General features: G+C 43.3%; 2 protein-coding genes and 1 long non-coding RNA gene across 8 annotated transcripts; 1 reads left to right on the top strand and 2 right to left on the bottom strand.

Moving 5' to 3' along the window:
- Positions 1-5,805: 5,805 nt before the first annotated feature.
- PRKACB (protein kinase cAMP-activated catalytic subunit beta) lies at positions 5,806-59,565 on the bottom strand. 3 transcript variants are annotated; one of them, XM_081010574.1, is made up of 10 exons: positions 59,126-59,565; positions 22,577-22,638; positions 20,665-20,793; positions 16,371-16,469; positions 15,715-15,797; positions 14,983-15,109; positions 14,394-14,489; positions 13,331-13,453; positions 11,042-11,206; positions 5,806-8,722 (listed from the first exon to the last, which is right to left on the bottom strand). In XM_081010574.1, the coding sequence occupies exons 1-10, from the start codon at positions 59,169-59,171 to the stop codon at positions 8,597-8,599; spliced, it is 1,056 nt and encodes a 351-aa protein (XP_080866700.1). In that variant the 5' UTR covers positions 59,172-59,565; the 3' UTR covers positions 5,806-8,596. The 3 variants fall into 3 exon arrangements, with proteins under 3 accessions (XP_080866700.1, XP_080866699.1, XP_080866701.1); XM_081010573.1 differs by lacking the exon at positions 59,126-59,565 and adding an exon at positions 38,884-39,149; XM_081010575.1 differs by lacking the exon at positions 59,126-59,565 and adding an exon at positions 32,851-33,163.
- A 9,014-nt stretch (positions 59,566-68,579) lies between these two features.
- Positions 68,580-144,609, top strand: TTLL7 (tubulin tyrosine ligase like 7). Of its 4 annotated transcripts, none has more exons than XM_081008593.1 (21): positions 68,580-68,696; positions 91,572-91,749; positions 92,565-92,696; positions 94,531-94,652; positions 96,565-96,632; positions 102,048-102,206; positions 104,004-104,220; positions 106,160-106,324; positions 106,797-106,955; positions 110,769-110,863; positions 113,738-113,885; positions 113,986-114,059; positions 116,868-117,003; positions 118,052-118,138; positions 119,976-120,165; positions 121,384-121,658; positions 124,762-124,890; positions 128,134-128,214; positions 133,044-133,204; positions 134,957-135,130; positions 144,299-144,609. In XM_081008593.1, the coding sequence occupies exons 2-21, from the start codon at positions 91,725-91,727 to the stop codon at positions 144,411-144,413; spliced, it is 2,712 nt and encodes a 903-aa protein (XP_080864719.1). In that variant the 5' UTR covers positions 68,580-68,696; positions 91,572-91,724; the 3' UTR covers positions 144,414-144,609. The 4 variants fall into 4 exon arrangements, with proteins under 4 accessions (XP_080864719.1, XP_080864721.1, XP_080864720.1 ...); XM_081008595.1 differs by having other exon boundaries at positions 68,581-68,696; positions 121,384-121,571; XM_081008594.1 differs by lacking the exon at positions 68,580-68,696 and adding an exon at positions 73,863-74,077.
- LOC308478767 lies at positions 132,351-134,949 on the bottom strand. Its single transcript, XR_013987243.1, has 2 exons — positions 134,769-134,949; positions 132,351-132,559 (listed from the first exon to the last, which is right to left on the bottom strand). It is a non-coding gene; the product is annotated as an uncharacterized lncRNA (long non-coding RNA).
- Positions 144,610-249,290: the final 104,681 nt, after the last annotated feature.

Genomic DNA, 249,290 nt, shown 5'->3' with positions numbered 1-249,290 from the left:
ACACACAGCACCGCAGCACCGCCAACTGCCGCACCGCTGCCTCGCACCGTGTATCCAGGCTTCAGCTCCGGGGCACAAGGAACTCAGAATGGCAGCCAACAGCAGCTTCTCGCCATTCAACCCAGCATCTGGAGACTGGGAAGCGTACGCCTCCCGTTTCACCTTCCTCCTAGAAGCCAAAGGGGTCACCGACGAAGAAGACGCCAAGAAGAGGGCGATATTCTTCAGCGTCTGCGGAGAGGAGACGTTTGAAATCGCCCGGGCTCTCCTTGCGCCTGAAGACGTCGCTACTGTTCCATACAAAACAATAATGGAACAGCTGAAGGGGCACTTTTCGCCGCAGCCCTCAGTGGTGGCTCGTCGAAATGCCTTCTACGCAAAGCGGCAAGCCCCTGGGGAAACCATAACTGGGTTTGTGACCTCTCTCCGCCAAGCCGCCCGGTTCTGCAACTTCTCAGAGCTGGAGAACATGCTTCGTGACCGCCTCGTCGGTGGCCTGAAGGATGAGAAGCTGCAACGGCGCCTCTACGCTAAGAAGGACCTAACGTTCCAGGTCGCTCTGGAGGAGGCCCTGGCAACAGAAGCTGCCGAGAGGTCGACCCAAGAGGCACGGCCGAGCCTGCCATCCCAACCGAGGGTCCACCATGAAGACCTCACCGACGACTCAGGATCCGACAGGGAGGAGGTGCACCGAGTACAGCAGCGCACTCAAGCAGCGCACAGACCACAGCTGCCTCGACGAGAAGGAGGGAACTGCGCAAGCTGCGGGGAGAGTCACGAGAGGAGGACCTGCCGTTTCCGCAACGCAGAGTGCAGAAAATCGGGACACATCGCCCGGGTGTGTCGGGCTCGGCCCACCCGACACCAGGCATCAGATGACCAATCCAAGAGCCCCAGGTCCCGGGGCCCAACGCACCAAGGCAACTCGACGGAGCTCACGGACTTCCAGGTATACCAGTTGCCCCACCCCAACGTAGAGAAAATTTATGTAGAGGTACAGATAGAGGGGGCCCCATGCCGCATGGAGCTTGACACGGGTTCAACTCTATCCATAATCTCGGCAAGGACCTTAAGGAAACTGTGTCCCACTGGGGGTCCCAAACTCAGGCCGGCCCCATTCACCCTCCGGGACTTCCAGAAACGTAAGGTCCCCACAATGGGGGTGGGGACCTTCAGGGTGCAATACCGAGGGCGGACGCGGCAACTGGACTTGCTTGTGGTCAAGGGCCCCTACATTAGCTTACTGGGATTGGCATGGTTTGGACCACTGGGGCTAGCTGTCACCGGGGTGAACCACACTAGCTTACAAGTGGACGTGGACGCCATATGCAAGGAATTTCCAGGGGTTTTCGATGGGAAATTGGGACAGTATACGGGCCCCCCCATTGCGCTACAGCTTGACCCCGCAGTACGACCGGTCAGGCTCAAGGCCCGCCGGGTCCCGTTCGCCTTGAAACCCCGTATAGACGAGGAATTGGACCGACTCGTAGAGCAAGGAGTGCTGGAGCCGGTGCCTAATGCTCCCTGGGAAACCCCAATCGTCACACCCGTCAAGCCTAATGGTTCGGTCCGCATCTGCGCAGACTACAAATGTACCATAAACAAGGCCCTCACGGCCCACGCATACCCAGTGCCAGTGGTCAGCCATGTCCTTGCCACCCTGGCTGGGTCGAAAATTTTTGGCAAGCTGGACTTGGCCCAAGCATATCAACAGCTGCCAGTAGATGAGGCCACAGCAGAGGCACAGACGATTGTGACGCACAGAGGAGCGTTCAGGGTAAAGCGGCTGCAATTCGGTGTCAGCGTGGCACCAGGCATATTCCAGAATATAATGGACTCCCTCCTTAAAGGGATTCCTGGCGTCACCCCCTTCTTCGATGATGTGTTGATTGCCGGCCCCACACCAGAGGAGTTTGAGGACCGCCTCCGCACCGTTCTGCACCGTTTCCAGACGGCGGGTCTCAAGGTGAAGCGGGAAAAATGTCTACTAGGAGTGCCTCAGGTGGACTTTCTGGGATTTATGGTGGACGCAGAAGGGGTCCACCCGACTGGGGACAAGGTACGGGCCATTTGTAATGCCCCAGCGCCCAAGAGCAAGACTGAACTTCAGGCCTTCTTGGGACTATTGAACTTTTACCATTCCTTCCTTCCCCACAAGGCGGCGGTAGCGGAGCCCCTACACAGACTCCTGGACAAGCGGGCCCCTTGGGTGTGGGGCCAGCGCCAGGAGGCCGCATTCCAGGCAGTCAAGGACTTGCTTGTCTCAAACTCGGTCTTGGCACACTTCGACGAGAGGCTGCCGGTGGTGCTAGCATGCGACGCCTCACCCTATGGCATTGGAGCTGTCCTGGGGCACCAACTCCCGGATGGAAGAGAGGTACCGGTGGCGTACTTTTCCCAGACACTCAACACAACCGAGCGGAACTACTCGCAAATCGACAAGGAGGGTCTGGCAATCGTAAAGGGAGTAAAAAAATTCCATGATTTCTTGTACGGGCGGCCCTTCACCGTGGTGACTGACCACAAGCCGTTGCTTGGCTTGTTTGCCCCCGAAAAGCAGACCCCCCAAGTGCTGTCTCCTCGCGTCCTCAGGTGGTCAATTTTCCTTGCCAGCTACCAGTATGCACTGATTCACCGACCTGGGAAGGCGATGGGCCATGCGGACGCCCTCAGCAGGCTACCACTACCGGAAACAGGCCCTGACCCAGCACCTGCACAAGAGGTTATGAGCCTGGAGCTGCTTCCCGACCGCCCCATTCAGGCACAAGAAGTTGCACACCATTCCAAGAAAGATAGGGTCATCTCCCGGGTCCTGGACTGGGTGTGGAGGGGATGGCCCAGCAGCAGCCCCGGGCCAGAATTCGCCGGCTACACAACCCGCAAACATGAACTGTCGGCCCACAAGGGGTGCCTGTTATGGGGAAGCAGAGTCGTGGTTCCCCAGCCCCTCTGCAAAAGGGTCCTCACAGCCCTACACGAGACACATCCAGGGGTAGTAAGAATGAAGGCCCTTGCCAGGAGTTATGTGTGGTGGCCGGGGATCGATGGAGAGATAGAGGCCTGGGTCAAACACTGCCAGGCCTGCCAAGAATCCCGCCCAGATCCCCCAAGGGCCCCAGTCCAGTCCTGGGAGTCCGCCCGAGCACCATGGTCACGCCTGCATGTGGATTTCGCTGGCCCCTTTCAGGGGAAAACATTCTTCATAGTGGTGGACTCCTACACCAAATGGCTGGAAGTCGCACTGGTACAGTCCACTTCCACGTCCGCAGCCATCCGGGTACTACGCAGGCTGTTTGCAACCCACGGGCTCCCTGACACTCTCGTCTCAGACAACGGGACTGCATTTACGTCAGGAGAATTCCAAACCTTCACAGCGCAGAACGCCATCCGCCACATCCGTTCGGCGCCGTTCCACCCTGCCACCAATGGCCAAGCAGAACGCATGGTGCGGACCACCAAGGACACCCTTCGCCGCATGACGCAAGGGGACTGGGAGTACCGCCTTGCCACATTCCTTCTAGCACAGCACAGCACCCCCAGCTCAACGACTGGCCGGAGCCCCGCTGAACTACTAATGGGTCGGCGCCTTGCAATCAGATTGGACCGCCTTCACCCCGATAGAGCTCAGGATGAGGTAGTGGTGGGGGAAGGCAGGAACCCCCGGACCTTCGAGGCCCAGGACCCAGTGTACGCAAAGAATTTTGGGGCAGGCCCAGCATGGGTACCCGCCACAATCACCAGGGTCACTGGCCCCGTGTCGTACGAGGTGCTAACGGATGGGGGGCAATGCTGGCGCCGCCACTGCGACCAGATACGGCGACGATTCCCGGGAGAAAACCAGGAGGAGGACAGGTCAGAGGAGTCCCAAGGGAACAGCGGGGCAGTGAGGCCCATAGAGCAGGAGGGGCCAGCAGGAGAGGCAGAATCAGTAAATACAGAGAGGACCCGTGAGGCCGAAAGGACACCGGAACCAGAACCACGACTGAGCGAGCCGGTTGCACCAGACCAAACAGCTGCATCACAGCCAGCATCCTTGGAACACGAGCCAGAACCCGGAGCCCGGACCAGGGAACACCCCAGGCCACAACGCACACGTAGGCCGCCGGCATACCTTGAGGACTATGAATGCGACCTCCCGGGCAGGACTGGAACTTAGAGGGGAGGGGTGTTATGTACTGAGTTGAATAGGATCCAAAAGGCAGCAGTCTGATTGGTCCTAGAACAATAGGATTCAGAATGCAGCAGTCTGATTGGTCCTAGAACAATGCAGCAGTATGATTGGTTGGCAGGAACCACCCAATCCTGCTCCAGATAGAAGTGAATCCACAACCTGATTGGCTTACAGTAGAATTCCAGAATTAGCCAATCATGTGCAGCCCATTGTGTAAATAATGTATATAAAGCAGATACTGTGAGGGGACATTCATTCATTCCTCCTCACCACTATGAGCTGAATAAAGAGCATGAAATCACTTTGCGACTCTGAGTATATTTCACATGTCTACTTAAATAAATAAAAAATCTGTTGAATTCAATGGGGCTTAATCCCACAGTGGTTAGGATTGTAGCCTAAAGTGACCACCTTTATATATATCAAGGCCAATCTTTTGGAAGGTGCCAGTTTCTTTTACATAACTACACACCCAACCACTCTGTGTCTAAGGACCCCTGACCATTAGGTCCAGTCGTGACCGACTCTGGGGTTGCGGCGCTCATCTTGCTTTATTGGCCAAGGGAGCCGGCGTAAAGCTTCTGGGTCATGTGGCCAGCATGACTAAGCCGCTTCTGGTGAACCAGAGCAGCACACGGAAACGCCGTTTACCTTCCCACCGGAGCGGCACCTATTTATCTACTTGCACTTTGACGTGCTTTCGAACTGCTAGGTTGGCAGGAGCATGGACCGAGCAACGGGAGCTCACCCCGTTGCGGGGATTCAAACCACCGACCTTCTGATCAGCAAGTCCTAGGCTCTGTGGTTTAACCCACAGCGCCACCCGTGTCCCATCACTCTGTGTCTACATAGACCCAATTCTCACAAATATCAGAAGTGGTAAACCTCTGTCTGTACTATTATCACCTGAGGCTGCATGCTACTCCATGCAAGTAAACAACACGAATTCATTTTTAAAGGAAGATGCAAATAGAAACTTTATAGTCAGGAATATGGGCACAATCTAGCCTAATTTACAGCCTGAAATGGCCCACTGCACAAATTTACTTTGCTATATAGTCTTTGGGACCACAGTTGTTGCCTATCAGTGGTCTCTCCATGTCAAATGCCCTCCCAAAAATGCACATGGCATTCCAAGCTTTAAGTGTGATGCAAATTTTATTGTGTTTTGTTAGCGTAGAGGTTCTGTAACAAAACAGAATTGTGACTCTGGAGAATTTCAGAGTTCACAATTTGGGGTGCATTTTTTCATTCCAGTACAACTTTTTTTTTTAGAGTGGTGATTGCACTGACTGAACTGAATTGGGAAGTTACTTAGACACCAAACACATCACACCACTGGATTTTCAAGCAGTTTACCATCACTCGTGATATAATGAGGAATCAGGCCTAAACCCGCCTATTATAGGGCTTGTGCGGGTCGCTCTTCAAAACCTTCCTTCTACATCGAGCATGTATCTGGGTCCTGTGGCAAAGCAGAATTGCATGGGAACCTCCTGGGTCAGAAAAAAGCAGCACAGTCTTCATGCAGTGTTGTACATAATTTAATTTGCAGTTTTGTATATAAACTTTTACTGTATTGCACACTATTGTAGCAAACTATTTGCAAAGAAATCAATAAAATACTTACAGGATTTAAAAATAAGGGTTTTAATGCAGCTGACAAGAAAATAAAAGAAGCAATTTACTTAATGAGATACAATCCTTTATGTTGAAAATGAGAGTTACATACAACTAGAGTACAGTTAAAAGATACCATACAGTCCAACACTTAAATTCCTCAAATTGTGTAAAATTAACAAATCTCTACTGTCAAATATACAGCTTTTGAGTGATGGAAAGGATTTTTGAAATTAAATACAGGCATCATGATCTTGTGGCTCTCATTTTGTGTTTTTTAAAATGACAGGGCCATGTAACATATTGCCAAGTTTGTACTCTTTGTAAAGGACCTCCTCCTTATCTTTTGTCCTAACCCCTTTTATTTCCAGTCTATTATTCTGCTTTAGGATTTATTTTTACTGTTTGTTTCTGACACATGTTAAATAGTTAAATAAGCTTAAATCAAAGAAATTAAGAGGGTACTTCAAAAATATGTCCACCTAGAGTTGATTTCTTGGACATGCTGGAATCGGTCCCTTGCATTCCTTAAGAGACAGCCAGAGTGAAGTCTCGCTACCTATGTTAGAGAAGACACGTGTCTCATGTGTTATCCGATTATGCTACTGGCTAAAATTCACAACAGAATGGAAAAGGTGATCTCCAGCATTTATTAAAATTTTCAAAGTCCATAAACAACAAAGTCACTGTAGAATTTATCGCATACAGCTAGCATACAACAGCATGTCCTCAGCCTAGATGAAATACAAAAGATTGTTTTTTCATACAAATAATTTCTTTTAATTTATTAATGTGACAATATAGTTATTACATAAAATTTGCTACCGCAAAGTATCGTATCCTTGTCTTGCACATACGTAGACGGGGGGGTTGGGTGGGGGGTGGACAAAGATGGCAAACAGACTCCTAACGATGAATATGTGCAAAACTGCTTGACAACTTAAAGAGACGTACATAACGTTGCATGGTACATTTTATTTCGCAAAAATGTCTACGGAGACTTTTATTTTCTTAAAGGAGTGTCATAAAGATTAAAAGGAAGCAATGCCAATGGTCTCATCTGCCCTGGCATTCTACAGAACACCGTGACTACGTAAGCAATCTAGATCAGTTTAATAAAAACACTTCATCCTCGTATGCATGTAAATTGATCATAAAACATGAGCCTAAGTTTAAACATAACTGATGTGCCATCATCTTCGGACAGGCCACCGAGACATTGAGCGGCTGACTTAAAAAGTTGTATATGGACAAATTTAAAAGCACAAAGAAGGTTGTGCTGAGCCACTGATTATTAACAAACACTGAAACAAGTGTGTGTAAAAGTGCTGGGAGCTAGCACATGGCGGCAATACCCTTTTTTAAGTCAGTTGGTGAGATTATAAAAACTTAACGCAACTCAAACAATTCTCCGTGTGACCGTACATTCCATTTCACTGAAAGAAAAAAAGGATGTTAGAAATGAAGACACCACATCACAGATGGTGGCACTTTGAAAACTTTTTTGCCTCTTTTCCATGCGAATGAAGAGCCGCTGGTAGGAACCATGATTGGAGCAGCACTCCACCCGTGATTTACTAATATAGTATACCAGAATAAAAACTTGGCATTTACTTCTTTTATTCTTCACAGCTAACAGAAATACCAGGTTTATCTAGCAATGCATCAATATTGTAACACTAATTTTTCAATTCGCTAAACCATTCATTCTCATAACCTAAAGAGGTTTTTTTCTTTTTCTTTAAAAAAAAAAGATGCTTTCCCCCCCCTTTGATAAAAAAGGGTTGAAATGTGAAATACTTCAGGAGCCCCAACCTTGACATTACTTTAAAAAAAAATAAATCAGTCTTAAGTCTCTGACAATACTGACCAAATCTTTTAAATATTTGGGGTTTTAAGGTGTTAAAACAAAACCCCATTTAAATAGCTACTTAAGCATGGTTAAATATGGTCCAAAGCCCAGGCTGGATGGAATTGTTCCTGCTTATTGAGACTGTGCTTCTCATGGCACAGTATGCTTATGGCATATTTACCTACTGCCTAGGAAAGGCGGGGAAAAATGAGGCAGGGAGAAGGACTGCCAGCATGTAGAAAACCAAGGCACGGGGTCTAGCTACTGAACCCTACGCAAACTGTCCAATTTTGATACTAAATTTGGTCAGTCTCCAGGAAGATGTGTTTTAAGTCAATTAGCATACACTCGTATGGCGATAAATACTATCTTCAAAAATGCTAGTGGTGTTGGCTAGATTTAGTCTGAGCTACTTGGGGGGGGGGGGGATACAAACCTATGAACTGTAGCCTCAGACACAAAGACAGATACGGAAGGATTGGCTGGCACAGACTAGAAGCAACACTTATCTTTCACTTCGGTCTAAGTCACACTAGCCAGAAACACCTTCAGTTTCATTCGCACAAATGCATTATTCAAAATAAAACGGAGCGTTGTTGGGTAAAAGGCTACTTCATTTTAAAAGGAGAGGGAAAGAGGGAGGAAGAGGAAGAGGAAATGAACAATACACAGAAACCAAAGGAAAACGACAGAAACCAAAAAGGTAATTAGGAAAAAGTGGTCTATATTCTGTGTTACAGCACAAACAGTGCTTTGCTTAATTGTGCCTAGTTATATGGGTTGGTGCAAACTGCACACATGGAAGATGGCAATAAAGACCTCAGTCAACTTTGTGGAATGAAGTAACTAGGTAATTGTTTTGACATATGATGGTCTCCGCTCCACCCTCATGAGTTAACAGAGTGCAAAGATCCCAATGTAAGCCCTGATGTCCTCTGATCATCCAGCAAGTACTAAAAATCAGCAAATTCCTTTGCACATTTCTCTGTTAGAGACACACGGATATCTTCTTCTTCATAGTCATCAAAGTTGCTGGTATCTCCAGGGCCTCTACATTTTGGTATGAATGGAGCTTCTACCTGCGTGGGGAAATAAAAGCACAGATTATTGCATTTGCCAATCTGAAAGAATTAACCAGTAAAAATAAGACAACAAAAGACAGAGAATAACAATGATAATGCTGATATTAATAACAACAATAATAATTCACTTATATATTCCAAGCATGAATCTAAAAAGGTTAAATATTCTCCATTATGGAATGGATGCATTCAGGAGAGATATGATATTGTTAAGAGGCTGACCACGTAAGTGTTGCTGCACATAGACCCTGTTCACATGTAATGCTAATGATGGTCTAGTGTTGTAAGGACAAGCGTAAGTGAGCCTTTGGCTCATGTATGCCTCCCCTCATGTATGCCGGCACAAGGAGTTCAGAAGCTTTTTCTTCCCTTTTAGATTAATTCCAGCTTGTCATGACATCCAAACCTGCACAAACTGAAGTTAATCTTAACTATGGTTTGTTGAAACCACGGTTTAGGCTTTCGACCTAATCTGTGGCGTGGTAACCTATCTCCTCTGGAAGAGAAAGGGAGAAAGGGCAACCTCATAATGCTAATTTGTGCTTTAGTATTAAGTCTGAACGCAGCCACACTGTGGTTCAAACGCTTCCTGTATCCTAAAAATCAGAAAGGTGGGGAAACCCAATAGCCTCTGCTTTGTGGGCTGCTGTAAAAAGGGCTTGGTGGGCCCTATCAGTCCTCCCCAAATACTGTACCAACATACATAAAATCCAACTGATCTTGAAGAAAATAAGCTATTATTCATTATCATCACTCCAAGAAATTTTAAATAAGAGCATAGAGCAGAATAGTGAAGAATTAGAACACCTCCAATAAAAACTGAAATATTTATTTAGAAGTGAAGAATTACAAAAAGGCAGAAAATCTCACTTCACACAAACTGCATGCTAAATGGTATATTTTAGAGTGCAGATGAGAAGATTACCATTCTGCGGCGAACATTTGCTGAAGAGGTCTTGCTTCAAAATAAAAGACTATGCTGAGGTGTTAATCACGTCCTGTCTTGTGATAATTAATACTTTACTGATTATTAACTACTACTGTACTGTCACATTGCGTAGCTAAACAGCTAGTTTCTTTTTATAAAGTATTGCTGGGTTTCAGATCTGGCTTTTTAAAATGTTTTTGTAAGGGAATATGCCTCCGTTACTCCAAAACAGACTTTTTTAAATAAAGAGAACACATCATAGTACCACAAAGGACTGACTGAGTCCCAAGCAGAAACGTATTAAAATATAAATGTTCAAATTTTTGAGGCAATTACACTTAAGTGTCATGGTAAAAGTTGAAGAAGTTAGGGATCATAATTTTTAGGCATCATTAATCACAGAAAATACAGATGGGTGTCTTACAAGGGCTCCAGTGGGAGTTAGCAACAGTTTAGGAACATGCCTATACACATTTCTTGCTTGGTTGCTCTTCTTTGTGCACGGAAAATTACGCTGTGGTCACTTACTTGGAACTGTATCTCAGCAATGGTGATGATAATAATTATAATAGTTAAAGGTAAGGTAAAGGACCCCTGGATGGTTAAGTCCAGTCAAATTGGACTGGCCACGTTGTTCAGATGTCTGATTATCGTTTTCCAAAGCAGATACTCTATTCTCAATTTAAGAATGGAAAGCGCAATACTGGTGGACAACAAAAGATGCTCCCAAAGCAAATCTAAAAACAAATGTATTATAAGCTCTGACAATTGGGAAACCCTGGCTTGTGAGTGCTCCAATTGGAGAATAGCCTCTGGCATCATGGATTTTGAAGAAGTGCCGATTCATAACAAAAGGGAGAAATGAGTAAAGAGGAAGGCATGTCTGGCAAATCCTCATTGTGATCAACTCCTGCTTAGAAAACTATGTACCCACTGTGGAAGGATGTGCGGATCCAGAACTGGCCTGCACAGTCATTTATGGACACACCACTAAGACATGGAAAACAATCTTACTCAGCCGCGAGTGATCACCAAGAGAGAGAGAGAATAGTTAAATACATCTGTGCTGAAAATCAAGTTTGTCTACCAAGAATAGGCAGCTAGAGAGTTCAAATGTTTAGACAGGAAGAGAAGAAAAGGCAAAGGAGACACTCTGAAGACAAAAAAGGGGAACAATTCAGAAACCAGCACACAGGACAGTAAGGTTTCAAAAAAACGTTTTTCTTTGAGGAATACTTTCCATTACCCAGGACTGTACATCCAAAAAGTCTTTCATTTAAAAAATATAAAGCCACCCCATGCGCTAGCCTCAAACAGTGGGAAAAGATCAGGAACTTTTTGTCTGTGTGCACTAATACAGAATTTATCCTAAGAGAAAGAATGATTACCTTTCTTTGATAAATGGCAATCCAATCTGTAGTGGCAAACCATTTGTGGTTTTTAATATCATTCACCCCATTCTTGAGATTTCCGTATCGTTTGGTCAAATCTACCTGGAGTAAATTTCTTAGTAGATCCTTAAGGTCTGAACTGAAGTGTGATGGGAATCGTACCTACAAAACACACCAGATATATATTTAATATTGCTATATAGACACCTCTTTTCCCTTCTTCTTCTGGAAAGAAAAGGAGAAACAAGATTATGAATTATGTTTTGGTAGTATAAAGAAGACCAAACCTAAATACAAAATTGCATTGGAGCTATACATTAATATATATGCCTGGCTGTTGCTTGAAGCACCAGATCATGCCTCATTCTCCTCTCTTCTGCAGTCGCAATTAGCATACAGAACAACTAGTGTAATGTTAATTGTAGGGATGAGGAATTTGGCAGCCAATGAGCAGAGGCGGGGGGGGGGTGGTGGGAAAAGTTTAAACATGATCCTATCATATGATTTACAGGATGAGAGAGATGTGGGATTGCTGTCTTCAACAGCAGTCAGCCATGCGCTGCAGCAGCCAGCTCCTGTATCATGTATAAGCCACTATTATTATTATTATTATTTATTATTATTAAGTATTAGAAAATAATTGAACACCACAAATCCTCTGTTTTTACTCAAAATAAAGAATCATGAGAAACCACAGACAATACTTGTTGCCACTCCTCTTCCCCTTCTATGGCTGTGAAAAGTTACAAGAACTGGCTGCAGTGGTGGACTTGGGTACCATGGTGCCCTGTGCAAGGCCAATGCCGCCCTGCCCTCACACTGCCTTCCCAAAGGCAGGTAAGGAGGCACTCACCTTTGGGAAGAAGGTGCGAGGGCTCTGACAGGGTCCTAGAGCTGCCCTACCTCCTTCCCAAAGCTGGAAACACACTCCCTAGGCTTTGGAAAGGAGGTGGGAAGGCTCTAGGACCTTGTCAGTGCCCTTAATGCCTCCTTCCCAAAGCCCAGAGCCTTGCTTACTGTGTTCTGAGATTGTGCCTCCTTCACTCAGTGCTCAGTGCATGCACACCGCTTGCACAACGACAAATCCACTCCTGCTGGCTGCGCTCTCTCTTTCTCTCCTGCTTTAACTTTAGTTAAAACTCATTTCCTTTTCTCATTCCCTTGTTTCTGAAGCTCATTCTGCTATTTTGCCTTATGTTGACTAGTCAGGGGGGCTTGGCAAGGAGCACTTGAAAGTGTTTAAGACCACATTTCTCTTTTTGATTTCATTTTTGGTGGGTTCACAAGGAATCTAGATGCCAGTGGTTGTGGAGAGGGGAATTCAATTGTGGGGTTGAATAATGGGGCATCCCAGCTGTAGATTACAAACCAGTAGTGCTGTTAACTAACCACAAATGCACCTGGTGCAAACCATATATAAACGATCTAACTTTTCATTATCCAAAACTCTTTTTTCTTCTAATTAAAAGAACAAAATATTCCAACCACTAAATAATAATAATAATAATAATAATAATAATACTGAATTTGATCCAGGGCACATCAGAGCACAGCAGTACATATTTGCAGTGCGTGACTCCATCCTGAAGTAATAATTTCTGCTCATGTGCAGAGTACATAACACCAGAGCGACTATGATCAGCCTCTTATGTCTGAGATTAGGGATGAGATCTTCCAGGTTTAGGGAAGGATGGGGAGTCATATCCAGATAGGCAAAGAGCCCAAACTTTTCATTTTAGAAATTCACTCACATACTCACAAAAAAAGAAAGACTGCAATAAGAGCGAAAAACATTTTCTTCTTTTCTGCATTCAAAGTATTCTAAACTTAGAACTTTGGTGGATCCAGAGATTTTTTTCTGGAAATACTCTGGAATTGCCTGCGGCTTAGACCAACATGCCCCGTTCCACCCAGCAGCTGCTGCAGATTTTAATAAGTGAGTGCAGTTAATAGTTTGTTGCAAGCTATCCACCACTTTGCTTCCCAATTCAATTCACATGCACACAAAAATGCAAAATGATTAAGGAAAAAAATAAAGATAGGTTATTCACACAGTGTCCAGTGTTTCTTCCTTGACTGCTCTCCTCTCCTCCCTATCTCTTTGTTACAAAACAAATATTGAAGTAACCAAAACAATGCAAAAGCTTCTCGAAGCAGGAAAAACGCCTTGTAAACAGAAACATGAGCAATCCTGTTCATGAAAATTAAAATAAGAACACACAAATAACAGAAAAGCTAATGGACATAACACGGATCATTTGCAAGATTCCAGCAGCCCTCGCTTACCTTTCCAGAAACAATTTTTTCATAAATCTGGATTGGTTGATCTGCAAAGAACGGAGGATATCCAGCTGCCATTTCATAAATTAAAACTCCTAAGGCCCACCAATCCACTGCTTTGTTGTAGCCCTGGCAAAACAAAAATATAGTAGTTAGTGATATCCAACCAAATATAATATACTAATATAAACGCACTTAAGTTTTAGGTGGTATTCTAAAACTTTTACCAGCTTCAGCTCATCCAACAGCTGCAGTGATTCCTGGACCAGGACAGCTTGATCACAGTAATCCAGGCACTAATATCTTCAGGGTTGGATTACTGCAATGTATGATGTGGGGCTTTTAGGGACGCGGGTGGCACTGTGGGTTAAACCACAGAGCCTAGGGCTTGCCGATCAGAAGGTCGGCGGTTCGAATCCCCGTGACGGGGTGAGCTCCCGTTGCTCGGTCCCTGCTCCTGCCGACCTAGCAGTTCAAAAGCACGTCAAAGTGCAAGTACTGTACATAAATAGGTACTGCTCTGGCAGGAAGGTAAACAGCGTTTCCGTTTGTTGCTCTGGTTCACCAGAAGTGGCTTAGTCATGCTGCCCACATGACTCGGAAGCTGTACGCTGGCTCCCTCGGCCAATAAAGTGAGATGAGCGCCGCAACCCCAGAGTCTGCCACGACTGGACCTAATGGTTAGGGGTCCCTTTACCTTTATGATGTGGGGCTTACCTTGCTTTTGGGTCTAAAAACTAGTTTGTGCAGAATGCTGCGGCACAATTGCTCACAGAGATAAGGCCCTGCCAATATATTAAACCTCTGCAGAGAGACCTGCAAAGGCTGCCAATTTGTTAATAGGGTCAAATTCAATGTGTTAATCTTAGTAAATAATAGCCTTTAACAGCCTCCTCAACCTACTAAGATAGATTCCACAAGAATCAATATCTCTGACAAATCCTATCGCCATACTGACTTGGAAGTTAAGCTCCATTCAAATTCAGTTAAAACTTCTTCCAAATGTGCCTGTTTAAGACTGTCGTCTTCCTCTTTTAACTAGTTAACACAGTGAAGCATTATGAAATACCTTGCTGAGAATTATTTCTGGCGCCAAGTATTCTGGAGTCCCACATAACGTCCAGGTTCTGCCTTTTACTCTTTTTGCAAACCCAAAATCTGTGACCTAGTAGCAACGAAAAAAAAGAGTTATCACATTATCCAAGCTTTAGTTTTTTCTTAGTAATAACCTGAACGTTACATATAGCTTTCAAAAGCATTCAACCACAGAAGTGGTTCCATGTCCTATGGTTGATTCAAAATGCAGATATTTTCAAATCAAGGCATGACATATGTTTTGCTTTTGATTCGAAGCTATACAAAATGCCAAAAGAAGAAGTACCAGGAAGCACAAGCTTTAGACATGCTATATGTAACATTAGGCAATATTCATTAAAAGTTTTTCTCAATTAACATTAAGCATTTCGTTAGTATCACTTGCAGATATGATACATCTTGGATCAAGTTTCAGAATTTCCTTTGGTTGATAACCTGCAAAACCAACCAATCAAGGTATTTGATTTATCACCACCTGTTTCCTTACAATGCAAACATTTAAGCGTTCTGTACTTCTTGCTATGGAATGAAGCTGAGCTTGAAAACGTTTGTCTTCATCATACCTGGATATATCCTTGCTGGTCAATTAAAAGATTTTCGGGTTTCAGATCTCTGTAGATGAGGTCTAGTGAATGGAGGTACTCAAATGTTAGCACTATCTGAGCTGCATAAAATCGTGCATGTGGTTCACTGTAAACAAATGAAAATAATCAGGCTATTAAACCACGGTCAACATTTGCAGACATAGCATACTCATATTTGATAACAGAAATGTTTGAACTCTAAGGAAATAAAGAAAACTACAAACAGGTTGTATCCAACACTGCTGTTCCACTTAAGCAAGAGACTCCCACTTGCCCAATGGAACTCTGCTCTCATCTCCAGCCCCCTGCGCGTCTTTAAAAGTTGCTCCACAGGGTTGGGGGACCCTTTGGAGCAAATTTTGGGTGTACGAAGGGAAAGGAGAAGAAAAGGATGTCTTGTTGTACAAGCAGATTATTTTTTAAAAAATAATTTAATTTTAAATAATGAAATGTCTATTTTTATCTAATAAAGGGACTGCACAACCTAATATTATTGCTATGTCCTTCTCTATCATTCTCTACTACCTATTTGAAGGAGAAACTGTTTTTCAAAGGCACTTCTGAAAGCCTTAATGTTCATAATGGATAAGAATAAAGTAAGGATCCCCTTGCAAATATTTCCTAAACATCTGAAAGCTAAGAGCTATCACCTCTTTCTCATTCCCTTCCTCACATCATTTTTCATAAATTATAATTCATTTATTATCTTACCTGAATCTTCCAATTCTTCTTAGATGTGAGAACATTTCACCCCCAGGAACATATTCCATAACCATGTATAAATTAGAATTGTCCTAGGGGAAAGTGAAGTATGTTCAGTTGTAAACCTGGGGTACTTAGGACAACCCAAGTAAATTGCATTTTTTTTCTAACAAGCAAACATAAAATAATACTAATAATACATTTTAAGTACTTTTATTATTGAAGACTGAACATAAAATAAGACAGGAAACATTCAAGTAGTCCATGAATTCAAACTGACCATACTTTTTCAATTTTTCTCAGTGTTTAAGAGGCTCCCTAAAGGTCAGTACAGCAAGTTGCTGGGGGGGGGGGGATTGGCAACTTAAACAAACCCAGGGCGATGAGGCGATTTGAAATTTTTGCTCTGGGCTTTTTGCTTTGTTGGGATCACTCCTTCAAGTCCTTAAAGCTTATCATGGAGCTGCATGCTTATCTCCTTTTGATCAGACTGTGATCAGGATGACGGCCAAGCATTTAGCTTCATTTTTATTTTATTTTTTACAGTTGGAGAGTCTAAAATCACCTTTGTTTTGACCTGTGGGTCAGGAATCACTAGACTCTAAAAAGACAGAAAGCTGTACAAGAAAAATGTAATAACAGTTACCTTCTCGCTTGGTATTTACCTTAAAAGAATACTCCAGTCTTACAAGGAAAGGGAAGTTCACTGCTTGTAATATTCTCTTTTCATTAAGTGTGTGTTCTATTTGCTTCAGCTTAACCACCTAGGAACAAAACATTTTTTATTAAACGCTTGAGTCTAAACATTAAGAGAATTCAAACAAGTCAAGGTCTTCTTAGTGGAAAGAGGAAAAAATAATAACTTAAGAACAGCGCTTCTAAAAGATGGTGGCGAGTGCTACATATAGCTCTCAAAGCACGGATTGCTACACCCACTTTAATACAGCAAATTTAGGTAGCAAGGCAGTTATCCTCTTTTACCTTTTAGAAGATGCTACATCTGAAGAAGAATGGCATGGCACACTATACCTTTTTCAACTCTGGCCTTTCTACTGACACTGTCAAAGGAGTATTAAGAGGAATTCTAACAAATATGGTCTGTGTGCACATGCAGTTCAAATACTACAAGAGTCTAGAAGCTCAGTTCACTTGGCACACAAAGTGGGGTTTTCAGGGCATAAAGCTTATCTACACACAGATATCTGGGGGTCCATTTTTTTTTTACTTTCATATAGCCTGTTAAAAATGTTTGCTGCTTAGAAGCGTTCTCATATACTCTGTAGCTTCCTTCCTGACTAGGCATGATTTCCTTCTGTGAAAACTGCTTAATCACTGCAAAACAAAAAAAGTAGCTCTCCTACTTTTGTCTGTTTGCATAGTAAGCTAGTTTTTTTTAAAAAAAAAAAAAAAGCTTGTGCTCAACAGAGCCTGTCAGAAGTCTGCTAATACCCAATATTCCACCTGTTCTTAACAGCCACAGACCACTATAATTTCCTTACTTCCCTATTCTGAATGCATTTTGAGAGCTACAAAAGGAGAGAGTGAAAGCAGCAAACTGGCAACTGGCGAGATGTCAGGAAGTTCAAACATTTCCCCAGGAACCAGGAAAAGGAGACTCACTCTCTTACACGTTACTACGGGTAGCAGAATAACTAACTGACGAAGAATAAAGGTAAAGGTAAAGGCACCCCGGCCCGTACGGGCCAGTCGTGACCGACTCTAGGGTTGCGCGCTCATCTCGCTCAAGAGGCCGAGAGCCGGCGCCGTCCGAAGACACTTCCGGGTCACGTGGCCAGCGTGACAAAGCTGCTCTGGCGAGCCTGCACCAGCGCCGCACACGGAAACGCCGTTTACCTTCCCGCTATAAAGCGGTACCTATTTATCTACTTGCACTTAGGGGTGCTTTCGAACTGCTAGGTGGGCAGGAGCTGGGACCGAACGACGGGAGCTCACCCCGCCGCGGGGATTCGAACCGCCGACCTTACGATCAGCAAGTCCTAGGCACTGAGGTTTTACCCACAGCGCCACCCGCATCCCATACGAAGAATACAATTGCTTAAAAACTTCAGAAGCCACAGCACCCTTTAGATGTTTTCCAGCTGAGCAAGCAGTTCCCATGCAGCTGCTTGAAATGGCTATGTGGCTAGCGCCTGATCAGTGTCTTTCCAAAGGAATGCCTTTTTTCCTTGCAGATGTACAAGATCTCCCCATGGATAAGCAGCTGCCACAGGCTCGGAAAACATCCAAGCCAAGCCCTAACACAAACAGCCTAATGAAAGCTTTTATATAATCAGATGTCACCTCTCTGCATGTTACTGAATAATGTCCAACGTCTATAAATTTGGGGAACCATTTTCTTGCACATGCATGGCTACAAATGATGGTCCTGGAGCAAAGTCTTACGTGTGCATAAGATAACTGATAGAAAGTCAAACTTGTGGCAAACTGGCGCATAGTAATTTTCATGACAGATCTGTAAACTGCAGCAAAGGACGGGAAGCAAGGACGTAGTGAGAAGTGTCACAACTGTGTGGAGAAAGGGCTCACAGGCCGCCTCATTCCCCCCCTTACTTAGCCTTCCTTCTCCAGCTGTTCAAAATCAATGTCAATATGCAAGGAGTAGGTGTGGGATAACAGCCTCTTGTCACCATTCGGAATGCCATCTGCAAGCTAGAGGGCAATCTTCCATAGGAAACCAGGATTCTAAAATGCCCAGGCAGCTTCCACAAGTGCAGCAGTTTCCCTGCTTCACAAGGAGCATTTTGCAGCTCCTTGGGGGCGAAAGGAAAAGTGACGGGTGGTGGCGATGGAGCTTAGTGCAGACCGTAAACACTGTGTGTTACTCGGCACTAATATTAACCACCGGCAAGGGGCTCAAGAGGACTGTGCCTGAAAAAGTAAGGACATGACTTGCTTGCACATAAGATCGCTTTCCAATTAAAGATTAACTTGATCCATGGCAAGCAGGCAGCAATGGAAAAGAGGAGGGGCCATGGGGGAAAGGAGGAGAGGCAAGCATAGCACAGGAGATACCAGCAAGGCTCTACTGTTATCAGGCGCCTTAGCAGAAGAACATGGGACACACACAGTTGTGCATTCACTCTACACATGCCACTGTTAGAAGTGGAGAGGTTTGGGCAATGATCTGAAATCACTGTAAGCCAAAGGTTTTCGTGCTTTTTGAGTCCACGGCTCCCTTGACCAACTACATTCTTTCTGCGGCACCCCGAGGGGTTCTTGCCTGCAGAACAAGCAGCCTATCACCCTTTTTCAAACACCCTCCCTTGTGGAGTGTTCCCATAGCCTCCTCTCCCGTCTCCTTGGGAGTCCTCTGGGCAGCTGCAGCTTCCGTCCCTAGTCTCTGAGCTGCCCCACCCCCACATCCTCAAAGAGAGGTGCCTCCTTACATTGCCCCAATGGAGGCCTGGGAAGCACCCCCTAGCCAGCTCCTGAGGCACCATTCACCTGGGGAGCTTGTAGCCAGGGCTGCTGCAACAAACAGCTGTGCAAACCTTTGGGAGGCAGACACCCAAAAGGACATCAGAAGAGGGAGGGAAGGAAAGAGGGACAGGAGCCATTGTTGACTACGGCTCCCTTGACCATGATTCAAGGCACCCCAGGGTGCCATGGCATCCTGGTTGAAAACCACTACTCTAAGCCCAAATGGGCACCCAAAATGTCTGAAAGGACCTGGATCTCCCCAAAGTCTGGGCAAGCTGCCTGCAACATGGATTACAAAAGTATAGCTCTGATGAATAATTATTCCACTGCATATGGAAATGTGAATGTTAGCTGAGGTTTTTAATTTTGAGAACCTAGTTCTTAACTTTGGGCAAAATGAAACTCAAAACAGATGGGTCTATTTTTGAATCATAAAAGTACAATAAAAATAACAATCTGGTACGGAAAACATGTACATTGCTTCAGATTTCATGCTGGTATTCATAATTTGTGTATTAATGTCTGTCTATATTATTGAAACTAGCCTGTGGGGTGTTGATTTGCCACATGCCAACTCCCTTCCAAATTTGCAGCTGCTAGACTATATTAAAACACCAAACTAAAAATACTCCCTTCTTATCTAGTACTGCTCCCTGATACAAGATAACTGGAGAAATGCAAGATGCTTGTGAATAGAACGTAAGCTATCAATGTGGTCAAATGAGTTAGCAATGGCTAGCTTAAAAAGTGGATCACGCTGTATCAGCCAGCTATTTTCTAATGCTCATTGAAGAGAATTGCTTACTTCTTTTAAAAGATTTTAGGTAGGTCCATGCAAATATTAAGCAGCAAAAAGCAAGAATATATATATATATATATATATATATATATATATATATATCCCCTTCATATTTAGTAAGTAGGAAGACGACTTCACGGCCCAATATTACAGACAGAAAGGTAGAAAATATATACATTTGTATAATCTTTATTCCTGGGAGAGAATGAAGGATCAAGCTATTTACGGTGAGAGTACAAAAGATAGTAGAATATATCCAGTTGAAATTCAGTAATCTGCATGAGCAAAAGAATCATATGCATAACAGTATATGCATGCTAAGATTAAGGACACTAAAATACTGCATTCTATTTTTGTATCACGTTTAGTATCCACTTTGAGCGCAAAAATCTTAACTTAGAAATAGTGTTCTTTAAAATTAATTGCCAATAAAAAACTTCACAGGCAATTTGCAATCATAATATCCATTAAGTATTTCAAAACAAAACAAAAAGGTAAAGTGCCCAAATTGGCTTCCACTGTCAGTAAATGACTATTACTTCTGTAAGGCAAACTTCAGGAAAACTCTTGAGCAGCAATCTACCTCTTTTTTCACCAGGGTCATAACTAGCACACAACAGTATTAATACATGTTGCAAGTACTCCACCCTAATGAAACAGAACACAAATATTAGTGTTCAACAAACACAGTAGATTATTATAATAAAAAATATACCAACTTTTTGTTTATCCAGTATCTTCATGGCATAATACTGCTCTGTGGATTTGTGTTTCACCAGCATGACTCTGCCAAATGATCCGGTTCCAAGTGTTTTTAGCCTCTCAAAGTCATCTAAACCAGCAGTATTCTGGAATAAATTTATAGTATACATTGAAAGAAATTATAGAAACTTAAAAACCACAGCAGGTTTGATATAAATCTTACGATGTGCAAACCATTAACAATGAAGCTGCAGAAAAGAGAAAGAAGTTTTATTAAGAAGCCCGAAATCGGGAGGGAAGGAGGTCAATAGGTACGTAGAGGAAATATTTAAAGATGGAGACAAAGAATTGTAATGAAAATTTATTTTACTTTTATGTTGTGTATGGATGTTTTTTGATATTGTTGATTTATTTTCTTTTGGTTATTTAAACGAAAATCAATAAAAAGAATTAAAAAAATAATAAACCAGCAGTATTCTACATGAACACAAAACAAGACACTGAGATATTCCAAGTATAAAAAGATAAACGTTTTTGTAACTTCAATTATAAATATAACAGCAGCCATAAAAGGTCATATGATCTTTCTGTTCTCCATCTCTCTCCTATAGCTCCTTTCTCCCTTCTTGAGAAATATTATCCAAAAAGTCAGGAAGCCCTGTAGCCCCCCCAGTGGAAGGAGGCTACAGGAGGAGACAAGAAAGATCATTGTGCAAACCACCCTCTGGACACAAAGTGTGTTAATTCATCAAGAAGGATGTCAACCATATTCTGTAGTAATCATAAATGGAAAATGTGAAATAGCTACTGGCTGGATTTCATGTAATTCACCATATTTTTTGTTAACAGTATTAGTACTAGAGGGGAAAAAATACAATGTATTTTGTAAAGTGGAAAATACCCTTTACAAAATAGGAATATTAATTCTTACTAGGCAGCAGCTGAGGCTGGTTGCACACAATTAAGTATTTAACTATTTTTAAAAAATGCACCAACTTGGCCTTTTTCTTGGTCACAACCATGTTTCTTAGGGCAAGCACCCTTATTTCCTGTTAGGGACAAGTACACGCTACAGTTCCAGTATGACTGGGGAGGAATGGAGTGTACAGAGATGAGCTGGCTTCCCTCCACCTCAGTTCTGACCTGATATGTTTTCTTCTCGCACAGAATTAAATACCTCCCATTGACTTAAGACATTTAAGGGGCTAGAATCTGGAGCCTGTTATAGTTGAAAGACATCTTGACACTTCCCCAATCACGGTTAACAGAGTTTTAATATATTAAACTTTTCTCAAAGAGCTGATGGATCTAGGAGACACAAAAACTCCCATGCAGCCTATAACAAGTGGTAGACAAGAGTCATGTTGGATTGAAGTCCAAGCAATACAGTTGAACAGAAGTTAAGAGCTATGGTGATCGAGGGTTTATTAGTATTAGGCCCAATTTCTGAACAGGCCTCCTGTTCCATCTATGACAATGCAACAAACAGAGCTCCACAAGAAAGCTCAAATATCATCACTAGGTTACCTGTGGCCATGTTCTGACGTCATAAGCCATGTTTTGTTGTTGTTAGGAAATAACCAACCAGTGTTTAACATAAATTGTGATGAATCAAAAAGCCCAGCTTATTGTCACATGAAAACATAGCTAGTAAGGTCTCTGTGAGGAAACTAAGTAACCAGTGAAGACCATTTATTTGGTTAAACAGTCACTCTCCACATTCACTACTGAACAACTGTTTGCCACTTTTAAGTACACACAAAAACAGGTGCATGGGATGAAGAAATCGTTAAAAGTTTCCTGCACACAACCTAATCATTTTTTCCCAGGAATTATCACAACTGTATCACATATAAGAGTGCCTTCCTATATTCCCAAACATGAAAGACTAAATTGCAAGAAAATGATAGCTAAATTGGGTTTTGTTACCTGAGGGGGGCTTTCCCATTTTCTTAAAAAGTCTTCTTTGGCTTTGGCTAGGAACTCTTTCACTGTAATCAAAAATGAAAATGTGATGTTTAGAACAATTCACTAAAGTATCGAAAGCTCTCTGAAATTATTTTACGAAGTGCCAATGAAAACTCATAACTCTTCAACTCACACGCTAAATAAGAAGCAAGATTTCTACAGGAGATCTAACAGCTCTCTAAAGCTTATGAATTACAATTTCAGCACAAGTTTGCTTAAACTAGTTTAAAATCTAACAGGCCACACCACTGGACACGCGAGCAGGCTTTAAGGTGATGCAGATCCCTCTTAGATGAACTGGCGGCAGATTGTAAAGTTAACAAAAGTGCCCTGTTGGTATTTGGAGAGCAAACAGTTCTCCTTAATAGAATGCATCACTTTTGCTTAAAGGCTGTTTGCAAGCTGAAGAATCAAGTGCACAGCATTACTGCAAGCAAAGGCAAAACATAGGGTTACAAAATTGCACATTAGAGATGCCCACAGTCAGAGACTATCTTAAAGTACTAATTTTGCATTTCAGGTGATATTCGGTACACCCCATGTAAAATGTGCACAAAAATAAAAAGTCAATTACTTCTACATTTTAAGCATTTGAACATTATTATTAGCCAAACCACAGCAGGCTATTCTGTAAAAATTCTGTATTCCTAAGTGAGGGTTACTTATCTCAGGGCAGAACAGTTAGGGAATCCTGGTCTGAGGTGGCCAGAACAGGAGTAACCTCATCCTATGTTTTGGAAGATTATTGCCTGGTTAGATCCACCTGCAGTGGACACATTGTAGTGTGGTGCTGGTGGGGAAAGGAGATTAATGAACTAGTTGTGCAATTCATTACATACTGGCCTACATCACAATTTAAGGAAATTGCTTCTTTGAAATTCCACTCCAATTCAAGTGAAAGAAAGTTAAATGTGGCATAGTATTAGGGATCTAAATGAGTTTGAGTGTGTGAAAAGAAGAAAATTGTGTAAAATACATGAAGACTTTTCAAATGTGAAGATGACCTACCACTAGCCTTCCACCCCAAGTGCACATTTTAGCAATATCTTAGTTTTATAATTGGATTGTCCTCCTTTTCCTAATTTTATAGTACAGTCAATGACTTTGGGCTCTAATGAAAGAATGAGCATACCAAAGGTTTCTAAAGGTTTCACCAAGGATTTGTAGGAACATTCACCCGCATAGTTGTGATGAAAAGAAAGAAAGAAAGAAAGAAAGAGAAAAAGGGTTTACGTATTTTCCATATGAGGCACACAGAAATCAAACTCATCCCAACCCAGCTCCCTTCCCACCGTTCTCTTCCCTAGGAAATGGGCATCAGTATACATCATACCTCCCACGTTGTCAAAGCAGACTACACCACAAATTTTACTGTATAAAAAGCAACCAAATGAACACACACATTTTCACTTAAAGAACCAACAGGTAAGAATTGGAAAGTATTGTACTGTACACTGAAAAAAAAAGGGTACATAAGTTATCTTGGGAAGAGGACTTCAGTAATAATTTAAAGCAACAGGTGCCCAGGGATACCAATACAGATATAAATATATTATATGCTAAAATATTAGAAGAAACCAAGTATGCCATTTATATAGCAGTTGTGCTGATTGAAAAGACTTACCACTTGCCCCCCAAACTGCATATTTAGTCATGCATATTAAGATAAAATTTCATCGGCTGCAAACCAACAAAGATATATGTAACGTTGGGGGGGGGGCTGCATGTGCAGCCCAAGATTTGACATCTCCACAGCAACCAAGCACTTTTGAGCTGGCGTGCCTTATTCTGAACAGAAAAGCAACTTGCTTGTTCAGCAACATAAGTGGCGGAAGAGGAAATACACAAAAAAGCTATATGTGCAGTTGTGTCCGCCCCCCCCCCCATACACTTATAACCAGACTACATCATGGCCTTAAACTTCACACCCACATTCCATCCCTTGGTTAGCGCACCCACAAATGTTAAACCTATCCAAAAATCAGAGACATCTTTACACAGAATGATAATGGAAAATAACACTAGCTGCTCAAGATTCCAATTCCAATTGCAGTTTTCTGGAGTGTCTGAAACTGTAATACAGTCTTCTTGGATGATTTCAAAGTAGCTACTTCCTTTTCCAACACTTCTATTTGTCCACAGTCCACAACACACTTCAAAACATTCAACTGAATAAATTTAGAATACAACACCCACAGCCAAAATATAATGAACCCATTGTTTTTGGTCTTGGTTCAGATGACCACCTAAATCACAATTTGATATCCTGGTTTGATAACTGTCTAGTAGCTATAGCTCCTTCAGTTCATGTGAAAGTGGAAAGTGTTTCAGTCAAAAGTGAAAGTAGAAGTATTCACTCTCCTCCTTTTGCATGGGAAGGAAGAGGATGCTTGCTACAGCTTGTTTGCTATACAGTAATCCAAATAATATGATGGTCTGAACAGGATCATAGTGGGATAGGATGGAAGATATAATTTGCTTTGCCACATTACTCAATTATGAGATAGCACTGTTTTGTAAAAAAAATCGCAAGGTAGGAACAAATATTTTTGGGTGCATATCTCCTTCATCCTCTATGAATCACACACTTTTTTCCCCATGTAAAAATTTGGGATAAAAAAGAAGCTAGTTCATATATATATATCTGGGAACTCTCATTGTAATCGTATTGTTTGTTGTTTATTAATCATATCAGACAACTGTATATGTGGGAAAGGGCTAATGTAACATAGTTTCTATCCTCCAGCTACAAAGTCTAAGAGCAGATTGCAAGTCCAAGTAGCATAAGAAAGTAAGTACATGGGAAATGTGCAATATTCAAATAAATAATGAAAACAAGTTTTTTAGCAGGGTTCTAAATAATTCTCCTGTGAAAAGCTTTTTAAGAAAAATCTGTACAGTTAACTTATTTCAATTAGAATTTTTAAGAATTCGGCAAGTACTGCACTGGTGAATATTTGACATGTGAACTCATAATGTGGATGTAATTCCTAGATAGTAGATATGTCTTAAAGATTTCTGGAAAGAGCTTCTTAATGTTTCCTTTCAAGTTATAGGTAAAATCATTCCACAACTGCCCTCTTTATGCTTATTATGTATGGTGAATTTAGCCCAACTCAAATGAGTGAATAATTTGATCATAATGGAAATAAAACCTTTAGCTATACAAATATGTAAAACTTGGAAGAGCATTTACTTTAAAAACAACAACTAAGTTTAGACATATCTGGGACATATTTTCTAAATTCTGAAAGTATTATGGCAATAATTTAGATTTCTGTAATTTTAAATATAGAAACATGCACCAGCTAATCATATACTGGCAGTGGTTTGACATACTCCCTTGTTACTGTCAAAATAATTTCATACTGAAGAGTCAGCCCCAATAAGGCAATAAAGAAGTAAAAAAATCCATGAGAAAAAGACACACCCATATTTGCACAAGTCCGAGGTAAGAGCTATGAAGTAATTACCTGGACTCTTCCTCCTTTTGGCTCTCATGTACACAGAGAATTCAGAGTTTTATGCAAAAGTCCTTAAGGACCATGCCAGCATGCCAGCTCCTGGAGTCCACACATGGTGGGCACCTCTGTCTCCACTAGAAGCAGAATACCTAACACAGATGACGTGAAAAACACAGCTGGACTCGAATTTAATAGCAATGAAAGCACCTATATTGTTTTAGGTATTTATGTTACTGACTTCCCTCACTCCTGCTACCTGGGCAGATGGTGAGGAAAGAAACCTTGCTTCTTGTTCTCTTACTTGTTTTACACACACACACACACACACACACACACACACACACACCCCTGCCCTTGCATTTGCAAAGTCTAAGATAACTAAGTATGTGAACTTAATGAAATTGTCCTCTCCCAGCTTCTCCTGTGGCAAACCAGCAATACGGAACCTTCATGGGTCTGAAAACATATTGTAATACGAAAGGACCCCTTTCCCTCCCCCCTTCCTTCGCCATTGGAATAAAGCTACTTCAACAATTGCAGGCTTCTGCAAGTGTGAGAACAAAGAGAGAACATGTGTTCTGCAGCTATGGACTTTGCTTTCCACCTTACGCATGACCCTAATGTGTGCTAGCAAAACATGCACTGTGGTATATGAGAGTAATCCCCCAAAAGTCACAGAAGTAAAGGGCAGACATCTTGCAGTTTGTGAAGGTGCCTTCATTCTGTCTTTGGCTGAGATGCTATTTAGGCTCAGAAGTTATTTTGAGACTTGAGACTCCAAAAATTCCAGTGACCTCATGGGCAACAGACCCCAAGCCCTACAGGACTGCTGCAGGACAGGAAAGCCCAACAGTATCTGGTCTGGTCAGACTGGTTAGCAGCAAGTAGAATCGAGAGCAATAAAGACCTATGGGCTTAATTGCAGCTGCAGGATTAACAGCTATTGTCAAACATCCATGAGAAATGCTTATTCTCCAGCAGCTTTTACAACCCTCAAACATTATTATTTGGGGGGGGGGGAGCGAGAAACCAACCTTTTATGTTATCACAAATATTCTATTTTTCCAAAGCAAGCGTTTCCACAGTAACCACGTTACTGTAAAAGGGATAACAATCAGGAAGTCATTGAAACAAGCCTGGGCACAAAACAGTTAGCAATCCTACCTAAACAGAGGTCATTTCTGAACAGAGAACACCCTGTCTACTTCGGTTTATTTATACACAAACACAATACAGCCATCAAAATTTTACTAAAGGTGTGGCAGTGTCCACACCTAGAGCTACGTTTCCATAACACATTTTGGATCTTGCTATTTGCTTCTAACTAGGGCTGTGCGTCTTTTTATAGTAAGCCTTCATTTAACAGCAACCTCCCCCCACCCCACCTTTCATTTACAGGACATATATTTCACAGCTAGAATGCAGTCAACAGGGCTCAAGAGATTAAAAGGAAATTCGGGATCATCATAACAAATGATACAGTTGAGTATAACTGAGAAGCTAGCAGTTTACAGGTCAGATTAAGAATATGGCCAGAATACTTGCTCAAGAGCATATTTCTCCAGCGTGCCAATTCTGGAACTTCTTTTCAAGAGGGATATTGTAGACAAAAGCATCTTATGTGAACATTAGAGTCTATATTTACAATGTACAAACTTTACTACCATGGAAATAAATGAGTCAGACTTGAGTTGAGGGGTGGAGGAGAAGCGGGCAGCTTCAGGTTAAAACCCGGCAGACATGTTTTCAGTTTCTGTATGTCAGAAGCGTGCTTTAAAACCGCCTTATGAAATGCCTCAAAGTTATCAGCCTCCTAACAATCTGTTCACACTCTGGAAGAGCAGCTAAAGTTTAATGAAAATGCTTTAAGATTCCATCTACATACAGCTCTGGGCAGGCAAACTACTGTAATTCCCCCTTTGTTGCACCTTGTTCCTGCTCTTAATCTGAAGCTAGCCTTACAGTTTAGATTCTCTGTGGTGGTGAACAGCAATTCCTTCCCAGGAACCATGACTGGTGGGGCCCACTACTCAGTGAGTGGACCTAAGCAGAGACAGAGCTGCCCATGATATTCTGCTGTGTTTTTGAGGCAGCTGTGGAGATTACCACTCCCCCCACCCACCTCCTCACCACCAGAGTGTGTTGCAGAATGCACAGGAACTGGTAATCACAAAGCTGGTTTCTATGAAACAGGAATGAGGAAAACAGCAGTGACAGGAAACTGGTCCTTGTGTTCACCAGTCCACATAGTGATTGAGTGCTGTGGTGCGTTACCTTGGCTCTGGGTGCCTCTGGGTTAAAGGCAGGAGAGCAGGGTGAAAAGTGACGGGGCAGAGGAGAGAGAAATTATCCCCTCACTTCCAAGGATTGCATATCACATTCAAATATGCCTTGGTAGGGCTTATAAACCCTTAGGAGGGAACTCTATAGTAAAAGTATATGAAAACAACTATTTGCTTTGTGCTAGTTCTACATACCCTATAGAAATCCAAAATAATTGTATCATTGAAGCAACTCTCTTGGAAACACAGTACCTGGACGTTTTAGACTGCTCTGCTATTCCTTTAAGAGCTGAAAACACCTGTCTAGAGGGAAGTTCCACAGTAACTGCATAGGACAGTCTTCACCAACCTGCTACTGCCCAGCTGTTTTCGACCATAACGGGAATGGCAGGAGTTGCAGTCCAAAACAGCTGAAGGGTATCAGGTTGGAATCAAAGATCCAATGTAGTCATTTCCGAATAAATAAAGACCCACAGTGTGCAAATATGACTGTCAGTATAGATCCAGGTGACAGAATGTCAAGTGACTAATTTGGTTGCCATGTATCAGGTATTAAGAAACATCAAGAGGATTTATTATGTAGATAGACTGCAATAAAATATTATAGTCTTCCCTTTTCCAGGAAAATGGTCCCCCCCCCTCTTGTTTATCACCATAGTTTAGCTTAGCTTCTGGGAAAACAGAAGAAAAGGAGAGGAGGAGATTTAGAAGCATGGGTTTTGAATTTGACACATCCATAAAGTGTTCAAATTAAAATTACGTTTTCAGGTATTCAAACAATTTTGGTGTGCCTGCCTGCCTGAGAGCATGCAGAAGGAGAAGAGGTGAAGCATCATTCACCCGCCCCAAATCATCACCTTATAAAGTAGCATTTGTTCAGCTTTAAAACAATCAGGACTCTTGGAAGTAAATCACTTAATTTGAAAATCTCAAACTAATAAGCCCAAGGTCTTTCATTAACAGAATTGTTATCGTATTAGCTTTCAAATCAAGGGAAACTTCAATGTTTACATTTGTCAGGAGATATTTTATTCATTGCAGTACTGAGGTCAATTAGCTGCTGTGACCAACCTTAGTTTCTAGGATGGTTTTATCTAACCTGAAGAATTTTTTATATGAAAGATCTGTAATGAAAACAGATGCATTTAAGTAATTAACATATGTTAAACAAAAAATATTAAGTCTAATATTGCATGTATAGACAGCTAGAGGCATAGTTTAAGAAAACCACATTTTTACTTTTGCATATCACTTGGACATGTCACTGAATTGCTCAACTACATGAAATGTGTGTTCATGTGCATGTGTGTGTGTGCTTGGACTGAAAGGGTGTATTGTGAGAATGAAAAGGGACTTTAAGTTGTGTAAGACAGCCTCCCTCCTGAATTTTGACAATTTCTCCAGTGAGAAGGAGCCAAGAGAGCCCTGTTGTGCAAGTGAGTACCACTCACATGTCTCAAGTTTTCATTCTCATTTAACACACACACATGTATGAGCTCTTGCACATTCACTTCTACATTGTTTTCAGCTGATCACCAGTGTTTCCGCAGACTATACAGACAGAACTTCCTCCTTTGAATTTTGTCATAAAATCTGAAGTAACTGTACAACTACAACAGCTCTAGTGATACTAATTCCGATGATGAGCTTCAACTTATGTAGGAGAAATTAAAGAGCTATGTAAGTGTACACCAAAGATGCACTCAGGTATTCAATTTCTGAACCCTCAAACCAGGATTTGCATATTGGAATACTGCCTGCTTGCAAGCTCCTGCCACCCCAATGCACCCAGGAAGTTGGTCATTACACCCAGCCCCAGCAGAATGAGGTTCAGAGAAAGCCCTCCAAACCAGAAATGCAAGCCTCCCTGAGTTCCTCATTTGGGGGGGCTTGCTCTAAACTACAGTGTGCAGAGTTTAGGCACAATGGCAAACTATGGTTTGATCAAACTAAGCAGTTTAAGTGCATGGCATGAAGGGAAGAAGAGAACAGACAGGCATATGGCCTGTTCCCAGTTGATTGGAAACATGACATCTGAAGGCAGCCCACGAGGGGTGGGGGATGGGATTGAATAAGTACACAGCCTGTAAACACAGCCAGAGAGCTTTAATAATAAAAAAAATGTGTGCATGCTCTTCAGTTTGTCTTAGATAAGAATGTACAGGAAGCTGCCTTGCAGCAAGAAAGACCACTGGCCTATCAGTATTGTCAACACTGTTAAACAGTGGCTCTCCCGGGTTGCAGGCAGGAGTTTCCCCACTACTTGGAGATGTCAGGGATTGAACGTGGGTTCTTTTGCGTTCAAAGCATGTGCTCTGTTCACAATGAGCTACGGTCCTTTACTCAGAATGAAAGGAGCAAGTCCCCAGCACCTACTATGCTGAAGTTCTTTCTCTCCTGTAGGGAGATGCCATAAGTGCAAGTGGAAGCAAAGGAAGTTGCGGTATGCTTTTCAAAGGAATATGCTAAAAGATTTCTTCTAAACTAGATACACAGGGACTGGGTGAGGTGGGATGTCAGTCAGATGCTGGATATCTAACCAGCTTACCTCTCCCAATCATGGCCCTGGTCAACAAATTTGGACATGCAAGCCCACCAAGGCATTTGTCTGTGTGGACTGCTGATCCGGTGGCAAGTCCACACCCTTCTAAAGATAGCATTGGATTCAGCATTCCTATCCTGCCCCTGATGTCCATGACGGGGCATCACATTTCCATAGAGCATACAGCAGGGCAGCTAACACGACAGCCTTCAGCAACCTCTGGAGGACACCATGTTGGTTAGCTTGACATACATATGTAACATAAAATATGCAAGTGTCTCTGGACTGTGATAATTTCCCGACTTTATCTTTAAACCTAAACGTGCTGGGGTAAGCATGCATATGCAGAACAGGACATACTGTCTCTCCCACATCATGAGATAAGTTAATCATGCTATCTGATCTGGCTATCGATTAAAGCTGACTCCACCAAGTAGCCATTAGGGGCTATACAAAAGATTGCATGTATATGTGTGGATGCAATTCCAAGTGCCAAATACAGTTTTATACCCAGTAAGACACCCTTCATATGCAAATGATCTAAACCAGCATGGAGATCACTGTATAGAAATCTGATTCTGCATATTATGAGCTTTGCTTGTAATATGGCAAACTCTACTAAAAACTACATGTACATTGTGTCAGTATATAGTTCACAAACAGAAAAAGAACCAGACTTCTTCCATCTATTTTTTGCAATAAAAGATAAAAGCGGGGGGGGGGGGTGTCAATGGAAGATAAATCTATTGGCCTACCTTTCCTATGGGTCAGATTTTACTTATGCACCTGCATAAGTAGTTACCATGTCTGAAATAGGCCGCTGCCTGAATCAGATTCTGTTTTTGCATATACACTAGCCTCCCCAAAAGTCAGGTAACACATCATGTTTGTTCCATGATTATGAGACTGGAGCATTAGAAAAGCAATTTATTTTTTGCTGTATTCTTAAAAAACAAAAAAACCCCATGATTGCTCTGCAGATAAGCATCTTTTTTTATTATCCTCTGTACTGATCTTGCCTTTTATTTAAATTATTTCAACACATTAAAAGCAGCATTGCTATTTAAATTGCATTTTTCACACTAGTGAAATGCTTGAAACATTTATTTTGAAAAAAAAATTTTTTTTTGGAAGTTCAGGAAGCATGATGCCATTTGATAAAACCTTTTTCTGAAAATAAGCTTAAATACAAAACTATATGCTTAAAACAAAATGGTATGTACAGTTATTTGTTCCTTTGCCTATTTCACTGAAGTTTGGGGCAGATAATCTATATTCTGCCTCTGCCTGCTATGTAAGTGATCTCAAAATCAAATTTGACAGAAATGTTGACAAAAATCAATTTGGTAATCTGATCACAGCAACTGCCTTAATACCTCACCAGATCAGCTTTAATTTAAAATGCCAGCACCTTAATTTAAATGTATTCTCCACCACACACACAAAATTCTCTTTCTCCATAATTCCTTGAGATTAAAAAATGTAGCAAAATCTACCACACACAGAAAGCTAAAAAAATCCCCATCTGCAAATGATGAGACAAACATTTGACTCAGATATTTATGTAAATTTCTACAAATGGTGACATGAAAGATGCTAAAAGAAAACTAATTAAAATAAAAGCTAGGATGCTTCTACAAGTCTTCACTTACGATTGTTAAACTTTAATTATACATAGCAAAAAATATAAACTTACAAAGAAAGCATTAGCTCTGTTATAATTTATATTCTATTAAATGCTGCATCCCGATACATTATAGAATACTAAACAATTTACTACTGGTCTTTTTTTCTTTTTAGAGCAACTCTATAATAACTAGATGAAAAAGAAAACAGCTCACAATAAATTAACTTAACACGGGGGATAATTCTGTACACTTCCTTTAAAAGCAAATAAATTTATCGTTCCAACGAAACTATAACATTAGAAACATGGAAGTGACTTACCATTCATGTTGAAAGGCTGGTTTTTGGAAACATATTGCTAGTAATGTTTGCCCAGTAAATGAGTTATTTAATCTCTAAAGTAAAAGCATTGATGCTCTCACATACAGCCACTAGAACTGGAAGACAAACAAATCCAGAGAGCTTGTCTTCATCCAGCCAGCTTGAGATATGCAAACTATCCAATAAAAATACCAGCAGTTGATAGCAGATCCATATTCAAATAGCGATGCTCATTAATGACTTGTTTTTAGCCAGCATTACCTTTACACAGATAAAGCGACTCAAAATGGCAGAGGGGGAAAAAGCAGAAACACCAGGATGTTTTAAGATGTTCTCAATTATATCAAGCACTGCTTGTTTCCATAGCAACCTTAGAGGAGAATTATCGGTCTGCTTGTACCCAACCAGTAGTTTCTCCTAAAGCTTTAATTTATCCACATAAGCAACATATTTCTATGTTTTTTATTAATATGACTTTTTTTTAAAAAAAAGCGTTTCTTCACAGGCACAAAACTCAAGATAGTCTAGCAGATGCTCTATAGGATATTAGGAAATACCTGGAAAGTGCTCAAAGCATAATTCCCCCACCCCCCGCCTATTATAACGTACTGTCATGCTACATCATGCAGCACAACCAACCATCATCCTTGGAATTAACTCATTCCACACACAGTACAACCTATACAGTACTATCTAGAGTGCTGGTGCACCATTATTACCATCACTACTTTATTGTGATTTATATCAAACAGAGTATTACATAAATGTGCTTCAAACTAAAAGCAATCATACACCATTCCCAACAATAAATACATCAACAAGATCACCACTAAAACAGCTATTTAAAAAAATGAAAAAGCATCAAGCCACAGAGAAATACAATTAACAACCATATGCCAGACGTAGAGGAAAGTCTGAACCTGGCACTGAAAAATGGTGGATCTTGGTGCTAGGTAAGCTTCCATTGGAAAAGCATTCCAACCGAGGGTCTTTACAGTGAAGGGCCTCTCTCTTGTAACCACCCATCACATTTCTGTTGGAAGGACACTTGGACAAGGGCCCATGTAGGTTGATAATGGGAGAGGTGTTCTGTAAGGCAACAGGTTCCCAACTATATAAGACTTCATAGTCAAAACCATCACTGTGATTGACCCCAGAAATTTATCAGATGCCAGGGCAAAACAGGTGTTACATGTAAAGGTTAATTTGTACACTGTGCTTTACATTTTTATGCAGTTCTCTTTAATAATCCTATAAAATATGCTGCTATGTCCATCCCATACACACAGAACCAGAGCAGAATGATTTCTCCAAAGTCGCCCACAATAAAATCACAGTTGATCCAGAACTCAAATTTGTAGCGTTCAAGGTGTTAACTCCCTGGCCTGGTCAAGCCAGAAAACCAGAGACACCTAATAATCTGTGACTGGACTCCAGCTCCCATCACTCCCAATCAGCATGTCCAATTGCTAGATATGATGGAATTTGTTGTCCAGCAAAATCTGGAGAGCTAGAAACAAGAAAAACCATTGTTTCATGTATTGACTGTTTAGAATCCCAAACACAAAGCCATGGTATAAGCTTACCAAGTGTATATAGGTAGACACTTGAAAACCTAGTTCAACCATAATGATATTCAGAAATGCTTTACCACAATTAAGGAAAACAAACAAGGGCTAAACATTATACATAATGTCTCCATGATATTTAGAAGCTTAAATAAAGAATCAACAGGGTTTTTTGAAACTATGTGAAAGACCCTGTTTTCTAAAAATGGAGAACAAAAGTAACAATCCTTGTCAGTAGTAAAAAGCCACTGGAAACAAGTAAGTGCTTTTAAGCCAAAAAATGCAGCCAGAAAACCAGTGTGTAACTTAAAACACTTCATAGTATGCGCTTCACACACTAATGTCCATCTGATCCCCAAAAACCTGAATGGAGGCAATACAGCTTCCCAATAACCTGTTGCAGCTGTGAGCAGCTTAACTCAGGGTAGGGAGAGAGAGAACTATTCTGCTCACATTATTAAACCACAAGAAGCTAACAACCCACAGAAATACAGCTTCCTCTTTGAGGACTATAACTGCATAACAAGATGTTTTGCAAAGAGGATATGTCGAAGCAATAGACCAGGGCCCAGCAAACTTTTTCAGCAGGGGGCCGGTCCACTGTCCCTCAGACCTTGTGCGGGGCCGGACTATATTTTTTTGGGGGGAAATGATCAAATTCCTATGCCCCACAAATAACCCAGAGATGCGTTTTAAATAAAGCACACATTCTACTCATGTAAAAACATCAACCTGGGAAGGTAGCCCATCTAGGAGAAAGAAAACTCTGATCCTAAACCACTGTTGCCTTATGGCTATACACTTTTGTGATAAAGGCTTTGGGAGTAATCTCTGAGGAAAAATCTGTACCTGCTGCCATGCAGAACATCTTCAGGAGAAGAAAAATGGCTAAGGAGTAAGTCCTATACAATCTGAAGTGGAATCCCTAAGATGTCCTGCAGCCAAGGGGAATCTTGTTGTCTGGGTACCCCAGGACCTCCACACATACTGCCCAGGCACACATACTGCCCAAAGGTCACTTTGATGATGCTAATGCAGCAAAATCAATGTGGGAGTCAGCAGTTCTAAGTTACCATGGGATACCTTGGACTGGGAAAGTGACATAGATATACCATAAATCACATCAAATCAAAATATTAAAAGAATGGACAGCGCCTTGTTTCTAAAATAATGACCTGGCAGCTTTACATTTATTGTTGGGTTTGTTCACCAAAATAAAGAATATAACAAGAGCTCTACTGGATGAAACCAAGGCCTGTCTAGTCTAGCAATTATTTGCTCACTGTAGCCAACCAGATGCCTATGGGAAGTCCACACACAAGACAAATGCCCAACAGTATTACTGTTTCCAATCACAGTCCAAAGCCTTTTTAATATACTGTTTTGGTGCTTTTGTATTCATTTACACAATGTGGGTTTTTTCTATTTGATGTTTAAAATGACTATGAAATGGCAAAATAATTCTTTTTTTGATGCAGATGGCATATAAATGTTAAATTAACTAAGAAACCTGAACCGCAAGACAGTAGAAATATGGCTACATGTTCTGCCAGCAGTTTACTATTTAAGCAACATTCTAGTCAAGGTTCAAGAAGAAATAGAAGATCACAGGCACAATGCATTTTATAGGCAGAAGATTTACAGTGCACCTATTAAGATCTCACATATTATAATACAATCTTTTTTCCTAGAAAAAAAATACAATTTTCCAGCAATACGTAGCATACATAATGAATTTGCCTTCTTTCAAAAATATGTTCAGATAGTTATAAAATTCAGTTGGTTAAATGGTTTCAGCTTCTATGCAGCGGGTTGGATCCAGACTTGGGAGTAAATCAATGGCTAACTTAAGTCCTATTTATTTCAGTGATTCTACTCTCACCATGGCTGTCTGGATCTAATCCATTGCATTGTTCAAAAAGCCAGTTTAGAAGACACATTGCAAGTAATATAGATTGTTTATAAAAGTGGTCTCCGGCTGCAAAAATGTAATGGAAAATGTATCTAGAGAAGAGTATTTGTTTGTTTGTTTTATTCAGGAGATGTTTAAAATCAATAGTATCTAAAAAGAAATAAAGCATGTGTAACTTCTACATGTCTAGATAGGCATGTCTGAACAAAAATGTTTTAAACAGATGCCCAAAAGAGAACCGTGAAGGTGCTTGCCTGATGTAAAAAAAACTGCCAAACTAAAAGAACGATTTTTTATGAGATCCTTGGAAGATAAAAGGTGGTAAAGGTAAAGGGACCCCTGACTCTGGGGTTGCGGCACTCATCTCACTTTACTGGCCAAGGGAGCCAGCGTACAGCATGTGGCCAGCATAACTAAGCCGCGCAGGTACGGCTGCAGTTGTTTCACCAGTCACAGCTGCTAAAACTACGTACATCTGGCCACTGAGGCTACCTGAGGCTCCAGTGACACAGCTGGATCCAGAAGAACCCTCAAGCTGAGTACCAACATCTTCAGAGGGAGTGCAACCCTATTCAGGGCAGACCATTGACCCATTCATTAAATGGACACAGGACCCACTCATCCACAATGCCTCCATCTTCCCAGGATTCAAGTTCACGTTGTTTTTTCTCATCCATCCCACCACTGCATCCAAGGACTGTTCGAGGGTCTGCATCGCTTCTCTTGATACATATATTATGGAGAAATACAGCTGATGGCACCTGACCACAAAACTCCTAATGACTGCTCCAGTGGCTTCATAGCATTGAGTATGGAATAGTAGCTTGCAGCACTCCAGTGAACCAAGAAGCACCTCCCGATGCTTCTCTCTGGACACGGTCATGTAGGTGGGTCTGAAACCACTGTAACACAGTGACTCCAGCTCCCATTTAATGGATCTGGTCCGGGTGGATACCATGGTGAATGGCATCAAAAGTCTCAAAGAGACTTTAGAAGCAGGAGCAAGGTTGCGCTCCCCTTGTCCCATTCTCTGCATGGGCCATCTATCAGGGAGACAATGCACTATTACATTAAGAGTTTCAACCCTGATTAAAATTATGGTATAGCATTTAGCTAATACTTGCTGTTTCCAATAAACAGCGCACAAGGCTTGCCAACATCTGTCTGAAGCACTGGGCGTGCTATGCAACACGCCCCATGCTTCGGGCTGCAGGCTGCTGCCCGCAAGCCTTGCGCGCCCGGCGGGACCTCCCGCCGGGCACGCGAGGCTTGCGGATAGCTTCCTAAAGCCTGGAGAGCGAGAGGGGTCGGTGCACACCAACGCCTCTCGCTCTCCAGGCTTCAGCGAAAGCCTGCATTCGCCCCATAGGACGCACACACATTTCCCCTTCATTTTTGGAGGGGAAAAAGTGCGTCCTATAGGGCGAAAAATACGGTACATATTTATCTATTATTCCCCTTAAAATAAGTATGAATGTTACTTTGAAAACCTGACTCAATAGCCTCCACTCCAAGAGGCAAATAAATAAAATATCCTGAATTTTCTATGCCTTTGCCCAGAGAAGTGGGAGCCATTTAATGAAATGTATGAAAATGTATTAGAATACATATAGCTGCTTAGTAAATATGAAAGTATTTATAGTCTCATATTTGAATTCCCAATAGGCTAACTGCATATTTGTCAGTATCTTGTTAAATAACTAGCATGGTCAGCTATGGCGCTCACTGGCAAACTCCCCACCCACTAGGCAACCTAAGCTACACCAACCACATGGTTACTACTGAAGTGAAAATGCTGTTCCGTTCGAACTATGAAGAAGAATTATTTACAAACACCATGATCTGATATGCATGCAGTATTTTACCTTCTTCCAGGAAGCTTATACTACTTATATTTCCAACTTTGCTTGACAAGAGGGTAGTAGCCCCATCCATTTTAAAGTATCAGGGGTTCCCCACTTAATGCTATATACAGTAATAGTTAAGAGTTCAGTCTATAGGTTTTAATGTGCGACTACAGGTTGCGTACACAAGATCTTCTCATACAATAGAATATTTCCCAGCTCTGATACAGCTAGAGGCACTGCACATGCTGATGTGTCTGTCAATCTCTTCACCACACTGCGCCAGTCCTGTGTCCATGGGGCCCAAACTGCAAGAGAGTCTCCATACTGCAGCCTGTTTTGGTGTGTAAATCACCTTTGCGGCACCCTTGCATGCCCTTCTCTTCAATCATTCAAGCTTAAGGACAGCCAACAATTAATAGTCAGCCTTAGCGCTTCAAAAGCACAACTTCAAATAATGAAGAAGTAGACATTTAACACAGGCAGGAAAATATGCAAGGCAATGAAATGACTAAAGTAAGCTGAATGATAATAATACTCTGTGACCTGATCACATATGCTTTAAGAAACAAAACTACAGATTTGAATCCACTTGCTGATCATTTAATTCACCAGTTTGGCTGTCAGCATTTTTCTATATTTAGTATGCAACATGCTACAGTTTGCCACTACATACCAAGGAACACCCCTCCCCAACACACACACTTACTTGATCTGTCCCACAGTGCAGCGGGTTCAGAGAAACGAGAAGACTCATTTTCCAGAGCCACTTTCAGTTCACTTGTAGAACCTTTGGAGTGCCTGTGAAAAAGTCTGTTGGCAAAGCCTTCTAGTCTCTGCAAAGCATTAGCAGTCCCCACGCTCTGGCTGCCCTGTAACTCCTTCTGGGCTGCCATCTGTGTACATTTAAGGTGTACGTTAGAGGCAAGAAACAATTCTCAACTTAAGAACTTAGGACAGAAGCCGAGGACTAAGAATGTGTCAGACTTCCTGTATGCAGTGTGCTAAAGCCGCAACTGCTGTTCTGCTTCCTGTTAATATAAAACCAAGCTTCAAGAGCTATTCTCAGCAAAAGGCTCTTGATATCAGCTCAGGGTGGTGACTAGAGGGGGAAAAACTCTGTACTGTTTGCATGTTAACTCTCCACTTCGGGGGGGGGGGGGAGAGAACCACCTCAGGGAGATGAGAACAAGCATGTGTTTTGTTATATTGAAAAGGGATAACGGAAGCCAGGATCCAGAAAGCATAATTTGCTTTTAGTTTATTAGCAGTGTTAGATATTATCGTTTACTACTGCAGATTAAGAGAAAATTTCAAAACGTTTCCTGTTTAGAAAACTTGACGGTATATCTGTATACTGCACATAGTCATTTGATTCCTATAATGTGCAAGTCATATCCATGCTAAAAAAGAAAATGTGTTTACATGCTGCAGGGCATGTACACACAGTAAATATGTGGTCAGGATCCAAAAACCTTGGCAGGAAGCCTCTTCCCAACTTCTAAAGAACTAATTAAATAGCTGCACTTGCTGCTGAGCTATGCTGCGCAGTGTTACAGGGGTCACCTAAGGTCCTACTCAGTGGCTACGTTCATCCAGGGGCTTTGCAATTACAAGAAAAATAACTGAAAAGAACCTAATAGCGAGAGTCTCCCCCCCCTCCCCACAAGACATTTGATTACTTTTGGTTTCATACACCGAGGCAAATAAGTATGACTCCTAAGCCACAGATGTAAAAATTCCACACACACACAAAATAATTTGTGTTTGTATGTGTGGATCAAAACAATAATTTTAAAAAGAGCATCAGAAAAACGTTGGGAAGAGGAAAACCAACAACCCTACAAAAAAACTAGTTAGCAACTTTTACTCGTTTGAAGGAAAACAATTGACATTGGAGATGCCCCTGGAAAAAGTACCGTATTTTTTGCTCTATAAGACTCACTTTTTCCCTCCTAAAAAGTAAGAGGAAATGTGTGTGCGTCTTATGGAGCGAATGCAGGCTGCACAGCTATCCCAGAAGCCAGAACAGCAAGAGGGATCGCTGCTTTCACTGTGCAGCGATCCCTCTTGATGTTCTGGCTTGTGGGATTCAGAATATTTTTTTTCTTGTTTTCCTCCTCCAAAAACTTGTGGTCTGGTGCGTCTTATAGAGCGAAAAATACGGTACCTTAGATGGAAGCTGTGCACTCATCCAGATTCAACCCCGCAAGGGCCTGGCTGTTGTCCTTCCCTCAAGAAGAGGAAAAGGTCTTTACTGGAATAACCATGGAGGGTCAAGATATTCCACTCAGTTTCTGGGCATATGGTTGAAGAACATCCAGGGTTCTTACCTAGTAGATCTGGCAAGACTCACGAGGTGTGAAAACCAGGGATAGTGGGGGCCTATTGGTGCTATTACAGTGATACCTCTGGTGATGAACAGGATCCGTTCTAGAGGCCCGGCCGTATCCCGAAAATTTCGAAACTGGAGGACCACTTCTGCACACGCCGCCGCAGAGCACTTCTGCACACGCGGCAAACTCACTTCCAGGTTTGCCACGTTCGCAACCCTAAGATTACGTACTCGAGGGTCCACTGTATAATCACCTGTGCCTGATTACCTCCCATCTTCCTTATCAATGCTGAGATAAGAGGGGGAGGCAAAAATGCATAGAGATTGCCTCTTAGGCAAGCAGTCCTTAGGACATACACTATATGTTTCCCTTCCCTGACACCTTGCTGTGACCATTCTTATCTTTTTGTTTTCAGACAGATTTAAGAATATGGTTCCTCTCTTGTGAAAACCTGTGGAGCTGACAAATCATTCCAAGTCTGGTGACTTAGCCAGTCCCTGAAACGTTCCATGTCCCCTTGCCTCTCTCCCTGCACTTCTGCAGAGTGCACCTTCCTTCGCCACACACAACTGGGCGCAGGCCTCCCCTCTCCCTCCCACCTGCACACAAGATGTTTTTGCCTGTTCACTCGCACTCACCCCATCCCATTACAAGGTACTGGCCTAATTATTGTCTTTCTTCTCCACTGCCTATCTCAGAAAGACCAGAACAGATGGGAGAAGGCAATGTAGCTAATAGCAAAAGCTACCCCATCTTGCAAAAAATATTACTTGCTGTTCATTTTTATTATCTCATTAATCATGAAAACCTTACCTAAAGGACAATACAACAACAACCCTACCACAAATTTCTGAACTTCTACAGTATTGTTAAATGAGTCATTTACAATACTGCCTTGGGCATGAGCATATGTATCCCTTCACAGGATTGCTGCTTGTGACACTACAAGCTTACATAAAACGAACGAAGAGAAAAGCATGTATTTACACTGAAATCTGTTTAAGTGGCTGATAGGTTGCTCTCCTAGTAAATGATTAAAGATGTTGTAAAGGTAATATTACAATTGATTTCCGTATAATTTTAAGAAGAGATTTGTAGAAAGAGGTTGTTGCGGCGCTCATCTCACATTATTGGCCGAGGGAGCCGGTGTACAGCTTCTGGGTCATGTGGCCAGCATGACTAAGCCGCTTCTGGCAAACCAGAGCAGCACATGGAAACGCCGTTTACCTTCCCGTCGGAGCGGTACCTATTTATCTACTTGCACTTTGATGTGCTTTCGAACTGCTAGGTTGGCAGGAGCAGGGACTGAGCAACGGGAGCTCACCCCGTCGTGGGGCTTCAAACCGCCAACCTTCTGATCGGCAAGTCCTAGACTCTGTGGTTTAACCCACAGCGCCACCCGCGTCCCTACATTGTGACATATATGCACCCCTTTAATCAGTACCAACATATTTAAGGATCTCCCAACATAAAACTCCCATTAGTTACTTTCAAAAACTTAAGCAAGAGCCTAATCCATGTATGATAATCTTTTCTGAAAAGGATCACCAGTGTTCAGGGAAGGTGGACTTTCAGGGAAGGGAATCAGACATGGATTGAAAGGGTTATGACTGTTAATTTTACACTGCAAGAACAAACAACTGTCAGGAAAGCACCATTTTTTGGTTTGGCCTGTATAGGGGGTAAAATGTACTCTGCAGCTACGCACACTTACCTGAGAGTAAATCCCACTGAATTCAATGGTACTTACTTATGGAGAAAAATATATTGAACTGCCCTGTAATGTGAAATTCTCCTTTAATTCTGTATCCTGGTATGTATACATACCCAATTAGCTAATATGTTAATCTGTAGTGCGCACTGCCAGAGTCACCCATCAAGCTAAATGAACAAACCTGACTATACCTAGAATCCAAAGAACTGCTCAACTAGTTACATGTGCCCAGAGGGATTTGAATTCATGTTCTGGAAATGCCAGTGCCAGCCCCCACCCCCACTCATGCCAAACACTTTTACAACTGAGGGGTCTCTCAAATCAGTTTGTGATATAGCATAGGGAGGCTTAAAGGCAGAAAAGGGGTGGGGGTGGGGAATCTCACCAAATGTGTCCAAGTCCCTAGGGTGCTTAAAGTAGATATCTGCTGTATAATGAACATAGCCATTTAAACAGAACAGTTAATATATGGGAGATACAGTATAGATATATATAATCAGTCTAGAACAAACAGATATCCTACATCTTGCCAGCAGAGCTTTTTAAAGCATCTCAGAAAGTCTCTCTTTAGCATGAGAGAAATGTAAAGATGAGGCAGCAGCATTTCTATAAATAACATCGCCAAGAGGAAGTTGTTGCTATGGCAGCGCTCGCCACATTTCTATTTTAATTCAAAAGCTATCTACTGGCATCTACTGTTTGAAAGTTAAAAATGCAGCCACTAGTGATACAACGTAAACACATTTATGCCAGAGGAGACAAATGCTGCCCCAAGACATTGTATCTAGGCATGAATCCAGAAAGTGTTGCACTTCCTATCAAGCAAAGGGGAGGAAAGGCAATCCCAGATTTGGGGGGATTCCTGCTGCAGCTTCCTGGGTTATATGTGCTAGCTCCTGTCCCCAAACTTGCAAACAGAAGCTCATACTTTTAAGTAAGAACAAGATCTTTATTCTGGCAAGTAACAATATAGGCTCTAACAAACACAGGGCTTGGGACCAGGGTAAAACATTCACCACTCGAAGGAAACAATGAAGATGTCCCAACAAGTTTCACCCACCAAGCTTTTAAAGACAAGGTGTGGTATACTCACTCATGAGACTCACTTGCCTTGCATGAATGTTGGGGTTGCAAAAGCACAATCTATTGGATGGGTGGGTCTCCTCCCATCCACAAAGGCAGCGACTGATTCTAGGCAACAAGACTGCACCCCTCCTTGTCAGACTCCTGTTCAGTCACTGCCACCTCCTGTTCCACCTCCTCCCTCGGCTGCTCAAAGCCCTCTTCGGCCTCCGCCAAGGCTCTGTCCTCTGCAGAAAGGTGGGGGGAGGGGAGAGCAAGCATCCTGCTCCTTCTTCTGAAGCAGCTGGAGTCAGGGCAGAAAGGAGAGGTCTCCACTCCTCCAGCCAACATTCAGCTTCCTCCAATTTCTTTTCACTCCTGTATCAAAGCAAGGACTCCAGGACCCAGCCAGAACTTCATGCCTCTTTCCCAAAGCCCATGCCTCGCTTACCCAGCTTTGGGAAGGCGGCATGAGGGCTGGGGTGTGGGGGAGAGCATCAGATTTTGGCCTTGCTCTGCACCCTGTTGTGTGAATGGAACACTGCTGGATACAACTGCATACATCTGAACTAAAGTTTATTTTAAAACAGTTTTTTAAACTGCCATAACTTCTCAAAATGCACATGGGGAACGTTTACTGTTACACAAATTTTAGCAAGTGCAGAAACACCCTAAATTTACTTTGTGTTTACAACAGAGGGTCACAGAGATACCTCAGGTTGTCACTGTTTCACACATTGGAAAACTATGGTTTATAGCTATGAAAATGAAGTGCTGAGTCGTGGACTTTCACACACATCCCCTTTTATCTTTTGTGGATGCAGCTTTCCATTAGGTCTGTACTGGAACTATGGCTAATTACTTTTCTTTAAAAAGCCACCGTACAAAGCCAAGATTTAAAGCTGATTCACAGACCATGCCTTATTTAAAAGCCATTACCCCAAGTTCCTAGTACTGGTGTAACAGAAAACTATGGCTAGCTGCTGTTTCCTATTTTGTTTCATCACTTACCTAAAGAGAGGAGTGAAGTGGCTGTATGAAGGTGCAGAAGGCACCTGAAAATACTGATTTGATCAGGTGGACATAATCATGGTTCTAAACCTGGCTTGTTCTTAAGCCATGGTCTCCCAACTCTAGAAATATGGCTAACTTAAAATCAAAAGTGGAAGCTTTCCCTCTCCCTCCTGTAGACAGCTCATTTGAATAGCTCCTTCCTTCCCATTTTAATTTGTCCTGAGTTTTAACTACAGTTCATATGCACTGGAATTAATCCTGGTTAACACTAACAAGAGTTCGCAAGGATTGCTAACTAGTTTCAGATCTTGGTATGAAATCCAAGTTTTGTACAAACTCTGGTTAGTACTAACCATGGTTAAGAGCAGGAGTAAGAAGGTGATATAATTTACATAAAAGAGTGGTATAGGAAAGAATGCACAATCCTGCAGTCTGATCTGGCTCTGTTAGCTATGGTTAAAATGATAGGAATATTACAGCTTCACTGGCCTATATAGTTTTCACAGTCCCCCCAGCCAAACAATCTTTGAATTATGATGTACACAGTGTCCAGCCATGGTGAAATGGACAAGCCCTAAAACTGACACCTCCACAGCTACAGCTACAGTGCAAGGCAAGTCACTACCTTGGAATAAGTAATGTTTATGGTTCCAGTATTTAATCTAGTAAAATCAGTCACCTAAGGCTTTCGTCATAAATTAAAAAGTGCTCTGGAAGTCTCTGATGATATTCTCTGCACCTTACTAGATGAAAGAGAAATAGCCGCTACTTCTACTCTGTATCCAAAGCTAGAACACTATTTGCCTTTCGTGGTAAAACTACAATAGGTGTTCGTCTAACAATTAGAATCAAAGGAAACGAAAGCAGACAGTGCGTATGTAAAATCAGTCTGGATCTTCCACAGTACTGACAGATCCAGAAGTTGTTTAATTCTTAACCCATTCTGGTGAACGATTATAATTAGGAGTGTTCTGGTTTCTCAAACTGAGTGACTTTTTTTTTTTTTTGCTTTTTAGAAAACTTCATAGGGACTAGCCCTTTCCTTCAAGAACCTCTTGAGTCCAACTTTTGCTTTGTTTATTTGAGATGACCTCAGGGTCATGAGCAGCATAGTGGTTTCGAGATATTACCTGCAGCACACTTAAGAAAACCTGTATTTCTGCATATTGGAGAGTTATGGGCAAACCCCCCCCCCCTATGTATCAAAGCACAAAAAAAATGCAAAGCATGTTGTCAATCAGAAGATGATCTGAAAAAAAAGATGCAGCTAGACAAAATATATTTTATTAGCCTAGAAGCTCTTCAAAACAGTTGCAAGCTTTAAAACCTAATATGATTTTTTTAGGCTAGAGTGCCCAGATATTTTTTTAAACAAACAAACAAACAAACAAACAAACAAACAAACCATAAGCAATGTTTGATTTAGACAGATTTCTAAGATTGCTTGAATAATATTCAACTCTGATGCCATGAGATGGAAATATAATACTTCTTATGTTCATTAAGTGTTTTCCTTTATCTTGGGCTTCAGGAATTTCTCTTCTTTTGCAGCTAGCTACAGTTGGATTGCACCCGGAACTTTAGACTGTACTATGGCCATTGCTGCCATGGGACGCGGGTGGCACTGTGGTCTAAACCACTGAGCCTTGGGCTTGCTGATTGGAAGGTCGGCAGTTCGAATCCCTGTGACGGGGTGAGCTCATGTTGCTCGGTCCCAGCTCCTGCCCATCTAGCAGCTCGAAAGCAGGCAGTGCAAGTAGATAAATACTTGCTCTGGTGGGAAGGTAAATGGCGTTTCCGTGCGCTGCTCTGGTTCACCAGAAGCAGCTTAATCATGCTGGCCACATGACCCGGAAGCTGTCTGCGGACAAACGCTGGCTCCCTCGGCCTATAGAACAAGATGGGCACCGCAACCCCAGAGTTGTTTGTGACTGGACTTAAATGTCAGGGGTCCTTTACATTTTTACGGTTGGATTGCACCTGGAACTTTAGACTGTACTATGACCATGTGTGCTTCCCACTATTTTCATCTGGAGAGATACATTTAGACCCTGATAAGACAGCTATCATTCATACCCACCCGCCTAGAAACTGAAAGGTAGAAGTAGCAAAAGATACTTTTTGTATTGCCCTTGAAGGATGCATCATGACAGTTACAACATACATCGGTTGGAATCCCCAAAGCCCCCAATAACAATAACTTGAGCTCAATGTTAACCAGAAGGCTATCTCTTAATCGTATTAAGATCCAAGAGCAACTGTTCCAACTATGTAGCAAGTTTTCAAGTTGAAGGCATGGAGATGCCCTCAAATGTTGCTTAAATACCACAGACTTCTCACACACCCATGAGATTCACCAGGCTCAAGCTGAGCATCTTCTAGAACAGGAGTTCCCAAACTGTGGTCTGCAGACCACCTTCTTGATCCACAATGTGCCTGTAAAAATACAATTAAAAATCAAACAACAACTAGCACAGCACATTACAATTCTACAACAGGCAGATTAAGTGGTCTGCAAAGACCTCCAGTGCTTTTTAAGTGGTCCGTGGGAAAAAGTTGGGGAACCAATGCTCTAGAAAACACTGAGCTAACATTAACAATACTCCTTCGGAGCAGATGAGCAAAACTATCAGTTGTGAGGTTGCTCATCTTTCTTTGCTTTTCTGTTAAAAGCAGTAAAACTGACCAGATCAGAAGCTGTTTGCAATATGAGCTAGTCAGTTCACTACTATTTATTCGTATGAAATATGCAGAAGCATCTGTAGCTAGGATAACAGAGTATGCATAGGATTAGGCTTGTACAATAAGGTACCAATAAGGCACCAATGTTAGAATAGGATAGGGTCATGTTAGCAGTAGTGAAATTTTGAAATATGCGTACTTATTTTAATTTACCTTGCTGTTAAAATAAGTGTGCATGTTTCACACTTATGCAATAAGCACACTTATATTTTAGTTTAAAACACTGAAGATATGGGGTAAGGGAGAAATATGAATGTAAGGAGAAATTTGAATATGCAGTCTTAATGGATAAATGAAACCTGGAAAGGGAGCGGGGAGAAGGAAAGTCAATGATTGAATGTACGGTTATATTTAATGAAATGTGAAGCAGTGCAATGGAAAATTATAAATAGAACAAAATAATTAATTTAACAGTTTAAGAAAACAATCAATGATGAGACAGATAAATAAAAATTATTTTAAACTAGTTGACAACCCTGGTAAAAATGAAAATGTAGACAATTCTCACAGCTGTACCTAATGTGTTTGCAATTATTCTGATTATATTATACCTCTCAGATCTTCCTATTCAAGTTACAGAATGTCTGCTTTCTTGCTTTCAAATACAGATTTGATACAAATCACTTTTAAGATGGGTGCATATCATAGCACAGAAACTCACCCAAGTACAGTAGATTTGTACTCCAGACCAATGGATAATTAATGACCTTTTTCAAACTACTCTAACTTGAAATTTAAAAAGAAAAGCTACTCAACAAGAGAAGCCAATAATGTAGAGAGCACTTCCCAATGTTTCCAGAGTCTATATAATTTAAAAATAGACACTATCATTAGAAAATGGCAATCACATACAGGCAGTTCTATCTATATTGAAAATCAGTAAGCAGTAAAGACAAATAAGAAGTGAACTGGCATACTGTGCAGGCTTTTACAATGCTACTTTGCCTGATCAGACAGCTAGGAAACTATTTTTGTATAAACAGAAAGCAAGCTGCTTCTTTTTTCTTTCAGGTTGTCAGTGTTCAAAATGCCCAACTCAGGTATCTGAACTTTTTTTTTGTCTTATCTGAAAAGTTGATATTGATGTACAAAACAGCATCTTAGAAGAAAGGGTGTAAGTCGCTGGGTACAATATGGCTGACCGCTGCACCACGTTAACTGGTAGCCATGTACATGCAGAACTGAGTGGGTGTGGCCACACCATGCTCTTACATGCACACAGACCCATGTTGTGCATGTAACTAGCTGAGGATAGAGGAATATCACCCCTTACCAATCATTAAATGATCAACCTGATGACCAGGGTGGGGTGTAATTTTCACTTCGATCAGGTGCTGCAGTGTGCACAGTGGCTAAACCTCTGCACCCACCCCAAAATATACACACACTCCTAACTGCTGTTGGGAGTGTTGAGTGGCCAGAAAAATGTGCTTGGAGAGCCAAGGGCTAACCATTCCTGATCTTGATAAATCATTAGCACATGCTTCTTACAAGAGCAACTCACACAGCCAGTTCTAACTATATGATGATTGTTCCTATAGTTAAGCTCACCATATATTGAAATAGTATGAAGTAGGCAAAGCACAAGGACATAAACAGTAGAAGGAAAGCACAAGAACAAACCAAATACCGTAAATTCCGGCGTATAAGACGACTTTTTAACCCCGGAAAAGAGGTTAAAAAGTTGGGGGTCGTCTTATATGCCGGGTATCTGCCCCCATCCCCCCGCTGCTGCGGCGGGCTCCGCTCTGCACTGGGAGAGAGCCACCCGGCGTGGAGCCCGCCCCTCGCGCTGCTTCAGAAGCAGCAGCAGGGGCGGCGGGCTTCGCTCCACGCCGGGCGGGTTTCTCCTGGTGCGGAGCTGCCCAGCGTATTAGGCAACTGGGCTTATAAGATGAACCCCAAAATTGCAGCTGCCAATTTGGGGGATCGTCTAATACGCCCAGTCGCCTAATACGCTGGAATCTATGGTAGCTATCAAGGCAGACTCTCTAGTTTTCCTGAGGGACTTCTGAACCGTCAGTGGTGTGGGCAGAAAAAATTCTAGAAGATTTTCCACCGCTTTATTTCTTCATTAATTTTTTTATATTTCATAAATTCATTAGAAACAAGGAAAGTATGCCTAGTGCATATAATACATACATACATACATACATACATACATACAGGGAAGCTTGGCAGTTTCCAAATTATTGACTTTCTTTGCTAAATACAAATAAAATAAACATGCTAAATTAGATTGCTCTCAAGGGAACCAGACACTTTTCTGCTACAAATTGAAAATCTTCTGCTGCAAATTGCCATAATGTGCATAAGAGATTTTTCCAATTCAGAATTTCCTGGAAAAACCACACCCCTGGTTTTGTAACTTGTCACTCTATTGGGCACGAAAGTGAACCAGAACTGCTTAGAACTTTAAAAATCCAGATCACTCTTCTGAGTTTTGTAACTCAAGGGCTACATGATTCCTATCTGCCTTAGACAGAGACCACAGGGAGGCCAAGTATTAAAATCACATGAACTCAAATTCTGCAATAATGCAGCAGGGCATATAACCTCAAGAGATTTGTTCCATTTTAAATTGTCTTTTTGAATCTACAAACCATCTATGATATACAGAACTTGTTCAACGGGCCAGAGTTTGAACATGATGGTATTATATTACTTCCAAAGTAAAAGGTACTTGGTTGCACCAGCACACACATGTGCAAAGAATACATCTTTGGAGTAAAGTAAACTAATCAATTACAGTAGTACCATCAGATATCCTAGTTGTTGCTTTCATTCTTTAGTATGCTATGATGAGGTTACTTCTGGACTCATAACAGCTGCAATTTTGTACATTTGCTATAAGGTATGTAGACTACAGTATAGTTCTCAACACATAATGTCTTGTACTCAGACAGATTGATTATATTAGTGTGGAAGTTCATATACTATTTCTGATTTCTCAGTATGAATTTTGTGACTGACCATACTGTACATATATCCCAAGGCAAATGTTTGTGCGTAGCTTCTTCCAGAGCCACAAATTACTTTCTGCACCAACTGGCTTTATGTTAGACTGACACTGCAATCAAATCTCTGGCCTGTGGCGAAACAGAAAGGTTGTTTTGTTTTTTACAAAATCTTACACCCTAATCTTAAACACTTATGCTTAGAAGACCCGTCCATTTCAAGAAAAGCTCAATGTAAATTTTGTGAATGGAAAATGATAAAATGCTTTCATAGTGCTGTGTTTTAATGTTTTAACTATGCTGAAAGCCACCTCGAGTCTGAAAGGTATATGATAACTGTGGAGGTGAAGTTCAAGCAGTCCTAACTAACAGCATTATGTTAGCAGGATGACCATCAAGAGATTTGGGTATGTCAGTCTTTAAAATTCTCATGCAATCACATATTTCACACAATTGCCTTTAGGACACACTTATTCCTATGATATTCACACACAATCACCAGTTATTACAGGATACACACACATACACAGAATAGAAAGCAAACAGATCTTTGTCAGAATTGAGAGGTCCCAGTATAGCAGTCCACTGTGGTTCAGTGGTAGGGTACAGCTTTCATTCCATGCACCCGGTGTTGAACTGCAGCTAAAAGTAATGCTTCAACAAAACACTAAAAGAAAGCCTGAAAAACTTCCAGTAGCCTGCACACCAAGTCAATTGCTACTGCAGCTTAGGAATTTAAATCTTATGGACAGTCCAAGGCCTGCACATGGTAACATTTAGGAATCAGCATGTTCCACAGAAGTGGAACAACAGAAGCACGAGCAATATTTCAATCCAAGACACCATTACAAAAGAAGCTTGGAATACATTCAGTGAATACATTCGAAAGCTCACCTAGTATCTATGGATGCCATCCTTAGGCACTTGGTCCCTGTGTTTTTAGAAAGTTCATAGCTGTTCAGAGTTCACAGATGCACAGAAAAGTTACCAGTGACCACAATTCCAACACAGAAATTCCCTAATCTAGCAGGATGCATGAGCATGGAACCTGGATGTGTCTAACTTCAGTATTGGGTACTATAGTTACTTCCTCTCAGAATTATACACTTAACTTTTAAGACATTATTTTATAACCCAGCAACTGTCTGCATGGTGAACTGTATCTTTTTTTATTACTGAAATGTATAGGATACATGCTTAATCTAATGCTCTGATGAACTGAAGTTTTAGATGCATTTCCCGTTTCAAAAATCTGCTGTTGTGTACTGAATACAGTGCAAAGGTTTTCATGTTTTAGAATATTTGTTCTTGATTACACTACACAGGCTTTTTTGTTATTTGTATTCCAAGGGCAGCCTTGGCAATAATTCCGCCAAAGTTACTATCCCACAGAAGTTGTTGTTATTATTATTTTTAAATTAAAACCCCACTTTTCCCCACAAAGGAGTTGCTCAGTGACTTGCACATGAAGAGTAAGCAGAAAAGCAACAATGACACAACCAAAAAAACACATATTAAATTAAACAGAGAAGCAAAACAAAAACACAAAAAGCAGCAACAGCAGCACCAATCAATGCATTAAGTAGCAACAGAATCAAGAGCATGTTTAAAAATAAAAGCTTTCTTAGTGCCAAGATAATATAAAGAGCAAGGGGGCAGAGAGTTCCACACTACCACAGATAAAGCAGTTTCTCTCATCTGTTACCACGCACCTAGCCTTAGCCGGCAACACCAAATGCTGGAGGGGTTCAACATCCAATCTTAAAGGATAGGTACATTTACATAAGGGAAGGTGATGCTAATTAACTTAGTACTAAGTTGTTTGGGGCTGTACAGTAAGAAGCACTAGCTCCTTTACTCACACATACCATGTTACTTATTTGTGGAACCATCAACAGCTGGAGCAAAAGCAATTTTCCTTTTTTTTTTTAAATTTTCCATTTTAAAGAAGTTTCTCTGACTGGTCATCTGAAGGAGATTCTTACCACAGACAAGTGGCTATTTACATGCTTATTAACATTTAAAAAACACTTATTTTTGCAGAGTTGTATACAACATTAGTCATACTCAGAGAAGACCCTTTGAAATTAATGGTCCTGACTAATTTAGGTCCGTTAATTTCAATGGGTCAACTGTGAGTATAATTTAGTTGACTACATGTCACAGCATCTTAGGTTATAGCAGCCTGAAAATACAAGCCAGAACTTTCTTTTACTATAGTGTTTAAGTTACATCGTTGTTGTTTTAAAAAACGTAATGTAATTTTTTGTACAACTTCACAATTTGGTTCCTTGGAGATTCCAAATAATCTTGGGTGTAAGAATCATGTACTAGCCTACCTTGAAGAAAAATAAAAAAGGAAACACAGAGGTTTGGTTCAGATATAATGATCCTGATCTAATAAGCCAGAGTTTGTTAGATGAATTTGTGTCTGCACATTCTCCCCTCTCACACCATAATACAACACTTCTAGGGTTTGCTAAGCAAGTTTCCCATTACATTCCGCTGGAAAACTTGGTTTAATCTCTGCCTACTGACGATAAGATAAAACCAAGATCTAGTAAAGCCTGGCTTGCAAACAGATCAAACCAGTTTTAGTGGTTCAGTTGTAACAGAAATAAACCACAAAAGATGTGCCAAAGCTGGGTCATGGCAGGTACAAAGCCAAAATGTGGGGACTAGATTTGTTCTTTAATAAAACATCATTTATTAGACCAAGATTATTTCCTCTCTGCCAGGTCATGCACTCACAGATCCTTGTCCCCAAATAAATTATAATCTATATTTTGAGAGTAGGGAGAGTTCAGAGGAACAAACAAGAGTAGCAAGGGATGAAATGTGAGCAAGCACAGTTGAGGGATAGAGACGAATGGGTTAAGCAAGGACTTTCCTGAACTGGTGAGCTCTAGAGAATTACTTGAAAATATTTGTTCTGGAAAGAAATTCCAGGCACAGCAATGGAAAAAATGCAGAGATGTTTAAGGGATTTGGGCTACTGGTGGTGGCAGTGTTGGAGGAAGAACTAGATGTATCAGCAAATAAGGATAGAGAGATAGGTTAGAACAAGGCAGAAGGTGATATCCAATGTTAGTCATACTCAGAGCAGATCCACTGAATTAAGCCAATTTGTTTCAGTGAGTATGGCTTAGCTGGATATCACCCAGTGGTTTTGAAGATAACTATGCTTAAGGCTTGTGAGGATATGTATAAAGGTGCTTTCCAGGCTCATTCTTAAAAAACAACAAGGCAAATAAAATTTGCTTTAAGCATTTCCCAAATCGTTAGAAGGCTAACAACTAGAATAAGTAAAGTGCAAGCTTTTCTAAATCTATGCAATATTCCAGTTGAGAAATATGGTCCCTGAGTCTGTTTGTGTAGTTCAGGAACATGTGCAAAGGGAGGTTACAAAGGCAAGTCAATGATTTCTTCCTTTGTGCATGGCGTAATCAGAAAACATCCACTAACCTAAACAGATGAAAATGGTCAAAAACAGGTGAACTTTCTGCCCCACAAAAAAGAGAAAAGGTTACTTGAAAATAGATAACTACTGAGCCAATTCCAAATCAAACCATGAAGAGATCACCACTACCGGTAGTTATGCCCTATTTGCACAAACTTTAGAGTTGTGCCAAAACATGTGATGAGAATAAACTTCCCCACTTTATCCTTCCTCAAAGAGGCCAAAGTTAGCATGCATGTGATGATGAATACACAACAGCTCTAGAGCTATCCCAGCAGCACTAGAAGAATGAGAGAGCAAATAAGAACATAGGCTAGAGAGAAAGCATAATCGGCTACCCACACTTTCCTGGTCCTTCTCTAGTTTCTTTATTAGGCCCCTTCTCCCCTCCTCTCAAGGTGCATAGATAATACAATCACAGAATTGGAAGGGACCCTGAGGATCATCTACCCCAACCTTCTGCAATGCAGGAATATGTAGCTGCTCCATACAGGGATCAAGTCTGCAACCTTGGCATTATCAGCACCATGAGCTATCCAGGAGTCTGGCTACTTCCTTTGATGGCACAAGGAAAAATACCTTCTGGATAGTGCAGGATAGGCTTCCTGGAGTAGTAGGATACAATTCACTCTAGCAATACTGGTTTGTTTTGCAGCACTTTCAATATATTTCCTACTCTGCACCTAGTTTTCAGAAGGCCAGTGTGGGGTGGGGAAAAGAAGAGTACTGGGAGTGATGAATTCTTCTGGTATTTCATTCACTCCCTTCACCCATCAAGTTTTCTTGCTGTCCTCACTTGTAGTCCTATATAATTTTTATTTTGTGTGAAAAGGTTTGTGACCCAAACTCCATGATATAACAAAAATTGTAAGCACTGTGTGCATCAAGAAAGCAATTCTAGAACGGGAAAGGTGTCTTCTGGAATAAGATCTAGTTCATTATCTCAAAACAATAACTCTATATATTCCAAATCATCTATCAATTAAACACTGCAAAGGGTTAGACTAGATTACCCTAAGGGTCCCTTCCAACTCTACAATTCAATTACTCTATGATTCTATCTCATTTTCTTTTAAGAAGCATCCAGTATTTTTAAACAACAGTCTTCTGGTATCTTAAAGACTAACAAAATTATGTTGGTATAAGCTTCTATGGACTACAGTCTACTTCATCAATTGCATGGAGTGGACTGTAATTCAGAAAAGCTTGTGCTATAATAAATGTGTTTCTTTCAAAAGTACCATGTAACCAGCATTTGAAATTCACCAGGTGCCAGGCGCATTTTGCACCTGACTACTGGCCACTTGCGACCCAGAGAGGACGCCCAGGTGCCAGGATGGCCCCTGACGTCTCCACCATCTGGAGGTGCATGCCTTGGGTCTTGACTGTTTTCACACACTAGCAACACATCCGGTAGAATTCTATCTGCTAGATTTTATCTGCAAAATCAGAATGAATTTCAAGAACTAAAAAGTTGTATTGAAAAATATAAATTTCAAGCTGTCTGGCCCAAAAATGACAACTAGGCATTGTTTTGAAAACTGTACTCCTAGTTTAAGGAGCCATTTGGTGTCTAGCTTATATATCTGAGTTTCTAACAATGCATAACTGTGCTTTCTGATGCCACAGACTAATACTGCTACTTATCTGGACAGTATTTTAAAGGCAATGACATTTCTAATTCCAGTTAGGATGCCACTTTTTAAAAAGTATTCACTGAGTCACAGAAAGTTTTCCTTTAAATAGTACTTGTAAATGTAGTTTCTGCTCAGACCCAACATCCTAGACCTCAAAGGCAAAGCCCCCTTTTTAGAAGTGCTGAAGCAGGTCCCACCAATATCAATTGAACTTAATTGGAACTTTGTTCAGATGCATAATGGCAATATTGCTTTAAGACTGTTTAGCAAAGAAATACATGGAAATTATTTTTCTATGTTCAAGTACAATATGTAATACACATTACCTTACACAACATAGTGGGACGCGGGTGGCGCTGTGGGTAAAACCTCAGCGCCTAGGACTTGCCGATTGCATGGTCGGCGGTTCGAATCCCCACGACGGGGTGCGCTCCCGTTGCTTGGTCCCAGCGCCTGCCAACCTAGCAGTTCGAAAGCACCCTCGGGTGCAAGTAGATAAATAGGGACCGCTTACTAGCGGGAAGGTAAACGGAGTTTCCGTGTGCGGCTCTGGCTCGCCAGAGCAGCTTCGTCACGCTGGCCACGTGACGCGGAAGTGTCTGCGGACAGCGCTGGCTCCCGGCCTCTAGAGTGAGATAAGCGCACAACCCTTGAGTCTGTCATGACTGGCCCGTACGGGCAGGGGTACCTTTACCTTTACACAACATAGAACATGCATCCATATCCAGAACTAAAGTAAAAAAAGGATTGCATTCTTCTACTAATGCTATAAAGTTTGAAGAAATAAATAGATAACCACCACTACTAAAAATATTCCAGAGCCATACTAAATGCACCATGGGTGATAAAAGTTCAGCAACACACAATAAGATACCATTATATGAGGCTTTACTACTAAGTGCTACAATTATATTGTTTCCGTTTAACATTGACCACAGTTGCAGTAAGAGCTCTCAAACACTTTATGTGCAAATATAAAGTAGACTACAAATCAAGTCACTGTTCATTGTCTTTCGGCTACTGTAGCATGGCCTTGATCTTTACAATCACAGCTTTCAGTAGATGTTAATATATAAAGGACATGGATTAAAAGTAATCACTGCCCTCCCCCGCTTCCACTGTCAGTTTACAGAACTTATTCAAAACTTGTAGCCTTTCTAACATGTCGTGTAAACTTATAACAAAAATTTGTAAGATTTGTTTCCTCAGGCAGCTATTTTGACAAGGATGAGTAGTTCTATAACAATGCAAACTGCAACAGTCACTGTATCAGATAGCAGAAAAACCTCTGTTTCAACGCTTGCAAAGCATTCACAAGTCTTCATATTCTGAGAATCCCTCAACCCCTCTCGCTGCAGTGGTACTTCCTTTTGTTCTCAACCCTCTACAAATTCACAGTTCTAGAAAGCGTCTTTGAGACAGCGCAATATTGCTACCACTGCCTTATTTTGCATTCCTGACAGTTGCTACAGATCTGACAAGTTAACAAATCTGACGTGTGCATTTTTACTACAGTTTGACACTGTTAATACGAAAGGGGTGTGTTGTGATGCAGAACAAGTAAAATCCATGCTAGATTTGGGCATGTGTTAGAAAATGTTCTGGAAATCACAGACCTGCACACCACAGGATAGAGTGAGGAGAGAGAATCCTCACAGGGACCAAGCGTATTTAAAATGATGCCTAACTCCCTATAGAGTACACATGCAACAGCCTAGAGCTGTCCCAAACATACTACAATGCTGCAGGTCATTCACTTGAAGGCAAAGTGAATGTCACCCACCCCAGGCACACAGAATACCCTCAGCAGAAGCAGAACTGTGCCCAGAGGGTTGAGCAAGAATATGCTGCTTGATTCACAAATGCAGGGATAGCCAAGATGGTACCCGCCAAAGGTATTTGGACTACAATTCCCATCAGCCTCAACCAGCACGATCAATTGTCAGGGAAGTCATAGTCCAACAAAATGACGCCACTTTGGCTACCCCTGCTGTCAAAGTAAGACTAAGGGCCTGTGGCGCCACAGTTCACCAGGACCATCACTGATGCCACGCGAAGAGGCAGCATGGCAGGGAAGGTAGGTTAGACTAAAGCCCCAAAGTGAGTCTCTCCTCCCAGGAAACAGGTTTGAAGCCAGAGGCTTTTTCAAATGTCAGGTATGCATTGATTCAGCATACCAGAAACCACCGATGGACAAGAAAACTATTCCTATGCATACTATCAGTTTACACTGCATCAACAAGACAGCCCATTCTGAACACAGGCATTACAGTGTGGCATTCTCAGACCAGTAGTACCCAACAAGCTACTTTTCTCCCACCCCACTTTTGCCAGTGTTACAGCTGAACAAGCACCTTCTGGAGATGCTATTAACTGGTGGAGGCAACTTAAATCCCACTGAAATCAAACACAATGAAGGCCTCAAGGCCTCAAAGTTAGGACGAAAGCTTCAGCACTGTACACACTTAACCAGAAGTTAGTTCAACTGAATTTCATGGTGCATGCACAGGATTCTACTTTTTAAGCATGCATCTCTCTCTCTAGATTTGCTTATTTTTAAAATTGGTTTAAGCTTTTGATTATTCAATGGAAAGGATTTTATTTTATTTGACTACATCAGGGTGGGCAACAGCGGCCCTGCAGGTGTTAGATGACAACTACCATTATCCCTGGCCACTGGTCATGTTGACTGGGGCTGATGGGAGTTTTAGTTCAACATCTGGAGGGTCATAGATTCCCCATCTCTTGACTAAGTAACATTTAGAGCTTTATTCTGAGGAACCATATTTTATGAAACCAAAACCATCTTTATGTAAAATTACTTGTCTAACTACAAAAGGAGACAGATGCTAACGAATAAAAGTTGCCCATCTCAAAAATTGCTGAGGATCAAAAACACTCCAAATCATTTCTACTGCAGACATGCAAATAGAAATAAACACTCAAAACCTCAAGAGTTCATATTAGTAATCCACCTCATAATCTTAAACACATGTACTCAAAAGCCTGATTGAATTCAATGGGACTTACTCCCAAGTAAGTATGTTAGCAAGGCCTTAATCTCCAATGGGAAGTGCCAGCAATTGCTTAAATGCTTTGCTTGTGTTCTTTTACGCTATGTTCTCAATCCCAAACAAAATGCTTCTTACCAAGATCCTGCACGACAAAATAATATTAATAATCGTTTACTAGCGTTAGGTCTCTTTCGCTTTCTGTAGAGAGAGGTTTCAAAACACATTAACATGCTGCAACAGAAGACTGCTTCTCCTAAGCAGGAGGAGCTCCGAATAAACTGTTTCCACAACAGCAGAGAACAAAAACTATAAGAGGGAAAGGTTAGGGAGTTTTCTACAGCAGCCTTTTTTTCTGTTGGGAGGGTGGGGTAAGGAAGGAAGAGGCGGAGAGAAAAGAGGAGAAAACACACAAGCGCCAAACAAATCACAGTTTGCACCCGAGCTTTGTCCCGACCCCCACCCCTCACCCCAAGGTTGCCGAGAGAAAAGCTTTTCTTCCGACGCCGAGGGCCAAGAGTTTTACCAAGAGCTATTGGGGCGGGAGGAGTAGACCCCACCCGCTCCCATTCATTGGCCTCCTCCCGGTTGGGACTAGGCCGGCCTAAGCGGAGGGATGCACCTAGGTAGGGATGCCGGGGACACGCAGCAGCGGCCTCCGGGTGCGGGGCGTCCACGGAGCTCCTCTGCACCCCCCCCCGGGGAGGGGGGCTCTGCATCTGCCCCCTCTGAGCCTTGCGAGGGGACCGGTTAACCCGCTTACTCCTAAGCCCCCGGGGCGGGATGTGGCTGCAGCAGTTTCCCCAGAACCCCCACGCCAAAGGGGCACAGCGAGCGGGCCGGCCGGCCTGCCGCACCGGTTGCCGCCAGTGCCGCAGCCCGCCAGACTAGGCCGCAGGGCCTTGCTGCTGCCACGGCCCGTCCCGGTGCACCTTGGCGAGAGGAGGAGCAGCAGCCGGGCGGCGGCAGAGAGCCGGCCTGCCTCCCCCCTGGTCTTTGTCGTCCGCTTCCAACTCACCGCTCTCGATCTCGTTGCCCTTCTTGGCGGTGGCGGCGTTCCCCATGGCCGGGAGGCCGGCGGGCTGCTCCGTCCGTCCAGCGGGGGGAAGAAAGGGAGGGAGGGAGAAGGGCGGGAATCCCGAGCGGCTTCTGTGGAGCCGGCAAGAAGCGAAGAAGGAAGGAGTGTGGCGTCGCCGCTTCGGTCTTTCCCCTCAGCGCTCGGCCTTCGGCTTCTCTCCCCCTCGCTCTAGTAAGGGGGCTCCGGGCGGCCTCTAAGTCGGAGGCGGCGAGGGCTCCTCCGGGTCCTGCCTCCTTTCTTTCCGCTTGTCCGCCTGCCCTCCCCGACTCCACACACACACATACACGGCGGAAATGACGGCCGCTGAAGCGCCTCCTCCTTCTCCTCAGCCGTTCCTCCTCACGCTCGCAAGGGCTCCGGCTTCGCCTGCCCGGCGGCCTGGCGGGGCTACGCTCTTTGCGGAGGAGGAGGAGGCCCCCTGCCGGCCTCGCTTTCCGCTTTTCCCCTCAGACTCTTCCCCACAACGCACCTCCTTTCGCCTTCGAGTAAATAATTCACCCCGAGGGACCAGCCTTTTTTTTCCTTCCCCTCAGCTCTTTCCGTCTTCACCCGCACTTGCAAACGGTTACAGCAGTAGTCCCAAGTCCGCAATTATTTCAGGAGCGGATCTAACGCGCCCTTCGCGCGCCGCTGCGACTCCTCCTCCCGAGTAGATAAACTCATGGAAGTTTGTGGGAGTTTGGTTTATGGATCATATAAACGCGCCTTGGCTTGAGATGCCCCATCCTGTGCTTGAGTCTTATATCTATACTGTTAATGTTGAAGCCAGTGAGAGATGGGATATGGGGCAAAAGGGAGGTTGGGGAAAGGTGTAATTCAGACAAGACACTTTGGGAGATATTTCTGTTGGACACACTGGGTGCAGTTGTTTTTTGGACTGCTCCCGGATTCAGCTTTGCTCCAGATTCCAACAAATGCACCAACTGGCCTTTTTCTGAAGATGGATCTTGCTGCAGTTACAGGTTTCTTGTCTGCCTTTCATATTTAGGTCATGGTATGTGCAGTATGTGGCAGAACGGTTCTGAAAAGTGCCCAGAAGCCTTTTAGTTGATGCAAAATGCAGCAGTCATGCCATACTGATACTGTGCATTCTTCGCCAGTTTTGGATTTCTTCCTGGGCCCGGTTCAAAGTGTGGTTGTTACCCCTTTTCCGGGCCTGGACAGTTTGGAAGTTGGAGGGCTACTACTTCTGCCCATATGAATCTGCCCACACACTTTGGTCTTCAGAGGAGGCCTTGCTATGGATGCTATTTTCATCTGAGGGTGCAACAAACAAGATCTTTCTTTTAGTGTACAGGCTATTTAACATCTTGCCACAAAAAAATCAGCTAGGGGTAGGGTCTTCCTTGTGGTGGCCCCCATTTGTGGAACTCCCGGCCTATGGAGATGCGGCTGTCTCCCTCACTGACAGTGTTCAAACAATGGCTTTAGACACACTTGTGCTCACAAGCATTTGTGGGAAGTTGGCAAATTGAATTGTTTTGAATTGCTTGATTAAATGTGATTTTTAAAATGATGTTTACATTGATATATGGATTTTATTATATGTCCCTGTTTTAGGATCCTATGGGATGAGGGGTGGTTTATATAAATGTAAATAAAAAATAAACTAGGCAATTAAACCTTTCTTGATTAGATGTGGTTTGCAATGATGAAAGTAATGATTTACATCTGTGGCTATGAAGGTTGCTACAGTTTTAAAATAATGATTAATGATGCTTTTGCTCCTTCTATATATTGAGTTTTTCATGTTTTATGATTGCTTGTTTTTGAGCTAGGGCCTGAAACCCAAAACACAGACACATGAATATTGTTATGATTATTTATTGTGGTAAAAAAAAGTGGCTTTGAACACATTCAGAGTACATTTTTTAAATTGCTGAGTAACTATACCCTTTTGCTCTCTAGTAATCTGATATTAGAGATCAAGGTTTTATTTTGGTTGTGTACATACCATAACTTTTAAGCACACTCTTTTACTCCAAGAATTATGGGCACTGTAGTTTACCCCTCAGAATTACTATTTCTAGCAACACTTAACAAACTACAGTACCCAGAAACAAGTTCAATTAGGCTGCTATCCTAATCGCATTTACCCGAGAGAAAACTCCGTACAATAACTAGGACTGACTTTTGAGGAGATATGATTGGAATTGCACTGATAGTGTATTTGTGATTGGCGCCTCAAATTTGTAGATACACTTGTGAACTTGAGCAGATGCACTTCAAATTTTGGAAATTAACAGTACGTACAATTCTGTAGCTAGAATTAAGTTGCACTGTGTTGAGAGGCCCATGGGTACTGGACTGAAACATAAGTATGGTTTAGTAGCCTTGTAATTGCACTCATAGCTAGGTGACTTTCATTGCAACTTTCCTCAGTATACTGCCTTTTCTACATCTTTCAAAAAATAATTTTGATGCACACTGCTCTACCATCACCTTTAAATTAATATTTGGATGATTGTGAATTTTGTGAAATTATGATATAGTTGGTGAAATTTCAGTTTTTGCTGATCTAAACCACTCAGAAGGAAATGTATGATAGGAGGCAGGCTTTTAAATATTTAATCTGATGTGTTTTTTATTACATTTTCCCAGTTCCACTATAAAATATTGTACCATGATCATTATGCAATGCCTGGCAACCTTTATTGTGTCTCAGGGTTGCTTTTTCCTCTTTTGTCCTTAAATTGAGAGAGGTTTTGTTCCTTGGGGTTGGGTGGTGCATTTCATTCCAGTTTCAGAAGTTTGCTGTTTATCCATGAGCCGCCTGTCATCTATTCTAGAATATGGTTAAAGACATAAGTGTGAAATTTAAAAATGCTCTTTCCTCTATTTTAAGAGCAAACGCATTCTCCGAGTGTGGATCCTTTCAAAGCAAAAGCAGCAGTATCCATGCCCAAGAGGGAGCAAACTCTGAGAAACTCCAAAAGTTGTAGAAGTACAAAAAATATATATATTGGGGGGGGTTAGGGGAGGGGAGCAAAAAGCACAATGATAACTGAGCATGCTCAGTGGTCATGGAATGCTCTCTGTCTCTGTGTGTTTGATGAGAGAGACAGAAAACTAGAAGGGGACATTTGAATGGAGTAGTTTGGAAAAGCTGGCAGGCATTCTGAACAAGAGCACTGTACTCCGCAACAGTTTATTGCAGGTCCGTCTTATACTTTCTGAATAGGCACATAGTCCACTCCTGTGTTTACTTGGATGTTAGACATTAGATGTTATAGTGCAGTAGTGGCACTGGAATATTTTAAAAGCAGTTCTCTACCACCTGACTTGCCACATTGTTCTACGCTGATGTTAAAATAGTACTGTATTTTATGATGGTCATGGAAAAGTGATTTCTGTATTACTGTCAAAGTATGAAAAGGATGCATTTCTTCCAAATTGGTATGCCTGGGTTTTAGGGATGGGGAGAAGTTTGATTCAATTCTCAGCTGAAGACAAACCTGCCTGATTTGCACTTTTCAAAACAATATGCAAGACAAAATACAGCTTTATAAATTGGAACTTCTCACAATTTTACAGTGCGGTTCTCCAACCAAGTTATGTGTATAAAAGTCTGTATAAAATTGCATATATTCATGAAAATAACATACAAAAATCCATTACGGAAGGAAAAATGGCTTTGCAAAAATGTGCACATTAGGATATATTCACAATAAAGTGCTGATGAATTTTCATGAGAACCTTTAAAAGAAAATAGCAAACTTCTGTGGAGAACTGAAGACTGAAACATGAGAAATTGAAATGACAGGTGTGCCTTGCCGGACAATCATACTAGACATGTTTCAGAAGTAAGTCCTTACTGTGTCTTCGTTCCTATAAAAAGTATAAAAGTAATGTAGTCTCTGTTCTATTGCATATTAAAAACAACAGAACAGGCTAGATTTCTCTAGGTCTCTTCAAGAAAGATGCTTTGTGAAAACACCAGGAGTACAGGTTCTTCTTATCCTATAACATTGAAAGGATAAGACATATATTCTTTTAGATCAATTATTGGTTTTCATATTTTATTTGAAAATTGACTGAGAAATCAGTTGAGGGAGACTAGATATGGGGAAGCAAAACTGAAGACTGTATGTGAACATTCTGTTTCCTTTGGTAGCCAGATATGCTGGTTGGAGTTCTTTGGTTAAACTCTTGCAGAAGTATTTAAAATTCACTGACTTCTTAAATCTGGTACCTTTCAGAGGGGAAAGCATTTTTTAAGCAGAAAAAAATCCTTTCTGTTCCACCAGTATTTAGAGAGGGTTTTAATTACAGTACTGAAAGAAAATGAAAACTTGGGGCTTCATTATATGCATTTGCATGTAGCATAATTTGCTCCTAGGCCAGTCTAATTAGATAGTTTACAGTTCACTTCTACTTAAGCCAAGCAGTGTAAAGTACATTAAAACGTTCCTTTTTTAAAATATGTGTTTAAGGAAATTAATGGAATAGCCTTAAATGAGGTAGATTAGGGAGACAAGCAAAGGGCACTTGCACAGGCGAAAACTGATTGTTCTTAACACTTTGGCATCAAATCCTGTAACCAAGTGATCTTGGGAGCTCTCTTCCAAATAATGACTCACTCTAAGTAATCCCCCAGAGAAGTATCCATCCATTCCCTAGAGAGCTCGTAATTGTTGGCTTATTTTGACAGGCTTTCTTTGGAATTTCTTACAGTCTGATCTTAGACATGTTAATTCAGAAACGATTCCCACTGTGCTGTGTGTGATTTAATTTCAGGGTTGTGGGTTCGAGGCAGTGGCATAGCTAGCCGCTTAGGTGCCTGGGGTGAGGCTGGGCAGGGCATGCCCAGTGCCCGAGCCGCATTGCGTTCTGGTGGTCTGCAGGTCCGCGTTGCTACAATGGGAGTTGTTTCCCAAGTAAATGTCCAACCTCAGTTTCTTGCCGGGGGGGGGGGATATTATTTAATCTATTAATGGGATATTATGAGTCATATATTTTATAACTTAAACTGGAGACTGAGAATTGTATATGAATGGGCCGGGATTCCCCTTCCTGTTTTGCTGCATCTTCCCCAGAAAAATTCCTTTTGCCAATTCCGCTTTCCTTGTACTTCATAATCATAGTCAAAATACATCTTCAGTGATTTAGGTACCTCTGAGAGGGTCATCTAGTTCAGCCCCTGCAATGCAGGAATCCTTTGCCCAATGTGGGGCTCGAACCTGCAACCCTGAGATTTAGCCCAAACCCTCATGCTCTACTGACTGAGCTATCCCAGAGATAATAAATTAACTTTTTTTTCTGTATGGCTTCTGTTACAGAGAAAGAGCTGATCTCACCGGATTTGCTCTCTGCTTTGTTTTATTTGCCATGTAGATTATCCTGAGTAATTATTTAAAAAACAAAAACAAAAAAACTCACAATTTTCCTTTTAGAGAAACAATGCAGGAGACAAATTGCAGGCATGCATGTACCTTAAGGGGCAAAGCTGATTCTTCCTGACACGCAATATGGGACAACCTGCTGGAGACGAGAGTCAAAATCGATGGGCTAAGCGTATAAATTATTAATGAATTCTGCCACTTAGTCTCATTTGCTAGGAAAATGGATGCCTGTTTTCGCTTCAAGCCATGGCCTGAGCAAGCGGCATTTAACAGGACTCACACTGAGACAATATTTCTTCCTCATTGCCTGGAGTTTCACATTACAAGAGCAGAACTGGGGGACGGTGGCTGTTTTTCAGGGTCATCGTAGTAAGATTTAGGCAACACCTTTAATGCAGATCCTCCAAGTGTCCCTATTTTTCAGGGACAGTCCTAGATTTACAGAAGCCGTCTTGGTTTCTGATTTGAATCTGGAATGTCCTGCTTTTCTTTAGGACGCCCCTATTTTCATTGGATAAATTTTGGAGGGTATGGAGTTATGTGACCCCTGAGCCAAGAAAATGAGATACGGTACAACCATCAGAACCATTGCATAGGAAAGTTTTTTTTAATGCTTTTAAAAAATGTTTAATGCTTTATTATGTTTTTATAAATGCTGGAAGCCCAGAGTGGCTAGGGCAACCCTGTCAGATGGGTGGGGTATTATTATTATTATTATTATTATTATTATTATTATTTGAATAGGACACCTCTATTTTCATCAGAGAAATGTTGGAGGGTGTGTTAATGCATTTAAACAGAATAGCTGCTCTGAAAACCCAGAAGTAGGGAAACTAACAAAAAAAAAACACAAAAAAACCCCAAGATCCCAGAAAGAATAGTCAACTGATAAGATTTTTCAATGTTCCCTCAGTGTTCTAAGGGCTTGGCTTGTTTTGAAATACTCAGAAACCATCATCTTCTTTAGCCACTCATTAGGCATATCAATCAATCATTTCATCTTTCACATAAGGATGACGGCAAGAGAGAGAGAGAGGAATCAACAAATAAGTAGAGGGCTCCAACTGATGGGGGAAATGGAAGAGGGTAAATTATTTAGATTGGAATATGAGAAAGGTTAACCTCTGCTCAAAGCAGACAGCAGCTCCCACAAATCTCCTGGTCTCTGGGGACCGTGAACCAATTATTCAACCTTTATGCCTATTTTCAGCCTGGGTTTGAGTGAAGCATTCTTACCCATGCATCAAGCCAGGATCAGAGATACGCCGCTGCTGTGCTTTCAAATAAGGTGCTGTATCCAATGCATGCTCAGCCCCAAAGAGGAAGGAAATTTCCCATTCAAAACCATAGTAAAAGCAACAGATGTTCTTTCACCTTCTATGGACACGGAGAAAGGAAATCTGCAGAGGACAGGCTAAGGTTCATTGGCCATTTTGCCATACCCCACACATGCAAGAAATGCAGAGGATTAGACCGCAGCCACAAACACTTCTAAAGGAGCCTTGTGGTTGTTAATGGACTGAGGAACTCTGAAAGATAAATCTGTTTATGGTCAGAGTTCAGACAGTGCAGTACAACAGAGGGCATCCTTGCACACACATCTCCTCTTGCTTTCCTACTCGCTCTTGATGTTAAGAAACAGTGCGGGCCATCACATCCTTTGCCTCTATGTTGCTGCCTTTTGCTATAATTGAAGCAGATATCCAGATATAATGGAAACAGATATCCAGATATCTCAAAAGCCAAACAACAAGCTACTTATTTGCAGATTTATAAACCACTTTATAAAGAGAGCTGGACCATAAAGAAGGCTGATCGCCGAAGAATTGATGCTCTTGAATTATGGTGCTGGAGGAGATTCTTGAGAGTCCCATGGACTGCAAGAAGATCAAACCTCTCCATTCTTAAGGAATTCAGCCCTGAGTGCTCACTAGAAGGACAGATCCTGAAGCTGAGGCTCCCAATACTTCGGCCACCTCATGAGAAGAGAAGACTCCCTGGAAAAGATCCTGATGTTGGGGAAGATGGAGGGCACAAGGAGAAGGGGATGACAGAGGATGAGATGGTTGGACAGTGTTCTCAAAGCTACCAACATGAGTTTGACCAAACTGCAGTGGAAGACAGGAGTGCCTGGCGTGCTCTGGTCCATGGGGTCACGAAGAGTCGGACATGACTAAACAACAACAAACCACTTTGCAAACAAAATTTATGGAAACGGGGTACCGTATATTAGAAGAAAATAAGATAGAATATAAAACAGAAAAAAGCTGCAAAATCCATAAACTAAAAGCAGGGAAACCATTTCTAGAACTGTGCAATTATTATTCCATAAAAAGACTGGATCACAAATCAGGGGACAATTGCCCAATAGGAGACAATTGAAGGGATAATTGGAGTGGCAGTGCCACTGCTGCATTAGAACACCCAAAGGCTTACTTCCTTCTACAGATCAGAATGGTGGTGCGGAGATGATCTTTTTGCAGTGGGGTGGGTGTGGGTGTGCTGTACTAGGACCAGGCTGGCACAGCTTAGAAGCCTAGGTTGAATCACTCTCTGAGAGATGGACTGGTATAGGATCCAGTGGATCAGTGGCTGGCCCAGCTCTGCCCTGCTGAATTGCTGGTCCCTATGCTGCAAGCAGGGGGGCTGATGTCAATATCATCCTGCTTGCTTGAGTGAAGTTTGGGCTTCTGCTTGCCATTCTGTGGGGGAAATGAAGCTGATACCTCAGTCACCATAGAAGGGGGCTTTGTTGGCTTTGTTGGCCAATGGCGAGCTGTTTTGTGTGCACTTGTGTGCCATTTGGAGGTTTCAGCTTGGACACTGCCCTACAAAATAAACAAAACTTTTCTGATGAATCATGTGCCTGGGGATAGGTGCACACAGTTTATTATCATGGTGAAGAACTGGGTTGTCCACTCTTGATTGGAAAAACCCTGATCTTCTGGGTGGGGTTAAAATATATGTGCTTAGGGGCAGAACCAGGGCAGGATCTGGTGGGAGGAAAGGGTGGACCTAAGATGAAACCCATAGGGTCATAGTTGGAGATCTGCATGGTGGGGTTACTATTTAAATCATGCTTTGAGGTTTGTTGACTTTTCAGATCCCAGTACTTGTTACTTTCAAGGACTTGGCTTTAGCAGTACTGTATTTTATATGTAAAATATCAATTTCCACTAGACAGTTTCAGCTCCAATTAGAAGCAAATGCGTGCAAACATTTGAGCCGTTGTTCTTATTATTTGCTGCTTTTCTGGTTTATGTTGGTTAGTTTTGATTAGTTTTTATGTATTTTGTGTTATGTTTGTGTATTCTACCTCACCTGTAGATCCATTGTGAAATAAAGGGCAGGTTAGAAATAGCCTTGATAAATAAATACATTAAATGTGTGAGTGTTTGTTTGTTTGCTGTTGCATTGCTTTGAGCCCAGTCGTTGTTTGAGGAGATCATAACACTGCATTCTTAAGTACGTTTACTGAGAAGTAAGTCCCACTGAGTTTAACTGGGCTTACTTCCCTGTAAGTTGGTATAGAATTGCATTCAAGGAGCTGCAGCACTTTTGCTTTCAGTACCACCTGCCTCTTCTCTGGCAACCTGTTGTTGACATTAATAGTCCTTGGAGCAGGTGGAGGAGTCTGTTCACAAACAGCATACAACCTGTAATTGGTTATGTTATCCTGATACGACCTCTGTATGGACAAATACATTATATTTTTGTCACTAGAGGGAGCTGATCTTGCTATCCAAATGCAGGTGAAGCATGAAATGTATTGTGAAGTACAAAGAGGGAAGGGTGTGACTTTCTAATTATTTCTGAATGATTAAATACCTTCATCGTGCTAAGAAATTCCACATACTCGTTGAAAACGGGGCAACTTTTCTTCCCTTTTAAAGGGGAGGAGATACAGAAAAAACTGTAGTTTGTTTTGTTTCTCTTCACATCAACGGCTTCCCGTAACTCTTTTTTTCAAGAATGGGACAACAGTAAAATAATATTTGGAGAAGTTAGTATCTAGTCTGGAAGTTGTCCCTTTAAATCTCTGTGTTCCATTTGGTTGCCCAGGACAACTCTTGTAAACATCAGTGAACCTACATGTGGCCTTTGAAAAAAGCTGGGGCCTGAAGCTGATGGGAAAGTTTAGGTCATTTCAGAGCTGCTTGAATCAGACTGTGAGTACTCCCTTACTGTAGGAGGCAGCAGCTTTGCTTCGTGTGATGTAATTTTCTTTATGTTTATGAATTTTACTTTCAAAGTACTCAGCAGAGAGAAAAAAATACCTTTAGAGTACGCTGACTTTTTCTGTATAATATCTGCTAAACAGAGCGTTTAGAGAGCACTGGGAAGAAAGACATTCACCTCAAGAAATATTAGAAAACGTATTGCAGTAGGAAATTACAGATCCCCAGTCCATTTGAAGTGTGTACACTTCTGAGAAGGATATACAGGGAGAAAAGAGGTTTAGGCGAGACCCTTCACATATTATTGTGGCTTCTGTAATGGCAGCCAAGACAATAAATAAATCACTCCTTTGCCAGGCATTTGTGAACTCACAATAGAAGAGGCAGATCTGGTTAGCTGAAAAACAACAGATACTCACTAGGAAGAAGGGTTCAAATGCAATTTGTACTTGGAAAAAACCTTTGGGTTACTCCTCCTGAGTTTATTTTATTTTACAGAGTTAGAAAATGTGACTGCTTCCTTTATTAAAGAGAAAAAGGAAACAAAGAAATCGTTGTGTATCCATGTGGGTGTGTATTCCTTGAGGTTTCTTCCGCAAAGCAGAAACAAACGCCACCATATCCTTTTATAAGACTCTAGCTTGCCTCACTTTTTGCGTATCACTTGCTCTGAGGATGCCATTCCGCATCACTGATAACCAGGCATGAATCTTAACTAGTTTTTAGAACAGTTCTAGCAAGTGCTTTATAAATATTAAACAGCAGTCGATGTAGAAGCATCATTCAATAATAAACATGACCAAATCTCATCTAAACTGTTTGGAGGTTTTGTTACAATCAGTTGGTATATAAATGTTGTTAAATGGATGAATAAATAAATAGAATACATTTATTTAGGTAAAGATTTTTTTATCTCACTCTGCAGCCAAAACGGGCTGTCGTGGCAGTGTGCAGATAGTCCCTGCTGTCAGGCGTACAATCTAAGGAGGCAGGACACAAACTTGGGAGTATAGGGGACCACCAAAATCCCCCCATTAGAAGATCTCAGTGTTCAAGGTGCTGCAATAAGGAATTAGATAGTCTGTAAAGTACTTTGGGCCCATGTTGTTTAGGCTTTTTGTGAGTTAACACAAATTCTTCAGAATGCAAAACAAGTCGGAACCCTGCAGTGAACTGTTCTGCCATATTGCGTTAAAATTTGCAGCATAAACAGTGTCCTAAAATAAATGAGAATCCTCTACTCTCTGTTTCCATAATCTATTCTGTTATTTTGCTGCTATTTATTATTTATATCCTGCTCTTTTTACAAGTATTCAGAGTAACTTACAAGGAAGAATAAATAGAAACATTATTATGTAAATTCCTGAATATAACCAATAACTTTTTAAACCAAGCACTAACAAATTCTTGTAATAAGACTATCATAGCCAAATTTCAATTTTACATCAATATTTAGAGTGACGTATAAAAAAATTCCTCCCAGTAGCACCTTAGAGACCAACTAAGTTTGTTCTTGGTATGAGCTTTCATGTGCATGCACACTTCTTCAGATATCTGGAGAGGTGTGCATGCACACGAAAGCTCATACCAATAACAAACTTAGTTGGCCTCTAAGGTGCTACTGGAAGGAATTTTTAAAGTTGGTTTCGACTAAGGCAGACCAACACGGCTACCTACCTGTAACTAGAGCGATGCATGTCTGTTTTGCAATTCGCACATCATTCACAAATGTCCCATTTAAACTGCCTAAAACCTTCACCAAGTGTTGCATCAGTACAGCAGTCATATTTATATTATGGCATACTTGGTGCTTGTTTGGTGCTCTCTAGGTGACTTACAACATATCTATTTTAAATAAGAAAAACTACATAAAGTCAAAACAATACAGTATACAAAACAACTCTCCCTAACTTGAGGGCTACTGCGCCCACATGCCTTGTATGCTTCTCATAAGCATCTGACTGGCAACTGTGAAAAAAGGGCTATGGGCTAGTTTAAGTACTCTTTCAACAGTTGCCTGCTCAGTGTTTTCCTTCTGATTCAGATGTGTTTGGTGTTAAACTTTCTCGTATGTGGTTTTACACTTGCACCATCCACTGTTCAAAATATAGATTAAATAGAAGAGCAGAATAAATATTATTCATGCTGGTGGCACCTGCTTGCTTAAACTATCCATTCCCTATCATTTTAAGCATAGCAGGATGACTGGCAAAGTTATATAATAGCTATTTGTGTGATCAGAAGGGTCTAATAGAAGGCTGGCCATAGCACTCAGGTTGCGCTTGGCATACTTTGATCATTGATGGGATCAGGAGCAGGGTTGATTTGGAACCATGGTGGGATGCATTGTGATGCCACAGGGAGCGTGGTGATAACCATAGGGTGAAATACAAGGGATGTCTACTGCCTAGTGCTAAGACGAGTGCTTTACTCTTGTTCCTTGCATGTAAAGGAGGTGGAAACTGGTGGGGAAAACTCAGTCATCATATATTGCTAGGCATCCATGCAGCGGAAAGGGAAGAAATAACAGTTTGTCTGTACAAGTTGAGTCATGCATACATTCCTTGCGTCACCTACACAAGGTATTGTTATGAGTTTGTGGGTGCCAGACACCTATAATCCCTGGACCCAGTAAGTGTTTGAATTGAATCAAGGCTTTGGGTATTAAACTGGGTGCTGGACCTCTTTAATCCCTGGATCCAGCAAGCATTAAAATCTAAATAAACCAGGCTAGCTTCCTGTGTTGCGGTAACTGCCTGGGGTGACGGGTCATTAAGAAAAGAAAGGAAAGGTGGTGGGACATTAAAAGAACAAAAGAAAGGGGGCTTTGTGCCGGATAGTAAATGAGTGGGGCCCCTACTCCAGCTCTTAGATAGTTAGACGGACAAAACCCAGAATCTAGAGTTGAAAAGTGTGTGTATGATGTGATCTAGAAAAGAACAGCAGGCTGTAAAGGCAGAGAGAGAGAAAGAGGGCGCCAGCCATGGCTGATTTCTGCTTGAATCTAAAGCTGCGGCTATAGGAGAAACACAGCCTTTTTGGGATGTTGATGCTGTGAACCCCTCCATTGTAGGCTCATGTTTTATATATGTGTGTAAATAAACAATATATCATAAAGACACCACAGTCCCTGCTGTGCCTCATTTTCAAAAGGAAACATGGAACCCCTGGAATCTTGCATTACTCAGAGATTGATGGTTGAGAAACACTGGTCTAGGGCTTTGTGAATTAATACAAGTACCTTGAACCTTGTGTGGTAGCAAATCAACAACCAGCGCAGCACACTACTTACAGATTAAAAAAACCCAAAACATTAAGTGGTTTTAATAAATAAATAGGGGTGTGCCCTTTTAGTCTGGGTGGTGTAAGCCATGATTTCTCAAATGCAAATTAGAATCATTCTATCTGTCAGGCCTTGGAAAAGAGACGAGCAAGGGATAACATTTTGCCTGCCTTATAATGGCCTGTTAACAATGCAATTTTATATGTGCCCACTCAGAATCCAGCCCCATTGAGTTCAATGGGATGTTCCTAAGTATGTAGAGCAGGGGTAGCCAACTTCGTGGAAGCTTATTGAACTACAACTCCCATCAGCCCCCAGCCAGCACAGCTAACGGACAAGGTCAATGAGAGATGTAGTCCAAAACATCTGGAAGGAGCTAGGAAGGGTATAGGAAAGCCGGGGCAAGTATGGTGCTCGTTTGGGTGCAACTCTCCAGTGAGGAGGGAGAGAAGGGAATTGGAGAAGTAATATTAGCAGGAGACCAGCAAGGAAAAGCAGCCAATTTGTGCGTGTGAGGCTGCATGATTATAATTGGGAACAGGGCGGTGTTGCGATCCTTATTACATGCACTTACTTGGGTGCAAATCCTTTAGAAACTGGCAGGTTTTACTTCCAAATCAGGGTTTCCCAAGCTTGGGTCTCCAGCTGTTTTTGGACGACAGTTACCCTCATCCCTGACCGCTGGTCCTGCTAGCTAGGTTATGATGGGAGTTGTAGTCCAAAAACAGCTGGAGACTCAAGCTTGGGAAACCCTGTTCCAAGTAAAGCTATCTAGCACAAGCATCGGCAAACTCCGGCCCTCCAGATGTTTCAGACTACAATTCCCATCATCCCTAGCTAACAGGACCAGTGGCCAGGGATAATGGGAATTGTAGTCCCAAACATATGGAGGGCCGGAGTTTGCCTATGCCATCAGCTCACTGGAGCCCTGATGATGCGGTGCATGAAGCCCAGGAAAGGGCAACCTTTCCCCGATGCACCTCGTTGCTGTTGCTTGCGGGGAAATTGAGTCAGCTTTGCTGCTGCTGCAGCCGAAGAAGATGGGCAGCCGATGCATTGGCTGGAGAGACCGGTTGCTACATCCCATCTGTTTGCAATTCGGAGGCAACCGAGGCAGGCCTTTACATTTTCACGGCAGGAGAGGGGTAGGTGGGTGGGATCTTCTCTCCTGCCGCCTTGGTACCACATATACATATATACTGTATGTACAGTTGTTGTTGTTTAGTCGTTTAGTCGTGTCCGACTCTTTGTGACCAGAGCACGCCAGGCACTCCTGTCTTCTACTGCCTCCCGCAGTTTGGTCAAACTCATGCTGGTAGCTTTGAGAACACTGTCCAACCATCTCGTCCTCTGTCGTCCCCTTCTCCTTGTGCCCTCCATCTTTCCCAACATGGGGGTCTTTTCCAGGGAGTCTTCTCTTCTCATGAGGTGGCCAAAGTATTGGAGCCTCAGCTTCACGATCTGTCCTTCCAGTGAGCACTCAGGGCTGATTTCCTTAAGAATGGAGAGGTTTGATCTTCTTGCAGTCCATGGGACTCTCAAGAGTCTCCTCCAGCACCATAATTCAAAAGCATCAATTCTTCGGCGATCAGCCTTCTTTATGGTCCAGCTCTCACTTCCATACATCACTATTGGGGAAACCATAGCTTTAACTATACGGACCTTTGTTGGCAAGGTGATGTCTCTGCTTTTTAAGATGCTGTCTAGGTATCTGATTTCTCCAGCAATCCGCCTCCCGCCCCCTTTTAGTGCACAGAAGCCCTGCAGTTCCCTGGTCGGGCAGCGGGTGTCGCATGGCTCTCTCTCCCCCTCTGCTCCGTCTCCCCCGCGGTTGAGGAATGGTTCGCTCCGGCCTCCCCGCTCTGCAGCAACATCCCTCGCGAGCGTGTCCATCCCTGGCAGGCTCCGGAGCAGATGCTGCCGCCGCTGCCGGGGGAGCGAGCTGGGACGCGAGGCGCACCCGCCAGTCTCCTTGGCCGTTGGCACCGGGCAGCCCCGAGCGAGGAGGAGCCTGCCGGATCTCGGCGCTGCCCGGGACGACAACGGCCCGGGGGGGCGGTAGGTTGAAGGGACCCGCCACCCATTGCAGGTAAATGACAGCGAGCCGTTGCATCATTTAGGGATCATAGCCTCCCCAGTCCCTCGCCGCCAGCCAGCCAGCCAACCTGGGCATATTCTAAGCACAATAGCTATATAGCTCCAACGCCCCTTCTCTCCCTATCTGTGCCCTGCAAAAATGAAAGAAAGAAGAGCTGGGGGGGGGGGGGGAGGTTGCATGGGTGAAACTGATGCTGCAACAAATAGGGGCGGGTGTCAGGGAAGGGGAGAGACGGGGCTGAAACTGCTGATGATTCAGCATCCTTTTCTGCAAAGAAGGAGCTGAAGAAGGGAGCCCCATGGAAAAGGACCCCAGGAGAGCCCTTCTCCCCAGTTGCAGGAAAAGCCCCATTGGAAGGTGATGCCTATAAGCCATCTGGAAGATCTGCAGTGGTCGTTCACCTTGCTTTGTCATGTGCACCCGGAGCTCAGCTGCGCTTTGCTCTTTCTGATTATTGCCATTATTATTATTTTCTTGTTCTCCTTTCCCCTGCTTTTGGGAGAGAGAGGGGTGCTGCTCTGATTTGCACTGGCTTAGCTGGGCTTTGTGGCACCGTTGCTGACAAAGATGTTTTGCTGCGGAAAAGAAAGAAAGACAAAGAAAGAAGGACATAAAAATTCTGGAGAGGTTTTCTTTTCCCGTGTCAGGGAAATAGGAGGTTGCAGGGAGGAGAGCCTCAATCAAGAATGTGTTGGGCCTAAATGGTGAAATGCATTTGGATAAATGTCGTCTGAATCTTTCTGAACGTGTTAAGTCAGATCTTCTTATTTTTTATTTTAAGCCACGATGACTGGAAGTTTTCAGCTTTGGTACAATATGCTTGCATCTACGATGGTGTCTTCATTTTGATAAGACGGAGGCACCTGTGTGATAGAAACTAGAAATGCACTGCTTGGCTTATGCCTGCAGAAATGGAATAGGATAGAAAGAAGGGGCAATTTATTGGCTGTGGACTCCCCACCCCCCTCGGTCTTCCAGCTAGATAGAAAATGAATGTTTATGGCTTTTTGCTTTCTTTTCTGAAGTATAAGTATGCAAAAAATTTCCCCAGGATAATGTGGCTGTGCTAACTCAGGTTGTTGACAATAATAAACGAGAAGCACAATATGAAAAAAGCTGCCCGTCATTCAGAAGAAAATATTTGTGATATGGGTGATAATAGCACTGACTGTGGTTGTAGGGATTACAATTAGGTATGCAAATGTTAAGTGTAGTATTAGGTTGGGAGAAATATTAAGCTGTTGTGCAGGAAAGAAAAAAATGGTTCAAGTGACCTCCATCGTGCTGAAGCCAAATAATCCTTTAGAGGACAAATGGGTTTGTTACGACTTCCATGTTCTGAGCAAGGATGCTGTCACCCTGATTACACAGCAGAATGTGATGGGATTATTTTAGGAGGTGGAAACTTTAGGGCAATGATGTGCTATTTTAAAAGAGCTGAGAAATACAGTTATTTTGAGAAGATTCTATGGGGCTTTCAGATAAGGGAGAAAAGTGCTAATGGGCTCAATTTCAAGGGGAAGAAATGCCTTTTCTTTCTTTCAGAGAAATTGTGGTTGCTGTAGTGCCAGGGCCCAATCTTGTAGGCAAAAAAGGCTTACATTGCAGTCCTATTGAATTCAGTGGGGAGTGCAGCCCCTAACCCGCCCCACCCCCTGCCGCCGCTGCAGCCCTACATACACTTACTACCTAGGAGAAAGCACCACTGGGACATAGTTCTGGTTGGACATGTATCCGATTGCACGACCAGTCTTGGAAAGTGCAGAATTCAAGTGCAGAATATGCCTAAGAAAGTGAATGTAAATAATGGGAGAGGGACAGAGGACACCCTGTTATCAATTTGTACAACTACGACGCAATCCGTGATTATTCTCACTTTCTTCATCCTATGTTAATATGCAAAAGTGCTTTTTGGTTGTCTTCATCCTTACAACATCCACGTAAGGTAGATCACTTTTTGGTCTGTTGAACAGCTGAAGACCTAAAGGAGAGAGATGGTATCTTCGTAAAACCCCTGGTGTAGTAGACTGGGTAGAATTTAAAGCACTCTCTCATTGGGCTGCAGGGCTACCCATCAGCTTTTGTCTAGAACCATTTCCAGTGGCAGAACCCTTCACTTTAAATGGAACTTTGGCAGAACACTTGTCCAAGTAAATTTCTTTTAACATGATTAAAAATAAAATAAAACCAGGGGAGGGTGTTGGTTATTGGGAGAGCCAGCCAGAGTGGCAACTTTTAAAAGCAGCGACCTTAGTGGTCAGGGAAGCATTGTTTACCCGACTTCCCAGCATTGTACAGCAGTGAGCAGCGGATCGGCTCCGCTTCTGCACCTGCACCCCACCAAGCTCCCCACAGCTTGCCCCTCTTCTCTTGGAAATGGGCCACGATGCTCCCTCTGGCTGCCCTGCTGGCCACTACTGAAATTTAAACCCTGGAAAGTGCAACGAGGGGAAAGGAAAGGAAGGGATTCCTTCCTAGGACAATAGCTTGAGTAGTTGCATTTAATCCCCACGGCTGCAGCTCAGTTGAAATCATACAAAAATCTGCCTTTGCAATTTTTTCTTAGCAGAGCTCCTTGAATTGCTTTGCAAAACCCCAGGGTTTTCTGTAGAATATGGTTTGAGAAGCTTATGCTTGGTACCATATCATTTGTGATTATAGCAGTCAGTGTCTCTGGATGCAAGATCTTCTAGATACTGATTTCTGTAGTTTTGTTACGTCGCTCTGGCCAAGTCCTGATGTTTCTGTTGCACAAGCTTCCTCTTTTTCCTACTGTGCTATTCCTTGTGCTGAAGAGTAGCGATCTCTTATTTTTGATGCTTCAGGCGTAAGGCTGTCTACCTGCCAAAGAACAGTGCCTTTGTGCAAGAGAAAAGTGTCCTGTCTCCCCTGGTCTCAGTAGCCTATTGCAGCTGCCCCTAACCTAATGTGTCCTCCATATGTTGTTGGATTCCAAAGCCAGCCTGAGTCAAGGATGTTGGGAGTTGTAGTCCATCAACATCTGATTGGGGAACGCTGGCTTGTTGCAACTAAGCCAAAGTCTGCATCATCAAAACAACTGCATAGCCTCCCCTGTTTACTCCTGTCTTGCTTTCCCTGCTTTTCGATTGTAAGCAGTGTTAGAAATTCAGATATATAAGCTAGGCGCCAAAAGCCTCCTTAAACAAAGGTTACAGTCGCCAAAATGGAATGTCTAGTCGCCATTTTGGGGCAAGACAGCTCTAAAGTCTTTTTTCCCCAATGATGGACTGACTGTGATTCATTCTCAATTAAACACCTGGCAAGTTCAGATGACAACCTCCAGCTAGGTTAAGAGCTTTGTGAACTTAAAGAAGAAAAGTCACTTTATCCAGGGACAGTCCTACCTCTTTTTCTTAATGGAGCCACAGACCAGTCATAATGTAAGAATATTCTTCACAACTGTGAGCAGGGCAGTAGGGTGGGGGAAGTGAAGACGAGCGGCAGCAATTAGCTCTTGCTCAGGCTGCACAGAAAAGGCACTTTGGTTCCTGAAATTCATTCTGATGGTGCAGATGAAATATAAAAGGTAGAATTCTACAGGATGTGGTATTAGTGTGCGAAAAGAGTCAGGAGCCAATGACCCCCAGGTATGCACCTCCAGATGACGAAGATGTCAGGCGCCACGGTTGCAAGTGGCTGATAGCCAAGTGCAAAATGCGCCTGGCTAATTTCAAACACTGATTGTATGCCTCTTCTGGGCAAAGACCTAAGAAACCTGTTGTCAGGGAACTGCCATCAGCTCAGAGGCGAGAGGTAGAAGGGCAGCTGGGTTACAGGGAGCCTCCAAAGATCGTGAGAAGCAGCACTTCCTCCGCGGAGGAGGGAAGCCCCGCCTCTAGTGGGGAAGAGATCCAGGGCTCGGAGGATGCAACAGAGAGCCAAGACACCGTGCATGAGCAAAGCGGGGAGGGTAGGCAGGTCCCCCTTTACCCACGCCCTCTCTGCGCAGTAGGTTTACGGGCAGAGAGGGGAGGCGTCGGATGGGGGTCAAGAGACTACTCTGCTGGGGAAGGTTTAAGGACCGCCCACTCCCAGATTCTACTAGTGACTGAGCAAGACGTGGAATTGAGACGTTCTGCACTGTAAATGTTTTTGCACCGATAATAAAGCCTTTTGAAAAGACCAGTGGAGATCTTGCCTGTTTGCTCTCGAGCAACCACGCCAGTAGGCATAACAATAGTGATAATAAATGATATCAACAATAGTAAGCTCCCCCAGTTGTGAAACGGTTCAAGCCACTTGGGGAAGAGGAAGGAAAGGCACTTGTACCAAATTGATAGGAGGAGGAGGAGGAGGAGAAGAAGAAGAAGAAGAAGAAGAAGAAGAAGAAGAAGAAGAAATCTCCAAGGTGAACTAGACATGTGTAGATTCAGGAGATCCAGTGTTTTCTGAGTGAACCCTCTTCATCAGGGGCTTCTGTGCTCTTGGTTGCACAGTAATTTCGAAACAGAAGGTTTCTACTATTGTTGCTTTCAAGCCACTTGGCCTGAGCTCCCCTTGCCTTGCACCAGCCTTCCCCAACTGGGTGCCCTCCAGATGTTGGACTACAGCTCTCCTCACACCTCACCATTGGGCATGCTAGCTGGGGCTAATGGGAGTTGAAGTCCAGCAGCATCTGGAGGGCACCAGCCAGTTTGAGAGGAAGGCTGCATGGTGGCAGCAGTACAGATGGTATTTGGTGGAGAAAGAGCTCCATATGCACAGCAGTGTAGGGTGCAAACTTATACAGTGGTACCTCGGGTTAAGAACTTAATTCGTTCCGGACGTCCGTTCTTAACCTGAAACTGCTCTTAACCTGAAGCACCACTTTAGCTAATGGGGCCTCCCGCTGCTGCCAGAGCATGATTTCTGTTCTCATCCTGAAGCAAAGTTCTTAACCCGAGGTACTATTTCTGGGTTAGCGGAATCTGTAACCTGAAGCGTATGTAACCCGAGGTACCACTATACAGGGTCAGTAGTTTCCTGGATAGGAGTGCTAGACTGAAGAAAGGGAAGCATGCTTTCCTGTTTTGTCAATTGCCAATTGATTTCTGAATGAATGTCCAAATACATTTCTTTTATCTGCAGAAAAGCCTGCTGCTGTCTAGATCCATGTATTATATACTTGGCAGTCTCTGGCCATGCTTAAAATGATCTCGACAAATTTAGCAGTGTAACTTCAAAAACAAACAAACAAAACCAAGCACCACTGCACTGGCATACAATGCATACTTCTTAAAGTTTTGAAATATATGGTATTTCATATGGTCGATGTTTGATTTCTGGATATCCAGGTCATGGTGACCGCCTCTACTTTAACGCTTAAGCATTGCCATCGGTGCTGGGAACTGAGAATGTTGGCAAGAAAATGAATTGGCATCGACAGTTGATCCATTTGTTTCTTTGACACCCATAGTTTTAACTTTGTTTTCCCCACTGTACATCCCTGACATCTTTCTGAAATTCAGCAGCATGAGCAAAACAGCAACGATATTTCTGCAGTTTGCCCAAGGCTATGGAAACTGGTGTCAGGATAGTCAGCATATGTCCTGCCATTTCTCTTTAATCTACTTTTGGCTGTGCAGTTTCTGCCCTTTGTTGTGTCTTTCAACGCGGATTGTCATCAGAATGGGCTGGTGGTACATTAACATGTTGCCCCCCCCCCCGAAAAGCCACCTCCTGAATTCAGCAGTATATAATGGGAAAGAAGAGTTCCTTTTGCTTTCTGCAGATATGTTGATGTACGCTTCATAAGAAGTTGGCTGCTTGAGCAGCATATTTTTATCACCAGAGTATTGATTTCCATGCAGTGTTTGTACTTGGGTGTAAATACTTGCAGAATGCGAGTTTGAGGTATCAAATGTAACTCATACCTGCCTTCTTGTAACACAGGTGCATGAGATAAAGGTTGATTGCATCCTTTTTACAGCGGAACAGGCGTAGTAATGCACACATACATTTACACTTTCCGCACCGTTTGAGCATGCACAACGGAGTGCAGAAATGCTTTGTATGAACTGACCGTAGGATTTTGGCTAAAAATTAAATCTGGTGGGCCAGTGTAAACCTTATTAGTGCTGAGTTTTCTTCACTTCCAGATCCCTTAGCAGCTCTGTTTGCAGCATTGTCTGGAACAATGGGCCTATGAAATGCTGTTCAATTTATAATTCTCCTTTAGTGTTCCTTCTGTTGCTGTGTCTGCATTTCCCAGTGCATTTCTCGTTTCTCTACTGTTGGCTATAGTTTGTTTTAACCATGCTTTGTTTTGTTTTCCAGTTGCGCCAGTTTCAAAGGCCTTTGCAGGCTGGTGAGCATCTTGGTGTTGGGTGGTCAAACAAACCATGGGATGAAGAAAGGCTTTAGGCTCAGACATAATAGCTAATGTATAGATATGGAACAACAAACATTGTGGCTTGTTGGCAGAAAACAAACCATGGTTATTTTGCTGGACTGCATACACACATTCAAACAAACCATTAGTGGGCCATGGCTTATCATTTTGTGTGAACCAGGCCATAGGCATTCAGTCGTGTCAAAGCAGGGAGAACTGTACAGGCGACGTTTGAGTTATGTGTCTCCATCACCATCTGCATTACAGTGCTCATCTGGGTGCCGTTGAACTGGCTGGATGCCTACACATAGGTAAAATTGGGAGGAGAAGCTTTTCTAGGGGAAAGATTTTGGTGGGCTGAGTGCAGCTTATGTGCCCACCCTACCCAACAATCACAGGCTTAGGGATGAACTAAGCACAATTTTTTAGTTTTGAACGCATGGAGAACGCATCTGTCTTCATTTCAGACTTTCGATCTACAGTCATTATGATTAGACTGTTTTGAGGATAGAGATTTTCGCAATTTGCTAAAATACGCAGAGCTGTGAAAAATAATACAGTTGACAACTTTAATACGATGTTTTCAGCCGGCCTCACAACTTAGTTTTTTCTGGCTTTTCCTTGTGTATGTATCAGAAGGGGAAATAATTTAAAACAAAAACCCCCAATAATGTATTTTGAATCATTGTGACCCTTTCTGGGACATTATGGTGAAGGGAAGACAATAAACCTAATAAATTTAAAACAATGCTCCACCCCAAATGAAAAATAACCCTTTCTATAAGCATTGGCCTGAGACATCCTTCAGTGCTTCAGCTGCTTACAGCCCAACCTATATGCATGCTTGTTTGAAAACAAATCCGACTGAGTTCAGCGAGAGTTCAGTGGTGCGTAGGATTGCAGCCTTAGGCTTCGATGACATGTTATGTTTTAATGGGTACACACTATAGATCTGCTTTGCATATGCTCTAAAACTAGTGTTTGAAGTGGAAGCATACATTTATTTCACCTGCAAATATATCCTGCCGAGAGCTGTGATTGTCAGTCTTTTTTCCTCACAGACGCTCTAAATGTAATTTTCAAGTTTATTTCTCTTTTTTTTTTTTAAAGCAATTTATTAAATTTTACAATAAAAATAAACATGATAAACAATGTAACATTGATCTTAACATATTTTCACATTCTCTTTGGACTTCCTCACATCTCCCGCTCCCATTTTCATCGTTGAAACATTTTGTCAGCAATTTATCATCTTATTTAAATTCTTATATCCCTTCTATATTTCCTAATCTTATAATTCTCAGAATAAGCTAAATTTCACAGTCTTACTTATTTTCTTAAAAACTTCTAAATTTAGTGGTGCTCAGTTATTTTGATCTAGCATCTTATTTAACATTCACTCAAATTGCAATACTTTTGTAAATAGTTCTTAAATTTCTTCCAGTCCTCCTCAATCCTCTCTTCTCCCAGGTCACGGATTCTGCCGGTCATTTCAGCCAGTTCCATGTAGTCTATCAGTTGTATCTGCCATTCTTCCAGTGTGGGTAGATCTTGAGTTTTCCAATGTTTTGCGAGTAGTATCCTTGCTGCTGTTGTTGCATACATAAAAAATGTCTGGTCCTTCTTTGCCACCCCTTGGCCGACAATACCCAAAAGGAAAGCCTCTGGTTTCTTAGTGAAGGTATATTTAAATACCTTTTTCAGTTCATTATAAATCATTTCCCAGAACGCCTTCACTTTAGGGCAAGTCCACCAGAGGTGGAAGAACGTTCCCTCACACTCTTTGCATTTCCAACACTTATTATCAGACAGGTGGTAAATTTTAGCAAGTTTGACTGGGGTCATATACCATCTATAAATCATTTTCATTACATTTTCTTTCAGGGCGTTACATGCAGTAAATTTCAATCCATTACTCCACAACCTCTCCCAGTCCTCAAACATGATATTATGCCCAATGTCCTGTGCCCACCTTATCATAGCCGATTTAACCGTTTCGTCTTGTGTATTCCATTTCAACAGCAAGTTATACATCCTTGAAAGTACCTTAATCTTTGGTTCTAACAATTCTGTTTCTAATTTCGATTTCTCCACCTGGAACCCTAGTTTCTTATCATTTTTAAAAACTTCTTTAATCTGAGCGTAATGTAACCAATCTCGCACTTTGTCTTTCATTTTCTCCAGACTCTGCAATTTCCAATTGTCTCCATCCTTTTCTAGTATTTCCCAATATTTTGGCCATTTAGCCTCCATATTGGGTCTTTTTCGGGCCTTGGCTTCCAAAGGTGAAAGCCACCTTGGTGTTTTATTTTCCAGCAAGTCTTTATATTTTGTCCAGAATTTTCAAGTTTATTTCTCCATGCAGGGAAGTCTCACCCCCCCCTCCCTGAATTGGCTCTCATTTCCTGCTTCTTACATTGCTGCCAGTGCTGAGCTTGCTTGGGAGGTGGAACTAAGACAAGGGCAGGATTGTGACCCAGTGGAAACTGCCTCCCCGCGAGAGAGTTCTTAATTGTTTTGTTTTTTTGGGTTGTGTTCTGAGACAATATGGAATACACACTTTGGAAAATGAACCAGTCTTCCGGAAGGAAGACATATGTAACACAAATTTAGCCATGTGTCAACAAAGTTATTTTTACATTTGCTGTGTGTGTGGAGGATACTAGCTATATTCTTCTATGGTCATATTAGTCTGTGTTTACTTCCAAATTTGTCCTTGAACTGACATTTACTTCTATTTTTAGCTGCTAAGAAGCATAGCTACATGCTTTATTGTGAAGATTTTCATTTTGTTTTGAAAAGCACCTATGGCCTAGTTTGCTGGTACATGCGCTTATTTTGATCGCAGGGATGGAATAGGTTTCCCTTACTCCATGGCCTGCAGCTTTTAAATGAGTATGAACCATCAGAGTACAGAGGGGACTTAAAATATGCAAATGGATCTTATAAAATGGTCTTCAATGGTTATTAGTGACTCAGAGGCCCAATTTTTAACCCCACCTGGAAATACGAGATCCACTTCTAATTTTCCACCTGATGTGTGGCTGATACCACAAGTATCCACGCAAGGATATTGCCTACCTTGGATGTATTTTGTGAATGTCCCCAAAGGCAGGGGGAAGAAGGCAAGTTTCGGTATTAATAGTGGCTTCTCCCACACGTGGGAAAACTTGTCAGTTTTCAGACGCCCACAAGATGCATTAGGAACCTGTCAACACTCGTCTGAGTTTCCAACAGTAGCATCATTTCTGTCACTTTCTCTTCCATCTTTCCCCCTCTTTCCACATTTCTGGAGCAATGTTGAAACATGAAGATAGAGAGGGAGGAGGAGGGAGGTAGCAGGGCTGCAGGTGTTGCAGGTGGTTGCAGCACACAATTAGAGCATACCCTCCAAGTTTCCCTATTTTCCAGGGACGGTCCTGGATTTCCATAAGCCGGAATGGCCCGCTCTTCCTTAAAGGTAAAGGGACCCCTGACCATTAGGTCGAGTCGTGACCAACTCTGGGGTTGCAGCACTCATCTCGCTTTATTGGCCGAGGGAGCCGGCGTACAGCTTCCGGGTCAGGTGGCCAGCATGGAGAACCAGAGCAGTGCACAGAAACGCCATTTACCTTCCCGCCAGAGCGATACCTATTTATCTACTTGCACTTTGATGTACTTTCAAACTGCTAGGTTGCCAGGAGCAGGGACGAGCAACGGGAGCTCACCCCGTCGCGGGGATTTGAATCGCCAGTCTTCTGATCGGCAAGTCCTAGGCTCTGTGGTTTAACCCACAGCGCCACCCGCGTCCCAACTTGCTCTTCCTTAGGATGTCCCTATTTTCATCAGAAATGTTGGAGGGTATGTTAGAGAAGTGTGCTCTAGTGGCTCAAACAGTGCCACATGGTACTCCCCCTCTTCATCTACCCCGAGGAAGAGTTCTGTGCAACACAAAAGCTGATGTGCTTAATCGTGAAGGTTTCCTTTTACTGACCCTGCGAACACGGTGCACTAATTCCTTCCAAAGTTGAAAGCAGAATAGGACAAAAGCGCAAAACTGGTAGAGGGGTGTGTGTGTTAAAGTGACCTAGTTTAAAAGAGAGGGAGGGAGGGGGAGGGAGGGAGAGAAAGAGAGAAGTTATTGCTGATGCTCTTTCTCCTTGATGTATCTGCAGTGCTCTCTTAAGTGGTTGTACCAGTGAGAAGAAGAAATTCTGTTCTTAGAAAAATCGATCTGCTAGACTCTGAAGTAAATGCTGGGGCAGCAGTACAGCCAACACCAGTGAGCACATTTTGAAGATAAAGCACATAAGATGTGCTTACCTTTAGATCTTTCATCCTTTGACAGTAGAGAGCAAGGCTGTTTGAATAACTCTGTTTTTGACAGCTAAATCCTTTTCAGAGATCTGCTTTATGAATACAGGGGTTTTTAAACATGTGACCAAGATTCCTAGGCAGCGGTGATACATGACTTCTTCTTCTTCTTCTTCTTCTTCTTCTTCTTCTTCTTCCTCTTCTAAGAAATGCATTTGACTCCCTTGGCCTGATTTTGACTATGCCTACATCCTGTGCGATTTAAAGATTATAATGTCTGAGGATCCCGCGTTGGGCTGTCATTATGGCTTTCATTCTGCACAGCGGCCAGCGCTAATCATCATAACTGTTATGTACTGAAGTTCTCTCCCAGGGCTGGCAGGGGGATCCTGTAGATAGTTTTCACTCAGGTCCACATATGCAAATAAGGAATTGAAAGTGACGTTCAGTGATTGGATAGTTACAGAAAGTTGTTACTGTTGCGTTGTAGTGGAGCTCTATATAAGCAGGCTGGCTGAACCCTTCAGTTCAGTTCTGTTCTGGCCTGTGAATAAACAAGAGCTGTCTGAAGAATCGCTGTGTTGTCTGATATGTTCACCCACAACTTAACAATAACTAAGGCTTGATGGAGGGGAGAAGAGGACGTTTCATCTAAAATGTCAATCCAGCCCCTTTGGTTCATGAAAAAGGATCCTTTGGGCACCCATTTACTTGTCTTACCAGCACTGCATCTGTTTTACACTGCGGCAAGGCTGCATTGTGCAGAGTTCAGGCTGAATACTAATAGGGGGCAGAGCTCTGATGTTGCTTCAGCGGCAGTCAAACTTGGACTGAGCAGTTGTGTCCCAATCGCAAGCTGTGCCTTCCCCTAAAGGTGCCTTTTCAGTTAAAGGGGACCAGTCCACACCGGCAGTCTTTTTACTTTGTTGGAGCTGGGGAGAATCTGGTCTTCCAGGGGCTTCTGGGCTGGAATCGTCTGAGTTGGAGTATGGTTGAACCCTCATCCTAAATGATTCAATATTTCTTTTTGACTGTGCAGAGTGTTTCACGAATACTGTGTCAGTAATCCTTGTGACAACCATGTGTTGTTGTTGCCACATTGCCATGCAAATGCCTGTGGCTGATTAGGAGAGGCTTGCCTGAAGGGACCTACCTTCTGTGTAAACATGGTCCAGCTGCGAGTTGAGGCAGGCATTTATGCATTTCCCAGATTGTAATGCTGTGCCAGCCGTAGCAAAGCATATGCAAGTTTTGATTTGGAGAATTGTAGAGTTGGAAGGGACCACAAGGGTCATCTAGTCCAACCCTCCACAGTGCAGGAATATTTTGCCCAACATGGGACTCACGAGCCTGAGATTAAGCGTCTCGTGCCGTACCAACTGAGCCACTCTCACCTTCAGAGAATACATTAGCAGGACGTGGGTGGCACTGTGGGTTAAACCACAGAGCCTAGGACTTGCCGATCAGAAGGTTGGCGGTTCGAATCCTCGCGACAGGGTGAGCTCCCGTTGCTCGGTCCCTGCTCCTGCCAACCTAGCAGTTCAAAAGCCCATCAAAGTGCAAGTAGATAAATAGGTACCGCTCCGGCGGGAAGGTAAACGGCGTTTCCGTGCGCTGCTCTGGTTCGCCAGAAGCGTCTTAGTCATGCTGGCCACATGACCCGGAAGCTGTACGCCAGCTCCCTCGGCCAATAAAGCGAGATGAGCACCGCAACCCCAGAGTCATCCGTGACTGGACCTAATGGTCAGAGGTCCCTTTACCTTTTTAAATGCATATTTAGAAATATATTTTGTTTCTGTGGTGACATTTTGGTTCTAAATTGGATGGAAAGGAGAAGGAAGAAGGGACTCCAAGCCTGGGGTGGGGTTTGGGTGAGAGAGGCACAAAAGTTCCTGAAAGGTTTAGAGAGTGTACATGTGCCATTTTCTGGGTGGTTCCCCCCCTCCATCCTGCTTTTTTTCTTTCCTGCAAGTGATAAACAGCAGAGCTCTTTGTGGCAGAGCAAGTCAGGCTACAATACAATTGCTAAATGCTAAGCACCTCTCTAAACTTTGGGGAACTCTTGCAGGTGCTCATGCTTTGAAATGGCTTCTCTGAATTTGCCTCCTAATCAGCAGTGGGGAAATTGTATTGGTGGAAGAGGCATGTTCGGCTCAGCTCTAAATCTTCCGTTGTACAGTGGTACCTCGGGTTTCATACGCTTCAGGTTACATACGCTTCAGGATACAGACTCCGCTAACCCAGAAATAGTACCTCAGGTTAAGAACTTTGCTTCAGGATGAGAACAGAAATCGTGCTCTGGCGGCGTGGCGGCAGCAGGAGGCCCCATTAGCTAAAGTGGTGCTTCAGGTTAAGTACAGTTTCAGGTTAAGAACGGACCTCCGGAACGAATTAAGTACTTAACCTGAGGTACCACTGTACTGCAGTTTCCCATCTATTTAAAAGAAAAGTTGTCTGGCAGAGCAGACTTCTCTGAAATGGAAGACGTTTGTGGCATATTGCGAGATATTTCTCTCTCTTCCAAGCATCGGAGATTTCCTCGTGCATAAAAATACACGGTCACCAGATCACGTTTGTTCTTAAATGCTGGTTTTAGTAATTACATGAGCACAAAGCTTTCCTGCTAACTTCGCGAGTGGCTCTTCCTGCATGGTGCTGAGTTCTGGCGCCAGCATTTCAAGGCATGGCGAAGACTGGGCACCCTGAGGTCAGGGTTTGCAGTGACTTGAAATTACAGATCCAGTGGACCTTGCAATGTCGTCATGCTTGTTGCTTGGAGGCAGCAGAAGGTTAGCTTGTCAATTGAGCTGGGTTTTTCATGGCTTTGCTTCGGGGTAATTGAGGTCGAGAAACACGTGTTTCTGAATACACAGACCCTCCATTTCCATTAATGCAGGGAAGGGAGTTAATTCCTTGCTTGACCCTCCCATTTGTTTTGCAGTTAAGGTGCCATATTATGTTTGGAGTCTGGTTTGACAACGTGGGCTTCCAGGTGTGGCCTGTCTGTTTTTAGGTGATTCCAGGTTCAGTGTCTATTATCTCTAGGGAGGGCTAGGAAAGGCCCTTCATTGAAACCACTGTGATCCAGCACAGAACAGGCACCTCCTTAGCTTCATAAATTGAAGCTGACTCCTGAAAAGACAGAGGTGTTATGTGTGCTGAGTTCTCAGATCTGTGAAGTGGTAAGATGCCCTGCTCTGGGTGGGGTTGCAGTCCTCTGAAAGGAGCAGGTCCATAGTTTGGGGACTGGATCCAACCTTATCCCTGGAGGCTCAGGTAGCTTTGGTGACTAGGAGTTCCTTTTTCCAGCTCTGGCCAGCTACAGACCTTTTGGACATAGATGATTTGTCTACGGTACTCTATGCTCTGGTTGCTTCCAAATTGGTCTATTGCTATGTGCTCTAAATGGGCCTGTCATTGAAGACAACTCAGGAGCTTAAACTGATCCATTTTTTTTACATTGGTGTGACCCGCCCTGGTACCTTCTGGTGAAGGGTGGGTGGTGGTGGTAGTAGTAGTAGTAGTAGTAATAATAATAATAATAATAATATTATAAATAAATAAATAAATAATATGATGTGTGTGTTCCTGTGTCTCTAAAGTTTACCTCTGATTCTGGACTTGTAAAAGAGTATTGGGAAATGATCCATAATGACTTGAAGAAATGTTTAAAAGTACTTTCCCAAAAAACCCAGAGTTCTTTCTGTTGGGGATAATTCAGACTGAAATTCCCAGGTTATTTCAGACTGAAATTCCCAGGTTACTGCGGCCCGCGTTTTGTTAGCCCCAAAATGGAAAACGAGCAAGGTCCCAACTAAAGAATAATGGAAACTTAAGTTGGCGGAATATGCGCAGCTTGCAGACTTAACATATAGAATAAGAGATCAAGAAGAACATACATTTAAAGAAGATTGGAAAATGTTTGTTGAATATATGGGAAATAATTGTGTACAGCTGAAAACACTGTAAACAAGTTTTGATGGATGCAATAATGGAATAATGAGTAGTATAGTTTTTGTAAAATATGCAGGGATTTATGATATGTAAAATGAACCATGGAAAGAGAAGAAGGGAAGATTGATATCTTAAAGATGCTGGTCTTCAAAGTCCTAGTCCAGCCCTACAACTACTACACTTTAGGAAAACAATATAAGGGGAAATTATAACCCCACCCCTCCTAGTCCTGCTGTCCCAATCCAATTCACTTGGCTGCATTTGGGGGGCTGGGGCTGGGTGGAATTAAAGGAAAAGGCCATCTGAAAATGGCTCACCAATATTTTTTCTAGTTAGGACCTTATTGCAGTTGGGTGTAGGAACTATGTCTCCAAGGACAAGGAAAGGCTGCTTGTTAGCAGCTGCTCTGATTTTTTTCTTTTGTTACATAATCAACACTTTTTGAACTAATGAGTTGAATCACAACGATTATGTTGTTCCTGCAATCTGCTGGCAGCAACTGAAAACATGAAACCCTTTGCAAAAATAGCCAAGGTGATGTTCTAAGAATGGCTGGCTGATTTGCAATGTGTTCCTTTAAAACGAATCAGTTGAAAGGCCAGTTGTTGATTTCCCTTCCAAATATGCATTGCTGAAATCCTTTCTCAGATTAGCCTAATATTGCATATGCCATGTTATTACATTTTGGATGGACTTGGCCCTGGAAGTGGACAAGTCCAGATGTCAACAATCAAATAATTTGGCCCAGCCCAAGACCTTATCAGAGATGCTCTGGAGAGACATTCTCTGGCCTTTGCCTGGTTCTAGCAACTTGTAAAGGGAGGCAAGATAATGTATTGGCCCAAAGTCAGGTTGTCATACCTTTTCTCTCACTCTGTATAAGCCATGGTTTGTTTAACTCGGTTAGTTCATTTGTTTTACTTCTGACTCTGACCCAGCTAACCATGGTTTGTTTGAAGCTGACCCAGCTTGGAGATCTATCTTTGCCTAGTAAGCCAAGATATGCACGAGCCCTGTGCTTGCATACTTCCTTTTCACGTCACTGCTTTCACCCTCTCTTTTTGGTCCTCCATGGTCGAAGAGTTCCTGGGTTAATTAACCTTGGTTGCCCATTATGTCCAAACTGTTTTGGAGCAAATTGTGATCTGAAATGATGGTTTCAAATCCTGCTTTCCTTCAGTTCTGGCAACCATAGTGTTCTGGTTTGGACACAATGGGAAGATACGGTAATTTGTTCCAGGAAGTATTCAACCATGGCATACTATGGTGGTGGTAAGGAGTGGCACAAGGCTTCTGCGCATCTCAGCTTAATAATCCAACATGAATGTCCAGAGACCAAGCCAACATTTCCTACCTTGGCACTGTTGCATGCTGATTAAGACCGGAGGCAGGTAATGTTTTTAAAAGAGAGTTGGAAGTGGCAAGAGAGCAGCATCATGGTTTTCTGTGGCGAACAACACACATGTTACTTTTGTCCCTCTATCGTCTGTGGGCTTCTGAAACAATGCAAAAGCCTTTTACCAGAGGCAAAAGTGAGTCAAGTACATGTATCATGAGTGGGAATCTTAAAAGACTCAGTTCTCTTTCTGGAGGGACGCGGGTGGCGCTGTGGGTTAAACCACAGAGCCTAGGACTTGCCGATCAGAAGGTTGGCGGTTCGAATCCCCGCGACGGGGTGAGCTCCCGTTGCTCGGTCACAGCTCCTGCCAACCTAGCAGTTCGAAAGCACGTCAAAGTGCAAGTAGATAAATAGGCAAGAAGGTAAATGGCGTTTCCTTGCACTGCTCTGGTTTGCCAGAAGCGGCTTAGTCATGCTGGCCACATGACCCGGATCCCTCGGCCAATAAAGCGAGATGAGCGCTGCAACCCCAGAGTCTGCCACAACTGGACCAAATGGTCAGGAGTCCCTTTACCTTCTCTTTCTGGAAGCTTTTTCAGAGAGCTGAAGATTTAATAGAGAATGGAGCTTTCTGCCCCAGTGCTGATGAGCATTATGTTCATCTACCCGTTGTATATTTTTAATCCTCCTGAATGAACAAAATAGGCTGTGTTGATGGCGTCCCCTGCACTTCAGTGCAAGAGGCCAAGTTTTTCCTGCTCATCATTTACATTAATGCCATTCTGTAGCTGTTCTTCGAGTGCCTGTTCCTTGTCATCTGCGAGCTTTTTTGTTTATAGTCCAGATAAGCTATTGGGAATACAGTATGTGCAGTCAAGTCCATAACTGGCCAGAAAAGCACTGTGGCTTGTAATGCACTCAAGACATGGCATTCCTCCTACCCTTTTAAAACTGTAATATATTATGCATCAGTCGGGAGCATAGTAGAGTTTCTGTCATCATTATTAATCTGTCATGTTAGCAAAAAAAGTGGTTTCTTTCCTGATAGCTATGTGGTTTTCCCTCCCTTCCCGTGACCATGTAGCAAGTTTAAATTGGCTGTGGCTTGAATTTGACAGGCTTGGTACTTTTACATCGTAGCTACATTTTGCACAATGCTACTTGATGTAACTTTGGAATAAAGAGGAATGTCCATGGGTGACAGTCAGCTAAGTTTTACTCAAGAGTAGGTCAATGGTCTTCAGCTGGTTCAGACCCACCTCAGACACCCAACCTTCAACTATGCTGGGCAACATCCGGGGAATTTAGTGGCTGTAATGATTATTTTGCATGTCTTTTCTAAAACAATATGTGAGATCAAATTTTAACGCAATAAACACCGGAACACGTTTTGGAAAATTCCACCTTGAAGTGTATGGGTTGGATCTGAAGGTTCTCTTCCTTTGACGCTAGAATCCGATTCTTATTCTGTACCTTTAAAAACAAACAAAAAACCCACTGCTTTCTAACCTTGCATTTTACTTTGTCCATAGTTATTCGTAATGGGTTCATGTCTTTATTAAACGCAGGCACCTGTTTCTTTTTCGGAACTGAGTTTCGCCACAGTCTTGAACTGACATGGTATGACAAGAGCTTTCAGAGAACTGGCTTGGAGGGCCTTTGAAGTTTCCTGAGTGCGTGCAGCAGGATTTGGGCTCGGCTATTGCACCCTACCAGTGACCATGCCATCCTTGCCCAATGAAGGAGGTAGGCTTCCATCTTGCAAAAAGCCTCGTAACTTGGTTATATTTGGTCAAAGACGGACGGTGCAAAATTCCAAGGCCTGCCAATGCCATGTACAGGATTGGGCAGGGCACATGCACCTCCTCTACTGCATATGCCATAATGCATGGCATGAACCATATTTCTGATCCCTGCCATTCTTTCATATTAAAAGGGGGGTGGGAGTGGCTAGTTCCAGGGTTACCTGAATTATGTGCTTCCTGATGTACGTGCATATACACCGTGTTCCCCTGCTTATGCTTTGTATACAAAGTGGGAGAACCACACACGGTCTCACTGTTCCTTCATGACCAAGGTGTATTCTAATTTGTATTTTAAGAGATTTTATAAAACGCTCACATTATATTAATTCAGAGAGGAGGTGTGTAGAAAAACGAAAGTGCAATATATTTACCCAAAAGAATAAAATAAACGGTACAAGACTGGAAGGTGAGCTGCGGACAGTAATTTTAAAATGCCTTTCAGAAAAGGCCTGGGCACCTGAAATAGTCTTGGGCATGCACCTAAAAATATAAAATAGCCCTGCGCCTGCATCTTGTTGGCGCAGGACTGAGACTGAGTGAGCTGTAAATTGCTCCAAGATGTTTGCAATACCTTATCGACCTAAACCAAAGGGAAGTCCTCCCTTTTTAATTTGGTTTTTATACTTTTGTTATGCCTCCTAAGACCAGGTGACAAAGAAACTTACCTGTGTGTTCAGTTCAGCTTTTGTAACCACTTGCGAGAACTTTGTGATGGTGATATAGCATTTTATCCCCCCCCTCCCTATTTTTAAACAGACAACCAAGGAACCTCTTCTCTGACTTTGAGCTCGGAGCTGCCTTACCAAAGCACAATAAGGAGGAAAGTCAGAGAGAAGAAAAAACACGGAGCAATCACTGCGAATGTCGCTGGCACCAAATATGAGATTGGTAGCAAGCTACATATTCTGCTTACCTTACAATTAAATTATGTGATAAGAATAAAGAAAAGTGGATGGAGCAAGGACAGTTACATAGCTAAAAAAGCTTCCAGGTCAAAGTATGACAGAACGTGATACTATCGCTATTGTGGCTTGTGGGTTGCCATGGGCATCTGGTTGGCTACTGCGAGAAATAACCAGGCTACTCGAATTTCTGGTCTGATCTTATTATGTTCTTAGGGAATTGATGAACCACCCTGGGATCTTCAGATGAAATATACAAATTTAAGCTTATAGAACTATTATAATTAGCCACCGAGAGAATAGCTCAGTTGGTTACAGCATGGTGCTGATAATGCCAAGGTTGTAGGTTTGATCCCCATATGGGACACTTGAGTATTAACTCAATTGCAGGGGGTTGGACTAGATGATCCTCAGAGTCCCTTCCAAATCTATGATTCTATAAACCCAAACTGCCTTTATGAAACTCCAAATATTTCCCCACCCGGGCACCGATCAGGCCTACAGCCTGCATCAACCTTTGCTGTATGAGTCGCACTTCCAGATGTTTTGGATGCAGAGTCAGCAGCCAGTCTTAGCCCCCTAAAACTCTGGCTTATTTATGCTTGGTTGAAATGTCACCTGAGAGAGAATAGCTCCTTAAAGGCTTAGTCCCAGTTCTGTAAGAGCTCGCACATTTGCTGGAATGTGTGCGTTAAGTGCCTTCTATTAAATCATCCCAGCGCCAAACATTTAAAAGGACTACTCACAGTGCATTAAGCTCAACGCCTCACCCATTTCACATTAATTTTACACATGGCTTGCAAAAGAGCAGAGAGCGCATTTCTTGCTGGGCCGGAGGTTGGCTTTTTACCTTCTGAGTTTAGTCATAGGAAATTAGGTCTTGGGGGCTTATGACGAGGGTGCTATCATTTGAATAGTCTTCCTGTAATTACCATTCAGAACGTCATTCTCTGGAGGGGGTCGTATGGCAGGTCTCCAGCTGCCCTTTCCGTAAAAAGATTTCCATACCCGTAGAAATGCAACTGGGTCTTCTGATAGCCCCTCTGTTTCATCATAAGACTCAAGCATCGCTTTGTCAAGGCCTTTAGAAACCTAGGGATAAACAACAGGAAGCAGCTGAAGCAGACCTCAGTATTGTCTACCCTGACTTGCTGTGGCCCTCCAGGGGTTCAGGCTGGGTTCTCTCCCAGATCTACCTGGCGATGCTCTGACCTTGAGCTATGGCTCTTCCAGGTTTGATCCCCATATTGGACAGCTGCATATTCCTGCATTGCAGGGGGTTACATGGCCATTCCAACTCTACAGTTCTGTGATTCCCCTTTGCTCGTTTCACAGCTGTGACCTCTCCCCCTGCTTTGGTATGTCAGGCACGAGCAATCGCTCTACCAACCTCTTGTGTGCACACCAACAGATTTCTGTTTGATTATTTATGCCTAGATAAGAAATCACCCTTGTTTGTGAGGTCAACCTTCTCATCCCGTTTCACAGCCAACATATTGCTGCCGATCTCATGTCAGAGATGCAGCTGAGAACTAAATAGGTTATTCCTCAATCATTTTTGGTTGAGCGACAAGCTCTTGTCGGTTCCTTTAGCAAGCTAATGTTTGCTCCCAGCCCCAGCAGCGCAATGATTAAAACTATGCAATTGGCAGGATTAGATTTGCAAAATTAAATATCGCAAGGTGAGCAGCACAAGTTTTTTTTTTTAAAAAACCCAATAATAGCCTGTGTGCTAGTACTGCTGTATGACTAAATTATGTGTACTTTCCCTGGGAGTCTAGTTTGATTTTTTCCCCCTTGTACCTATTCCTCTCTTGCAGTACGCGTAGTAATTGAAGAAATGGGCTATGTAAAGACTCGGGATGATGATGAGACTGCAAATCTCATCTGGAGTGATTGTGCTGTGCAGCAGGAAAAGATCGCCGAGCTCCGAAACTACCAGGTACAAAGAAGAAATAACTAGGTAGCCTTGGGCACCTTGATCAGGAAAGTAGAAGAAATATTAACATTTCTGTATTGTTCAAACTTTGGTGTGTGTAGGGGGAGAAATCTGTATATTTGATTGTGCATTCATGATTCTGTACCCATTACCTTCTACTGACATAATGGGAAGCAAGCGTTGACTTTCCTGTTGGCAGAGGTCTGCTAGATTTCATGGGGGGGGGGGGGTTGATGTGCAAACTGATTCTGCATTTGGTGGTTGCACATTTCTCTCCATACACACACACAGATCCCTTTTTGCTAATGTTTCACCACCTGAAGCTGATGGACAGCTTCAGTCTTTCCTGTTCCCAAACCAAAAGCTGGTAACATGAGAAAAGCACTCTCAGGCTTCTGTGCATCGGTTAAATACAGTAAGCAAGTGAAAGTGTTGGCATGCTGATTATATGTCTTCATTCAAATGGGCCCTCGCCCGATCTGCGTGCCTATAAGTCAGTCACTACTTCTCTGTAGATGAGTTTACCCAGATATGCTCACCTGAAGAGCAGCCCACTGATTCACCCTTTCCTCTGTGCTTATCCACAAGCCTTTTCTCTCCCATTTGCTTCAGTTTTCCTAAAAGGAAATCTGATTGCCCAAAACTTAGTTAATATATTGAGTTCCACAAAGAGGTCCCAGTAACTAGTGTGCTTGGATGTAAGTCTGGGAGATCAGGGGTAGTCACCATGGTTTTCCCCAGAAGTTCAGTTCCCATCCACCTTGGCCATTGCCCCCTGGAGCTGATGAGAATTGTTTCCCACACCTTGTGGCCCATGCTGGCTACCCCAAGTCTAGATCCTGGCACGGCCGTGAACCCAACATGGTGCCCCTTTTCTTCTCATGCTGCTTCATTTAAAGGGAAAATGTTGATAATCCTCCATGTGCGATTGCTGTAAGATTAAATGGGCTTGGAAGTATAAGGCCCCATACATTGCTATAAGTAGTGGGGGGGGGGGGTGTCACATCACTGCACACTTCAAAAGTTCGTGTGAGGGCGGTTGTGGAGCCGTGAAGGCTAACTGCATCTCCACTACACGCCTCATCTTATTCCTCCTTTTGACACAGCAGTGGAACGTAGGGATATGGCTCTTGCATGCAGCAGAAGTTAGGAGCAGCTCATGCTATAGCTCTCTTATATGGTCTTTCAGTGCTTGGCAGGGTGGGGTGGGGTGGAGAGTGAGTGCCTGAAACCCAGTACAGTGGTACCTTGGTTCTCAAACGCCTTGGTACTCAAACAACTTGGAACCCAAACACTGCAAACCCGGAAGTAAGTGTTCCAGTTTGCAAACTTTTTCCAGATGCCAAAAGTGCTCTGTTTTGAGTGTTACGCTTCCAATTTGAGTGCCACACTTCCAATTTGAGTGTTACACTGAGGTCTGTCTGGTTTTGCTATTTATTTTGTGTTGGGGTTTTTTGCGGCTTTTTTGTTTTGTTTTTGTGAGTGTGTGGAACCCAGTTCAGCTACTGATTGATTGATTGTGTGACTGCAGTACATTATTTATTGCTTTCATATTATGGATCAGTGGTCTCATTAGATAGTAAAATTCATGTTAAATGGCTGTTTTAGGGGTTGTTTTTAAAAGTCTGGAACAGATTGATCCATTTTGCATTACTTTCTATGGGAAAGCATGCCTTGGTTTTGGAACGCTTTGGTTTTGGAATGGACTTCTGGAACAGATTAAGTTTGAGAACCAAGGTACCACTGTAATAATTAAACAGGTCCATGCTGTCTAATAGATTTCCAGCATCTACCTAGCATAATTAATAGCGGTCTCTTGTAGGTACTGAGTTCGTTACAAGTCTAAAATAAATTCTGGTAAGTTCAATTGCTGACCCTTCCCTAACGTATGTCTTTCCCTCTTTTCTCCCGCCAGAGAATCAACCACTTTCCAGGAATGGGCGAGATCTGTAGGAAGGATTTCTTAGCAAGAAACATGACCAAGTAATTTCCTTTTTAATTTTTGTGTGTAAAGGAACGCAGGTTAATAAACTCTTTTTTTTGGGGGGGGGGGGGTAAGGTAGCATTGTTTTCTGCTATCTAGGGACCTTGTGGATCAGTTTTAGCCCCCGAGTTTTATGAAGACCCTGTTGTGAATGACAGATGGCTGTGTAATCACAATAGTTATGGGGAATGCTCTGATTCAGAATCAGCAGTTCTCTAGAATATCATTTGAATGGGAGATACAGAAAGGGAGGACTGTTCCTTCCATGCCCTACTTGTGAATGTCTCAGAAGTATCTGGTTGGCCACTGTAGGAAGCACAATGTTGGAGTAGATGGGCCTTCTTATGGTCTCCTCTTCTGATGGACTTTCCTTATGTTGTTATTAGTGTGGCCCGATCCTCTGGCTTGACTGGTTCGGGAACTGCTCTGCACGCTATTATTAGCGTGGTAAAATGCTTCCAATAGCTGGTTAGCCCCAAAATGGAAAGCGAGCGAGGTCCCAACTAAAGAAGAATGGCAACTTAAGCTGATGGAATATGCGCAGCTTGCAGACTTAACATATAGAATAAGAGAACTAGAAGAACATACATTTAAAGAAGATTGGAAAATGTTTATTGAATATATGGGGGGAAATTGTGTACTCTTGGAAACGTGGGCAGCATTAAGATAAATTCAACAGTGTAAATAGGTTTTGTTGGGTGTAATACTGAGTGGTTTAGTTTATGTAAAACATGCAGGGATTTATGATATGCAAAATGAACCATGGAAGAGAAGAAGGGATGATATATATATATATATATATATATATATATATATATATATATTCCAATAGCTTTACCCCCAAAGTAGTAGGGAAATCTTTCCAAGCAGCAGAAAAGAAATAAAAAGATGGGTTTTGTATGTAACCATTTCCCCAGGTATGTCTTAGTGCATGTGTTCCTCAACTAGGGCAAAATGCCCGTTTGGTTCTTGGAACAATGTCTGGACCTTTGAGCGGTTCTGGTCCCTGCTGTTGTTGGGATATTGCCAAAAGGCAATTTTCTGCACAGAGTCCTTTGTATGGTCTTGATGAGAGCTCCCTGCATAAAGTGAAGGTTATGAGATCAGGTCCCTTATTGATATCAGGTTATTTCTGTGTGTGTTTGTGTCTGTGTGAGAAGAATTAGGATTTTGAACAAAGATATAGACCAATGCAACACCTGCTATCTAGCTCCTTAATGCAGGGATGGTCACCTAAATTGTTTCGTGTGAACTGTGCGCTTTGGTTTGATTCCCGAGAACCTGAGCTTTTCAAATTAAAGACCATGTAGCTTAATGCAGATCTGCAGAAAGAAAGAAAAAATCTTGGGGGGAGAGAGGAAAACAGGCTAGGGGTGTGGAATAATGGCTCCATCCAGTAACACAGATAATTTCTGGTTCTGGAGCCCAACTCAGAGAAAAAGTACTATTGGGGGAAAACATTGTGAGGAGGGGATATGGCATAGGTTGCTTGCAGGTGGTTAGCATTCCTCAACTGCATGTTCCTTTTTCTCTTAAAATTGGACCACTGACCCTCATTTCTATGAGGGTGGGACAGACCTGTGTTTAAAACATAGGTCTGCCATCTTGGCATTTAGCTTAGCCATAGAACAAATGGGGGAAAAAAAGACTTGGGCAGATTGAACAATTTTGATTCATGGGCTTTCAATTGCTCAACAGAGCTCACCCCCCTTTCCTTGCCTTGTGCCCCTCAAAATAGGGTCAGGCTGGTTGGGCGATCCCCCCCCCCCGAACAGCATGCAGCGAGAGGCGGGGGATTGTTCTGTCTGGCAGGCTGAAATGCTCATGCAGATCCGACATTTGTGCGACATTGAATCATACCCATTAATTATAGCGTAGCTGGGAGTTCATTTTAAGAAAGCATGCTGTAGAAGTGGCAAAACAAATCTCCTCGCTTTTGTTCTAAAGAGGATGTCTAGAGGCAACTGTGTGAATGAAAAAAAAAAGGGAACAGCGACAGGCATGACAATATATCTGAGGACACCAGCTGCGAAAATTGGATTCGGCAACAAGCCCCATTGCCCCATATTTTAATCTCTTATCTTCTCAAACCCCGCCTTGGCTTCAAAAAGTTAATACATTCTGATGTGCAATTCAGAGCTATTATAAAATAAGGAAGTAGATGTGCTTAGACTGTTGTCGTCTGTTGCAGTCGGCGTTTGGGTTTAAGGTACCTGCTTCCATTTTGCCTTTTGCAGGGAGGGAGAGAGACAGAGAGAGAGAAAGAATGAATGCCTTCTATTGCTATATAGGGCATCCTGTCTAATCTACAAGGCCTTAGAGCAGCTCTCGATAAAGAGTCACTTGCTTTTTCATATCTCTATTATATTAGAAAGGGCTGCCAAGACTCACAAGGCCAGTAATATGGAAGTGCAAGAAGAGAGAACCAGAAGCAGCACCAGAATGAATATAGGAAGTGGCCTTATACTGAGACAAACTATTGGTCCATCTGGTTCAATATCAACTACCCTGGAAGTAGCTTTCCGAAGGATATAGTAGGGATCTTTCCTAACCGTAGATGCTTTTGTTGAGATTCCTGCATTGCAGGGGGTTGGACTAATTCAGTGGTGGCCAAACTTGGCCCTCCAACTCTTTTTGGGACTACATTTCCCATCATCCCTGACCACTGGTCCTGTTAGCTAGGGATGATGGGAGTTGTAGTCCCAAAACAGCCGGAGGACCAAGTTTGGCCACCACTGGACTAGACAAACCATCAGGGTTTCTTCCGACTCTATGATTCTATGAACTCCTTGACGTTCTTTGTTCAAAGGATGTGGTCTAACACTGAGCCCTGGCCCGGTAGGAAATCTGGGCCTAAATTGAACATAGGCCCATTCTGAGCACATCTTTATATTTTACACATGTGCAGCGGCCAGCCTCTAGGTTCAAATGGTAATAAGACCAGGATCACATCTTTCCATTTTAGGTGCTCATAGTATGCTCACCTTGATTTCGAAAGGTGTAAGTCTTCTTTTGATGAGTTTTGTCATTCTGTGCAGAGAGGTATCCTGAGCTTAAACTTGGTCCAGAATAGGAGAGGGAAATGTTCACATTTGCAAGTTAATTTCTTGGCAAGAGGAAAGGTGGGACAGAGTTCTCTGGCATGAGCTCCATTAGCTTTCATTCAAAAGGGGCTTACATAAGTGGCCTGAGGCCCAGGCAAAGATTGAAAGCGTCAGTATTTCAGTTCTCTAGTGGAAAGAATTGTTCCTAGGAAAAAGAAAGCTCCCATATGTGGGTTTCTTTCTTTCTGTGGATTATTGTCACTTTTGCTGCTAATGAGATTTCCCCATCTTTTGTCTTGTGGATTAGTAAGTGGGAAAGAGGATCAGCTGTGTGCATCAGCATCCCTGAGCTCTGAATTACTGAAACAACCACCAAGTGTATGTGAGTCTAATCTGTTAGATAGCATACTTTGGATGATACAATACTGAGCCATTGGCCCTGTTCCTACAACCATGTTTATCACCTGATGACCAGCATGCACAAAAGACATCACAAATCACGCTCAGTCACAAAGAGGGTTCATATCGCCTCATGTGGAATGCCTTTCAATGGATGGACACCCCGGATTGAGTGAGATGAATTGGCATTTCGTTTGAATGAAAGAATAAGTCCCTTTGTCACTTTTGTAGAAGTACAAACATCAAAAAACCTAGCTGAGCTGCTAAATGAGACTGTAATACAATTTTGTGTGTGGTACCTCGGTTGTAATCTGAGTCACTGCAGTGCCAGTATTTGGATCTATAATGAACCTGAGCACAGCAATAAAAAAAACTACATTGGCAATTGTGTTTTGTTGCGCCGTTAGCGAGTAGTTTTTGTGACAGGCTATCTATTGTACTGAGGCCTTGATGTTCTTGGCTGCAGTCCTGGTTTTGCAGATGTGCTTGTCAGTTTTTTCAACTTTCGTAACGAGGCAAGAAATCTAAAGCACAGACCTCTTCTTTCCAATGGCAGGCCTGCATAATCTCCTTGCGGAATCAATACATTGCATCCAAAGCTCTTAGGTTTTTGTTTGCTGTCTACATGCCGCACGGGGTGGCATAGTGCACATGTTTCTTCTAATGTTTCCCTGCACAAACAACTCTTTAAATACCTCAAACTTCAGGCATATTAAGGTTCACCTTTACGTCAGAAGTATCAGTGAATGGAATGAGCAATAATCCCCATGAATGTGTTCCTGCCTTAGTCCTCTGTAAATGAAGGAATAAACTGCAAATAGTGTAAATGGTACAAATTCTATCCCTTAAGGGTTTCCCTGTGAGTTGTTGGAGGACGTTTCAGACTGTACAATACATAACTGAACTCAGGAAAAGAGAGAAATCCATGCATCTAAATATTAAATAGCAAATCCCCTTTTGACTTTTCTGTAATCCTGCTGTTGTTAAGTTAATAATGTTCTCTGTCACGTCGGCAAACCTTTGTGCTGATACTACACGTTACAGGTTGTTTTTGTGTCGTTTTGGTACGTACCCTGTTCATATTGATGACCTTCAGTGGAATACGATGTTGTGTAAGTGATCCTCCTCTCATACAATGGGACTTCCTCTTCCTCCTCTCTCCCCTGCAGCCTGTGCACCTCCCAGAATCTGCTCTGGAAGGTTCCTAATTCTCTAGAGCAGATTTTGAGGGCACTGCGGGGAGAGGTAAGTCAAGGCTATTGTGCAAGCAGAAGTCTATTTCCCTCTCACGCAGACTGTGTTAAATACAACCCATTTGCTCCAGTGGAACAGTTGGAGGCCCAGACTGTTAGTATCTGATACTGAAACATAGCAGGCTTAAGCTACAAAATATGAAAACTCTTCTTTCTTTCTTTCTTTCTTTCTTTCTTTCTTTCTTTCTTTCTTCTTCCTCTTCTTCTTCTTCTTCTATTTTTTTTATTTAAAAGTTTTACAGACATACAGATCTGATAATTTCCTGACAAACACATATGTTTTGACTTTCTTCCACCCCTTTTGCAGTTTCTTATAGTTTTAATTTTTTAACACTGCATTTCCTACATTGTTCTGTTTATTACCTACTCCCCAATTTATCTTTAGTATTACATTTAACCAGTGCTTTTTTCTGGGGGGACGCAGGGGTATGCATAACCCTAAACATTTGGTGAATCTAAGTTTGGCCTCATCGAGGGGCAGTATTTCAATATGAGTAGGAAAATGAGAGCACCCCTAAACATTTGTTTAATAGAAAAAAAGCACTGCATTTAACTGCTTGTTTTATTTTAATCCTGCTAACGAACTTGCATGTTTACAAAAACTTGTCCACAGATTCCCCCCCCCCCCCATTCTTTAATAAAATTTCTTTCTTTCTTGGTTTCTTATTGTTCTGGTAAGTTTTGCCATTTTGGCAATTCTTCTTCTTCTTTTCCCCAGAATGATCAAATCTCAGCCTCAGGAGTACAGCTTTATTCCTCGGACGTGGATCTTCCCAGCAGAGTACACACAATTCCAGAATTATGTAAAAGAACTCAAGAGAAAACGTAGACAGAAAACATTCATCGTCAAACCAGCTAACGGTGCAATGGGGCATGGGTATGTGCAGGGTTTAAAGAAGCTTCTTTAAGTCAGCCTCCTCCAACTTGATGCCTGCCGGATGTTGCTGGACTACAACTTCCATCGTCCATGATCATTGGATGCCTTGGCTGGGGCTGATGGGAGGTGGAGGCTGGGGCTCATGGGAAGGCTGCTTACAGATTCTTCAATCTTGTGTTTCACCTGCTGTCACTATTACTGTGAATTGCGCTGAATATAGATTATAGTGTTCTTTGTAAATATGACCCATGGATTTAGAAATAACAACAATGATGTGAATCGGATTTTTCATACAATAGTAAAAACTGTCACACGCATTCATTTTCATTTGCTTTTTTCTTTTCCTTTTCTTTCTCTCTTTTCAAATATGACAAATATGCAGCTGAGGTCAATTCTTTATCTTACGAGAGTACCCAACATAGTTAAAGTTGTTTGCCCAGGCTTAGCAGCAATAAATGATTTTTAGTCATTTTTTAGTATGAAATGGTGTAATAGGGCGAAATAATTCATGCTCGTTTCCAGCATGGTTTCTTTTAAATAAAGCTTCAACCATTTTCCAGGGCAAGATTTTTTTTAAAGGTAATGTGAGAGGCCAAAGGGACGTGGGTGGCGCTGTGGGTTAAACCACAGAGCCTAGGACTTGCTGATCAGAAGGTCGGCAGTTCGAATCCCCGCAACGGGGTGAGCTCCCGTTGCTCGGTCCCTGCTCCTGCCAACCTAGCAGTTCGAAAGCACGTCAAAGTGCAAGTAGATAAATAGGTACTGCTCCTGCGGGAAGGTAAATGGCGTTTCCGTGCGCTGCTCTGGTTCGCCAGAAGCGGCTTAGTCAAGCTGGCCACATGACCCGGAAGCTGTATGCCGGTTCCCTCGGCCAATAAAATGAGATGAGCACCGCAACCCCAGAGTCGGCCACGACTGGACCTAACGGTCAGGGGTCCCTTTACCTTTACCTTTTTATGTGAGAGGCTATAGAAACGTAATTGATGGCACTCATAACAAAGCAGCTAGATAGACTCTCTGGAGAACCTTATGACTTAAAAAGCTGATTTAATTCCTTAACTTGCTGATTTTACTTCAGTCAATGAGCACAATCTCCAGTGGTGACAATGAAGCCACGCATGAAGGGATCACCATAGCACCCTTGGTCCTAAATGTGTTGGAGATCATTTTGCATTTTTTTAGTTTAAAACCAGGCTTCAAAAGCAAGGGGACTTATCTGAGCTCTTGGGAACACCAGAACATGTGGCTGACAATTCAGAGTATTAGTGCTGGCCTTTAAATCCCTGTACGGCTTTGGCCCTGTATACTCGAAGGAGCGTCTCTCACTGAGAGAAGTGAGGTTACAGGGAACCAGGTTGAGGGCCTTCTCAGTAATGGCACCTGCCCTGTTGAACTCCCTCCCATCAGATGTCAAGGAGATAAAGAACTATCTGGCTTTTAGAAGACACCTGAAGGCAGCCCTCTATAGGGAAGTTTTGTGTTTGTCGTATTGTGTTTTAATTTCTTGGAAGCAGCCCAGAGTGGCTGGGGTAACCCAGTCAGATGGGCAGCATATAAATAAGTTGTTGTTGTTGTTAGTTATGTATGGCCTTAGACACCCCTTGCTAGCCTAGTGCCCTCTAGATGTTACCGGACTACAACATCTGGAGAGCACCAAGTTGATGTCTTGTTATAGCAAGTTACAAACCTCAGTTTCTGAACTGATGGGGTCATATGATCTGTCAGAGCTGTAATTGTATTTCTGAGGGTTTACTTAACTTTCTGTGTTTAAAACTTATCTTTGTGCCTTTTAACCAGGATCTCCCTCACAAGAAATGCAGAGAAGCTTCATTCTCAGGAACACCTCATAGTCCAGGAATATCTTGACAAGCCCTTTCTTATTGAAGGCTACAAATTTGATCTAAGAGTGTACATTCTGGTGACTTCCTGTGACCCCTTAAAAATATTTTTATATCATGACGGGCTAGTGAGGATGGGTACAGAGCTGTATCATCCCCCCAATGATTCAAATCTGGTAAGTGGTTCTTAGGATCAAACAAAACACTTCTGAGTGCAGCACAAAATAGTTTAGGTGCCAGAAGAGGAAAAGGAAATGAAATTTTGAGCAAAAAACAGTGCACAATTTAGTTAGGCAAATTCTAGTCCTTGTTCAGCTGGGCCACCTTGTGTTGGAGCCTGTGATGCACATCAGCTAGCTAATAAGATACAGACTCGGAAAACGCTGTTCACATGTTCCTTCAGGATCACACGTTTAACATTTTGTTGTGTGTGGAAACAAGGCTATGCCTGTGGATTCCACCCCCTAACCATCCCTGCTTGCCCCCCATCTATGTACTGGGAAGGTCTGAAGTGGGAGGTGGGGAGCTTTCTCTGGATGTGTGATCTCTACTGTGACTTGGAACCATGCAAGTAGAACAGACTCTCCCCTTCAAGCCTTTTTCCAGTCCGTGGACAACATGAGTGTGTCGTGACCTTCAGCTCTAGCTTTTCACACGCGTGGCTGTAAATTCAGAGAGAGAATATCAAACTGGAAAAGACACTTGTCCTTGGAAGAAGTTCCAGATGTTCCCACTGCCATGGAAACTCCAGAACAAGAGAATCCTATGTTGTTGACATCTCTCTGGCCTTGGGATAGTTGCAATGATACAGAAAATACAAATTGTGCCTTGAGAAAGGACCGTTAAGCTACATACTTGGATCTTGCAGTGGAAAGGCCTTGCCTCATTTTCTTGTTGCTATCCCAATAGCAATGTTTTCTGAGCGGCTTTCATTATCAGTAAATGTTGAAGTGCAGCTGCTAAGCTTAAAATGATGAGGCAGCAGATTTACTGAGGATTTCAAAGATTAGGGCTGCAGTCCTAATGTGTGTTGGGGGTGAAGGAGAACCAAATGCTCACCTGAGCTGCCTCATCTAGTACACTTCTAGGCTGGAAGTGAGGATGCAGCAGCCATCTTGTATTTAATCATTTTCTGCTTTTAAAAAAACCAACAACCCAATTTTCCTTTCACTTGGAACTGTGGGAAAGAAATAACTATGATACCTCCTAGGTCAGCATAGTTTTCTCCTTAATTTAGTGTGTGTCTGGTGACCAGGAAGGTGTGGGATCCTTCAGATCTACCCCATTCCTTGGCCCACTCCTGACGTTGCGCCCTTTGGGGGAGTTTGAACATCAGTAGGACAAGGGACACAGATGTTTTTGCAGTGGCAGGGAAGAGGTGCCAGACACTGAGTGTCCCTCTTTGTGGTCGGAGCTCTCACTCCACCCTCTTAGAGGGAAATCTTCCTATGGAAAGCAAGTATGGTGTAGTGATCAGGACAATGGACTTGGACCCGGGCGACCAGAATTCAAATTCCCAGCCGACCCATGAAATTCACCAAGTGACCTTGTTCCAGTCATGAACTCTGATTCTAACCTAACAGGCAGTGCTATTGTTCTAGAGAAAGAGGTGCCAGAACTCGCAACGAACACCTCCCTCATACTCTTTGAATGGCAGTAGAGCCTACATATGAGCTACCGGAACTGAGTTTCCAGAGAGTTCCAGCTAGAAAATAGCCCTGCTAACAGGGCCGATGTGAGGATAATATGAGGGGGGGTATTAATTACACAACCTTGGCCTCCTGTGGGATATAACTGGCATTAATAAGTAAGTACGGTCCTTGGGACACCCTCCTAAGGACCATCATATGACTGTAGAAATGATCTTAAAAGGCCTGGAATAAAAATAAAATGGTGTTTTCCTGTCACCAGATGGAACCCAAAGGAGACAAGCAACACGCAACTTTGGAGAGAGCTGGAGGGCTAAGAGTGAGAAGGATCTTTTCCCAGTAGCCACCTGTGGCATGTCAGTTGGTGGCGGTACCCAGAGAAAGGCTTACCTCAGATTAATGTCTGTGAACTGTCTTTGTACCTGTAGCTCAGTAGCGACCCTTTCCTATCTTCCCTTCCTTTCAGAGCCAGCTGTTTATGCACCTGACCAACTACTCTGTGAATAAGCATAATGAGCGTTTTGAGCGGGACGAAACAGAAGATAAAGGCAGTAAGCGCTCTATAAAGTGGTTTACTGAGTTTCTGCAAACAAATCACCTTGACGTTTCCAAATTCTGGAATGATATTTCAGTAAGAGAAAACTAATAATGCAATAGCTGTTTTCGATGTTTATGTTGGCCTGTTACGAGTGCTCCTCACTTCTTGACTTGGACTGGGACGCAATCTGGTTTTTGACTCATTGCAGGTTCTTCTTTGGATGCACATTTTTATATAGCTAAATTGTTTGGCAGAGTGCAAAAGATGCTGTTTCATGCAAAGCCTTCTTTCAAGGCTTGAGGCTGGGAAATTGACACAAGAATCAGATTGTTTCAGCCGAGTGACAAACGCATTAAACGAAATTCAGTTTGTTTATGTGCCCTTGTGATTTAGAGTGAAACCAGCTGTTGATTAGATTCCTTAATTCTGCACAGTCAGTCTTGTCTCTTGTATTTGAATGTGTATTGCTTAATGCCTTTTGGTGATCTAAAATGAAACAAAATAACACCTAGATAAATAACGATGCTGCTTTCCCCCTCTCTCTCTTCTCTGCACAATCCCCCAGGAACTAGTGGTGAAGACACTCATAGTAGCAGAGCCCCATGTCCTTCACGCTTACCGTATGTGTAGGCCAGGACAGTCTCCAGGAAGTGACAGTGTTTGCTTTGAAGTTCTGGGGTTTGATATCCTGCTGGACAGAAAACTCAAGCCATGGCTCCTAGAGGTAAGCTGCTTTAAAATAATAACAATAATAAGACAAGATCAGAAGGTCGGCGGTTCGAATCCCCGTGATGGGGTGAGCTCCCGTTGCTCGGTCCCTGCTCCTGTCAATCTAGCAGTTCGAAAGCACCTCAAAGTGCAAGTAGATAAATAGGTACCACTCTGGTGGGAAGGTAAACGGCATTTCCATGCGCTGCTCTGGTTCACCAGAAGCGGCTTAGTCATTCTGGCCACATGACCCGGAAGCTGTACGCCAGCTCCCTCGGCCAATGAGCGCTGCAACCCCAGAGTCGGCCACGACTGGACCTAATGGTCAGGGGTCCCTTTACCCTTTACCTTAGACATGGAGGAGAAGACTATCATCAGCCACTAGCCATGATGGCTATGTTCTACCTCCACTGTAGAACACCAGTTGCTAGGAATCACATTTGGAGAAAGCTCTGCTGCACTCAGGTCTTGCTTTGGTTGGCCACAGTGAGATCATTGTGCTGGACTAGATGAACCATTGGTCTGGAGATGCAATGAGGTTGAGGGAATGTTCTTTCATATGTGGTAGACCTGTAAAATGGTAAAGAGTATTGGGAAATAATTCAAAATGAATTGGAGAAAAATGTTTAAAAGTACGTTTCCAAAAAACCAGTGTCCTTTTTGTCAGGTGATAATTCAGACAGAAATTCCCAGGTGTCAAAAAAGGTTATTTACGTATGCCACTACTGTGGCCTGTGTTTTGTTAGCCCAAAAATGGAAAACTGAGCAAGGTCCCAACTAAAGAAGAATGGCAACTTCAGCTGATGGAATATGCACTGCTTGCAGACTTAACATATAGAATAAGAGAACTAGGAGAACACACGTTTAGAGAAGAATGGAAAATGCTTATTGAATATATGGGGGGAAATTGTGTACACTTGAAAATGTTGGCAGCATTAAGATTAATTCAGCGGTGTAAATAAGTTTCGATGGAATGCTGAATGGTTTAGTTTATGTAAAATATGCAGGGATTTATGATATTCAAAATGAACCATGGAAAGAGAAGAAGGGAAGTCATTGATATTTTAACAGAAAAATGTAATAAAAATTACCAAAAATAAAAAAAAATAGATGGGCCGTTGGTCTGCTCCATTAGAGACCAGACATTCTTAACAGTTTGTAAGTGTTACAAAAAGGATGCAATGCGAAATCTCTGAACCATGTGCAAAAACAGCCAGGTCATTGAGCAAAGCTAACCCATATTATAATGGATGGCTTTTGGCAGCCCTGCATTTTATTTGCTGGGAGCAGAGAGCAGGAGAAGAGTGCAGAGGGCTGTTCCTCCAGGCTCTCCATCATTCTCATCTGTTTGGATGCTGGACTAGGTGGATCTTCTTACGTTCTCCAAAGGCTGGCCGTGTCTCAAAGCCAGCATATACCCAGTAGAACTAATCATAGAAGGTCTTCCTGGAAGAGAGCTTTTTCACAGTGCACAAAAGAGCTCAAAAGAGGTGGTGATTTAAAATATGAATGGGTTTTATCAATGCTCGGGAACTCCCTTTTCAAGAAACATCCCTCACGTTCAGAGGGAGCAAGTGTAGACAAGTCAAATATTTGCTCCCTCTTTGTCCTGGCCTTGTGTCTTGTTTTAAAGATGGAAGTGCTTGCACCATCTAGTGGAAGAAACATGGAAGATTATCCTGCAAGCAGAGCAATAGTGTCTCATCTGGAACATTCATTTTATTAGCTAGCTTATTTCTATTAACTAATTTTATTAACCACTGGCTTGGGAAGCAGTTTTCACACATTAGTCACCTTCCGTGTCTATCCTGTAGTTCCTTATGAAATACTGTGTTTTGATGCATTTACCCCAAAACCACCTTTGATCCGAAATGAGAAAACTCAGTTTAAAGATGGTAATACATACATTGCCTAATACATCAATAGCTGCATTTCTTCAGATACACAGTCCTTTTGTTTCCATGTTGAATGCATCTCAACATGCCTCTTCAGACTCCCCGTTGTTTCTGAACTGAACTGTGGTTCAAGCGTTTTTATTTTTGTATTTTTTATCGGCCGCAATGTTTTATGCAAACACTGTGTAGTACATAAGAGTGGGACAGAAATGTCCTACATGAAATCAACGAACCGGTCTTCCAGTTTACACTGTCTAGAGCTTCCTCGCGAGAGCAGTGGTTGCATGACATCTTTTGCTTGTAAGTGGGAGAGAGAATGCCCTTGTCAACACAATAAATTGTCCTAGCTGGCTTGCACAGGACTAGATTGAAGAGAATGATATGGTGTGCCGTCAAAGGAGGATATGCAAAAGTCGAAGATATGCAAAATGGCGAGTCCAGAGAGGAAGAAGACAGAGGAGGGGAAGGGCAAGAGAAGGAAGAGTGTGCAGCTGAAAACTGGATGATGAACATGGCAGGTTGGAAGCAGATTCTAGACACAGCCTTGATCCTAGATGGACAAGGGGAAGCAGTGGCTAGGAGTGCTCATCTGCGTCCACCATTCACACGTCCTTTCTTCAAGAAGCTTATAATGTATGTGATAGTCATGTCCCAGTGGGATTGTTAACATGCTCCACTCAGGTTTGAAAGCTTCTGTTGCTCTGGAATGCAGCTGCCACACTGTTAACTGAAGCTGGAAAAGTTAAACCTACAGTCCTAATATTACATCATATGCACTGGTTTCCACGCAGGTGGCGCTGTGGTCTAAACTACTGAGCCTCTTGGGCTTGCCGATCAGAAGGTCGGCAGTTTGAATCTGTGACAGGGTGAGCTCCCGTTGCTCTGTCCTAGCTCCTGCTTACTTAGCCATTCAAAAGCACACCAGTGCAAGTAGATACAGTGGTGCCTCGCAAGACGAAATTAATTCGTTCTGCGAGTTTTTTCGTCTTGCGAATTTTTCATGTTGCGAAGCACAGTTTCCCATAGGAATGCTTTGAAAAGGAAACAAACTTGCAAGACGTTTTCGTTTTTCGCCTTGTGAAGCAAGCCCATAGGGAAATTCGTCTTGCGAAGCAACTCAAGAAACGAAAAACTCTTTCGTCTTGCAAGTTTTTCGTCTTGTGAGGCATTCGTCTTGCGAGGTACCACTGTAAATAGATGCTGCTGTGGTGGAAAGGTAAATGGCGTTTCCGTGCGCTCTGGTTTCTGTCATGGTGTTCTGTTGCACCAGAAGTGGTTTAGTCATGCTGGCCACATGACCCGGAAAGCTGTCTGTGGAAAACACCAGCTCCCTCGGCCTGAAAGCAGAGATGAGCGCCACAACCCCATAGTTGCCTTTGACTGAGCTTAACCGTCTAGGGGTCCTTTACCTTTTTGTTTTTTTAATGGTTTCCACACAAAAAACTGAAGGCGTCCCTTTTGACTTCAATGTTCCTGACAGTTTGAATGACACAGTTCAGATCTATCCAAACCTACCCTGATAATCTTCTGATGCCCTGGGCGGACAGACACAAGAGACAGGGCCCTCTTCGCAGTGATGCCAAGACAGTGAACTTCTCAAGTCAAGCAGGAAGGCATTATCCATGGGCTAAGAACCCTCAATAATCAAGAAATTTGGTTCCTCAGTGTTTGCACTCCTGGGGATGATTCAAAGTGTGTTTTTGGTGAACACATGAAGAATCTCCATTCAGACCTTGGAGGTGAAGCTGGGGGAGGGGGTTGGGGATGTTGGGGCCTGCACGCATGCACCCCCCAATTATTTCCAAATAGTTTGGAATAATGCTTGAGAGTGTGGGTGTTTGGCATTTGAAAGCTGGGCCCCAGTGTTATGTCTCTCGGTTATTTTGTGGATTAAGACATTCCTGGAGATGTTCTGTCGTCTTTAATTTTTTCAGATTAACCGAGCCCCGAGCTTTGGTACTGACCAAAAAATAGACTATGATGTGAAAAAAGGTGTCCTGCTGAATGCATTAAAGCTACTCAATATAAGGTAAAATTTCATTTCCCCTGTTGTTCTTTTTGTTAGTGGTTTGTTTGTTTTTTTGAAGGGGGAGGCAATAGAGATACATTTACATCATGATGTACCAAAGTCATTGTAAATGCTTCATAGGAAACTTGTGGTTTATGTTAAATTCTTCTGAGCCAAATTTAACTTCGTTCCCTCATCAGAAGATATGTTAGTTAATTTTTTTTTTTGATGTGGGAGCTGTAGAAGGCCCAGGCAATGTCTTCAGACAGCACTCTGATTTAAATTTGCTACCCACAGTAGGAAGATCTCATGTTGGGGCTAAGTTAAGTCATGAGAGGGAGTATAGTGACCATAAAGATGGTAAAGGAAAAGCCTTGCTCTTTTCCTGTCATCAAAGGGAGCATACCTTATCTCCCAAATTCTGCTTCCTTGGCACACAATACTACGGACCTTTGACAAATTGCATCTCCCCCTTTCTTTCTTTTTAGCTATAGTAATATGAATTTGTCTTCATTCTTTTCTTTTATTCATTTCAATTTTGTGATCTTTGGCTGTTTATTGAGACCTCTAACAACTTCATTTAACAGAAGCTTTCTGGTGCCGTTTGAAATCCAAATTCCTTCAGACGTGCACATTCTGTTGGGTTAGCTCAGTGCTATGGCAGTCTGAGAGGGAGCAATTAATAAATGAGAGAAAACTGCAAACGAGAGGAAAGTTTTTGCAGTTTTCCATCCTACTTTTTAGAATGCTTTCAGCTGTAAATGTTTTATGGGTGCCTCCCCCCATGTGATGCATTTCCTTCGCTGTCCTCATTGGTGTGGATTATTTATTTGGTTTTATATATATATATATATATATCTGAATGATTGGCAATCGGAATGATTGGGAATCGGAGAATCGGAGCAGAAATGTACCGGTAGTTAGCTTTCTTTTTTATTTTCCTTCTGGCATGAATCGATTTCTTGTGTGGTTATTATTTTTTAAGTTGTTGTAATAAAGATGCAATAAAATACCACAACTTGATAAAATGCCACCGCAAAATAGAAAAAGGCAAACACATTCCCGTTCCAAGATCCGTTCTGCTGACTCTAGCTTTTACATTCCTCAAACGAAGCTTTCCAATCCCATGCCTTTAAATTCTCCTCTTCCAGTTAAGCTCCTTTCCCTGTACCTGGCCCTGAACACCTTCCTCCGCCTTTTCCTGAACTGCCGTTCACAGAGGAGATGGGCTGAAGTGGCAGCTTCTATTCCTGCCACTGCTGCTGGCTGCTTGCCTGTTCATCCCCAAGGGCACGTAGATAAACGCCATTGCTTCCCCCGCCCCCCGCCCTGCATTCTCCTGGCCTGCAGCTGATCCTCAGTGTCCTTCCCACTTTCTTGGATGGCGGCCTGCCTTTTCTGGCTGTCCCAGCAATCTTCCAGTATGTATCTGAGCTCTTGGGAACACCAGAACATGTGGCCGACAATTCAAAGTGTTGGTGCTGACCTTTAAAGCCCTAAACAGCCTTGACCCTGTATACTTGAAAGAGTGTCTCCACCCCCACTGTTCGGCCCAGGCACAGAGGTCCAGCGCTGAGAGCCTTCTGGCGGTTCCCTCATTGCAAGAAGTGAAGTTACAGGGAATCAGGCAGAGGGCCTTCTCGGTAGTGGAACCCACCCTGTGGAGCGCCCTTCTATCAGATGTTAAGGAGATAAATAACGGTGCACCTTTTAGAAGACTTCTGAAGGCAGCCCACTATAGGGAAGTTTTTAATATTTGATGTTTTATTATGCTTTTATATTTCTTTGGAAGCCGCCCAGAGTGGCTGGGGCAACCCAGCCAGATGGGTGGGGTACAAATTGAAGTGTGGGTGGGTTCCCACAAGACAAGACATAGTGATAACAGCAAGGACCTTTATTGAACTACATAACTGAACAACAGAGACATAGCAACTGCTTATATACATTTCTGAAGACCTGGGCCACTCCCACTCCCAACGTGATTGGCAGTCTAAACTTCCAAACTGCGAATCATCACTTGGAGTTTAAGGGCCAATGGCAGAGGCCCAAATCTTGAAATGTTCTGTGATTGGATATCATGTATCGAATCAGAACACAGGAGCTCAGAATCCTTAGTCCAGACTCAAGGTCAGGCAAACCAAGACCACTGAATACATAACACAAATAATAGAATTATTATTATTACTATTATTATTTATGAGAGTGTGCAGGCAAGCAGCGAAGAGCAGCTGCTATTGAAAGGGAGGGCAGTCAGCTTCTGCTCACACTGCCAGTCAGTTCCTTGGTACAGCTGCCAGTGCCTCCGCTCTTCATTTCTCAGGCAATGGGAGTTGAGGAAAGGAACCTTCCCTGCTCTGAGGAAGCTCATGGAGGACACCTTTCTCAGAGGCCTCTGAAACCTTGAACCATCCCTGACGGTGATGGTGACTGTGGATGTCGGGTGGGGGGAGGGGAAGACACTTCCCTCACCTCCCAGCAGGTGCGTTGCCACTGCAAACTCACCGACAGGCCCCTGTGCCATGATTTTTTTTGCCCAGTGGCTCCTATGCACCAAACTGTTTTAAAGGCCTAGGAGAAGGTGAGACCAGATGGCACCCCTCTTTGATGGAAGAAGAAGAAGAGTTTGGATTTGATATCCCGCTTTATCACTACCCTAAGGAGTCTCAAAGCGGCTGACAATCTCCTTTCCCTTCCTCCCCCACAACAAACACTCTGTGAGGTGAGTGGGGCTGAGAGACTTCAGAGAAGCGTGACTAGCCCAAGGTCACCCAGCAGCTGCATGTGGAGGAGCGGAGATGCGAACCTGGTTCACCAGATTACGAGTCTACTGCTCTTACCCACTACACCACACTGGATACATTGCTTCTCTTTCATCGCTGTGCTTTTCTGTTTCAGGACAAGCGATAAAAGAAAAAACCTAGCCAAGCAGAAAGCAGAAGCTCAGAAGAGGCTTTATGGCCAAGGCTCCATGAAAAGGCTGTCGCCGGTGTCTTCTGACTGGGAGAAACAGCGCCGTTCCCTGGAAAGGAGGAGAGAGGAACTGGTAGATTGCTTTTCTCAAATAAATGAATAAGCAAGCCTCTGTTTTCTTCCCTTCCTCAAGGAACATGTTTGATCATTTCTTAAATGTTCTTGATTTTCAGAAGGAGAGACTGGCACAAGTGCGCAAGCAGATCTCTAAAGAAGAGCATGAAAACAGGCACATGGGGAATTACAGGTAGCTATGTCATCTGGGCTTCCTATCAGGAATAAATCTTGGGTACCGTTGCTTTGTAGCAGGTGAGCGTGGTGCCTCAATCCCATTTGTGCAAAGGTGCTTTTCTGTCAGTGGCTGAAAGGGATGGCATGGATATGACTAGGAAGTGCTGCCAGTTATTGAGTTTAAAAATATTTACCACCAGCAGGAAGATTTACATCTGGTGCAGAGGGCAGGTGTAACACTGTTTCGCCACAAACTGCAATTTGACAGAATCGGGAGGTGACCTGGGAGACAGACATTTCTTGTCCTTCCTTTGTCCAGGGTGAATTTCTTTCTCTGCCCGCCTGCCCTGGTTTTAAATCTTGGTCAAGATGAGAGGTTATCGACCGTAATTATTGAGAGTGCGTATATTATTCTACAGCTATGATCAAAAGTAATAAGAAGCATGGGGGAATTTGCTGCGGGTTAGGGAGGAGGGCGAGGAAGGAACCATGCGCTGCCATGGCTGGTTCCATATTTGCAAACTATTGAATTCAGGAAGCCTGCACCCCCAGCCTTAGAGATGAAAAGGTTATTGTTTTATTGAACTGCTAGTTTATAATACTCAGCAAATAATGTCAGTCAGGTTTGCTTTTGTTTTGGCATTTACATTATGATTCTTTTAAATTGTCTTTTCGTAAACTTTGTTAGGAACTTGATAGGTGGACAGAAAAAGACCTGCAATAACTAACTAACTAACTAACTAACTAACTAACTAACTAACACAAACATAAGACCCTGGATTACCACTCTAATTGACTGTGAAATATAAAATTACTTATTTCCAGAAACTACAGTGAAAACATCCATTGGGTACTCTGGTGATTTCTGTCCCTGAATATATTTCTTTCTTTTCTTTTCTTTTCTTTTCTTTTCTTTTCTTTTCTTTTCTTTGCAAACTCAGAACAATAGGGTTGAATTATGAAAGCAAAATATTACGGATTTTTTTAAATGGGACAGATCATGTTATGCTTTGCTATTAAATGATAGTGTACCTGATGAAGTAAGGTGTGTTTTAATAGAGCTTATTCCCAGTCGTGCTTAGGATTGGATCTGTAAATCACAGAAGAGGCAGCAGCCTTTCCCAGTCCAGTTTCAAACTGTATTCCAGAGACCCCTAGCTTGCCTGGATAGCTTATCAGGAGCTTTTTACAGTCAGAAGATTGGTATTGGTGGACAACCGCCCTTGAAAGGCAGCTTTCCAATCATAGGTACATAGGAAGTTGACTTGCACCAAGACAGAATATTTATCCATCTAGCCCATTATTTTTTTACTCCAACTGGCCTGCCACTCTCAAGGATTTCTCCCAAAGAATCTTCTTTATCATCTTACCTGGATCTTTTAAGTAAAGTTGGCAGGGATTGAACCTGCATGGCCTCCGCCCCAAAGCTGAAACTTGCCCTGTAGTCAGTCTTGCCTTGAAACGCACAGCCACAGGGAGGTGTTGAGCATCCTTGGGTGCTTCCTCTGCTCATTTAGGACAATGAAATGTCCAGTAGACATGGGCACTTCAACGGTGGGTCCACAGGATTCCTGTAGTCCTTTGTCCGCCGGGACCACATAACACCGGTTCTGAGAGATCTGCATTGGCTCCCAGTACGTTTCTGAGCACAATTCAAAGTGTTGGTGCTGACCTTTAAAGCCCTAAACGGCCTCGGTCCAGTATACCTGAAGAAGCGTCTCCACCCCCATCGTTCAGCCCGGACACTGAGATCCAGCGCAGAGGGCCTTCTGGCAGTTCCCTCATTGCGAGAAGTAAGGTTACAGGGAACCAGGCAGAGGGCCTTCTCGGTGGTGGCACCTGCCCTGTGGAACGCCCTCCCAGCAGATGTCAAGGCAATAAACAACTATTTTACTTTTAAAAGACAACTGAAGGCAGCCCTCTTTAGCGAAGCTTTTAATGTCTGATGCTGTATTGTTTTTAATATTCAGTTGGAAGCCGCCCAGGGTGGTGGCAAACCCAGCTAGATGGGCGGGGTATAATTAATAATAATAATAATAATAATAATAATAATAATAATAATTTGTACATTTATTTATATGGGGGCCATTGTTCTTTCAAGAGTTTTGTGAACAACAACAAGCCCCTGCCCCCAAATAAAGAGAGTCTGGATGAATTCTGCTCCTCTGACATCCCCAGCTGTCTATGGCAGTCTTGGGCTGTTGGATGGTATAGCGCACAGGTGGTAGACAAGGCAAGAGGGGTGGCTGGCACTCCCTTCTTCCAGCCTTATAGAAAGCAAGAGATGGCTCAGGATTGATTATTGTTTTTCAAGGATAGCAATGGGATCTCCCACTCCTTTTTGCAGCACCCCCTGCCCCTTAAACTCAGCCTTGACACTTCTGAATTATGAATGCAATATTTTGTTAATGTTTCATGCCTCGCGCATATCTGAAGTTGACATTTCAGTGAGTATTCAGCGTTTCAAACCTTTCTCTCTATCCATAGAAGATCTAGCACTGTCCCATTTTTTTTCTTTGCTTTTTATAGCTCGTAACACCTACCCGCACCCCTGTTAAACCACACATAGAGTAATTGGACTAGAATTAGTCCCCACCAGTGTATGCTTCATGTTGCTGGTGAACACTGAACAAATCGTACCTCCGGAGGTTTTGCACATAAGCCTCTGGGATCAAACTAATACGCACATCTCCGTGGTATGAATGGAAGCTCACTTTCCCACTCTAACATGACTCCTGTTCATTTCAGTGCAGTGTGTGGTGACCTTGTTGGACTGTGGCTACACTTCATAATTTTTCTCCTCCTCCTTCTGTTTAAACCGTAGGCGCATTTACCCTCCTGACGATAAGCTGCTACTTGAAAAATATGAGGGCTTGTTAGCCGCTGCCTTTCAGACGTTCCTTGCCGGTAGAGCAGCTTCACTTCAGCGAGAGATGAACAACCCCCTCAAAAGAATGAAGGTGACCACTGATTCACCCAACTTGCATTTCTGTTCCAGGGATGGGTAATGTTATCGGACCTCAACTCCCATTGGTTTCAGGCAGAATGGCCAGTAGTCAGGGATGGCAAGAGTTGTCGTGTGACAAACAGTGGTGCGGCAATAAAACCGCTGGTACATTTGCAAAGCTAAGCAGGGTCTGGTATGGTTTCAAATTGGATGGGGACTGTGTGTTGAGATTTCTGCATTGCAGTGGGTTGGACCAGGTGACCCAACTCTGCAATTCTATGATTCTACGAATACCTGGATGGCCAGAGGTTCTTCACCCCTCTTTTGTTCCATGACATTGTGTGGTGCCAAGTCTTTTCATAAGCACGGTGGAGTTTTTCAGTAGGGTTCCCTCCAGCACACATTTCCTTCAGCTTATGGCAATGAACTGACAGCGTTCAAGGCCGGTGTGTGAGAGGAAGTGTCTCCGAGATAGTTTCCATTCATCCAGATGTTCCAACACATCTGCCAAAACTGGACATTCCATTGACTAAGCATTATCTCCAATAATGTGCCTTCTCTGTCAGTGTCTGTCCATTTTCAAATGGCTCCTAGTAGAGAGGGGTTGTGTAATGATGTGTCTTTGAAAGCTTCAGGGAGACGTTTTGGGAGATGGAAGAAACATCTCCCGGCACCCTGGTCTCCAAAATTGGCAGCGGTCCTTTGAAGCAATCGCAAATCTGCAGTTTCCCCTCATCCCATGTAGAACTTTTTGATAGCATTCAGATGAAAAGCTGTGCTGGAATCCCTGTGCCATCATCCCTGCTCCTAGTGTACACCCACTGGTATAATTTTCTGCTTACCACCTTGAAAGGCATGTGTGTGAGAAGATTCTTTGGGCATCAGTTGGGCATCTGTGTTAGCTGTACCAACCTAATTAGGCTCCAGCAAATCTACAGTAATACATAATGCCTTCCTTTTGGAATGATGAGAGGCAAGATGTCATGTTCATAATTTTGTGTGCATTCTGGCTTTTTATATTAATCCAGAGATTTAACCCCCACCCACCCCCTTTTTTTTAGGAAGAAGACATATTGGATCTTCTGGAACAATGTGAACTGGACGATGAGAAGCTAATGGGCAAATCTGTCCGGCCACGTGGCCCGAAGGTATGTCACTAAACACCTCTGAAGTTTGGGACTGGTAAAATCAGGATAGCACTGCCATTCTGCAGACAAGAAGGTTAATGCCACAGACTGATAGGAGGGTGCCCTGCCCTTGGGGAACAATTTTAATAAGACTCTAATACTTTCCTTTCCCTTTTGCTAAAACAAAAGACACCCAAAAACTACATGCATGTTTCTTCCATCTTCCCTTCCTCCCTATTTTGATTTTTGCACTGAACTGGCTGTTTATGTCCTCTAGATGGCACATTTTCACTTTCTTACAGGAAGTACATTTATGCTAAGCCAGCTGTATATGTTTATATACTCCCTTGCATTGCATCTCTTTTAGAAACTGCATGTTAACGGGATGTCAAATAACGCACATGCACATTATATATAACAGACACACAAACTCCCAGGCTGACAGTGTTGTGGCTCGTTTACCCCCTGTGCATTCTCTTCCTCTCTCTTTCGCCTCCAAGTCCTATATAGTTCTGTTAATTCACTAGGTGGTGGCAGCTACTAGTAATAACTAGGACATTTTAGGGTAGTTTTTGTCCCAATAGTAAAGCTGGGGCTCTTAGTCACCCTTTAATTTTGCCTCCCCCAATGACCCCCTTTGGGGCACTCGGTTAAGGACCGAGGCTTAAGGATTCTCTGAAGGACAGCTGGGTACATCACCACCCTCAGCTGAACGTGCAGCACAGCTCTGCAAAGATAAATTGCTCGTTTTTATCTTGAGTGACCTACTTTTCACTTAGAAATCATCCGAAAACAGGCAAATAAAAACCCAACAGCTCAGCTGGTAAAGAGATTAACCGCCATGGCTGCGAAGGCCAGTGGGGCAGTCTTCCTGCAACAAATGATACATTTCCAGAGGATTGTTTGTGCTGATGTTCTGTTTTGCATCTGCTTTATGGAGGGAGGGAGGGAGGGAGGACAATTATCTGACCTTGTCAATTGTTCCTGTGGCTGTTTTGTCTCTCTCTCTCTCTCATATTTTGAAAGATAAATGACCCTGACTGGATATAGCATCCCGTGTGCATATGGGATTACAGTGAGGCTTACTGGGTCAAGTCTTGTTTTCATTGCTTAGGGTTTTATCCCCCAGTGCTGGCTGGCTGGTTTGTTTTATTTTATTTTCAAACCTGCTTTATAAAACCTTGTGTTGCACCTACATTGGAAACATTATATGAATGAGTGTGGCTTAAAGAACTAAGCATGTGAAACCCCTTTTCCTAAAAGAGGTCTAGTGGACATGTATTACCTTTCTCTCACCAATATTACACTGACATTTTGAAAGGGGAAACTTTAGGGCAGTTTTGGGGGACCTGCAGTGCTCTTGGTATTGTTTGGGTCTATTTATTGAATCTTTCAATTGTTACCAAACTTTAAAATCAAATCTCTGTCTGTGTGTATGTGTGCGTGTGTGCGTGTGTGTATATATGAGAACAATACAGAGATTCAGTTCCCACATATAGGAGATTATTTACTTTTCCATGCTACAATCCCATTGGGGCTGGCCCTATTGTTAGGCAGAGAAAGGTGGTGGTCTCAGGCAGCTGAATTTGTGTGTCATTATTTGTTACCAAAGTATTTTTACTGGCAGGGAAGCCACACTTGCGAGATTTTCTGCCTCAGGTGCACCTTCGCTTGGGTGGGGGAGGGAGCACCATTTGCTTCTCCAGTGCAGGAAGCAAAATGTATTGGTCCTGACCTGGTCCCTTGCAGTGTCACAGAGGCTCCCAACCCCCCAGAATGAAGTAGGTTACAGTGAAAGTGGCGGGAGAGAAATGTTAATACATTTTTTTTTCTTCCACCTCTCCATCTTTCTCTCCAGCCCTTGTATTCCATGCCAGAGAGTGCACAGTTCTTGAAAAAGACCAAGAACAACAGCAGCGGCAGTAGCTGTGAAAGCAGCAGTGATCTATCTGAATGGGAGGAGGAACCCGAAAAAGAATATGAAAATGCAAAGAAAGAGAGGAATGTCTCATTTGATGTTGAAGACAGAAAATTAATAGAACGATCCAGTAAGTTAGATAAATACAAAGCTAATGAAGTTTTGCAGAAAGCTTGCATTATTATTATTATTTTTCAAAATGTGTGCACATGGTTGCTGAATCTGAAAAAGCCACTGGGGACCATTTATGGATCTGAGATACTGAGAATGTGAGGTCTTCTGAACTACCCCCTTACTCAACTATCTCTTCTGTGTCCCCACCTCTTTCCACGTGTATAACACAAAAATGCATCCTGAATCATTGTAGTGCTTCTCAAAATATCTATGGAGTACAGCCCCATTATAATTTGAGAGTCTCACAGTTTCAGCTCTGCCTGCTTTCAGTGTCACGAAAAGTCACGTCTTTCTCTTTCCTGCCTATATGTGTCTTTTCGTTAGAAAACCTATCTTGCTTTTTTCCATTTCTAAGGAAACGCTCGGGGTGACTCATATCAGTAAAAACCAATCTAACAGTCAATGATGAAACAGCCAAAAGGCAGCAGGGGGGGAAAAGAAAGAAAGAAACAGAACGATAAAGAGACAGTAAACAAAGAAATTCAAGCTCTAGTCACACCAAAAGCTTTCTCAAGTAACAACGTTTTGAGTCTACAGTGGCACACTGGTAAATAGAGGGCCAAGTGAACCTCCTAGGGTAGGAAGTTTCCATGTTGTGGGGGCCTCAGCAGAAAAGGCTCTGTTGCACAACCCTGCCAAGTGTATCTCACAAACCGGTGGGATGTAGAGAAGGACCTCGCCCATATATTATCATTATATTGCTGGGGATTGATTGGGAGGTTGGAAGAGGCAGTCTTCTGGTCCTAAGCCATTTCAGACTTTAGAGGTTCTTTGCGTAAGGACCAGAAACTTTGGCTTCTTGGTTTTCCTTCACCCATCCCCGCCACTCAGTGCTTACTTCTGAGGCAAAGAACTGGGGCGTTAGAAGAAGGGGGAAGGATGTCAGGAAGGGAGCAAACCTGCCTCCGATTGGCTGTTCCTCAGCAGTGCAGCGCATCTTGGCTCTTGCCTGGCGCATGTCAGCAGGAGCAGTGTTTGTTGCGTGGAGTTGGGTAGACAAGGCACCCAAGCAGAACTGGGACTCTGTAAGGGAAAAGAGGGATCCCAGAAATGTCCTGGACAGGTGAAGAGGTTGGGAATCCCTGTTTAAAAACAAAAACAAAAAACACGTTGGTTTGAGAAATGGAAAAAGGGGTGTTTCACTTTTCATTTACTGCGTTGTATCTCTTTGCAGGCAGAATGCACTGGAAGCGGCCTCTTAAGAAAGTCCCTTCTTACGTATCACCCACGCCGTTGTCAGGTCCTATGAGGCGTTCTGTGAGCTGCCCTCGCTCCATTTCAGTCTTGTCTATGCAAATGCAAGGCGCCGAAAACCGCCCTTTCTCAGCCAAGAATTTGGTGCAGCTTTCTCGCCCGTCTTCTGTGAGTAGGTCACACTCTTTAAACAGAGGTTCATCTGCGGGCAAAATGTCTCATACTGCCAACCTGGGTACTGTACATTCTCCTGTGGTAAGTTAGCAAATCACACCTGGAGGTGAATTGTTTGGGATCTGGTGTGGTGTCCTCTTGTTATCCAAGCCTAAAATTTCTAGTTCTGCAACCAGCATTCATAGGTAACTTAACCCAAATGAGTTTAAGATCGATAAATGTTAACTAAAGATTATTTAAGCATCCTATTATACACACCAAATGAGACATATCCAATCCATTTTGGAAACTCAGAAGGTGTAATTCAGATATGCTGAATTTGGTTAATTCACACTGCCACGGTTTGGATAATGGGTGTGGGATTTTATTGTGTCTGAACGTTATTTTGGTGATGTTTTTCCAAATATTTTTCAAATGATGTTGGTTGCGGTTTGTTTTGAAAAATCTGTTGAACTGATTCCAAATCAGCATAGATTTGTTCTGTAGCACTGGTGATTACAACTAACCTTGCTTCTCAATTGCTATTTTTATATGTACAGCATTAGAACATTGAAAAATGATGTTGTTATTTTGGCTACTACAGTAAATTACAGAATTTAATCAAAGGAAGCCAGAAATTCAGGCACAGCCAAATGACCAAATACAGATCATGATGATTATAGAGATGTTGTTGTTGTTGTTGATGATGATGATAGGAGAATGAGAAGACACATTTATCCGTTCAAATCTTCCCAAGAACCATTATATGTGTTTTACAGCCCAGCGTTTTATAGATTTCCTAATAATATATGTGGCAGTATATTTTCCTGTGGTTTCTTACACCAGTACATATAACCAAACTCAATTGTTCAATGGCTGCACAGCCACACTGGGGTGGAGGTTGGATGAGGCAAGATGAATGATATTTGCATGCAAAGAAATGTTCTTACTGCCCTCACCCACAAGCTTCCTTAAAGCCATCTTTTACCAGAGTGGTCCGTGATGAAGCTACAGGGAATGTTCAGGTTCCAGAGCCCAGCAATAACGAGGACACTGGTAATCAGGGGGCCACTGAACCTGAAGCTGGCAGGCAGGAGCCCACAGAACCAGCTGCCAGAGCACTGGAACCTTTTGAGCCAGAGCCTCATGGGTACCTTCCAGTGGGCCCGAGGAACCACGTGTCTCCCACACTCCCACAAGGAGTGCACCAGGATAGAGGCTATGGAATGTAGGAGACATCTTCAGACCAGAGGGTTGGCCCTTGAAGAGACTATCTTTTCCACAAGGGGACAGAGGCTAGGAGAGGTGGATTGGAGACAGAAGGTCAAAGGGGATTGGTTTGCTGCCAACCTTAGCTGGAGCAAGTTGCTCACTAGTAGCTCTCCGTGGTGCTGCAACGAACAGCCTGCCTTGCTCTATAGGCCTCCTCCACAGGGACATGACATTGTGGAGCTGGAGGCTAGCGAGTGTGGAGCTTTGGTACTCAACACATTTTGGTATTTGGGACTACAGAGGGGATGGGAATCATCACCTAAAGCCTAAATGCTTTAGCTGAGATCCTTGCATTGCAGAGGGTTGGACTAGATGACCCTTGGGTCCCTTCCAGCTCTCAGATTCTGTGATTCTATCTATAGCTCCAGGTTTTGTAGGCTGTTCTCACTCTCCAGAGGCTGGCTTCCTGCTTGCTGTGGTGAGGGAGCAAATGTGTGAGGTGACTGAATCATTCCGTGTGGCCGTGTATGTACGTTGACATTTTTATTATGACCTCATGGTCTATGGGACCCCAATGGAGGCTTATAGGATAGGATAAAAACAGAAATTGGTTCCTGCGATAATCAGAGGACTGCAACTGCAGCAAATAAACACAACCAACAATAAAATAGAACAACCTTCTGTTGTGCAAAATTGAAAGTTAAAAGTAACCCAAAGCGATCTTTAAGCCAGCCGAGGTTTTTCACATGAGTTAATGTGGTTCTAGGTGAGAGTATAACAAGGCTTTAAAATGAAGTCTGTCACCTATACGGAGCCCTTCTGTCACTGTAACGATGTACTGAAAATGTGGTGCCCATTTAAATGAATATTTAGTGACTCTTCTTTTTTTAAAAAATGGAGTGCTACATCTTCTGGTAGAGAGATCCTGCTTAAGGCCCGTGTTATTTATCTGACAGAGCAAGAGACGTATTTCTTTTAATAATGTGAACAAAATCACTTGCAGAGTAGGAGGGCTAAATACTGACAGCGAGCTTATAGTTTTACGTTATTGTTGTGTAATTAAGAATAATGTACTGTAGCTGGCCAACAGCATGAAAAAAAAATCGATTTTTAAATTTTTTTTAGACTGCTGGAAAACTAATCATTTGGTAAAGATAAAATGTTTGTTGTGAATTGTGAGATAAAATAGATTTAGTGAGTCGTTGCTGTTAGATTAAATACCGCTTCCACAGATCAGCAGAAACTGAGGTGATGATCCCAAACACACTTAGCTGGAAACACGTGTCAGTTAAATCAATTGGATTTACCTCCGAAGAAAAGTGGTTAGGGCACTGCTATAAATATTGAGGAATATATAAATGCCAGCAAAGCAGACGCTAATGTCAAAGCAATACATTCTGCATCATTTTCAGAGCCGTTTTACTGTACACACATCCTACAAAACATGTTGTAAAGTCCGGTATTATATATTGCTTCGTTATGATCTCTTGCTTCAACATTAGAAATCTCACAGATGCATCATATACTTTCGATTCTATATGTTTCATTTACTGTATCAAAGGTCCCTTTTAAGCTCCATAAAAACAGCACACACAAACACACACACACACACACACACAGAGAGAGAGAGAGAGAGAGAGAGAGAGAGATCTTCCAAGTTATTAATCATTTTTTGCACTATAATGTACTGAACAATAAAAACATACCCTTGCCTGAAGTCTCCTCCTCCTCCTCCTGGAATGTGTCTGTGTTTTGATTCATGTTTGCAAAGGTTCTTTTCCACAAAAGGCAGTAAAATCCAAGATCCATTGCATTCAGTAGCATACCCCCCCCCAATCCCAACATTTTGTTTATGTATTATGGTTTTGAATTTCCCCGCTCGGTTCTTCAAACCAGAAAATTAGCAAGAAAAGCGTTCCTCACCTCTGCTTCTCACGTGACTCTGAAATCCCACCCTGCCACACAGCCAGATAACCCTCTTCTCTCTTGGCAGACGGAAAGACAACAGAGAGCCAAAGAGCAAGAAGAGGCCCTCACAAAGGAGACGCTGGTCATTTTCACGAGTATGAAGATCCGATACCCAGGGAAAAATAATGAAGACGCAGAATTAATACTCGAAGACGTGAGTATCGGAGAAGGGGAAATTATAAGAAACCGGGCATTTATTTGACAACGACGCTACAAAGGTGATGGACGAGATGACACTCTTTAATGAGGGCATGTTCCCTACCCACACCCCAGGTTCCCACTCAGAAGCAGAATCCTCTGTCTGCACCACACTGTCTCCGTAGCCATCACTGTGTATGTGTAATATAACAGTGAAAAACATTCGCGCAGTAAACATGGTCAGAGAAACGAGGGGCTTTAGCATCCCCAAGCAAACTCTATTCCAGCCCTTTCCTTTCCTGCTTGATGAGTTTTGCTGAAATCACGATTTGACGCTGGAAAGGAATTTTCTTCAGGACATTTTTTTTTTGGTACAGTTTATATCCTGCCCTTTATCCAAAGACCCCCAGGGCAGTGTACAGTATTAAGAACATAATTCACACAGCGTAATAATAAAAACATAGAACATAGCATAAGAATACGCATAGCAAAACAGTAAAATAATCCTAATAAACTTCTTCTTGGGCCACGCGGCTTGGCTTACTTGCCTGAGTCATATGGAACTCTGTAGCTTCGAAGCTAGGTACATGTCTTGTGGTGGTGGTGGGGGGGAAGGATCAATGGGTGGGAAAGACTTTTGTTTGCTTGAGAGGCTGCCCGTCAGAGTAAACAACTTTGAGCCAGATTCATTTTAGCCAATGTGGTGCTCTCCAGATAATTCCTGGGCTACAGCCGGATCTACACTGATTTGAAAAAAACACTTTAAAAAACCTGTAATGTATCTCTCAATGCAATTTCCCACTGACGACGGATCACTGCTCTACAGTGCCCTCTGGTGTCACATTTTTATAACACATTTTTAACATTTGAACTGACCAGTGTAGGTTAGTTAGTTCTCCCATTATCCCTGGCCATTGGCCAAACTAACTGGGCTGATAGGAGTTTGCCTCCAACAACATCAGGAGAACAAAACGTTGGCTTCCCATAGATGGACAGATATCCTGACCTGGTATAAAGCAGCTTCTCATGTTTCGTGGTTGGTTCTTCAAGCACCTTTGGTGATCTGGATCATGTAAGGTTTTTCCTCTTGAGATTCTGGCAGAAGAAGATCCTGACTTTGGGCCAGTGGTTAGACAATGACTCTTAGATGCACCCGTCCCTCCAAAAGCCAGTTCAACATAGTTTCCTCCAGGTGGAAGCGGCAGCTGCACCATTTCCTTAGCCGTGCCGGCTATCAAACCATGCATGCATGCTGCATGGACACATGCAGCTGTTTCCACACTCACAACTGACTGCAAGAACTTTTCTCTAGATGCCACCCTTAACGGCAACCGCTATGGCCGTACCCATGGGCACCCTATGTTACCCATAAGATTGTATGGAAGGCAGGGTTCGGGTAGCTGGCATGCTGGAGAAATTGCAGTGAGAGCTAACAGGATGGTACCAAGTTGATCAGATCTGCCACCCTTCCCAGACTTCTTAATACCTTTGACAAAACAGGCTCCAAGCTATTGATCTGACCTTCTGCAAAATGCCAAATGTACTCCACTGCGGTTCACTTCTTCTGACATTGGCATCATTTTGAACGTTTAGTTCCTTTTTTTTTTTTTGTATATAATTTTTATTGAATTTTCTGTTTTACACTTTAAAGTACACATTTTTACATCTTTAAAATATCTCTGGCTTCCCTTCTTCTCTTTCCCATGGTTCATTTTACATATCATAAAGCCCTGCATATTTTACAAAAACTATACCATTCAGTATTCCATTATTTCATCCATCAAAACTTATTTACACTGTTGAATTTATCTTAATGCTGCCTGCGTTTTCAGCTGTACACAATTCTATCCCATATATCCAATAAACGTTTTCCAATCTTCTCTAAACATTTGTTCTTCTTGTTCCCTTATTCTATATGTTAAGTCTGCAAGCTGCGCAAATTCCGTCAACTTAAGTTACCATTCTTCTTTGGTTAGGACCTTGCTCGTTTTCCATTTTGGGGCTAACGAAACACGGGCTACAGTAGTGGCATACATAAATAACCTTTTTTGACACCTGGGGAAAAAAGTTTAGTTCCCAACCTTGCTAGACTGTTCTCACCCAGTGGTTTTTTACTCCTCCTGTTGTTGTTTAGCAGCAGAAAAGGTCCATAAGCCTAACAGTATTGTTTTACTTTTCCTTTTGCTCTTCCTTCCCTTTGACCTGTAAACTGGGACATTTCAAATGATCCCTCTCCCTTCTTCACCCACCATCCGTACGGCTAGTTTTTAAACCACTCCCCACAATCTTTCTCAGTTACTCTTTGCACCATCTGGTGGCACAGATTGAAATACTACTTGGTAGAACTACAGATCCTTAACAGGCTTCTGTACAGTGGTACCTTGGGTTACATATGCTTCAGGTTACATACGCTTCAGGTTACAGACTCCGCTAACCCAGAGATAGTGTCTCAGGTTAAGAACTTTGCTTCAAGAACAGAAATCGTGCTCCGGCGGTGCGGCTGCAGCAGGAGGCCCCATTAGCTAAGGTGGTCCTTCAGGTTAAGAACAGTTTCAGGTTAAAAACGGACCTCCGGAACGAATTAAGTACTTAACCCGAGGTACCACTGTATTGCGAAGTACAGGGTGAGTCCTTTAAAAGAGGCCCCATGGATACAGAATACATATGTTCCACAGGGCCTCTTTTAAAAGACTAACCCTGTATTTTTTATATACATTAAAAAACAACAACCCACTTTGCAGTCCACAAATGTGTGCTACAAGAGAGCCAGTGTGGTGTAGTGGTTAAGAGTGGTGGACTCGTAATCTGGTGAACCGGGTTCGATTCCCCGCTCTTCCACATGCAGCTGCTAGGTGACCTTGGGCTAGTCACACTTCTCTGAAGTCTCTCAGCCTCACTCACCTCACAGAGTGTTTGTTGTGGGGGAGGAAGGGAAAAGGAGATTGTTAGCCGCTTTGAGACTCCTTCGGGTAGTGATAAAGCGGGATATCAAATCCAAACTCTTCTTCTTGTACAAAGCAACAGTTTTAAAAGTGGGACGCATTAGGAGGTACACATTAGAAGCCCGTATGGGCTTATTTTCAGACTATTTTCACATGTGCATGGCTGCAATTTCCCTTGCTGTATGGTGGCTGGCATTTGTCCCCATTAGAGCAGTTGCACCGCTGGAGAAACATCTCATTGTACCTATGGCAGTAGTTTGATTTCTTCAGAAATAACATCATTCTAATTGATTTTTTTTTGTCGGTCTTTTATACAGATTATGGATAATTGGAAATTCCATAAATCAAAAGTGGCTTCATATTGGTTAATTAAACTAGACTCTGCAAAACAGAGAAAGGTGAGTGGTGCCTACTCCTCTCCCTGTGAAATAACCCTTTTAATGAATTCTTAACTGCATTGGTCATTTATCTGGTAATGTCTTATCTCAATTGAACTTTTAAAAATTTGGTATTCTTGAAGGTCAGTAAGAAGCAGTAAGTATTGTGCCCATTTTAAAAGGTCGTTTAGGTTGCCAAATCCATAGGTCAGTTCAGATGTTAGCAAGAAACCAGGGTGCCTCACTAGAAGAATGATCCGCAATAAGCATCTCGTTCACAGGCCTTTCCCTTTCCTTCCTCTGACACACCTAAAACGAGGAGACTGTTTTTATGATTTTGAACAAAACCATATTTCTACAACACTGTTCCCTGTGGCACCTGATCTCTGGAAACTGTGGTTTGCTTCAACTCTAGCTGGTGAGCAAATTAGATCCTGAAACCACTGTTTAATCCTGACTTGTTCTTATTAACAAGAGTTTAAACAAACCACAGTTTATAGTAATGGAAGCCAAAAGTAGTTCTCTGGTCCAAGGAACTGGAGTGTCACCATCAGCAGGGTTTTTTGGGGGGGCTCAGCCTGGATGGCTCGGTTGGTTAGATCGTGGTGCTGATAACATCAAGGTTGCAGGTTTGATCCCCTGATGGGACAACTGCATATTCCTGCATTGCAGGTTGTTGAACTAGATGATCCTCAGGGTCCCTTCCGACTCTACGATTCTATGAATTACTAGGTTAGAAGTATTTGACTGATTGCACTTATTCCTGTGCAGTCTGCAGTTCTGCTTCCTCTTGCATAGCTCTTTAGAATTGCACTTCAACCATCCAGTTTTCTCCAGTGCAAGGCTGTTCTTAAAAGCACTGTAGACTGTGTTTTCCGTGTAGGATGAATACACACACACACACACGCACACACACACACCCTCCCCCCCAAACAGTAAGTGTATCTGCTTTCTTCCACTGACAAGTATAAGTGGTACCCCAGGCACACAGTCTGGGTCAAGATGATATACTAGGTCATTACGAAGAAAAATGGCACTTCTGCAAATGGCGGATGTCTTTGTTCAGCTTGCAAAGACATGCCTGATGACTCAGGGGGCTAATATTACCTGAAGCGCTGATGAGCTCTCGACGTCTTTTGGCAGCAGTGCCTTGCCGTAGGCTTCTCCGTGTGTTTAATCCTAACCTCTTTGAGCAATCAGAGTCATTTTTAAGGATGCAGTTAAACAGATCGCTTAAGGTTTCTCATTGACCTTGAGGCCCAAGGTTTTCCGAGCGTGACGCAAAAGTACAGAAGCTCGGCCTCTCCATATGCCACCATATGGGAAGGGAACTGATGGGGAGAAGGACAGGAGACAGTAACAAATATAGTCGAAGGCTTTTTTTAAAGATTTCAATTAAGGGGCGTAGCTAGTAGTGGAATAGCATATAAAATGCAGGCAGGCACTCTGGCTGCAGAGTGACCTGGCAGATGCACTAAATGGTCCATCACCTGCTGGTTTATGTGTTAGGGGTAAGGTGAGCTGAATGACTAATATGCACATATTATCGAGGAGAATATGCACATTGTTTGTCCATGGACAGGTCATTGTGCACATTCCTTGATTCAACGCATGCATTCTCCAGCAGGCTTTTGCATATCTTCTGGGCAACGTGGATAATTTGAGAATGTGCCTGTGCACATTTTCCCAAGGATGCAAAGCTGGAGACGATGTATTATTGCCCAGAAGATGTACAAAGGTGCAGTACATTGGAAAGTACTAATAGTCGGATAAATGGCGGCATTACTTGAGCTGGTCACCTTAGCAAGAAAACTATGTGCAGGTTATCTTGCAAGCTTGGATAGTTAGGCGAGGGTTTTCTCCTGGTCCTTGCGCACAGGAGGTACATGTGATCGTTGTGGGAGCGAATCTCAGGACTTTCGTATCCCTTCCACTCACAAGCAGAGCCGTTAATATCAGCCACGGTTTAGTCCTGTAAAAATGGCTGTGCAAAGCAGGCCTCACAATCTGCCTGCCATGAAAAAATAGAGATGGATCAAAAGGGTAAGGCTTCCTTGTGTAGGTGCTTAAATGTAGAGAGATTGTTCTCGTGAAGGTTCTGCACGAGCAGGATTCACAGTATGGTCTGTGGGCCTGCCTTGGGGGTTTTGTATTCCGATTTCGGCACCTTTCAGCTTGACTGTAATCTGCAATTTGCAGGAAAGTAAAAAAAGAAAAAGAAATGACTACTTCTTTCTTTTTCTTTTATAAATGACAGCAGATTGTAGTTATAAAGCACATATGCGTGCTGTTCTACAATCTTTCATGTCTGGGGGGCTATATATCCTTTCTTTTTGCAGAAGGTGGAGATCACAATAGAAAACACAATTGCAGAAATTGTGCAGTGGCCTTTCCCCTTGTGAATATTAATTCCTATACATTGTATATAAACTTACCTGTGGATGTTCAGGCTTCTGTGCATCCTGACATCCGTCTATATTGGTCTATTTAAGAAGTGCTAATTTACCTTCCCCACCCTGCCAGCTTCCCTGCCCCCCCTTTTGGCTGAATGCCTTCCTAAATAAGTTCCTCTTGAAATCAGAATCTTTAGTTAAATTCATATGCAATTAGCCTTAGAGGCACAGAACGGTCCCTGAAATCATCTTATGCTTATGGTTTCACATTTTGATGTTGAGTGGAAGCTGTTGGTCCAGCGTTTAGCCTATGAACCTCTAACCCTCATTTACAGAAGATTGGAATTGATAAGTTAATTGTGCCAAGAACTGAGTCAGTGACTTGTAGTCAACACACTGAAATGAATTGAAATGAGGAAGCTAGTGTCCTAAGGCAAAGTGAGTTGATTTCATGTGAAGGGAGTTTCAATTTATCTTCCCAAGCTCTGCATGTATCCCCGGGGTAGATTCCTGTGGCAAAAGTTCACACGCCGTTTAAAGCTCCTTGCTATGCCACTCACAGAACAATCCCATAGATGTTTACTCAGAAGTAAGTCCCACTGAGTTCTTTGGTGCTCGTTCCCAAGTAAGCAGGTTTGCCATTGCAAACTTAGTCCAAGAAACCAGCCCTATGGCCCACAGTTACGTTATTAGCTGGGTTGTGAAAAAGAGGTAGAACTACTCTGAATGGCAGAAAAGATTGGATTGAGCTTGGTGACAGAGTGGTACATGTTGAAACACACACACAAAAAAGGAAAGGCAAATTAGAGTTTATGCGAGAACCTTACAGCTCTTTTCTCCCCAGCTTCTCTTATAAGCCAAACACAGTGGCAAGAAATTCCCAGTTCAGTTTGTTTGGTTTTTTAAAAATAGTATACAGTGGTACCTCGGGTTACATACACTTCAGGTTACAGACGCTTCAGGTTACAGACTCCGCTAACCCAGAAATAGTACCTCGGGTTAAGAACTTTGCTTCAGGATGAGAACAGAAATCATGCTCCAGCGGCGCGGCGGCAGCAGGAGGCCCCATTAGCTAAAGTGGTGCTTCAGGTTAAGAACAGTTTCAGGTTAAGAACGGACCTCCGGAACGAATTAAGTACTTAACCCAAGCTACCACTGTATAGGGTTTGGCTGCATTAGACCATTGCTTCCTTCTGTTAAACTGGACGTGGGCACTATTTTAGATGGAAAGACAGCACTGAAACTTTAAAAACAAGCACTGTAGTGCTAGTCTGTAAAATGCAAGTAAGGGTAGGTGCAGAAGAGGAGTGGTTCTCCCAGAGGGGCGAGCCACAGCAATAGATTCCTGACAGAAGCATCATCTGCCACCTACCAGGAGAAAATGGGGTTAGGTAGGGGCCTTGGCAGAGCCAATCTGGTCCTCGCAGTGGTGCATTCATTCAAGCAGCCCTGACGTCTCCCCTCCCTCTCGCCCCTCCCTCTCCCTCCTCTTACTAGTAAGCAACAGTGCTGCTGCTGTTTGGGGGCTGTTGCTATGGTTCTGTCCCACCAGGAGACCTCCTTCCGGTACTCAAGTAGCAGAAAACAGGAACCGGAAGTATGTATTTTTGCAACGGGGCAAGCCCATTTTCACCTGTGCTTAAAATGCCGGCGATATAATGATCAGCAAATTAATTGCTTGGTTATCTCGTTCCTTCCTCTGTGTGTCAAGCACAGGCTGTTTGCCTTTTTAAAAAACAACAACAAAGTGCAGCACAAAATTAATTCAAGTGAACGTTCATTCCTTGCTTTATTTAAAAACAAAGAACGCATGCAAATGCAGGCAACAGAAGCATTTCAGGCTTTGTAAACGTTGAAAACCTGCTCTGGAGACGGAGGGGGAATTGGCCTCATGACATTGCAGGCTTCTCAGTGCTGGGTTTAGCTGCTTTAGGCTGAAAAACAGGAAGAATGGGGTTCCTTTGAAGTTGATCCTTTAAGAAAAAAAATGAACACATCTCAGCAAAACATGGTAAATGGGCTCACCACTCAAGTTATGTAAGTCTGGATGCACCCCTGTGGGAGTGATTAGTTGTGATTAGCAGAAAGTTTTGATACACAATTCAGAGAAATCAAAGTGTACGCAGAGTTTGTCGAAACCTGTTCATCCTCCTTATGAATATCCCTTTCTTATCCACAAAAAGTACTTTTGTTATTCTCCTCGCAAATGAGTGAGATAAAATGTTCTTCACACGCCTAATAAAATTTTGATCTGATCTCATTTGTTTCGATTGCAGGCACTTGCCATAACCATGTGTCAAATTTTAAAACCTAGCCTTTCATCGTTGTCTTTTTGTCGTTGGTATTTTAAGTATTTATTCCTAAAGGCTTGCTGGCACAACATTGGTCTTCGAGTTTTTGTTTTTGAAGTATTCCTTTATTTACTTATTTATCTGCTTACTATAATTCTTTCCCCAGGTTTTAGATATTGTGAAAGCGAGCACCCGCTCAGTTCTGCAGCGTGTCTGGGGAGTTTCAGATGTTGAATGTTTACATTTGTACCGACTCCTTAATCGTGTGTTTAATCGCCTGCTATGGAGCCATGGTCAAGGTCTGTGGAACTGTTTCTGCAATTCAGGGTAAGAAGCAATATATTACCTTGTAACTGTCATGACTTTCCTTAACATAAAAGCACCATTTTTTTGGTGCTGTGGGTTTATTATTATTATTATTTTCTCACAGTGAGTTCCTTACTAAATCTTAAATGTTCTCAGAATTTTCTTCCTGTCCTAGAATGGTGATGGTTTAGAACTTTTGATAAGGATGGATGGGACCTCCTTGAACTCCTCGGCATCTGTGTCCTGTTCGATTTAATGGTCTGCGCTAAGACCGCACAGATTAGGGTGTTTTACTGCTTAGCTGCCTTAACTTTTGCAACCAGAATCCCTGCTGCTCTGTCCCTATGGCAGGCAGAGTGGATGTTGGCTAGGGCAAGAGAGGCATGTGTATGTGTGGCTGGATGGGAAAGAAGTGTGGCAGCTCCAGGGCCTGGCATATTTATTTTCCCTACCTTCTTAGGGATGTGTTGAGGGAATATGCAGTATCCAAATCTTCCTTCAATCCACTTTTCAGTTGCTTCTCTCCCCCCTGGCCATTAGAGCACCAGTTGCGAAGAAAAGGCAACTGTGGAGTACATTATCTTTTGGGAGAGACCGGCCGTGCAACCCTAAGCATGTTTGCACAAATACTCTTTCTGGTAAACATCAGTTCATGCACGTATTTATTAAACAGCGCTTAAAAAAATGGAGTCTCAGCTTCAGGATCTGTCCTTCCAGTGAGCACTCAGGGCTGATTACCTCTCCATTCTTAAGGAAATCAGCCCTGAGTGCTCACTGGAAGGACAGATCCTGAAGATGAGACTGCAATACTTTGGCCACCTCATGAGAAAAGAAGACTCTCTGGAAAAGACCCTGATGTTAGGAAAGATGGAGGGCACAAGGAGAAGGGGACGACAGAGGTCGAGATGGTTGGACAGTGTTCTCGAAGCTGCCAGCATGAGTTTGACTAAACTGTGGGAGGCAGTGGAAGACAGGAGTGCCTGGCGTGCTCTGGTCCATGGGGTCACGAAGAGTCGGACACGACTAAACAACAATGCCAAAATAGGCTTCCAAGCAGTCAGAGTTGGGATCTATTGGTCCATGTATCAGACCAATATATTGGGAAATCCATTGGTAAGAACAGAAGGGCAAGCTTTGTGACTTCGCTGAGCAAAAACTGGACCACCCGCTCTTATGTCTGGCATGTACCAACCAAAGCTTATCCAGTTGGATGCTTCTCCTGAGGATCCAACTCAGCAACAAGGATCCTTTACAGACACATCACATTTAGGGTTGTTGTTTTTTTATTCCAGTAAAACATTGCTTTTGTTGTTGTTCCCTTTATAAGCTAATATAATGGCTGTCCAACGTGAAGGTCTGTATTCCAGTCATGCTTTTGTTTAGCAACTGTTATGATGCTCCATCGGAGACTTCAGATGGTTGCACAAACCCTTGATCTGCGTCCTGCATTTTATGAAAGCAATGTCAATGTGGCGTATCTTATGCCGACACTAAAGGGTTCTGCCATTGAAGCTTCGAGACGCTCGCCGAACGACTGGCTTGTGGGCTTCTCCCTCCCCCCCCCGAAAGCTGAAGGTTAACTTACTCATTTGTGTTTTATATTTCCTACCGTCTGCTGGTGAAATAGGGTAGGCTCTTTACTGTAAACGGGCAAGGTCGTGCATTATTCCTCTTCCTTCTTCCATGGCTAAATCTCTCCTGTAGAGCAGTAAAGCTTTTAGATTGCCATTTGTGACAGAAAACATGAGGTCATGTCTGTTTCCATGCCAACAGGAGCTCCTGGGAGACGATATTCAGTAGAAGCACAGAAGCGGTGACTGACGATCAGATCCAGTGTTGCCAACGAATAGTAGATCTTTGTAAACAGTGCCTGCTAGTGGTTTACAAATACTCTGCCGATTCCAGAGGGTCCCTCACTGGAGTTTACCCAGACTGGGATGACACAAGGTATACACACTTCCTTTATTTTGGCTTCATGTAATCTAACATTAATTGCAATGCAGGGGTTGCAAGGATTTGATTATGTTGCTCTATGTATTTTTTTTTTTGCAATCTCAGGTTGGAAAGCACACAAATAACACATCAACAGATGTTTCAGTCTAGCAGTTGTTTACAGGGCATACTTTCGGGGTCTCTGGCTGTTTTTTGGACTACAGTTCCCATCATCCCTGACCACTGGCCCTGATAGCTAGGGGTGATGGGAGTAGTAATCCAGAAACAGCTGGAGACCCAAGTTTAGGAAACCCTGGTTTAGCGTATGGCAATCCACTGCAAGGGAGCTTGCTCATGTCTTCCCTCACGCAAACAGACTGTGGAACAACAGGCCCATATAAATGGGGTGACAGATATGCGGCCCTCCCTCAGATGTTGGATTCCCGACTTCCATCACACCCAGCCAGTGGTCAGGGAGGATGGGGCTTGAAGTCTATATAGGGCCACAGGTTCCCCACCCCTGATTTTAAATGAATATGTTCTTCTGCGCACTCAACAAATCAGCCCCAAAGCACACATAGTGATGGCTTAGAAGCACTGTCTTGCCTGGTCGGAAAGGACCATGAGTCCCAGAGAGCCATTCTAGAACTGCCAGGAACAAGTGTGGGACTCTGCCAGTCTCCTGTCTAGACTTTCTCATAAGTCATGGAGTGCTTCCACCACATGAGGGAGCCTTTCGATGCAAAACCACTCCAGGCTATGTGAAGTGTGAGTTTGTTTTTCTTTAGCTGGTGCTTCATTTGTGTGTGAGATTGAGGGCCCCTCCAGACATCTTTAAAAAAACAAAAACAACACCCATTATTGTGCATTCAGCATGGTATTCATGAAGGTGTTGGGTTTGTGCCTGCTGTCCTACTGCTTTGTTTGGTGCATGTCCCTTGGCTTCCTGACGAAACGCTGTAACTTGTGGTTCTTTTGGATGCGGCCTAAGTTTAAAACTGGCAGAAGATGCAACGCAGGGATAAAGTAGCAACATCATGCATTTCGAAATGACCATGTCATATCACACGTTGGCTTTAAAAAAAGAATAATTCCCCAAACAAACTGAGGAGGAGAGGAAGAGCAGCTCCACTAGTAATTCACAGAAAAACCTAGCTTAAGAAGAAACACTCTTATTTGCCTTAAGAAAGATAACAGGGATGAGCACTGGTCTCTTGGGATCAGAATTCCACCATCTTATAGATGACCTACAAGAGCTGTATGCAACAGCCTTGTAGCTCCTCTTGCACAACAGACTTCCATGAATGCAACACAGCTTCCTCTTCCGTCCTTTTCAGCTCCCCAAATGCTCTCAAAATAGGCTCCAGAGTGCTGAGGGACCCTCTGTTGCATGCTGTGTTTTTTTTGAGGGGGTACAGGAGGAGAGGAAATGGAATTCCTGTTGCTCCAAACCTGCTTATCATGTGATAAGACCCAAAGCAATTTAAGATCTGCTCATTGGATTACTCTCCTTAACTTCCTATCTGCAAAATGGCCCCCCATCCTTAAGTACTCAGAAATTTTAGTGTTATATGTCCCTTTTCCATTTCTTCCTGGTAGTTAACCAACCATGCATTTAGTCGCCAGCATTTCCATTGGAAATGAGTTTTAATCGTCACTTGTCGACTCTCAGATCTCAAGACTGGATTCTAGTGTGGCTGCCTCTGTTCTTATTGAAGGGAAAACAGATAGTCTTCTAGGTGCATTCACCAAACTGCTTTTCAAGTGGGCATAGGAAAGTATGTGTCTACTTTCTCTCCCCACCTCCTGTTTTCCCATGCGCAACAAAACTACACAAAAAGACAAATTTAGGTCTCGCGGATCGTAAACTTGAAATGGCCAAAATCAGATTTGGGTGTGGAAGAGCGTGTCTTCATGGACGAATGAGCATTTGGGAAAGGGGCTGTCATTCTTTGGTGTTAGGCATTTTTTTGCATAATAAGGTCCTGACATCGTCAGTGAAAAGAGCATGTTGGATTGCTACTGGTTGTTGAAAGAGACAGGATTAGGCTATATGGCTCGGTGGTTTGTCTCTGGATAAGGTACCTTCTTTTTGTTCATCTAAGGCAAGCATGGCCAAACATGGCCCTCCATATGTTTTGGGACTACAACTCCCATCATCCCTAGCTAACAGGACCAGTGGTCAGGGATGGTGGGAATTGTAGTCCCAAAACATCTGCAGGGCCAAGTTTGACCATGCCTGATCTAAGGGTTTTGAAATGCAGGATTCTCCACATGTAATTCAGGAAGGCTTTTTTGTTTTGTTTTTGAGGAACTTCATACTGCTCTACCACTCTGCATAAGTTTGACTCCAGTTTAATTTCTACCCAACTGGTGCAAATGACACATCTGTGTGCAGGCACAGGGTGAACGTTCTGCTCTGTCCTTGAGTGGCCTCTCCTAAAACTGCTTTGAGGTTTTATTACAGTCCAAGCGGTATATAAATCTTGTGAAAATGTTTGCAGAGAAAACATTTCAGCAGTGCCTGAAGAGCTGGCTTTTAAAAATGGCATGGGCTCCCTCTTGCACCGAGCTACGCTTTGCACTGTCATATTAATCCATTTCTGTTATTTCAGCTCATGGGATCGTCTAATTTATTCTGCACAACATCTCCATTCTTGTCCTTATTTATGCATCTTGATCCCTCTCTTCAAAGATGCTTCCTAACTTGGTGCTCTTTGCGGATTACATGAGCCACCCTTGGCCTACAAGGACTCATGAGAATCTTTAATGGAGCAGAGTTTAGGCTTGCTCCTGGGGAACCCCCCTTTGTCTTTCTTATGCCAAGTGTGGCGCCTTTTTTAATTTTTATTTTTAGAATCCCTTTTCTCCAACCTGTTCAGTTCAGCTGAGGGCCATGTTACAAGACACTGCACATAAAGTCTGTAGGCAGTTGTAACCACAGCTGCCTGTAGGGATGCCTATGATATAGCGTGCATTTGATGAGTGTACACTTTCAGGTGTATATGCTTTAAATCTGTTCCAGGGTTTCCCCAACCCTCTGAAGCTGATGAGGGGAAGTGCAGAGTGTGCACGGGGGTGGGGGTGCGGGGGATGAGACAAGGGGAGGAAAGTTTTGTTGCACAAGCATAAATCCTTGAGCTGACCGGACATGTTAGTTGGATACCACCCATTTTGTGTGGTGGCTCTTAAGTCTGCTGTTTTTGAGCATGGGTGGAGTGAATCAACATGGAGCTATAAAAGTGCTTCTGCTTTGAAGGGAAGTTCAGCCTTTTGACATCTGGAACGCTGGTTAACCGGTGGTTGTGACCTAAAGGCACAACCTGCGGGACCTGACATCTTTCCGCAGGGCCTGCAAGACAGAGCTGTTCCACCAGGCCTTTGGTCAGGGCGCAGCCTGACCCCCCTCCTCTGGCAATCTGCACAGAATTTTGCTTAATGGTTGCCACCAATTTGATTTTAATTAATTTTTATAATGAAATGTTTTTAGAACGTTGGATTATTTTGACTGTTGTTAGCCACCCTGAGCCCAGCTTCGGCTGGGGAGGGCGGGATATAAATAAAATTTATTATTATTATTATTGACATGGAGTGTTATGGCTTATGCTGCTTAATACCTTTGCCCAGGCTATTTGGGAGCATTCAGGGCAGCCATTTTAATTCCTGTAGGTAACCGATACTTGCATTTCCTACAGATTGCATCTATCTGCAGAGTTATAAATCCAAAAACCTTTTTAAGGCTGAGCTGGCTGCTTTAGCATTATTCGAGACAATAGGTGTCAGACCTGTTCCTCGGGTATCCGAAGTTTGCTTGCTGTTTTATCGTGTAATTCTTTCCACCAGCGTGGAAGTAAATTAATTCCAGCTGGAAAAAAGAGAGAGGAGTATTTGGTAGGGCAGAGAGAACTCTGCTGCGGCAAAACAAAACATGTGTGGTATTAATATGCTATCACAGTAGAGAAGTAATCTAATTTTGATCAGCTGTGACCAAAGATTGTTCTTGCTTTTCATCATTAATGTAAAAGGGAATTATTTTAATGGAAATTATGTGCTCGGATCAAACAGATCAGCCTTACGCACTGTAGCTAACCGTCATCTATTCGCAAAAAGCATGAAGATAACTCTTGTGTTGAACTCTGCCTGCTGAAACCCCATGGAGAGGGTTGTTTCGTTCATAAGGACAGTGTGATTTCTTAAAAACACCCTCCCTTTTATTTTTCAACTTTTTACAGAGCTCCCCCCACTCTCACACACACTTTTGGTGTAACTCAGAATTCCTCCCTAACCTAGTGACATTAGAAAGAATATGGTCTTTCCATTGGCTATTTAATGGTCTTTGAATGCACCCTGAGGCAGTAACGCTGCCATTTTACACACTTCGTTGGATTTGGTCTTGTAGGAAGGAAACCATGAACATGCACAACGTCCCACTAGAACGGGGTCTTTGTTTGCATTAAATTCGCAAGAGGCCTTGGGAAGCAATGGCTTGACTTCATCATACAGTCTCACGGCGCTGCCCAGTAATTTTGTAGGATTAATCATCGTGACTGTTTCAGAGTGTGCTCAGTATTCATTCATCAATAGGGCTCCCGTTCCATGATGTAACCCTTTTCTAATAGTGGGCTCTATTTATGTGCTGTGGTGGCAATCAATTCTAGCATAATGCATTGCTCGTCACGCAGCTTTCACTTAGTGTAGGTGTTATTTTTATGTTCTTTTGGCGCATTTATCTAATAACTGCCCGTAATTATAGTACATCCGTAATGGGAAATAGATTAAAGGGTGATCATTAGACAATGCGTGATAAATTATTGTTTGTATGATTTTATTCCAGTTCCCCTTTTGCTTATTGCCTGCTTTTTAAGCAAATAAATCAGAGTAGTCATTGATGAATGGCAAATTAGCAATTTGCTAAAATCATGATAATGAGGTGGTGGTTATGTCACAACTTCATTAAATAACAGTCCGGTTTAGTCTAATGTACCTAAATGTGTTAATGGCGTTTCTGGCTTGTAGGGCTTTGTGCGGGCATTTGTTTATTTTTGTAACGGGAACTGCTTGATCCTTAGTTCTTTGCCCTCGCTCGACCTGATCCTGTTGCTGCTGCAGCAAGATAAAGGGAGACAGAAGCCCGGTTGCCCCTTTATATAAAAATAGAGAAGAGAGTTAAACATTCGAGTGTGTGACAAAACTGGAGGAATGGTTCTTGAATTGGAAGAGGGATGGATGGATGGATGGATGGATGGATGATCATCAATATAGATATGGCTGATATGGCAGAGGGTGGTTGTTTTTTAAACTTCAGAAAGCAGTACAAAAATTGTGCAGGCATTTGGGACAGATGGAAGTCTTGTGTCTCTTGTCCTAAGTGATGCTGGACACTACACAAGGACAGCCACACTGAGTGCAGTAGCTGGGGTTAAAGATGGTCTTTTCGTAGAAACCACAATTTGTGGTTTGAGCACAGGGGTGGAAAGGTGAATTCCACGTGAGTGATATGTGACCTGGAGGGGAGTATATTTTCAGCATTCCCTGTTAAAAAAAAAGGGGGGGGGAGGTTGTAAGTGCTGGGTGGATTCCTACCTAGAAGCTGGCACCTGTCTTCGAGGTGTTGAAACTGGCAAGTGTGATTAGCATTTCCCAAGTGCAGAAGGGTCCAGAGGAGGCCTTTTCAAGCGGGCAGCGCTCATGGCATGGGCACCAACATTCTCACACTGCCAGGAATGCATCTTTGCAATACTTGGTGAGACTGGCTCTTGCTGCGGAGTACAGGCATCACCACACTTCCGGGCTCCACGTGCCTAAGTGAAATCGCGAAAAGTGGGGAGCACCCTCTAAACATCCTCTCCGTCGCTCTCCCTTCAATCCATACCCAAAAGACTGTATCCAAAAATATCCACATCTAGATAGCCTCCGGTCTCTTTGGGGCTTCCTCCCCCTTCACTGACATCCTCTTCAGGCTCTGGGGAGGGTCTCCTTATGAGGCACAAAGACTCTCCAGGTCTCTTTCCCCATTTCCAGGTTTGGATTGAATTATTTAATCATTTCCTGGTTCTGTGCATATAAGCGGTTGCATGCGAGTCTATCACACTTAAGTGTGGAGGATGCCCCTAGATGACAGGTGTGGAATGACTTGGTTCTGCAGGCAACAAATACGTTGCACTACGATGTTGTTGTTGTTTTAAAAATCTCCCCTTCGATCTCAACTCATCAGTATCCCATCTCCCACCTTCCCTTCTCCAAAGTGATTAACACTTTGAAGCCTTCACCCTTCTCCCAAATTTCCATACTTATCTCCACTTGGATTTTCTTCTCCATCCTCCTTGACTGAAAAAAGACCTACCTGTTGAGAAGAAGCATGTGGTGGTACATCCCTCTTGGGATTGTACAACTTCAAAGCAGGTGGGAGGAATGCCCACTTGAATGCTTAGCCATATTTGAAATTCCTTATACTTATGAAATTAGCACAGCAGGGAGAGATTTAACAGCTGAATTCTATATCTGTCTTTTCAGAAGTTAGCCTCATTGACTTATTCCCCAATAAGCGTGTATAGGATTGGAGCAGAAGTAAACATCCTTCTAGTCCTCTGTGTTGAAGGAGGTTTGTGAAACATAAAAAATCCTCCCCTCTTTCCCCAGATTGGTATAATAGTTTTTAGGTATAATAGTTATTTATAATAGTTATATACACATTGCCCTGTGTTGCTATGTTGGCATGGAGACAAAATTTAATTGAATGCAAGTTAGATCAACAGTGTTCATAACCTTGCAATTGCAAATCATAAAAACATGGCCAGGACTTCTTTGAGTTTCAAATGCCTAGTTTTTCAAATGTAAAGCAAACTTTACATTAAAATGAATGCAATGCAATGCAATGCAATGCAAAAATAAAATAAAAATGTTTTAAATTATTCAACTTTGTTGAAAAAAGATTTGGTTCGGCTCTATCCTTCAATGATTTCTTCAGCGGTATGAAGGCAATACGGCAAATGCAGGATTTGGGGCTCCTCTCAGATAAAGGTAGGAATGCTAGAGTCCTCTTAGGATCATTGGAAGTATAGCATTTGACTGTACACTTAAACCCATTGACTCGAGGGCATTTTATCACTCCTACAGAAGCAGAATTATATAGTAGCAAGAGCTTTGGTTATGGATTGGGGAGACCTCAGTTTACATCTCCTCTTGGCCCTGAAGCCTACTTGGTATCCTAGTAGATCATGCCATCAGTAGAGCACAAGACTCTTAATCTCAAGGTCATGGGTTTGAGCATCATGTTGGGCAAAAGATTCCTGCATTGCAGGGGGTTGGAGTAAGTGACCGTCATGACCCCTTCCAACTCTATTAAATCACTACCTTTCATATTCACCTACCTGTCCTCCTTATGAGGATAAAATGGGGTGGGGGAGTGTGGGTAGGCCCTATGTATGTCACCCTGAACTCCTTGAAATAAGAAATTGCAGTAGATCATAAATATAGATATAGCAGGAAAGGGGGAACACATAGACGAACCACGTTATGTACAGGGGCATGGTATAAATCAGGTATGGATAACTTTGGGCCCTCCAGATACTGCTGAACTACCACTTCCAACAGCCTCATCAAGCATGCCAGTTGAGAAACATCTGGAGAGCAATTTCCCCCAAGGTAAATATACAGTCAATCAGTACAGACATCCCATGATTATACAGCAGAACATACAGGCAATCCTGATTTTGCCGGAGGCTCCATTCTGGATGTGCCTAAATCGGTCGTTGGCTGTGCTTGCATTCCAGGCCCAGTTCACTTTCCTAAATAGCCACTGTTGTGCATCAGAACAACATGGGAAACATAAACAGAGCGTATATATTACCGCCTGTTGTTGCTTATACTAGACAAAAGACCAATAAGGCGGCCGACACTCCAAAACATTACGCTTCTATCCAGCAGCCCAAACCTTTCACGCCAGTCCCTTTATCCCCCGTTGACTAACTGGCCTGTTTCACTCCCCCAAGACCAAAGAAATAGAGCTGTTAAATGTAAGTGTATAGTTATATCAGCCTTCCCCAGCCTCCAAATTTTATTAGACTCCAGTTCCCATCATCTCTCATCATTGGCTGGGGCTGATGGGAATTGTAGTCCAAAGGTTTTGGAGGGCCACCACATTATATGAACATACGTACTACTTTAGCATGCAAACGCCTCTTGGAGGAGTGTTTTGCACGAGGCAAAACTTGTTTCAGTTTCTTATGTTTGGGGATATTTTGGTCCATTGTTTCAAATGCAACCGGGGGGGGGGCGGAGCAGAGAGTAGTGGCAAGAGTAACCTGTGACTCCCCCCCCCCCAGTTGTGGTTGGACTCCAACTGCTTTAAGCCCCAGCCACAACGGGCAATGATTAGGGAGTTGTACTCCTGCAACATCTGGAAGCTTAGAGGTTCCCCATCCTAGAGTTGAACATTACTGACCAACATACGCAAGAAAACCTGCAAGAAAACCCTCCCCAAAGAGATGAATCTCCTAAATGGCAGGCATACCTCTCACAGATACGGATTTGTTACTGATCAGCTCCTCAATAAGACATGTCTCTTTGGTGCAGAAGAAGCATCCTGATCCTGCATTCGATGTCCTGGCGATGTCTACAAAGACTGTAGATCAGCCTTTCTCAACCTGTGGGTCCCCAGATGTTGTTGAACTACAACTCCCATCACCCCAAGCTAGCAAGGCCAGAGCTCAGGGATGATGGGAGTTGTAGTCCAACAACATCTGGGGACCCACAGGTTGAGAACCGCTGCCGTAGATGGAGTACCACTTCACAGTTGAAGACAAGGTGCTCATGTTGCAGAGGCTGCCAAATCGGGGCCACACCAGGGTGGGAAGCAGGAAATCAACTTTTGTGTTTTGTTTCATTTTTTTAAAACGATGATTGGATTCTACCTAGCTTCTGCCCACCACACCTCTTCATCTCCATGTGCTTGGATGTGGTAGCGTTCTGCCCTTAGGTGTGCCTAAAAATCACAGTGCCAGTAACTTAACACCTTTATTTTAGCCAGCCAATAAATGAAGGTATTATTTTACCGATGCTGCAGCGGTTCTTATAAGGAACCAGCACACATCCCTCTACTGGGTTGTGCCCTTGTTCAGCGATTTCATGTTACTGAAATGAATATATTTGTTGAATTCTTGTGCTTTCCTTCCTTTCTTTCAGGTACTCACTGCCAGGGCCTTTGCAGTTCATCATGAAACCCTCCACCGGTTTTGGATGTAGCTCATCTGGAATGACTCGCTCCGTTTTGTTTACACCTAGATACGACCACTCATGAAGCGAAAGGGAATGTTGTTATATATAATGGGCAATTTATTTTATTTTTTTTCTTCTCAATTTCAAATGTGCGATGGAACTGAACCCAGGCACTGTTATATATTTATTACAGTATATAAAAATGTAGCGCAAAAACCTGCTGTAAACACCTAACCTTTCTGGAAATGTAATAAACCTTCTCAAAATGTTTACAGAGAGATACGGATACCCAGATCTTGGTAGGTTTCTTAGCAATTCCTTCCCTACTGTGGAGTCACTATAAGGACGCAATCCTATATGAAAGATCCACCAGCTTAAGGAGCTTTAGGATCTGGAAGACGTCCCCAAATGCTGGTGGAACGCCAAATACACCCTTGGCCAGGTGGATACACCAGCCGAACTCCCCTCATATGTTGGCAGAACTGATGGAGTAATTTCACTGGCGAAGAAGATGTGGCCAGGGCACGGGCAGCTCAGGGGGGTGAGCACACTTAGCATTATATCATATACTCCTTTAATCCACTGCCACACTCCTTTCGACAGACACACGTCAGCCACAGACTCGGCAGAGGGAGTTTCTCTCTCATTGGCTTTAATGGAAGGCGGACAATGGAAAACTATCTGCTCCCATATTGAGAACCATGGCAAAGTATAGCAAGGGGAGCCAATGCGGTACCCTCCAAATTGATGTTGGACTCCCATTTCCTAGAAGTCCCAGCCAGTACAGCCCAAAATGGTCAAAGGATGCTGAGGGTTGTTGACGACAACACCTGTATTACTTTGGAGTGGAATGCTCAGCAGACGTTGAGCTGAATTCGGAATCCCTGTGAGAGGAGCACATTCTACCCTGCATACAATCACAGGGAGACTCTGGGTCTAGGAGCATAGGAAAGCTAATGTTTATTTTGGGGTATTCGTGTTGGTAGGAAAGCTCTAACTAAGGTGGAGATGCACTGAGCCAACAGGAAAGAGAGAGAGAGGGAGGGAGAGAGAGAGATTGCTCCAAGTACACCTGCTGTAAGAGGAGGCATGGAGACCAAGAAGGAAGGTAGGATGTGACATCAGCAAACCTAAGATTATCCGCCTAACACTGAAGGAAGATTAACCCGTCAGCACAAGGGGAACAGTCTAGGAAGCTTTCCTCTCTATCTACCCTTTCTCACGTAGGTACATCAGCCTACAGTGGAAGCTGAGCTGCACTCTGATACTTCCCACAGTCCAGAGAGTGCCATGTTGACAAGCTCTGGAGTCCTAGATTGGGTGTAACTCGGCGTCCATTTCACAGCACAGCACCGCCAGCCTATCGACCGGACCTAGGAAGCCCACAATTCAAACGATAGCTCTCTGGCCTCAAGTCACACATAGTTAACATCCCAAGATGGGGAGCTTTGTTGAGGGGAAACAGACACTTCACCTGCAGAGGGAACACTTGGCAAACAGCCTGTCCCCAGAGCACTTTTAGGGTGCTGAGCGCCTTGCTAGCTCTTCTCTGCTTCGAACCCTGATAGGTCACTCGCCTTGGGGCACTGGACACAAACACCAAACTCCACTCTGCTCCTTGGGACTCACACAAGCAAGCCAGGGAAGGGGGAGCACATGATGCAAACTGTAACTGCTGCGACTGCCCCCCATAATTTTGCTCACCTTCACACACTCCCCTTAGCGTGGGGATGGGAAAAGTCTGGAGGTCCCACACACTTAGCTATAGGTGAAAAAAAGTCTATAATGTTTCCAGACTCACCACCACCCCACCCAAGGTGTTTTGCAAGGAACCCCGTTATCATGTCACTCATAGCAGGGCGAAGGGGAAACAGACCGTGGATAGTGTTCCCTTGCTGCCTCAGTATGAGACAGGAAAATGGGTGCTGGACCTCTTTTCAGGTTTTGTGAGCTGGAGCAGTATGGCCAATCCAGGTTGGGTAAGCAGAGGGCTGTTAGCGGTTCACAAAGGTGCGCAAAAGCCACAGGAAGAACTGCACTCAAGAGGCCCATTGCCTACCCTGTCTCACCTGTATGAGAATCTGGTTGTAGAGCATCCCATGGGTTTGGGAAAGGTACTCGGTGTGTGAGGAAACCTTGCGATGGGCCAGGACGCAGGAGGAGTTGGGAGAACTTCAATTTATCCTCAAACAGCAACTCATTGTAGCAGAGGAGACTTGCTACACAGGCGAGATGAAGGTTCCAAATCGTCCTCACCTGGCTCTGTAGGGAAGCATGGCGTAAAAGAAGGGATGCTTCTTTTACGGACTAGGCAGGCCACACACCCTGGGAAACGGGAGCACAGACAAGCCATTGGCCCAAGGAAAGAACCAGACACAGGCTGCTAGGGAAAGAGAGCTTCTGGAGGAAATAACTGGTTGGAGGGAAGGGAGGAGCAGGAGATGGGTATCAGGGCGGGAAGGAGAATAGCCATATAGAAAGGGAGTGGCAAGGACTCGGGATGGTCATCTTCATAGGCGGCAGAGGGAGTTGAGAGAGGGATGGCTCAGAGCAATGGTTCCTCCATGCCTGGAGCAGCCAGGGTGACCATCTCTGGCGTTCGAGAACAGTCCCTCTGATCCAGGGTACTCTGGATGCCAGCCAATTGAACCGAGACCTCACAAATAGCCTGTAAGGATTGGGTCCCTCCATGGGTCCCATTGCCAGCACTGTACTTGAGTGGTGAGTTTCAGCAGTTTTTCTAGGGATGCCTGTGGGTCTTATTTTGTCTGCCTTTTTGTATTTCCTAGTTGTATTTCTCTTCTCCCACGTCTCCTGGGCTGATCATGCATTGGATATGGTGGCTGCTCTGGCGGCATGGCAGAGGGGTATCTCTTTCGTCTTGGTGTACGGCTGAGTATAGGATTGCTCTTCCCAGTTGAATTGATTTGGGGGAATCCTATTACAGTAACGTTATTTTATAGTCATGATGCTTTTGGACTGGAAACATTTTATGTAAAGCCTCTTGTTTGTCTTCACATGTGTTGTCAGGATAAACTAAAAGGATTGGGAGAGAGGGAAGTGGTTAATTACTAAATATGGCACTTCCCATTGCTTACTTGATTCCTGATTCTTTGATTCCAGAGGGTTGGACTAGATGACCCACGGGGTCCCTTCCAGTTCTACAGTTCTATGATTCTACCTAAAGAGAAACCGGTACAAGCCAAAATCTGGTGTACTTTCTGGCATATTTTGTAATGTTAAGAGAATGATGAGAAATGTGTAATTTTATTTCCCCCCAGTAAGGGCATGCTGAGCTCTCTTAGCTTAAGTGAAGACAATCCACTGGGTAAATTATTCAAAACCATGAGGTCTGACATACAGTTTCTAACTGGAGCCTTGTAATAAAAACAGCCAACAGTGGTTAATGTCTTATTGTCTTTTTTGTGTGTGTCTTGAGCTTTCTGGTTTCTCCCCGGGGCAGGTAGATATTTGCAATGTCGTTGGGAGTCATGCAAAATATCTACTGACTAATTGAGAAAGCAGACATCTTCCAGAATGACGCTGTTGCCAACAACATCCTCTTTAAATCTTATAAAGCAGTGTATTTGTGCAAAGAGGTGCACTGCATTGTGTTGTGGAAGAAATCCTCTGACGTGGCATTTTCTTGCAGAAACTATGAAGAATGGTTTTGGAAATGTAATTGTCTAGTGGATTATTTCCCTCCCTCTTAGAAAGAATTGGTTTTCCAGATGAGAAAACGGGTTTAGGAATTGAATGTGACACACAAGGTATAGGTGACAACGTGCAGAAATGACAGGAGGTAGTTTGCAAATCATCCACAGGAGTTCTGCCAAATCTCTTGAACGTTTTGCCTCTGTCAGCATAGCCAAATATTAAATCGTAGCTGTTTAAAAGAAGCATGGTTTGTATTAATACCTACATTTCTTTCTCTCTGCCACCCTTTCCCTCTCACACACACCCCAACTTGCTGCCCACATGTCATTTGGTTGGGGGCGGCCTCATGAAATTAGGCCAAGAAGCATAAGCTGCTCACCTCTGTTTTATAATACAGACAGAGAGTCAGGTCACGTGTTAATATTGGCCATGGAGATGCCAATGAAAAGTAGCTTCATGAGCAGAAGATGGTGGCCATCATGAGGAAAGAACACAGAGTTGGTTTGTGGAGACATAAAACATGACATCACCAGCCACAAGGACAGCAAACCATTCCAATGTGATAATGGGAGAAGGGCCTGAGGGAAAACTGCCACATGGCACCTCTCTGTCTAGAGCAACTTGCATTTCAGCTCTGTTTTTCCAGTGCAGGGTCAAGAAAACTGCCATGTTACATGCCCTTGCCTAAAAGATGGCATGTTAGAGGGCTTGATAAACGAATACAGCGGTTTCCAGATGGTGAACCATTTCCAGAAACTAGGGTGGGTTCAGAGGAACATGGCCTTGCTTGATATTAGGGAATATAGCACTGTGAAAGAGTCAGGAACATTTTCTCAGATCTGCCCATGACAGGAGTAGGGACAAAAAGGTGAACAAAGTCAAATTATCACATCAGATTTTACTTTCTTAAAAAAAAAAAAAAAGTGTGTGCCTAGAGAAATACTCATTCTACAGAGAAAGTAAAGTGTTGGTGTGAGGGTTTGGAACACCGGGGAGCAAAGCAGTACTGTCCTCAACCCCTGGCAGCAAAAAAGTTGTCTTAGTCTAAGTCCGGGGGCCAAGTCACACAAGCAAAGTCCAGGAAACAACAGTCCAGGGTGAATCTAAGTCGCCAAGTCTGAAGGTCCAGCAGTCAGGATACAGACCAGAGTCAAACCCAAAGCACAGTCCCGTAGAGGTCCAGGAGCATCCAAGCCAAGGTGCATCAACATGGGCAGTTGAGCAGAACCAGCACCTCATTTCTGCTTCCCCTTTGTACTTTGCATGCTGACTGCAGCATCTGGGCTTGACGAGGCAGGTGATCCTCACCTGTGCTGGGCCTACTCCAGCTGAAGAATCACACGCTTCCTCCCAGAGCTAGCGAGCCCCACCTGGCCTGAGCCAGGGGGCCCTTGCCTGCCTCAGCCTCCTAGAGCACCACTCCTGTTGCTCCCTACGCCTCAGAGCCCACCGTGATCATGGAGACAAGGCCTCCTCTCTGGCTCTGGTGATGGTTCCTGCTGCCGTGCTTCATGTGCGCTGACCTCCATCCTCTCGCCATCCTCTGTCAGTTTGTGAGTACTTCTCCATCCCCAGCTTGGTCCAGTGTGTCCCAGTCCTGGCTATGCCCCTCGCTGGGATCCTCTTCCTCCTCCCTGTCATCCTGCCAGTTCGTGACAGGTCTTGAAAATAGGGGAACTGAGGCAACAGTAGAAGGGAGATTGACCAGTATTAGTGAGGTCCTGTGAAAAGTGGGTGCAGGAAGTCAAAGGACACAAGGAAATCTGCCTGTTGTCAGCAGCTAATGGCTGTGCTGGTGAAGGAAGCATACAAATACGATGTTCCATTTTAATGCATATTTCCAATCCTCTCTTCTCAGTAAGTGTTGCGTTCTCCCCACCCCCATCCTTGAATGTGTGATGTGCTTTAATGAATGACCTTTTCCTAAGGTTTATAGCTGTAGGGGGGAGAGGAGGCAATTGTTTTCATGATGCCTGCTCACCTTTTAGGCCTGGCCAGTTGCAGGATAATGCGACAATCAACCCTTGAGGTGGTAGAATGGACTGTTATCGTTTCAAAATGCAGATGCGATTGCACATTTTTGAATGTTTCCCTTTGTAAAAACTTGTTGTAATCAGAACGAACTTGGCTAGAAACTCCCTGATGGTATTCATTATTGTTACTTTTAACTTTCTGGGTGGGTTTTTTTCTGAGGAAACCTTTTTTTTAAAAAAATGCTCCCTCCTACCTACAGCTGTTCTTCTGACTCATTTTGCTGCCTCTACTATTGTAGAACTCTGCATTTCTAACTAGTCACTATTTTTCTGCAAGGCAAGGGGTCAATACGATTAGCAGTGACTCTGCCCTGCCTTTCCCTTCCTCTCCTCAGTCGTACATATACACACTAACCAAACCTGGAAGCAGCATGGATATTGAAACTTGGGCTACGTACACACGTTTTGTTCCAGAATCAAGGGAGACTTATTTTTAATGCATAGTCTATACACAGGCTATAGGAACGCGGGTGGCGCTGTGGGTTAAACCACAGAGCCTAGGACTTGCCGATCAGAAGGTCGGTGGCTTGAATCCCCGCAACGGGGTGAGCTCCCATTGCTCGGTCCCTGCTCCTGCCAACCTAGCAGTTTGAAAGCACATCAAAGTGCAAGTAGATAAATAGGTATTGCTTCGGCGGGAAGGTAAACAGCATTTCCGTGCACTGCTCTGGTTCGCCAGAAGCAGCTTGGTCATGCTGGCCACATGACCCGGAAGCTTGTTGTGGACAAACGCCGGCTCCCTCGGCCAATAAAGCGAGATGAGCGCCGCAACCCCAGAGTCAGTCACGACTAGACCTAATGGTCAGGGGTCTCTTTACCTTACCTATACACAGGCTAGAACTGTTGACAATTTTTTCTTTTTTTTGCCCCTGAAAAATGCTTATTGAGAAATGGCTCCATTCTAAAATAAATTAATTAATAAAAGCTCCTGGAAGATGGAGCCTGCTTTACACTGCAGTGTGTCTATTTGAAAACAGATGTAGACAGGTCTGGCAATGGAGCAGATGTATCCATACCTTCCCAATGGTGTTGTGGGTGGAAATATACCAAGATCACTACCTCCACTTCCTTCATTCACCTGAGGCATTTACAGAGAGGAAAAGTGATAACCTAACTAAGAGGGAGTTCAAATACGTTTCAAGTAACAATATAGATATCAATCTATATTGAAATCAGCATGCTGAGGATGAGCATCAATGATTCCAAACTGAGAAAAATTTACATGTTTTTTTGCTACAAAGATGTTAGTCCTTGGACTTTGTTATCAAGGACACAGCTGTGGTTTACGAAACTAGCCTGTTTTCAGTAACCATAGTTGTGCAATACAGTAAGTTTCCTTTATTTTCCATCAGTGGCCATTGCAACTTTCTAAGAAATTAAAGATAAATTCCAGAGATACAAGCTCGCATAGTTACAATCAGTGCTATTTTTCTAGGGGAAAAAAGAGGTGCCCAAGCTCACCATGAACTTCTCCCTTGTTCTCTTAGAATGGCAATGGTGCCCACCTGAGAGGTGCGGGAGCTGAGCTCTGGCTGATAAAAATCCCTAGTTACAATAAACCATAGTTTAGGGTTCATAAGGTACACCAAACTGTGGTTGAGCAAGACAGAAGTGGAAGTTTCCAATCTCCTTGTATCTGCACTGGGAGGGGGCAGGGAGTGTGTGAGCCTGTGGCTCACTATGCATCATCCTTGTAACGATAATGAAAAAGGAAGATAAAAACCATGTTTCCGTAAGATGTGTGAACACAGCCAATTTAGATGATAGACAATCATTCTGTCACTGCAGCATTCCTCAGTGGGGTTTTTAAACGATCTATTTGGTACCGTTACACTGCTAGCTCAAGCTTATTTTCCGACTTTCGACAAGCAGTGCCAATTTATTACTTGTCAAGAAAAATATTGGCATTTGTCCTGTTGGTAAGATGTTATTCCTGCTTGAATTGGCACTTCACAACTTAAAAAGTTTGACTGACATGTCTTTGTTTTATGGGGAACAGAAGTAATGCCAGAACCAAGGAGTCTAAAATCCATGGGTAGTGCAAATGGCAAAGAGGATGAGCCGTTCAAGTATTGTTTGTACCTTTGGAAAACGTTCCCCAAGGTCTCCGAAACAGCTTCAAGCCCACTTTAGAACACACACACACTAGGCTCACTTTTGTACTGATCCTTTGCAGAGAGGTGGAATTTCACTGCAGGCAAAAAGCAAGGGTTCCCACGATAAAGAGGATGGGGAACAGCTACATTTCTCATTCATGGCAAACTAAAGTGCCCGGAACAACTAGATTTGTAAGAGATCGCTTATTGCTGCATCAGGGGAAGAATTGGGTTGGGTGCTTTTTGTGGCTGGCACATTGACCAGTTACTGTCTTTTACAATCAGCTTTGCTTTGTGAAGCCGTTTAGAAATGTTTTTATTCACAGCAATTGTGTCTGTTTATATCATGCCCTTTCCCACACCACACCGTAGTTACCTGCACTCCCTAGTTATTAATCTGGACATTCTGCCTCCTGCGTGGGCCCAGGGCAGTGTTAGATCCGTGCAAAGCTCCCGAAATGTTTTTTTTTGGTGTTCTCTCTAGCTGGTTGGATAGAATTGGTTTTGCTGCGGTAACAGGGCCTTGTTGCCGCCGCCTGCTTGGTATATCTGTTTATGGAACTAAGCGTGCTGTTTCATTTATTAATTACATATATTTATTACTCGCCTTTCACTAAAAGGTCCCAGGGTGGATTAAAAAACGGGAAAAACAATATCGTATTTCATAATAATGGAAAAACAATTTAAATCACTGAAACCATAGACAGTATAAAATTACAAAACAGAAGGATAAATCATCATTCAGCATTCCCAAAAGCTTGAGTAAAAAAAGTACGGCTTTACGTGCCTTCTAAATATATACAGAGTTGGTGCCAGACACTATGTCCCTATGCAGAAGACCTTAATGTGGCAACGGTACATGCTATTGAGCAATACCATCTACAGCCAAGGCCCTCTGAAGAAATTTGTGACACTGAAATCTGCACTTACAATGCCTGATGTGTAGCATATTGTGTATTTGTGCTGCCCAACTGGTTTTATCTCCCTCCCCCATGGGCATGTTCTTGTGCTATTGGCTTTGTTATTCCATTTTAATATTGTGTGATACCCTTTTTTTTTATTTCTTGCCCAGAGAAAATACATTACAGTGGTACCTCAGGTTACATACGCTTCAGGTTACAGACTCCGCTAACCCAGAAATAGTGCTTCAGGTTAAGAACTTTGCTTCAGGATGAGAACAGAAATCGTGCTCCGGCGGCGCGGCAGCAGCAGGAGGCCCCATTAGCTAAAGTGGTGCTTCAGGTTAAGAACAGTTTCAGGCTAAGTACGGACCTCCGGAACGAATTAAGTACTTAACCTGAGATACCACTGTATTGAAATACTGCTCCTCAATGAGTCCAAACTTAGATTCACAAAATGTTTAGGGGTATGCGTACCCCAGCGTATCCCCAGAAAAAAAAAAGCACTGGACTTTGATAGTATATTGCAGTGGTCTGAATGCCCATTATGATTTGAGATTCTTAGTCTAAGATGCTCTTTTAAAAGAATTGAAAGGATTGAAGAGGGAAGATTGGAGAAGGGTGTTTTAGGTTGGAAAAGAAGCTGACAGAGGGTAGGGGGAAGGAGTAAAAAACAGTTCTTTGAAGAGAGGATGAAAGCTAACCACCAGTTATTCACTCAGAAATAAACAACTTGGAAGGCTTGGGTAAACCTGACCAGATAATCTTCAAGGCCTGGTCAACTGACTCCCTGAAGGCATTCCAAGCTATATAGATAAGAGAGAGTAAACACTGTCCCATAAGTTTGAAATTGCTTCTCAACTAAGAAGACCATTTTTGGAGTGAAATCAGTGTGTATCTTAAAATGAATGCCTCTAGGTTTGTGGTCATTTTGCCCCCAAAATGTTTTATTTTATCTGATGGGCTGGAATTTCTTCTTACACTGAGCTGTACATCTCCTCCCCCATTTACCAGTCCAGCAATATCAGAAATCTGAGGTTATATAAGAGTCTTTATAATGGCTGCTACTCACAATTGGCAATATTGGCGTGGAAAGAAACTAACCTCTTAATATATGGTGTGGGACTTTTGACATATAGGAGAAGTGTGGAATGGGGAATTGGTTGTAGTGGCTTCCATACCTCTGAGGTAATGTTGGAAAGAGATCTGAATATAATTTCATTTTCTTCTTGGCAAGCAAACATTAGAACACCCTCCCTGTGGCAAACTGGGGCATAAGATGATAACTATAATATATTAAAGGAGCAACCAGTGGGATGTTCAGGAAGGGTTTGTATCTCTGGTGGGGGACATGTCATGCTCCTTCTGGGGTAGTTTGTCCACCTTTGGTCCCCATGCTGTACTCAGCTCTTACCTGTGGTTCCTAGAAGCTGTCAGCATGTGACAGCGGCCACACCCCAGTAACAGCTTCCATTGGGCGGTCAAACCAGGTGAGGGTAGTTGATGGCTTTCCAACCCTCTGTGAGCTAGGGACTTCCTCTGCATGCAAGGACAGGCACCTGTGGATTGAGTGGAAGAGACCAAAAGTGGGTCCAACGGTCAAGAAGGCAGTTTCTGCAGGTGCTGTAGAGGGAATGAGGAACAGATGGGGGTCACCAACCTGGGAAGGTAGCCCATCTTGGAGAAGGGCAACTCTGATCCTGAGCTTCTGGATGCCTTGTGGGATATCTTTGGGAGAAGAAAAGGCTAGGGAGTAAACCCTACACAAATCCAGAATGGAGTTCTTAAGATGCTTGGATGGCGTCTTGTATGCCTCCTCCTTGCAACTCCAGCAGCCAAGCTGGTGCCAAATGTATTGCTCTGCTTTCCTTTGGACCACAACAGCAGGGCCAAGGGGAGTGGGGTCTTTGTCTGGGCAGCCCAGGACCTCCATACACACTGGCCAAGCTTGTGCCCTGTGGAAGTCACTTCGGTGCTGGTAACGCAGCAGTTTGACTTCACCCCTGGAGTCGCACTCCATTGTCTCTCAAAGATAGACACATGCCTACAACAACAACCCACATGGATTCCAAATAGGACTCCATTGACCTGGCTAGCTGGAGCTGATGGGAGTTGAGAGTTCAACAACAGCTGAATGGTGCCATGCTGGCCACCCCTGGTATTCTTCGCAAGAAATAACCTATTGCATAGTCTGGATTTGAGCATACAGTTGATAGCAATTTGTTTTTTAATTCCCTTGGGCATCCTTTCTGGTGTTGGAATACGAATATTCAGAATGCGCTTGAAATGTCAGCCTCCTATGTAATTAACACAGTTCTGACAGGCTCTTGCATATGATAGATTGAAAGAGAGGGCTTATTTCAATTATTCAATTACACACAAAATAGTGAAATACAGTTACAGGAAGGAAATCCGCCCCCACTCTCCAAGCAGCCTTATGTTATACAAACCCTTGCCGTTGCTCTTGGTGGCGAAAACGTTTGCCTTCCAATTAAACATTCAGACAGATGTGATATATTTCATAGTAATGCTCATCTTCTCATAAGGCCCTGAAACAGCATTATGGGGACAGTTCTGAATGCTATTATAAAGCCAATATAATTGGATGGGTTTCTGAACGCGTTGGCTACAATGGGATCTGTTTCAAAAGGCCACTTGCTTATTTTTCATTTTGCATACTGCATAATGTCAACACCCTGAAGTATTAATTTAAGCCAAAGATTGTGTTGTGCTATCAGCATTTCTGTTATTTAAGAGTTAAGAGCTTTAATTTGGCACATGCCAAGTATCAGCTGGAAATACGTTTATATCCTATCATGCAATTGCATAGTGAATAAGCCATCCAAAAACACAACTTAATTGTAGATTTAAGGTCTGCTTGCTTTGCCCATGGTCTAAAGCCTGAGTGACGCAGACAATTATAAAGTCACTGGTGTCTCTTGGTTACCACCAAGGTTAGACTCAGGAAGCGTCAGTTCTGTGTGCAGCTGCCCAATGGGGTGAGCCATCAACCATTCCCAGAATGGGATAACTCCCTGACACTGAAGTATCCCTAATTTTTGACATTATTTTTTTTAGGAAAAAAACCTTGTCTTATACATGGAAAAATATGGTAATTCCCATTAGGCTAGAACTGGATATTATGGCAAATTAGCTTAGTGTTTCCTTTCATTCTGTAAAGTTTAGGATATTCACCACTAGCTTCCCACCCTCACTTCACTTCTTTGATGACTGTTTGAGTAGGGTTGCCATATTTCAAAGACTGAGCAACTGAAGTTTTGGAGTTATTTTTAAGGGAAATTGGCAAAAATGACACTGCCAACATGGGTTGCCATACATCCAGATTTTCCCAGATGTTCCAGCGATTTCTGCCTGGACACTGTTTCCGGCACCCGATTGCTGGCTATGTCTGGGAAATTCCGGACATATGGCACCCCTGTGTGTGAGGTGTTAGGGGGAAAGTGTAGTGTGATGGCATCATATAATATGGTGAGTATGCTTAGAAATTGTCAGGGAGATGGGAGGTTAGATATGAAACTGTTATTGGTGGCAGCCAAAATATCTCCTGCCAGCATGAGATGTACCAGGCCCAAACTACTGGAGAAGAGGGTCTGTTCTAACAGGAGACAAAGTGAGGCAGCAATCTCAGGTGACAGTTGCTGGCTGCAGAGAGCAATGGTGAGGTGTTGGCAGCACAGAGCTGCGTGTGTCTTGCAGCCTGTCTTGCACCCCCTAAGCTAGTATTCTCCCCTCATGTATGACGGAGGATGGTGTCTTGACACCACTGCAGAAGCTGCCGGTCAGGTGGGCTTCTGTACATGGAAGGGAGGGTGCCATATTGTCCTTTGCCTCTGTCTGGAAAATATATTGGATCACTCCTCCTGGAGAAAAGCAAGAATTAGCATGTTGTCTGAGAACTTTGCCTAAGAATTGTAGAGTCTTCTTGATTTGGCTGCTTTTAGTTTGCGATAAAGGCCTTCACTGTACCAGGCATCCATCTGCTGTGTTTCTGTTCATTTTTTTTAAACTCAAAAGAGCCATGATATCTCTTTATAACACATCAGGGTTTGTTTTCTGTGTGCGTGCTTGTTTTCACTCACCACAGAGTTAACCACAAACTCTGACAACCCAAGTTTGGCATTGGGTTGAACATTGATATGGCATTCCTTTCTCGGGACATCACTCTGGAATTTAGCATGAGGCAGCTGAAGCCAAGCAGATCCACTTCCAAATCCACCTGGAAGCAGTGCTTTGTTGCAGATGTCACTCTGGGAAGATGGACCAGAGACAAATATTTCTCTTCCTGTCAAGATGTAGTCTGGGCTGCTGTTTGCAGAGATTTGTTGGGAAGGAAGAGGGATGGTCCAGAAAACATACACAGCTGACTTAACTGCTGTGATGATGAACTTGTGGCCGTCCACATGTTGTTGGGCTCCAGTTTCCATCAACCCCTAGCACTATGGCTGTTATGTAGTGTAGTTTCACCCTGGGCCAACAGGGGGATACTGTATATAGTTTTCACTCAGGTCTGTAGATAGTTTTCACTCAGGTCCGCGTCTGTTATTTTAGGCGGGAACTCTGGGCTGTTGTGGTTACAATGTTGACAGCCGGCTGCCTATAAATACAGGCCGGCTGAGCTGTTCGCAGTCAGTTCTATTCCAGCTTGCCATAATAAAGAGCTACTTGAAGAAATCGCTGTGCCGGCTGCTATGTCAACCCACGACCTAACACTGGCTACGAAGGTGGGATCGATGGACATCAGAGCACAGCCAGATGCGGCCAGCCTCTGAACTGAGCTGAGAGTTCATGTTGTCTGGTTGCGAAGGGCTGGAACTCCGATGCAACAGGCCCTTGTGGCCACCCCCTCCACACCCAGTTGAGCACCCGGCTGATGGTGCGATCCTGGGCAGATGCGGAGGCCACAGTGGCAGCCGATACAGGCGCTGCCGGAAGATCCTCAATCAGAAGGAGCGATGAAGCTGGAGCCGGGTCTTCCACAAATGCTGGAAGAGGGCAACGGCTGAGGGCGTCGGCATGGCCCATCGATTTCCCCGGGCGATGGATGAGCCGGTAGTGGTAGGCAGCCAGGAAAACAGTCCATCGCAGCATGCGTGGTGAGAGGACCGGTGGAGTTGGACGATCACCGGCGAGGAGGCCCAGGAGTGGCTTGTGGTCAGTGATGAGGTCAAAAGTCCTGCCATAGAGGTATTCATGGAACCTCTTCACTCCAGCCACAAGTGCTAATGCCTCCTTGTCGAGCTGGCTGTAATTCCGTTCCGTCGGAGATAGTGTCCTGGAAAAGTAGGCGAGCGGTGCTTCTCTTCCATCTGGAAAACAGTGACTAAGGACAGCACCGATGCCAAAAGGTGAGGCGTCGCAGGCAAGGACCAGCGGCCTGGATTCACTGTACTGTACCAGCACACTGTCTGAAGAAAGGAGAGCCTTGACCGCGTTGAAGGCCGCCGTCTCCCGATGACCCCAGGCCCAAGGCGTCTTAGTGCTAAGGAGTCGGTGAAGAGGCTCAGCCACTGTGGCCTCCGCATCTGCCCAGGATCGCACCATCAGCCGGGTGCTCAACTGGGTGTGGAGGGGGTGGCCACAAGGGCCTGTTGCATCGGAGTTCCAGCCCTTCGCAACCAGACAACATGAACTCTCAGCTCATCGCGGTCTCCCCACAGCAGGCAGCCGCGATGAGCTGAGAGTTCATGTTGTCTGGTTGCGAAGGGCTGGAACTCCGATGCAACAGGCCCTTGTGGCCACCCCCTCCACACCCAGTTGAGCACCCGGCTGATGGTGCGATCCTGGGCAGATGCGGAGGCCACAGTGGCTGAGCCTCTTCACCGACTCCTTAGCACTAAGACGCCTTGGGCCTGGGGTCATCGGGAGACGGCGGCCTTCAACGCGGTCAAGGCTCTCCTTTCTTCAGACAGTGTGCTGGTACAGTACAGTGAATCCAGGCCGCTGGTCCTTGCCTGCGACGCCTCACCTTTTGGCATCGGTGCTGTCCTTAGTCACCGTTTTCCAGATGGAAGAGAAGCACCGCTCGCCTACTTTTCCAGGACACTATCTCCGACGGAACGGAATTACAGCCAGCTCGACAAGGAGGCATTAGCACTTGTGGCTGGAGTGAAGAGGTTCCATGAATACCTCTATGGCAGGACTTTTGACCTCATCACTGACCACAAGCCACTCCTGGGCCTCCTCGCCGGTGATCGTCCAACTCCACCGGTCCTCTCACCACGCATGCTGCGATGGACTGTTTTCCTGGCTGCCTACCACTACCGGCTCATCCATCGCCCGGGGAAATCGATGGGCCATGCCGACGCCCTCAGCCGTTGCCCTCTTCCAGCATTTGTGGAAGACCCGGCTCCAGCTTCATCGCTCCTTCTGATTGAGGATCTTCCGGCAGCGCCTGTATCGGCTGCCACTGTGGCCTCCGCATCTGCCCAGGATCGCACCATCAGCCGGGTGCTCAACTGGGTGTGGAGGGGGTGGCCACAAGGGCCTGTTGCATCGGAGTTCCAGCCCTTCGCAACCAGACAACATGAACTCTCAGCTCATCGCGGCTGCCTGCTGTGGGGAGACCGCGTCGTGATTCCCCAGGGACTCCGTCAGCGCGTCCTGGAGACTCTGCACGTTGGCCACCCGGGAATTGTCAAAATGAAGGCGTTGGCTCGGTGTTACGTCTGGTGGCCTAATATGGACGATGCCATCACTGCCTGGGTGTCCGCCTGTCAAGCGTGCCAGGAGTCGAGGCCTGCACCACCGGCAGCTAAGGGACACACCTGGGAGACGCCAAAGACACCCTGGTCGAGGGTGCACATCGATCTGGCTGGCCCCTTTCACGGCCGGACCTTTATGGTAGTGGTGGACGCCTATTCCAAATGGCTGGAGGTCGCCCTGATGCCCTCCACCACTACCGAAGCTGTCATCCGGGTGCTGCGAGGCCTGTTTGCAACGCATGGGTGTCCTGATGTCCTTGTCTCTGACAACGGACCGCAGTTCACGTCAGGCACGTTTGAGCGGTATCTTTTGGGACTGGGCATCCGCCATGCCCTAACGGCACCCTTTCATCCATCCAGCAACGGGCAAGCGGAAAGAATGGTGCGCTCGACAAAAGAGGCACTGGCGCGCCTGGACCGGGGAGACTGGCATGAGCGGGTCGCCGAATACTTGTTCGTGCAACACATCACCCCTCATGCGGCCACAGGGAGGAGTCCTGCTGAACTGCTTATGGGCCGCCGCCTCAGGTCATCGCTCGACCGGCTACACCCAGACTTTGCCGTGGCTGAACCCCCAGGCTGTGCCAACGCACCACGGTCATTTGTCCCAGGAAACCAGGTCTTTGCCCGGAACTATGTGGGGACATCCCTTGGGTGCCAGCCACAGTAGTGGGAGTCACTGGACCTCGCTCGTACCAGGTGGCACTCGAAGACGGACGCTTGTGGCGACGGCACATAGACCAGCTTAGGCGCAGGGTTGGGGACTTGGACACTACCGAGGTGCCCCCAACTGCGCTTGCGGCTCCAGAAGAGACACGTACAGATGGCGAGGCCCCACCTACACCTCCCTCGCAAGCTGCCAGCGTGGAGCCGAACCAAGCCGTTTCAGAACAGACTCAGACCACTCCACTTGCGGAGGCTCCACCCACAGCAGCGGATCCAGGGGAGTTGGTTCCAACGCCACCTAGGGTCGCACCACAGCCTCAGCGAGAACTGTGTGGCCCTCCGGACTTGGCTACCAGTCCCCGGCGGTCTGGCAGAGTTTCCAAGCGCCCAACTTATTTAAAGGACTATGTTGTTGGACAGGTATCACTGTTGGTCTAAGTATGGGAAATGTAACCGATATGCTTTTGTGCTTAATTGAACCATTACGCGTAGTGCTGTATATAAGGAAACCATTACGATTGTAACTAACGCCTTATCTCGGTGGGGAGGGGTGTTATGTAGTGTAGTTTCACCCTGGGCCAACAGGGGGATACTGTATATAGTTTTCACTCAGGTCTGTAGATAGTTTTCACTCAGGTCCGCGTCTGTTATTTTAGGCGGGAACTCTGGGCTGTTGTGGTTACAATGTTGACAGCCGGCTGCCTATAAATACAGGCCGGCTGAGCTGTTCGCAGTTAGTTCTATTCCAGCTTGCCATAATAAAGAGCTACTTGAAGAAATCGCTGTGCCGGCTGCTATGTCAACCCACGACCTAACAATGGCCAATAGTCAGGGTGCTGAATTCCAGCAACATCTGGAAGGCTATAGGTCCCCCACTCCTGAATTGCTGCCACTGAGATTATTCTGAGGGGAAAAGTGGCCTCATTCCCCCCCCCCTTCCCCGCTATCAATTGAATCGTGGTGTGATTCACTACACAGTAGAATCATACCCTTTGTTCTATCCAAGACTATCTTCCAATGGTACACAACCATTGCAGGAAACATAATTTAGCTTGCTTGTGCAATGCATGCTAAGGTCAGGAAATAAGTTTGGGCCCTGAAGACAAAGGAACACAGAAAATTGCCTAACCAGAGACCATATTCACACCATACATTTAAAGCACTGTGATACCACTTTAAGCAGGCATTGCTTCCTAACAAAGAATTCTGGGAGCTGTAGTTTGTTAAGGGTTCTGAGAGTTGTTAGGAGCCCCCCCATTCCTCTCACAGAACTACTATTCTCAGAGTACCCTGTGAAGAAATGTCAACTGTTAAACCACTGTGGGAATTGTAGCTCCAGGAAGGAAATAGTGGTCTCCTAACAACTCTCAGCACCCTTAACAAACTATACACCCTGTAGTTATTAGGGGGAAGCCATAGCTGGTGTAAAATTATTTAAAATTATGGTGTTGCTGTGACCACTGGTCTCTCCAGCTCAGTACTGTCAACCCTGACTCTCATGATCCAGTTCCTTTGTGGACAAATCTGTGGTGGAAATAGTTTTAGAAATCCCTGCCACCCTACGAGGCGTTGTCTACCAAAGCCTGCTCTTAAGGGGATAAATGTCTGTCTGCCTCCTAAACCTGGCAGCAGCACAATCACCTGTTAAGCTGTCACCGTGTGATGTCACTCTCTGAACAGCTTTGGTGAGGCTGTGAAAGCTATAGGTAGCTAAGCTGTTGAAAAGGACCCCATTTGCGCGGAAGGTGTGAATGGGTTTAAGGCTTCAGTCTAAAGCTAGCAGGTTGTGCTGAAAGCTGTCATGATGGATCACCAGCAGAAATTTAGTTAGGCTCTACTGACTCGTAATAACGCGAAGGCCGAGAGATTGGTAATGTTTAGGGTAAGATGGCTTTAAAAGGGTCACAGCAAAGGCTGGGAGGAAATGCATTTCACATGTGCACTGGGTGCAGAGAATATGCAGCTCGTGAGCTCTGAGGAGAGTAACAGTGATCCCATCTGGTGTTCTGACGAGGCCCAAGGTGCAATCTCGTTCCTTCTCCCCTTTATTATAGCCGCCCAATAAAGGCTGGCGTTTGAAGCAGGAGATGAAGCAAAAGCAGTTGTCCAAAGGCCCTCCCCTTGGCCAACTGATGTTGTGGACATCTGGCATCATAATGGTTTGATCTGTAACTCGTAAATGTGCTAACGTTGATTGCAAAGCCAGATGGTGCTCCAGGGAATTTAAATATAGCAGCATCCTTCACAGGGGACCGTCTGTGACATGTGCTTTTGCATCAACAGAAAGGTTGCAATGTTGTGAGAAAGGGTGGATTGGATATTGCAGGTCCAGGCGCAGTGATGCCGTGAGTGGCGGGGCCGAGGCATGGTAAAGTTGCAATAAACACAGGACAGACTTTTTTGGGGATTAAAACAGGCCACAGCTTTGTTGATTACTGATGCCAGCATGTTTTGGGTGTGTGGCAAACCCTGTGGAACACCCTCCCACCAAATCTCAAGGAGATAAAGAACTACGCAACTTTTAGAAGATATCTGAAGGCCGCCCTGTATTGGGAAGTTCTTAATATTTGATGCTTTTATACGTGCTGGAAGCCACTCAGAGTGGCTGAGGAAACCCAGCCAGATGGGTGGGGTATAAATAATAAAATTATTATTGTTGTTGTTGTTAAATTAATTAACTAACCCATCTGCTGGTTGATTATTTGACAGTGTTAACAACAAGGGTTAAGGATCATTCTATGACATACATCATATTTGGGCGACTCATCCAAGACCACCATTGGTGGTATGGCCTGTCAGCCCCCATCTGCGTGTCTGGAAAGTAGCACCTCCCCCTGAATCCCTTTAACAGGACACCCGTTGAGTGGGGTGGGATGGGGCTCCCAACACCCCATCAATCTGCCTAGACTAAGGATCCAACCCAGTTCCTTATCTGCTGCCTACTGTTCTGGGCGCTGCTGGCTATTATAGTCAAGGAGCAGACCAGAGGGAAGAAGTTTCCCCTTTGGTTTGCTCCCAAACCGAGCCACTAGCTCATACACATTTGGCTGCAACTGTGAGTGAGCTCCAGCAGCCAGTGTGTCTGGTGAAGGAGCCAGTGATGTGCTCCACTTGAAAGACTGCCCCACCACTACCGCTGCGCCAGACTGCCACCTGCCACTTCCCTCTGGCTTGTGGTGAGTGGTCCTTAAGATCAGAAGAGCAGAGTTGCTGGATCAAGCCAAAGGTCCTTTTGATCCGGCATCCTGTTCTCACAGTGGCTCACTAAAGCTCACACTGGTTAAAAAGGGGCAAAACGTGACATGGAATGGGGTGGGTGGGTTAAGGCCATTTAAAATGTGAGATGCTTTGAAAATGGATTAGGGAGAGAGGGAGGGAGCTCCTTTGCTGTAAGACTGATAATCAAAGCTGTTTAACAAGTGATAGTAGGCTGCGAAGTTACACTGACAGCACAACTCTCTCATTTATATGCTGGAAGCTTTGGGGCTCTTTGTTCCTAAAACTAGATGTTCCCCAATACAAAGTTTCTTTTTTCTGCTCACCTCTCTTATTAAACATTCTCTGGATGCTAAAAGGCAGATTTTGATTAACAGTATTTTCTCATTGTTCAATGACCTTTACGGTTGTCTGAAGGCACCATACCGTTGACATCATTCTTTTAAGAAACTTGAAATGTCCTGAAAATGAAGGACCTTTTGGAACTCATCTAGGCCTTTTGAACTCTTCAGATGATTAAGTTTTGCGTGAATTCCATTGCTCAGCGGGCAAAATGTACTTGTTGAAAGATGTTCTTTCTAAAGTGTTAGGATTGTGACATTCTGTGTAGAGGAGAAATGTGGAAATAAGATAGATATAATTGTGTGCCAAATCCCATGTATTTAATGTGTGTGTATGTATTTGAAAAAGATCACCGGCACTGTAATCCCACTTCATGTATCTATGGTGCAGATATGTTTGCAATACTGTGTATGACTCTTGTCGCCACATGCCCCAAAACATATTGCTATAGAGGAGGAGAATGTACAAGTAGGTGCATCAAAAATGATGTAGAATACCTTTCCTATCTGCAAAAGCTGAGGAGTTGTGGGACACTACTAGAGTGTGTAGTTTAGTGGGGGGAGACATTTGGAGGAGCAGGGACAAATTTGATAGTAGTTTATAATATTCTGTGTGGTTAGGAGAAAGAAAGGATAGATAATTTTTGTCACTGTCCCCCATAATACTAGAATTTGTGGTTACTCAATGAAATTGATTGGCAGCAGGTTCAGGACAGGCAAAGAACTACTCCTTCAGTCAATACATAACTAACTTATGGAAGCTGCTGCCATACCACTTTCCTTTGTGTGTTCTTTTGGGAGGAAAATCAAATCCCTGTGGCCCACATGTATGGGGTAAATAACAAAAGAATTGGCTGGGTGCCTGGATTCAAAACACAGTTCTAAACTCACTCTTCAGCAGGAGAGAGGCCTCAGTAGCAGAGTTTAAACTCACAAAAGGCAAGCAACGATATAGCGTTAGGAATATAGGTTGTTAGATCCTTTTAGTCTGCTTGTAAACTGCGCTGCTCTCTTTCTACCTCTCTTGCAATGAACAGACCACACACTGTTAAGTAAGTTTAAAAACACTTTACTTACAAAGCGTTGCAAAGGTCAGATTCATGTCTTTATCCAAGCAGCAGCAAGGAGAACACAGGCAGAACACTTGGGTAGGACATACAGAAAGATAGCTTCAAACAAGTGCTCCAAGCTTGGAGCTTGCTTAGGCATGTCTTCCTTGGTCAGTTACATGGTGCGGAGAAGGAACAGGAGAAGAAGGCTTCACTTCCTCCCTCAGCGGAAACAAGGGGATGTGACCTAGCTGAGCCTAGGAACATACCTCTCTCTGGTCTTAACCCCTTTCGTGCACAAACTAGTATCCATGCATATTTATGCTTGACTGCAATTTCCCACAGTTCTGATCCCCTGGAAGATTAGAACTGCCTGATGGAGAGATGGGACACAAACCCATGCATACCGGCTTCTGTCAGTAGTGCCTTCCATGAGTTTGAGGCAAATGTCTACAATGGAGTAGCTGCTGTACTCATTTAGGCTCCCTGCATGCTTTAGAAAATAAGGGTTTCTAAATCATGTGGAGAATCTACGCAAATAGAAAAGGCTCCTTGCTTCGGAAGTTATCTATCTAACTCATGGAAAGCAACAGTGAAGGCAATGGAAAACTGGGGGCAGAGGGCTAGCATACCATTCAACACTTTCCCTTATTGTTTGAGGGATTATATAGCACCTCAATGGGGCCCATATGTGTGATGGCTTAGTTGATCTTAAAAAGGAAAGAGAGGAATAAATGACAGGTGTCTATCAATGTTTGCAAGAAGATCAAACATATCCATTCTGAAGGAAATCAGCCCTGAGTGCTCACTGGAAGGACAGATCCTGAAGCTGAGGCTCCAATACTTTGGCCACCTCATGAGAAGAGAAGACTCCCTGGAAAAGACCCTGATGTTGGGAAAGATGGAGGGCACAAGGAGAAGGGGACGACAGAGGACGAGATGGCTGGACAGTGTTCTCAAAGCCAGTGGCGTAGCGTGGGGGGTGCCAGGGGGGCCGGCCGCACCGGGCGCAACATCTGGGGGGGCGCGCTCGCTGCCTCCGGAGTCGCCAAAGAGCCTCGGGCGCAGGCTGTAGCAGAGCCCCATGTCTCGTGGAACCGACGAGCTGTGCGCGCGCCCGGGCTGAAGGCGTCCGGCAGGCAGCGGCTCTCAGCCCCGCGCGTCAGGGCCGCGGAGGACGTGCCAGGCAGCCCCTCCTCACAGCCCCGCCTCCGCTGCTGCAGCTGCTGGGCCATGTTGCATTTTCCTCGCCTCTCTGCCCCCCTCCTCCTCCGGGCAAGCGGCGTGGTTTGGGCGGCAGCGCCAGCAGCAACTCGACTCAGATCGGCAGGTTAGGGGTTGGGGGGGCGCAAATTACTTGCCGTGCCCCGGGTTAGGGGGCGCAAATTACTTGCCTTGCCCCGGGTGCTGACAACTCACGCTACGCCGCTGCTCAAAGCTACCAACATGAGTTTGACCAAACTGCGGGAGGCAGTGGAAGACAGGAGTGCCTGGCGTGCTCTGGTCCATGGGGTCACGAAGAGTCGGACACGACTAAATGACTAAACAACAACAAATCAATGTCTGCTAGCTTTCTCTCAGTTCAGAGATTGGGGGGGGGGTATTGTGCTGCCCTATTTGAGCCACCCATTCCTGGCAAGCCTAGTGACAAAACTATTTGTAATTTTACAGAAGGGGTGGGGAGCAGGAAGGAAACAATCAGATGCATACAAAAGCTGGACTATTCCTGATTCACTGTTACACTGGGTATAGGATACCTCTGCTTAACAATCCATTCGAAGAGTTCTGTCTTTACAGCTAGGAACTGCAATTAAAAACATCAAATACTCAGGAAGCTCAGCCAATTTTCTGTTTTTGTTTCTACAATCTGAGCTCAGATTTCTGTTGTTGTTAAAGCAGTCAGATAAGAAGGGGAAAAAATCTTCCTGCTTTAATTGCCAGTAAACAGCATCTCTTATCAAGACCAGAAATGAGGAACACTCCAATCATAAACACATTAACTTGAAAGTAAGCTCCACTGATTCCAGTGGAACTTAACTTCCGTAGAAGTGTGCTCAAGATCGAAGTCTCAAGGTCAACAGCAGTGGAGTTGTCTTCATATCAGATAGAGAACAAAAAAACCAAAGTAGCACAAAGGCTGAATATTAATATCTACATTTAATTAAAACCTTAAACTGCATAGTTGAGTACTTCTGTTTCAGCTTCTGCACTTTGTGAAGTTTAGGGATTTATAAAGAACAAAATATTTACTGCTTCTTAGCCCTGCTCCTACTAGGGGTGGGGGAGAAATTCAGTTTTGTCTGCCTTTTAAGGAGAAACTACCCAATTCACACTTTTTGAATCAATATCTGAATGAAGACCATCTATCTTGCGAAATGTGCACTGCTCTGAATTTTTGCAGTGCAGTTTTCCAGTCAAGTAATGTGTACAAAAGAATGTGTATATTTGGGCATGTATGCATATACACAAGTGAAAATAACATACAAAATGCGTTACATTAGGGAACACTGCTTTGCAAAATAAAAAAGAAAACAAAATGTATACAGCATTATGAAAACTGCCAACAGGTTCAGTATCTAGACAATCCAGTTAGGAAGACCAGGTATGAGGCAGTGCCAGCTTCAGGTTGGCAAACTGTCTTCTGGAAGAAGAAGTATCTGAAGAAGTGTGCATGCACACGAAAGCTTATACCAAGAACTAACTTAGTTGGTCTTTAAGGTGCTACAGGAAGGAATTTTTTTATTTTGTCTTCTGGAAGGACCCACTTTTATCTGGTGGGTTATCTGGTGGGTTTTCCTGCTGGCAGGAGCTGCCACATTTCATGATCTGGGGCATTGTGAGAAATTAAAATGGCCGCCCTGAGGCCCAATTGCTTTCAAAAGGAAGAGCAGAATAGGCATCAGAGGTGAGCCCTTGCACTCCTAAGGATAGCATGTGCCTGGCAAGAGGCGAGGGAAAGGCCTCTGACTGAAACTGGGGAACTGCTGCCAGTCAGAGTAAATAATACTAGGTTACATGGAGAAATAATCCCACATGGTATAAAGCAGGTTCCTATGTGCCTATGGAAAGAGGGTTGGAATGACCTACGGTATATGTTGTCCTGAATAAGGGCATCTATGTTGTTGTTGTTAATTGAATTTGAATACTGCCCACAAGTGTCTCAGGCAGGTTCATAACATAAAATCATGATATAAAAAAAGAAAGAAAACAAAAACAACCCAATAATCCCCGCTTCCGCAATGACATTTTAAAAGGGCACTGGGTGTCAATCAGCCAAAGGCCTGGTTAATGAGGAACGTTTTCGCCTGGCACCTAAAGGTGCCAGCTTAACCTCCCTGAGGAGAGCATGCCACAAATGGGGAGCCACTGCAGAAAAGACCCCTCCAAACTCTCTTGTGGAGGAGGCACACAAAGAAGGGCCTCAGATGGTGATCGCAGAGTCTGGGTAGGTTCAGAGGGAGAGAGGCAGTCCTTGAGGCATTGCGGTCCTGAACCGCTTAAGGCTTTATAGGTGAATACCAAAATGTTATGGACATTTTCAAAAGGTTGGGGTTTTTTTGCAGCATATAGTATCCTACCAGATCACTCTGTTTGCACAATTTAAAGAATTCTTAAAGGTTCGTGAGGCACGGCTTCCATTTGCAGGAGGCTTATTCTTTTGCTGACCCCGTCCAGCTAGGGACATATGCATGCAGGAGCAAGTTTCACCATGGATATCCCTACCACCAGACGAAATCCTGTCTATCAGGTATGGGGAACCTTTGGCCCTCCAACTGTTGCCGAACCACAACTCCCGTCTCCACTGGCCATTAGTTGTGCATGCTGTTCTGCTGGGAGTTGTAGTTCGGATGGAGGATGGATGGCAGCTAACAGATTGAGGTTGAATCCTGAGAATACAGAATTACTGTTTTTGGGGGACAGGAGGCAGGCAGGTGTGGAGGACTCCCTGGTCCTGAATGGGGTAACGGTGCCCCTGAAGGACCAGGTGCGCAGCCTGGGAGTCATTCTGGACTCACAGCTGTCCATGGAGGCGCAGGTCATTTCTGTGTCCAGGGCAGCTGTTTATCAGTTCCATCTGGTACGCAGGCTGAGCCCTTACCTGCCCGCAGACTGTCTCGCCAGAGTGGTGCATGTTCTAGTTATCTCTTGCTTGGACTACTGCAATGCACTCTATGTGGGGCTACCTTTGAAGGTGACCTGGAAACTACAACTAATCCAGAATGCAGCAGCTAGACTGGTGACTTGGAGCGGCTGCCGAGAGCACATAACACCGGTCTTGAAAGACCTACACTGGCTCCCAGTACATTTCCGAGCACAATTCAAAGTGTTGGTGCTGACCTTTAAAGCCCTGAACAGCCTCGGTTCAGTATACCTGAAGGAACTTCTCCACACCCATCGTTCTGCCCAGACTCTGAGGTCCGGCGAGGGCCTTCTGGCGGTTTCCTCGCTGCGAGAAGCCAAGTTACAGGGGACCAGGCAGAGGGCCTTCTTGGTAGTGGCACCTGCCCTGTGGAACGCCTTCCCACCAGATGTCAAAGAGAAAAACAACTACCAGACTTTTAGAAGACATCTGAAGGCAGCCCTGTTTAGGGAAGCTTTTAATGTTTAATAGATTATTGTATTTTAATATTCTGTTGAAAGCTGCCCGGAGTGGCTGGGGAAGCCCAGCTAGATGGGCGGGGTATAAATAAATTATTATTATTATTATTAGTCACCAATATCTGGTGGTTCCCCATACACGCTGTATACAAACTTATTTTATTTCGTAAGATTTATGCACTACTTGATTGTAAACAAAACCCAGAACAAAACCCTCAGAGTGGTTTTGCAAATGAGTGTTCCATGTGTAGGTCTCAAGTCTGAAAAGCTTCAGCCTATAGCTGGGACTGAGCATGGACTACACCACTAAGTGCCTGTATCATTGGATCGCTTGAGCAAATCTAGCTCAAAACTGCTTTTCACCTGTTTATCTAGGGCATATTAGGCCAACAGGTTTATGAAAGCCCCTGATCACTTGAAATAAGTTTGTTACTTCTTGGTACAATGTTGTTCTTTAGTAAGGAGCCTGGGTTTTGTTTTGTGGGTTTTTTTGCGTTAAGTAACAGAAGTTCAGCAATTTCACATCTGAGTGCTTTAGGAATTCCCACTTGAGTGTCATCTGACCCTGCAATGTGTTACTTTTTAATTTGTCAATTAGCCAATCTAGGATTGTTTTTCAGCCATCAAAGGAAAGGTAATCTGATGTAATTAAAGTCACCCCAAGGAATTGTGCAAACATTTTATGAAGATGGAAGGTTGCCAGCTTGAGTTTGAAAACTTCCTTCTTTGCCATCTTTTAGAAGAGGTCGGACAGTTAAGAAAAGAAGAAGAAAGAAAAGAATGTACAAGCTGTTACAGAACAATCTAACACTACACAGTCTAGATTTTGAGAGGTGGAATCTAGGGACCCAAAAACTTATTCAGATCATTCTGTTTTGCTCCCCCCCCCCCTTTTTAAAGAATGTCTTAATTCAACCCTATACATTACAGTGGTCCATTGGAGGCTTAAATGGCTTTGCTCTAGAGAAAGTGTGCGTATGAGAGAGAAGCTGTAACAGACCCGCTCTTCAGAGTCCCTGTTGCCTCTATCTCAACCCAGTCAACCCTGATCTGAGTATTCATGAATGCAAAGATTCAGCTCGGCTGTTTGAGCTATAAAGCACCCTTGAATAGGGCAGCCACTAAAATTCATTCATGTTGCAATTGAAGGGGGACGGACGTACAGTGGTTCCATCCATATATTTTTTCTGAAACTTCTAGCAACCTTCTTGAAATCCGCAATTTCCTTTCCTCAACAGCCAATATGCGTATTATGCATTTCCCTGTATATTCTAACCCTTTCCTGGCTTCCACTGCTCTGGGTTTTGGGGGTGATCATGATGTAGTTAAGCAGGCTGCTCTCCTACTATTAGTAATAGTAAATAGTAGAAAATGTAAGGCAACAACTTGCTCACAAACCCCTTGGCTCATTGCAACACAGAGTGAAAATTGCATATGCGAAAACGAATCAATGAACTACCAGGCTCATGCGTCAGTGCGTCATTGAGTGAAAAGGCTTGTCTGACAACATCTGGAGCCTACAGAAGATGAGAAAGCAAAGAGTGATGAGAGCATAGCTAGAACGGGATGAATTTAGATTTAGGCATGTATTTTTAAAAAATATATTTTTAGAAAATGAAATTGGTATATGGGTAACTGAAATGCAGCATTTGCAATAGGATTTCAGCTAATCCCTAACAATGCATGCTTACTCAAAAGTAAGTCTCCCTAATTACAGTGAGGGTAGAATTCCAGCCTAAATTATGAATCATGTCTTTTTTTATATTGAAATCTCAAATAATACCTGACGGTGCACATTGTGTCATTTCCAGTGAAGGGACAGAGGAATAAAAATAGATGTGCATGCATAAATTGGTTAGCCAGCATTCACATATAAATGCAAAAAGAAAGAAAGAAAGAAAGAAAGAAAGAAAGAAAGAAAGAAGAAAAAGGAACCCCAATCTTATTGCATTTACAGTTGCTGTTGATACAGGATGCAGACCGTGGTTATTTTCTTTCCCACACAGAAAAAAAAACAATTTCTTGTTAGAGGAGGTCTGCAACAAATCTTTCACTGGGGTTTTTAGGATTTATAGGAAACAGTGACTTGACAGGGTGAAAGGAGAGCAAATGAAAAGCAATTATGTCAGGATACATTATAGTGTGCAGATGACACAAATGTCCAATACTGATTATGGATTACATCACAGGGGTGGTATCTGATGTAATGGTTCCAGGGCATAATCACTTTGCTGTTGTTTCTGTACAGCAATGGGATTAAAGGTGAACTGAAGATGTGCTAATATTCCCTTGCTGTGGATTTATTTAATGCTCACCCTCCTTTGCCCACCATAAATAAAGTGGTTTCTTATCCAGTGGTATTTCCTGGACAAGCTACTATTCACACAGCTATTTTCCATATTAATAGTGGGAACAATAATGATGAAGAAGAAGATAGTAATAATAATCCTATAGTGCTTAAATACCAGGTGCTCTATAAAAGATTTTCCTTCCCTGAGTTTCACCAGGGAATGACTATTCCAAAGCTATGTATGAAAGTGACAAACCTCGCATCCACATTGTACATTCAAAACACTCCTGTACCACTTTAACAGTCATGTGGAAATTGTCAGGTAATGAAACATCAGAAAAATAGCATAAAGAGCTGGCTGAATGCAGCCCAGGTCATTTCCTCTCATGTTGCAACTGTTTGCACAAGTAACACAGGCTGTGTTCACACCTAATACTTCCACAATTGAGTATGGAGACCATGCAGAATATTCAGGCGTTTTGCATGCCAGGAAACCCTTTTCTGCACACCTCACAGAAGACATTTCTCTCATTTTGTCACCTGTCACATACGAAGCAAACTTCTATAGGCTTATAGAAGACTTGTGCTCATTCGTTCATTTATTTTATTTGCATGCTGCTGTGGCGATCACACAGGGTCCCTGGACGTCTGATGGTCTATTGATCCCTGTGCCACCACTATGATCACTTTCCCGCTGCCACCAACCCGTTTCTCTAGGGTACACACTGAGTCCAGACAGTTGTTAACATTAAAACAAATAATCAAGTTTATTTTATAAGCATGAACAAGGTTATGGTTTCAGTTAATTTTTCTTGTTAGTTTCTTATCCTTAGTTTCTATACTGGCCTATACCTTCCTAATAACTGCTAACTGATTATCCCAACTGTCTATCTGACTCCTCCTATCAGTTTCACTCACTCTAACATCCAAACTAGACCAACCCACAGACTTATCCTCCCTCTTCCTTCTCCAACTCCCAACTGACTTCCCAACAACTCCAATTCTAACTCTAACGCCTCTCCTTGGGTTCCCACTGGCCAATCATTTCACACTCATTTAACCCTTTCCTTATGACCCACCTAGGAGGGCAAACGCCACAGCTGCTTTTCCACACAAAAAATCATGCTCAAAGCCTCTCACAAGAAAATCAAGAGTACATTTATAACAAACACTGCAAAAAACATTTCATAACAACATGGCAAAACAATAGCAATGCCCCCCTGGCATTTCAATACTATAAAGATAACAAGATTAATTAAACAACATGCAGCAACCCAGAGGAAAAACAACAAGGCAGCTTCACGGTTAAACCTTGGTCCTAGAAACACTTCCTCACATGATGTTTCTCATGGTCCCTCTCCTGCAGCCACTTGCAAGACATCCAAGGCCAAGGGGTGAGGTAGCTGGAAGCACTCACTGTAGCCCCACATTCAGCAAAAGATTCCTGCACTGCAGGGGGTTGGACTGGATCAGTGGTTCCCAACCTTTTATTGGCCGTGCCCCACCTAAGCATCTCTAAAATCCTGATGCCCCCCCCCGATATATAATTCTTATTATTCAAAAAGTGAACTCCTATTCATGTGGAGGAAACCTAAAAGGCCATTAACTGCCAATAACTCATTCTCGAATTGCCCCACTAAAAAATCAGTTTGCCCTCTGTGGGGCATGTGCTGGGAACAATGGGACTAGATGATCCCCGTGGTTCCTGCCAACTCTATAATTCTATGATTTCATTGAAACCCATGGGATTACTTGGCCATGGCGAGGGGGAATCCAGCTGGAAAGAATGAGTTGTAAGTGGGCCACAATTCTAAATAGGAATTTTGTTGTGTTTTACTGAAAAGAGCACTCTAAAACCCATATTTCAGCAATAACTTTATGGGGCCCAGCCACAAACAGTCTCATCCAACCTTGGATTTTAGGGGGGTTTCCCTCTTTATAGGCCAACACAGTTATCCCTTTTCTTTTTCTTGTGGTTTGTTATCAGAACTTATTTTTCTCTCAGGTCTGCACAATCTATGGCCCACCAAGCTGAAGCCCATGTTTTGGTGGCCTAGTGAATATTGAGCAGGGCCTTTTGACAATCCCGTCCGCCTGCCGTTTTGCAGTTTCAGTCAAGCAGCAGAGCAAGGAGGTTCACGAAGCCTCTGTTGGGTAATATGTGGCTGCTTGGCTTGGCAGAAGCATTTTATCTGAATGGTCTGTTGATTCACCCAGTGTGCGGCACAGCTCAACGAATGTGCTGGCTGCACAGAGCTGCGCTGATGTGAATGACCAAAGTAGGAACCAAGCAAATCCACACAACAAGGACTGACTTATATAAAGAGTTGCGTAGGTTCATGCCAAGTTTGCCACATGGCATTCAGTATGTGTTGCCCATTTGGGTGGTGGGCGGAGACCCTTAAGTTTGGAAGCCTGCATAGGCTTACAAAACCCCCCTTTTTTTTCTTGTTTGGTTCCCTGCCAAAACATTGATAGTACAGTGGTACCTTGGGTTAAGTACTTAATTCGTTCTGGAGGTCCGTAGTTAACCTGAAACTGTTCTTAACCTGAAGCACCACTTTAGCTAATGGGGCCTCCTGCTGCCGCCGTGCCGGAGCACAATTTCTGTTCTCAACCTGAAGCAAAGTTCTTAACCTGAAGCACTATTTATGGGTTAGCGGAGTATGTAACCTGAAGCGTATGTAACCTGAGGTACCACTGTAATGAGCACCTCAGATTAGTTTATATATTTGGATTACTCTAGGAGTTCCTTAGACATATTTATTGATTTTGTTTTCACTTTGCTACTTCTTGCATTTTTAAATATAAATGCAAGTTCGACTCCATATTGCGTGGTTTGTTTGTTTGTTTTTTAAAAAATTGTTTCATATAAACTTCTTTTGCAATGACTTATAGAGAAGATTATAATCTCATCGATTGTGCTTGGCATTCAAGTGATTTCCCCACTGTATTACTGATAGGAACATATTTCTCCTTCTCTGTCAATAACATTACAATCTTAATCTTCTTACGTCACTTGTCGTCCATCTCTCTCTCTCTCTCGTCCCATCCCGCTTTTCATTCTGACACTTGAACGAAGCAGCTCCAGCTGTTCTTATTATTACAGCATATCTAACATCCTTTGGTCCCCAAAATGCACCATTGTTTTGATTTCTTTTCACAGTCTGTCACAAAGAAATACATGGAGTAATTAATTAAAATGGCTGTATTCCTGCCCCAGAGGTCTGGCGCTGTTTATAAATTACCCCACGATGCTGTCAGCATTCATGGCTTCAGCAAGATCATTTGACTGAAATATGGCTCAATTAATCTCTCTCTCTCCCTCTCTCTCTTCCTCCCTCCCTCCCCCCTCTCTCCAGCCCCCCTCCATAATTTATATGTAATAATTAATTCATTTTAAAATTTCGAGCACTGGGATCGTCACATTGAGGCATAACATCTTCAAGTGAGTCCTGGGGCACGAGGTGCTTCTGGAATACTAAGCAGCTGAACAATCATATATTGGTGTGGCGGATAATCTCAGCTACAGCCACTTAAAATGAGCCATAACAAGTGTTCGTGCAATGACTCCGGGGTAAGCCTATTAAACATGCACCGGCGATTTATTGAAGCATGGCAATACCCAAGATCCCTATGCGTTTCGGGCTACACAGCCCTTCATCAGGGAGGTATTGCTTATTAAATGTACGACAAGAGAAACACTCTGCTTGGCATCACCACTTTCAATCAGAGACCCTAGGAAGGAACATCATAAGCTGTCTTCTACTGTACTAGGTTAGCCTACTGGTCCATCTAGCATCATATTATCTCTATAGACTGGCAGCAGCTTTCCAGGGTTTCAGGCAGGGAGCCTTCCCAGCCCTGCCTGGGTATGCCAGGGATGGAAGCTGAGACTTTTTTTGCCTATTAAACTGTTGCAGATAATAAATATTGTGTGATTTGAAGCAACAGGAAGCATAAGAACTGACTCCTTTGGAAACAAAGCATTGTCCAGGCCTATAGGAAATATTCCAACTTTCCCCGGCAGAACTTTCTTTCAAACAGAATGAAAATAGCCATACAATATCTTGTGCTGTCCAGCCCAGGCTCAGCATCTTACAAAATACGAAATAATCCAAACAGACCTACAGTCGTACCGCAGAAGTTGATCGCTTTGCAAGTCGAACGTTTTGGCTCCTAAATGCCGCAAACCTGGAAGTGAGCGTGGCTGTTTGCGAACGTTCTTTGGAACCCGAACGTCCGGCGTGGCTTCCGATTGGCTGCAGGAACTTCCTGCAGCCAATCGGAAGCTGCGCCTTGGTTTCCCAATGTCTTGGAAGTCGAATGGACTTCTGGAACGGATTCCATTTGACTTCCGAGGTATGACTGTATAAGCAAAGGTCTCTCTTCAGCTTGCTTTCCAGCCTCCAGGTTGTTTGCTCTCCCTCCAGGATAGCCATTTACATACATTGTTCTCCCTGTGGCATTCAGAGAGATGACTCCATTTGCATCTTCAAGGAGGAAAAAAAGACTCAAAACCAACTCCTTTCAAAATGGAGATTGTAGCCCAATACCTCTCACACGATCCCAGATTTATAGCCCTCACTTTTTAGCTACCGGAGAACGAAAATCAGTTAGTTTATCATTAACTCTGCAAGAGCTCAGAGTCCTTTAGAAAAACTCCAAAAAGCCCCAGTGTTAGCAATACACATTTCGCCATTTTAAACTTTCATTAATAAATACACATTTTTCATTTCTGTGTCAGTTAAACCATTATACTTAACAAAAACATGCACTCTCTACCGCTGAGCTATAGACCTTCCTCAATGGCAGAAGCTGGGCTCTGAAACAGTGGCTTGCAATTCAAGCTAACACTGTTTAAAAAAGGCTTCTCTAACACCTCCCCAAAACACACAGCGAGAGACAGTGATTCACCAGAGAAACAAAAAACGAGCCGCAGTATATAGGGGCAGCTGGACTCTCTGTGCAATGTGGAGAGTTGAGGCAAATGCTTGGGCTTCTCTTATCTACTGGATGCTTTTTCGGTGGACAATTCAAGGCAAGCAATAGCTGTGAGTTTGCCTCATGTGGAGAAACAGGACATGTCGCCCCAACTTCTAAGCTATCCTTGGTGAATGAGGCCTCACTGTGAAGAGAAAGCACTCTGGAGCACAGTTCTGAAATAGCTGCCTGAGGTCAAGTGCAAGAACAAGGGGAATTGTAATAATAATAATAATAATAATAATAATAATAATAATAAAAATAAATAAATTTATACCCCGCCCATCCGGCTGGGTTTCCCCAGCCACTCTGGGCGGCTCCCAACAGAATATTAAAAACACGATAGAACATCAAACATTAATAACTTCCCTAAGCAGGGCTGCCTTCAGATGTCTTCTAAAAGTCAGATACAGTGGTACCTCAGGTTACATACGCTTCAGGTTACATACGCTTCAGGTTACAGACTCTGCTAACCCAGAAATAGTGCTTCAGGTTAGGAACTTTGCTTCAGGATGAGAACAGAAATTGTGCTCCGGAGGCGCGGCAGCAGCAGGAGGCCCCATTAGCTAAAGTGGTGCTTCAGGTTAAGAACAGTTTCAGGTTAAGTACGGACCTCCAGAACGAATTAAGTACTTAACCCGAGGTACCACTGTAGTTGTTTATTTCCTTGACATCTGACGAGAGGGCGTTCCACAGGGCGGGTGCCACTACCGAGAAGGGGCAGCAAAAGTACATGCAAACTGTCTAGCACAGAGCAGACAAAGCAGCTCAGGAAGACGACAGCTGACAGGTGCTTCATACGGAGAATTTATGGGGAGTGATAGGTTTGGGGAAAAGTGGGGTGTTAGCATGTAAGGGTGCTTCCAGATGGTCTGCATTTCAGAGTGGGATTCGATCACGTATCAGCGCGTTCAGGTTGTGCAATTGTAGCTGTTTTTATTTATGCACAAAAGGATTTCCACACCGCCATCTCCTAAGATATCAGGGCGGTGTGCAATTTGTATATAATGAAACATAAACTGTCATTTAAAAAAAAATACAAAATAGTCATTAAGATGACTGGTTAATTGAGAAAGTTTTCAGCAACTGCCTAGCCCTGTTGGCATAAAATGGTCTTCCAGACATGCCTGAAAGTCAAGAACCAAGATGCCTGTTCAAATATTTGCTGGAAGAATTTTCCATAGCACGGGGCCAGTGACACCAAATGCCCAACTTCTACTTGAGGACAGTCAGGTCTCCGTAACATGGAGAACAGTTAGTAACGCTCTTACAGTGATCAAGTTGGGATATAAGAGCTTAGGTGGTCCTTAAGGTATTCTGGACTCAGGTTGTTCAGGGCTTTAGCAACACAAAAGCCTTGAACACTGAACTAGTAGCGTATGAGCCGCCTGTGCAGCTGTTTTAGTAGAGGCATTGGCCATCTGCCCCCATCAGCAGATTGGGAGGTCTTGCTCAACATTCTCTAAAAGATTGGATTTTCTGTGATAAGGAAAGTAGGAGGAAAATGCCCTGAACGGTGTGAGATAACACTTGCTTTGATGCAATGCCACCTAACTTTCCTGCAAACAATTCAAGACGAATGCTCCATAGATAGGTCATCTGGAAATGCCCTCTGTCTGTGCTAAAAAAGAAGAAGAGAGGGTCTTGTTTGGAAGGAAGTGCTCTAGTGCTGCGAATTACCCTATAATTTCGAGTGTGTGGCGTTTGGAACAGTTTGGTTTAAGTGGCACATCTCAGATGTGTCTGTCTCTACAAAATCATTGTTTACAGATTGTACTGCCTTGTTTCTTCTTGCCTCTACGGCAGCAAAGCTCTCTCACGCCACTCTCACATCAAAATCCTCAGCTGCCTTCCTTCTGCCCTCAAAAAGTGTACCTATGATTTTGCGGGGTGAAGAGAGAAATATGGAGGTGAAACATTACAATAGCATCTACAAGAGAGTTGAGGCGTCAGCTTGTCTGGGGTGTTTTGCCAATTTGTATGTGTTTCTGGCAATTTGTGTGTGTGTGTGTGTGTGTGTGTGTGTGTGTGTGTGTTTGGCTGTCTTCCTTAACGTCATTCATATATATGGCAGCCTAGCTTTTTAAATCTTAGCAATGGAAAGAATTAGATGAAGCAAGGCTTACCTTTTGGAGTCTGAGCTTTCATTACTCTATTAATTTTTAAATGGTGTATAGGGTTAGCAGACAGTGGAATGAAATATGCAAGGAACAAAGGCATGGAATGCCACCACTGAGAAACTAGATCAGTACTCCCTTTTCACCAAGAGAGAGCAATCTAAGCACATTTTTGCAAACTTACCAGTTTGCAGGCAGCCCTCCACGCTCCTACGCAGGGACATATACTGCTTGCTGTTTTTAGAGGTTATTATTTTACCTGCCTCTGAATTTGATGGATGTGCTGCAATTATTCGTTAGGGTTATAGCTGTTGATGATGTATGCTTTATGGATCATATTTTTTGTCTTTCAGCTTTTCTTTATACGTACAATGTTTCCTCGTTCATTATGATTTCATTTAAGATACGTGTTTATGTGTTTGTTGAAACACGGCGGCTGTTCTGGTCACACACAGACATATTCAAGGAACCTAAAAAAGCAAAAACACCCCTCCTAGCCTTGCAAATCTGTTAATGGATTTGCACTGTAATGTGCAAGAAAAGACAACCTGGATCAGATTAAAGGTCCCTATTGGCCTATTTCTCCGTGGTCAAAGGGTAGGTCTTACGGTTGCTCCTTAACAATGGATGATCAATGGATACTCTACCCTCTCTCTAAACCCAGAGATTCCTATAACTGTCATGACCAATAGCTGTTGATAGACATGGCCTTTTAGGAATTTGTCAATTCCTCTTCTAAAATCATCTAGGTTGATCATTACACATGTTCTGTAGGCCAGGGCATGGAAACTGACTGTTATGCCAACTCTAAGTGGAAAAGTAAAAAAAGCATGATTATGACTTATAAGCAGGCATGGGAAGGAAGAAGTGATTCCACAGAGATTCCCCCGTCCCCCAAAACTGACATCTATTAGTGTAATTTTGGAATACTTATAGACTAACAGAAAATTTTGACAATTTGATGCTGAGTTAATGCATTTTCTGAACAAGCTAAATGTGTGGGTTTCTCCCCTCGGGCCATTCTCCCCCTCTAGTTCTAGCAAATACGATGCGATAGCAGGGAATTTAAATTATTGCACAGCTCTGTTAATTTTGGACTCTTTGTTTCTGATGAAAGTAACCAGGTATGTTGTTCTCTGTTTTTTCTTATGGGAGAAAAGGGAAAGCCATCGAGCCTGCAGTCCTGTGCTGACATATTTGGGACTAAGCCACACTCAACTCAAGAGGAGTTAACTGTCGAGTAGATCAGTTGCACTGCTTAGCCGGCAGCCATCCCTATAAATTGTGGCAGCAAATTCTGAACATTAGTTGTGTATTATGGGATGAAGTTGCTTTCTTTTGTTGATCCTGAATCTCCTGCCAGTTAGTTTTACTGGATGACCCAGAGTTCTATTTTTATGAAATAGAAAAACATCTCTCTAGACATTTCCTCCACTCCAAGCATTGTTTTACAAGCCTCTCTCATGTTCTTGCTTAGTGGTATTCTCTCCCTTCCTCCCTCCCCTACCTCAAACTAAAATGTCCCCAGTGCTTTAATTTTTCCTCGGAGGGATGATGTTCTAGCCAGTCGTTTTTGTTCCCCTTCCCATGTCACTGGTACTTACTGTTTTCATGTCATCAGTCCTTGCCACGTGATCTCCAGGGTTCCGACAGTGCAGCAAGAGCACCATGACACTTTTGTGACGCATGGTTTTCTTTTGCTTAGTGCTTGTGTGGGGAGGTGTGTTAGCATCACTTGGGTAGGTCCTTAATTTACTGTATGCATTTACTTATCTTTATTGGCATTGCAAGGGGTTGGAGGGTCCAGAGTTTGGTTGGTTGCGTTCAGTTGGTTGCTGTGTGGTTTGTTGTATGTTTGAGGGGTGGGGTGGGGTTGTTGGGTCAGGGTAGCCATATTAGTTTGTATGCTGTTTCAGAGTGGGGGTGAGGATAGGTCATTGTCTTGTGCTGTGAATGTGATGAAGGCATCTTCCTTTGCTTGTCCCCATGCTAGTCTAAGTTTATTGGTTAAATTCTCTAGTAGGGCAGTTTCCCATACATATCGGAAGTAGACATAGACCACTGGTGCCAAAATGTATGGAAATTGGTCCTCTTATAGTCAAACATGGGATCAGCAGAACTAGGAAAGTCAGAGAAAACAGAAATGGAAGTGGAACTTGCTAAGTTCCATGTCTGGAACGAACAGAAATCATTCCAGCGAAAACAGTCAGTACCTATTGCTGTTGTTGCTTCCAGCCCATAAATGATATGTAACATTCCACCCCCGCTGCATTCGTATCACGTTTCCTTTGCACTGAAACAAATGCAATAACATGATCTTGTGGTGCATGAAATTTACATAATTTCCTAACAGTGGACAGCGGGACAGATAAGAAACTGCAGTGGAACAGAAACAGCGCTGCATAGGAAGAATGCAGGACATAATGGAAAACAATGCATTTTTGCATCTCTAATTTGGAACGAGGTTAACCCTCCTATGGGAAAGGCTTCCCTGACAAATGTGGGGGTTCCAGGCCCGCTTTTTGAGGTGCCTTGTGTTGGGGAAAGGGAACCAAACAAATCAATGGCAAAGTTTGGCAGGGGAAATGCATGTATTTGTAGCATGCTCTAAATGCTAAATGCATGCTCTTAAAAAAGAGCATGCATGCTGTAGAGACCCTACTGCACTAATTCCAAATTCTACTCCCCCTCCCCCACTTCATGTGGCTCAGAAAAACCTTTTCATGTCAAGGCACAATTATTACTCATGTCATAGCACTTGAATGCTGACAAATTTCAAAATCAAATTTTGGTACAGGCTGACCTGCCTAAAAATTCTCTGGGTGGTCCTACAGCATTGCAAGTGCTACCACATAATATTCTAGAGTTACATCTATTCACATGAGCTAGAGACAATACAGACTCTTTTTTTAAAGGTAGGAGCTGGTAGGTCATACTTGCTGTTCTGTATCTTACATTAATAAAATGGAGTTTTTTTATTTTATTTTATTCCAAGACTCTTTTTAGGAGGGCTGTCCTTTAAAAATCCTAATTAAATGATAAGTATTCCTAGCAACTGGAGTTGGTTTGCAGATCTATCATTACACAAAGTGGGAAAGTATGGTTGATTGCCACTGTTTATTATGCTGATATGATAGCAGCCATCTAATTAACCTTTAAGCATAAAGCGTTGCCTGCGAGTTTTGATATATTTGTTATTACATCTTTGTTCCACCTTTCTTCAAAAGAGCATAGGGTATTGTTCAAAGTTCTTGCCACCCTGTTTTATGCCCCAGAACAATCCCATGAGGCAGGCTAGGTTGAGGGAGAGTGACTTATTCAAGGTCACCCAATTAACTTGTGGAGCTTTGAGCCTGCATCTTCCACAGTCCAAGTTTGACAACCTCAGTCACCACACCACACTGACGTATTTTCATGAGGCAAATAAAATGTGTTGCTGTTGTTGGCATCTGTCTATCTCAAGAGACAATGGAGTGCACTTCCAGGGATGAAGTCAAACCGCTGCATTAGCAGAACCAAAGTGAGCTCCCTGGGGCACAAGCCTGAGCAGTGTATATGGAGGTCCTGGTCTGCCCAGATGACAAGACTCTCCTTTCAGTCTTCCATATGTGGTCTAAAGGAAAACAAAGGAATATGTTGGGCACCATTGGCTGCAGGAGTTGCTGGAAGTTGCTGGAAGTTGCCCCCAAGTCAATGGGCAAAGTTGAAGCCCTTTGTTGCGAGCACCCACAACCTTTGGTGTGAGATGGCACCTATGCTAGCTACACTGTTTTAAGTTCTGTTTCCCTAGGTAGTGGCATAGAGCATCTCTATGGGCACGCCATAGTTCTGCTCAATTGCAAATCTGAAAAGCATCATGTTTGTTCAAAACCAAGTTATTCGCCACTGTGATCATGATGCTATGCTTGAAAAGTGTGTGGCGGTACTTGGTTTAAAACCTTTGAAGGGAAAAGATCGCTGAAAGACATTTCCAGAGGTCAAAGGGCAGGTGCGAAGGGGTGGCGGCGGGGGCAGGCTATTAGTGCCTGACATAGCTGCTCTGAGTGAGAAGAAATACATTGCAGAATAAAGATGTAAAATAATATGCAATATTGCATGCTTTATACATGTTGCAGAATGTAACATTTCTCCAACTTGTATAAATCAGAATTGTGATGCTACTTCCCATCAACACCAAAAGCACAGTGTACTTACACAGCTCTGCACTAAAGTATATATGTATATATACACACACAAAATATACTCACTGATCTACCTGGCATGATGCTTGTCACTCATTGTTTTGCTCTGATCTGTGTGTGCATGTGCACATGTACACACACATGCACACGCACACGCACACACACGCGCGCGCGCGCGCGCACACACACACACACACACACACAGCATAATCTGAGTTCTACGACTTAATCTAGTCAGAGTTACCCTTTCTGCAAGGGCGGCAGCAGGGGGTGGCCTTCCCTGGACACCTTCCAGGTTCCTTTCAATTTTAACAAGTGTATGATTCTGTGAAAACGATGAAGCTCAAGGAGTGGAATTATCTGTGCTGAAGGATAGCCTGTAGCCAGGCGCTGAAACATTCAAGATCCCAGGTGATGTATTAGGGCAGGTGCTTGCTTGCTTCCTTAGGAGTATTTTAATAAAGCCACAGCTTGTCGGCTGCGCCTGAAGTCATTCCTGCCACCTGCCTTTGTTCTGGCAAGCCCTGAACAGGCGGTCACGAAGAGTGCACCCAGCAGCACCTTGGCTGACACCGATGCCCTTTACCGCAAGCACAGAGATGTTGCCGGGAAGGGCCCGATGCTTGTGCACGCAAAGTGGCAGAGTCCGGTGACATTATTTTGCTTGGCTCTGAAAGCTTTCAGAGGATTTACAGAGACATTAAACCTTTTAAGCACATTACTGCAATATAATGTGAATTACCATTTCATGTTTCATCTTAGCTCTTTATATTCCATCATGATCCTCCCCGATTTCTCTGTGCTAGAGCTGCGATGGCCCAACCCCCTAAGTCCTCAGCCTGCCACGCAATCTGTTCCGTAGGTGGCGAGAGTGCACGTATGCCTTTAAATTCAGGCCCGTGGCTCCATGTACTTCCTTGCTGTCACAGCGCTCCTGTCCTCAGCTAAGGGAATTTGCCAGGCTTTATTTATTGAGGGAAGTATGTATAAACCTCCAGAAAATGTCGTGCGGCCTGACTGTATTTCATTCAGAAGGCCCTCTGAGACATCCCATACGATTAGGGGGCCACACATGTTGAGTTTGCTTACATAATAATCTGGCAGATGGGCCTTGATATCTAATCCCTGTTAAGCCCCCAAAGCCCTTTGATAGTGGGCGTCTTAAAAGGCCAGGCTGGAAGTCATGCTGCTCTTTTATTTTGGCTTTTGCTTCGGTGTCCGCAAACTTAGTGCGCCATTTAATGATCACTTAAAGAGGCACAGTCGCAACGAAAGCGAAGGATTACACCAGCGAATAAACTGAGCGTGAGCAGCCCAAAGATTATTTTGTCCATAGGGGCAGTGGAGTCTGGAGGGTTGGTTGGATTGTGTCACAGTTGCCTACTTGGCCAGACGGAAGATGGAAGGCACCCAGTGCCATTCCACAGCCTGTTCACCCCAAAGCTCTTCTGGATTTTGTGGCTTTTATATGGCCCATGAGATGCCACACAGGGAAAATGAAGGAAGTCTCTTCCTCGGACAGAAGGGTGCAAATGTACCTGTGTGACATCATCCTGGGTTCATTCATACTACAACTGAAAATCTACATTTGATTCATCCTCTTTTGCCCTCAACATTTTGTACACGAATCACACCAGTTTTCCAACCTGAAGTTTCAAGGAGCATATGGTGCGCACTTGTTTATTTTGGTTTTTTGTCCTTCCGCCCACCCTTAGACCTGTCCCTCCTTCTACTTTCAACAGCTCATGCACATCCAAGGCACACAGCACACCTGGAAGTGAACTCATTTCCTTGGAAACAACAATGACAACTTCAGAACCACCACCCTCCCCCTGCCCTCTCTGCAAACCTCCCTCCACCTACCTGTCTTTCGCATTTAAAAAAATCTTTATTTGTGGCAAATCTGTAAACATGTTACATATGCAAAAAAATTCAGTTGAATGCAAAACAGACAGATAGACACAAACAAACAAACAAACAAACAAACAAACAAACAAACAAACATGTAAGCTGCTGGCCAGCCCTTTACCCTGGTTTCCTGGGAAACAATGTTCAAGGTATCAACCCCTGCAGTGATTTGTGACAATACTTGCCTCCTTACTGGATTATTGTCAGATAGTTAAAATCCAGTTGTATGATTCCTCCAGAAAGAGTAAAGGTGTATGCGGTGTTAAGGGAGGGGTAGTACCTCTGGTGGGGGGCACATCATGCTCCTCCTGGGGTAGTTTGTCCACCTTTGGTCCCCACCCAGCACTCAGCTGTCACCTGTGGCTCCTAGAAACTGTCAGCATGTGACAGCGGCAACACCCTGGGAAACGGCTTCAACTGGCTGGCTAAACCAGGTGACGGTAGCAGATGGCTCTCAAACCATCAATGGGCTAGGAACTCCGCTCTGGCGGGTTCAGCCGGTGAGACCAATATTGGGTTCAATGACCAAGAAGTTGGTTTCTGCTTGTTCTGTAGAGGGATGCAAGGGGCAGATGGGAGGCATCAAGCTGGGAAGGTAGCTCATCTTGGAGAAGGAAAACTCTGTCCCTAAACTTCCGCTGCCTTGCAGGATATCTTTGGGAGAAGAAAGGGCTAAGGAGTAACCCGACACAAATCCAGAAGGGAGTCCCTAAGACAGTTGGATAGTGCCTTGTATGACCCCTTCTGGCAACTCCTGTAGCCCCCTATCTCACAGTGGATATCAAGTACCCTCTGGTGAAGCAGTTGCGTCCCAGCTCAAGGAGTGCATTTGTTTGAGTTAGAAAGGAGAACAGGGCTCCCATACCAATGAAATGTTGGTTCCCAGAGAGAATTTCACCAGCAAGCAGCACTCCAGTGCATTTGTGGCATAAACAGTGCTTTACAGTAACTGTTTCATTCTCATAAAATTCCTAAAAGGTAGATCACTGATAATTTCAAAAGGAAATCTAAAGGAAAGATGTACTTCTGATAACCAAGTGAGTTTAGGGCAGCCTGAGCTAAATTAATATCTCCTGGCTACACATCCAGCAGGCTATCTGCTAGATTAAGCCACTTGGGGACTGCTAGATAAGAACATACATTTTTTGTGTGATGTGGTATTTTGACGTATTGACAAAGAATAAAACCACAATGGCTTAAAACACAGCAGCTGTCTCTTTCCCCCTTCAGGAATGATGAAGTTCTCCAGGTTTAACATTTCTGAGTATTCCTGAATTTGCTGATTGCAGACCAAACGGCAGCTTTCTGCGTCCCTTTCTCCTTCCCCTCTCACTGTTGTTATTTAGAATGGCCGCTTACCCCTCTTCATGGTGAGTGGCGGTTGCGGCCCGTCATGGTGCCTCCGTGAGCCCTTGGAGCTTCACCACGTTGCCCTGACCATTGGGTCCTCCCCAGATGCCCCTCGGTTTGAATTCCACCAATCCACAGCGGCCTGGGGGGTGGAGCTTGGGGGAGCAGACCTTAGATTTGCAGGCTTCACTCAGGTTCACTTTCTGGGACATCATTTAATGATATTAGAAAATATCTTAGTGAAGTGCCTCTCCTAGACTAAGAAACCAATTGTTGTCTCTTTGATGATATACAGAAAACCCACTTTCTTTCCCTGGCCAGGATTGCAGTGGCTGACCTTGGTGCTACAGATGGTCTGTTGCTATGTTTCCTGTAGCATTTAGGGCTTGGCATTTTTTGAGCACGCTAATCCTATAATGCTGATTTCTTTTGCAGCCAGGATTTCTCAATGATCCTTAGTGCTGTTAAGAACTAAAGTTCTTTATATAAGCAGCAGCCACCTACACAGGAATGTAAGATAAAAATAATCAAAGAAGAGCAAAACAGGAAACCAGGGAAGATTAAGATCTGGAGACTTTGGCCCATAATATTTCTCCCTAACATAGTAAAGCACTTCAATTTGTAGGAAGCAAAACCAGGGGAAAGTTCCAAGCGAAGATGGTCCTCAGTGCTCTCTCAACTACACCTCCTAAGAACTCTCAGCAATCTTAAGAAACTATAGTTCGCATGATTATTCGATATTCTGCCTTTCCTATCTCCACCAGCACAGAGCATGGGCCAATGGAAGGACGTATGTTTGTGTATGTATGTAGTAGACCTGACAGGCTGAGCTTCAGGCATGGCTGTTTAAAGCCCTGGTTTTTTTGGGGGGGCTAGCCTGCCCTGCCTAACCTAGCCGTGAGACTTAGGACACCTCCAGACCGTCACTATTTTGTGGTGGGATTCAGTCACTTGCCAGGAAATTAGGACGGCACGATGAAAGGGGATTTGGGGCTCTTGTGCAACAAACCTGCTTCAAAAACATCTGGAGTAAGGAAAGCTATGGGGACATGTGGGACCACAATTGCTTAATGCATATGGCCTACCTGCGAACAGGTAGGGATAAAAAATAGGTCACGTGGAAGTTGCCAGGTTTGTATGTCCAGGGCTGTAGGCCATAGCACTGCTCAACAAAGATCTGTAAAAGGCCGGCAGAAGTATGTATAAAGGACTGACACTTTGTTTTTTGCCTGTACAATTTTAGCTTTATGACTAATCAAGCTTTCTTTCAAGTGATGACTACTTTGATGTGGGGGAAAAAAGTTGTGGTTTAATCTAATGCAGCCCGTGTGCCCTTAATTTGGTTCGTATGTTTCATTCCTGCTATAATGTGGTTTTTTCTCTTTTCCCCAAATACATACGGCCCCTAAGCTTGTTGTCTCTTAGGTCAGGAGGACCAAGACTAAATCTTATCAATAGGCACCTTGAATTCGTGCCTAGCACAGCACTTTTGCTACTGCTGAGGCAGCAGCCGGCACAAGAGTTTTCACTCTTGTAAGGTAGCTTTGGCAGCCATGGTACTGTGGTTTGGGAGCGGTGGCTGGCAAGTGGAACACCCTCATCTCTTGGGATCGCAAAACTGAAACAAATGCACAAATAGTAAAATTGCAGGTGCCCAGTAGGTACAATATCATAAAATGTTTGGGGACATTTTTAGAGCAGAATCAACGGAGGAAGGGAAGTCAGGCTTGTGGGTAGAAAGGGTGAGGCCTTTTCCTGCATGTCCTCACAGCCATTAAACTCCCTCCAACAAGATATACCATCAGTGTTCTCCTTGGTAGAGTTTAGATGGTATCTAAAAACATTTTGGTTCAGGTTTGCTTTTAATGAAAGTGGTTAAAAGTATTCTTATTCTGTGATATATCCATCTGTACATGTGTAGAAACACAAAGTTTCTCCACACATGTGCAATTATTTGCGTGGATTCGTACTGTCCAGATATTGCGTACACAGCTACACAAACTACAACCATGGAATGTTTTGTCTCAATGCCCAGAATAATATATGTTTATGTGTGATTGTGGACAACAAACTGTTCCTTTCTAATTACAAAGGCAAATTTAATTTTTGCTAAAGCTACATTATGCATTTAGGGTCAAATTCTGAGTATATGAAATAATATTTCCAGAAGCTTCTTAATTTTTAACGCAAGACTTTAAGGTCAGTAGTCCAATGATGTAAATTATTTAAAAACATATGAATTTTTCATAGGTCTCTCCAGCCATCTAGTTTGGTCTTTACTTTCTTCATCGCTGACTTTGAAACTGCAGTACTTGGGGTGATGTCACACCCCCAGCATTTATTTATCTCATGTCATGAGCTGCTAAACATGAACTTACTTTTGGGGGGGGCATAAATTGTGATGTGTCCCTTTCCTCCCTTTCAATATCTTTTATTTAAACCCAATGCTTTACTCTTATTTCCAGTCTAGAAAGCAAGAACACAGCTGCGTCCTTTGATTTGAACCTTTGCACTAATAGGCTTTCAGATTTTGTGTTTCCATTCCTTCATGTGTAGATGCTTGATTAATTTGGTGGAAATAATACTCTGGTTTGAGGTGGCTTCTTGGATGTATCTAAAGATTAAGCGGTGCTCACGAAAACATCTACCAGGAATTATCCATGCAAGAAAGGACCATAGGCTCTGTTCAGGCATTTATTTGGGTACATGAGAAATGCATGGAGGCCAGAGAGTTGACCAGCAGAGTAGTGACTGCTGGCCTTTCCCCAGACACATTCGCATGGAGCCTATGTATGTATCACTAAATGTATAAACTTCAGTAGATACAATCCAGCACATTGGAAAATGGAATCCCCCATGCACCTTCAAGTATACATGTCTAGCTTCCAGGTATATGGGGCCACTGAATGTGTGGCTAGGAGGTAAGATCCCAGGTTGCCCTTGTTTGGAAATGAAAGCTTTCAGACTCAGTGGGTCTTAGTTCTATGTATGCACCTGCATGCGTAATATTGGTCTGTCAGTGCAGAACAAGCCCAATAAACCCAGAAGCCATCAGAACTGAAGAGCAGAAGGAAACTGTCATGAATTGGCACAATGCTATAGAAGCACCTGAGTTTCCTTGTGGTGGTTGGTTGGCAAAGGCATGAGGTGAACAGGACATCTTAAAGCAGCCTCAAAGGATCAAAGGCTTAGATTAGAAGCATTTTTAGAGATGGATTTAGGCTTGAATCTGCTTTATGTTGTTAGGTCGGCAACCGGTGAGAGTTTTGGATTTCAGCATGTGTGTGTGGTGGGAATGAATAATTCTCAGCAAGGTTTAAAAGTCCACTTTTAGATTCAAAATCAAATTGCAGACGAAAACCCCAGTGTATGAAGAATATTTGTTGTGGTTACTTTTCCATACCCCTTAGTAACCATAGCAATGTTATCAACACCGGTGAAACAATCACCTCCATTTTCTTTCCTTTTTTTTGAGGGGTTGTGCCTTTGGCCTATATACCTGGTAGACAGACTCATTCGCTTGTTCTTAACAATAGCCGTTCAGCATATAGAACAAATGAACAGGCCCCAGGCAGGACCTCTGATTTTTAAAATCACATGGAGCTTCAAATGCACATCGACAGTGGCCTGTGGCCTTCAGTGCCTTCTCTAAGTAGTTGCCCATTCAGTTGCTAGTAAAAACAGAATAAAGTATGCTGGCATATATTTGTACATAATTGTATGCACAGCAGAACTGAGACCCATTGAACAGTGATGATACTAAGGATGGGATAGAAAATTGTTTCACGTCAAAAGGAAAACCTGTCTCATTTTTATTTTCGGGGGGGGGGGGAAGTGAATTGAAACATTGCGATCCTTCACAATTCGCCTTTTCCTGAATTTTGCAATACGGTTCTCTAGCCAATTAATGTGTATAAAAATGCATATGCTGGGGTATAGTATATATAAACTTCATGTATTCATGAAAATAACATACAAAATCCATTATGTTATGCAGCATTGCATTCAAACACATATCTTGGGAGAAATTCGCATTAAAATGCTGGTGAATTTTTATGAGTACTTAAGGGGGGGGATCACAAACTGAGGTGAAAAATATGAACATCCAGTTGATCCACATATCTGTGCATTTGCCACACTGGGCTCTTTGGGGTGGGAGGGAGGGACATAAATTGAATGAATGAATGAATAATAATAATAATAATAATAATATATTTTTTAAAAAGCAGAATATAAGCAGAATTGAATATAAGCCATTTTGGTTGGGCACCACGTCCCTTAAACATTCTGAGCACTGTTGGTGCAGAAAGAGGCTAAACAGCAGGAATTTATAAACATCCAGATCCCATGTAATCCCTGTTTCAGCGTTCCATTTCAAGCGTTTTGGTAGGCATCTTAGTCCTCAGCGCAGCCAGGCTTCTAATACCCATAAACGAAATTGCCCTTTTTGTCGAGCTCATCTCCAGAGTCAGGCCCCACGCTTTCTGCAGCGGCGGCTGCTTGTAAGCTCCTCTGGACACTTGACTCCCGCACGTTCCCAACAGCGAGTGCTTGTCAACTGCGACAGTCGCAGGTAAATCCCAGGAAGGAGGTTCATGCCTAGTGCAAATGGACCATGACTGTATGTTTTATGTGTGCGACTCTGCCGACGACTGAGGCCATGGCAGCCACTCGGCAGGAGGGAATGAGAATCCTGCCGGTTCTTTGAGCTTAAACAAGGAACGGCCCTCATCAAACACTTGGCGGCTGGAAAAGAGAGATTCCAGGGCAGGCGACGTCCCTTATGAAGTAACAGGGGGAATGCAAACAAGGCAGATGTATCTCTGACTGTGTATTGCTTGGAGAAAGCATCTCTCTCTCTCTCTCTCTCTCTCTCTCTCTCTGTCTCTCCCCGCTCTTCCCTTTTTCTAAAACCCATCATGGCTGTTAACAAATCACACCACATCCTCACAAGTGACACAGAGTGCGGCTGAACTGAGCTTTCCAGCTGGGACAAAGAATTTACAGTCTATATTACTTTCCACCTCACTTTTCTTGAGGAGAGCAGATTAACAATGGTGGAATCTGGCAGGGTTTTTCTGTTTTATTTACTAGACGGAGAGAGCAAGCGGGCTTTTCTCTTTCTCCCTCCCTTTTCCTGCAAAGCGCAAATGGGTTTTGCCTGGCAACAGCCTATAACTAGGAGTACCCGGGATGTTGATTGTCTGCAGGAAGTTACTATTCCGCAGTCAGTAGGAAGTTATGCGGGGTGCAAGCGGTGAAATGCAGTAGGTCCTAATGTGCCATAATTGCAGGAGCTAAAGTTTGAACTGGCTTGTCACGCTGCTGCTTGGGGGAATCTAGAGTTATACCTCTTGTTTCCTTCTTTCATGTCTGAGGCCTGTATGAGATGAAATGGAAACTTTTGCCCTTGAAAGTAGTTGCCCGGCTTGATGAACTGGTATATAACTCTTTGCCAGAGCAGCTGGAAATTCCCAGGCCTGTTTCTACTTCCTAACAACAAGTACATTCTCAAATAGCTCAAATAACTGCCAGCTGGAGCAAAACTCAGTTCAGAACTTGTATTTGCAACTAAGGGAATTCAGGGTTGGCATTTTGCTGCTCGGGCGAAAGACAAGATGGCGCCCCTCTCCTATTCCTTGTGGAATCTGACCAAAATGACAGTTGAATCTTAGACACTAGTGAAGGGACAGCTTCTTCCAGCAGGCTAGTTTGGGGCAGGAAGACACAGCTCTGTTTTCCAACATCTCTCTTGTGCCCATATTTCCTGTCACCTGAGGCAGTTGCTTCAGTTTGCCTAATGGTAGGGCAGGCCCTGAGGGTGGGTTTTTTTGTTTTTGTTTTATTATAAAGCACACAAGACTTAAAGTGACTCTTGTTTTTGAGTTTGAATGCAAGCCTATGCTAGCTAGAATGCTCATTTGCATTTCTAACACGTTTTTGCTTTTTCTTCTATGTTAAAAACAGAGACGCTCAAAGTAAGTCTTCTTATTTAATGACTTAAAAGTTACAGTGTTTTAAGGAAGGAGGAAAAAGTAAAATACAAATTATACAAAATTATACAACCCAAATTAAGTCCTTGTGTCCCAAATAAGTCATAGGAGCCTGTACACTGATTAATCAGAGGATTGTTTACTTAAATGGAAGTAGATTTTTATGCTACCTGTTGGAAATTCTCCATATTGGTGCCTGTTTAAGCTATTGCAATGAGTGTGAAATAACAAAAGCCTTTTTTGTTAGAAAGAAAACCCATCTGCAATATTTTTTGCAAATCAGAAGCAAGGAGTCTCAAATGCAAACAAGTGTCTTTAATTCACAATCCCATAGATTAGTCAACTAGTTGGTTAACCAACCAGTAATACCAATTGACAGTAGAATAATATACCTATGCTCCAGCATAAGTGTGTAGAGGGCTGTAACCTGAAGCTTGCAACCCTGCTAAAATCCCTTGTGTTTTAGACCAGTCTAGACCAAACACTCCCCACCCCCGAGTTTAATTTGGAAGAAGAAGAAGAAGAAGAGTTTGGATTTGATATCCCGCCTTTCACTCCCTTTCAGGAGTCTCAAAGCGGCTAACATTCTCCTTTCCCTTCCTCCCCCACAACAAACACTCTGTGAGGTGAGTGGGGCTGAGAGACTTCAGAGAAGTGTGACTAGCCCAAGGTCACCCAGCAGCTGCATGTGGAGGAGCGGAGACGCGAACCCGGTTTCCCAGATTACAAGACTACCGCTCTTAACCACTACACCACGCTGGCTCTTGACACTTGACACCTACACGTGTTAAGATTTATTGTTAAGAATAAGAATTGGAATTGTTGTATCTCAGTGGTAAAGCACACCAAAATCCCAAGTTCAGTTCCTGACTTTTTTTGGGTGGTGGTGGTGGTCTGCAAAAGACTCCTTTCTGAAGCTTTGAAGAGCTGCGGCAACTCATTGCAGACAGTTCTGACCCAGATGGACCAATGGTCTGTTTCAGTATACAGCAGCTTTATAATTTTCTTACCTCAACTGCAGACCCTCCAAGTGTCCCTGTTTTCCAGGGACAGTCCCAGATTTACAAAAGCCATACCTGTTTCTGATTTGATCCCAGAATGTCCCACTTTTCATTAGGACGTCCTTAGTCCAATCAGAGGAGAAATATTGGAGGGTATGGAGTTATGTGACCCCTGAACCAAGTAGCTATACAACCTCAGCCAGGCGGGCAGGGTATTATTATTATTATTATTATTATTATTATTATATAGGATACCCCTATTTGCATGGGAGAAATGTTGGAGGGTTTGCAACTGAATCCCAAATGGAACCCGCCCCTGATAGGACCAAGATTTTTAAAAGCCTTGTCACACTGTTCAGACAAAAATTCCTGTCACAAATCCAAATTCTGCTCAACTATCCCACTGTAGCTGGATTCAGAGAAGAAGCTGGTACATTGCTATGTACCAGTGTGGAGCCTTTGTGGTGTAGTGGTTAAGAGTGGTAGTCTCATAATCTGGTGAACCGGGTTCCCTTTCCCACTCCTCCACATGCAGCTGCTGGGTGACCTTGGGCTAGTCACACTTCTCTGAAGTCTCTCAGCCCCACTCACCTCACAGAGTGTTTGTTGTTGGGGAGGAAGGGAAAGGAGAATGTTAGCCGCTTTGAGACTCCTTTGGGTAGTGATAAAGTGGGATATCAAATCCAAACTCCTCTTCTTCTTCTCTTCTATGTGTGTGCTTCCACAGCAGGGTCACTCCTGAGTGTTTGCACGTTCTCATCTTTGTCCCACGTCTTGTTTTTGTATTGGGAATACACAGCCAAGGAAAACAACTTCCTTTTTGTGTGCTTCTAAAATTCTCTGAAGCACAGAGGGAAATACCTTTTAATTATCATTTTATCAGGAAACAACTGCTCCCCCCCCACCCACCCAATCTATTTTTTTACTCTTCTTTTATATTTCTCTGGCAGTTTGCATTTGCAAAGGTTTCAAGTGGAACATGAATATGTGCTTAGCTTTGCAAAAGCAGAATTCTATACATAAGAAAGGTTTATAAGAAAGGAAATGGAAATTAGGGGGAATCTGGAGAACACACATCTGAGATAAATCTATTTCATCGCTACTGTGTGACCCAGCTCTTTTGCGTAAGCTTAACTCTACAACAGTGTCATGGCAACATATACTGTGATCTTCGAAACAGCAGTTCCAAAACATAACTTGGATTTATTCTTATTTTCCATGCCTGATAGCAAGGAGCTTCTACTTTAAAGGGATGTGACCATAGTGCCCCACCCCCCCGACTGACGTTTTTCTGCAATATGTCATTGATGCAATAATAGTGTTGGGTTTATAGTGGAAAGTCCACACACCATCCTACTGTAATTTTTGTTCCGTGGTGCTTCCCCAGTGTTACTGCAGTCATTGCTGTGTGTAGCGGCACCATAGAGCAACAAAGGCAGGGCACAAAAATAAGCTGAAACATCTGTGGTATAAAATATTACATGATTTCTGCATGAAGCTGTGGGACATGTGGTGGATGGAAATCAGGCAGTGTGATCACCCCAAAAACTTTTGCAGCTGCAAACAGTATTGAAAATGGGATTCCATCTCAAATACTTGTGTAAAGTGTAAAGAACATGAAGAGACATTTTTTTAAAATAATAAATTTTTATTAACTTTCTTTTGTATTTTAACAAACATCTCATATTAATAACATACATGTTACAAATCTTCATCCCTTTTCCTCCCAGGCTTCCCCCAGCTTCCATTTCTGGTTTGCTACACCCTTATCATATACTGCTGTTTCCACCAATTCCACCAATATTGTTTCTTTTTTGTTTTAAATGTTCTATATATATAAAAAAAGTCTGTATGTTTATTTAAATTCTGCCATCAAGTCTATGTTCTTTTTTTGTTTCTGCAAATATAATATAAAAGGTTCCCACTCTTTTTCAAAGTCACTGTTGTCCTTTTCTGAACATGAAGAGACATTTTATCATGTTTGGTGGACATGTAAAAAAGCTTTAAAAAATGGATACAAATGCATACACTGATACAGAGTATTCTGAAGGCTAATTTTCAACTCAAAACCAGAACCCTGCCAGGAGCTATGGATATACAATTAGAAAAAGGCTATGTAACTTTATTTCAATATACAATTACAACAGCGAGACTTTTATATGCACGAAGATGGAAAGACTCATCATTACCAACAATGGAGGAATGGTTGTTAAAATTACTGGATTTGACTGAGATGGCGAAGTTGACATGTTTAATCAGAGAAAATTTAGTGTCAGCATTTACTAAAGATTGGCCCAAGCCCAACAGGTGCCTCAGAGTCTTGGCTTCCATTTTTTTTAAAAAAAAGTCAGTTCCTACATACTCAAAAGTTATAAGCTGAAATGTGTTCTCCCCTCCACCCCACAGTTTCTGTAAAATGACTTTGTAGGTTCGTAGTCCCCACCTTCCAGGCTTTTAGCCAATGAGTGATGTCAGAGCTGTGATTGGCAAGTGGTCTTTTTTATATACATATCCAGGTAGAGCTAACAATTTTGAGAGCTGCCTTTCAGCAGCAGCATGTGTACCAACTTGCCCACTGTCCTCTCTCTCTGCACATCCAGCACAAGGTCCAGAATAGCAGACAGGAGAACAGACAGGCAGCACATACACATTGAACCATGTCAGTGAAGATGTTAATAAAAGTTTACATGTAGCTTTTTGTATTAAAAAATGTTTATTTGCAAAGAATAGCATATTGAACATTTTACCTGTCACATCCTTTTTGGTGAGAAATACAAAAGTGTGCCTGTAGCTTATGATGACATTAATATGTGCTGATGGTGGTAGTAAAATAAAAAGAGATACGAACATAGGAAGCTGACTTCTTCTGATTGAAGCCATTGGTCTTTCTGGGTCCATATCGTCAACTCTGACTGGCAGTTTATGGCAGTGGGTGCAGACCTACCCACGCACCCCAACAGAGCATTTGTTTGCAACCCCGACATTACCACAAGTGAGCCTGCCGTACCTCATCTTTAAAAAGTTGGTGGGCAGGGTATGGAAACTTGTTAGGACACCTTCGTCACTTCTGTCCAGTTCTGAGCTTCTTGCCCTCCTTTCTGTTGGCATCTCCGTTATGACCGAGTTGATAAAGCTCATCTTTCGGAATCGCCCTCCGACGTGATTAACAACCTGAGCCTTTGATGAGGCCTCAGGCACATTCCCATCCAGCAGAGAATCAGAGCAGCACGCGGAAGGATGAGATAGTATGAGCTACATGCTGGGAGTTTTATTTCTTAACTACGCAGACAGCAAAGAAAAATACATCCTTTCTCTATGAAAGCAGAGAGCAACTGCAACAAAGGAACAAAGGAACAGGAAACCACTAACGTCACATCCTTCTCCCGTCTCCCATGAGACGTCCAACAGCCTGGACTGTCTCTGGAATGTAAACAGAGCCTTGCGACTCCAAGCAGCTGCTCAGTGGCAAACAGAAACTAACACTTTCTAGCTCTTGAACTGTATGCCTGGGCCCTGTGTCTGCTGCTCAGCCTGTATCCTACCTTGCATAAAAATAAATAAATCTCTTTCTTACATACAAGTAAGAGTCTCTGGGACCTAGGACAAATGGACCCCTCAGCTAAATAGCTGCAGGCCAAACCACTCACTCAGTCCCCTACTGCCCCCGTGTAGTATTTAGGATCATTATTAGGAAATGAATGTAGAGAAAGAGATGCTGGGGGTGGAGCAGAACAAGGCAGACTTTAATCACCTCACACCTTGCTATGTCAGCAGTTGAGGAGAAAACCCGGAAACTTCAGGAAGCTCCAAAACACGTACACGCCAACCACAGATACAGAAAAAATCACAGTTTCGTCTGTCATCTTGTGTGTCGTAATGAATATGAGACAGTACACCCAGAGCCATGACTAAATATGGCTGGATTTGTCTAATAATTACCAGGCCTCCCAAATTGAAACAAGATGCCAGGACAGTTAAATTTATGATTATTATTTTTAAATACAAAGAACCCTGTCTTGTGTTTGGCATTTCTGAGCCTCACATTTTATTTTACATGTTCTCTGTACTCTCAGCTTGATTCTTTTTTTATTTCCCAGCAGCCATTTTAAAAAATCCCTATGCTTTTTTCTAAAAAATGTTTAGGGGTACTCTCATTTTCCTACTCATACTGAAATGCTGCCCTTCAATGAGGCCAAACTTAGATTCACAAAATGTTTTGGGGTATGTGTACCCCTGCATACCCCCAGAAAAAAGCACTGGATATAGATATAAATGAATGAAAACCCCAAGAAGATACTTAAAAAGCGTGGCTGCAGTTCTGAGTCCAGTCAAATTTGTATCCATGTTCCGTTGAAATCAATCTCCCTGGAATAATGTGTTATGGGATGTCAAACTGCAACCCACAACTGCCTTCTACCAGAGCACTCCTGCTGACGTTGAATGGTGCTGCCCTGGGACCCGTGAATTTGCAGTTTCTACCTATGAGCACAGGATGAAGAGGATGTACACAGAAGAAATCCAGCCTTCATTTCCATGCAGCCGCTCATCATTTCAACACATACTTCATTACATTTAGCTTCTGAAATGCCTCTGAATGTTGGCTGGAGACGCTTTTTTGTGGTCAGGGCATTGAAAGTGGTAAGGCAGAGGCACTGTTGATTTTATTTATTTCAAACTTGAATATACCTCTTTTTATGCCCTCCAATTCTTTTCCCCCACTTACATTTTATTTTTAAAAAATGACATAGACATTCCAATACATAGTATTTTTTCCCCTTTTGCTTTGTTGGCGTCCCATCCCATTTTCCATGGTGTTTTTAATTTCTCCCCGTTGCTGTACCCCATCTTCTCTCTCTTATACCATAATAACAATACAATAATCTCTCATTCATTCTGTTGCTCACAGTTAAAATCCTACTTGTGAATTCATCATGCTATAATATTCCTTTAAATAGTCTGAAAAAGGCTTCCATTCTTCTACAAAACAATCATCATTTGGTTCTCTTACTTGAGCTGTTATCTTTGCTGATTCCACATAATATATCACTTTACTTATCCATTCTTCTTTGGTGGGAAGTTCTTCTTCCTTCCATTTTTGTGCATAAAGAATCCTACCTGCTGTCATTACATACACAAACAGTTTAATCATCTTTTTTTGAACTTCTGTCCTTATAATCCCTATGAGAAAAGCTTCAGGGTTTTGGTTTTTTTAAAAAGTATAAGCACTTTAAACATCTTTTTCATCTCGTCATATACCATTTCCCAAAATGCCCTCATTTTCTTACAAGTCCACTGCATAAGAAAAAGAAGAAAAATCCATCTACTTGTTTACACTTCCAGCAGCTCCCCTAATTCTGTTTCATCTGTTTCTTGACAGTACAACAAACTCACACCACCATCTTTAGATGTCAAATTTTGCTGGGCTTCTGAACCAGCCAACTGGCAGCCCCAGCTGCGTGAGTCCGGGAGCAACAGAGAATGGAATTGGGGTATCACACAGTTTAAGTAATCCAGGATGCTTTGAGGCAGACTGGATTCTCCTGGCATTTTCTCCCCCTTAAAACAATAATCACACAAACAATCTTGTAAAACAGAGCTTTCCAAATGTTTCATGTTGGCGACATACTTTTTAGACGTTCATCATTTCGCAACACAGTAATTCAGTTTTACTTGCAAACTGGAGGTTACACTAACTCCTTTTCCCGGGAGGAGCACGAGGAGCATTCATGCGACACATCTACACACTGCAGCCGACACACTGATGTGTCGTGACACACGGTTTGGAAAGCACTGTTGTAAAAGGCAACAAGTAACATACACTCACTCGGAATACTTGTCAAAGGGTAACAGATACAGCAGCTTTGTTTAGGCAGACTTAAAATGGCGATCCAGTTACATACTTTGGCCTAGTTCAAGACTGAGTGTGAGCTGTGGCTCAGACTTAGCATATGTTCTACATTGCTGGAATGAGTTGAAAGAGCAAAGAGCAAAGAGAAAGTGCCCAGCCAGGTGAGGAGATGATATGTAGCTATGCTTTCCCCCTGTCAGGGCACAGTGGGAGTGTCTCTCAGAGTTCTCTCTAGCACACTTACAGGAAAACTCTTTGAGCTTCAGCTCCCATCCTGAGCCTATCTAGCAAACATGCATTGTTGGTTTGACTGCATTGTAAATATCACACAGAAAGATTCATGCCAAAACCTTGGAGAGTCTCTGCCAGTCGAAGCAGACAGTATTGAGCAAGAGGGACCATGACTCTGACGGACTGCAAGACATCTTCCTGTGTTCCTGTGCCATGGAAGCTTACAGACTTTCCATTTCGGTCTAATGGGAGGGCATTCCTATGCTCCCTGCTCCAGGCCTCGCAGCCAGCTGTGCAACAGCCCAGTGACAGGCAGATGTTTTTGCAGTGATGAAAGCAAACTCAGATGTTTTGCCAGGAACGATGCAAGCTCCATGAAGTCACCTGGTTCATGCACAATTTACCACTGTAATAATGCTGCTTTGTTCGCACCAGTTATTTTAAGTGATTTATATGTCATGTTTTATCTGACTAGGTTTGCCATTCCAGCCAATGTGGAGAGTTCGCAGAAAACCACACGACCGACCCACTGCATGTAGCACTTGGCTCAGTAGATGTCGCAGCGAGGCTAGAAGCCTTGCACCCAACTTTCTGCCAACAAAATTTCCATGTAGATACGGCTGCCCCCCGCAGAGTAGAAAAGGGAAGCTGCCTATTGCCTTACCCTCTTAACATCTAGGATAGTGCTTTTAATATGTGGGGCTTGTTTTTTAAAAAATTCTGTGTGCACCACCAACACCCTAAGTCCAGTCTGTGCCTTTATCCCACCATACTTTTTAGTCACCGGGGTGGATCTACTCTCCTGGTTTTTAATACTTAGAATCATTCCTTTACTCTTTTTTTTAATCATATATGGTCTTGTTATGCATTATTAAAATGTGACACCAGCTACCAGAAACCAGGTGGATGGTATGGAAACAAAGTGAAAGAGAAACCAAAGAGGGCTTTCCTGGTTCTGACGTTCTAGAACACTACTTCTAATATCATTCCAACAACGCTCAAAAAGTAGGTGTAGATCCAGCCAGGTTAAAAGACCATGTACTAGTAAACTGACAAGAGCTGGGAGGCTCTGGCTGAGCTCTAAGCTCTTGAAAATTATAATAATCCTCATAATCGGCAAAATGAGCAGGAAGACCGCAGCATGCAGCAAGCAAGGCTGTCTTATCAACATTTTTTGGAGTAAGTGAAGCAATATACCATCTAATACATCTGCTAAGCCCATGGCCAAAAATTACCTTTGTGTATGCCCCCTCTCCTCATTTAAATTTTATTTTATTTATTTGAAAATGTGTCTTCAAATCTAGATTTTCAAGATAGCTTTACCAAAGAGAACCGTAAAGCAAATAGGCAACAGATCAAAAACATTAGAAATAAAAGCAATTATTGTAGCGACAGTAAAAAACAAATACCAAAAGCAGTAGATATAAAATCCTCACTTAAATCTGACCTCTCAGAAAATGTGCTTTTGCTGAACCAACATAGCCTCACCTTGTCTGCAAGTTCTGTGGGCACACACACCCTTCCCTTGCTACATGGTCCAGCTCACATATTTTGTAGCCCTGCAAGTCTGTTCCCCAAGCCTTCTTTCTTTACAGGTTCCTCTAAGAAGATACATCTCGGTGGTGTTCTGAATGGCGGAGGGGAACAGAAAGGGAGCTTTGAAACAAGTGTGAATCTAGGTGATCACACATCCAAACTAAGCACATTCAAGTACTGTTGGAGTGGTTACAGTTAGTGGCTGCTGTCACCGACTGCTGACAGAGCAGGAGAGAAGAGCAACTCATGAACACTGAGGCTCAGTGTTAGAGAACATGCTTCGCTTGGGAAAAGTCCCAGGTTTGATCCTTGGTGTCAGGAACGTGGCCTCCCAGAGCGCAGGAGAAGAGTTAGACTCAGAAATTGAACTAAACGAATGAGGGACTGACTGCAGATGAGAGTTGGCTGACAGAGTCAAGAAAGGGCAGTTCAACCCCACTTCCTGGGGAAGACTCTGTTAGCTCTCAAGAAGAAGAAGAGTTGGAAGGCAGCCAGAACATTGCTAGGCAATCAGCAGATAAGCAGAGGTCTGAGTCTGTGTCGAGTAACAGTGGGGAGGGGACAGGCCATCCTCTCAATCCCTGTGCTGGGCGTCTGGATAAGATCAGATGGCAATGGAAGGGCAAGAGGGGAAAGACAGGAGTTTGGCGTCCTTCCTGTTGTGGGAGGGGCAAAAATTTAGACTAACCAACTATTGTCAATGCGAGCAGGCGAGAAGCTGTGCTCTGGATGTGCCTTTTTGTAAATGAACATACATAAAACTGCTGGAGAGTCAATTCTGCTTGATTGCCTGCCAAAGATCATTACACCTGGGGTGTCAACCTAAAAGGCTTTCAAGTAGCAGGGGGGAAGCATGTTCTGTAGGCCTTAGGGAGCTAGATATCCATCTAGCTGGACCATTGATCTGCTGATGTACTGCATCTCTACCAGGCCAGTAGTTTAGGTCTTTGGCTGCAGTTCATGTAAGAGTTTGTTACAGTCTGTGTACATTTTCGAACAGAGTCAGCTGCAACCATGCAGATGAAGATGCATTCTGGTTGCCAGCTAACACTTTGCTTCATTGTTCTAATGAAATTGGCCCACCAATTTCCCGCCCCCATTTCTCCCTTGTTATCCACACAAAATTTATAATACCCAGGTACCAGATATGACAACCGAGTTGTATTTCCCCAAAGCCCCATTCCTTCCAGAGTCTTGCAAACTGAGCAGACATTGGGAACATATACACCTGTTGCGGCTTCTTTGTCCCCCTAACACAAACAGAACCTAAAACTTTGGGCAATAGAGAAGATGAACGCGCTGTTTCTCCTGGACCCTCATTTCTGCCAGGCAGTGCAAGCCTGAACTTTGTGCTTCTTTAGAGCTGTACAAAATGTTTCTAAATACTCCATAGACGTTCAAGGTGGTAAATACTTTTGCAGGCTGTTGAACAGGCCATTTCCAGTGGCTGGCTCAGAGGTATCTGGACATGCATTTTTGATACGGAGGTAGGAAATGAGTCATAAAACAGGTAATGGAATCTTAAAACAACAGTCAGCAGTGCAATTGTGAGGAGCGCAGCATATAGACAACAGCCAGAGGGGCATTTTCTTTGGGGAGTGGGGAATTTCTGTTAAGTAGATACTGCGTCCTTTGCATTGCTTTGCTCGCACATTTCCTTTCACAAAGGGAGTGATTCTGTCTTTCAACGGGCTAACAGCGAGAGAAGAGTGCGAGTGCGAGAGTGTACAAATTCTCCCACACTTCACTGGTCTGGTGAATTTGTAATGTTAGGCAAGTCCTTGTGGAGAGATGCGTCGCTCTCTGGTATTTCCTGAGGAGGGTTACTGAAAAGTAATAACTGTCATCGCAAGCCGTCTCTTTTCACAGTAAATAATGCACCCTTCCCTTGCGCATTGCTGTACTTAATCACTCAGAAATACTTATGAGATTATAAACAGCAGGCTGCCTCTGTGGTAGAAGATTGAGCACCTCTGGTCACGGAGGTACCAGATGAGCAGGAGTCCAGCATTGTTCTCACCTTTCCAGAGGGATGAAACTCTGAATGATTTTCTGCTCCTTCCTCTTTTACCCCAAGCCTGGTGCATCTTAGGATTCCATGCATGAGACATAAATAGGGTGTTGGAAGAATTTCTGTCTGGGTGGCAAATACACAGGTGAGGTTTTAAATCAGGGCCAAATCATGTTATGTTTGAGGGATGGTTGCCGTTGCAAAGCCACTCTGCTGTGGCTGGGTCTCACTAGTCTTCTTAAGATTCCCTTGGTTTCCCTTGAAATCACTTGGTTGTTTCTGCCTCAACAGGAATCTCTGAATTTGTTTTTTTGTTTTGCTTTAGGTAGAATTCGTTGGCTATTTAGGGATGTGCGAACTGAGAACTTTCGCTAGTCTTTGCATTACAAGATGTACCTGTTTCGATTCCCTCTTCTACACAACTATTAAAGGTGCTGGAGCCCTGTTTCCTATTGCATCTGGCCATACTAGTGGTAAACAGGTTGCCAACTTTTTGAACCAGGCCCTGATCTTGTGCCTTCAAGATTAGCATGGCTTGCAGACATTAGTAGGTTCTTCCATTTAGTTATTTTAATTATTGCATTTATAGCCCACCTTCCCCCCAAGGAGCTTGAGGTGGCATGCATGGTTATCCCCTTCCTCATTTAATCCCCACAACCAGTGCTTTTCCCCGGCCATAGTGCAGTTCTGGCACCTCTCAGGTGGGCACCATTGCGAGCCAGCACTCCCGCCACACCTGCTTCTTGCCTTAACGTACTTATGAGAAGCCCAAAACAAACATTTCAAGTCAAAATGGAAACTGGGCAGTGTGTGTGATTCTACATTCCTTTTTAGATCTATGACTCCACCTAGCTCCTAGCCACTCCTAGTTGTGATTGCTTAATCAAAGAGGCAGGGCCAATTTGTATTTCCTTTTCTTCAATCCATCTCCCGTGTAGCGGCAAGGGGCTTTACGCTTTCCAGCTAGGCCTCTACCGTTGCTTGTATGTGTGTTTGCGTGAGGGCCCTTCTGAGCTGCCCTAGCCATTTGCCTGAAGAGAACAAGGAAGGTGGGGGCACATTTATTTGACCTGCACCAGAACCAGGGGCGACCCCCCAAACAAGCTAGGGAGAAAGCATGCCATAGCTTTTAGCACCTCCACAGGCGGTGAACGCAGCTGTTGTCAAACCGACATCTGCTCAGGGCTGCTCTGAGTTGCCTGGCAACCTACTGCCACAACTTTTTCTTGGGGGGGTGGGTGGGGGGAAAATAGTGCCCACAACAACTCTGTGAGGTAGGTTAGTCTGAGAGGCAGTGACTGGCCCAAGGCCACCCAGTGAGCTTCATGGCTGAGTGGGAATTTGAACCCTGGTCTCCCCAGTCCTAGTCTGACACTGTAGCTACTCCATGCTTTGAAATGCTTCACCTCTTGGTTCTGTCTACCTTGTGGTCAGCTGGCAGTCCTTGTGGAAGAAGATGGGGCTGTTTCGTCTCCCAATTCAGTAGCAAATTTAAAAGTATTGGGGGAATCACTGGGTTGTGGCCCAGCAAAGCTTGATGACCACATAGTCAAAGCTCCCCATTTTACAATTCTCATTGCACTTGGCATACACTGAACATAGCTTAGCGGTTTTTTTTAAAAAAAAAATTTAAAACAGTCAGCATTAAAATAATAATAAAAACCCCCTCTGCCTGCCACTAATAAAGTTTTCCTTATTGTTAACTACTAGCAAACACAAATGTCTGGGGAATCTCCAGCTGGCTGAAGCACTCTCATCATTAAGCGGCAAGAACATTTTTGATAGGTTTTCAACAGCTCCAGAGTTTCTGTCAACATCACTGTGTGCCTTTTAAAAAGTATCCCCCCCTCTTTAATAGGTCCCAGAACCCAAGAATACATTCAGGTCAGTTGTTTAGAATCTGAATCCTTCCAAGTAATTAGCAGGTAGAATTACCTAGTAGCAGTCAGTACTCTTGCCTGCAATCCGTCTGTAGGATCTGCAGCTGGGGTAATTGCCATCTCAGGCGAGCCTGCAAAACATGTCTAATTTAAAGTGTCAATTGGGATTTTCTCTCTGTTTCTTCAATCCCTGTGCCAGGTTGCGAGTTTTCCTCTCACAAACCAGGCTCAAAAGGCAAGACAGATATATTGAACGTATGGGTTTCTGAGAAAATGAAAGATTTCTCTCCCTCTACTCAGCTGCCCCACCATCCTGGTGACTGAAAATGTGCAAAAGCAGTCAGAGTGTCGTCTTTCTCTGGTGCCCGTGTGAGCAGAAAGCAGAAGTGAAGTTCCACATACCCACATGCAAAGCAAAGCAGGTCAATGCCAAACGGTCCTCAATCTTCTTCATCAAACCTGCAAGGCATCACTTTCACTCATTCACAATTGTGTTTCTCAAAAGCCGAGCTTGGAAAAAGTATGCTACCATCAAGACGCTGGCTGCTCCCCCCCCCCCCCAGTTTTGCTATTCTCAAGTCATGAATCAACAGATGTGCCCAAACAGAGCGAGGGTGTATGCTGACATTTGCAGGAGACCATGGAACAGATTTTTCTCCCCACTCTCCATCACTAGGGCCTATACCTTGGCAGGCTGGGTTATTAGTTCTGCAACTACTTTTTGGAACCAGCTCTGGGTCAGCGGTGTTGCGGGGTCTGCCTGCTTGCCTTCTTTGATCTGTGTCTTTGACTGTGAAAAATTGCATTCAAGAACAAGGCCCAGTTCTTTCTATCATAAAATCCATATGCAGGGGTAGTTTCCTTTTATTTTCTTTTTTAATGATAAGGAGTAATTCCTGGTGGACTCATATATCCGCTGCACAATTCATACACGTCCCCTTAGAGAGCCTGTGGACTGACTTCTAACAAGGCATATTATATGAGCGTAATGTTCAGGAATCACTTGGGCATCAAAATTGTTTGGGGGCTCTTGCCTGAGCCAGAAAGCTGAAATTTGGTATACATACACACACACAGAGTCCAAAACAATTTGACCACCAGAAAATCTGGACACTTGTGGAGCGCTCCCTCAAAATATTATGTACCCCCAAATCATTAGATTTCCACTAGATGCTAGAGAGTTGGGACTTCATAATAATTTAGTTCATAATAATGGTGCAGGGTGTTGACTAATTGAGGCAGACTCAATAAGTTCGGGATAAAGGGAGAAAGGATTGCAGTGACAGCCAAGAAAACACCCTCTACCCTCCCATGCCTTTCAAGCTGATTTGAGTCTAGTGGGCAAGATGCAGGCCTGCATTACAAGAAAGTCAAAATGGGATGGAATGTTGTGTCCTCCATTTTCTAAGGGCTTATCCAGACTTCCTGGAGAGTCAATGCCAGTCAGCATAGGGCATAGACAATACTGAGTTAGATGGGCCAATAACTGACCAATAAGGCAGCTTCCTATGTTCCTATGATCTCACAATCGGAATGCTGAGCTTCATGACAAAAGAAAAAACTGAGCTGAAGATACTGACTCTGTTGCATATGTGCTAGCTCCTAGGGGCCAAGGCAGTTTTGCCCCCTCCTCCAATGCTTTTTATGAGGGCTCCCCTCAATATTCAGAGGGTGTTTGGCTCCACACCCTGGCTCCTTGTTATGTTGCCCCCACAACATCAGAATGCTGCGTTAAGTCCCCTCAATCAGCTTGAGAAGAGGATATCTCTGCTCTGTTGACATTCACGTTGGCCAACCCAACCTCTGCCAGTGACGGCTTGCAGTGGATATGTAGTTGTAGTGACATGAGATATTCCTTCCTGCTAACCCTTGAACCTTGGAATTTTTGGGGTGCCTCATAGGATACATTTGTACAAGTTGCATAACGTCTAACTGGAGTTGGGGAAAGCGGGTCATGGAATATTAGGCGACCTTCAGTTCAAACTTGGATGATTAGTTGAATCCATCGAAAGCTTGGTTATATAGGTGTTTTTTCTCAGCCATGAAATCTAAAATATGACTGTGATGACATTTATATAGAAAGCTAGCATACTATGGAGGAGTCCATCTAGAGCCCCGTGGTTTAGTTTTCTGCACCAAAGGCATGTTTTGTATGGAGAAACTGCCTGTTGTGTGACCCCCAATCCACTGTCTGAAGTGCAATAGCTCAGAAACAAGTTTACTGCCTTGGTGAGAACTAGCTCTAAGAAGGGACTAGAGACAAGTTGATGGAGAGCGTAAGAAAAAAGTGGAACATGTGATGCGTTAGCAATTCCTCTTGCACTCGAATCCTGCTTGCGGGTTTCCCACAGGCATTTGATGGGCCTCTGTGAGAACAGGATGCTGGACTGGACCGGCCATTGGCCCAATCCAACACACTGCTCTTATGGGCAACTTCCACTCCCCAAATCAACCCAATATTGGAGCAGAAGTTGGGAAAGAAAACCAGGGTAGAGGGTGTGGTGACATGTATGCAACGATACTGCAGAAAGTGAAAAGTTAGAAAGGACCAAGTGCCTTCCAGAGGCAGCACGGAGAGAAGATCTCCTCTTCATCATCCTTCCTAGTTAGAGCTTCTAGGTCTCACTTGTCTTATACTAAAACAAACATTTAACTTCTGTTAATTGTTGACTGCAAGCCTGAGAACCCCTCTAACTCTCCAATTCAAGAGAGAGTGAATTCACTCATTGAGCCTCTTACGGCTTATACTATTCCAGGGGAAGGCATTCCTGGCACTTTGAACAGGAAAACCTATAGGAATAGGGCCTTAGTAACGATAAAGGTAAGGTATAGGACCCCTGGATGGTTAAGAGCAGTCAAAGGCAACTATGGGGGTCATCTCGCTTTTCAGGCCAAGGGAGCAGGCGTTTGTCCACAGACAGCTTTCTGGGTCATGTGGCCAGCATGACTAAACTGCTTCTGGTGCAATGGGATACGGTGATGGAAACCAGAGTGCACGGAAACACCGTTTACCTTCCTGCCACAGCGGTACCTATTTATCTGCTTGCACTGGTGTGTTTTTGAACTGCTAGGTTGGCAGGAGCAGGGACCGAGCAATGGGGGCTCACCTGGTTGTGTGGATTCAAACTGCCGATCTTCTGATCGGCAAGCCCAAGAAGCTCAGTGGTTTAGACCACAGCGCCACTCGTGTCCTGGACTATAGAGGGAAGAGGTTCACCCTAGAACGAGATGCAGAACCTGTGGCCCTCCAGATCGTCAGTCCCTGTTGGCATGGCCAATGATCAGGGATAATGATCAGGGATAGGGGAGTTTTAACCCAACAACATATGAAGCACAACAGGTTTCCTATGCCTGTTTTATGCCTGTTTCCTATGCAACATTTGGTTGTGGGTTGTGCTTGCACAACCTTTTCAGGAAGAGGTTGTCCTTTCTCTCCAAGATCATTACACAGCAGAGAATGTAATTTGAAAAACAAAACGACACTCTAAAAGGCTTCCTTGTGTGATGATACCGTAAGCAAACATTAGGTTCATCTTGAGTCTTGGCATTTTCTCATGTCCCCTGAAATCTGTATGGCACGGTTACTATTCCAGACAACCCCCCATTAACTCATTACATGTGATGTCTTAAAAAGCATGTGGAACTCACTTAAAGTGGTCCTTCTCTAAGGATAATCATCCTTCCTTTAAATAAAAACAGCCACCAAGCCAATCCTTTTCTTTGCTTTAAACAGCAGGTGGCAAATCCACAGGTAATCCCTACAACTAGTCATACAAAATAATATGATAAAGAATGGAAAATATGTTGCCGGCATATCAGCAATATAACTAAGCTTCATTGCATAACTTGAGCCATGATGGAGATTTTGACATAGTCAGTGGCAACCTGACAGATGTGTCATGGTGCCTAATCCCCTTAAGCTCGCAAAGCTCTTTGGAAATGGATGTTTAAAAATACTAGATTGGAAAATATGCTGTTCCTTTATTGGGCTCCCCGCCCACCCCTTTCTACTCCACTGTTCCTGCCAATGTTTCTCCTTCTCCCACCCACCCACCCCAAGTTTGCTCTCGCCTACTATTGAGATTGTTGCCAGATGTATACAAAGCAAATTTGTACAGAGGTGGGTGCCAGTACCAGTGGTAATGGAAACTGAAAGAGTTTTCTGTGGCACAAGGAAACGAAACTGGCATCTTCTATGACTGCTCTGGGAGAGTAATTAAAATTCCACCTGATTGTAAGGGATGGGTTTTTTTTTCTTGCGGTGGGCGGGGAGGAAAGCCGAATTCAGATATCCTCAGCTGTACCTTTGAAGGAAGATAGCACTTCTGGATCAAGTAAATCCCAGTGTAGAGTTGTGCCAGTTTGGGAGAGTCTGGAGGGAGGTATTTCTGCAACTCCGTGTCACATCTTCTGAATCATGCTTAATGCCTTCTTGGTGATTTGGACCCCATCCACCATCAGTAAAAGCAAGAAATGGGGCCAGTTTGCGTTTTGTTACAGACCAGTCTCCTGGATGACAGGATTATTTCCAATGAAAGTGTCATGGATTACTCCCTGCTGTGAGCTAATAGGGTGCTAATTAGCATATTTAATTTATTTACTTAACGGGCATAAAAACCATTCGGCGCAGGTCCCGCTTACAATGGTTTCCCGGGGAAGCCTCAAACTGCTCTAAGTGTTTACAGTGTTATGTTAAAACAGATACAGGCTCACATAAATACAGCCCAGAGACCGAAAACAAATTACCGCTGCTGTCTAATTGTATTGCACCTAGTCGATAGCTTAAAACATTAACTAACATTATTTCCCTCTGTCCGTGTGTTAGAGCGGTGTTTCCCAAACTCCAGCTTTTTGGGACTACATTTCCCATCATCCCTGACCACCGGTCCTGCCAGCTAGGGATGATGGGAGTTGTAGTCCAAAAACAGCTGGAGACCCAAGTTTGGGAAACACTGCATTAGAGTTAATGGTCTTAGTCTTTGGAAGGAGCAGCCATGCCACCTCAGGAACGGACACATTAAAATGCACATGGGGGGATTTAGACATGAGGGATCTCCTTGGTGAATGGTAGCTTCCTTAGAGTGGTATCTAGCTAAAAGAGTCAGAAAGCCTTGAAGTGACGTTACCAGAGTGTTGTAATGTAACCCAGTGACCAGTTTGCAAAGCCTTTAGGTGAAGTTTAGCAAATCCTTTCATCAATTCTACTCCCTGACAACTATTATACTTTGCCTTGAGACTCCAGCTAGAGTTATACCTCTCAGCAAGCACCACTGCTACCAACAACACCGTAATATGGGCAGTATTCAACTATCGCAACCCATTAGAGCAAGGATAGCTCAGTTGGTAGAACATGAGACTCTTAATCTCAAGGCTGTGGGTTTGAGCCCCATGTTGGGTGAAAGATTCCTGCATTGCAAGGGATTGGATGAGATGATCCTTGTGGCTTCTTCTATGATTCCATTTGTACAATGAGACTCCCCAGCTCCCATGTGTTGGGAGAACCCCTAGATTTAGGGGACATGGTGGGGAGGAGAAGGGGAACATGTTCAGTTGCACAAGCAGAAATCCTTGTGCTGATGGAATAAGAAACCAAGTGTGGATTCCACCCTATGAGCCAAGGTGGCTTTTGAGGATGAGAGATGCTGCCCACTTCCCTCTGGTAGCCTTTTAAAAAATTGAGTTAGACTGTTGGCTCATTTGGTACACAACTGCCCACTCTTAACTGGCACTCCAAGATCCTGGGTAGAGATTTGTCAGTGGTTCAGAACATACTTTGCATGCAAAAGGTTTCAGGTTCAGTTCCTGCTATCTCCAGCTATGGCTGGAAATCGCCCCTTTCTGAAAACCCAGAGAGCCTTTGCCAGTTAGTGTCACACGATACTGCTGAAGATGGATTAATAATCTGGCTTGATATAAGACCAAGGCATTAGGGCCTCAAACTAAGAGAAATCAGCTTTTCAAACAGCTTTATTCCCCCAAGTTTACACATGGTTACTGGCTTCACAATGTCTCCATATCCTATCAATACATTCATCATTGCAATACACCTCCCTGCCCTTGTACTATTCACCTTTTTTTGCCACTGAGTAAAAATTAAGGCAGTTGTCTTTTCTAAAAGATGGCTGTTTTCTTTTGTGTGTGTGTGTATTCATGTGCGTGCAAACTTTAAATAAAAAAAACCCTATTATTCTAGGGGAAAACGTTCTCCCTCTTTCTCTTCTCTCTCTCCGAACATTCTTGTAAATCAAAAGATTCAGGGTGTAATGCTGCCTGTATTTTACAGAAGAAGTTACAGTTATAGGGCAATATTGGTCCCTCTGCATATTCTGTGGGTGTGAAGCAGATTTAATGCAATCCGAGGATAACAATTTATAAACCAATTAAAGTAAATAGAGATCTGAGCATTGAGAGACACTGCACCTTATTTCAGCCTAATAAGACTTGCTCCCCAGGAGACACATTTTTTTTGGTGTGTTCTTTGTGTTAAAGTAATCACACATCTAAGAAAAGCTGCTTTTCCTCTAGAATAAACTCTATTTAATACTTGTGCTTTCCTTGGTTCACTGGGGAGAGGAAAAAAATCCAGCCATATGAAAGTCATATAAGCTTTTTTATTTTTTTAAGAAAGAAAGAAATGGAACAGATTTTGAGGATCAGCTACCCCACAATAGAAAGAAATATATTTTGCTGATGCTATCTAGGAGCTTTGCCTACTTCCCATGTATTGAAGTGAGCCAAACTTCATGTGCACTGCCTCTCTCTCCTTCCCTGCGCTCCTGGTGCCTCCTTCTCCTAAGGCCAAAGTGCATACTGAATACAACAGCATGTAGCCCAATGCTCCGCTGTTTTTTAGCTTACAAATTCATTGCAAGAGGGGGCCACTGGCAGAGTACTGAAGCAGAGGGAGGAGAGCTTAACTTCCTTCTCAATCTGCAGTTCCCCTGCAATGACTGGCTTATGTCCCCCATAAGGGATGCAGGTGGCACTGTGGTCTAAACCACCGAGCCTCTTGGGCTTGCTGATCAGAAGGTTGGGGTTTGAATCCCCATGACGGGGTGAGCTCCCGTTGCTCTACCCCAGCTTCTGCCAACCCAGCAGTTCGAAAGCATACTAGTGCAAGTAGATAAATAGGTACCACTGTGGTGGGAAGGTAAGTGGCGTTTCCGTGCACTCTGGCACTCATCATGGTGTTTCATTGCACCCTCGGCCTGAAAGCAAGATGAGCGCCGCAACCCAAAAGACGCTTTTGACTGGACTTAACTGTCCAGGAGTCCTTTACCTTTTACCTTTTTTTAATGTCCCCATAGGGTTTCAATCAAAGGCATGTTTCTCACAAGCATGGATTTGATGCACAGCCAAGGGGAAGCTGTGGACAAGGTAGCTGCTCGGGCCCCTCTGTCTAGGCCCATTCTTACTTTCTCCATCGCCACCTTCCTCCGAAGCAACTTTTCATGCTAAAAAAAAAAAAGACGAACGGAAAAAGCCATTGTGCTACAATTACACTCATTTGCATGCAGTGTGTAATTTGGCTTGATACCACCATACCTCCCCCTCCAATGATTGCTTCAGCAATAGCACACATGGGTGCTCCTTGTATCGAAAACGACTCCTGCGCAGCTATTATGCCCGGGGCAGTGCCACATTACAGTGCTGCGGCTGCTTGGAATATATGGTGCATGGACGCTAATTCTTTTTCAAAATAGTGGAAGAGGGAGATGATGTTTGTAGCACATCAAAGCTGGTGACCTTAAGAAGGAGTGGTGGTGGAGAAGTTTGATGAAAGGTGTCTGTGGTGAGCTGCCACTGAATTATGGCACTGCCACTGAGTTATGGGTTTAGTGATCCAGACACTTAGTAGCCTCATGTCTAGACCACTGTAATGCACACTTTCTTTTTAAATTATATTTTATTAAGTTTCAACATTTCTAACATATGCAATCCAATACACATTAAATCCCCCCCCCATTTTTGTCAACTTCCCACCCCTTTACCCATGGAGTTGTAGCTTCGCCCCTTCCGCTGCAGCCTATCTTCTATCTGTTAAATCGTATCCACAATACTATAATCTGTTCTGTTCGTCATAGCTCAAATACCGCTAGCGAGTTTGTCATACCATAATATTTCTTTTAAATAGTCTGAAAAACACATCCGTTCTTCCACAAAACACTTGCCATTAGATTGACTCAATCTTGCTGTTAATTTTGCCAGTTCTGCATAGTCCATTGTCTTGCTTTTCCTTTCATCTTTGGTGGGAACGTCTTCCTTCCACATCCGCGCATTAATAATAATAATAATAATAATAATAATAATAATTTATTTATATCCTGCCCTCCCCAGCTGAAGCTGGGCTCAGAGCGGCTAACAACAGTAAAATAATACAGCTTTCTAAAATCAATTCATTATAAAATCATTTCAAATCAAATTGATGGCAACCATTGGGCTAGAGTTCTGTGAAGAAATTATCAAAAGAATCCTAGCAGTTGTTGTTACACACATAAGCAACTTTTTTTTTGGGGGGGGGGACTTCTTTCCCTATAATCCCTAAGAGAAACACTTCAGGATTTTTTATTATAAAAACAACAATCTTGTCGTGCATCATTTCCCAAAATACCTTTGAAGATGCTCTGGAAACACCAGCCAGTGCAGAACACAACCATCAGTGTGCCCACAGGCGCATCTGTGCAGAGACCTAAGTGGGATCTGTCGCTGGCTGCCAATACAGAACCATTCATGCCTTGGCTTAATGTGGTTTGTGAGCGCCTTGTGCTTCCATTTATTCCTCCTTGTCCATGCAGCATTCTCCTTTGACAATCCGAATAGGAGAGCCACGTTGAGTGCATTGGAAATCTCTGGATTTTGGGACAGCAGTAGTTGGAGGAGAATACCAGCAAGGAACGCAGTGCTTGCTTGTTGGAAAGGGGCGGTGGCTGGAGAATAAGATGCAGTGGCTGCTGCAGTGGCAGCCATGGGGAAATGGTGGCACCCAAATCTGCCACCCCTTGTGGATCCTGCCACCTGAGGCAGTCACTTCACCTTGCCTCATGGGTGGGCCAGCTCTGTTCTTAGTGCTGCTGCTATACAGTGGTACCTCGGGTTACATACGCTTCAGGTTACAGACTCCGCTAACCCAGAAATAGTGCTTCAGGTTAAGCACTTTGCTTCAGGATGAGAACAGAAATTGTGCTTCGGCGGCGCGGCAGCAGCAGCAGGCCCCATTAGCTTAAAGTGGTGCTTCAGGTTAAGAACAGTTTCAGGTTAAGTACAGACCTCCGGAACGAATTAAGTACTTAACCTGAGGTACCACTGTATCTGTAGTGTGTGATGATATTTAACATTTAGAAAACTTTTGATTGCTGCATTATTGGTTTCCTTTATAAGTTTTTAACCTGCGTTTTATTGTTGTGATACAGTAATCTTATTTTATTCATTGCATTGTAAACCACCCTGGGATCTATCTTATTTGGGGACGGATCGATTAAAAATGGTTAAACAAATAAATGAGAAGGGGATTGAGGTATGCAAGGTCATTCCTCAACTCAATTTCCATTCTCAGATCAAAATCTTATGACACCTGAATTGGCTGCCATGCAATACTGGTCCAAGTTAAGATATAAGCCATTGGGAAGGAAGTCTTGGTCTAGACAAGCTCTCCAACCCTGATCTGATTTGCTTCGGATCCCGGCAATCTACACTTCAGTTAATAAACAAAGCTATCCTGATTGCTATCCATAGATATCCAGTTGTCAAGGGTGCAGCATATTGCATTGTTGCCTGTTGCAAACTTTCAAATGTGCTATGATTTTGCTTTTTAGTTTGGCTTCTTGTTGTATTGTCCATTTATATTGTGGTTTGTTTGTTTTTAAAATGTTGGACATTGTCAGTATTTTGTTGTAATTATCATTTCCATACTGCCCTGGGATTCAGAATGAAGTATAACGTAAAGTGTTGTCATAAATAGGCAAACAAATATCCTATTTTGCACCAATCAAAGTTCAGAAAGCACAGGAATGTAAAAAGCTGCCTCCTACCAAGTCATATCATTGGTCAATTTAGTTCATCACTGCATCCAATGATCTCTCCAGGGGTTCAAATGGGATTCTGTCCTCTCCTCTCAAATCAGAGCTGAGATCCACAACCATGAATCTCTGCCAACTGTTGATATCTGTCAATTGTTGATACATTTGGGGTTCTTATCTACAGCTGTGAATATGGGACTTTCACTCTTGGAAATGAAAACCACTTATATTTACCATATCTGTATTTTTTTTAATTTTTAAATGAACAACCCCCCTTTTTTTTTACCATTTGTGGAAGCCTTTGAGCTTGCTGAAGGAATCATCTCCCTCTGTTTGAAACAGAATATTCTACACTTCTCAGACCATTACACAATTAACATCTTGTAAGCCTTCTTGAAAGAAAAAAAAATGTAAGTAAATCAACTTACACCCAAGAATTACTTCATTGAAAGAACTCCCCATTCAATTTCCGAAAGCTATTTTGATTCCATCAGGCATCAGAAATCATGCCCATGGTCCTTTGTAATTTTAGCATGTACCATATAAGAGAACTCATCATCAGTGAATGAACCAATCTTTCAGTAATCTTTGTCACAGCAGGTAAAACAGAAATTGGCCTGTAATTTGTAATCGCCATGTCTTTGCTTGAGATTAATCCTCGGTCGCCCATGGAGAAAAAGAGATATCTTTTGACCCAGGAAAGGGCGATTCATCATTCAGCAGGGCAGTGGGGCTTTTGCTTTCCAATGCACGCTTTGTCTGACCATCCTCCCCTTTATCGCGATGGATCAGTTTTTGTCTTTTTGCTACCTTTTTCCCATCAAAAAGTGCAAGCCTACATACCCTAGGCCTTTTTTGCACGCATAATTTCCTTCCATTTGCCTGTGTTGCTTGACCTAAAAGGAAACAAAGAGAGAGGGAGAACTTTAAATGGAGAAAATGCTTGAGAGTTTCCCTCCGATTCGTTTTTCAAACATCATATGCAGGAGAGGGAAAGCAGAGGCCTGGAGATACTTCAGACTGGCCTCAATTACATATAAATTGGACTTCTAATTATTATGCATCTATGCAAGACAATCGTATTTGGTAACATGATTACTTTGTGCAAGCTAATAAATGAAGATTTGCAAAGCATGAAATGCAAAGCATTCAGGGCAGGACTAAACACTGAAAGGAACTGTTATGCACTGAGCTTGGATCCTAGAACAATAGGCAGGTAGGATCCTAGAAGGCAGCAACCTGATTGGTCTGCAGGAGTCGCCCAATCCGGCTCCAGGAGGAAGTGAATCAGCAACCTGATTGTTACTGGTAGGAGTGGGAGAGGCCATAGGGATGGACACATTTCAGTTTCTCATTTTCCCAGACCTGATTTCAGTTCTCCACATCAGTTTGCCATAAAAAGAAAAGTCCCATTGAAAATTCACCAGCATTTCCCTAATATAACATGTTTCCCTAATATAACATGTTTTGCATGTTATTTTTACAAATATATTCATTTTTAATGAAAATTTAATTAGTACATGCATTGTTGTACACCTTACTTGGCTGTAGAACTGCGTTGCAAAATTTTTGGAACATGCAAATTTTGAAGAATGGCTGTGCTTCTGTTCATGTATTATTTTGCAAAGTGTGAAATAGGTAACTCCACTTCTAAATGCAAACTGAATTCAGTTTCTCCCTGTCCCTATTACGGAGAAATGATATTACGGAGAAATGATATCCAAACATGGCTAGGTTGTACGAGGTGCTACAGAGAGGGAGGATGGAACGGGATACAGCGGGTGCCATTTTGGGTGGCAGTCCTGTCCACACCGACATATTTCTAGTTACTGCCTGATGTCTGATGGCCATATGTTTACATCAAAGTAGAAAACACCATTACAGTGGTACCTCTGGTTAAGAACCTGTGGCCTGTTTTTTAGGAAATGCCTGAACATCAAATGCCTGAATTGGGCTTTTGTATGTTTGTGTGTGAAGCAAATGAGTTGCTTGGGGGTAGAACCACCTAACAGCCAGTGCATCTGAGGAACGATCCCATGGTCCCTCAAATGCTCTTTAAATATGTTCCTGGGAAGCAGGGAGATTATAGGATCAGGGGAAGCAAAACATATTCTACCATCCACAGAGGTGCAGCTGAATGGTCTGCTTTAGGTCTCCCCTTCAGACATTCTTTTGATTGTGCAGTTATTTGCTCATGATGTAAAGGTAAAAGTAAAGGACCCCTGGACGGTTCAGTCCAGTCAAAGGTGACTATGGGGTTGTGGTGCACAGAAATACCGTTTTACCTTCCTGCCACAGTGGTACCTATTTATCTACTTGCGTAAGGTATTTCTTCTGAAAGCTCCTTAGAACAGAATCTCCAGACAGATAGCTAGATAGGAGTGATCATTTAAATGGAACAGCAGAATGACTCGAATCTGTGTATCTGAAGAAGTGTGCATGCATACAAAAACTTATACCCAGAACAAACTTCTCTAAGGTGTTACTGGAGAATTTCTTAATTTATTTTGACTACGTCAGACCAACACGGCTACCTACCTGAATCTCGAATCTGACTTGTTACTTCTAGGAACTATCAATAAAATTGTGAAATGGGCTTGGGGCAGGTGAGGGGGCAAGGATTATTGTTTTGGAACTGTTTCTTTTCCCCATTCAAAACTTAATAAAAACATTTAAAAAAACAACAACACCCACATGGACAATATAGTTTGGAAAAGAATTTGGGGTGTTAAGGGAGAAGAACTGCCAGAATTAATTTAATGATGCTTTAGTGACAATACTGAAATGTGATTTTGTTCCTATTGACAGCAGCATCCTGGCTGCAGCCTTGACTGTAGCTGCAGGTACTTCACATGACAGAAACCTTTCTAGCACTCCAAATCCTCATTCAGTTCCCCCCCTGTTGTTTGCTCAAGAGCTAAATGCTTTCCATGGCCCTGTTAATGGGGACTGAAGTTCTTGTTCTTGTTCTCCATTAATTCAATAAATGACCCTGACTTTCATGATACTGCGAGCTGACATTACCATGATTTTGAAATGCAGCGATTTCTATTGCTTCAGGGTGTGTTTTTTTTTTATAAATTCCCCCTTCATAATAGTCTTTTCTTCATATACTGATAGACATAAAGATCTCTAAAACAAGACCCCTGTTGCCCCATACTCTGAATCAAAAACACCACCTCCTCCTTCATCATCTTCTGTGTAAATAGGTGAATTTAGGAGGTAGTCAGAGCCATGAGGAGAATAAGAGACTCAAACTTGAATATTTGGCTTGGGAAAGGAAAAGTTCAAACTGTATTAGAGCAGCGTGCTGATGAAAATCATTTGCACCGATAAATGCTTGACCATGGCTTACTAAATAGCCTTCCAGCTCCAGAGCTTCTCCAAGAAACGTGGCAAAATGCAGTTTCTGGATGATGTGCTTCCTTTCCCCGCTATTCACATGGAAGTTGTATCAGTATAGAAAAATAGCACAAGAAGTGTCCTTAACTGCAATGCAGAAATAAATATAGCGTGTTGTTGTTGGTCTTGCCACTTGCTTTATTAATGTGCACCCAATCTTACATGATGTTTAAAACTTGCAGAAATGTTCTTCTGCTGTTTATTGCTTCTCTTTCTCAGGTCTTGCTTTTAATTTCTTTTAATTTTTTTTTTTACATTAGCTGCTCCAACGACCTATTTTAACTCAAAAACGAAACTGCGTCCTTTTAATAGATGCGAGAATGAAATCTGCTTCTCCCCCACCAACGTTAGTTTTCTCTCTTTTTAAACATAAAAGATACTCAGCTCTGTGAGCAAATACTATCTGGGGGCACAACAACACCGTTTGCAACTAACATTCTGCAACAAACACACTCATTGTGTGGATTCTTAATACTCCCTCTGCACCCCACCCCAGAAAAGGGCTGCTTTGCAGTGCTATATTTTCCCCTCTTTTTAAAGATGCATAGGCAAAGTAGAAGCCAAGATGCAAAGATTGTACCGAAAGGGAAAGGAAGCAAATCTTGAAGAAGCATATCTCTTCGCAGGCACTGTTGCAGAAGCTCCCTTAACACGTTCACCAGGATAGTCCTGATCGCTGTGTAAATGACATATAGGATTCTGGTATGCTCTTGTATTTTTCAAATTTTCCATAAATCAAATTGTGCAAGATGATAATCCCACCCTCTAAGGAATGTACAATTAATGGCAGCTGACGATGCTCTTGATTGATGAGCGTTCAGCCTCATTGATGGGCATATATATATGAATTTTCCACCCTTCCTTGTCTTATTGAATGCTTAGAATTAGAACAAAATTCTGTAGCTCAGACTGAAAGGAATCCAAACTAGAGGCAGGCTGCTGAGGCACATAGCTGCAGTTGCTGCTTCTGCATTGCAAACTTGGGTTTTTGAAAAAGAAAGCGTCTCCCTCAAACATCCATCTCCATGCTGGAGTGATTTTTTTGTTTTTTGTTTCAGTTGTTCAGAGTACTTTGTACGCTTAATGATTTCTAACGTTTGAAAACACAGTTGGACTATATGTGCGTGACTGTCTCAATGCTACTGGCAGTTATTTCTGCTTAAGCCCCATTGATTTCAATGAGATTTACTCACATAACTATGGGTAAGACTGGAGTCTTAGATGTTAAAAAGCAACTCATTAGGCATTATATGTGGATTTGAAATGCACATATGTGTTTTGTAGGGTGGGGAAGAATCCATTTTAATAGCGGTTGCTGAGAGAGCCTGTTTTATAATTGGAGAATTGATAGCTAAGCCTCTCTTTAGATATTCTACTTCATTAATTTCCCAGGTTAATAAACATCTGTTTATATGACGATATTTGAGGATACAGATATTTGGAGCCATTGGATTGCTTTTGACAACGGCACAAGGAAACTATTCAAAGCTGATTTCTCTCCCTTTTTTTGTTCATTGAGACCTGCAGAATCTAAGATAAAAATTGGCAGTTGTCCTGGGGGCACCTCAAGGCATGTCATTAAAACTGGAATTTGATCCTCTTTTTCATGGTTCACTCGGACAATCAAGCACAGGAAACCTGAAAACTCATCAGTTTTTCGTTTTTTTAAAATAAAATAAAAATTGACATGCCCTTGACTTTGTCAGTTTGAATTCAGCATGCTAGGCTTGAAGATTTTAAAATCCCTTTAGATGTCACTGTGTCTTCAAGAATACAGGCATTAGGCCTTGTGTTGAGATGCAAGGAATCGGTTTCTTCTAAATATGTCTGCAAGATTTTATACCCTGCTTCTTTGCCTGCCTGCCTGCCACCTTTATAGGATAGGCAAGGAGGTAAAATACTTAAAAATTCAGACTGTCATTTTTGAAGGCATTTAGATGAGCTCATAGATAATTGTAATAAACATGAATCCGCAAAGTAATTCCAGCATAAAATTTGAAGTGATGGTTTATTTTATTGCAGCTTCATCTGTTTTAATGAAAACCAAATCTGGTTGTTTCAGATTTAATTCCAAATCTATCTGCAGTGTTTCAATCTTATGCTTATGTCCTGGGTGCTTAGCAGTTTCTACATATGCGGGGAAATTATATTATTATTAATAATACTCAATCTGATTTTTCTAAAGGCATCATCTACAACCCTCTTTCCACTTGCAAATGATATGATGACTAGGCAAACTGAACAAAAAACCCCAGTGTTTCTAAGTAACTGGCTGTGTGCAGACTGCCGTTTTGAAATCAGCAGAGCTCTTTGAGTTCGGTAAGTAGATTTTCCTCTTGAAAGATCGGCTGGCCTCTGGCAATCGCAGCCGTGGGAGGATGGCTATGGATTCGGAACACATCTGCGTGGAAAGCTTATTGCAAATTTAAAACAGCATCTTCTATTGTTCTCCCAAAGTATAATAAAACTAAAAACTGCATTACAGAATTTGCAGGGTGTATGGATCTCCTGAGCACAGTTTCAGTAACCCTGCTAGGAACTGTGCATTGCCCTGGAACTGATCTTTGCCCTGACTTCTCCTTCCCCGCTGCTCCTTTTGGCCGCTGTGGCATCCCACCCTTAACGGCAGGAAGGATAAAAATCCCTTGCAGTTACTGCTTCGGGCAGCTAGGGGATGTTGTGGGACTGTGCAAAGACACAGCTGTGCTCTGCTTTTCGTTTCACTGTTCTTCTCTCTTGAACCAAATAAAGGATTGGGGTAGTGGTGGTGGTAGAAGAAGGAGAGAGAGGTGGCAATGAGGGCAAAGAAAGCGGCAAATGGCACTGGAAAGGGGTCCAAGATATTGCAAAGATACCCTGATGCAGCAAGCCCTAGACTTGGTTTGCTCCATTGCTCTTTGTGCATTCCCTCCAGATTGTAAAGTAAAGGTAAAGGGACCCCTGACCATTAGGTCCAGTCGTGGCCGACTCTGGGGTTGCGGTGCTCATCTTGCTTTATTGGCCGAGGGAGCCGACGTACAGCTTCCGGGTCATGTGGCCAGCATGACTAAGCAGCTTCTGGCAAACCAGAGCAGCACACAGAAACACCGTTTACCTTCCCGCTGGAGCGGTACCTATTTATCTACTTGCACTTTGATGTGCTTTCGAACTGCTAGATTGGCAGGAGCAGGGACCGAGCAATTGGAGCTCACCCCATCACGGGGATTCGAACCGCCGACCTTCTGATCAGCAAGTCCTAGGCTCTGTGGTTTAACCCACAGCACCACCCGCATCCCCCCTCCAGATTGTAGGACCATGTAAATTTGTCTTATTCCAAGGAGAAAAAGCACAGGACTAGTACTGCCTGCTCTGACTGGCAGAAGTTCTGAAACCAGTGGCCTTTCACATATCCCTGCTAATGGATCCTTTTTGCTGGAGATGCTGTGGATTGAACCTGAGACCTTGTACATGCAAAAATGTGCCACTGACCGCCATCCTGCGCTTTTGAATGTGAATGAGCCACAGGGATAATTATGATCAGAGCCAAGAGCACACTGGGGGCTTGCTGCTGTGCACACAGTTATTTGCTGTACAATTAAAAAAAAAAGTGCACTGCTTAGACATTATCATGTGCGTGCTCACATCTGTTTTGCCCAGAAACCTGGAAATATGAAACTGTGACCGTCCAAGTTTTTGCAGTTCACATGCAGTGGGACAGACACATGTGCGTCTTTCATATACGGCAGTAGCACATTTTGGACAAAATGACTCTTGAGATTTCTTGTAACTCTACAGTTCTATGATAATGTCTAGGTCAGCTTTTTCCGCACTCTGTATTTATCTAATCTTTTATTTTTGTTCACTCTCGGGTCTGCCTGGATGATATGTAGCTGTCTAAAGGCTTATATATACAGTGGTACCTCGGGTTAAGAACTTAATTCGTTCTGGCGGTCCGTTCTTAACCTGAAACTGTTCTTAACCTGAGGTACCACTTTAGCTATTGGGGTCTCCACTGCCGCTGTGCAATTTCTGTTCTCATCGTGAAGTAAAGTTCTTAACCCAGTGGCGTAGCGTGGGGGGTGCAGGGGGGGCCGGCCGCACCGGGCGCAACATCTGGGGGGTGCGCGCTCGCACTCACAGCTCTCTGCCCCTACCTGGCTCACTCACTCTCTCTCACTGCAGTGCTGGCTGTGCGAATCCGATCTGAGCCGCTGGGTCGCCGCCCACTGTGGAGGGGGTGGGTGCCAGGTGTGCGGTGCGGAGAGAGAGTGAGGGACTATCTGGGGGAGGGACAGTGCAGCGGCCGCCCAGCGCAGCGCTGAGCACGGGAGAGAACCACACCAGACCAGACCAGCCCAGGCAGCAGCAAGAAGAAGCTGGCAGCGGCGGCAGGTTAGGGGTTAGGGGGCGCAAATTACTTGCCTTGCCCCGGGTGCTGACAACCCACGCTACGCCGCTGTCTTAACCCGAGGTACTATTTCTTAACCCGAGGTACATTAGTCACATTAAGAGTAGGCAGACATCTTCGTGATACTGTTTTTGACACCTGCTGGGGAAAAAAAATAATCTGTTTCAGCAAGCCTATCCCAGACACCATATTTGATTGCATTTGTTTTACAGTATATGTTTTCTTGATTTTATCTTTGTTTTTAGTGGTGGCTTTATGGTCTTAATCGGCTTTTGTATTTTAGTCATGTTTTATATGTAATTGGACTAGTACACTGGTTTCAGATTTTATTTCAAGCATTTTATAAATTTTCTAGGTAATTTGATCCACTTGGGGTTGCTTGCTGTCCTGGATCTTAGGCAAACAACTTTGGGCTTTGTCCCCCCCCCCCAAAAAAAAAGAAAAAAAAAGAAAAAAAAAGGCTGAACAATTTTTGGGGTGTCCTGGTTTTTACTTTTTGAATATGGTCCCTATGGAATTTTTATGGTCCAAAGGTCTCCTGAGTGTGTACCCAGGGGCTGCCAGTTTCAGCAGATTTTAGCTACCATGAAAAAAATTGGCACTTTTCTCCTTATCAAACAAGAATCGGAAGTTGTGGAGACAAGATGCCAAAAACATTGGGCTGAATCCAATGAAATCATTGCATGGATGGGATGACGTCTGCTTGTGCAACAGCCCCTTCCCTTCCTTTCCTGGCCTTGTGCACTTGCCACCCCACCAAATATGCTCCAGAGATTTGGATATTTGAACCCCCAAACCCAGGAGATGAGAGGGATGGGTACATACAATCCAGTGTAGGATTTTTTAAAAAATGCCGAGTCCTTCTTCCCAGCTTCAGTTGTGTGCTCTTTCCTGTAGGGTAACCTATTCAAAGCTAAACGATGTTCTTTGCACATCTTGCCACTGAGGCAGCTCTAACTGGACATCTAATGGGCACAGTTCTTGTCTATACATTTCATATGGCTTCTGCCAAGCACTGGAAGGTCAGAAGGAAATAGCAAGACATGATTTTTCCTGATGGGCGAGGATAGCTCTCTTCTGTATACAGTAGCTTGTTTTGGTTATATGAGACATACCTTTCTGTTTCTAATTTGAAGTCTTCAGTTCCCTATAAGGTCTCTTCCACCAATCAACACATAATTAGAAACTCTAGGTTATTTCACCCATCTTCCAAATCCTAGAAACTCTAGGTTATTTCACCCATCTTCCAAATCCTAGCCAAGTGTCAGTTACCAGGTAGCATGTTTAAATTGCAGGTAATACTTGACCATATGGGTAAAAGCTAACCCAATTATGTGCATTTTCATTCATTAGTCCCCATGCTAAGGAATCTATCATGGACCTATTATATAGTTACATTATAGGAACTGCTATGGATTATCTCAAGGCAACTTTGAACTTTCTAGGTCATTTTGTGCCTACGTCTGTGTTGCACCAGGGTCTCAAGTCTTATCATTCTACTTTGATTACACTACCGGCCCTGGGTCTTTCTTTGTTTTAATCAACAGTTCCTCTTCTTAAACCTTTTAATGGGATGGTTGGAAAAGTCGGCACTTACCTGCAAACCATTACTTGGTTGCAGCACCTAATATTTAATTTTGAGGGTTGCGCTAGCCAAAAAAAAATGAAGGGTATGTACAAAGATGGCTGCGAATAATAAATATTGCGGTGCTTGTGTTAAGAGGGAATCTCTGATGGGGCACAAAGGCACGTATATACCTATGGATGCGCTTTGATATTCAGTGCCTCACAGATTGCATCTGATTGAGATGGATGATTGAGTTACTCTGGGTGACATTTGATGACAGGGAAAAGATTGCCATGCAACGTGCTTAAAGAATGTGTGCGGCTCACTGATTTGTGAAGAATGACGCAGGAGGGTGAAGCTGAGGATGAAGTGAGGCTAGGGGAGACCCACATAGTTCAGGAATGTAATCACAACATACAAAAGACATCACTCTTCCCCCTTTCTTAGTGACTGTTTGGTTCGTTGAGTTAAGTTGTTTTAAAGAGACAGTAACCTGAATTCTCAAAGCTTGTGTACCCTAAGAATGGTATGGTGCTTTTGCCAGTAATAATGTTTAAAGATCAGTCAATCAATCAATCAAAATCTGTTGATTTATAAAAGTCATTTATACAAAAAGTTTATTTAGAAAAGTGTGTACACAGCTGTAGTCACTTAGCTTCTTCTGAGTAATGGTCTGATCCTGGAATGTTGATGATGATGATTTTAAATCTTTGTAACTATAAATAAAAAAAGTAAAAAATTGTCTAGTAGCACCTTAGAGACCAACTAAGTTTGTTCTGGGTATAAGCTTTCGTATGCATGCACACTTCTTCAGATATCTTCAGTGTGCATGCACATGAAAGCTTATACCCAGAACAAACTTAGCTGGTCTCTAAGGTTCCACTTTGTAACTATAAGGCCTTAAGTTGTCGATCAGAGTTACCTAGAGAGAGTGGCATGAATTCAGAGTTTCCTCAAATGAGTATTGAACTCATTGGGACTTTGCATCATGTGATGTTCTAGAGGGCAGGAAAATCTGAATCTGATATGTATTGATTCTGTAGCCTCCTTGCTGGGAAACTAATTAGAGAAGCTTTAACATTGTGTGTGTGTTGTATATTTGAATAAACTGGATATTTTATAAGCTGCATTTTGTCAACAGAATAATTTCCTTCCTGCCCCCATTTTACAGAGACAGTGGTTTAAGTTTTGCATCCTTTATCATCTCAGTGAACTATAAGAAGTGGTGCAAGGTAAATACCAATGAAAGTAGCTAAATGAGATCAAACACAACCTTCACCACAAAATTCAGCCTCCCTTGCAATGATGTTCTTAATAAGAAGAGCTAGACATGCTTCCAACATAAGACAATGTGTTCTAGTTCTGGAATTCTAGTTCTGGCTAAATTAGGCAGAAATCCTGCTCTGGCTGATGCTGACTTCAATATCTTTGCAGTGTGGAACCGATGCACAAAAGAGACCGAAACTCAAATTCCAAGTCCAGGAGAAGTTATGCAGGCAATGACATTGGTTTGCAGCAAAATCAGAAGCCCTCGCTTCTCCTCTGCTTCTCACTGCAAATATTTTGGAATGCAAGTCTGGCTACCAACAGTCAAGTCGGGAGCGACTGATGGGCCCATTAATGCATGTTAATGGCAGCTACAATGTAGCATTGTTCAGAATTTTCATTTATCGTGGTGGAAGCTTTACTGCAATGCATCCTGCCAAATTGCACATATTAATCATTTCTTCCACCTTAGTTGTGGTCCATTTGCGATAAATGGAGGCTTGGAGGCATTTAATTAAGGATATATTTTGAGGGACATTTCATTAAGTTTATGTTCAAGTGTGTGAGTGTGTTATGTGCTCGGGAGGGCCTTTCTTGCAATACATTTTGTGTGTGAATTGTTGAGGCTTAGAAGGTGCTTAGCTTGTCTGCAGCTCCCCCCTTTTCCATCATAGGTAAGGAGGCTGTGAGAGAAGTGCCTTGGTAGCGGATCTACAGACCTGAATTTTCTAAATAAGCTTGCTCAACAGAAGAAGAGTTTGGATTTGAAGAAGAGTTTGGATTTGATATCCCACTTTATCACTACCCTAAGGAGTTTCAAAGCGGCTAACGTTCTCCTTTCCCTTCCTCCCCCACAACAAACACTCTGTGAGGTGAGTGAGGCTGAGAGACTTCAGAGAAGTGTGACTGGCCCAAGGTCACCCAGCAGCTGCATGTGGAGGAGCGGAGACGCGAACCCGGTTCACCAGATTACGAAACTACTGCTCTTAACCGCTACACCACACCGGCTCCCATAGATTCATATGGGAGAAACCCATATATTGATATTTTGCAAACTTCTAGTAACAGATGCTGTCATTTTATGGCCTTGCTTCTATGTAACTCAGTTATTTTTTAAAGTAAACAAATAACTTTAATCAGCAGTAGCCAACATGGTGCCCTCCAGACGTTGTCCGACCACAGCTCCCATCTTCCTTGACCATTGTCCATGCTTGCAGGGGTTGATGGGGAGCTGGAGTTTGGCAACATCTGCATGGCACCCCGTTGGCAACCTCGGCTTTGAGTATTTTCAGCTCAGTAAATAATAAATTCAATTTACCATAGAAAAGTTTTGTCACTTAGCAATGCTCTCTTGGAATAGATATTTCTTAATTGGCATCAATGGAAAATTTCCTGGGAAGCATAACAAAATGGATCATTTAATAGATGCCCAATCTCTCCATCCATCCATCTATCTATCTATCTATCTATCAGTGCAGCGCATGATGTTTTGACTTTAATATGGTAATTATCTCAGGCTGGCTTCAGAGCAGGAAGCTGCCACCCACACAGCAGTGCTTAATTACTTTAGACTTCAGCTTGCCAAGTGAAAAATTGACTGTTCTCCCCCCTCTCCCCCCACCCCACCCCCGAAACGGTATGGAATGGAAATGATTTTCATTGTCATTTCAGTTGAAATGCAACATGACGTTATGGGGGCATCATGGGAAAGAAATGCAAAATCTGCCCCCCCCGAAATGCTTAAGATAGGCTGAAAATGTCTGTTTTCCCCCTTCCAAAACCGATTAACGAAGGTCCAGATTTGCATTCTCTCCAACTTCGCAATGAACTGCTTCTTATTCTAGGATGACCCCCCCCCCTCACCTTCCCCCAATGGAATAGATTTAACTTTGCACATCAAGATGTAGAAGTTCTGTAAAGTTGTCATAAGCCCATGCCATCCCTGGTGTGTTTTGAGGGCACATGACTGGCTAGGAGGAACGCTCACTTAAAATGCAGCTTAAAAAGGATGTCTGAGAGTGTAGCTAATTTGGTGAAAGGTGTAATGAATGAAAGCTCTGATTCTGGCAGCTTATAAAATAGAAGTGTTTATCTTTTGTCAATGGCAGGCTTCAAAAACAGTGGTATTTGTTAAACAGGGTGAAATCTCTCTGTGTGAAAGCATCCTTGTGCATGCATATTTCTTCAGCATTTGGAAGTATTGCTTTTATTACTGAAAGCCATGGAAATCAATAGAAGATTTTTACGTACGTGTTTTTAAGTATGTGGTGCAAATTGATTTGACACTCCCAAATTGAAAGTAATAGGTCCAACTGAAAAGTTGTTTACAGAAATTCCACACCTCTCACTGTCTTATAATTCTGCATCCAATGACATTGATAGACATTTTGGGAGGGCTTATTAATCGTTTGTCTTTAAGCAAATCAATCCGCAGTTCAATCAATTTCCTAACATTCTGCATATTACCAAATCCTCATATAGGTGCCTTTTTGAGATACTGGAAAAGAATGATGATTTACATTGTGCCATGTGCTCATTGTCAATCCCACCCTGCCAATTTCCTATCACAGCAATAAAATAGACCCAAAACAGCATCAAAAATGTAAAACAAGTACACTCACAATCTGACTCGCTACATTATCCCTCCCCAGGCAAAATTGGAGAGGCATCCAGTGTTGGCCCAGGACACTTTGACACCTGAAGCAGAACCCAAATGATATCTTCCCCACTTCTTCTTTCCCATTTTTTATTTTGTTCGAGCTTCTTACATATGTTAACGGGTGCTTTTATCTGACCAAAGCAACTCAATTCATAAGCAGTTAGGGATGGAGGAGAAATTAGATTCTGTCTGCATTTAAAGGCAAACCTACCTAATTTGAACTTTCTAAAACAGCCCACAAACGGAAGCACAACCATCTTTTGAAATTCACACTCCTGCGTAACATTTAGGTTGGATGGGCTTGCAGGTGGTGGGTGGGGCCAGCGGCAAAAGGGGGTGGAGCAATGGTACTATTACTAGGGGCAGAACCTTTAGTGAGGCAAGCTCAGCCCAGTGCAACGCTCTCCCAGCAGAAGTTGAGCAAGAACCACTGCTCCCTTCCTTCAAATGCCTTTTGAAAACTGTTTTTGCTTAGACAATTCTCTTTTTTTAATCCAGTCAGTATTTATTGATGTTTTGTTTATATTTCAAAGGCTGCTTTTGTGGTTTACCTTTGTTGATTGTTAATTAGACATTTGCAAATCAATCAATCAATCAATATCCATCCTACGGGGCATGGCTAGAGAGGGGTGGTGGTGTAGGGAGGATCCCAAGGGACCAGATAGAGAGCCTTGGAGGGCCATATTTGGCCCCTGAGTCTGAGGCTGCCCGTCTCTGATCTTGTACACTTGCCCATTCAATTTTTATTACAATAGCCATGGTGCTTGGAACAGTGAATTGTCCAGCACAGGTACTATTGAGGACTAGTAACTTCCCACCACAGCTTTCTGTGAATAATAATAATAATAATTTTATTATTTATACCCCGCCCATCTGGCTGGGTTTCCCCAGCCACTCTGGGCGGCTCCCAACAGAGGACTAAAAACAGAATAAAACTTCAAAGATCAAAAACTTTCCTAAACATGGCTGCCTTCAGAATCATAGAATTGGAAGGGACCCTGGGGATCATCTAGTCCAACCCCCTGCAATGCGGGAATATTCGGCTGTCCCAGAGTGAATCTACACAGAGGGGAAAAAACACACTATAAATATGTAAAAAATGAAAGGGGGGGGGGAACTATGGAAAATTGCTCAGATTTTTTTTTTTGCTCTCCAGCACTCTCTGGTGTTGCGTGTTTATAATGCATTCAGAACGCTGTTCCTTGACTAATGTAGCTGAGTCCCCATACTAGGGACTGAACCTGGAACTTGCACCATGCTCTAACCAACTGAGCTATCCAGGTTTGCCTGACTTGGTATGCAAAGTTCCAGGCAGAAACAATGGAAATGTGCCTTTTATCTGCTCGCGTAGCAATTACAACAGCTCTATTTAAAACCTTATCCTCTCAGTTGATGAAATTGGACTCAAGTACAACAGGATATCCTGACTTGGCAGGAGAACTTGGGCATTCGGGTCTGGCCTTCTCGGCAAAAGGCTTGTGGGAGAGGAATGTACGCCCATCTCGATCACACCCCATAATAAATCCATCTGCTGCCAACATTCCAATTAAAATGCTTCCGTTGCAATGAGAGGAATCAATATACCCCAGTGCTTCTTTTCCCTTGAAAAGGTTTCTTAATCTCTTACCCCCACCACTCCATTTTAAAAAGCATCTAGAAAGATGTTTGAGAGAGAGACATATTCGACGCATTTCCTCCCCCGCCTTTCCACTTTCACACAAACTTTTCAAACCAGAGGAATGCGGAGAAGCCTTTTGGAATAAATCTAGTGACCCTGGGGAGTTTACAAATACTAGCATATTAATATACAGCTAAAATAATAATAAAAAACACCATGCTGCTAAAGATGTTTAGTATTATCAGCTCTCTGCAGGAGTTTATTAGAAACTCCTGCTTTCTTTTATTAAAATTTCAATTGGCTCAGTGAATGAGATCCTATGTTAGTGTCATAAAGTGAGAAGCCAGGAGAGGATATTGGCATTTAAACGCAGATTTCATTTCGAAAATATTTTGTCTCATGCTAGAATATTGCAGTGACAGTGCTAGGAGTGGCTTGAGCGCTTTCCAGATCTCTTGGTTTCATTGTTCGATTGTTTTTATCAGAGCGTATTGTTTCATCGTTTCACTGTAGCATTTTATGCCGTTACTTTTAAACGCATCCCAAGAGTTTGCAGAACAAAAGGAAAGCTCAATAGTTCAGTGCGGCTCTTGGAGAAATGTATTTGACACCGTTCAAGGCACAGAGGTGGGCTTTATGGGTAATTAGGGGAGAACTCCAAAAGTCTTGCACTGTGAAGAACAATACTTAATTGCTTGGAAATGAATGTGAAACTATTAGCGTGCTCAAAGACACCTCCGCTGCGAACAAGTGCTGCCCCAGGCTCCTTTGGGAGAAAGGGTGGGATGTATATTTTTTATTTCTTTTAAAAAAGAGGGGAGTTTAGACTTATCACTAACTTTGCTGGCATCCTTGGAATATGCTTGGTGGTATCCTAGGTTATTAATTATTATTTATTAGTACCCCATCCATTTTGACTGGGTTGCCCCAGACACTATGGGCGGCTTCCAACCCATTTAAAAGCATAAAAACATAATACCAAACATTAAAAACTTCCTGATACAGGGCTGCCTTCAGATGTCTTCCAAAAGTTGTGTAGTTCTTTATCTCCTTGACATCTGATGGGAGGGTGTGCCACAGGGAGGGCGCCACTACCAAGAAGGCCCTCTGCCTGGTTCCCTGTAACTTTACTTCTCGCAGTGAGGGAACCACCAGAAGACCCTCAGAGCTGGGCCTCAGTGAACAATGTAGGTGGAGACGCTCCTTCAGGTATGGTAGGGCAGAGTAGCCTTCCCTTGCAATTAAACACTACCGTACAATTCCTTAACATCTAACAGCATTCAGTCAGGGTCTCTTACCTTGCCTCACTAGGCTTGTGCCTGTCGTGCTTGATGGGAGGAAAGGTGTGTTCTCTCCCACTACTACCAGCCATCCCTATCCTACAGCTAGGTCCCCATTCCAGGTTGTGGCACCACGGGCATGTGTTTAGATCACACAACTGCAGGTTTCATACCCTTGCACACACAAACAAGCATGAAAAGTGTCATATTCTATAACTGGGCACGCTGGTAGCCTGCTCTTTTCTCAGTCTTCTGCGATCAGGGCCAATGGTTCCCCTTACCTAATACTTGTGCTGGGCTCCACAGTTGATATGAAATGGGTGGCTGGCATCCTTGTGCTGATCTTCCTCTCAGTTCTTTACAAATATTTTGACTAGGGTGGGATTTATCTCTCCTTTCACTTTGGTGGTCCCATTAAAGGGGCATCTGGGCTGGCTGGGCAATACTGCAGACTCTGAAATGGATGCGTGACTCTTTGAAATGCTGTGGCTGTGGTAATGAACCGAAGATTGCTTGGAACGCAATGCTCATCTGTTCTGTTGCTTTGCGATTACATAATCATTGCCGTGTTACTTGATAAAATCCTCTCTCTCTGTGTGTGTGTGTGCTTTAAAAAAGGGACCTACCCAAAGATTGGCCCAGCTGCCAATCCGAGATGAAAAACTGTCTTGCATCTCCCACATCTGGACTCTTCACGAAAGAGTGTAAAGCTTGCAGTTTTTTTTCTGCAGCTGCAACTCTTTCATGGCAAGTTCTGAGCATTTTACACATGGCTGCCTGCTTGGAAAATATTTTCCAGATTTACATGTTTACGGTATTGACACATGAGGCAGAAGGACCTTCGTTTTCGATTAGGACATGAAGTGCTCAGAAGTCTGCACACTAACTTTATGAAAAGTGGAAGTGGGTCATTTCAAACTTTCAAACAAATCAAAGTCCTTTTTGATCTCTCCTCCAAAAAGTTTCTGTTACTGCCACATTTTTTTTTTTTAAAAGAAGCATTTCTACGTAAATCTGGTCCCTGTTATTGTGTGAATTGCCATTATCTGTTTGGAAGCTAATGCAACCCATTGAAACCATTTCATTCTAACGAATAAGTCCTTCAGGAAGAAATATGTTTATGCAGCCTGGGCACAGAACAAGCAATTCCATTAGGGGGGGACCATCTCCCTCAATCATTTTGCTTGTGCAAGGAACTTTTTTTTTAAAAAAATTGATCCTAATTTCCAAGCTGTTGCTCATTAACCTTACAAAGCCATACCATATGCCCCTCCTCTTCTAGTTTTGGTGAGGAGACGAAAATGAGGCCGCCCCCCCAGCTGCACTGCAGTTTAAACAGTCTGTGGCCACGCCCTCGACAACACTGATTAGACAGCCAGGAGCGTGACGCGGCCAGGAGTTCCCATGACAGGGGCAGCAGCCCTCTGCCCTCCCGCTGGGTAACTGGGAGGCCCGGCTGCTGTTCCGCAACCCCACCCACTGGGAAAGGTGAGCTAGAGAACACTGTGGTGACCACCAGTGTAGCACTGATGCTCTTATCCAATAGGCAGAAAACTTGGGAGAAAGCATCTAATGAACTCCCAAGGGCTGTTGTTTCTCGGTGCATTCGGATGTACATTTATCATGTAGGAACCAAGGCTAGTCAGCATGACTAAACTGCTTCTGGCGCAATGGAACACTGTGACGGAAACCCGAGCGCATGGAAATGCCGTTTACCTTCCCGCTGCAGTGGTACTTATTTATCTACTTGCACTGGTGTGTTTTCAAACTGCTAAGTTGGCAGGAGCTGGGACTGAGCAACGGGAATTCACCCTGTTGTAGGGGTTTGAACCGCCGACCTTCTGATTGGCAAGCCCAAGAGGCTCAGTGGTTTAGACCACAGCACCACCTGCGTCCCTATGCAGGAGGTTCTACCTTATATGGAAGACATTTTGGCATATAAATGGTATATAATTTTTTTTTTTTTTTAAAGTTAATGGAGTAAGTTTGCACTAACCCAGTGGTATTCAATCTGTGGCACTCATTCCGCCTGACATACTGCAAAGTATCTCCTGTTGTATAGCACGGCACGAACAGCCTCTCTTCAGTTTAACAGTGCTTGAAAAGGCCTCTTCTCTCCTACGTAGCCCTGGAGTGAGCTTTATTATCCACCGAACAATCACGCTGAAGAAGGTGGATTAAAGTCGCTTCTTGAGTCACAGTACCTTCAGTCTGACTAAATTAGCTCGGATCGAAGTATTTCATCTTCAGATGGTTATGAACCGGGCGGTATTGTTCGGAGGCATAATGAATATTCCCACCCACCCAGGAACAAGACGGAATCCATGAAAAGAACATTAATCCAGTCTTTTCCTCTGCAGTTTAGCAAAACTTGAGGTTGGAGAAAGAAACAAATCATTTGGCTTTTCTTCAGTTTTCCACAATACCTAGTGAGTGCTTAGAAACAACATCGAAGGGGGTCCCATACAGACACTTGAGGAAAATGAACGTATTTTGATTAGCTTTAAATTTTTAATTGCAAGCCACAATAAGGCAAGGATTAACTGAAGGAAACAAAGAAGATCTAATAAAGAAGCCTGTATAAAATATAAGTGAATCATCTCATGAAATGTAGTTCTGTCACTAGAAATAAAAAATCATAAAATATACAGTTCATATATTCTCTTACTAGGAAAGCCTCACCGTAGGCAGCCAGCTACTAAAAATTTATAAAGAAATAATCCCTGAAGGAAAGTGTGCATAACTGCTGCTGTTCTAAAGGGGGGTGGGGGAAGAGAAATCTGCTTTTAGCACAGGCTATGAAGTTCATAAAGCATGTAATAGCAATCCCTAAGACTAGAAAACCATACCGTAAATGTGTGTGTATTGGGATTGACAACCGGTAAGAGGTTTGTAGTTGATTTTAGCTAATAGACTAATTAAACACCTCACCGTTCCACAATATACATCGTTATCTAATGCAGCCAACCATTTATCTGGCCTCAGCACCGAGACAGTCATTTTCACTTGCACCATCAGGACTGGACGCAGTTTTGCAAGCGGCACCTCTGATTCACAATCTAGTTTTGTTTCTGTTTCTACCCACAATTTGGAATCTTAAACACACGATCTAAGGAATTGAGCCTGTTGTTCTATCAGCCCACGATGGACAGGTTGCAACAATTTAACATTCAGATTTTTTAAAAAAAGTTAAGACGGATTACAGGCACAGGAATGAAAATGTACATCCCATGAGGATTTCGCTAAAATGTTCAGATTTTTGTTAATTGAGAGAGAATGGTAGTGTGTGTGTGTGTGTGTGTGTGTGTGTGTGATACCCTCCAATATTTTGTGAGACGAATTTGGGGCACCCACCAAACATCCCCCATCTCTGTCATTTGCTCCCTCCCTGCCACTGACCCCTCCCTCACCCACCTATTACCCCTCCTTTCCTCCCCTCTCTTACCTTTGTTGTCTCTGGTCTCCTGCTACGTCTCCAGATTCTGTGAGGCCTGGAGAAGCCTCTGGGAAAATCAGGGCATCCTGGATTGAGATCAGAAGCCGGGGCAGCTTCTGTAAATTTGGGGTGTCCAGATTAAATCGGGACACTTGGGGGATCTGATATATGGAGGATAAAATTTCAGCTTTGTGCTAGAAAAGACCACATGTATGGCAACCAGATGAACCTTTCTGGGAAGGCTTTTCCATTACAGTGGTACCTTGGGTTAAGAACTTAATTTGTTCTGGAGGTCCGTTCTTAACCTGAAACTGTTCTTAACTTGAGGTACCACTTTAGCTAATGGGACCTCCTGCTGCCGCCGCGCTGCCGCCGCGTGTTTTCTGTTCTCATCCTGAAGCAAAGTTCTTAACCCGAGGCACTATTTCTGGGTTAGTGGAGTCTGTAACCTGAAGCGTCTGTAACCTGAGGTACCACTGTATTGTGGTGCTGCTAAAGCCCCTTTCCCTGATTGTTATCCAGCCTCACTGGGTGTACCTTTCTCCAATTCATCTTCTGAAGAGGATCTTAAGGTTCAGGAGCTCTTCTCAGGTCAGCAGAACCAAGAGAAGCTGGATGAAGGAGGATATGGATCAGATTGGGCTAGGCTAATTTTGGGCTTCAAAGGTTAAGACCAGCCTGGAAATTAACTGGAAGCCAGAGCAGCTAGCAGACCTCATGGTCAAGTGGACCAGTCTTGGTTAAGACCTACCCAGTCCAACATCCTGTCCTCACAGCTGCCAACCAGATGCCTATGGGAAGCTCACAAGCAAGTCCTGAGGGTAACTACTTGTGATTTCTAGGAACTGGTATGTAGAGGTGCACTGTGTTCCACGGTGGAGGCCGAACATAACCAAGATGGTTAGTAGCCCCTGACAGCCATGAATTTGTCTAATTATCCTGAAAAGTCATTCAGGTTGCTGGCCATAACTACATCCTGCGGGAGCAGATTTCAAAGTCTGATGATGTCCTTTTTTTGTCTCTCCTGAATCTTCCAACATCTAGCTTCGTTGTGAGAGAGGGAGAAAAAATGTCTGTCTATCCAGTTTCTGTAACGCACTAGACTGGCGTTTTTATCTGGTCTAGCTAAGTATTTAAAGACAAAGCGAATTTCTAAGGACTTGCGATTCATCACCTGCCTCAAACCAAAAATCCTTCATGTTATATAGCTGCAAATGGGAATGTGTGATATTTAAGGCAGCTGCTTGGCTGCCTCAAAGCCTTCATTTCCCCCTTTAGCAGGGTTTCCTTTACACTTTTTGCACCGTGAAAGTTGAGGTTCATTTATAATTCTCTCCTCCTGTGACTAAAAGCTCTATTGTATTTGTACCTTGCTCCAGGTAATACTTGGAAACACCGCTGGCATTGCTATTACACGGTCTATGGGCTTGTTTATCTGTTAATTGATTCCCCTGAGGAGAGAAGCAAACGCTTCTAACCTAATATGGGTTAATATGATCGGGACAACAAAGCTTTTAAACTTGTCAGCATTCCTTGTAAAGACATTTTCCTCATTGTTAATAGTAATTAGTAAGTTTAAAAAAACCAAACAAACAGATCCTTTTAGGATATTATCCATGTGCAAGCAAAATATCTACAAATGATTTCAGGGACAGCCAGTAAAACATCTGTCAATGTGTGATCATAGTTCAGGGGTCTCAATCCTGTTAGTGCCTGGGGAAATCTAAGGAACCACAAAATACCCATTTCATAGATGAAAAACTGGCAATTTTTGGAACCCCTCTCCCCCAAACAGGCAAGATTACCAACACATGCCCCTGAATGGACAAAATATGGACAGAGCCATGAGAGAAAAAAGCAGCAGGCAGACCTGGCACCCACCCGAAGCAGCAACAAAAAGTTTAGCAAGTTGCCCCCCACAACAAAACAGAACCAAAAGCAGTCAAACACACACACACACACACACACACACGCACACACACACACACGTAAACAATGCAGAGGCATTCTGGGACTTTGGGGTCTCAAATTCCAGCAGTGTCCTGGACAACGCTAAAATTTGGCACCTCCCACCTCTCACACTCTCACTCACTGCAGCGTAGTGCCCAGTGTGGCCAAATTGGTTGCACTGGGCACCACGCTTCAGGGGGACCACGAATCAATCACACTACCCTAAAACCGTGTCTGGTACAGACTGGGCCCAGAGGAAGAGGGAAACTGAAGGGGCAGTGATGACAGAGGCAAATAGGAGGTGGGCTCACTCAGGATGAGAACGTACCAAGGCAGAGGTGGGAAACCTCAGGCCGGGGGGCCAACTGCTGCTCTCTGGTCCTTGCCCCTCTCCCTAGGACATTCCTCTCCCCCAAGGCATGCCCCATACTGGCTCTGCTTATGCCTCCCTCAAGCGCTTTTTCTGGCTGAAATGTGTCCTTGAGCTAACTCCCCCCCCCCTCATTTTTGCCTGGCTGGAATGTAACCATCGGTACCAAGGTAAGAATCACATCCATTGCTTTGCTTGCTTTCACCTTTGGCCTCACGCATCATGGACACAGAGCCCTCCCTTGCCAAAGATTCCTCACAAAGGAACGTGGCCATTGGACAGAAAAATGCACCCCGCCACTGCCCTAAGGGCATTTTTATCTAATGATGCCTCAGAAACTGAAGCTGACGTTATAGCCTGGAAATCCAGTAAAGAGAAGGGTGAACTCTTGTTCTGTCTGGGCTGTACTCCTGCAGGAAGCGCAGGAAAATCTGGCCATGTCTTTTGCCTTGCAGAATATCTGCTTGATTGTTCAGCCAATATAGAAACGCTGTCTTCCCATTCCATGCAGGAAAACAACAACTCCAAAACTATTATGTGTGTGACTTTTAATGGAGACGGGGCTAAGCCTTTGAAATATTTATGCCATTAAAATTTAATCTCTCCAACTTCTGTGCCCTCTCGTGGTCGTTTGCAATTCTGCCCTAGGAGAGGAGCCATTTAGAAGCAGACCTAGCCAAGCACTTATGCATGTCCTTAATTCTATGCATATGTATAGATCCTTTGCTTAATGGGACGTCTCTCATGTGTAATAACCAAGTCAAGTTTCTGCAGGGTTATACACTGTGGCATTGCCGTGCTGTGAGGACCCACAGAAGAAGGAGAAAAAATGTATGCCCTAATCCTTAGACGCGTCAGTGCCTATTGAATGATGAAGGCAAATGGGCTCCGGAACGTGCATTCCCAACAGTGAACTGAGAGAGAAATTTAATTCACTGATCCTTCATTGATATTGCAATGGAATTACAGGTTTTGAGTCTGAAGTATGCTGTGATTATGAGCGCAGCTACTTTTCTCTCCCGGGCTGGTGTTGTGCATGGATGCGTCTGTGTTTTATGTACAAGTTGTTCCGCACATCTGCAAAGGAAGGCATTTGGCTAAAGGCAGAGCCCCATTTGCGGAGCGGAGAAAATGTATGTATACTTCACAAATTAGAGTGAAGGAGGGATTCCTGTGGAGAGCAGTTTCTCTCAGAGTTAGGAGGGGGACTAAAGATTACGAATGTTCTTTTCTTCTCCTGATACATTTTCGCCAAGTGGGCAAATTACTTAAAACACCGTCCACTGAGTACAGTTTAATTTAAGCAAACCCCATTTATGCTATCATAGAGCATGTTACACGGAATTGTAGCTGTAGGCTGGAATCTGAGATGTATATACTGGGAAGTAGGCACCATTGGGCACAGTAAGTCTTCTGAGTAGACATAGATAACATGGGCACTGAAAATCTCTCCCTACACCTATTTTCCTATTGTACAACTGGCATACAAATCAGTGGCATAGGGTAGGGGGATGCCACCGGGGTGGTTGCCCTGGGGGGAAATGGTTAGGGGTGCAAATTTCAATACCTGGTGCTGCTTCAATACAACTGTGTGTTTCTGTTGCTTGGCTCCATTGAAAATGGCTTGTGAACCCGGAAGTGACCTCTCCATACAATGGAATGACTTTTCTTTTCTTATCTTTGTGGCTGTGATCTCCTGGGTGATGTGGACCCCATTAGTCAGTTGAATGCACATGTGTACTCCATCTGTTTCCCTCCCTCCTTCCTTCCATGTGGCCCCGGGCACTGGCAACCCATGCTACGCCACTGGTACAAATGTCCTTCCAACATTTTAGTTTCAAAATAAAACTGTATTGGAAGGATGCAGTTTTAAGCCAAGAAATAGGATTGGGAAGGGCTGCTTGCCCTTTCTCCTGTAGCCACTTTCCACCCCAAATCACTTGCTTTTCAACCTGCAAAGGGAAAGATACATACCCATCTGCAGCAAGGCATAACAAATAACCTAGGGCTTAGACTTTGCATGGAGAATGTAGATCACCTATTTAAACCTAGGTGAGGGTCTCATTGCAAATCACCCTGAAGATGAGCTGAGGGCGATGGGCAGATCCTTCAAGTACCAATAACATTGCATGGCTCAATCCTGACAGTTGGTCAAGATTTTGTTTGCCGAGATGAGTAAGCAGAATGCTGCGGATGGGGGCATAGAAGTGAAACAACATAGGGCAGGCAGTAATTCACTCTATAACACAGCAGTATTTTCTGCACAATGGAAGGAAGCCCATCTGCTCACTGGAGCTGAGTTCCAGTGCCTGAGCTATTTGGAGTGTAGTGAGCCCAGAGAATGGCTGAGTGCCCACAGATGAGAACCAGGGCTGGGAAGGAATCATGGAGTTGGGGCAAATGCTGTACTTTCTACCCATGCAAACATGAGTTCCATGTTGTTTTGTTCCAGAACTGTGTCCGTTGCTCAAGGCCAGTTGACATCTCAAAAACTGTTCCAATAAGCCTTTGGGATGGAACGGAACACGTAATGTTGATCATTAAAATGCCATGACTTTGTAGTTTTGTACAATGCTGTAAATCTTCCTTTATGATGTACTTAATGCAAATAATATTACAAAATAATGTGTATTATGCACATTTCTTGGGCTGTAAACTGCTTGTGACACCAAATTAGCCCATTCAATTACAGAGAGGCTTTCAAATGAGAAGCTAATTCTGGGAGCTGAGTTCTTCACCATCACTTTGAATTGCACTTTATGTGGCATGTGCTATAGGGTGATGTTAAATCCAGCCGTCCTGCAAGCTGGAAAGTCTCCTTGCGTTTTCAGTTTTCACACACGGAGCACATTCTCCACATTTACTGCTAGTATTTTCATGTTTAACTACCCTGCTTCCTGTGCATGTCTTCTCTTTCCTGGAGTGGAACCCACCACAGTAGACTTGTGGCAGGCTAATGCAAATCATGCGCACCACAGATAAAGGCAAGCAGACCGAGCATATGGTGGCCTTTGAACTAATGCGTGTTCTGCATTTGTGTTGCTGCTATTATTCATAAGGGCCTCGGAGGATGGCTCCTTGTTAACTGGGACAATACTGGCAGGCTGCTGGTTTAAATTGCTTTTAATTCAGCCGCCAAGTACCCCCAACGCGTGGGGGGAATAATGGGAAATGCTTTCTAAGGGGTGGTCCGAGAGCATCGACTCTCCTGAAATACAGAGCACAATTTGTCCTTGCTTTCAAGTGATAAATCAGATACTATCCTGTTGGGGGGTAAATTGGTATGGATTATAGAGCTATCGCCAGAAATCCTCTGCTTTCCTTGGTAAGGTTGTCCCTGAGGCAATGTGGACCTCAGGCCCGTATGTAAGAGGGACATATACATGCTTTAGGGAAATGCATAAGGGATTCAGTGCTCAGAAGGATGGGGTGGGGTGGAGAGAATGACAAATGAAATCCAGAGCCCTCCACACGCTGACTATCCCAATGCTAGCTAAATTGTGGTCCTCATGTGCACTTCTTAAAACAGTACCTAAGGGGACTGACACACACATAAATCAAGGGGATTAAGCCTCTTCTGACCATCTTGTATTTGGAGGATTTTCCAAGGGCTTTTAATGATGCCCTTTTTGTACACACCACTGAAGTACAGAATGCTGCCTTCCTTTAATTTTGTTTATCCGATTGCTTAGAGATTAAATGGGAACATATTAGAACTGAGCAACATCTCTTCACAGGTTTTTCCCCCACCCAGGCACATTCAGTCGTGGCGCTGAAACATAACTCCCCCCCCCCCCCGGGTAATTTAGATACCATTTTGTAAAAAATAATAATGCTTGCTTATTCATTTACATTACCCTTTCTCAGTGCCTCCCCCCCGGGGGGGGGTACACAAGGGTACGCAGTAACCGCACCTCCTTTCTGTTGTTGTTAAAAAGTGTGGCACTTACTGTAACAACTTCATGGTGAGTACTGGCACTTATTTTTCTATGGGGGGGGGGGAAGCACTGTCCTTACTTGCCCTCAGCAATGTTGTCACGCAGGCAAATGTGGTTGGTTTTTTAGCGTGATGACATCATTTCAGTTCATTGTGTGATCCTTGATGGGCTTGCCCCTGAAGTTGCAAGTAGGAGACACAATGGCACTGAACAGAATGTCCAAATCCACAAAATGGGTTTTTCAGCAAAACAATAACACACACACACACACACACACACACACACATATATTCCTTGTTTACCCTCTACACAAGTGCCATACAGAGGAAACCATATTAGTAAAAAATGATTGAATAATACAGAATTAATTAAATACTCTTAAGCTTTCCACTTTCTTAGCACTTACAACATTAAAAGTGACTCAAGTACTATTATATCAAGCAGATACATACAAGCATGAGGAGAACAAATTATAACTAAGGATAATTGAGTCAGGTGTGTGAAGGTGCGATGACATATGTAAGGAATGGATTATGCGGGGATTGGGAAAGGAGAGCAGGTAAGTGAAAGTGTGAAGAGCAGAGTGTCAGGCAATATTAATTACAAAGAGAGAGGGGGAATCATGTCACAGGTATTTCTCTAATCCAAAAAAAGCCGGTCCTTATGTAAAAACGATATTGGATAGAATATGAAATCCCTTAAAGGTACATTGGAAACCATAAGCAATTAAAATATTATCTATCCATTGAGTAGGTTCAAGCATTAGCTTGCCAGAAGCCGGCTGCTTTCAGATGTGAACTGTCCTGTTTCAATTATACTTTTCTTCTCTGTGTGCATGTTTGTGATGGAAAGGTTAAGGAATTTAATAGGGGGAAGTCAAATCCTACTTGTTTTAATAAGTTTCTGCAGGACATCCCCGCCAGCTGGCAAAGAATGATATTCTTTTGTTTTACAAGCTGCAATTCTCAGCACTCCTGCGATGGAGTGAATCCCATTGAACTCAATGGACCTGACTCCTGACTTCATAAGCTTAGTATTGCATCCTAAAGTACTGCAAGGGCTCCCCCCCCAGTCCAAAATCACCGGAACTCAGTTTCAGCACCTCTCAGGTGGGCCAGTATAAGAGAACAAGGGAGGCGTTCATGGTGAATTCTGACAGTTTTTTTTCTAGAAAAACAGCACTAGGTGAAAACTGGATTATAAGCATGTAGAGTGGATTGAAAAGAGAAGGGATTATTTGATAACTATTTGAGGCTTATTTGATGATTGATAGGTGGTTGATTAATGACTGAATACAGAACTGTGAAATCACTGAAATTAATGAGCAACAAGCTACACACGCACACAAGCGTGCACACACACATATAATTTTTATTAATTTTTCTGTTTTCCAATTTAAAATACTCATTTAAACGTCCTTAAAACATCAACGACTTCCCTTCTTCTCTTTCCATGGTTCATTTTGCAGACATCCCTGCATATTTTACATAAACTAAACCATTCAGTATTCCATTATTACATCCATCAAAACTTATTTACACTGTTGAATTTATCTTAATGCTGCCAATGTTTTCAAGTGTACACAATTTCCCCCATGTATTCAATAAACATCCCCCAATCTTCTCTAAATGTATGTTTTTCTTGTTCTCTTGTTCTGTATGTTAAGTCCGCAAGCTGTGTATATTCCATCAGCTTAAGTTGCCATTCTTCTTTAGTTGGGACCTCGCTCGCTTTCCATTTTTGGACTAACAAAACATGGGCCGCATACATAAATAACCTTTTATGACATCTGGGAATTTCCATGAGGTGGAAACACAAACACACATACACATTTAAAGGGGAGGTGTGATGTTTCAGTCCCCATCCAAAATAAGCTAGGCTAAAGTTACATTGTATGGTTTGTTTATTGATACTTTGCTACTTTGTCAAGCATTTGTGTCTGTGATCAAATTTGGAAATGTCATGTTCAAATTATAAATAAATAAATCAAAAAGGTAGAGGTGCCATATTAAGGGTATTGCTTTGGACTCAGACTTGCAACTCTGTGAATTTGAAGGCTCCTTCAGTTTGCAGAAGGCTCCCCCTTTCCCCCTGCAGTCTCCAAAAATCACTTCTGCCTCTGAGAGAGTTCCATAAACAGAACTCTGCTCATAGCATCCAACCCACCAATTTTTTACACTATTGTGACACTGCAATATCATATAAGAATTTTGGGGAAATATTTTAAATATATATATATAAAAAAGTCGGTGCTATTTTTCTAGAGAAAGAGGTACCGGAACTCACCAAGTTCTCTTATAATGGTAATGGTGCCCACCTGGGAGGTTCTGGAACTGTTCCAGTGAGTTCTGGCTGAAAAAAAGTCCTGTTTAAAGTTGTTACTGAAATAACAAGATGAGTTCTAAAGTACATATCACAGAAAGTAGTGTTAAATGCTCTTGAAGAAATAGTATAAAAAGGAGTCATGGGATAGGACACTAGCTGATAATTTATTTGCTGGAGCAAGATACTTCTCGACAAAGCGTGATAACTATCAGTGGAGGGAAGAAGACAGGGAAAATGACAATATACAAGTTCATGGCTATTAGTAAAACACAGCAGTGCAGTGATAACGCTATCTCTCATTTTGACTGGGGAAAATTTAAGCTGAATCGGAACAGGAATACACAGATATTACCCGTGTGGCAAAGCTGAGTGGTTTTAAATACAAGGAGCCATTTCATCATATATTTTATTATTTGATTTGCAGATTTTTGAATGCATCCTTATAAATGTTAATTGTTAATGCCTTTCATTAGGCATGTTTATTTGGAAAGGAAAAACGATGTTAAAGAAATAGGCACTTATCTAAAGACACACACTCAACAAAACATTAAGTGGTATCCAACTAAATCGTAATCAGAGCAGACGCATTAGATTCATGGACTTCGTTGATTTCGAACGGGTCGAATCATTCTCAGACTGAAATTGAGAAGAATAAAAGGTGCTGCAGAGTGAAACTGATGGAAAGGCAGGCAGACAGGGAACGCATAAATGCCAGGTAACTACTGCATAAGCTACACCACATGAGTTAACAGTACTGCAGTCAGTTCATATCCGGAAGACACGCTACAATGGTTGTGGAACATTTTAAAATCATGATAAATCAGTACTGGGGTGGGGGTGGGGAATAGGGTGACAATGGGGAAAACATGGGGATGTGATAAGATAGGGTTGATGTTTGGATTATGAGATATAAATTAGAGAGCGAAGGGTGTTGATTCCGGACAAAAAGTCTAGTGTGGAGGAACCTCCCTTTTATCCTTATAACAACTCTATGTGGTCATACCCCGCAAATGTCCGAGAAAAAATGGGACATCCCATTTTTCTTGCTCGAGAGCACGGCAACCATTTTATGTGCCGTGATCTTGTGCAATTTCACACTGAGATTTCACCCCTCCAAAAAAGTGGGGAGTTTTTGTGTGTGTGTGTGTGCGTGGGGGGTGATTTTGTGCAGTGCTCCATTTTGGGGTGCCGTGCCAGCATAGCCCTGAAAATGTGTGACTTTTGGGCTCCATAATCTTGTGTGAGTCACAGGAGCATGGGGATCCCAGTTTGGGGACTCAAGATGTTGGAGGGTATTTGTGGTTATTGTAATACCCAGTTTATGGATGGGAGCTGTAGGGTTGCTATCTGACTCCTTAATGCTGGGAGAGTTGAAGCTGGTTGTAAGAAATGAGTCTGCGATGCCTTATTCACCCTGACAAGTCACCACCTGATGCTGTAGTTGTCAAGCCGTGAAAACAATTGTTGACTTGCCCAATAATACTTTTTGATCCCATAATGGGAATGTGGGTTGAACCCAGTTTTTCCAAGTCCAGTTGCTTTTCACTGCTTGAAATTCCAGTTCACATCTTAGCATGTATCTAGACGTCTAGGACCCAGTGCAGGAACCCTGTGGAATAAGCAAAATGCACTGAGCCTTAATTATATATAATGCTTTTCCTCTTATTTTACATTTTGTTAAACATGGAGAAAATGATATTTAATAGCCCTGAGTCCATTAGTAGACCCAAGAAGCAATTCATTAAAATATATATCTGATTTGTGCAGGTCACAATTATGTTGCAGCTCATTATAAATGTGTTATGTTGCTTAATATTAAATAGCACATCAGCACCACAATAATACGTTGAGTCACAAATGGGAAGAAAAGGTCACAACGATTTGTCTTTCTGCCTGAAAACTTGACCCATAGGTCTTAAGCATACAAAAAGTGATCTGATTCTTCCCCACTCCATGCCACATAATCAAGTGCAGCAAAAATAATTAAATGCTTCCATGGGAAGCAATGAAAGCTGTCCTCACTCACATCTAATAATCTGTTGTGTTCTCATTGCAATCTCTTGATTAAATAAATTGTGTGGTAATCAAAGCACAGGCCTTTTCCGTCCCGTGAGTTTCCTTGATCCATCAGAAGTATAACAGGAAGGCTTAATCATAGCAGTGTTAAATTTGGGCTGTATTACATATGTCGATGAGGATTTGCCAATAATGCACTTGTAATGTGAGCTTTACCTGCTCATAGGACTTGTGTTATTGTCTTTCCAACCTGGTATTAATGAACTCAGGTGTCTTTTTTTTGGGGGGGGGGAGCTGCATGGCTGGTGAACACAGGTTTGTTGTTGTTTTCAGCCAGAACTCAGTTCTGGCACCTCTCAGGTGGGTGCCATTGCCATTCTAAGAGAACAAGGGAGGTGTCCATGAAACAGCACTGTGATCAACCCAGAAGTTATGGAATGGAATGGAAGAAAACTTTGGCCAAGAGACTCTGGCTCAATGACAGAAATAAACAGAAATGGCTGTCCTGAGGATACAAATGTTTATTTTCTCAGGAGGATGTGAGAAGCAGAAATGCGGAAAGGGGCTTGGTAGAGCTAGGACAATGCACCAATGTACAAAATTCGTTACTCCACACAGGTCCATAGCTAGGTCCTTTCAGAACCGTCCAGATTGCGCCCCCTAGCCATGGACAAATTCGCTCTTCTTTCTGCCTCACCTCCAACCCCAACCCCCCATTCAATTAACCCTCTATTTAAAACCTTTTCTCATGAGGCAATAATCAATATTTTTATTTATAGACATATATGAACACATTTTAAGCTGATTTTGCACCCCCTCACTTGCGCCCCTGGCGGGGGCCCACCTCACCACCCCCTAGCTATGGCCCTGACTCCACGTGGCTAGCAGTGCTCGTGAGTCTCCCTGTAAGGCTTAGGATCAGGTCAGCCACTAAAAAAATAGAAAACGGTCACTACAGGAGTTTGTTCCATGACCAATACACAACTGAGAGAAAAGGACAAATCAGAATTCAGAAAATTGGAGGTGTCATGGAGGTGTCATGGAGGATCAAAAAGAAGTCTCCTACACCTCATAGTTTTCCTTCCCTTAGCTCCATGTTTTTCGAATATATTTTTTTATTGCTTTGGAGCCCAGTTTGCTGTTTGGCCTTCTCTTTTTGAGAAGAAGCAATTCCTTCATTTGAACCCCTCTCTCTTACTGCATTCAGCTCTTGGCTGATCCTTGAACACACCGAAACAGTTCCCTTTGAATCCCTGCCTACATATTCTTTCCTTCCTCTTAATATTTAGGATAAGGTCCTTTATAGCTGAAACATAATAAAGCTTTTAGCTGGTTTGGACTAGTGGAAGTTTTAGGGGCCAAATAATAGAGTTCATTAATAAACATATCATTAGCTTTGCATGTCATAATTGTTTGTAACAGTTAAGTTGCATATTGTTTCTCTGAGTAAAGTTTGTACGTTAAGCTGTACTTGTTTACCTGAAGGAGCGTCTCCATCCCCATCGTTCTGCCCAGACACTGAGGTCCAGCTCTGAGGGCCTTCTGGTGGTTCCCTCACTGCAAGAAATGAACTTACAGGGAACCAGGCAGAGGGCCTTCTCGGTAGTGGCACCCGCCCTGTGGAACACCCTCCCACCAGATGTCAAAGGAAAAAACAACTACCAGACTTTTAGGAGTCACCTGGAGGCAGCCCTGCTTAGGGAAGCTTTTAATATCTGAAGGACTATTGTATTTTAATATTTTGTTGGAAGCTGCCCAGAGTGGCTGGGGAAACCCAGCCAGATGGGCGAGGTATAATTTATTATTATTATTATTAAGCTGCAATATTCATTTTCTATTTTCTTTTCCATATAGTCATTGTTTGCACACTTTTTCCTTGCTCCAATAGTCATTCAAGTGTAATGTGCTGTTGATTTCTCTTTGAGATCATTATGTTCATGTCTTTTATAAGTTGCAATGTGTTCACTGGACTTCTGCTGTTGTCTTTAAAATAAATCCTTTCTGATCGACTTTGGTCTCTTGAGTTCTGTCTAGTCAACACCCTCTCTCTCTCTTTGTGGCAATTTAAGAACCTCATTTTCTACCTGCTTGCAATTAATTCTGAGGCATCTTGAGTTGATTTCCTGCTTTTGTATCAGACAAGGCATCTCTTCTCTAATTAACAGAAGAATTGTCACTTGCCAATCTGATCCAATTCCCACTATGTTAGGTTCTGAACATAAAAATACAGTCTTTATATTGAGCCTCCCCAAAACATCCCAGCTATCTGGCAGAAGTCTAATTCATTCATCATGTCTTGATTTGTGGTTGTGGATTCAGGAAGAAAGAAAAACATTCCTAGAAGTCATTTCAGGTAGACACTTCTGTATGTAGTGGACCAGATTCTGAGCGTATGACATCTTTCACAAATTAATTTATTTCAGTTGCAAAATGCATGAAAATTCATGAAGCTTCTTCCTGTAAGACACAGTTGCAGACATTCCATGTTTGCTTCCAATTAATAAAGCTTAGCTTCACTGTAGTGGAACTCGAAACAGGCATCACTGCCTTCCAAACTTACTTTGTTTCCAAGTATTTTTTGAGCTCATGCAACTGTGTTGTAGTGATGTTATAATATTTTGGAGCTGATGTTGTATGCATAACACACACACACACACACACACACTCACTTTCTGCATGACATTTGCTGTAGGATTGTCAATGCCAGCTGCTCAAAACTGAGTAGCAAAAGGAAAGGAAAATAAAACAGAACTTTAAAAGAACTTATTCCTAAATGCCCCAAATTAAACACACACATTGTGCTTTAAGAGCTGTGGAGTGGGGAGTGTAAGTTTAGATAAACTACTAAAATATGTTATACCTGTAAACAAATTTGGAGAACCTTATTTTCTTCTGTGTCCCAGTCCCACCATTCCTTCAACCGTAGAATATTCCTGCTAACCATTACAAAAGAAACCATATATCTATATATGGCTATATATATCTATATCTATAATCTATCTATCTATCTATCTATCTATCTATCTATCTATCTATCTATGTAGATATAGATAGATGGATATAGCTATATATAACTATATATGATATATATATATATATATTCAACATTGCATATAATAAAAACCAAACTAATCTTTAAAAAATGATGATAAAGAACAATACAGAAAAAGAAGAAAACATAAAAGGTGGGAAGAGAAGGGGGAGGAGAAAATCTATTATGTGATCACCCAAGGGAACTCTGGGGCAATAGAATATAAAACTTCAATTGTTTCTATTTTTCAGTGTCTTTTTTTAGAATAAGGGGTGCTATTTACAGATACCATTTTGCCTCCTGATAATTGCCCAAGGTATGAGAGAAAGAAGAGAGGAGAAATAATAATAATAATAATAATAATAATAATAATAATAATAATAATATAATAGGAGCAGAAGCAGCTTGGCAGAGGAGCTTCTATGAAAGCATTCAACTCTTTTTTAAAAAAAATCTATTTGTACCTCATATGCCTTTCAACGATAATTCAAAGGGCTTTAAAGCCCTAAACAGCCTCGGTCCTCTATACCTGAAGGAGCTTCTCCACCCCCATTGTTCAGCTCCAAGGGCCTTCTGGCGGTTCCCTCACTGCGAGAAGTGAGGTTGCAGGGAACCAGGCAGAGGGCCTTCTTGGTAGTGGCGCTCTCCCTGCGGAACGCCCTCCCACCAGATGTCAGAGAAAAACAACTACCAGACTTTTGGAAGACATCTGAAGGCAGCCCTGTTTAGGGAAGCTTTTAATGTTTAATGCTGTATTGTGTTTTTAATATTCAGTTGGGAGCCGCCCAGAGTTGCTGGACAAACCCAGCCAGATGTGCGGGGTATAATTTATCATTATCATCATCATCATCATCATCACCACCACCATTATCTGTAATTTCTGTGACTCCTTTTCAAAAAGTGATGTTCCATGGGCTACTTTCCAGAATGGAGCTCACCGTGCCCCTCGGCTGTTTCTTGGACAAGATTCTTGACTTGCAATTAGGACTGTGATATTGCAATTAGGACTGTTCTGTACAGGAGACCCCACAACTGGTCACATGCTGAGGGAGCAAAATGAAAAAGAAAATTCCGGCCACTTGCTAAGCAGC

The sequence above is a fragment of the Podarcis pityusensis genome (genome assembly GCF_964106645.2).
Source record: "Podarcis pityusensis genome assembly, chromosome: 6".
NCBI lineage: Eukaryota > Metazoa > Chordata > Lepidosauria > Squamata > Lacertidae > Podarcis > Podarcis pityusensis.
Note: the sequence above shows the minus strand (reverse complement) of the source record. Positions and strands in the feature narration are given on the sequence as shown.

Excerpts from the sequence above, each read along its gene's own strand:
- PRKACB (XM_081010573.1), bottom strand. The coding sequence starts at position 39,070 with ATGGCAGCCCAGAAGGAGTTACAGGGCAGCCAGAGCGTGGGGACTGCT. Across the intron at positions 16,470-20,664 it reads AGATACTGGATAAACAAAAA|GTGGTTAAGCTGAAGCAAAT; the intron begins GTTGGTATATTT and ends TTTTGTTCCTAG. Across the intron at positions 13,454-14,393 it reads CAGAAATAATTCTCAGCAAG|GGCTACAACAAAGCAGTGGA; the intron begins GTATTTCATAAT and ends TTGTTTTGCCAG.
- TTLL7 (XM_081008593.1), top strand. The coding sequence starts at position 91,725 with ATGCCATCCTTGCCCAATGAAGGAG. Across the intron at positions 110,864-113,737 it reads TTAAAGCTACTCAATATAAG|GACAAGCGATAAAAGAAAAA; the intron begins GTAAAATTTCAT and ends TTTCTGTTTCAG. Across the intron at positions 113,886-113,985 it reads AAAGGAGGAGAGAGGAACTG|AAGGAGAGACTGGCACAAGT; the intron begins GTAGATTGCTTT and ends CTTGATTTTCAG.